General features: G+C 48.2%; 1 protein-coding gene across 1 annotated transcript; it reads right to left on the minus strand.

The window, feature by feature from the left end:
• Window positions 1-14,238: 14,238 nt before the first annotated feature.
• Window positions 14,239-142,331, minus strand: LOC138489345 (zinc finger protein 271-like). Its single transcript, XM_069617059.1, has 3 exons — window positions 142,225-142,331; window positions 74,568-74,675; window positions 14,239-29,095 (listed from the first exon to the last, which is right to left on the minus strand). Exons 1-3 carry the CDS (start codon window positions 142,274-142,276, stop codon window positions 27,030-27,032), a joined length of 2,226 nt encoding a protein of 741 aa, XP_069473160.1. The 5' UTR covers window positions 142,277-142,331; the 3' UTR covers window positions 14,239-27,029.
• Between the last annotated feature and the right edge of the window lie 146,027 nt (window positions 142,332-288,358).

The following is a 288,358-nucleotide window of genomic DNA, read 5'->3' on the forward strand; positions in this document are numbered from 1 at the left end:
ACTGGCATTAAGACAGAGATCATAAGAAGCATGCCAAGACTGAATAGCAGACAGGCAATCGGGAATGATGGAGGGGGAAGAGGAGGAGGAAAAGGGGTGCTTGAAGAAGAGTTGTGTGTCATCCGCATAACAGTCGAAATGAGGAGAGAAGGCAGAGATCAGGTGAGCGAGAGGTGCAAGGTAGACGTTGAAGAGCCAAGGCAAGAGTATAGAGCCCTGGGGAACACCACATGTAGAGAGAGTGGTGGGGGAGGAGAAAGAACCCAGGTGCACCTGGGAAGGACGATCAGTGAGGAAGGAGGTCAGCCAATCCAGTGACCCGGTTTGAGATACCAAGGGTATGTAGAAGCCGTTTTATGAGGACAGAGTGGTTGACCGTGTCAAAGGCAGAAGAGAGGTCAAAGAGAATGAGAACAGCAGGAGTTGGAATCGAGATTTGTGAGCAGTCTTTCACTGGTGTTAAAGGGATAGACCAGCTAAAAATGTTATTTAAAAAATAGATAGGCAACATTAAAAAAAAATACTAGCACTTTTTTTTTAAACTTCCTATGTAAAATTTTGAGCTATTCAAGCTCAAAATTCGCAAAAGCAAGCACATGGGCGCATCCATTGTGTGAAATGGATGCCCGCCTGTGCTGGCTTTTGCTTTTGCGGCACTAATGAAGGAAAAGCCAGCCAGCTGTAGTAAACAAAAGCTACCGCTGGGTGGCTTTTCCTTCATTGGTGCTGTACGCGGAGGACGGGGACCGGAGACCAGAGCAGGAAAGCTGCAGCTGCATCTCGGTAAGTGCTATTTATTTATTTTTTTAAAAATAAGCACTAGCTGGAGGAGCCCGGAAAACTTAGAAATAAAACCGCAGCTTTAAAAACGTTGTATTTATGTTTGCGGTCGCTTTTGAAGCTACCGTACACATAAATACAACGTTATTGTGTTTGAAAACGCTGCGGTTTTTCTTTCCAAGTTTCTCAGGCTCCTGCGGCTCGGAGGAGCCTGAGAAACTCGGAAAGAAAAACCGCAGCGTTTTCAAATACAACCACGTTGTGTTTCTGCCTGCTGTGGCTATCACTTTGGGTCTCCGGTGCTCCCAGCACCGGAGACCCAAAGTGATAGCCACAGCAGGCAGAAACACAACGCGGTTGTGTTTACATGCCGCGGTGTTTCTGCCTACAGCTGATTTCCCATTTGGGGCTCTTGGGCTCCCCACGGGGGGCCCGAGAGCCCCAAATGGGAAATGCTAAATGCTGCAGTGTTTCTGCCTAAATCTGATTTCCCATTTGGGGCTCTCAGGCTCCCCACGGGGGGCCCGAGAGCCCCAAATGGGAAATGCTAAATGCTGCAGTGTTTCTGCCTAAATCTGCATTCCCATTTGGGGCTCTCGGGCTCCCCGGAGCCCGAGAGCCCCAAATGGGAAAGCCGATTTAGGCAGAAACACAACCGCGTTGTGTTTCTGCCTGCCTTGGCTTTCACTTTGGGTCTCCGGTGCTCCCCTGGGGAGCACCGGAGACTGAAAGCGATAGCTCAGCAGGCAGAAACACAACGCGGTTGTGTTTGAAAACGCTGCGGTTTTTCTTTCCGAGTTTCTCAGGCTCCTCCGAGCCGGAGGAGCCTGAGAAACTTGGAAAGAAAAACCGCAGCGTTTTCAAACACAATAACGTTGTATTTATGTGTACGGTAGCTTCAAAAGCGACCGCAAACATAAATACGTTTTTAAAGCTGCGGTTTTATTTCTAAGTTTTCCGGGCTCCTCCAGCCTGGAAAACTTAGAAACAAAAACCCAGCTAGTGCTTATTTTTAAAAATAAATAAATAGCACTTACTGAGATTCAGCTGCAGCTTTCCTGCTCTGGTCTCCGGTCCCCGTCCTCCGCGTACAGCACCAATGAAGGAAAAGCCACCCAGCGGTAGCTTTTGTTTACTACAGCTGGCTGGCTTTTCCTTCATTAGTGCCGCAAAAGCAAAAGCCAGCACAGGCGGGCATCCATTTCACAAAATGGATGCGCCCATGTGCTTGCTTTTGCAAATTCTGAGCTTGAATAGCTCAAAATTTTACATAGGAAGTTTAAAAAAAAAAAGTGCTAGTATTTTTTTTTTTATGTTGCCTATCTATTTTTTAAATAACATTTTTAGCTGGACTACCCCTTTAAGGAGAGCAGTTTCCGTGCCTCCGTATGCTCGAAATCCAGATTTATGGTCATGAAGACAACCAGTGAGTTCATGCGATGGGTCAGTTGGGGGAAGACCAACTTCTCCAGGAGTTTCCCCAAGAAAGGGGGTCGTAGAGATTTGGCGGTAGTTGGCCGCACAGGAGGGGTCGGCTGAAGGCTTTTTTAAGAGGGGGTGCAGAAGGGAGTACTTGAGAGAAGGCAGGAAAGAACCAGAGGCTAAGCAGTGTTTACAGAATTCAGCTAGAGCCGAAGCGAGAGAGGAGTTCTGCAAGAACAAGGAGACGCCTGTTTGGATGAGACCTTCATAAAGTGGACTACTCTAGAGACCTCATCCGTTGTGATAGGTGAAAAGAAGGAGGGAGTGGGTGGGGTGAAAGAGAAGACAAGGAACGCCGTGGACAAAGAGAGCAGTGGGGGAAGAGGAGAGAGAGTTCAAAATGGCCTGAGTTTTAGGATCTGCGTGATCCGATCGCGGCTGGTTTTCCTGCGACGGAAATGTTTGCATGGGAAATGTACGCACCACAAAAGGTTTGTGGATGTCCTATGCCAAATACATGTCCCCCGCAAACTATACTTTAAAGTGTAGTGAGCGGGGTGTTGCGGGGGACACCCCCGCAGCCCGTTTTTTTTTTTTACTTAGCGTAAAATGCATACCACCAAAGGTTCGAACTTTTGGTGTTCTGACCTTGTGGTATTTATTTTCGGACATTTGATGCTTGCGGGCGTTTTTACTCGGTAAAAACGGCCCAATGCCGAGTTTTAGAGGTGAAATGGGTGGCCAGTGCAGTGCAGAGGGCCTGAGAAGGAAGAGGTGATATAGAGATTGCCGATGGGTGGCTAGTTCCTTGTAGATTTTGAAAAATTCAGCCGTGTTGTTAGTGGCTCCAGAGATACAAGCCTGGATGTGGGCCCTCTTCTTGGATAGAGAGACAGTATTGCCTTTGGAGACGGCGACAGGCCAGTTTCTCAGAGGATGATGCCGAGGTCTGCCACTTCTGTTCAGCGACTCCGCACTTGTGTTTCAGAGAGACTAAATCGGAGTCAAACTAGCTGTTACGATTGGAGGCAGGTTTCAGGCGAATCCTCATGACGGGCAACAATGTCAAGAGTGTTAGCGATAGCAAGGTGACGATTGGCACGGACAGAGTCAGTGGGAGAGTCAATAGCAGGGGTAGGAGGCTAGGTGAATTTGGAGTGAAAGGCCAAACTCACACTTATTTTATCGGCCTGGTGTCCGCAAAGGAGGCTGGGGTGGTTCAGTCGGAGAGCTGAGAGGTCCCAAGTGGGAAGAGAGGTGGGAGTAGTCAGACCAGGAGAGAGGAGTGGTAAGAGGGTTGATGATCAGATGAGATGAAGGCATCAAGAGTATGTCCAGCAGAGTGTGTAGAGCCGGAAGGAAGAATAGTGAGGTAAAGAGAGGTGCAGAGATCACAGAAGAGTGAGGAGGCAGAGACAGTGGAGTCAAGGTGGATGTTGAAGTCTCCAAGGAGGAGGAATTTAGAGGTAGAAGTCAGGAGAGCGAAGGTGAAATCAGCCAATTCTGAAAGGAAGAGTGAGACAGGACCAGGGGGGCTATAGATAGTGGCAAGGTTGAGAGAGAGTAGGAGAGACACCAAGTTTGTATACAAGGGTTTCAAAGGAGGAATAACGCTGAGTGGATGTGATGGAAGCAGGGGCCCACTCAGAGAAGATCAGGGCTACTCCAGCACCAGATCGGATGGGCCGAGGTTTGGTGAGGATCTTGTAGCTACCGGGGGGAGGGAGTCAAATGCAGCAGCAGAGCCAGCATTGAACCGCGCCTCGGCAAGAGCGAAGTTGTCGATATCAAAGTCTTCAAGAAGGAGGCAGATGTCAGAAGAGTGTTTGACAGCAGATCAAGCATTCAGAGTGGCTAAGTGAAGCTAGTTACCACCTTTGAAAGTTTTCCGAAGAGGGGTGCAGGGAGGAGGTACACCCATCATAGGTGGTGAAGGAGGTGCAGAGAGAGAGAGGAAGGAGGAGTAGCAGGAGAAGGTAGGAAATTGATGAGGTTCCGGCAAGCACAAGTCAAAGAGGGAACGATTGGGTTGAGAACCCTGGGCCATGACAGTGCCATTGTGGTAGAATGAATGATGCACCTAGAAGATGAAAAGTGAGCCAAGAGTACTTCCGATCTAGTGCTGCCATTAATGGGGGAAGAGGAAAATGGGGGAAGAGGAAAAAGGGGAGAGGGTAGAGATCAGATGGGGGTCCATAGGTCTGGAGAGGGGACCATTAAGAGGATATCAGTGATAGTCTGTCTGGAAGTAGCATTGACATAGGTGTCAGCAATAGGTAGGCTGGGATTAGAGGCCAAGAGATCTTTTTTGAAATGTTTTCTTCCAGACTTCATAAGGGAAGAGGGATAGGTGATAGTAACAGTTAGAATAGATGGGGGAGATGGAGAGTGCAAATGAGGTGGAGGAAAGAGGGACAGATTGAGAGGCTGCACAATGCATAAGCAAACTCACTAGGCGGCCTAGCAGCTGAGAGAGGCAGGTGGAGGTTCAAGCACAGTCTTAGGCCGGTGTCAGGCGGTCCCTCAAAAGCACAGCTAGGTTAAACTTTTGTTCAAATCACAAAGATTTAAAAGGATACCAAAATGTGTTTTTCAGACAATGCACTAAAATGCAGCACAACATGGTGGATGTAAAAGGACCTCAGTTGGAGATTGTACTTTCAAGACCTCGTCACTGGTTGCTTCCCTCAAGACTGTACTAACACGGTGCACCTAATACCTTCAAACTAATTGAACCCACTCCCGAACATGACGCTATACAGAATTACAGGATTGTGGTGACTGTTATGTAGTGATCCTTATCAGCCACTGAGGACGCTTCACCTAAACAGTGTTACGGTCTGGTCTAGACACTCACACTCTACTGATCAGAGAAGAGTACTTGGAAGAAGTTACATTGCAACCGTTCTGTTGGGGAGACACACCTATGTCACTCGCCTTTTAAACATCTGACACTCCGATACCCTTAATTGGGTGGATTTGAAACCACTAATCTGGTAACCCTTGTTGGGTCCATACTTTGGAAACACTATACTCATGAAGAAGTTCCTGTAGCAAAACTACTAATTGTAGGAACGAAACATGTACGGTTCATGTCAACACTAATATGAAGTGTTTGGAATGGGACTAATATCCTTACACGTTGCCAATAGGGCAGTACAAAACAGAAGTACCAACCATAGTCACTTGAATTGTTAGTACTCTATAATTTGGTTTCATTTTGCTTTTTTTCTTGTATGTGGTTTTTAAATGTGGTTACTAGGATTTTAATCCAACAAACAATATTGTTGTACTAAATTATGTGTACCTTGAGGGTTTTGTAAATACGTGCTTTTTCTTTTGCATTCTTATTTGCATTACCTCTGCACTTTGGATAGGTAGACCCCTTGGAGGCTTCTACCATAATATGGTTGTTTATGCACATGTCACTTTAGGAGATTTTAAATGGTTTTTTATGAAGTTTTACTAAATTGCTTTTTATAATTGTGTATTCAAGGAATTAATGTTTATGATCAATTTAAGTGTGCCCTGGTTGAATTCTCCATGCACACGAGTGTACACGATGTTAAGGGAACGTAAGTGACTTATCCCCTATAAATCTACCTTACCTTACCTGACCTTATGAGACAGGGAGTCTGTTTTCCATAAGTTAGATATCTTTGTATCAGGTTTACTCCCTCCTCTCTGATACCTATCGTCCCTCCTGTTTTGTATCGGATGTAAAAGCACACCAAAATTCGATTTGCAGGCAAGGCACTAAAATGCAGCACAAAATGATGGATGCAAAGATGTAAAAGCACACCAAATTTCGATGTTTATGCTGTGCACTGAAGTTCTGCACAAGATGGTGGATGCAAAGATTTAAAAGCACACCAGAATTTGATTGTCATGTAAGGCACAACGACGCAGCACAAAGCAATCGATATATGGATGAAATTACAGCAGAAAACAAACACATTTGACGTGATGCAGAATTACAGTAGGAAGGCTTAAGTAGTCCAAGACAGGCCATCAGCCACCAAAGCAGAAAAACAAGCCCTTAAAGGTACTCGTAACACATTCTGTAGTGAGCATGGCGACCTGCAGCTTTGCTGTCCTGGAGATGAATAGGTCAGATTAATCACTATTGCTTATGTTTTAATCCCTGTCCTGATTTTTAGGGGTCAGTGAAGCCTTCTGCTTCACTTCCCTTGCCTGTTTTGCTCATTCTGATGGGGAAACTGACTAGTTCCTAAGATTGTCAGTACTGAGAGATTATGGGCCTCATTACACGGGATACTGGATAACTCTTAATGAGGGCCTATATCTCTCTTTATGAATGCTTGTATTTTTACAATTGCACAGATCACCTTACAATGAAGTGCAGTTAGGATACTTTGTAGTCTTATAACTTTTTACCTAATGGCTTTTCGGTTACTTTGACAATATGCCTAAAATAAACTGGTGGCAACTTTGAGTTTTACAATTTTTGTGCTATTTTTCTCATGCATATTTGCATTCAACACAATGGCTACTAAAGGGAGCCAACACCCTAAAATTGTCATGCCAGGAGATTTTCACTTGTTCCTTGGCCATCTTGTCCTTTGGCCTTCGCCCTGTCTTCTCAGGTCAGGAAATGCCATATATGGTAACCCCTTTCCCATTGAATGCTGCTGCTTAGTAGGCAAGTAGGCTTTGTGTGTGAGCGTCAGGGGAGAGGCTCTTGATTGTCTGACCCCAGTCCACATCCTCTGGTGCCCAAAAGTGAGTTGCTGAACGGATGTGATGACCAGTGGTTGTCCAGGATTGGAAAACCCAGGGCTCTTTGAATGTTGCAGATCCTTACCACTGGTGGGCTTAGGTTTGTTCCCTACCTGAATCTTAGATAAACGGAGCGTTCCTACAGCTACGTGACAGATCATTGTTGGAACTAATACTTCTACGAAGAGCAGCCCACTGACCCGCTTCAACTGTTGGTGCTTCCACCCTTTGACCAGTGGGAACAACCAATCTCAACCCCTGGTCAAAGAACCATGCCTTGGAAGCCTTTGGAAGAGTCCCTGGACCACCCTGTGGACAGACCAGCTACCTTTTGGCTTACCTTCCGGCAGTCGTCGTTCTGAGCAGAGCCTTGGGACTTACAAGATCTTCAGTTTATGCTGCATGTCTTGCAATTTCAGCCATCTTACTACAAGGGAGCTGTGCAGGGGCACCGCTAGATGATTGCCTGTCACCACATGACAGCGGTGACCTCAACTGGACCAGTCTTTCTGCACTCCTGTGAGGTGTCCTGAAGGGTATGCACTGCCAAAGTCTATCTTTTCTTCATTTAGGGTCTTCTTTTTTAAGCTGACCGTAACCGTCTTGTGAGAAACGCGGCCAGCCCCCAACAAGAAAAGTGACCCTTGCACCCGCGACCCCGGAGCTTCCCCCACCCAAAACAAGGACAGAAGATTGTGTCCCCAGCAAATTCAAGAAGACCTGCAGAGTCACCTGGTAGCATCGGAGTCAGGGGTAAGCTAACATACCCGTTGTTGTGCCCCCTGCCTTCCATCCGGTAACTTTGATTGAAGAACCTTTGTACCGAACTCAGTCTGATCATCAGACACAGGGTAATGATCCTTCCCTAGGTCTTACCTTGCGAATAGGATACCTACCTTACTTTCAAAGCACCACCACAGCCCACTGCATCAATTCTGAAATACCTTCCCTGAAGAAACCATAGTTGGAACTTGTGGGCACCATTCATTTTATGGCTGGACTTCCTAATATAGTGGGAAATGTGTTTGTGCTTAATCACTAGTCTACCTATTTTTCCTGCATCCAATTACTCACCTGTTGAACACTGGTACATAATTCATATGCACATTCTATTTCTAAGGGTGAATGTATATATATCTTGTATATCGTTGTGATTGCACTACTAACCTGTGATTTGTACATGCTTAGTGTGTTTCTAATGGCCTAATAAATAATTGTGTGTGTATAATCAAACACTTTAAAGGGACCATGAAAGAAGACATGATAAATGTAATTGATGACATTACTGATGACATCACATATCTGGGCCACTTTTTGTTTACTGACATGTCTAGGCTAGTTTTACTGAGATTTCTAGTCTTTGTATTTACAGACAATGAGAGTTTTAAAAATAGAAAAGATGCAATATATATATATATATATTAACCTTCTTATATCTTCTTAAAGTACTTTCTATAGAGTTTGATTTGACCATATAATGCATTATGCACATACATGAGGCAATAAGCAGGACTCAAACACACAATTCCTTTGTGTACATGATCATGAACTCTAATGTTATTGTCATTTTGTGGTGCTGTTGTTCCTTTCTTCCTTACTTTTGTTTACCTGTATGTGGCTCCACTTTTTTTGCATTCTGGGTTATTATATGTATTTTTTGTGCTAAATACAAGTGTGTTGTAAGTTTGAAATGGTTAGCTATGTATTCAATGTTTACCATTACGCCAAACTTGCATAAGGTAACATTTATAATTTATTTTACTATTGGAAATGACCAGATTGAAAATATTGTTCTTCTTTGGTCTCGGGAGGCTAGCTCAGCGGCAACGTGCTCGCCTTGGAAGCAAGACAACACAGAGCAACACAGGTTTGATCCCCGGGTCCGCGCTTAGATACCTCAGGGTATTAAGCACGTTATAAACTATCATATCATATCATACATGCTGCAACCATTGCCTAGGTGTATGTATGATTACGTTGCTGTACATTGGTGGCACGATTATTGTTGCTTAGCTTACTATAACTGGCGAATGCCGGGGAGTTTTCAGTTTTACTTGTAACCATAACGTCCCTTTAACAAAGTATTTTCATTGAATTTCATGGGTTTTTATTAGTGCAACTTAACCATAACGTCCCTTTAAGAAAGTTTTTCAGTGAATTTCATTGGGTTTTACCAGTTCACCCTAATTTGCTACAACTTACTAATATCAAACTTCTCCCAATATAGCAATATTTCTCTCCAATTTAGAAAGTTTCACCCTAAAACTCTGCCATTCCCCACCTTCTAGCATAATTTATAAAACTTTTATACACTTTTTGCAACTTTTTCCACAGTTTTTTGTGTTCTCCAATGTTCGCGAACATGTGACGTCATTGCAGACTTTTCAGACAGTGTCACATGACCATGCGCATGCACGCAGCATGATGACGTGTTCGTGAACGTGTCCGCACTTCGCAAACGGGTCTGTGCTGCATGAACAGTCAGCTGATCTAGGAACTTTTAAGCTTAAAATATACCCTTGCACCGCTCCTACACCGATTCTTACTCATTATCAATTAACAATTTAGCACACAGCACATACTATGAAGAATATTAGGGACATGTATGTTTACCTTAAAAATGGCATCAGCTATTGCCATCCCTCCTCCTCAAGAGCCACCAGCAGCTAGATGACGAAAGAAGCGCAATACTTCAAGAGACAATCAAGAAGACCAGGAAGATGAGGGAGAAGAAGTGCCTACCTCTAGCACCCAGAGAAAATCATGGGTGGGGCAGTTCTTTACCACTGTTGGAAATATACCAAAGGCTCAAGCTACCAAAGTGAAATGCACTCAGTCGCAGACAACCTGGGCAGTACTCCTACGGGACCACTATGGTTTAAGAATACATGGTCATGGGCGAGTTGGTAATAAGGGGGTCATGCATAGTGCAAGGTGAGTAAGATAGCCCAGTGTGACGTGTTTGAAAACATGATAATGCATTGGACAGTGTGTCATTATTTAGCCATTTGCGGCGTGTGTTGGGAACATCCAAGTGAGGTGACATTGTGTCAATGTTTCACATTTTGAGTTGTTGCATGCTATGCCGTTCAGAAAGTTTAAGTAAATTCAACATACATTTGGATATAATTTTGACATATACATACACATGGAGCATCATGGTTAGTAAAAAAGGTTGTTTTAGAGGGGGAGAAAAGAAGGTTGATAGGAGAATGTTAGTATTGTCCTCTTGAGTATTGGGGTTGATTAGAGAGTGCTATATCAGTGGGCAGGCTCACCTGATGAGTAAAGGGCATAGTTATGCCATGGTCTATGCTGGGTGCATTGGTGTCTGGTCCTTCCAGTTGGGCCTGCGTTGCTGGTGGTTGTGGGGCTTGGTCCCCCCTTGTCTTATAAGTGTTGCTGAGGTAATAACCTTGGTAGTCAAGGATGATATGAAGGTGAGATTCCATGCTAATACCGGTTGGTGCAGTGGTTGTGGGACGTATCCCTTAATCATGCTGATAGCATAGCGCATAGTGCCTACTGGAAGTCCCTTGAGCCTATCTCCACGGTAGGGTTCGGGTGAATGAGGATAGGTGGGTACCCTAACATAGCGCTGAGGCTAGTGGCTTGAATCTAGAGCCTGTTGTGGATTTGGTTGTGGCATTGTGCTGGTTGAGGATGGTGCCAGGGGCGTGGTCCCTTGCGTTCATACAATGGTGACTACGATGGTGTGGAGGGGGCCGTTTGGCGGTTGGGCGGGGTAAGGGCTCAGGTGCCCGGGGACCCTTCTCTCAGTCGCAGCGGAGGAGGAGAGAAGGGTCAGGTGCCGTGTGCTTGGAGTCTCTGTGAAGAGGAAGTCCAAACTGGGCTTTGAGACGGTGCGGAGATGGGCAATTGCCCAGTGGTGGTGACGTGTAGTGGGGGCTGAAATGCCCAGTGGCGATGGTGTGTGGTGGGGGCTGAGGTGCCCTGTGCCCCGAGTCCCAGGGAGGTAATGGGGTGGTGGTGGTGGGTCTGGGGGCCCCGTGGGACACTACCCAGAATTGCGCCAAGGGCACCCGTGGGTCACTACCCACCCGAACACCGAATCAGCCGGGAACCCTAGACCTATCAGTGACCCGGACCCATCCTCCAAACAGGGCCAGGCACCAAGGCCAATCACCACTCAGCGCTCTGCCATTTAACCCCTATGGACCAGCTACGACATTGTAGCTGGATCCGATGGCAGAGACGTGACCACAGTAGGAGGTAAGCTGTCTCCCCAAGACTGAGGCATCCGCCACCTTTAAACTTGTTCCAAACTGGGATTTAGTGCACACCCTCACCTCGCCTAGTTGTAGGCTGCTCGGGGACATGATCCCCCAACTGTCCTCAGCCAGCACCCTGCACCCCCCGACCCTCCCCGCAACCAGCAGAATTGCGCCAAAAGCCAAGCGGTTCGACACAGCTGGTGAGTTGAGGGGAGAAACGATAAGAACTGAGCTGTTGTGAGTGAGAATCTCAGCCAGATCGTTGCCAATGCAGACAAACGGGATAACAAGTGGGGAAGGTATCCTGCACCGCGGCACTGCCGGCCTAATTGGGGAGGAGCTGTGACACCAGCAACTCGTCCTGCACTGATCTGCTGTGGCATGCTAGCCAAACGGATCCTGACAAACTGCAACAAGCACCTTAAGATCAGCTACACCGTGACCATTCAGCGGTTCCCAGAGCGGCTTCCGATCGCCCTGAGCAGAAGTAAGTGAGGAGGGGGACATACAAGCAAGACTCCTTGGGAGGTGCTCTCACTTCTGTAACTGCTTCCCTCCTTGCAGTTACAGCCACTTAAAGTGCACAGCCCCTGTTGCAGTCCCCCTCCCTGCTGTTTGATTGCTACTTACTGGGGTTACAAAAATAAGAGCCGAACTGGGCCACGCAGCAGGTTCAGTACTACGGGCTATGCCGCCGCCATCTTGACCTATGTGAAGCGGCTGGCAACTCTCCCCTGCCGGCTAGGAGAGGCATGTTTAACTGTGATAGCGCCGATCCACCAAGGGACTAAACGTGGAATTTGAAACCCTTTGCACCATTTACAGAGCTAACCCCAACTCCTGCACTCTGAAATGAATTCAACACCCTGTAGCTCAGCAGAAATAACATCAACACAGTGATATACAGATCCCGTACTCAGTTATTTCAGGGGGCAACAAAGGACCACAAACCCAGACCCACCTGAATAGACTGAGGGACAGCTCCAGGCACCACCAGATGCAAATTCAGTTTGCAACCCTAGACCCATGAGCACAAGACAGTAACATAGAGGACAGATTTTTGCTAGACTCAGCAGTTTAGCAAGCCAGGGTCTTACTATCCACAAAGCGGCTGAGAGGACTTGGGATCCGTAAGACATTATGACCAACGAAGCAGGGAAGAAGAAAGGCCCAATGGATTGATTTACCAGTGCCCAAAAAGTAGCCCCGCAGCCCGTAAGCCATATACAAGGAGAGAGCTCGAACAACACCCCTGGGGAGGAAGGAACTGTGATATATTTTGAAAAAAACGATACGTAAATGGTGAGCGCCCAGAAGAGAGGGAGCAAAGGGGTGACACCATCATCCTATCTGAACTGTGGTTACAACAAACAAGAAGGGTCAGCGCCCAGAAGAGGGGGGCCCAGGTGTGAAGCCGTCACCCTACATGAAACTGTGATAAGAAATTTAGAAGGGTCAGCGCCCAGAAGAGGTGAACCCACTACCCAGCAAACATGGGAACAACCTTTCATTTGGTTAATGGAACTTTTGTTTTAGTTATTTGAACACATCAGGAGACTCTCACAGGAAATTAGACTTGGCCACCGACGGTCCTGAGAACTGCCACTGCAATTCTCGTCTCGTGCTGGAGAAGCCCGAGACTATACTCTGCACCAAAGCTGTCATCTTACCCCATGCTCCAAACGTGGGGAAGGAAGACCCAAGTTACCACATCCTGACATATTATTTGAAAAACTTCTTTCATTTCTTGAGAACTATCCCACAGCCCTTTTTGTATTAGTTGTGAGGTTTGGCAAAAGGTGACACAACAGCACTAGGACGGCCATATTTTTCATTTGATGGTTGACGCTTACTCCCATCTTAGATTTAGGCTTGAACTGTGATCATTTGAGTCTGTCTTACTTGTTGTCACCATGAGTTTCTCAAACCATGTTCTACACATCTTTTGCATCTACATTTCTCATACTTATACCAAAAAAGTGTACATAGTGCTCCTCTAAATGCATAAATAAAAGGGGCAGTATGGATGCACAAGTGCTCATGGGAGCCCAAGAGGGAAATGCCAAGGCGGGAGGCCACTAGCTAACTGCTGGAGAAGAGGGGTCCCTTTAACAATGTTTTTTCTGTCAATTGAGTAGGTTTGATAAGTGATAATGTTTCATAATGTTACATCACTGTATATAAGTTATTAATTCCTCTTTTAACATGCATGAAAGAACAATAAACCTCACAAACATATTTTTGCAATGCATACTTATGTGAGTCGTTATCAGCTGCGCATACCCCAATAGGCGAATCAGAGTAGACGTTTGTCATTGACGAACGCCAGGCCCTCTGCCCACAGCAGTAAAAAGTTATATCACTATTTTTTGTACTTACGTTACGACACTTTCAAAAAAATAAAACACAGAACAAATTTGCACAAGCATCCTTTCAGGTCCTTGCTAATGCTCCTCATGCAAGTCTGCTGCAATCCTGTCCAGCAGTCCGTGCTGCAGCCACAAGCAGAATTTATTCCCCATTTCAACCTAGAGCTTCGGCCATGCCGCATGCCCCAATAAGTAACCCAGAGTAGGCATTCGTCCTTGCCAAGGGCCATGCCCATTGTCCATGTACCAAACTTATGTTGCTATTTATTTTAGCTTACATTTAGACAGTTGGAAAAATAAAACACAAAACAGATTTGCAAAAGCATGCATTCAGGTCCTTGCTGATGCTCCTCACGCAGGTTTATTGTAATTAAGTACAGCACTTCAGGCTGTAGCCGCAAGCGGAATATTTCTTCCCATCCAAACCTAGGGTTCGGCCATCCTGCATGCCCCAATAATCAAATTAGAGTACACGTTTATGAAGTAAATGCAGGGCGCTAGAATGGATATTTCACTGTGCTTCATCTAGTATTGCAAACAGATCACCCTGCTGCTGGTGATGGGGTTCTTCTGTGAAGGTGCCATTCCTTCTTCAAGTGTAAGGTTTCGGATAGGAGAGTGAGCCCTGTTCACTTTAGCGCTGGGTTATTCAATAAGTAACTGTTGTCGAACTGAAGCAGTCTTCAAAACCATTATTTTTTTAAAACAATATTTTATTGAATTTGTCAACAACCATAGAAGCGACACCATTCACATATATACAGAGGCAATGGTTTAAAGATCATGAACAACAAATAGACAACACGAACAATGCTCCTTATCTTTGTTTGGCTTCTTTATAGTCCATGTGGAGCTCTTGTAAGGGAATGTCTCTTGGCAACAACCATCCACCAATACTGTCCCCAAAAAGGTGTCTTTCCACATCAGCAGCTTCGGATTCCTTTTCCTCTCACCTCCTTCCCCGATCCCCCCTTTCCGCAACACATCAGGGTAACATCTGAAGTCATGCAACCCTTGCTTGGCCTAAGTATCCTTCTGCTCCCCATCTCACCCGCACCCACCGTGCTTGGTCAGACTAATATGTAACCTAGTCGACCTGTCGCTATCTCTGTATACGTTCCTGACTTATAGGGTCAGACTAATTTGCAACCCAGTCGACCTGTCGCTATGACTGTATATATCTATACTTACCTTGAAGGCCGAACAATATTTAAACTGTAACCTAGTTCAACCCTTCTGCCATTACTGTACCTATACTTCATGTAAATATGTATGTACCTTGTGTTTTTTTTTGCCTGTAACATGCTACGTTTTCCAGTGCCCAGCATTGCTGTCCATGTTGGGTACCCTGTCCTTTGTCTCTACCCCGCCTGGTTTAATGCATCCCTGTTTTCAGCATAATACTCCATAAAGGGAAGCCAAATCACATCAATGTAAGAATGGGTTTCCAACAGAGCTGCCGTAGTGCTTTCCATTTGCTATAAAGTGTGTGCCCTGGCGAACCATTCCCCGTAGAGTGCTGCTTTTCGTTTGACTTTTAGACACACTCTTGCTATAACAACAGGTTTCCAGGCATGTGAGATATGATTGTATTTGTTCCCTTAGCGTCCGTTTCTATTCCGAACAAGACCAATAAAGGGGACAGATTCCTATGGATACCATCTAGGGCTACGCTCAGAACCTCTTTCCAGAACGCCTGCATACTTGTACAACTCCACCACTGGTGCCAATAATCACGTTTCCCCACAACCCCTCCAACAGTGTGATGCTACCTCTGGAAATATTTTTGACAGTCGTTGCGGGGTCAGGTGCCATCTCATCAATAGCCTCCTGTTATGTATCTTGTACTGCATGGATAAGGATGTGTTCCATACCACCCTGTATATTACTGCCAATGTAGCTGGTTGATCTTGCAGCCCTAGCTCCCTCTCCCACTGGGTCTGAGTGCTTGTTTGCGTGAGGTGGCCTCTGGTAAGTAATGTGCTATTTAATTGAGCTATCAACCCTCTCAGGCCACGGCATTTGCTCAAAAAGCGCTCAAATGAGGTAAGCGGGCTTCGGAAAGGAGTCACCCAAGCGCGGATCTCGCAGTACACTTCTTAACTTCAGATAGTTTAGTGGTGTTATCGTGGTGCCATGCTGTGCTTCCTCTAATTCCGCCTTTGATATGTAGGTACCTTCTTTCTACATTTGCCCTGCTCTCACCAAGCCTCCCTCATATTGGGGCTGAAAGAGACTTTCATCTATTAGTTGATCTCTAATGGGGGGCCCATACACAACTGAGGGGAGAAGGCCAAGACGTCACGCCCTTCATGAATTGGATTCTACGCAAAGGACTGATGTGGGACCCACAACCATTCACCCAGGGTCACCAGCGTGAATAAGTCATTTTCCAGGCTGACCCATTGTTTCTCTGTGTTTGTCCCACATGCCCATGCCTCCCTTATCCTTTGGTGTAATCAGAGTCAAGTACCATATTCGGGGCTTCAGGCCCGCCCACAAATATGCGAGGAGAGTACGCTTGATTTCAACGTAGAACGCAACTGGGATAGCCAATGGAATCGATTGGAAGAGAAATAGAAATCTGGGAAGTATGTTCTACTTAATTGAGGTAAATCTAGCTGTCCAAGATAACGCCATTTTGGACAACTCTCCAAGTCAGATTTGATGGCGTTACACAGGGGTGTATAGTTTGCTTGAAATAAACTTGCTAAGTCTTTTGTGATCACCACGTCCAAATATTCGAATCCCTCTGCTTGTAGTTGGAAAACCCACTCCGCTACAAAGTGTCTTGGAAGAGTTGAGTTCGGCTGAAGTGTTAACGTGACAGTTTTATTTAGGTTCGCTAGAAATCCAGATAGTGCCACGTATTTCGCCAATGTGGCAAAAAGGGCAGGCACCGACTCCAGCTGTTGAGAGATGTAGGCTAAAATGGCGTCAGCGAATAGTGCTAAATTGTACTCCCTCCCTGCCCCAACGATCCCATGTATCCAAGCATTTGTTCTAATTGCCTGTGCTAATGGCTCTAACACCAGGGCAAACAGGAGGGGGGGGGACAGAAGGCTCGCGATAAGCTGTGAAAATTCTGATACAACCCTGTAAACCAGAACTTTAGCAGTGGCGTTCCGATATAATGCTAGTGCACCCGACACCCATTGTTGACCCAAACCGCCCGCTGCATAACTGTGAGTAGGAAAGGCCATTTGACTCTGTCAAATCAGTAAGTAATCTATTCAGGAATGCGTGAGGTCGGGTGGTCTCTCCTGTGGATGTACTGTGCACCAAGTGTCAATTAAGTGGTTAGTGTTTAATAGGCCTGGGAATCTGTCCCCTGTCGAACCGCATAGAGGTTGTGCTCCCTGTCTCATTGAATCCCAATCCATTCTTGGGTCTGAAATGATATTGAAATCGCCTCTCCCCCCATATTAAAGTGCCCTGTTTCCAGCTATCTAGGAAGTCAAAGAGGGACTCACTCAAGTGTAGCTGATTCTGGTTGGGTGCATAGGCAGAGCAGAGACTATTTGGGATCTTACTTTCCCTTTAAATGCGAATACCTCCCTTCTTCGTCCCTGTATATTTGCTCTATTTGAAGGCCCAAAGATTTCCTATATATAATTCCCACACAACCTCTCTTGTGGATGCCCGAAGCCCGCAGTGTACCTCCTATTTCACTGCTCACGACCTTGAATTCTTTCCCTTGTGCAAATTCTTTTTTCCTGCACAAATATCACATCCAGTTTGGAAAGTTTAAATTCCATTGCCAGCATAGAGCAGTGAGTTCAAGCCTTTGACATTAAAAGACCCAAACTTTATCCTGTCAGGTAATGCCATGATGGTATTCTAATTGTTGATTTTTGACTCCTATAGAGTGGCGTGCTTGTATAGTGTTTTCCTAGTGGAACATTTCAGTATGAGTGAAAACAAGCTTGGTTTAGCAATACAATTTATAGAATTATGGAGTGGTTTTCACCACTTCCATGCATTCTTTGCACTGAATAGGGGTTCTACCTCATGTATATCAACGTATTTGATGGGTTTGTATATATGTACCACCTTTTTATGAACATTGAAATAGAAAGTGCTCTTTAATCTTTTAGTACTTTTATATTTGTGAGATGTTTGTATGTCTGATTTTAAAGAAAATAAGTATCAATTAAATAAAAGATTTTGATAACAAACAACCTTGTTGTATGAATAGCCTATACTGAGCCTCCGCTTTCTGCCCCCAATTGTGGTTTATGGTACTTTCTATTAGAATAATTTAGATTCAACAGTGGTTCCGTGAGGTATCCCATTTGTTTTTTTTTTGTGCAATAATGATCGCCATTGCCCTTGGAAAGCAGCTGCCTTGATTCGCTTGTACGTTAGGTTGTGTCTGAGTGGCTTTAATGATGTCAGCATATGTCTCGCTACCCCTCTGATGTGTATCTCTCCCTCCCTTTTCCTCCTCCTCCCCCAAGAAGAATGCCATCCGTGGCACTTCCCTTCAACAGACCTGCCCTTAAAAAAGAAGGGCCACTCTCCAGGGACCCCTCACAAGGCTGGAAAAGCAATGGAAAATGTTGAGAACTTAATGGCGGAAATGTCCGGCAACACAACGCAACATTGTGAATCTCTAACACCTCATGGCTGTGCGAGCACTTCAGATCCGTTATTTAATATGAGCTTAAAAACTGTATTGCCCACATCAATTGGTCGAACGATTCACTCATGTGTGAAAAACATGTACATACAAGTGGAAAAAATACATTTGACTTTAAACTCTTCCTTAGGGGCCAGGCTTTCAAGATGTGCTGTACCGCTTGTACTTCATGTTACCAGGGGCACGGTCTCTCCGTGGCGAGGAGGGCGCAGCTTTATTCATGGGTCCCCTGGGTTTTCTAATTTTGTCTCTGTCACCTCCTTGAAAGCCAGCTTGAAGACTCTCCAACACCCCTTGAGCTTCCTCCTCTGAAGTGACAAGATAGCCCTCCCCCTCATGTCCAAAGCTCAACGAAAAGGGGAACCCCCATCGGTAGCGAATTTTGAGCTCCTGTAGCCAAGTTGTCAGTGGGTGGCAGCTTCTTTGTTTGCTAAGCGTAGTAGCCGAGAAGTCCTGAACTATTTTGACGATGGATCCTTCGAAGTTGATTGGCTCTCGCTAACCTTTTGTAAAATGTCCTGTCTTTGCCCAAAATAATGACATTTGGCGAGAATCGATCTTGGCCCATTCGGTGGGCCTCCTGCTCTGCATATTCTATCGAATTTGAGATTGGGGACATCTGTGGGGTCAAAAAAAGATATCACAATGGCCATCACTCAGCTTTCAAATGAATGCAGCTGTGGTTTTGCCTGTCTCTCGCTTAGGCCCATTATACAAATTTTTGATCTTCGTTCACTGTTTTCTAGATCTTCCAGCTTCAATTCAATGTCTCTCTCTCGTCGTTCCAAGTCCAGGCGCCTGGATTTGCTGTTCATTTCTGCAAGAGCGCCCAATAGTTGTGTGCGGTGGTCAAAGAGGCAACAGAACCAAGGGAGGACCCTATTCTAGTAATGAGACCCAGCCAACAAAAGGTTAACCCAGCAAATCAAAAGAAAACTAGATGTCCCAGAAACCACCATGAGAAACGAAACCAAGGAGGGGGCAGAGACAGAATTAAAAAGCGAAAACGGCATAGGTACAACCCAATCATACAGCATGGAAATAGGTGTACCAGAGAATGGCACTGGTGCAATGCAGTCAGCCCGCATAGAGATGGGTGGCTCCAGGGACATACAGGGTGGGGGTCAAACAGTGCATGAAACTGGGTGGAAGGAGGAAAGAAAACGCCCTGCAGGTGTGGGGAATGGGAGGGAAAACTGGCTGGAGACTGAAGGGAGGGGAGGAGCAGACAGGGGGTTAAATGCAGCAACAGAGAGCTCACCAGGTGTTTCTGATTACAGCTGCAAGCCGAGCCGGAGACCAGAGAGAAATGGAAAGGATCCCCAGGTGATTGGGACTGGGCGTACTAGACGGCTCACTGCGAGGCACAGGGGAGATCCCTATCGGAGACGGACTCGCTGAGGAGAAGCGCCAGCCATCAACCATTAATCAAGGACTGTGCATTCCGTGTGGATTTTTTCTTTTTTTTGTTTTCTTAACCCAGTGAACAGAGGGTGAGTCAGACTTAAAGCCAAGGTCCGTGGAGAAAAGAATTAAGTTGACTTTATTTTCCCTTTTAACGATGGGAGAAGCCAAGTGGAGCTTCCTTTGAACTCTGGACTTCATTAACCCTTTCACGGAAACCAAAACCTCACGAAAACTAATACTGTTTGATGTGCACAAGGAGGGCTGTTGCTTAGGTTAACACCGCAATAAATCTTAAAATTGTTAAACCTACATCCGACTACAGCCTACCATTTTACAAGTTGGTTATTCTCTACCCCCATCGATCCAGGCTTCCACTTTTATCATTCTAGCCTGCAGGTCGGAGACTTTTTCAGTCAGCTGGATTTAATCATCGCATTTCTCCTAGGAGTCGTCGAATGTCCCACCTGGTGGAACTGTCACGGTCGTTCCCTGGTATTTCTGGCAAGCTCAGCTTCTGATCCTGCTCCATAGATGCTGAGTCGTGATATAATGCTCGTAACATAAGGGCTGTGCTTGGATCCAGGCACTAATAGGCGAAGGGATCGTACTTTACTCTTGCAGTTGGTGATCTCTGCGAAGTCTGCCCCAGCAGTACTCTGCCAGAATTGCAGACTCTAATTTTGGGGTCCAGAAAAGGTTCCTGTGATCAATGCCTCCTTTTCTCCTCCACCTACATCCTTTTGCACTTTGAAGGAGTTTTCCTGCTCACAGTAGCTCTTGTGGGCACGCTATGCATTAATAATATTTTTTATAGTTGCAGTCTCTTGCCTTGTAAGGGTCGGTTGTGCCAGGTAGCTATGAATTCAGCCTCTCCCCTGATGGCTATGTGAGCTGCAGTGGCCTGGGTGCGTCGCAGCATGTACGCTTTCCATGTCTGCTGGCGTGCGAGAGATATGCTCTTTTCAGGGTTCTCCGCGTTGCTCCACTGCTGCAGGGAGTTGTACATGCAGTCTTTTAGAGCTCAGCCAGGGGCAGCGCGTAGTTGGGTGTTTATTTGTTTATATTGCTGGCTTGATATCTCAGCTTTCATTTTTCCAACTTCATTTTTCAGAGTGCTCTTCGCTTGCGATTTATGCACTGCCTGGGAGGGAGGGTGGACCATGTCTTTCACAGTTGGGTGTCAGGCTCGGGCTAAAGCATGCATTGCTTACCAGCCGTGTGATGTGCCCCTCATTTTCCTTCCGAATCTCCGTGCCAGCATGCTCCTGCAGTCAGCCTCTCACTATCACAATGCCGGGAAGCTGGAAGCTCTACATTTGCTGTCACAATGTTTGTTGACTCAGTGGTGGATCTTGTACCTCCGCTAGGCTCGAGCAGGTCGGGAGCTTGTGCGACCTTCAAGCTCCGTCCGCCATGTTGTTCGCTTCTCGTTTCAGGGCTCGTGCAGCATTCTAGGTTGGAACGCATTCACTACGAATGCGGGCCCGGTCACCTCCGGCATTAAACCACAGAGTACTTCTAAGGATCAGGGTTCAGCACATATACTTAGAATGTCCCTCCATTGGACCTTTGCAGAAGGACTCTGAAACTCTGACAATTCGGATGTTGTTCCTCCTGGATCTAGATTCGAGATCTTTGCACTTGCCCAGCATTTTGGATGTCTGTGGTAATTCCCTCCCATTCATGGAAGAATGATGTTATCCGTCCCCTGACCGGGAGGAATGGGAAGGGACCCGGATTGGTGAACCTCTTGGGGTGTTGCTTCTACCCCTTCCTTTGTCACGGTGTTGTCCTCTTGACTGATATTGACTAGAGGTAGCTGCCCCGTCCTGAGAACCATGATGTATTTCCTGTTTTTATATTGATTGTGGGTGGAATGTGGGAAAGATTGTCTGCGAAAGGAGTAGCGAGAGCTACTCCCTCGCTGCTGATAGGGTCTCTGTGTTATTTGGCTTAGTGACTTCAAGGCCTCATGTTCTTTTTTCACAGTCTCTAAAGCCTCATCCACCGCCTTTCCAAACAGTTTAGATTCTTCTACCAACTTATTAATGAGGGAATCCTGTGTTTCCGGTTTGAATCCCACGTTCTTCAACCATGCGTGCCTTTTCAACAAGGTACATTTGGCCAGTTTTCGTCTCACCGTCTCTGCAGCATCCAGGGTGTTTTCTAGAATGTTTTGATTCACCTGCCTTCCCTCCGACACAACTACCAGCAGGCGTGATCGTGCTGGCTCTGGGACCTCCTGCAGGCCTTACTGGAGCAGGTTCCACTGGACATCGCTGTAACTAGCTAACAATGTGGTATTGTTAGCTATCCTGGTGGAATAGGCTGCGGCTTTTGTAATGCGCTTCCCCAGAGCATACAACCTCTTGCAGTCCTTGTCTGGTGGAGCACCGGCCATAGACAAGGGTACTCTGGCTCGTTTCCTAGTTGTTGTTACCACTAGGGAATCGGGAGTGGCATGTTCCCGGATGTAAAGTGGGTCTGTAGGTGAGGGGCGAAATAGTTTCTCGTCCCGTGGGTTTACTGCCCTTGTTTACGATGGAGTCAGCAAACATGGGGGCGATACGCCATTTGATGGCGTTTAACAGAGGTATCGCCTGACTTGCTGGTGCTTTCTCTTTCAAAATATCCTCCACGAAGTTGGTGTCTTGCAGCGCCTCTTGAGTGACAATCTGAAAGTGTTCTGCCGCCATTTTCAGAATAGCATTGAATGCTATCTGGTCATCGATGGGAGATGCCTGTCTTATATGGGGTGAGGTGGGGGGATCTAAGCACAATATGTCTGGATCCGGGGTAGTGACGGTGACAGACATGGGGCATTCGGCCACTGGTTGCTCATCACCCCAATCTGGGGACTGGTCTATGGGCTCCTCAAAAGGATCTTCTCCCTGCTCATAAGGGTCCTGAGGAATCTCCTCTTGTTCTGTCAGATCAAACACCTCTTCATGAGGAGTGTGGCTGGAGGTTTTGCGAAATGTCGACATAGTAGGATATTAGTCTTCCTCTCTAGGCCTTTTCGGGGTGATGAACTTTTCTGAGAAGTCCACAAATTGAGAAAGTTTATTCATGTACCCCTCAAACATGTCCCTGATCCATAAGGATGACCCAGAGGGGTCTGGAGGGGGGAAAGGGCTCTTCCTTGGGGACCTGTGTCTTTAGGCCGTCAAGCTTTGTCTGACAAAGTCTTAGACAGGGGCTGGGAACCCTCAGAATATCTTTCCTGACCTTCTCGACGTCCAGACGTGTCTTCGACGTGTCTCTAGGCCTATTTCCTGCCGAGATGATGTTTGCAAGACTCTTACGGATCTCTGGCGTATCTGGAAGGGATTTTGACACCCTTGCAGCTTCAATGTGGTTTTTGATGTTGCGAAAGCCTCAGGCGACGGTGCACTCTTGAGAGGCGGCTCGGCGCTCTTATGAATTTTGGTGCTGACGCACTTGTGACTTGAGTGCCCGGACGCATGCCGCCTAGACGGTTGCGGGCAGGGCCGTCGACCCTGTGGATCAGCAGGTTCCGTCGAAGGTATCGGCATACCCGTTGGCGCCTTTGGCCATCACGACGAGTCCGTTGAGGAGGCCCGGGGGTTGTGTGCTTCCCTTTGTGTGGTGTGTGTGCATCCCCGTCTCATGAGTGTACACTCTCTATAGCCTGCCTGTCGGGGCGAGGGACAGACGCCTCAGAGCGTGGCTACTCCGAAAGTAGGTCAATGGCCTCCGCATCAGAGCCACGGCTGCCGCTCACTTCCTCATCACTCGAGACGCCTGCGGCGGCGGGAGAGATACCCTCGGCCTGCTGCATGGTGTAGGCTGCCCATCATTTAACTCGCTGTTCTTTTAACGTCTTAGGACGTAAATGTTTGCAAGAACGACAGGACTCCTTGTGATGAGCTCGAGGTAGACACTCATTACACCTCCGGTGTGTGTCTTTCCAAGGGTACTTGCCGTTGCAAGAAGGGCAAAATTTAAAAAGTGTCCTGTCCATAGCTCAGGTAAATGGCAACAGCAAAGAGAGGGGAGAAGGAAATGCATTCTTGTAAAGAAACAGAGCCCCGGACTCCACTCTCCCTACTGTGTAGGCCTGGCCTGAGGGCCGAGGCCACACAGTCGACAGCGTCAAGCGGGCACCAGCCGCCGAAGTCTGGAGTTGTCTTCTGCGGTCTTCGGCGTTGACTGTGAAGTAAACGTTGATGAAGGGGACGAATATCAAACGACCGACGGTCATGGACAAAGTTATTATATTGTCAATTTTTAAAGCTCTACATAAGGCGACCAGCTAGCCGGGTGGAAAAAAACAATCTGAGGGACCTTGACGCTTGAACGATCTTGGGTACACTACACGTCACGGAAAGTGTTACAAGCAAGCCCATGTCGACGTCCCCTTTCGATCCTCAAAAGACAAGATGCAATACTCTGCAATTACCACTAGATGTGGGACTATATGCACAGCATGTCACTCTAAGCAGATTCACAAGCATCAGAAATATATATACAAGTTTAATTATTGGTGGTGTTCTGTGTGGAGTCAGTATAGTCCTAGACAACTCACACTTTTCCTGAGACTAAGCTTTGACTGCTCGTTCACCTGCCTTGATTGGGTTTTAGCTAACATCTCTGTGTCTTCCCTGTTTATCATAAATGGGGCAGCCTCCTAAAATCTTTTAAAAATCCATTGTAACACCTCCCTTTTCCTGTCGGACTACTCCTGGCCCGCTCATTTTCCCGACATATTTCAGCAATGGAGCTTGGTCAGTATTATCCTTTCCCTGCCCGTTTTCTCATTCATTGAGTCGCAGCCTACACAAAAAGGTAAAACAGAATCTTAACTCGTAGCATTTCTTAGTCTCTTTGGGATGACTTCACCACAAACAAGATATTGTCTAATGTGGGTAGACTGACAGAATGCAGGGGTTTGGATGCCAAGTCAGTTCTGGGGTGATGTTACTTAAACCTCAGTGGATTGTAGCACCCCTTAACCAATAAAAGTCTCAGTTCTAGAGATGCTTCTTGGGATCTAATGATATTGCAGGCACATAAAACCTCCAGAACACTGAAGAGCTCCACTGAGAGTGTATCAAATCACTGGGAAATAGACAAGTTCAAAGCAATAGGCTATTCTCTTATTTTTAAATTGGAAACTTTTCTGCTATGACTGTGTATATGAGCATTAATGCAATCTTCACTGCTGTTCTAACTACCTACATTCAGCTTTACTTTTCTTAATTCTTTGAAAAACCATTTTTTTAATTTTTATGTGGGATTCATTCACATAAAATTTGATTGTGCCCGTTTTGGAGCAGTAAGACACTGATGGTCTATAACGTAATCTCAAAGATGGGGGTTCAAGAACCATAAGCATTTCCAAGGCCCATTTTGTGCACTGAACTCTCTATTTACTGCTGATTAACACAGGCAAGACAGTGACCCCGGGGTCTGACGAGTCTAGAGAAGAAAGGCCATCTAGGGTGACTGATCTGAACCCCTTGCCAACTTCATTCCTCTCTCGTCCTGATGCTTTTAGAAAGGTACACTAGCCAATAATGATCACAAACTGCCATCATGTTCCTCCAGTGCAATCCAGTTATGGGACTGTTGCTACACCATCGGCTGCATCTAATCTCCAACACTTTACATAGACAATTATACATTTCCAGAAATAAGGGCGATCTGCTTTTGGTTAGGTTAGCTGCAACACCATACACTCTTAAGTCTCCAGCTCTAACTTGCTTCTAACATTTAAAACTTACAGAGATGTGAAATGTGCAAACTTCTCCCCATACAGTGTTCAGCCCTGGGGCACACCAGAGGCACAGAGCATATAGCACAGGCACGTGAAGCGTGCCCTCCGAGTAAAATTCGCCAGTTCTCTCCATCTGCACGCTTAATTGCTTCACCTACACCTGTTCCCATGCCTTTGCTTGCTAAACACGGCTGTCTGCAGAGGTGCCTACATTCAGAGCACAGGTACAGATACTCTGCTGTACGCACACATACACCAACCTCTTTATCGATTCAGAGGTCTTTACAAAAATATTCTGCTTTATTGATCACTCTGATTAACTGCAAGTGCTCATTTTAGTTTGTGTCAATGATGGGCTCAGTTCTTTAAGTCTTATTTTGTTTACCTGACTATTTTGGGATCACAGAGCACATTCAAGCATGTAACCACCAACCTTAAGTTATACTCTTCGCTGGTGAGGTTTCAAGAATTAAAATGAGAACATCTTTTAACAATATAGTGTGAATTCATTATTTACGGATGTGTAGTCAGCCGTTTGAGTTGTCCCCTACTTCCCTCCGAATGTGGATAGCTAAAGAGGGTACACAACAAAAGAGGATGTACATTTTCTGGACATTACATGGTGTCCCATTCCATTTACAGTCTGCATGTCTAGATGCACTCAGAAGCTTTTCATAAGCTTCGTTGCACCTACAATAAGCACTGCAACTTTATGGATTGCATCTCCTGTTATTTCATCAGCTCTCTTCAAAGAATAAACAATGCCAGAGACAGACTGTCCTACCACATCAGGTTTCCAACCATTCGTTAACTGTACTTTCCTACAGGAATTTGGACCAAGGACCCGGTGGTTTGCGAGTACCGGACCATTACAGAGCTTCTACTGTGTCTGTGCTGTGACTTCTATGTATGATCACCTACAATGAGAACCGCAAACCTAGACACAAGGTAAGGAGTGCTCTCAAGGGCTAAATGGTAGAATCTACTTGTACTCCCTTTGCTCTGTGCAAACGTTAAGGAATTCTGTACGCAGGCCGCTATCCTGTACGGCCATGATTAATTTGATCTTTACATTTCAGTTCTCCTTTTTGTTGCAAGTTATGTTTTAATTGGTGATCAGCATGGCTTTATTTGCAAATATGTTGTATTTTCTCCTATACCTGAGCGGTCTCGCCTTTTCTGGAGTTCCTTTTTCATTTTATTATTTTTGTTTCTTTGTTGTTTCTTTTATTATTTTTACACACTGTTCATTTCTTGCTGGTTTGTTTTTATTTATTTACACCTCGCTTCCATTTACCCTTCCTGAGACCAGTGCACAGGTTTCAATCCCGCAGCTGGGCTTCATTCACGCTCTGCTATAGAGATCATCAACCAGGTAGAGAGAGGACCACAGCAGGTACTTTGCCAATTATTAAGGTCCAGCAGTGTTGCACATACATCAGTCCCATCACCTGAAGTCAGAACGCCAATTTCCTCTTACTTGTGATACCAGCTGTTAAAGTGCTTGCAACACTGTGTGCACTCCTAGTGCTTGTTCTCAAAATGGATCTTCTTATGAGTGAACAGATTCATGCTCTGTGTTAAGCTTTTGTCACACACTTGGTACACTGATCTGGTCGCTACTCAGTATGGATCTTCTGAAGCTGGTACAGATTTGAGCTCAGAGTGAAGCTTTTATCACACTCCGAGCACCGTTATGAGCACTCACCAGTGTGTGTCTTCTGATGCTTGTTAAGATTTGATCCCTGAGTAAAGCTTTTCCCACACACCATACATTTGTACGGCCGTTCCCCAGTGTGGCATCTGTGATGTGCCATCAGGAGTGCGCGTGTACTAAAGTGCCTACCACATTCTGTGCATCCAAAGGGCTTCTCTCCAGTATGAGTCCTACGATGGATTTTCAGATGGGAATAGGTTCGGAAGGACCTCTTACACTCTGTGCATTCGTAGGGCTTCTCCCCAGTATGAATTCTTTCATGATTCCTCAGGCTTGATAAGTAACGGAAGCTTCTCTTGCATTCTGTGCATTCATAGGGTTTCTCCCCAGTATGAATGCGCTGATGCCTGGTAAGCTCGAAGGACAGAATGAAGCGCTTCTGACACTCTGTGCATTGATAGGGTTTCTCTCCTGTGTGAATCTGCTGATGTCTGCTCAGATCCCTGCACTGAGCGTAGCTTTTATCACACTCCATGCACTGGTACGGTCCTTCCCCAGTATGGGTTTTTTGATGCCGGTACAAGGTTGTCCTCCGAATGAAGGCTTTATCACAGTCCATACACTGGTATGGTCGCTCCCCAGTGTGGATCTTCTGATGCTCGTAAAGATGTGTGCAACGGGTGAAGCTTTTGTCACATTCTGTACAATGGTATGGTCGCTCCCCAGTATGGATCTTCTGATGCTTGTACATATCTGAGATCTGACTGAAGGTTTTCTCACATTCTGTACACTTATATGGTCTCTCCCCAGTTAGGATCTTCTGATGGCGGTATAGATGGGAGCTCATAGTGAAGCTTTTCTCACACTCTGTACACTGGTATGGTCGCTCCCCAGTATGGATTTTCTTATGCTGAATTAGAATTGAGCTGTGAGTGAAGCTTTTCTCACACTCTGAGCACTGGTATGGCCGTACCCCAGTATGGATCTTCTGATGCCTGTATAGGTCTGATTTATCAGTGAAGCTTTTCTCACACTCTGTACAATGGTATGGTCGCACCCCTGTATGTCCCTTCTGATGCCTGTACAGGTGTGACTTAAGAGTGAAGCTTTTCTCACACTTTACACACTGGTATGGTCGCTTCCCAGTATGGATCTTCTGATGCTGGTACAGATTTGAGCTCTGAGTGAAGCTTTTCTCACACTCTGTGCACTGGTATGGTCGCTCCCCAGTATGGACCTTCTTATGCTTAATCAGACTGGAGCTCTGAGTGAAGCTTTTATCACACTCTGTGCACTGGTATGGTCGCTCCCCAGTATGGATTGTCTGATGCTGGATCAGATGTGAGCTCTGAGCAAAGCTTATCTCACACTCTGTACACTGGTAAGGTCGCACCCCAGCATGGATCTTCTTATGCAGGTGCAGATGTGAGCTCTGAGTGAAGCTTTTCTCACACTCTGTGCACTGGTAGGGTCGCTTCCCAGTATGCATCTTCTTATGCAGGTGCAGATTTGAGCTCTGAGTGAAGCTTTTCTCACAGTCTGTGCATTGGTATGGCCGCTCCCCAGTATGGATCTTCTGATGCAGGTGCAGATGTGAGCTCTGAGTGAAGCTTTTCTCGCACTCTGTACACTGGTAGGGTCGCTCCCCAGTATGGATCCTCTGATGCTGCTGCAGATTTGATCTCTGATGGAAGCTTTTCTCACACTCTGTACACTGGTAAGGCCGATCCCCTATATGTCTCTTCTGATGCCTGTACAGGTATGACTTATGAGTGAAGCTTTTCCCACAATCTGTACACTGGTATGGTCGCTCCCCAGTATGGATCCTCTGATGCTGGATCAGAATTGTGCTCTTTGCAAAGCTTGTTCCACACTCTGTACATTCATAGCATTTCTTACCCGCATGGAAGCTTTTGTGTAAGATTAGACTGGGCCAGTCAGTTACACACTCCCCACAGATGCTGCAGGTGAACTCCTCCTTCTCCTTCGCTGGGATCCTCGTGTGTATCAAGAGTTGGGAGTGATCGATAAAGCTCTGATCAACGTATGTGCATTTTCCAGGCTTCATTTGCAGGCTCTGGATTTTCCCAAGTCCTCCGTTTCCTGGTGAATGAAGCAAAGGTTACAGTATTTATTTCATGTCCTCAAAAAACCTGAACATTAGACCTGATGTACAGCTGTGAATTATTGCTCCTGCTACCCACAGACTTGCCAATCGTAAGGAAACCCATGTATCTCCTGTCCAAAAGATTGCATTTAAATCGAAAAATAGGATATCAAAACATGAGCAGAGTTAGTTATGATCTAAAATAAAACATGTAAATAAAATGGGATTTGGGCTTCTGTAAAGTTTGTTTAAGATTTTCTGGGCAGAGCAATGCTAAAAACAGCTTAAAATGCATTGTGTCACAACAAGAAACAAAAGAGTAACCATAATAAGACCGAAACAGATCAGTCAACATCCCTCCTGGGCATACACAAATCACAAGGCAAACTCTAAATGGACGCAAGTAACCATGCAGGGAGCTATCAAATACTTTGCAGTAGAAAGTAGCCCTTTTTAAAAAAAAGATTCCTACAGTTGACAACTTGACGTGATCTTTTATCACCCCTACCTCCAGAGCCTTCCCTCTACCCCAGGGGAGTGCCTAAGACCTCCCAGCAGGGACTGTGGTAGGGGTATGGGTAGGTAAAAGCATGTACCCGTCAATGTGCATCAGAAAAGAGATAAGGCAACAACCCCTTAAGTAGGCGGCTACTCTCTTTCGTCTGCCCAGGAAAGGTTTACCAATGTCACACATTTTATTGGTAGGCCACTGCTCACACCATCCAGTAATCCTTCATATGTTTATTAAAAGACATGCGCCATTTATAACACACCAATATGATAAATCATTTAAAACGCGCCTGTACACAAATGTTTCTAGGTGTGAAAAGACAAGGAAGGGAGGACAGGAGGAGGACAAAACAATGATCTTACTAGGCCTTGTGCCATTCAGATCGCACAACTGCCGGGGTGGGGAGAATAGAAGTTCCAGGGGGAGGGAAGAGTAGAAAGTAACCAGTAAGTGCAGCCGGGAGGTGGCTCGTAAGTGCACGGAGTTAGGGGACGGTAGGGTTGCAGATACAGTCCCTTAGGTGGTTGGGAGGCCCAGAGGCAGTGCAAAGGCAACCGGTCGTGCAAGAGCCATGTCCCACAAGTTCAGTGGGTGGCAAGGTAAACAGTATGCACAGCAGACAAGAACATCAGCAAGGGAGAGAGAAAGCGGAAGCGAAAAGGAAAGTCTTGTGTTGCTTCCGGAACCTTAGGTGGTCCTGCTCAAGTTTGAGAGGGGCAGGGAAGCTGTTCCAGAGGGAGGCTCCAGTTGAAGACAGAGATCCACCCCCCACTCTCTACCTGGAGAAGCGTCTGACCATCTGAGAGTTGGTGGTGGAAGAGGGCTCAAGAAGGAAGATGCTTATGTTATGTTAACTGAACTTGTTAAGCGCAAGTACGCCCAAAGGCATCATGGCGCTGGTCGCGTAAATATGAGATTTTCATGATTTATCAAAGTCTAGAATAGTAGAGTTTTCAATAGCCGTCCAAAAGTAAGATGATCAACAGTCATACGTAGGGCGAGGGGATCATTCCAAGCTTTAGCTTCAGCTACCGAGAAGGCACACCCACCCTTCCGTGAGAGTCTGATCTGAGGGACCACTACAAGAAAAGTGGACCGAGAACGCAGAGAGTGCGTAGGCACATACTGCAAACATTTCTCCTGCAGATACACTGCCACCAGGCCATAAAAGGCACGATGTACAATACACATGGGCTTGAATAGAATCCGGTTTTCAATAGGGAGCCAGTGGAGCTGCCTCAACAACAGAGACATATGGGCTCTAAATGGGGGCGAGGAAGAGAAGGTTGGATGTACTGTGGTATCCGGTGCCAGAAAGCCTTGTGGACGATGCAGAGGATCTTGAACTTGATCCTCGCAGCCACAGGGAGCCAGTGGAGAGATTACAGGGCTGGAGAGATACGATCCCTGGGCTTGAGGCCAAAGACAAGTCTTGCAGTCCTGATCTGGATAAGTTCTGCAGGGCGAAGAGTAGAGGCATGCAGATTTAGAAAGAGGCTGTTGCAGTAGTCCAGCCTAGAGAGGACCATGGCTCTGGAGACAGTGGGCTTCTGGGGGGAAAGTGAGAAAAGGACGAATACCTCTGATGAGGTGTAACTGATAGTGTGATTTCTTAGAGACATCACAGAAGTGATTAAGCTGGGAGATGGGCAGCTTTTCCCCAGAAGAGGAGTGATGGAGATCGAGCGATAGTTTTCCAGAGTGGAAGGATTCGGCAGAGGAGAGTGCTTAAGGGGGTAGGGGAAGGTTCCAGTGGCAAAAGAGTGATTGCAGAACCGGCCAAGGCTGGATCAAGGGTGTCGATGTGGTCCTTAATGGTTCTGGAGGAGCAGGGGAGCACCTGCTTTGATGAGACTTTTATAGATCAGACTTGTCTAGAAACATCGTTGGGAGTGAACATGGGGAAGGAGAAGAAAGAAATAGGAGAACCAGCTAGAGAGGGACCTGGAATGGTAGAGGAGGAAGAGGAGGTAGAGGAAGAGAGAGTGGACAGGATGTCCTGAGTTGTAGTGGTGAAATGAGATGCAAAGGCCGTGCAAAGGGCCTTGGTGGGAACAGGAGAAGTAGAGACTGCAGCAGGACTGGGCAGCTCCTTGCAGATTTTGAAAAGTTCGGCCAATTTGTTAGAGTCTGTATTGCCTTTGGAGCAGGTGGCAGATCAGTTTGTCAGAGGACGTGCTTGATGCCCTCCACTTCCTCACTGCCACACTACATTTGCGTTTAAGGGTGGTGAGGTCTGAATCATACCAAGAGTTGCACTTGGATGCAGGCTTCAACCCGATCCCCGTGACAAGGGCAAGGACATCAAGAGTGTTAGAGAGATAGAGATATACAGGTTGGAAGGGGCTGTGTCAGAGTGTGAGTCAGCCAAAGGTGTAGGAGGAGAGAAAGTTGCGACAAAAGCCTCCACTGACACACACTTCATGGGCCAGATGACTGACAAGGTGGGTGGCACTGCTAGGGACAGTTTAACCTAAGGGGCAGAGAGCGACAGGTGAGAGGAGAAAAGAACATGTTCAGTCCAAGAGAGAGGAGTGGTGAGGAGGTTGGAAAGGGTGATGTTTGAGGAGATCAGAACACCCAGGGTGTGCCCTGCAGAGTGAGTCGGCCAGAGGGTAGAATAGAGAGAGAGTCACAGAGGTCACAAAAGAGCCCCATGAGGGGCTAGTAGCATCCAATTGGATGTTACAGTCTTCGAGGAGAAGTTGAGAGGAAGAGGCAAAGAGGAAGGAGGAGAGGTCACCCCACTCAGAGAGGAAGAGGGCGATCTGGCGAGGCGGCCGGTAGATGGTGGCCACAGTGAGAAGGAGGCCAGGAGTGATAGAGAGCCTGCAGGCCAGGCATTCAAAGGAGAAGTAGGCCTGCGTAGGAATGACAGAAGCAGGCATCCACTCCGGGAAGATCAGGGCTACTCCCCCTCCAGGCCGGTTGGTTCTAGGTTCAGAGAGGATCTGTAGCCATCAGGGAGGAGAGCATCAAAACTCGTGACAGCGCTGGACGTGAACCAAGTCTCGGCGAGACTGAGTACATCCAAACAAGCTCTACCAGGAAACGCCAGATGTCTGAGGAGTGTTTGACAGCGGAGCGAGTTAAGAGTAGCGACGTGGAACAGATTGCCACCTTTGAAAGACTTCCGTGGAGGGTACAGGCATGAGCTAGGACCTGCAGAAGTGTTAGAGGTGCCCAAGAATGGGCAGAGGAGGTGGTAAAGTAGTCAGAGAGGAAGTAGGGAGTGCCGCAGAGGTGGTGGAAGGAGGAGAAGGAAGAGCAGCCAAAAGTAGCAGCGGAGAGTGCCAGAGAGATGGTGGAGGAAGGAGGCGGCAGAGGAGCCAGACAGGGGTAGATAGGAGTAGCAGGAGAAGAAAGGAAGTTGATGAGATGCGGGAAGCATCCATCGAAAAGGCCTGAGGGCCCTGAACCAAGACGGTACCAGGTAAGTAGACATTAATGAAGGAGGAGTGGAGGGGGGGCAGGAGGGCCTCTCACCGGGTACCACAATTAACAGGAGAGGAGAAAAAGGAAGAGAGAGAACAGAGGCCATATGTGGGGTCCATAGGCCTGGAGAGGGGACAACAAAGAGGATGTCTGTGAGGGTCTGTCTGGAGAAAGAACTGGTGTGGGTATCAGCGATAAGGAGGCCTAGTTTGGGGACCAGGATGGCCATTTTGAGCTTCTTTCTACCAGACTTAGCGATAGGGATAGGATAGTCGATAGAATAGCAGTTAGGTAAGATAGGGGAGACAAAGAGCACCATAAAGGGTGCAGGGCAGAGAGTAAGGGGGCAGTGGCAGCCCAAGAAGGAGCTGGGAGGTAACCTGCTAGGGGCAAACAGGGAGGCACAAAGAGGGGCAGCAAGAAATACAACACAGAACAAGAACACTAGGGCCGTTCAAGGTCCTAGCGTGAGTGGAGAGAACAGTGCACACAACATAAATACACTACAATGGAATTCAATGATTGAAAATGCAAGTACAGTACAGAATACACAGCTGGGGGTCAAACAGAGTTCATAGAAGGGAAGAAGAGACATGTAAGCAATACAGCAAATAGACAAAGCACAACATTGGTAGTCCAAGGACACCTGGAAGACGAATGCAGGCAATGTAAAGACAATACGGTAGTGAAATGCAAAAACAGTGGGCTCAACAGTACAATGGTCACAGGATGTGAGGGCGTAGGATGCGAGGCACAGGCAGGGAACATTGCACTGCACGGGGCTCAGGGGAGCCTGAAGAGGAAGGAGAGGAGGGAAAGGGTATGGACAGCATGGGGAGCAACGCTGGGAAGGATGTGCAAGGCCGGGGGAGCGGGAACAAGTTGCGTGGGGAGCAGAGCAGAGTTAATGCGTGGGGAGCAACGCAGAGAGGGATGAGCTAGGCCAGGGGACAGTTGCGTGGGAGCAGCGCTGGGACAAGTTGCGTGGGGAGCAACGCAGTGTGTTAATGCGTGGGGTGCAACGCAGAGAGGGAAGCGCTAGGCCAGGGGAGCTGAGATATACAATGCATTTAAATAGATGCTCCACACTTAGTTCTCATATTCAAATACTTCTGACAAACTTCTCAGCAATGAACACTCAATGAATGCTTTGTGTATAAAGTAAATCTTTTAATTATGAGAAATAAGTAATAAAGAAACGTTGCTACCACTATTGTCACTAAATATAACACTCTTATGCAAAAAGTCCTTAACGAGTAGGCAGATATCATTGACACTGCCTCTATATCTAAGATAATGTTCAGGACATGAAACATTGTTAACATGGACAGTCGTGAATTTGCTAATGGAACTAAAATTCATTTGACAGATGTACAGATCAAAGTTATGTATGTTTTACTGTAAATTCGATTTTTGTAATTGATGTGAAAAGTCGCTAGCACAGGTGAAACACAATAAAACACGTTTTTGAAAATGATCTGCCTGCCTCATCAGATCTCACTAGGCACCTCAACAATGATCTGTCTTCTATACTAGGTACCTCAAAGAACTATCTGCCATCTATACTACTCCTCTTTCCCAATGGGACTATGCCTTAGAAATTAGGGAGATGAAAGGGAGGCAGGAGCCTGGAATTCTGTTGATTAGGTAGTCCTTCTCAATAAAATAGGTCTGTTGAGAAAGAAAAAAGTATTTCTGGGACACAAAAAGGCCTAAAAATGTAATGACAAGGGCATGAAATTCCAGCCAGAATGCGGAGGAGAATTCCCCTGCCTTCTGCTACAGCCCTCCAGCCCCCCTCTGCCAGCCTTCGGATCTGCATACAGGCTGAGCTCATCTCCTGCTTCTCCCAAAACAAGTCACCTTTTATGGTTTCTAGTTTTAACCTGCTTTAACCAAATAGAGCCAGCTGCAAAAGGCAGCTCAACCAATCAGCATTAAGCAGCAGTAAACTGCTTGATCATTGTCACTTTTCTCGCAATCCTCATTACCAGCAAAAAGCTGATGGGGGGGTTACCGGTCACCGTCTGCCAATGAGCATTTAGGCAGCAAAAGGTTGATGTGGTAATTTGTCATTTTCCACGAATCAGCATTAGCTGTAGGATGCTTCTTCGGTCATGCTGCGCTGCACATGAAGGGCTGTAATCCATTAATTCATTGCCAATTCTTAACTAACTGCGGTCTCACTCATTTACTAAACCGGGGACGCCTGGACCTCTGCCCACGATGTACGTAATGCTCTTAGCGACATGGTTCACAATTTCTGTTCTGATGTTCCCAAACAATGGAGCCTATCCAAGACTCTATTCAATGTACAACTATGAACACTTTCGTTTAGCTTTGCCAGAATGTAATGTGCATTTCTCGCGTTTAATAAATAGGCTTTTGAATGGCTTGCGAAAATAACTCAAAAAACATCCTGCCCTTAGGTTTGGCTATCATTGAGGTTACATGTCAAACTCTCAGGTGTCTGGGGAGAGAATTCCACAAGGCCATTTCGGCAGCTTAGAAGGCTTTTCCATTGAGCCACACCCTGTTACGGCACCCCACATTAGGGCTAGGATCCAATCCTGATCCAATGGCCCTGCAGGGACTACATTTGCAAAATAAGAAAGAACCCTATAAAAAATTGTCCAGACAAAGCCAGTAACCCCAGCCTGAATCTGGAGGCTCACTGGCAGGCGACCAAGGCTATTCCAGTGGACTGACTCAGGATTTCATTGTGTCTGTGTGTTACGCAGATCTAGAAAGCATACTTGATGATTGTCGGAGGCGGTGCCATTTGACAATCAGTGCCACTCCGTGCAGTGCTGTGGATGTGCAAGTGTGCTACTTTATCTTCTCTAGCCTTCCTAAGACCAGGGCGAAACTGCCATTTTGTCTGTGCCGAGTTGTGACCCGAGACCCTAGACAGCAAAACAGTGCGGTAGCAGGAAAAGCGCTGGAAAAAAATAGCTATAATCAGGAAAGCCACTGTTGTTGCTGTCACTGACACAGCCGCCCCATACATGGCTGATTTTGGATTGATTGGCTCCTGGAGGGCTGTGACAGCGGCAGTGTAGTGGCCGGGTCTGGCCAAAGGCTTGTTAGAAAGGAGGCTGTTACAACAGAGGCTGCTACTGAGCGGTAGAGCCTGGGGCTGGGGGCTCCTTGTATTCCCTCTGCTCCTTGTGGTTGAGGCCCACATGACCACATTATTTGTTTTTATTAAGCACCTAATCTATAACCTTCTTGTAGGGTGAGGGGTGTAGAAGTCTTTTTAGAGGTCCTTTTTCCTTTTTTGGATCCATTGGTGTTTTACCGACATGCTTAGCTGCTAAATTGCAAAGTTTGCTAAGCAATTTATAGTAGTGGCACTGATTTGCACCTAGGATATTGCTGGAGGTGGGGACTGCAGGCTGGTGAGCTTTTGAACCACTTCCTGCGCTCTCTGAGCTCCACCTACGAGCACCCATAAGTACTTAAGCATCAGGTGTCAAGGTGGCCAGGAATTGTTAGTCTTTCCTGAACACATCTGAATCACTTTGCACTACCCTATACTACTCTACCCTACTACTCCCTACGATACAGTTTGTGGTAGTTTGTTATGTGCAACTAGCAGTCTTCAGCACTTTGTGCCTATTTGGACCCTTGGGTGTTTGGTTCAAACTTATTATTGCCATGGTGGCCAAACTCCAGGCACGGAAGGCAGTGAAGAATGGAGGTGCCATGGGAAACTGTATGGGCACAAAGGTTCCTGCGACTTGTAATTCATCAAGGCAGGCCATGATTAATTGGGTTGTCCAAAGTCAGAGGGCCCTAAGGGCGTCCTCTGTGATCGAGGGTCCTAATAAACTAGGGTGGTTGTAGCAACCAAGGTGGCTGAGGCAGAGGTGGTGACTAATAACACTTTTGCTGAGGTGGTCAACTGTGATCGATGTGGTTAGTTCCTTGAGCCAGAGAAGTTTGGTGATTGCCATTACCACTGCCGATAATGCCGACATGGACGACACTTCAGCTGAGACAAGCTCCAGGGTGCAAGGGGCAGGCATAGTGGTGATGGACTCAAGCCGAGGGTCAGTACCTTTGGATGCTATTGTTGTGGACACAGCTATGTGGACGTCTAGCTCAGGGAACAGTTTGCGGCACAATTAAGGGCCTGAATAACGTTTGTGAAGGGAGATGGGTTACATCACTTATGCCACCAGTACTCAATGTGTGAAATGGCAAAGCATCTAATGTTGCTCATGATCTTGCTGCTGTGGCCGAACCCTCATCCAGATCAATTTTGGAGGCATATGAGCATTCAATCGGTCGATACTATGCTGAGAATTGTCTAACAAGAAATAGGGCATTGCCAGAGAGGGTGGAGTACGTAGCCTTGGATGATGCCTTGGAAGATGCTGAACCCATTCACATGGGTGAAGAGGGTGGAAACCCGGAGGAAGATTTCATTTAGCATAAAAGGCTATCCAACACCCAGGGCGGTCTGGTGGCCCACCCTGGCCAGGATTTTAGTGGTGGGAGCAACTTTAATAGAGAGCTCCTGTGTATTCCATCCATAATAACAGAAACTAGTAGCAACCAACCAGTGCGGATCTCTGCAACTGCAGCCACCAGTCTTCTGGGCTTAAGTCTGCTGTTAGATGGCTAACCAGCTGCCGGACCCACTGCAAGTACAAATAAGAACCATGGGCCTCATTACAAGTTTGCCGGTCCGGAACCAACGGTACCGGTAAGCTTGTTGGTACTGTTGTTTCCAGACCGGCAAACTACGAGTCTGTGAGCGGGTGCCTTTCAGCCCGCCAGGTCTGACCTGGTGAGCGGAACAGCGCCCATGCGCAGACCTAGACGGATGCACAGGCACTGCATACGTCCTCCCCATTCCCACTGAGTCCAATGGGACTCAAATGGGAATGGGGAGAAATATTTTCCAGCGCCCGGGATTTGGCAATGCCCCAGTAATTGCCCATTCCCGGGCGCCGGAAAAAGAATGATTCCGGCAGCAGCATTTTAACTACCGCTAGAGTCATAAAGAGGCCCTATATCTTATATTTCGTCACACATCTTAACAGGGTTTCCACAGCATTCTTGGAACTGAAGAATGCCCTCAGATTGTTGACAGATCGGTGCAATAAGGATGCAGGAAAAATTGACGTTTGTCTGGGGGCGATCAGCCTGTTGGCAAAATCCCTGTCGAGTCTAGCCTAGCGGCAAGGGATGTTGGCAGGAATAAAGATATAAAAAAGGTAGCAGGCACCCCTCTCTCGAAAGAACACGGCATGATAACCTGTTCAGTGGTTTTTAACCACTTTGAGAGTTCGCACCCATCTGCTTTTTGCTCACTGTACCTTTCAGAGATGGGAAATTTCCATTTGCATATCAGTCTTTGTCCTGACCACATGAGCAGTCCAGTACCGAAATGCTATGGCAATTCCTTTCTGAACACGAGTACCAACAGCAACCCCATACACGTGTTTCAGCCTTGTTGGGTCTCATGAGTGAGGTGGAGCTGTGCCTCTCTGAGCACACTGAACAGGGTACCATGCAGTGTTCTTTCGAGAGAGGGGCGCCTACTACCTTTTTTGTAATTTAGGAATAAAGATATGTATGTCCAGTCTGGGCCTGTGCTCACCAGTAGGGCTAGAGGCAAGCAGCAAGGTGGGGGCCATGGGGGCTGCCGGAATCACAGGGATAAAGACTATGCACAGACAAAGGACTACATTCATGCAGCCCGAAAGTCTGGCCGAGACTAACATCAGGTCGCCTAGCTCTGAAACTACTCTCAAGGCTGATAATGGAAAGCAGGATAGCGTGCAAATTCAATCTGGACGACTGTGGAAATTACATTGAGTTTTCATGCCACTCGGGGTATTTCTTTTGGGGGCATTATGAAGGGGACTTCCAAGGTCGATTCTCTGAGCGGCTGACGAAATACAAATTTAATCTGTTGCTTTAAGGGCCTAACACATGGTAATAAAAATGCCCATAAAAGAGACTTAGCGAAAGGCCTATCGGAGGTGCTTGGGGTGAATGATATTTCATTTCAACTGTTTCCCACTGTACGCATTCTTTCGGACTGTATGTTTTGTAAGGGGTGCAAAGTTCGCTTTTCTTTTGTTAATGCAAACGTTTGCTTGTGCATCCTACACTGTGGAGATGCTCTAGCTAGGAGGGAGACCGAGGTATTTGAGGACACTAAGGCCAATATATGCCATCTTCATGACTCATGGAACTACTGACATGTGGAGGGGGAGGATGACTCTCCGGAACCCCCACATGTCCTTTTAAGGAAATTCGGCCAATATAGTAGCATTGATCCCAAGTGTCCGATTATTGATCTACAAGAACAGAACTGCAGCAGACGTTAATACAGGCCACCTTAAAGAGTTTCCAGGTCTCTCAGCAGGCAAGGGAGAAGGTGTAGGCCTCCCCTATACTGGCCCCACCTTTGAAGCAGCTTTAGGGAACGTGGGCCAAGGGTTGAGATTGAGAACTGGCCCTGTCCTCACAGGGGCAAGTAAGTGGTGGTTCGCTAAATGTTGTGTCTGATTGGTCAACTGAAACCCTGGTGATTGTTTTATGGCATGTGGCTGGCAGTAAATCCAGAAGCCCAGAAACCAAGTCACTCTTTGAGAAGGCTGACATTGTCCTATTACAGGAGACCTGGGTAGTAGAGCATATCCCTGTGGATGGGTTTGTGGCATATTGTTTAATGGCACGAAAAAATCCTACAGGACGCTGCTACGGAGGTCTGTCTATTTTGGTAAAACCCACCTATCTAGTGAAATCCGCCCCTCCATTCTTGCAGGCGGTCAATTCCGCAGGATGGGCGGGAATGATGTGCTGGTGATCGACTTTTATAACAGTCCCCATGTGCAGTTTGCTATGGGCTGTCTCTTGGTGTTATCCTCTTTTATGAAAGACATGTCTAGACTCTTAAGATCATGGGGTGGGTCTTCTGGAAGATTGGAGTACTGGGTGGAATGTAATAACATTCTTTCCCCCATTTAGTGGGGGTTTAGACCAGGTCTTAGATCGGCTGAGCAGTCCTTGAACCTTTATCCGGAATGTGCTCACTCTTTGTATATTAATGAGGAACCTGTTTTTCTTGCTTTCATGGATCTGAGCACCGCCTTTGACAAGGTCAGTCGTAATAAGCTCTGGTGTGTGCACAGATCCATGAATTGTCCAGGTGTACTGGTGGATCTCTTGGAGAGATTGCCTTCTTCGACGGTGGCCTGTGTGAAGAGTGGGGTGCAGGGACAGTGCACTGCTTTTTTTCAGCTGAAGCGAGGGGTGCACCAGGGTTGTGTACTGCTCCCCTGCCCTTCTCTCTGTATATTAATGGTCTTTATGGCCACTTAACTCCACTCCAGGGGCCGCATCACGAGTTGGGCGCCAATACCGCTCCGCCGGATCACGACTGCAAATCCCGGCAGCGCTATCACAGCTGGCACTAGCACCGCCGGCTGTAATAGCGCCTGCAACCAAACACGCTATTACAGAGCCATTATAAGTACAGCGTTGGAGCTATTAGTGCCGGAAAGCCGGTGGGAATACTCCCAAAAATAAATCCGGCCAAATGCTGGAGGTAAAATAACACATGAGACAGCAATAAGGGCCCAGGTGAAAACAATGCACACAAGATGCCTACACAAGACCCACCCATGTCCCACACACCCTCCCCAACACAATGTTGCCATTTGGAGCCGGGAGCCTTGATGTGGACATGTACTTGCTGCGCCTTGAGCTACAGAGGCCTGCCAACCAGCCCAGGGCCCTGGGAGCAGAGGGGTTGGTGGGGTTGAGGAGAAGGAGGAGGAGGAGGAGACCAGCACCAGTGAGCAGGCCAGCCATCCCCAGGGTCAGGCCAACACCCTGGGCCCTGACTGATGGGCAGTTGGTGACCGAGTACAGGATGAACCGGGCAACCATCACCCAGTTGCTGGACAAAATACAGGCTGACATGGGCAGCCGTATAGCCATCGGCACTGCTGTGCCGCCACTTGTGAAGCTTGTGTCCATTTTACAGTACCTCAGGACTGGCAGCTTCCAACACACCGTTGCTATGATGCATGGTATGGCCCAGTCCACCATCAGTGCCATGCTGGGACAGGTGCTGGATGCACTTCTGCTCCATGTCAATGAGCACATTGCATTGCCAGCCACACAGGCACAGGTCAACCAGCTCAAGACAAAGTGCCATGCCATTGCCCAAGTCTTGAACGTGATTGCAGCCGTAGACTGCACACATGTTGCACTGGTAGCACCCCACGACCATTAGGCAGCTTACAGGAACCAGAAGAGTTACCATTCCCTGAACGTGCAGATGACCTGTAACCCCAACCTAGTTTTCACCCACTGTTGCGCCCGCTACTCAGGATCCACCTACGACTCCATGGTACTGCGCAACCGTACCCTGCCAGCCTACATGGAGAGGCATTGAGGCCAACACACATGGATGTTGGGAGAGTACAAATCCTGAATGTAATGCATGCCAATGTTCACCTGAAGGGGGTGGGGGCAGACAAACAGGAATCCCTGCATGCCACCAGGAGACACAGCCAGCAGTAGCACTGCACCATTTCCATGCATGGGTGTTGCACGAGAACGCTTGCACACGTTCCACACAAGAGAACACACTGACTCTGAATGCCACACACTTGTGAAAGCACAATCACATATGGAAACATCACAACCACAATGCATCTTGTGTGTGTCGCTGTGCTGCTCCTAACCCTGACACCCAAGACATATCCCACCCTGGCCACCACACAGGAATGCCAATAGAGTCCTGATGTAGGCACATCCACAAAACCACTGTACACTAGTAGTGGAGTCACAACCATGACCAGCCCTGAGATAGTGACTCCTGAATGGCCATTCACATGTCTGGCCAAATGTACAGAATTGTGCCAAGTAGCAAATGCGACATCTGCCATTGCAACTGCCACAACACATCACCTAACAACATATTACGTGAACAGGCAGATATAAGGGTAGCCTCACCCTGGAGGAAGGGATAGACCACTGTGGCAATTAGACACAGGGGTGGTGCATGCAGCAAGTACCCCATAAAGGAAATGCTGCACTTTGCACAGCATACACCATAATGAAAGTAGCAATCCGAAAAATATCATCCCTGTTCAGCATGAGCGTGACACACATAACCAATAACATATTATTTAATAGAAAACTAATTTTGGCAAGGGGGGGATGGCGAGGTTCAGCGCAAGGACCTGTTAGGCTTAAGTGTAGTGAGAGGCGCTGCAGGTGAGTGCAGGGGGCGGGACTTGCCAAGTCTTCCACCAGGTAAGTAGGATTAAATACAGGTTTTGCAAACACACTGCGCACAGACACTAGTTAAAACCACGTTGGTATAGCAGTTTTAATTAACACTAGGGTAGCCTGACACGTGTTTCGAGCACTTGCTCTTCCACTGAGGCTGCTGTGAGGTGTGAATCAGTTGCGAACCATAAGTATGGTAAGTGATTGAAGAATAAGTCTCACGGGCTCCACTGTCACTTGCAGTTGCAACAACAATTATTGAAGCGTTTCCGCGTTGAAGCAGCGTCTCCGCTGCAAATCCGAACTGGAGCCTGAGTTCGGATTTGTGGCATGAATTGTTGTTGCAACTGCAAGTGACAGTGGAGCCCGTGAGACTTATTCTTCAATCACTTACCATACTTATGGTTCGCAACTGATTCATACCTCACTGCAGCCTCAGTGGAAGAGCAAGTGCTCGAAACACGTGTCAGGCTACCCTAGTGTTAATTAAAAGTACTATACCAACGTGGTTTTAACTAGTGTCTGTGCGCAGTGTGTTTGCAAAACCTGTATTTAATCATATTATTTAATACACTGCTGTATGTATACCTCAGCACATGCATGTCCCGAAAGGTGAAGGATGTATGACAACATTGCAATAAGATAGCATGTACCCTTTGAACACATACATTACGTTGATGCTCATGTTAAAGATGTCTGAGCCTTGTACATCCACTGAACACACCTAGGCCTAATGTATCTCCCCTGCAGGTGATTCTGGATACCCGCAGTACACATGGCCCATGACCCCTGTGCGTAATCCACCGACTCCAGCTGAGCTGGCATATAACATTGTCCATGGGTGTACACGGAGCTGTGTGGAAATGGCATTTGGATTGCTGAAGACACGTTTCCGGTGCATAGACCGTATGACGGGGCATTGATGTATGCACCAGAGAAAGTAGGCAAAATCGTATTCACCTGTGTCATGCTGCACAACATCTGCTGTCACAGGCATGTGCCACTGCCAGCTGATGGCCAACCACCTGGGGATGAGAGTGTCGATGAGCATGTGCCCGTAGTTGGGGCAAATGCACACAGGGTTGGGGTGAGGGAGGGTAGGTTGGCCAGACAGGCATTGATTGACAATTATTTGTGAACTGGTGGATGGGTACATGTAACAAATATCACTTGTAGAATCAAGAGCACTTTAACACAATCAAGAATGTCCAAGCTTTGCATGCATTATGAACGAGATTCATTATTTGTGGAACAAATCCCCCTTCCTCCTGAAACCCCCCCGGCACACAATCCCCCCTAGCCCCTGAAACACCTGGCACACAATCCTCCCTTCCCCCTTTTGCCTCACAAGAGGGACAGGGCCCAAGGAGGGCGGCCAGAGTTTAGGGTGGGGGGGCAGGAGTTCCAATGAGAAGGATCTCGGTCTTACTGGCGTTGAGACAGAGATAATTGACAGCGCACCAGGTATGGATAGCAATCAGACAATGGGGAATGAGAGTGGAAGGAGGGGAGGTAGAAGAGGGCAGCTTAAAGGAAGGCTGCAGTCATCGGTGTAACACTGGAAATGAGAGAAGGAGGAGTTCAAGGCAGTGGAGAGGGGCTGGGGAGGAAGAGGCGAACTAGAGGCTGCAGTAGGATTGGCAAGTTCCTTACAGATTTTGAAAAGTTCAGCCGTGTTGTTAATGACCCCAGAGATGCAAGGTTGGAAATGGGCCCGCTTCTTGGACCAGATGGAGGGTCTGTAATGCCTTTGGAGGAGGATGCCGGTCAGTTTGTCAGACGATGTGCAAGAAGCCAATCATTTCCGTTCCGCAATTCTACACTTCCTTTTTAGCAAGGCTAGGTTGGAGGCTAGGTTGGAAACAAACTAACTGTTGCACTTTGAGGGAGGCTTGGTGTGGATCATCATGACAGGGGAAAAGGATGTCAAGGGTGTTGAGGATGGAAAGATGGAGATTAGCAAGGGCTGAGTCAGAATGAGAGTCAAGAGCAGGAGTAGGGGAGGGATAAAAGAGGCAGCAAAGGCATCTACTGACACTCGCTTCATAGGTCAGATCACGGAGAAGGAAGCTGGTAGTGCAAGGCTTAGCCGGGGAGCCTAGGAGTTCCAGGTGAGAGGGGAGGAGAGAATGACCAGACCAAGAGATAGGTGTACTGAGAGGGTTAGAGAGTGAGAGGTCAGTTGAGATGATCACATCCAGAGTGTGCCCGGCTGAAAGGGTTGGATTGGAGGGAGGAATAGTGAGGGAGAAAGAGTTATCGAGGTTGCGGAAGGGAAGGGATGCATCAGAGGAGTCCAAGGAGAAGCTTAGAGGTAGAGGTCCGGAGAGAAGAGGTGAGGGAGACTGCCTAGGGGTCCTGTTGATGGTGGCGAAAGTGATCGAATGGGGAGATGCAAAGCTTGCAGACAAGACATTCAAAGGAGGAGTAGGATTAAATGGGTATGATAGAGGCAGGGATCCAGTCAGGGAAGACAAGGGCCATGCCACCACCAGGCCAGTTAGGCCTGGACTTGTAGAGGATCTTGTAGCCTTCAGGATGAAGAGTCTCAAAAGCAGTGGCAGAGATGGCGAGGACGTCAAGGTCAAAGTCTTCAAGGAGGTGACAGATGTCAGAAGAGTGTTTGACACCAGGGAGAGAATTGAGGGTAGCTAAGTGAATCTGGTTGCTCCCTTTGTACAGGGGTGGGGTACCACTACTGGAGGGGGTGGGGGAGGAGGAATAAGGAGGAGAGGTGGCAGGAGAAGGGAGGAAGTTGATGAGAGACGCCTGTCAAGAAGGATTAGGTTGGGCTATGAGCCCTGGGCCATGATAGTGCAATTCAGGTAGACATTGATGATGCACCTGGATGATATGAAGTGAGCCAACAGCACTTCCCATCTGGTTCCACGTTAATGGGTGAGGAAGAGAAAGGGGAGAGGACAAAAACCATATGGGGAGTCAATAGGTCAGGAGAGGGAACGACAAAGAGAATGTCTGTGATAGTCTGCCTGGAGGTAGCATTGACATAGGTGTCAGCAATGGGCAGACCTGGGTTAGAGGCCAGAATAAACCTTTTCCTTCTAGGCTTTCAAAGAGAGGGAAGTGATTGAGTAGAATTTGGATAGATAGGGAAGATGGGGAGCACTATAGGGAGGGTGTGGGGAGACAGGTGGCTGCAACAGTGCACAAAGGAACTCACCAGCCGGCAAGGGCAACAGTTTTTAAAATACCCGGATATGAGTTCCAGAGGGCAGGAAAAATGCACCAACCCAATAAGGGAAACAGAGGAGTTAAAAACACACCTAGATTTGAAAAATAAATCTATCGCGCATGGAAAATGGCAGCATTTGAACACCGCAAAGGTTTTGAATACCCAATAAGGTGTTTCCAGAAGAAACGGGGAAATGCAACATTTCAACACGGGAAACAAATTAGTTAAAAATGCACCTAGATTTGAAGATCTCTCACACGTGGAAAATTGAAGCATTTTAACAGGGCAAACGTTTTGAGCACCCAATGTAGTGTTTACAGAAAATAAGCAGGGAAAGGAGTCCTTCCTTAGGAAGCTGGAGGCTAAACTTCACCCCTTCACCGAGGGCCAAGCAATCATTGGGGGAGACTTCAATGGGATCCAGGATCCCCTGATGGACAAATCTCACCCACTTGCCCCGAGGGACTTCAAAATAGCCATGGTGATCTTTCACCTTTTCCGAGTACTGGGGGTGGTAGACTCTTGGAGCGTGCTACATCGGACCTCTTCACAAATAGACTTACTATTGACATCCCTACAACTGCTTTCCTTCGTCGATGAGGTGTCTATAAAACCAAGACCGGACCACTCCCCAGTCATGCTGACCTCTGGGGGCCTATATCGCAGATCCCCCTCCCAGACCTCGTTGGAGCTTATGTGATCCCATCCTTAACGACATGGCACTGATGGACCCATTGCAAAAGCGATCTGAACTTACTTCCCGAAACACCCGGCAGCGCACACCTCATTAGTGAACAACCGGGACACCATGAAAGCAGTTATCAAGGGGGAATTTATAGCCCACGGGGAGGCTTACCGGAAGCGTAGAATAGAGGCACGCACAAGGCTAGAAAACAAGATGACAGCCGAAGGGAAACACAAGAAGGAACAAGTTACTTACCTGTAACTGTTGTTCTCCAGCATGGGTCTGGCATGGATTCACATGCTCATGAATATTCCCTGTCGTCCGGCCTGGAATCCTCGGTATAGAAAAAAATCAGTATCAGTTTCGTTTCTGATCTGTCTTTCTTAGTAGTAACCAATCACTGGTCTCTGGGTCATACTGCCCCCAGCCAATGACTGCCCTCTCCTTAAGCCCCGCCTGCGACAGCCATCCTCAGATTTGGTAGCACGTAAAGTGGCAGTATGACCAAGTGAAGAGCCGCAGAGGGGTAGGCAGGAGGGTTCGCATGTGAATCCATGCCAGACCCATGCTGGAGAACAACAGTTACAGGTAAATAACTTGTTCCTTCTCCAGCATGGGGTCTGGCATGGATTCACATGCTCATGAATAAGAGAATACATAGCAGTACACACATGCACAATCACGGGAGGTGGCAACAGGCTCAACATTAAGCAATACAACAACTCAACATTAAGAAACTCTTACCTCCTCACCAGGCTCACCTTAGGCGAACAGGTCGCGCAGCACTGCTTGGCCGACCCTGGACTCTTTCCTGGAGTCCCGATCGACACAGTAGAATCTTGTGAAAGTGTGCGTCGACCTCCACGTCGCAGCCCTGCAGATGTCCAGCAGGGGCACACCAGACAGGAACGCCATGGTAGCAGCGATCGCTCTGGTCGAATGGGCTCTCGGACGGCCGGGCAGCTGCCGGTTTGCCAACCGGTGACAGTGCATGATGCAGCCGGAGAGCCATCTGGAAATGGAAGTCTCTGAGAGAGCCTTCCCTTGATTCACAATCCCAAAGTTCACAAACAGCTGTGACGTCTTCTGAAAACTCTTTGTGCGGTCCACGTAGAACTTCAGCGCTCTAGCTACATCCAGCGAGTGCAAAGTCCTCTCGGCCGGCGATGAAGGCGACGGGAAGAAAACTGGCAACACCAAGGGCTCGTTGAGGTGGAAGTCCGACGGCACCTTGGGCATAAAGGATGGGTGTGTCCTCAGCACCACCCTCGTGTCATGAAAAGTCAAGTATGGAGGCTTGCAAGATAGGGCCTGGATCTCTCCCACTCGTCGTGCGGAGGTGATGGCCACGAGGAAAGCTGTCTTCCATAACAGGAACTTCAAAGGCGCCGAATGCATAGGCTCGAATGGGGCCCCCATGAGCTTGGTCAGCACCACATTAAGCTCCCACGCCGGGGCAGGAGCCTTCACCGGCGGGAATGATCGGAATAGCCCCTTCATGAATTCTTTCACCAGGCGATGAGACCACAAGGCACCCGTCCGTCGTCCTGGTATATCGGGAGATTGCAGCCAGATGTATTTTGATGGAGGCGTGAGCCAGTCCAGCTTTGGCCAGTGACAGTAGGTATGGCAGTACTTGAGGGGCCGTAATACGCAAAGGGAAAATCTTCTGTGCACGGCACCAGACAGAGAACCTCTTCCATTTATGTCCGTAGCACTTGAGAGTTGAGGACGCCCTGACCTTTGCAAGAACCTCTCTGCAGTCTGCCGGGATGCCGTACCCTCCAAACTCTAGTGCTGCAGGAGCCAGGCCTGTAAGTTCAGCGACTCCGGGCTGTGGTGAAGAATGGCGCCTCCTTCTCTGGAGAGAAGGTCTGCGTCCGTCGGCAGCTTGACTGGTGGGGACGTTGACAAGTCCAGAAGGTCCGGGAACCAAATCTGTCTCGGCCACGCCAGTGCGACGAGGATCATCCTGCACCAGGACCTCTTGAGCTGGTTGATGAGCCGGAGCAGCAACGGCAGCGGAGGGAACGCATAAAGAAATAGGCCGTCCCAGGGGAACGAGAAAGCATCGCCCATGCTCCTCGGCTGGGGGAACCTGCTGGCGAACCTCCGGCACTTGGAATTTGTCGCGAAGAGATCGATTTGGGGTTCGCCCCATCGTCGGAAGAGTCGATCCACTTGATCCTGGCGTAGTTCCCACTCGTGGCACGAGCGCAGCTCCCTGCTGAGTGAGTCGGCGATCATGTTTTTTATTCCTGCCAGATGAAGAGGCACCAGAAACATCCCTTGGGCGACGGCCCAATGCCACAGATCTTGGGCTTCCTTGGCTAGGGCCGGGGACCTGGTTCCGCCCTGCTTCCGGATGTAGAACATCGTGGTGGTGTTGTCGGTGAAGATCCTCACCACCTTGCCCTTGAGGGACAGAAGAAAGGACCTCAGGGCCCAGAACACCACGCGGAGCTCCAAGATGTTGATGTGGAGAGACTTCTCCTCCAGGAGCCAAAGGCCTCTCGCGTGAAGATCTCCGGAGTGTGCTCCCCAACCTTCCAGGGAGGCGTCCGTCGTCACCTGGTGAGCTGGGGTCTGAAAGTCCGTGCCCGCCGACAGATGGGAGCGGGTACCCCACCACCGGATCGCCTGACGGAACGTCTCGTTGAGAGGGATCCTATCCTCGAAGCTGCCCGTCGACTGGATCCAGCGGGCGCCGAGGAACTCCTGTAAGGGTCTCATCCAAAGCCTGCAAAGGCGCCCCAGATAAATGCAGGAGGACATCATCCCGAGGAGGGACTTGATAGATCTTACCCTGGCCATGTCCGTGGCCAGCAGACGCTGCACCTTGCCCAGAATGGTCCTGGTCCTTTCCTCCGACGGCGAGGCCAGCCGCGCCACTGTGTCGAGCTTGGCTCCCAGAAACAGGGCGACTTGCGACGGAACCAGGTGGGATTTTGGAAAGTTGATGGAGATCCCAGGTCCGTGAGCAGCTGGACGGTCTTCGCAGTGTGCTCCACGGCGAGCTCCCTTGTCCTTGCCCGGATGAGCCAGTTGTCCAGGTAGGGGTAGACGTGGATCCCCTGTAGGCGCAGCCGCCCCGCCACCGGTGCGAGGCACTTGGTGAACACCCTGGGTGCCGACTTCAATCCGAACTGGAGGGCCTTGAACTGGTAGTGCCGCCCTTGGACAACGAACCTGAGGAACTTTCGGTGTCTTTTTTAGAATGGGGATGTGGAAGTAGGCATCCTCCAAGTCCAACGACGACAGGAAATCGCCCTCCTCCAGCTGTCCCAGCACATGCTGGAGGGTGACCATACGGAACTTCTGTGCCTTGATGTACTTGTTCAGTCGTCGTAGGTCCAGGATGGGGTGCCATCCTCCTGTCTTCTTTTTTACGAGGAAGTACCTTAAGTAAACTCCGGAGCCCCGAAGCCTCTTTGGGACGAGCTCGATGGCACCTTTCTTTAGCATCGCCCTTACTTCCAACAGTAGTTGAGGGATGTGATTTTCCTTCCTGGCCACGGGTGGAACGTGAGGGCACTTCTTCTGAAACTCGAGCGCGTGCCCTTGGGACAGGGTGTCCAGCACCCAACGGTCGGTGGAGATGGGCTCCCACACGCTGACAAATCTCGCCAGCCGGCCTCCCACCGGGGTGCTTCGGCGGGGGCCCGACCCCACGGTCGGTTCAATCTTGTTTGGAGGCCGCCTTGCCACCTTGACATCCTTGTCGACGACGACGGGCACCACCTGACTTGCCGCGTCCCCTGTAGGCTTCCTGGGATGAAGATCTTGTCGCTTGGCGGTAAGTGGAGGAGCCACTGCCGGATCCCTTGGAGGCACCTTGTCTGCCTCCGGAGCTCCGAAAGGACGGCCGTCGTTGTTGGAGCACTCCCAGTGCCCGGGCAGTCTCTGTGTCTGTCTTGATGGCCTGAAGGGACTCATCAACCACCTTCCCAAACAGGTTGTTCCCGTCGAAAGGCCTGTCCAAAACCTTGGTTTGTACGTCCTGGCGGAAATCCGTGGCCTTGAGCCATCCTCGTTGTCTCAAGCAAACGCTGTTGCCCAACTGACGGAAACCGGTGTCAGCGATGTACCTTTGCCACCGTGATGGCGTGGTCCGAAGCGATCTCCCCCTCCTGTAGGATTTCAAGGGCCTCGGCCCTTTTGGCGTCCGGAAGGAAGTCTAACAGAGGGGCGATTTTGAACCACAACTCCCTGTCGTAGCGGTCTACGATAGCCAGGGCGTTGGCCGCCTTAATAGTCGTCGCTGCGGATGAGATGATCCATCGTCCCATCGTGTCCAACTTCCTGCCAAGGGGGCAGCGTCGGGGACCCGGTACTTCTTCTCGTACTGGTCCCTCTTTGCCGGCGCCGTGGCAGGGTTCTTGAGGAGGGCGAGCCCCTCATCCCAGATGTCATCAAGAAGCGGTACGGCGAGGACCGTCTTCCTTTTAGCCTCGCGCCGTTGGTAAAGTAACCCTTCTTTCTTCTTTTCTTCTGGGCAGAGCTGAAAAAGCTCGGATGCCCCGGAAATCATGGCATGAAAGGATCCAATCTCGTCGGGCGAGGACGCCCGAGCAGGGGGCGACGGGGGACACATCCCGTCGTCGCCTCCGTCGTCATCTGTAGGCCGCAGAGGTGGGAGAGGTGGCGTAGGATGCATCCTCCTCCTCTTATGCGGTGGACTCTCCGAAGGTCCTGGCTCCGGTTCCCCCGTCGGGTCTGGCTCAGGTACCTCCGTCGGGGGAAGGGGCAACCTTGTCCTTATCTCCGAGCATAAGGACTGAATCGCTGAGAAAATGGCCGCCGAGGTGTCCTGCGGCGCCGGAAACGACGGGCGCGAGGGCTCTTGAGGAGCCTGGTCGGCAATACCGTCGCTCTTGTCGTCGCCCTCGTCGGGATCCCTCCCGATGGGCTGGGCCTCTTCCACGACTTCGATGAGCTCTTCTTCAGAGGTCGTGTCCGTATCCACGATGGCCACCAGCCCCTCCCCCACCTTTTCCAACAAGGACTTCGTGGGGGTCTTCTCAATGGGCCTGAAAGACGACTCCCTCCGCGGTGGCAGGGAGACTCTGGATCCTTAGGGCACCACCACTGGTGTAGCCTCCACAGGCTGAGCCAGGGCCGCGGCGACATCCTCAATCGAGGTCTTAGCAGGGTGAATTAAGGCAATCGTCACCTTCTGGATGCCTGGGGCCTTCACCTTTGGTGGAGGGTCTTAGCCTCGCTCCCCCTCTGCCAGAATCTTCGAGATCGACCAGGGCCTCTCCAGAAGCTTCGCCGGGTTCTCGGACTTCCTCTTACCCGAGCCAGAGCGTTGGCTCGTGGTTGATGGCGCCGGGGAGGATGTGCCCTGCCTTGCAGCCAAGGAGCCCGACCGTTCGGCACTCCCGGTGTCCGCGGACTCGCGGTGCTTAGCCTTTTGTTGGACCCCCGTTGCCGGGGCACCCTCACAGGACTTAGAAGACCGCTCTGACTTCTTTTTCTTCTTCTTGCCTGACGGGCTCTTCCCTTCCAGCCAGTTGGCGAGACGGAGGTGGCGATCCTTCATGGTCCGCTCCGACATGTTCCCACAAAATGCACAGTCCTTCTCCTTGTGCGTCTTGTCCTCATGGAGACAGTAGAGGCATAACGAATGCTTGTCCTCCTTGAAAATATTCTGAAGCTGGCATCCAGGGCAGGTCCTGAACAGCTTCACGGGCGTCGAGCTTCCTTTCTCCTGGGCCATGTCCGGGGTAGGCCTCGGAACTTCTGGAATCCTCCAAAAGCGTAACTCGACGAAATCTTCACCCTTGAGGGGCGTAGAAAACTCCGAAACGGATCCCCGTTGATCGGATGTAGAAACGGTGGAGCTTGAGGCTCTATTTAACCGAAAAATAAGAAAAATCTCCTGAAAAAGCGTGAAAACGCAGCAAAAGCTCGAGAGCTACAGCACGAGGACTCCCAACACTTGAACGTGCGGTAAAAATCTGAGGATGGCTGCCGGAGGCGGGGCTTGGCTAAAGAGCAGTCATTGGCTGGGGGCAGTATGACCCAGAGACCAGTGATTGGTTACTACTAAGAAAGACAGATCAGAAACGAAACTGATACTGATTTTTTTCTATACCGAGGATTCCCGGCCTGTCGGCGGGGAATATTCATGAGCATGTGAATCCATGCCAGACCCCATGCTGGAGAAGGGATGACCCCTGAGGGCGCATCTCAGCATGCAGATAGCCCGAAACAGGATGGAGACCCACTATGCGGAGGACACGTCCCATACTTTAGCCAGATCCAAGCAGAGCTATTATGCCAAAAGTAATAAAGCTAATAAGTTCTTGGTGGAAAAGCTAGCCACGATAAAGTGACGAAACACCATAACAAGCGTTCGAGATCCACAGGGGAAAATCCACTACACGGAAGAAGCCAAACTACAGCTGGCTGAAGCCCACCTCACTGGCACCATGACAGCAGCCTCCTGCATTACAACGGAACAAGAGCAGTATATTAAAGAGGCCACCCCCCCTTGCCTCAGTAAGACAGACATTCAAGCCCTGGATGGCCCGAATACATGCAAAGAAGTAGACACAGTCATTAAAGCTCTTAAAAATAGGGCCCTGATAGGTTCACAATGAGATTCTATAAACTTTTTCCCCCTCCAACGCATAAATTAGTCTTGCAAAATTGATTAGTCGAGACTGCTAAATAAAAATATTTTGATTAGCAATTCAACATATATGATTAGCAAATGTGTATATCCTTACTTTCAATCAGTGCCAATGCAAGACATGCTTCCCCTGTATGACAGCAGAGGCCCGAAGGACCTTGCAGGGTTGATTCACCACTGATGCTACAATTAGGATGCCTTTTGTTGGACATGTGACTGGACCGCTATCATTGCAAATTCAACAGGGCTTCCCACTACTGCCTCCCAAATAATCAACAATTCCCAGTGATGCCTGCACCAAACCCATCACTCCGCCTAAATTCAAGAGGACCAAAGCTGGAGGCTCTAGTTTCCCAGCCACAGCTGCCAAACGCTGCAACCTCCTCCCTCCCATCCTACGTGCTGAACTCTCCTACTGGACTTTCCGAACAACTCTAAAAACACTACTGTTTGCCTAATGCTGGTCTGAACTTCGAAACTACAGTCACTTTTACTGAATAACTATTACACTGTGCTTAACCCCAGGTCTGTACATTTCTGGGTAACTTGTCATGCAACAGTGCTTTGATGCTCTTGGGCTTCATGCACGATACAAATGTAAAAATAAATTAAAAAAGCACACACTTATCTAATGGCACGCTCCTTTTTAGTGGTGGTTCAATGATGAACCATTGTTTCTGACAAGTGTTCACTTTCCCATCACATGATATGCAGTAGCAAGCTTGATTCTGTCAAACAATGCCTACAAGAAGGTGAACTCATCATACAATACCTTTTATGTGTGTCTAGGTCTTAAACGTACATTTACCAAACTCATAGGATGTTTTTTAGCTTAACATCACTTTGCGTTCTTGTAATTTTCCATTCATGAATTAGTAAATAAAGCTATGACCATAGTGTTTGTTCTCATATGGATTTATATATTTTTCAGCATGGATGATGATTTTTTTGTAAGTTTTAAAACCTCTACAAAACAGAGTGTTATTTAAAACCAAAGTACTATTTCTACCAACTAAAGCTGGGAAGATAATTGGTTAAGTGCCTTATGTTGCAGACTGGTCTCAAATCCCGGCTTCACAATTAACTAAAGTGTGTGATCCTTGGCAAATCATTCGATCTCACAGAAGTGCCCACAAGCCAGTCAGTTGACATGTGTCTGCTACACAAAAAAGATCACTCAAGGAGCTGCTTCATATATAATGATAATGCCACTTAATCTGCACAGCAAAGTTATTTGTCTCTTGGCTTATTTATAAAAACGTTTTGGAATGTAACTTACCATCATCACATTTAGTATCCAAGGCTAAATATGAGCACATTTTCTGTGGCATCGCTTCCAGCGATGTCAATATATATGCACATTAGGGGAGGCTTCATGTATCGCACAGCCACTTAAATTATAAACCTGGCAACTTTCAATGGAAAGCAAAGTTCATGTTTGTCATGAGTTTAATGCATGCATATCAAGTTCCCATCACATAACGTGTGCATTAATTAAAAAAAGACTAGCCTACGCTTCGCATGCTTGGTTTGGACTATAGAACCTGGTCATAGATGGGTTAACCATAATGTTAGCTTTTAGTGTGGTCATTGAATTAAAATGGTGTCCAAATGGTAACATGTACAATACCCACAGCAACATATACCATGGCACTGCAGCTTTGCATAAGCAATGCAGACCTCAGCCTTACATGTGCACACCTAGCCTTTCATATGCAACATAGCTTTTCAGGCAAAAACAACTGTAGCCTTTCACATGCATGCACACCAAAAACGCACATGTGCACACTCAGCCTTTCACATCCTTTCAGATGCATGACTGTCATGCGCCGGCTGTCATTGAGACTGTGGGACAGATGGCGCGCAGGACAGCATTGACTGTTCCATCACGTATCTTTCATTTAGCTGTGCAGCGGTCTAGTTTATTTCCATCATGGACGCTGCCGGGCTACATTTAGCTTTGCAGTCCCCGGCGGTGGACGCGTTTCAACCCGTGAGTTTTTCTCACTTTGGGCCACAATGCTGTTGTTTTGCTCTGGCTTTGATAAGCCCTGTCTTTTTCTCCCCTTTATTCTGCGCCTCTTCTGGCGCCCTCTTTCCTGCTCTGCATTCGCACTATGGCTTACTTTGCTTGGGTTTCTGAAGCAGCCCTCTGTCAGTCTCCGGGCCACGGCTTCCCGCTACCCTCAGCTCCGTTCCTGTCTTCGGGAGCTCGCTTATGTCTCTCTCTCTCCCTTTGTCTATCTCGCTCGCATCCTCTTCTCTCCATTTCTTTCTATTTCCTTCTCTTTGTTTACCAGAGCAGCTGTTCCCGTGCTTCCCTCTGTCAGCCCTCTCGCAGTGCTTTCTTTTCTTCTGTGAAGTTTGCACTGCTCACCTTTCATCCATCGTCAGCGGGTTGTTAATTATCCTCATCTAACCTGTCAGGCTACTGTTCTTGGCTCTTCGGATATTGGAGTCTGCTGGTCACCAACTCCACTGCCACGCAACATCCTTGGATACAGTCAGGATCAAGTCCAAGAACTACAAAGGGTTTTTTAGTGCCCTAGCGGCTTTTTCCCCTACTCGGCTATCCCGGGACCTACTCCACTGGACTACTTGTTCATTAAGTGGTCACTGTGGCAGCCTCCCGTGGTAGGGCCTATCTACACAAGAAGAAAGACTTCAGAAAGAAAAAGACATCCATTAGAGCTGACGGTTCAGGTGAGGAGTGGGGGGAACTTTCATCAGAGAGTGATCGTGACAATGACACAATAGCCTTTTGCATGCGCACATGAAAGCCTATCATGTTTAAGGCCATTGCGGTCTGAGCTGAATATAGAGCTCCGCAAAGGTGGACAACTAAGAGAGGGGAATTAGACAATTGATTTAGGAAGCAAGATGTGTGAGAAGAAAATTGATGAAATAAGAGCCTCTCAGAAGTGATGAGGGGAAGAGAAAGTTATAGGGGTAGACCTTTTCAGGGTGCAAAGGTGAGCAAACAAATTATGAAATAGAAAAATGCTGGGGAAAGGGCTAACATGTTCAGTGCCATTCTGTGTGCCTCCCAATATTTACAGTGGAAGCCAGACAAGCTCCCACACAGTCACACTTATCTGCAGTTTTCATCAGCCAAAGTGCTCATTAAAACTGAACTTTGGGGTCAGCATGCAACTCTGCTTTCCTTTGTATAGGCCCTGTACTGTCCTGGAGCCTGGTACAAAGCATAATAAACATGCTCACCTTCTCTGAAATTATATCGCAGTTAGTGCGACATGATTTATAAAATGAAAAGCAATTAATCATTCTTGTCTAGTGAATTGCGATGCAATACTGGTTAATTTATGCCTTGCCTTGCCACAACTCCTGACCCCCTTGACGGCTCTGTTCAACTCCTTCAGTTCCTCCGGCTCCGTTACCCCAACAATGCAAGAGTCCACGACCGTTCTACTACTGAAGCCCGGGAAAGATCCCACAGAGTGCCTTTCATATAGGCCCATCGCTTTACCGAGTATAGACGCCACCATATTCTCTAAAGTTTTAGCGAATCATCTGGCAGTAATTCTCCCCAAAATAATGAACCTGGACCAAACCGGCTTCATACTAGGCAGATCAACAGGGATAATATTCGGCGAGCACTAAACTTGGTGGACATAGCATCCTCTGACCACCATAAAATAGCCCTATTAGCCCTGGACGCATCCAAGGCCTTCGAAAAAAGTAGACTGGTCCTTCATACAACTTACTCTTGAAGCCTTTCAATTTGACCCACTATTCCGTAAAATGGTCCTGGCCAACTATCACTCACCGAAAACATTGCTGCGGGTTAACCAAAGGCTAACGGCACCCATACCACTAACCTGTGGGACCAGACAGGGGTGCACGTCTCCCCCCCTGTAGTTCGCCTTAATAATGGAACCACTGGACGAGCGGATTCACAGGGACCCCAACATCCAAGGGTTACAAATAGACTCCACGCAACATAACATTTCACTCGATGCTGATGACGTTTTATTATGCATAACAAATATCCAGCCCTCTCTGACGCACTCCCTCCTAGAACTACACAAGTTTGAAAGGGTTGCGGGGTTCACGATCAATTACGGGAAATCCTCAGCCCTGGCGGTGGGTTTGGACAAAAAAAACCCCGAAGGGGAAGAGTTCACATGGAGGAGTACTATATTAATTTAAGTACCCAATTATAGGAATAGAGGTGGAAAAGAAAAGTGGCTCAATCATAACAGATTAATATTTTCATATTTTAATAATCATCGCAAAACATTATAAAATTGCATAATATGTAAACAGTATAACAATAAAATAGATGAATTAATATTGGTATAAAATATTTGTACCAATCTAATACATTAAACCACTCAGTCGCAATTTAATTACCACAATTCATGACCCAGTATTAATCAAGGTAAAGCATCACTATCTTCATGTTTTTGAATTTCATTCGAATGATAAGGATGCTATAGAACAGGAAATTACTGCCAATGGAATAAAGTGCTAGGTGCAAAAGAGTAATGAGTACCTAATCAAGATAAAGCATCGTTGTCTCATATTTTTGAATTTCATTTGAATGATAAAGATGCTGATTGAAAAGGAAATTGCTGCCAATGGAATAAAGTGCTAAGTACAAAAAAGTGCTAAGTGCCTGGCGGTGGGTTTGACCTCAGAGGAGATGGCAGTCCTCCAACCGCTCTGCCCCATCCAATGGAGCGGGAAATCCATAAGCTATCTGGGAGTACAGGTCACGGCCCGACCGGGAGATACATATCAGCAAATTTCCCCCCTCTCTTTAAAGTACTAGAAAACGATCTTGAATGCTGGGCCTCGCAAGAAATATCACTCTTGGGGCAAATCATAGCCTGAAAAATGTACCTGCTCCGACGATTTCTTTATTACAGCTCCACTATGCCTGTCCCAATCCTGTTACCTCCCCTTCTACATTTACAACGGAAAATGCACTGATTTATTTGGAGGGGGGAAAAAGCCAGGATCCCTAAAAAAGTGACGTTGGGCAGTGCTCGCTTCGTAGTTGTAGGGGTCCTGGACTTGCGCAAATATCAAGTGGGACCGCCCAACGGCCACGTTTCCAGGCCTGGCTCCCCGCTTCGGAGCCAAGACAGGAGGAGATGGAAGAGTCCAGACTGCCACTTCCCCTTGGTTCTCTTCCCTGCATCTCTCCCCTGATGCAGAGGATCTGGCCAGACATGCTCTCCTCTACAAAATATACGCTGCGAGTATGGGACTGGACGTTGAAATCTAATGTAAAATCTAATTTAAAAGGTATCCCAAATGGCCTATGCCCAAACACGCCGATTTGGTAGAATCTGTCCTTCACCCCAGGAGCCCGCCCCACAAACTTCAGGAACTAGGTGAGAGGGGGACTGAAATCCCTAGCACAACTACTCGAAAAAGGCCAACCACGTAGAACAACCTTCCAGCAGGCCGAACTGGACAGATTCTCCTACTCCCATCTCCGCCATTGGTGTACTCGCCCAATAGTCCGACTGGGGGACTACTGGTGCTCTAAGCCCTATTGAACTCACCATGCAGGGGGATCCATCGGGAGGTATGACATCCAACCTGTATAAACTGCTGCAGGAGGACATGCTGAGCCTTAGGAGCACATACATGGCACAATGGGAAACTGACCTGGGATACCCGATTGAGGACCACACCTGGGTGGACATCTGGACGAGAGGTTACTCCTCCTCGCTGTGTGTGTCACGAATAGAGAATGCGCCCTTGAGCTACTCCTCCACTGGTACTACCCCCCAGTGCGGCTCCATCACATCCAAAGGGCAATAGACACACAATGTTGGCATAAATGCGGGCAGTGGGGCACCTACCAGCACATGTGTTGGGACTGCCAGGGTGTCCAATCCTTCTGTGACCAGTGTCTCTCCACCTTCGAGGCCATCCCCCAGATCTTGATTCGAAAACTCCAGATGTGGTCCTTCTGGGCTTCCCCAGTTCAGGGGATGTATCCAAGGAAGGGGCAACATCCAAACTTATCATGCAGCTGCTCCTGGCAGGAAGAATCAAGATTGCCCGCACTTGGAAGTCCCCAGAGGGCCCTTCATCAACTCTTTGGTGGATCAAGACAGGGGACATCCTGGTGGCGGAGAAGGTTACCGCCGCTAGGGAGGGCCTCTTGCACAGGTTCACGAATATGTGAGCTCTGGTACTAGAATACGACCAGGATTTCACAGCACAAACACACAAGACCCACTTGTCATGGCTGATCCTGCAGAGCAATACATAACAAGAGACAGCCGGAGACCCAGCAGTAAGAAAAAAGTGGGCAAGGGGGTCGGAAAGGAAGGTGAACTTACAAAGGTGGGGGAGGGGAAAGGGACTAAACTGCTGTTCCATCCAGGCACTAAATGTTGTACTTGTTTTACTGCATTGATCTCCCATGTATGCAAAATAAAATACTAAAATAAAAATGTTAAAAAGAAGAAAAGGTTGTGGCCTGGCAAAAAAGTAAAGAAGTGCAGAGACGTGTGTAGTAGCAGCAGCGGTGGGGGTGTGGGGAGTGCGCAAGTGACTTAAGGCTTTGGTGGGGCACAGCTGGCTACGGAAGCCATAAAAAGGGTAGGAGATAGAGGAAGAGGATGTGTGCAAGGCCACAAGAGGTCGGAAAAGGATGCAAAAAGACAAGGATGTTGGGAGGCTTTGCCATGGATGCGGGTGATGGTGGTGGTAGGTGGGAGCCTCAGTTGTGAAGAGGGGGCCCTCACAGTCCTCCCAGGCCCGGACAGGGCCAGACGGTATCAGGTAATAGAATCGCAGCAAAAATGTCACTGGTAAAAAAAAAAAATTACAAAAAAGAATAATCGCAGCAAAAATGCTGCGGTTTGACCCGGTAAAGGTGTAACCTATTATACCATTTAAGGGGAGCAGGGGTTGCAGGGGTGTCTCCTGCATCCTTTACATGATTCTGGCAGCAACACCACAGCATTTATGCCGCAATATTTTGTATCCACAGGCGTTTTTGCCGCGATTTTAAGACATGGAACCGGCCAGACAGGGTAGTTCCCAGGGCCTTGATAAGGGGGCAGGCTATGCCTGCCGGCTCCCTTGTTTGGTGAAGAAGAAAGGACGCCTGGCCCATCAGGCAGTACGAGGCCAATGTTTTTAACATAAGGCAGTGCCACGTATGCAGATACAGTGTCTTCCAAAGGGAATTCCCCTTGGGAATGGAAGCCCTTGTCCCCCAAAGGGAAGTCACTCCCAGTGAGGTCTCAGTTGTCCAGACCCTATTTATTTAATTTTATTTATTTGCATTTTTAAAGCGCTCACACAGCCCACGGGCATCGAGGCACTGTTACAGGCATTGTTTTATTTTTTTATTTTTAGTTGCGTAATTGCTTTTTTTTTGTCTTAGTTGCGTATTTATAACACGCTTTAATACCCAAAGGTTTCTAAGCGCGGACCCGGGTTGCTTCGTGTCGTCTTGCTTCCAATGCGAGCACGTTGCCTCTGAGCTATCTTCCCGGGACAGGGAGGGTCTTGCGGAGCAGGCCCACCTCCTTAGCTTCACAGGGGGTGGCTCCCGTTTGGGGAGAAGGGACAAATACTCCTGATTCGTCCCACCACCCTATGCTGTCATATGCTCGGCACATCCTCGGTTAGTGCCATCTTAAGCCAGGCAACCTTATATGGCCAGTTTCTGCCATGATGTCAATTTTGGCTGAATTGTATAATAATCACTTGCCAATAAAAAACATACTTGAAATTAAAAAGGTCATTGATCTCATCTCCCTCACCCTGTGAGTCTGTGCAAGAATAGAGATTTAGTTATTTAGTTATAATGTATAAATATATATGTATATATGGTGCCGCTAGAGAGCCTGACCAAGATGGTCAGGTTTCTGTGAGCTCCATAAGAGTCATGCCTGCTAGGTTTGCCCCTGCTGTCCATTCAGCTGTTACCCAAAGTGTAACTTAGGCAACCACTTACAAACAGCAGTTTGCCCGTAGAACGGCGGCTAGACCATTCTATTTGCGTTACAAACTCACTGGGCGGTTTCCCTGGAGATGGCGGGTGTTCCGAGATGCCGTTCTCCATGTCCACATGCTATTATCCTGAGGAACGTTTCATCACGTGAATTCCAGTATCATGTGGCTTAGGGGCGTTTCGATACTTATTTAAGCACGGCTTGGCGGTAGCCCGGTGCATCTAATTATTGTTCCGACATTGAAGCTGGTGTTGCCGGTTTACGTTATTCGCGTGGCAACATTGTTTCCAGTTACCATTCTTCATTACGTTCAGCACTCTTGTTGCCGGTCCCTCGGCATTCGTTCCTGATTTACCACAATTAGCGTCCGGAGCCGTGGAGAATCAAACACGTTTGACTGCTGCCACAGAACATTGCTGCGCAGCTCTGCGGCTACAGCGTTTGGGCTACAGCGTGTGAACGGAATAGCAGTCCGTTCTATACTCCATTTTCATCCAAGTCTCGCAGTATTACCAGCTGTTACCTGCCGCACTGTTTATGGTCCCCGGCTTGAGAATCAGGTCTGCACTGCTGAAACTACAACTTCTTACCACTTTAACCCGTGCTCTAGTGGCGGCGCGTTCATTGTCAGCCTCCTCTCCATTCTGGGAATTCTGCCTTCCTCTCCCTATTTGGATCCTGCCTCCACTGTACACTACAGGAAACTGTCAGTATTACATTTGAACTTTACCATTGGCGTACCTCCAGGATCTCGTGCACTGGACTCAAATACGCTTTCTAGGGATTTCTGTGCACCAACCTGACTCTAGTGCGTCCCTCGTGCCGTACGGGTTCTAGCTCCTCACTAACCTTCCCTTCCTTCCCCGTTTTTGTTCTGGACACCGCCTGTGAACATCTGGGATTGCATTTCTCCTTCCAAGGTAGGATAGTGTGGTGTTGTGGTTCATATGGTAACATCAGGGGTGGGGGTGAATTAGGTATTACACCGCACACTGAATCTGGTACTTTATCTTCCTAGGAGAAGACAACTTGTGGAGAGGATCTCTGATCTGCATCACTGGTTATCCCTATAGCGGTGAATGCCTCGCCCTTTCCAGTGATCCATTGCTATAGCTTCAGTTTATTCTCAGCTAGTGGGGTTGATTATTAGGAAGGTCTCATTACATCTAAAGAATCTTGAATTTTGCACAAGGGGACAGCAGTGAAACCAGGACAGACGCTACAGTTCTGGTAAGTTGCATTCTTCCTTATTTACATAACTGTTTGTTTTCTTGGTGTCAAATCCTGATCTTATCCTGGCCCCGTGGGATGACGACCGCTGCAATCGAACAGGGAAGTGCAGTGCCTTTGATGAAGCTGGAATCCCTGCGATGCAGAGGATTGGAAAGGCCTGATCCGGGTTGGGCCTGCACTCCACCCTGTTGCATAGCGCAGCGGCCCCAGTGTGGGCCAAGCGATACTGCGGTGGTGGGCAGAGGACTGAGGGCTGAAGAGACTGCAGATGCCTGGAGATGCCTGTGAAACGAGGCAAACGTGCTCCGGGGGATATGTGTCGCAGAAACACCAGCAGAAGCGCCTGGGAGGACAGGAGCCTCCTCACTCACGGCACAGCAAACCGATCCACGCTGCGGCTGCAGTAAGAAGTCACACCATCCTCGATGAGCCGCATCGCACGATCTTTATGCACTCTCCCCAGCCTTAAGCAGGTCAGCTTGACTGGAATGTTACCAAAGACCTTCATTTAGCCTTTTTATTGAGCGGAATCGCCCATTTGATCACTTTCTGCTTCACGCCGCACTGCCCGTAACGCCTTGTTACCTAAAATGGTGGATTCAACATTTTATGTTTACTGCTGCTAGGCAAAAGGGTCTAACTGCTCATAGGCTGAGTAGTGTGGGTTCCCCCTGCTCTTGTCCCTGTTGTCCTATGCCCTGATACAGAAATGATAATGCACACACAGGTATTGTTTCGTGGAAAAATTGGTGGCCGTAGGCCTGTTTATTTTATACAAAAAATAACGCTACACACTGGTTATAACAACTAGACAATAACCAACGCTTTTTGGGCACCTCGTGTCCAGGGGTTGGGATGCCCCGCCTTCCTTTAGGCTACATTTCGTTACCCTGTGGCATCCTTTCCTGGACACGTGCCGCTGCCTAGGACTTTTCTTTTACCGTGTACCGAAGAAAAGTACTCGGCGTTCCTGTTCCGGATTCCTTCCTTCCTTTCTTGTTGGGCGGGTTGGGTGGCAAAACGTATCCTTGTCCCCCTTTTCCAGGCCCTGGGAGCTTACCCGAGTGAGGTGAGCTCCTAACCTGGTTGTGTCTTGGCAATGATTCGCTGGGTTACTTATACCCCTTCCCCCCTTTGTTGTGCCGTTGGGGGCCAGGCTTCCCCCTGCTAAGTTCACACCTAGCCCTTTCCTGTTTGGCGTTTCCTGGGTAACGCCGAGGGTGGGGGCGCCGCTCTGTCTGCCCCTCCCTTTGTTTTCCCGCCGGTTGTCTCCCCCACCCGCGCCTAACTCCCCAGGCCCTCCATCGTGTCGCACTTCGTGCAGCACGGGGCCTGTGGCATAGGCTGAGTAGTGTGGGTTCCCCCCTGCTCTTGTCCCTGTTGTCCTATGCCCTGATACAGAAATGATAATGCACACACAGGTATTGTTTCGTGGAAAAATTGGTGGCCGTAGGCCTGTTTATTTTATACAAAAAATAACGCTACACACTGGTTATAACAACTAGACAATAACCAACGCTTTTTGGGCACCTCGTGTCCAGGGGTTGGGATGCCCCGCCTTCCTTTAGGCTACATTTCGTTACCCTGTGGCATCCTTTCCTGGACACGTGCCGCCACACCTGAGGGGTTGTGTGTCTACACCGCTCAGGTCCCCCCAAAACAGCGACCCTACCGCACCCTATTTGCAACCCTGTACCGCTAATGCTTGAAAAATGTTGTCCGCAAATCTCCCCAAGCCCTTGTTGGACAGGTGTACCCCATCCTGGTGGAACCAGTCGGGGTCGTTCTGTGATAGCCCATGTCCTATAAAATGGAGTCCTGTGCTCCTACAGTACTTCTCTACTGCCTCTTGTGAGCCCCGTACCAGATTCTGCGGGTTATGATCTCTGACATAAAAATTTCTGTTCTACCCCAGCAATGAGCTATCGCCCTTAGTGATTCACACATGTTGCGCATTAGCTCGCCCCGATTTGTTCTGACCAAGTCGTTCTCCCCGAGGTGGATGACCAAATACTCGGGAGGGTCCCTGAACCCAATCAGATCTGACAGCCTGTCGTGGATGTCCTCCCAATGCATCCCTGGGAGGCCCCACCATGAAGTTATTGTCCGTTTGAAATGTAAACCCTCTCTGTAGTCCTCGATCCACCTGCCTGCTCTTGTCACGAATGAATGGCCGACTATCCATGCTGACTTGTAGGGTGTTTTGTCTGCATGGAAATGGGAAGTTCACACCTAGCCCTTTCCTGTTTGGCGTTTCCTGGGGAACGCCGAGGGTGGGGGCGCCGCTCTGGCTGCCCCTCCCTTTGTTTTCCCGCCGGTTGTCTCCCCCACCCCGCGCCTAACTCCCCAGGCCCTCCATCGTGTCGCACTTCGTGCAGCACGGGGCCTGTGGCATATCACCTCTAACATCCGCCGGCATGCAGAAGCCGGCCCCTCGTGAGCAAAGGCCCACAGGAGATAAGGCCCTGTTTGCCACAGGGCACACAGAAGCTATTTACAACCATCGTCTAGCTGACACAAACTCAGGAACTCTTGGCACAACGGAGGTAAAAAACGGAACACTACCCAAACATGCATGTGAGTAATGGCCCTCTCATGTTTGCAGGATACTACCCCTTTAAACGACGTGTGAAGTGACTCTCTACACCTAGCATCATTGCTTTAACCACTACACATACCTACTCAACTATAATTGTTTAAAACTCCTGCACATGCACCAGAGCCAAATGCCCTATGGAACCCTGTTCTGTCACCGGTATGCATCCCAATCGTTGCAGCACAGCCCTGCATGTTAGCATTTTAGTGCTTCATTATTTGTAACTATATTTTGTTGATACTACTCGTTCATCCTTTGACAAAATAGACTATTCAGTCCTACCTATATGAGCAGCATAATTCTGCATGTAATGCACCCCTATATGCTGATGTATCGTACCTCATATCGTAGCATTGTATTGCAGCAGCACAACGCCACATCAAACACACCTATATCTTTGAATGTACTGCATAGCCCACATATCAGTTGCCCAATACGGTACCTTCATAGCCTTTCATACTCATTGATATTACGTGAGCTCCTTATCATAGTCCATTGCTTAGTATGATATTGAATATTAGTAGCCGAGCGCTCTTCAATTGCAGCTACACTAGCTCAGAGTTCTAGTGCTTACCCACCATCTGTGTGCGCTTAGTGCCTCTCGTATGCTACTGCAACTCGAAATCTAGCCAACCGTTGCTTAAACTGTATGGTGCTTCGTTTTCTATTGTGTCTCACCCCTAAAATTCTATTGTGCCCAAACTGTATGGTGTTTTCTTGCCCACTGTGTCCACTTTTTAAAATTCAAATTTAGCCTATAGTGCATTAAACTGCATTCTGCTTTACTGCCCACTGCGCCTACTTTTTAAAAATTCAAATTTAGACTATTGTACCTAAACTACATTGTGTTTTACTGCCCACTGTGCTTACTTTTAAAAATTCGAACTTAGCCTATTGTGCCTTAAACTGCATTGTGTTTTACTGCCCACTGTGCCCCACTCTATAAAACTCAAATTTAGCCCTCTATTCCTAACTGTATAGTGTGTGGAAACATGACTATGAGGACTACCCCTCAAATCTTACTAGTAATCATTGCAATAAAAAGTATCCATCAGACTATTCCTAACTGCCTTACGGCAGGCTCATTACCTCCGACCATGACCAGCATCAGGACCTCACCATGTCCAATGGTAGCAAGAAACAATAAACTTTGAGCTAGTTTACCCTGTCTCCACGAACCATGAATGAGCCTCCTACCAAATCATGACCACCACTTCAACAATAACCGCTCCAAGGCTAAACTACCCCATTACCTTGATAAATCAGCCCCACCTACAATACAGAAGCTTGCCAAAACTAAATCTAGCCTACCTAAACCAACAGCCATCCGCAACCTCGACAACTTCTCCAAAATCAACATGGCCCTAATAAATGCTAGATTTCTAGTAGCACACGCCGTAGATATAGCAGACCTAATCACCATAAATAACCTTGACATCCTAGCAGTCATCGAGTCATGGCTACACGCCGCAGCAGGCCAAGCTCTTGCATTAGCGTTCCCAGGAAACTACCAAATCCTTAGAGCGGACAGACCTGACGCAAGAGGAGGCGGTATCGCCATCATTGCCAAAACACAACTAGCAATTAGACTATTACCATCACTATCAGTTTCATCCTGTGAAATTTGTACAGCGATATTTGTACCAATATCTAACTCTAGAACACTAACAATTTACCTAGTATACAGACAACCAGGACCCATTGGATCCTTCGAGGATGACATCTCAAGTATCCTCTCCAATAATACAAAAGCAACCTCACAGGTACTCTTACTGGGGGACTTCAACCTTAGTTTCAATGATCCAACAGACAAAGATGCCAAGGCTATCGCCAATATGCTTCTAGAACAAGGACTCACCAAAAAAGTGACTCAGCCAACGCACGTCAAAGGCAGAACCCTTGACTGGATGGCTGACCTAAATTGTGAACTATCCATCAATTCATTAACCCCACTACCATGGGCACACCACCATCTGATTACCTTTACAATGGCAATAGATAAACAGCCACAAACTAACTTGGTCATAGCCCCTCCTCAACCTACCAGGAACAAAAAAGATATCACGACTGACAGACTACTGCCACACATCGTCCCTTCCCTACATTTACTCTTGTCTTCTTCTGACCCCAACATATTAGTCGACATCTATAATAACACCATGTCCAAAGCCTTGGACTCCCATCGCTCCTCTTAAATTACGCACAAGCAAACAACAAGCACATCTGAATGCCTGGTTCACCCCACAGTTAAAAGCACTCACGCAAAAAAAAAAGAAAATTGGAAACTAAATGGCGCCACAGCCCTTCAGAAGAAAACAAAACTAATCTGACCAGATTACTATAAAAAAGAAATGATAAGCACAAATAAAGACTTATATAATGATAGGCTCGCTAAAGCCAGCTCTAATACAAAGGAGCAATTCACCATACTACGAGAAATGGAGGCCCCTATCCCTCCAGCCGACAACATTGCTAAAGACAAGAGACAAAACCTGGTGTACTAACATACAAAATGTTCTAGCTAATAACATATTACTCATCCAAGAAAAGATTGGCAATAAAAAATCCTCACTATCCAAACAGGATACTCGCACTCCTATCCCTAAGACACTGACTGACAAACCAGATCAATTTTATTTCTCTAAAGTTTCCATCCTTAAAGTGGAGAAAATCATCTCCTTGCTGAAACCATCAAGATGCCAGGGCGATAACTGTCCAGCACAATTAATCAAAGACGCAGCCAGAGACCTGGCACCATTTATCTCCAAACTCATTAACGCGTCATTCTCGCCCAATACTGTCCCAAGCAACCTGAAGGCACCCTGGGTCTTACTGCTACTAAAAAAACAAACCTTAGACCCAGCCATTCCAACCAATTACAGGCCCATTACAATGGTGCTGTTCCTTCTGAAGATACTTGATAGAGTAGCGTACCTTCAGATACAACAATACCTTGAAACAAATCACCTTCTAGACACCCGTCAATCAGGTTTCAGGCCACAACAAGGCACTGAAACTGCACTAATTGACTTAAAAACACAAACTGAGGAACTCACGGACAAAGGGAAAACTGCCATGCTACTTCTCCTTGACTTGTCAGCCGCCTTTGACTTGGTGGACCATGTTCTATGTAAACACCTTGCCTCGGCGGCTCACTTCTAAGGACGCAAAAGAATGGGTCCAATCATTCCTCAACAATAGAACCATGCGAGTCTTCTCCCTTTCAGATTCAGCAGACCCAATCCCTATAACGTGTGGCGTTCCACAAGGCTCACGTTTCTCGCCCACCATGTACAACATCTTCACAAAGCAACTGTTTGACAAATTGGATAATCTGGGTGTCACCTACACTAACTATGCAGACGACACCCAGATCCTCATACCTCTATCGGGCAATTACATCAGCAACACGGCTCTTGTAAACAGAATCTACCTCCTCATCCAGGCATAGATGGCCACCCATGGCTTCTGCCTGAATGATGACAAGACTGAACTTCTGATACTAGGAACCACGGCCAACCTCAGAAAACGTAATAATGATTACTCCTCCTTCAACATTGATGGCAATACCATCAAGGTTGTAAAAGAAGTAAAAACTCCAGGATTTTACCTTGACTCCACACTAACCATGAGCAAACAAGTCAGTTCCCTAGCGTCCACATCAGCATACACCTGTAAACTAATCAAGGCCTGCAGGCCATACCTTTCCTCATCCAGCTGCATCACCCTAGCAAACGCCCTTATACTCTCAAGACTGGACTGCTGTAATGCCCTTTACTTGGGAGCTAACAAGTACATCCTAAATAAGATCCAAACGCTACAGTATAATGCCTTAAGAACAGCATTAAACATCCCAAACAAAGATCACACATCTGAGCTTAGAAGACAAAACCACTGGCTTACAATCAAGGACAGAATCCTGCTTAAAACAACCTCCTTGTCCCATAAATGCCTGAACAACGCCGCCCCACTTTACCTCTCCAACCGGATAGTCAGGAAAACATCCACTTGCCCGACCAGGACTGCCAACTCATGTTGCCTCAGTGTATCACGATTCAACTTATCCAAATCTGGCGGTAGAAGTTTCCCAATTCTGGAAGCCCAAACGTGGAACTCACTCCCCCCCTCACTCCGTGCTGATCAAACATTCTCCAGCTTCAGACGCAACATTCAGAAATGGATCAGAACTAACAACGCTCAACCAGGACTCAACACTAATAACGTGCTAATCTAAGCACATGCTATACTATCTATCACAATGCCTACTTATACTGTTGACCCTATGTACTTATCGTACTGCTCGCTCCCCTTTCATTACCTGATACCTACTCATAGCGTAAATATTGTATCGGTAAATACTTCCAACACTGTACCATGCAAACACTATGACTGTTAACGACCGTCACTTACTGCAAAATCTGTAATTGTATACAACTTTTACACTGTACCCTGCAATATTGTGAATTGTAAATATCTCTAACACTATACCCGCAATATTATGACTGTTATCCTCTGTAACCTACACCTAAAGCTTACTTGTACTGCTTGCGCCCTATTACTTTCGGGTTTGGTGCGCCATACAAATAAATAAACAAAACAAACCCACCCGATCACAGAGGCTGTTGCCGGGTGCGGACAGCCCTGTTCAGGGGTGTGTGCACTTGGACGAGGGACTCTGCCGAATGCCTGGAGGAAGCAAGGCGGTGTGGGGGCCTGGACTGACCCCGAGGTGGTGCAAAGAGAGGTTGATGGTGCAGAGCGAAGGCCTGGATGCCTGGATCTTTAACTGCAGGCGGGCTGTGGACCAAAGACACAGAAATCCGGGGCCATGCATCTGAGTCGATGGGCCTGTTACTCTGAGGTAACTGCCGGAGCCGCCTGAACTGGAGAAGTTAAGTGGTGCTGTGCCCCCGAATGAACGGCTGAGAATATAGCACGCGACTGCTGCTGCATGGTGCCCCACAGGTGAGAAGAAGGTTCAGGGTCTGGAATAGTGGAAAGGTTGGTCATAAGACACTGGACTGTTTGGGCTAGGGCAAGCACCTTAGGTAGTGGCCCACTTGAAAATGGTGAAGGGCCAACAGAAGCTGGATCAGTGCATGGGGCGCAGGAGTAAACAAACCCAACAAAATATGTCTAATGAAGTGGACTCCACCCTGGTTCCGCCAGAGGAGACGGTTAACATGGGGCAACTGTTGACAGCCATACAGAAATCCATGAGCTCGCTCGAAGGCAAGGTGCAGACAATGACCTTGGAACTATCACTGGTTCGAGCAGACTTTAAGAAGATGGGAGAAAGTCACAGAAACGGAAAGGAGGGTGGGTGGGGTTGAAGACACAGTTACGTCACTGCAGGCTAGACTGAACGTGCTTCAACAGTGACCAGAGCTCTTGAGACTCAGGCGGAGGATGCCGAGGGCTGTGCCAGACGTAGCAAAATAGGGATCCTGGGGGTCGCGGAAGGGGAGGGGGGGCCCCAGCATGGAACTGTATTTGGAACGTCTCTTCGCGGCTGTGCTGAAGGTCAGGGGACTATCCATGTGGTTCACCATTGAGAGGGCACATAGGGTGCACGGATGGCAACCTCCGATAGGTGCACCTACAAGACCAATCAATGGCGAAACTGTTGAACTACAGAGACTGTGATGCGATCCTGCAAGATGCACGCAGATCTATTGGTTACAAGCTGGGGGGCACACGTAGTATGGTTTCTTCCAGACTTCACCCAAGAGGTACAAAAACAGCACAAATCCTACGAGGGGGTGAAGAGAAAGCTCAGAGAGTTAGGCCTCAAATATATGCTGTTCTTCCCTGTGAAATTAAAGGTCCTGGCAAATGGTCACTCACACTTTTTCCAACGTCCGGCTGAAGTATGGCACAGGCTGGAATCTGAGTACGAGTATGAGGACAAGGTGACCACCTGGCACAGGAGACGCCGCAGTGGTGACGCTAATGGGGTGAGCGCTCCCAGCCATTCAGGAAAATGAACAACAGAAGACGACCCTGGGAGAATCTGCGTGACAAGAGAGGGTACGCTTGAGCGAAGCCGGGAGCGAGGGCCAGCTGGTCTTGCATGCAGCAGGGTCTCTGTCAATGAGGGGACCTGGGGAACAGGCCAGATGGACTAGTAGGGCAATGGCTGAGGACTGTAACATGGGGCGTTGGGCAGGACCGCTCATTGCCCATGACTGGAATGACCCAGTTAACTTTGCAGAGGATGGGGTACTGTGAGATGTTGGGGACGGAAGGTTTTACGAGGGGTGGTCTACTGTGAATATTAATGGGGCACAATCTTGATAAGTGTAATGGGGTGCCCGTTCTGAGGCAAAGGGAGTAAACGCTGGTGTTCTTCCTTTGCCTTTGTAACTGGCCTCACAGGTCGGGAATGAGGGTTGAGGGGGGGACCAGAGGTTTGGAGGGTTGTTTTACTAAGAAGAGTTGGGGGGGGGGGGTGGGAGGGAGGTAGGGACGGGAATGCACCCTGGAGTTGGGGGTATGGGTTTGGGGTGGGGATACTGGGGGCAGGGGGTGTTGGGTTCCGTTTTACTTGTCCATTACACTGGAAGGCTGACTGGAAGAGGAAGGTTAGTTGGGAAGGTACAAGCGACTACATGGAATGGCCACGATGAGTTTACTTAGCTGGAATGTGAGGGGGTTGAATAATGTGGTTAAAGGGGCACGATCCGGTCCCATCTACATAGAAACAAAATTGACCTGGCCCTCCTTCAGGGGAACCATCTGGATGCACAGGGGCTGAGAGGGATTCAGAATTGTTGGAGAGGGGTGATGTTGTGCACTATATTCTCCAATTACTCCATCGCTTAGAGTTTGGCGATCTATGGTGGACAAGGAGGGTAGACGCAAGGGGATTGAGGGGGAAGTATTGGGGATACCAGTGTTCCTGCTTGGGACATATGCCCCTAATGTATCTCGGGCTGAGTTTTTTCGGGACATGCAGGATCTGCTGGTGCGGCGCAGAGTTGCTTGGCCCATATGGGTGGGGGATTCCAATGGTGTACTAAATGACACGTTAGATGTCGCTAGAACCTCAACTAGGACGACCGGGGTGGCAACAAAAGCTCTGGTCCGTGTGGTTGGTGATCTAAGCCTGAGCGATGCCTGAAAGTAGTTACTCTTATTACTTTGCTGTCCATGGGTCCTACTCGCGAATTGACTATGTATTCCTGGGGGGAGAAAAGCTGGACTGGTTGACCAGGGCAGAATACCTGGACAGGTCGTTTTCAGATCACTCGCCACTTCTGGTGGAGCTGGTGCATAGGGATGTACGCCCATTCATTCCAATGTGAAAGTTTGACAATCGGATGCTGGAGTATGACAGGTTCAGGCCACATTGGGAGCAGCATACACCAGTTTATTGAAAGTAATTGGGGTACCACTGCACGTAGGTCGACTGAATGGGATGCCCTTAAGGTCTTTATAATACAAGGGGATTGTGTATATCCACTAATGTGGGAGTGACTAGAGCCCTCACGCATAGAGGCCCGAAGGGGAAGTGGCACAGCTGGACCAGGAACTGGCGAGGGAGAGCCCAGCCTGACTAGGTTGACGCTGCCAGGAGGGAATTACATGAGTCAAGGGCACAAATAAATGCTCACTCTTACGCTGGATACATCTCTCATGAACACTTTGAAGGAGATAAGTCTGGGAAACTGCTGGACTGGTTGGCAAAAAAGAAGGGGGGGGGGCAAAGAGGTATGATGGGATCCGAGGCTCAGACGGGTAGGTTGTCACGAACAACAAGGGGATATGTGCTGTGTTCTGGAACTTCTATGCAAAACTGTACCAGGACGGGAGGGAGTAGTGATCAATAAGTAACTCAGTGTGGCTGAGTTGGTAAGTTTAGACGAGCAGCAAAGAGAGCAACTGGCTCGGGAGATGGATGCACAAGAGATAACTAGAGCAATCAATGGTTGGTTTAAAGAAGCAGGTTGCCCAAGTTCCGTCTCAGGATTATCATAGTTCCTTCGAATATCCGACCAGGAAATTAAATGCCAAATGCTCAGCGAAGCAAACAGAACACCGCCAACTCCACAACCGACACCGGTTCCCTTCCACTTTGTGGATTTGCCACCTCTGGTATTAGGACTTGGTTCCCGAATGCACATCCACTGTAGGCCCCTTTGCTAATATTGATTGGGTATTTATAATGCGCCTATACAGCAAAAGGCTAGACTTCCTCACTATAACTCGTCATCCTGTTGATCCGCCACACATACCGTAAACACCACAGCTACTTTTCAGGCATTATTTGAATCATAGAGTCAGATGGGTGAGGGGGTGTGCGATACCGCTGCAGGGCAAAGATACACTTTGCTGGACAGAGCAGTTAAGGAGGTTATTGACTGGTTGGGCTAAAATGTCTGCAACAGAGGTAGTATGGCTGCTGGACCAAAGTCGGCAGGTACTTTGCATTGGCCCAAGTCCTTTGACCGGTGCCTGGTTTCTTCATTCACAGGTGAATGTAAACTCCTGATACTGATCAGGAGGTAATGTGGTGAGATTATTTGTGAGGTGTGGCTTGGGTGGGCCCGGTCAGCTTGTGTTATGCCGGATCTAACCTTTTGAAGTTTGTCATTGTGGTCAGTGTGAGCTTGTTGAACAGCTTTGGGATTGTAGGTGGCAGTGCATTTATCCAGCTGTTTATTTTGGCGCAATGCTGTGCAGCACAACCTTCAACACCCTCCTCCCCCACCACACTGCTGTTGATAGCTTTTCAAAATGTATCTGACTTTTTGGTAGATGGTGTGGGTGAGGACTAGTTTTTGTTTGATAAGGGGGTATTGAGGTACTGACATAGGGTCAGCCTGCACTTGCTAGTTTGAATTCCAGCAGGACAGACTCAGCTTGTCATCCTTCCAAGGTTGGTAAAGTGAGGACCACTACACTAAGTAATAGTAGCTATTATTACAGCTCTTCGAAGTGGGCAAAATACATTATGACCTGCTATAACCCTTGTGGTTGAAGCCTCACTAGCGAGTAGGTGTGCTCATAAAGTGAACAGACTTACACTGTTAAGCAGCAATAAGGGTAATAATGAAACACTAGCTGTTCCTGGCATCATACGCCATTCTGACTTTTGTTGAAGGTCAATATTGGGCAGTAATTCATAGGGTCACTTCTGTCCCCCTTCTTAAATATCAGAATTACCACTGATCGCTTGCAGTCTGATTACTTTTTAATGGTCATTGAAAAGGCTAAACGTATCAGGTGGAATGAGATGTATGCGCGGTATAAGTACAGTATCTACGTTGCATCGATCACACAGGCTTCTATGTTTCCTTGTAGACATGCAATTGTCAACCTTGTTCCATTGCAGAGTTCCTGTGATGGCATAAGATTGCTGCGTAGTAGCATAATTACAGCACCTATATTTAGTTTTTGTTTGTGAGGAGGCAGTCGTCGTATAGCATTTTGCTCTTTAGAGACTGATACGTTGAGCCAATAATTAACTATTCATGGATACTTGAACCGCCATGCCACGTGTGAAGAGAAGTGGGAGTGGAAAGAGGCAACTTCTGAATGTTTGCGATAGTGCAAGGGGAAGGTGAACATGTAGAGCCATGCTCATTCTGTTGGTTGAAATGGTAGCTGTTGCTGTAGTGGGTGCCATTTAGACAGCAGAGGGCAACCTAACACTATTAAATTGCATCAGCTAATTACGGAAACATACCCAAGTGTTTTATATATATATATATATATATATATATATATATATATATATATATATATATATACATATATACACAGAGAGAGAGATATAGGATCTAAGAAGAGAACACATCCAAGGCGATGACTGGAATACTTTACTCCATTCCCAATCAGTCCTCCCTACCCACCATAGGACTCTGAGTGAACAGTCTCCAACCTTAGATTCTAGCCACCTGCAGAGCTCCCAGAGTCAACGGTCTCCAACAGCAAATTCTACCCACCTGCTGGGTTCCCTGCGCAGTCTCCAATCTCGGATTCATGTGGTTCCACGGAACAGGTGTCTCCATCTTTAACATGCAACGTGTCAATTGTAGTCATACTGGCATATCCTGTACACAGAGATATCAGTCCAATGAAGAGAGACACAAAAATTACCTTATGACAGTTATCAGCAAAAAAAGAAGTTGCAGAAATACAGTACCTAAACAAAACAGATTGTGCATTAATATGTTCTTCATTTTAATAAAACAATATACAGTTTTTGGAATGTTTAGTTCCATAAAAGCAATGATATTAAAAGGTATCTAATTATTTTATTTTGTATTTATTTATTTGTAGGGCGCCGAAGCCCGTAGGCATCAGGGCGCACAAACACAGTAAACAGCAACAAAAAAGAAAGGACAGGTGACCAACGTGGGCACGCGAGTCAGTAGCAGGGAGGGTTCTATTCAGAGAGGCATGGCTGTACAGTTTGTTAGTTGAAAATGACAAGTTTTCTATCTCCTGTGAAAGGGATTGTATTCCTTTACCAGCCTGAGCTCCAAAGACAAGGGATTCCAGATTTTCACGGCCTTGAAGGGGAACGATCTGCCTAGACAACTGGAAAGAGCGAATTTAGGAATGTTGACCAGCGCCAAGGCAGAGCAGCGCAACGTCCTTGGTGACTCATAAAAGGATACCAGTTCCTTAATATAGACTGCGGCGGAACCATATAAAGCTCTATGGACTAGAGAGGCAGAGGCCACAGGGAGCCAATGGATATCTCGATGACTATCAGAAATATGATCTCTTCTAGCTCTCTTCATGATAATGCGAAATTACATCATTTTGAAGAGTCTGGAGGGAATGGAGGTTTTTCTTGTTGGCCACAATTAATAACGCATTGCCATAGTCCAATCTGGACCTAAAAACCGCAAGGGCCCCTGAGAAGCAACTGGATGCCGACAAAAAGTGACGCAGGTTTCTCAGCAGCCTAAGGTAGTAAGAACCATTTTTTACTATCTGGTTGATATGAGCATCTGCACTAAGCAGAGGATCAATATAGAAGCCCAGAGTAGTTTTAACACTCTGTGAGACCGGAATTGTACAACCATGAATGGAGAATGATCAGTAGCTGGCACCTAATTTTGCTTGAGCATGCTTGGTGCAAAAAACCAACAGATGCAAGGGAAAGTGTCCATCACATTGACTTAGAGATTATTTAAAGTTAATGCAACTACTCATCCACGGTGTCCGTTTGAGATGCAAAACCTCACAATTCTTAAAGGAGCAATGTGATTTGAAAGAGATGAAATCAATTTTTGCTAAAATAGCTGTCCCCCAATCCCCCGCCGGCCAGAAAGGCTGTTCTGACAGAAGGTGCTGTAGCCACCTGGAACCGCCAGTTCAATCAGTGGGCCACTCGCTTCATTTAGCCATGACTCTGTGAGGCACAGTAAGTCCATGTCTCCTTCCAGAATATAGTCATGTATATTAGTGGCATGCTTAGAGAGTGAGCGGGTGTTAAGCAGAGCACATTTCAGATTCGTGTTGACCTTATTGATGTTTGCAGTCTTGGCAGGGGTAATTCCACTGGGCAGCACAACCAGAGTCGAGAGGCCCATAGGGGATCTATGATTATCTAAAGGAAGCAGCGTTTCTGTGCATAGGTCCTTATTGATTTTTTCTGAGAAAAAGTCTTGTGAGTCTTGTGAGCAATCATCCTTACATATCAAAGAGAGATATTTATCCACGGTGCAAGGCAGGTGCCTTTTGGGCAGCAAGCAGCTGATTGAAGATATCTGGGTAGCCCATAATGGTAGCAGCAGTAATTCGCCTGTTGCTCACAGAGTACAGAACACAACAGTGCTATGGGAGAACCTCTGTGAGCAAAAACAGCAGGTTCAATCGAAGTATAATGTCTTCCACACCCTTCCAAGGAGTACCAGGTCACCAACGGTATGCAGCAGCTTCCGTCTGAGGACGGAATACAGTGAAATGTACAGCTATTAACACGGAGCAGAGGCCAAGTACACAATAAGTGTGCAGTATGTTGTACCTCACAAGGTTTCAAGAATGTGTACAAAGCACAGAATAACTGAAGGACAGAGTTTACGGGAGGAAGACGCTGACACATCGATTCCAGCGATGAATGGGGAAGACTGGACTTGTCTCAGGTGCACCGGCGCAAGTGGGCCAAATCAACTAATTTGAGGACCCTTGGGCTTAAAAATAATTAAATAAATACATACATAAACATTATTGCACCAATAAGAGTGCCACTGCTTGGACAGGCGTCAGTGGACTGGTGGGAGTGCCTCTTCACTGACTGGTTAAGTTTCAGTATAGTTTTGAATAATTCCACTGAAGAGCAAGTGGTAGGAAGCAGAAGAAGGGTGTGGTGGGACCCAGCGCAGAACACACAACATTTGTGGAGAGAGTAGGGATGCAGGTATCGGGGCGAGGGAAGAGTCCAGAGAGATGAATTTAGTGAGATAGGGGTAGGGGAAGACCATGGATAGATTTGTAAATGACTACTAACTTGAAAGGAATGATTTTGCATGGATAGCTTTCCAGCATGTTCTTTGTGTAGAGGTGGGTTAGGCTCTGGGTCTGTTGTAATGAATGTGGGTAGCACAGTTGGGAAGTTTATTATGAGTGGCGAAGGATTACAAGGGGATATCAAGGAGTAAGTAATCTCAAACAATAGTCGAGTCTAACTTTCTGAACAGAAGTGTAGAGATCTGGACTTTGGCTAATGATGGGCTAGGTTGATGTTCGTTATGTGGAGTAGGTTCATTCTGGCTGCAGTGGCTATGATGAATTGTTGGAGTCTTAGGTTGCTATCAAAGAGGACCCCAGGGTTGCAAGCTTAGGTAATGGAGTGAGGAGGTCGTGGATGGGAGACAGAGTGGGGTTGGCACTGGAGGCAAATAGGACAAGAAGTACCATCTTGGAGGAATTAAGCATTAGACACTGCAGTCATCCATCATTGGATTGATATGAGGCAGCTGATGATGTGTCAGAGCTAGCAAGAGTGAAGGAGATGATGATGATTTGGGTATTGTTAACGAAGAGGTGGTAGAGAATTCCCCAGGAGGCAATGAGTTTGTCTAGGGTGACGTGTAGAGAGTAAAGATGAGTAGGCTGAGAAAAGAGACTGGAGGGATTCCCAATGGGAGAAGGAGCAGGCAGAGTGGTAACTGGTCACTCAGTAAACTGCAGGGTCTTTAAACCAAGACAGGAGAGGGTTTGAAAGAGGGATGATCCACTCTATCAAAGGCTGCAGGAAAGTTAAGTAGGAAGAGGACAGAGGAGAGGAATGAGCCATGGTTAGAGAGTTGTAAACGTGGGTGAGAGCAGTTTCGGGGGAATGGTTTGCTCTGGAAGCCTATTTGGATGTGATCACAGAGTGAGTGCATCTCAAGCTAGTTGTCAATGCAGCTGAAGACAACTCTCACAAGGATGTTGAGTGGTGGGGGAGGATAAAGACTGATCTATAGAAGGAGCGTTTGTTAGCGTCAACCATGGGTATCTTACTTATGGGGCGGTCAGTAGCCATTTTGTAACATGCAGGGAAAAGGAAGAGATTGACGACGGTAAATAAGTTGGTAGAGATGATGGGTGTAAGCTCTTTGCACAAAAAGAGTTAGTGAAATGGAAGATGCAAGGAAGTTCAGTGGGTGTGGTGGGAGAGAAGTGAGAGAGGGAGCAAAAGGTGGGGAGGAGGACGCCGCGATAAGGAGAGGCGACATGTAAGAAGGGGGTCAGGGTTTCACATATTTAAATGATTTTGCAACATTAGGAGGTAAACGCCATCAGCTCAGAGAGAAAAGGAATGTGTGCATGATTTAGGGGAGCATAATTTGGGTCAGTGAAAGTTTGCAGGAGAGTGAAGGGGCAATAAAAGGTCAATGTATTAAGCAGATTTCACAGATAGGGAGAGAATCTTTATGGGATGTAAGAAGAATGGGGTGTGATCTCTTCCCAAGTGACACAGGTGGAGAAGCATGGCTGTCTGCTACTGAAGGGAGATCCAAGGAAGAGAGGGATTGAAGGAATGAACAGGATAGTGACAGTGTAAGGATGTAGCAGGCGTTTTGCTGAACTCTGTGAAAGCAAAATCAATGCACTGGGTGAGTGGGGGGGAGGAGGGCTTAAAGGGAGGCCTTTACTTGGTCCAGGTATGTCAGCATGGATCGTGCTTGAAACCTTTTAGCGACGGATGAAGGGGGGAAGGTGTGAGAGAACTGACATGGTGGAGAATCGATGAGTGGGAGAAGTGTCAATGGAGAGAGCAGAAGAGCAGAGAGAAGAAGAGTTTGATGTAATTCCCATGGGTGTGTGGGAAGGTTGTACAAATTGAGCAAGGACTGGTCAGAGAGTGGAGTTGACCTATTGCTAAAATTCCTTAATTATGTTGAGGTTGAGATTGCCCATGATGGTCATAGGAATGTGGGCCGGGGGCGGGGGGAGAGGGGGAGGGTCTATTCAAGTAGCAGGTCAAGATAAGAGAAAAAGAGACTAAGTGCTGTGTTGCAAACGGCATACATATACCTGTTATTTCACCAGCTTGGAATCCAAGACAAGCTACATACGCCAGGGACCTATGTGCAATAATGGCTACTAACTTTGAAAGATTTCAGAAAACACATCGATTCATATTCATACATGTGCATTGAAACCTATTGGCTTTTGCATCTTACAGGTTACATGGAATTTGAGGACTTAAAGCCAGCTGTTTGGTTTAAAATACATGTTTTTCCATGCAAAAGACACAGAGCAAGAGCAACTAAAAAAGGGTCAATTTCTACCTTTTATTGCTTAAAAAATATTGTTGTGAAAACATTGCTAGTCTCAATGACAAAATGACTGCGTGCAGAATGTTAACTGATATTTTCTCTTTTTATTTTGGCATTAGTAATGGATCCATCAGATCACAGAGGACGGACAAAAGACATCCTTGCACGGGGCTTACCTGTAATGTTTTTGTCGGATTGGGTGGGAAAAGGTGGCAAAATCTTTGTGGGTTGAGTGGAGTTATGCATGGCTCCCTATTGATATAGTTGGGTAGGTGTGATGTGGGGGTAGGAGACCCAAGTTAACGTACGTCAACTTCTACCAGATCTCTGGAGCACAGCCAGAGTGGCCGTGTTGTAGCGGGAGGAGGGGTTTGAATCAGCTTGCTGTGATGGCCATCACAGCGAGTAAGGGGTGGTGGGAGTTGAAATGGCCAGTAATGAACTAGGTGTTATTAAATAAAGGGACTGGGATTTCAAAAAGCCCAAAGTAAGGTCATTGAGGCTGGTATGTGAGACGGGGATAATGGGGGTGTAGTGGAGCAATAGAAAACAGCACAGATGAGTTCAATTGGATTTTTGGTGTACAGGAGCTGCCTCAGTGTCATTTAAGGGGCAAGAGGAGAAGGAGGATGGGGAGAGAAACAGAAAGGCATAGGGTGGACAATGGGCGGTGGGATACAGCATGCTGTAGGCTGAGGTTTTGTGAGAGGGAGAAAGGACACTTGGGAGGAGCAGGATGGGCAGGAGCATGGTGGTGTTGGAGAGCTGACATTTTTCACAAAGGGGTGAAAGTAAGAGGGTGCGTGAAAGGATTGTGCCAGGGGAGATGTGGGTTAAGATATTCAAGTATATGTATAGTCACTTGTCCATGAGTAACTAAGGAATTGCCTTTTAAATGCAATAGGCTGGTAGACACCAAAACAAAGATCACAATTTACATGCAATAATCTGGGAGTGATTGCATTCTGAATATACACTCTGGCATTAAAGAAATGGATCGGTCAAAAATGTTTATTGGCCCTACGGGTCGGCCATGTGTTTTTAAGCCTAAGTCGCTCGATTTTAGAAAAATTTCCTACGGACCTTACCCGAGTTTTAGTCCATTAAACACACGCGAAAACAGGCAGTAGGGCGCCGCCATTTTGTTATAATCCTATCACTTACCGCATCGCCCTGGCTGACCTGCTTTTGCGGCACTAAATCATATCCCCCGCCCCTGAGCCTGACATTATCAAAACATTCATATTCCCCGCCTCTCTCCGTGACGTTGCTGTGCTGCATAGGCAAACGCGCCCAGTCGTCTTCTACGCGACTTCACACTGAATCCGGAAACCAACACAGATCAACTCACAACACAGCGCGCCACAATTCGGAATATGAAACTGTACTTTCAAATCAAACAGCAACACGGTACATTTGGTAAAGTACATTTATTTAACATTAAATGTTTATAGAATATTCAGCAATTGGCATATTAAATCGCAACGTGATGCACTAGGCCAGCGTAAAGGTTGATATGTTGCTTCTAGCCGCTAGTACCGCGTAAGGGCATATGGGCCCTTGGCGATCGTCCCATAAGATTGTCAAAGTGGTGCAGTTATTTACGATAAGCTGCAGCTGGCGGTTGAAAAAACCATCTGCCGGGGTTTGAAACTGGTGGCAGTAGCAGTAGGGTAGGATATACCTGTTTTGAAAACATAAAAATTATAATTAGTCTCGCCAGCCGATCTTTAGTAATATTATTTATTACGGCCGATCTGAAACTATTTGCTTTCAAGGATAGTGCAATGGAGTATGTTCGGCTCTAAAAATCAATCCGAAAACGAACAAAATAAATCGAGGTTAACACACAATGAGAAACGACTGTTTGTCTACATGCATGTGGAATGTGGACCTGCATGCCCATGTGCCCGGTACAAAGACGATCCCACAAACGTTTTACTTGCTCTTCATTCATTCATTCATTCATTCATTCATTCATTCATTCATCCATTCATTAATTCCGGTATAAAAGCGTCTAAAGAGTTACTTACATTATATTTGCAATTTCCATTGTGTCTCTGCGTAATGCAGTCCGTAAATCGCACTGTGCTCTTAACAACGATTTTTCGTATACTTAACTGACATGAAACTCGGTCTAGTTTCTGAATTTTCTGCCTTATCGTCTTTTACGTTATTGCACCGCTTCTTCAAATGAAGTCCTTTCGGCATGGTCCCTGTCTCTCAAGGTAAAAAAACAATAGAACCTTATACTGCCAGTGCGAGTTGTGGGCCTCTTCAGGCCGCCAGCTGAAAATCAAAGCCGCTGACCTTCACTCTAATTGAGCATACATTCTTACTTTGAAACATCCCATGTAAAGCCATCTTTGAGAACTTGAATTTTCAAATCCATCTATGTACTAGGCCTCAATGTGCAAATGCGAACTGGCTTCTCTCCCATCTGTAACGGCTCGCTTGGCGCGTTCGGAGGCCCCCAATTTTGTCCTTGTTGTCCGCAAGCTGCAGCCCTAGAGAACCATAACTATGGAGACATTGACTTTTTGGGGGAAGGTCAGGGAAAGTATAACGTACCCGAGGAGTTGAGTTGAAAGTGAGATTTATTGTTTGTTTGTTTTATTATTTGCAATACGCAAGCCTCCCCTCGGTTAACAGTGCGCAGCATTTACATGAGATTGCGAAAATTAGTTACAGCAACACAAATATATACATACACATATTGACAAGGTCAGTGATATGAGGTGAATAGAGAGAGAAGTCAAAGATGACACCCAGGTTGTTCGCCACCCAGGATGGTGAAGGGAAGGGTTAGGGTTAGCATACTTTGTATGTACACTATACGATAACATTTATTTACAAAAAGACAATAATATTACAATTATTTAAACCGGGATTTGTACTTCACAACCAGCTCTGCTTTGGGTGGACATGGCACAGTGGCAATGTTTGGTGGCAATGCATCAGTGCTCTGCACAGAAACGTTCAAAATTCCATATCTGTGCTTCTCGAGTACAGCAACAATAAGGCTTTTTACAAAGTCGAACTCCATTTCCTCATAGACTGGTTTGATCACCCATTGCTTACTTCTTTTAGAAAACACCTTAGTGTAGCAAGGCATCCTTACATTACCCGTAGTCCTAGGTTGTTCACGGCAGAGATTCTCGTTATGGGCCAAGACCGCAAGTAGAGTCCTATGTTTCATGCCCTGTATGCTGAAATGCTAGCGCTTTGGCCTGCACTTTAGGCACATATTGTGGAACACCTCCAAACCTCCTGTGTGACAGAATTCTGTCAGTCCCCTCAAAACTCTTGATAGAGTTTTGTCGAAAACAATCTTCTCAATGGCTTTGTGTGTGTGCGAAGATGGAACCAACCACTTCTTCTTCCTTGCCTCCTCTGGGGACAAAGGGCCATGTTCACATTGGTGGAAATGTAGGTTTTCTGACCAGCGGTGAACGTTGGTACAGTGGTGCATCAGTGACCGCCATTTTTCAAGTAGTATTTCCACTGACCCTTCACAAGTTTTGGAGCTCCACCAAAGATGGTTGCTGATAGACTGGGACCACTGTGAAATACTTTCCAAACTTTTTTTTCCCTGCAGCCGAGATTTTCTTATTGATTGATTTAGCAAGATGCCATACATCAAATTGATGTTTAATATGTGGGAACTGCTCTCTCATTGTCTTGGCAATTGAAACGTGTCTGTCCGTGGCTATGATGTCGATGTGCATTCCCCTCAATTGTAGATATTCCACTGATTTTATAAATCCTAGTTTCTCCATGGCCACTGAGGATGTACATTGTGTTACCTGCACGACCACCGAACTCGCAATTTTCCTACTATCCATGTCCTGAAAGTGGTAGGTGCAGTACTTGGCAGAAAATCCAGGGCTGTCGCACTGTCCACCGCCGGCTAGCCTGAATCGTTTCCCTTCGAATGTGCTTGCTAGAGACAATTGTTCAATTTTCCAAGCATCACTAATGGCCGGAAACAGATAATCATGTTGGTATTTGTAGTACTGCGTTTTAGAAATGAAATGAAGTCCCACAAACTGAAAGAAAGACTCTAACTTTCTAAAACTGGAGCCACTAAAAAGTGATGCAGCTGCACATAGTAGATTGCCTGCTGGCAGTTTCCCCAGCATCGGTTGTGCAGACCATGAGAACGTATGATTTAATCTACAGGCCGCATGTATTGGACGTTACTGCCTTTTTTTGACGAGTCACATGAATCAATGGCTTCCCACATACTTTCCCTCTGACGGAATGCCCACATTTCAGTATACTTATAATATCCATCAAACAACTGTCGAATACTATGTATCTTCCCTCTTTCATTAGACTGTCATCCGGCATCACACTTGTTTCGGACTGCATTGTTGAGGACATATCAGCAGCATTGAAAGAAATATCGCTGATATCAGGTTCTGATGCGTTGGTGAATGCTGCTGCTGGTTCATTCTCTGTCATTTCAACATCAGTTACTTCAACATTGATGGGAGAACACAACGATGTTGACAGCTTTTTTGGTGGGTGTAGATTGTGTGAATGGATCTGCGACTACTTCCGAGCTATCCTCAATACATTCAGTATCATCTTCTTGTGGTGCAGTCGCACTGTAGCAATGGTCCTTTACAACTTTACTGGATTCTCCAGACACATTCATTTCATGTTCTGGCCATTGGACATGAGCATCTCTAGTCTCAACATGCGGCGTCTGAATTAATAGTTCCTCCATAGTGTAAATGGTCTGGCAAGCAACATCTCTCATTCGCTTCACTGTCTGTGTATGTATAGTTCGTACACACATGGGTAACTAGAGGACAGATTGTAAAAGGGATGTTCAGTTTAAACACAAGATAAAGTATAGTACAATTGACTGGAAAAAACATAAAATAGTCCCTAGCACAAAGAAAGCCTAAAGTTATGAACTGTTTGTAACTAACCTTATTTTTGTTTCTTTTCTTTGCAACTTTCTTGACTCGACCATCAACATCTGCACGTTATAGCTCCGATTCGTTTCCGCATCTCTTCCCTTCCTATTGCGCTGCAAAGACTATATTTTCTGTATCCGCATAGACAGCACGGAATGAGGCTCCATCGACTCCCTGAAACATAGTACTTTCATTACTATGTATCACAATATTGATAACATAAAACACACGTGAGGACGAACACACAGGTACATCTCAATAGCTCAACACAAATTAAACATTGTGTAGAACAATCAAACGACAAGTATTCGAGCTCTGATGACCTAGTTCCATGGAACTGTCAGTATCCATACCTCTGGCTCTGCATGGACTGCCATGAATGATTGTATTGGAGAGGAGGCATCAGCAACTCCCTGAAACACTGTACTTGCGTTAGTATGGTTTTCAATATTGTAAACATAACACACACTTTGGGTCGACGGCACAGGTACATATAAAGAGATAACCACAATGATGCATTGTCTAAAAGAATCAAGGAATATTTAAATATGATCAGATTTAATCGACTTATTTCTACGATTTCTTTACATCTGCATCATCTAAATGGGATCTTGTGATTGTAGTGGAAGCTCCATCATCTCCCTGAAACACAGTACTTGCGTTAATAGGGAAGAAAGTATAGCAAATGGAATCACGTTATATGATCACGCTCGATGGAGCGGTCAGTATCCATACCTCGTGCTGCTGAAGAATATCTATGGATGTTGTAAATGTGGTGCGCACTTCCGAAAGCTCTTGCGACGATTCGTATCTGCATGGTCCCGCTTCCACTTCCCCTGGAATTACTTGAATGTCAGGCTCCGCATCAAGTGCTTGGGTTGACGCTTCAACAACTGCCTGAAACATAGTATTTTCATTAGTAAGGATTACAATATTGAAAACACAACACACATTTGGGGTCGACCGCACAGGTACATATCAATGGCTAACCACGAATGAAACATGGTGTAGAACAATCAAACGACAAGTGTTCCAGTCCTGATGATCACGGTCGATGGAGCTGTCAGTATCCATACCTTGTGCTGCTGAAAAACATCTAGGGCTGTTGTCAATGTGGTGGACGCTTCAGCATCTCCCTGAAAGACAGTACTTGCATTAGTATGGATAACACTAATTATAACTGAAAACAAACACCAGGGGACGACAACTAAGGTGTATATCAACTGGAAAGCACTAACCAAACAATTGGTAAAATAATCACACGATACATAAAAACTATTACTTGACATGCATAAAACAAGTCTGTAGCGGAATAGCCAAGTATGATTACCTGATAAGCGCTAGAAGTGGTTGATAACTGCGGGCACGTCACAGATGTAGAATGTTCTTGCTTCAGATTCAAGGGATAGTCAAGCAGTTGTAAAGGTAAATTATTGTATGATAATGAAATGCAAATATTAAAAAATTGCCATGTAATCCGACAGAATACTTGAGAATAATGCTATTGAAAATGCGCAATATAGCACAGTTCCCTGTGCCCATAAATAGATTTCCTTTGGTGGTTATAAAATCAAAAAATAATGTATTGATAAATGTCATTATTCAAAAAGCTATACACTCATATCAATATCGAAAGTATTACAAGGGAGTATTACAAGGGACACAACACCTAAAATATCAATTAATCCATTCGGCTACCTACACACTACCGCAACGCTTAAAGCTAAATCTGGACACTTGACTCACCAGTGGCGGAATGTGGACGAATAGAGTTGGAATAGCGTTTGCGAGCAATTTTCGTGTTGTTCGCCGTTTATTCTTCTTTGTTACCCAAGATGTGGCGTACATGTTTGAGGAAAAGTGCCGGCTGCAGATGGGGTATCGATCACCCCTCTTTTCCTCAAAGACTTGCTGGACTCTACTTTCAAGCTCTTCCGGTGGATATCCGTAATGTCTGACCCATTCTCTTATTCAATCAACAGTTTTAGGGAATACATGCATTGTAGTGCCTTCAGATTTAGCATGGGTCTTCGAAGGGCAACTGCTAATCAAACAGGCAGGCATTGTTGAAAATTCTGAAAAGTAAATATCTAGATTATTATAAAACCTTGATGAATAAAAATGTCATAAAAAAGTAAATGAACCATACCATGTTCAATGCAAGGTTTGTTTTGGTCGCCGGAACTATATCAGTTCATCATGTGCGGCTTAGTATTTGCATAAGTTACAGAAATGTTTTAAATGATGTGACTAAACTCTGAACATGTGACTCGTCCCTTGGATGTTCTGTCTTGCATGAGAAGGAAACATGCTTACATTATAGACTGGACCCCCGAAGGATGCAATTCGATAACAATTGACACAGATGAAAATAAATAGATCTATTGATAGCATAACAATTGAAACTCAAGTCAATAGCAATGAGACCAATGACCATAGCACTATTGGGTACTGTAATCGCAAATAGAAATGTAAAAATGACCGAAATATGACTAGGATACATGCCCTTACCTTGACCAACAAACAGTTGGATTCAGCAGGCCGAGCAGTATGTTGCAGGAGAACAGGTAGATGGCCACAGGTAGCACACTGACGAGTTTGCTCGAAGCGGTCACAGATAGCACGACGACGAGCAGATTAGCATAGATCTCAGTGCTTCTCAGGTAGAAGGTTCAGGAGTTGCCCTCAAAGCACAAAGATGTTCTCATGAGACATATCAAGTGGTTTATAAAGTATTAGAAACAGGGGTGTGTTTGTGAATGAATGGCGTGTGTATGTCGTGGTATTATGTGGTTTGCAGGGGGGCGGCCTGCCTCAGGGGAGGCCTGCCTGGAGACACGGGGTCTGAGGAAGCCATGTGAGCGATGGCCCCTGGGTGTGGGATACCTTTTGAAGTGTACATGCTTTTTGGCACCTTGGCCGTTTGCGCCCGTGACAGCCCCCCATGCCAGCGCACATCCCCGGGTGCAAACCGCCTTTGATAGAGGGGGTGGGATGGATGGGCCTGGGGCGTGCAGGCAAGTGTGTGGGAGCGAGGGGCCATCAGGCCCCTCTCATCCTTTACTTCTCAGTAGAAACTCGGACAAAGTGCCTCCAGTAGTGGGTTCGCCCCTAGCCCTTATGTGATGTTAACTTTGGTTGACATTTGCGTAGATGGGACCAGTGAGCAGGACACGGGGCATCCATTTTTGTACCCCCTTTCCACTCCATCTTGGTGACCAGGCCTCACTGCGCAGAGCACATGGCCCCCACCCTCGTTCCCACTCTGACTGGAAAACTCCAGAGGTATTTGCAACAGCTAATAAATGTAACACATCACTCTTCCTCGGAGATCACTGTCCTGCATGTGAACCAGCCTAAACTAAGCACATAGCTCGTTCATCTCCACAAACGTGTCCTTGCCCACGCACCCTCGCCAGTGGAAACTTACTGCCATTCCGACCCTGTGTCCCTGCAAGGTATTCTCTTCATGTGCCAGACCACTGACCACGCCATGATGCCCACCTAGCAGATCCCCAACTAACATTAGACCCCTACTGCAGTATATCGTTGCCTATCAGTAACAAATGCCACATACTGGAGATTCTTGTGAGCACAGACCCACACTTCAAACAGTGTATTATAGTGGTCAAGAACCTTAACCTAAGGCCTGTATAATCCAATGTTAATTGATAGTATAGATATATGTGTGACTTTTATAGAGACATAACCGACTGAAAGACTTTGAACAAGTGTTATTTAGTGCATGCATTACTGAGAATATATTATGTTAGCTTAGATAGTGACCACCCTGCTTCAACGTGACCTGACCTTCACCCATTCGGAGCACAGATGTCGGACGTCCATCCTTGAATGGAGACACACTTGATTCATTTAAAAAATTGAAACAACCGTTGTTAAAATATATGTGGTGTTTTATTTTGTATCTTATTTTGATGACACAAAAATACAAGACTTTACACATTGGACAGGTCAGGTTGCAGCACAGTGAGAGAAAATCCCCTGTACTGACCGCTGTCACTTGGGAAAGTTTCTCTTATGGCACGAACGGCACAGGCGGGTATTACTCTTCGAACGCGGTGTCCAAGCCTCCCGTGAAGCCACCATGTAAAGGAACGATAGGTCACCAGCCTGTACCACCTGTGAAAAGGAATGAAACAAACTGTTTTTAAATGACCAAGATAAGTTTAATAAACGTTTGTTGTCAATGACAATTCTTGTAACTAATGGCATTCTGCTTGGATAAATGCTATCTAGACACTGCACACTATTGAACGACTTTCATGCGTTACAATGATATGTATATGTAATTTTGGATATAGTAGAAGACCATGAAATAGGAGTGGCATGACAAGCAGAGTATACTTACTCGTTACTCGGATTACGAGGACGAACAGTTGCGCGAAGTTCGTGCATAAGCACCATCATTGTCCTCAACACGGACCGTGTGAGGCAGGCTGCCCTGAAGTCTGGCAGCTCGGTGATGTATTGCGGTCGTGGCTCGCCTTCCGAGATGTAGGCCACGCATCCCGAGTTTTCACAGCAGCAGCAGTTCTCATCCTCGGTTGGCATTAGCTCGCACCGATTGCATGTGCACCAGGTGGAAGCACTGTCCATGCGACTAGGTCCAGGCTCTTCAGCTGTTGAATCGTCCTCCCAACTGCCGTCTGAAGACCCATCGTTTTCATGTGTTTCCCTTTCCAGTAGTTCCTCCTCGGTATACTTGGGCCCGTACATGTAGGGCATTATTGTAGCCATTGTGTGTTAAACAAACTAAAATAATTTATAGCGGTGGTACTGGTATCTGTTCACACGGGCTACAAGCAACGAAGGTAGCTGACCAGAGCACAGAAACGAGTCACAGAATACTCAAAGTAACACAGAGAGAGGAATGGAATCGAAAATCTGCTGCTGTGTGTTGTGAAACGGTCCGTTTATACTTATTGAGGAAAGAGGCATCCTGCCATTTCCATGGCGACACGTCATTAGCTGAAGTGCAGCGAATGTTGACACGAGACGTGCTTTGGCGTTGTGAAATGGGCGGTACACGTCTGCTGATGACAGGCTCAGGGGCGGGGGATATGATTTAGTGCCGCAAAAGCAGGTCAGCCAGGGCGATGCGGCAAGTGATAGGATTATCACAAAATGGCGGCGCCCTACTGCCTGTTTTCGCATGTGTTTAATGGACGAAAACTCGGGTAAGGTCCATAGGAAATTTTTCTAAAACCGAGCGACTTAGGCTTAAAAACACATGGCCAACCCGTAGGGCCAATAAAACATTTTGACCGAACCATTCCTTTAATTGTCGCACCCTCAGGTCGATGTGCATTATTAAAACCAATAATTCACAAGTGTATGGTATGGTATGGTATGGTATGGTATGGTATGGTATGGTATGGTATGGTATGGTATGGTATGGTATGGTATGGTGATGAACAAAGCACAAGACAGGTGATATGTTCCAAAAACTTTGTATTCATGACTACGTATGATCAGCTGTTAATTAAACCTTTCATACATTCCAAATATTTATATACATTTACATTTTGCAACACTTGCATGCATCTTAATATAGAAGCACAAACCAACACTTTTTCAATTACAATCGTATTCATTAATACTAAAAAAATAATTTCTCTAAATAGTTAAGCTATTTTAGAAATGTCCCTACTTCATAGATTCCAGTTGATGATATGCATGTTCTCAATATAGAACAGCCGCCACAATCAGTGAGATTACCTCTCCATATTCTATACCAAAATTATATCATTGCCTAGTTCTGAGAAGTTATTCATTAATAAACTCCTTAAAATACTGCACCCTCACCTTCCACAGATGTCTACTTTCAATATACAAATGTTTCAAACTTAGACTGTGACACATCTCATGAAATCAATATCCTTTTAGGGCTTTTTTTCTTATCTTAAGCAAAGCCATTTTAGTTAGCATCTGAGTTGCAATATATCATCATCAAAAACATATGGCATTCAGACACAAATCATTTAACGAAAGACATTACATCAGACTCTGAATCTATTTCTAAGGCATAGAACATATTGCCAGGCAAGGCGTCTTTAATTCTGAAGATTACCATAACTTTCCTTTGCACAGCTAGAGTGTATAGAGAATCAAACAACATTTTAGCAGCACACATACTGGTGTAACAGAGTTAGGATGCCTGGAACTCGGATATGGTATACCTTGTCACTGGGGCTGCTCACTGCATTATTTAAAGGGGGCAACCCAACCACAGATACTCCCCACCCACGCCATCACACTCACCTAAAAACATGTATATCCCCTTAACTAGCACACTCTTAAAGAAAATGCAATGAAAATAGGGTGAAACGGCCACAATGTGGTGGCCAGGTGTTAGAATGGATTTCTAAATTCTTACCTGGTGGACAGATGCTTAGGAGGCCACACTTGATGTAGTGAACAGGCTAAACTCTAAGAGCTGTAGCCAAAGCAATCAAGGTAGCATGGAGAGTGGTCAAGGCTAAGTCTCGGGATAGGTTAGTGGTGTCTGGGGTCCACAATGAGCGATCAAGGATTACACTTACAGTGCGACGATTCACAGGATCTCGTCACTTCTCCCAAGAGGGGACCCTTCCCTGTGAGGCTACGGAGGTGGGACGCTACACAATATTCCCTCTATGCGGTAAGCAGGACCTCGCAGGGAGAGACTCCCCTCTTGGGGATAAGGAACTCCCGCTCTGTGAAGGAACTACCTAAACTCTCTAGCCTATGAGCCGCACAGGTCACCAGTACATCAAGAACTCCAAGCTGAGCAAACCACTGTTTGCTACTGTAACCCCTCTTCCTTTACTCAATTAAAGCCCAAAACCACTAAGAGGAAGAAAACATGAAGAGCGCCAACAGATTGAACACCAGCTATACTGGGAAGAAGAAGAATGACAGAGTAGCAACAATCACTCCTCCATCAGAAACTTACAGCACTGGGAAGAGTTAGAACAATGGAGTAATGAAGAATACTTCATGGAGGGTGAAGGACTATGATCCTCTGCTGGGAAAGACCCAGCAGAACCATATAAAAATAGAAGGACTTCAAGAACAAGGAAACCAACACCGAGCAGGTGTAGCCCGGTAAGTTGAAACCTGGGAGAAGCTAGCAGAAGCTGGGAGGTCCTCAGTTGAGAGGGCGTGGGGAAGCAGAAGGAAAAGCAGTCCAGGAGCCGACTCACGTGAATGTCTGGAAGTTCAAGGTAGTGGCGTGACCTCAAGGAGGTGGACTGTGCAGTCCACAAGCGATGCTGACCCCACAGAGCAGAGGGCTCAACGGAGCCACAGAAAGCCGAAGGGAAACGCTGGGAGCATTTACCAGCACAGAGTGAGCCAATGACCTCAGGAAGAACCAGTGATGCCAACCCGTCAAGATAAAGTGAATGGGAGCGGCGGGAGACCGGGTGCATAGAGAATGCTATAACGCAGGTCAAGAACCCTACGGAAGTCATCTCCCTCATCTCAATAATTGGGAAAACACTAAAGCAAGTCAAGAACGCTACGCGAGTCATCTCCCTCGCATCAGTAGCTGGAAAACAAACAAAGCAATTCAAGACTACTCCCAAGTCCCAGTAGTGGTGAAATAACTAAAGTCGGGCAAGAGGACTACAGGACTTGTTGCACTAGTCCCAGTAGTAGGAAAGAGTATAGAACAAATATAAAATAACTGGAAAAGGGGACCCTGGCTGCTGGTCCCATTAGAACAAAACGCTGCGACTACTAGGAGGTACAGCTGGTAGCAAACGAATGGTTAAAACTTAATCAAGACTGGGAAAAAAAGGAGAAAGAGACACTGACAGAAACCCAGTGGGGAAAAGAGCAAGCTCCTGACATAGTGAAACAACGAACATTGAGACAGAAGAATCAATGGACATTTAAGAGAGGGTGGAAGAGTCCCTTTAAGGAACTAAATGAAGATACGCTACTAAAGGTGAGTAAGCCTGTCAAGGGGAAGGGAGTTCTCCTGGACTCCTTTTTTATTTGCTGAACATTTTCTTTAGTGGTAGGGTCAGTGTAGTTAGTTTTTGGACAGAGGATGGACTACTTTGATTTGGACAAATATCTCTGACAAAGAGCACCATCGTTAGAATTCAATGAAATCTTGGTTAAAATGTAACCCTTTTGTCCGCCTCCTTCTTCTGACATACCACAACAGGTAAGCACAAAAATACTATATTATTGGCCAAAGAACACACTTTGAAAATGACTTGGAACCGGCAATATCATCACACAATACTAATTATATAAAACATATATACAATCACAGTTGGTGCAGGATAATAAATTCACCCCCCACAATATCTGGAAGGCAAGAAATTAATTATAGCAATGAAAGTCCAAAGGAATAGTAACCCTCACTTATAAAGTCCAATCCTAAGTTGAATGGGGCCTTGTGCCCAAAGGTTCACATTTTCCAGATAGTTTTAGGAGGTGGGAAAAATAGAGAGAAATATTCCAGAGGATGTGAAGATGGGTCCAGAAGATGGTTCATGTAGTTTACTGGTGAGGAGAATGCTGTACTATCTTTTGGAGGGCTTTTTACCAAACCCAATAGTTGTAAAATAAATCAAAGCTATTCACTAACTTTTAAAGGGTGGAGATAAGAGCACCCGTTACTACTCACCACCTGTAGTCCGATTTCTCCCCAGACTCGGTAGGTTAGATGGAGGTTTCTCGGGGTCGATTTTACCGCTGTCGATTCCGGTCGCAGACGCCCAGGAGCTGTGGTGCAAGCAAAGTTCTGGTCGGGTCCAGGAGCTGGGGCAACCTGTTCCTGTGGAAAAAGTTACCCAAAAAGGCAACAAGACAAAAGACTGTGGGAAACAGTTTCCCAGTACTGACAGTCTGAAGGACCAGTCAGTTTCCCAATAACAAATGAGCAAAAGGCCAGTGGAGTGAGACCAGTAGGGGGCGTGGACGGCAATGGCCACCTGATCCGAGGCTCTCGGCCCAGCGGGGAAAGCAGAGATGAGAAGGAGCGTATGGTGATCTCCATTCGGCGCTAAAAAAAGACCTGCAATTGATGTGTAAACCCCAATAGCTTATGATAGGGACCCTAGTACAGGACAGCAGGGAGAATTAGGTCAGAATTGTCCGAGGGCGGCAAGTCGAACCCCTTTCCCACCAGGCACGAAGGCGGCAGGCCTGTGGAGCAGGAGCGCCAAGCTGCTGACTGGAGGAGGAGGCACGGAGAAAGCGATGCCCCGCCGCCGGGATCAGCGACTAGCCAGCGAGTCCGAGACCTGGTCTACGCCGACTCCCCCCAGGAATTGGGGAAAGGGGACTTTGTGCGGAGCCAACGAAAGAAGCATGGGAAGGGGAGACAGTGCCGTCTCCCGCACCCACTGCGCCAGGCCTCCATGGTGCTTGTGAAGCTCCCGAAAACGGCGACGGTGAGCTGAGAGGTCGCGGGGGCCCAGCAGTGGATGTATTGCGCCCTGCATATTAGGGAGTGGCAGCAGGCTTCTTTGGAGTGCCGCAGCTACCCGCCACACCACGGGAAGCTGTAAGGAAGAAGCCTGTCACAAAGACACGGCAAATGACCTATGCTGCAACACGAAGCAGCAGCGGACCCGGATGAGGATCCTGCGAACGTGCCGCAAGTTGAGGGTAGGGAAGAACTTGATCCGCGCCGCCTGTTGCCCGGATAACGGAACGGGCCTGTGAAGGCAGCAACTGAAGCGGTCTGCTGCCAAGACACCTCAAGCGGCCCCAGAGGTGTGCAAGCCCCAGAAAAATAGCAGAAGCAAAGGACAATGAGGTAAGTGGCTGCCCCCCAATCAAACTCCACACATGCATTAGAAGCGAGCCAGCCTTTCCTTGAAAGGGAGAGGCACAGCACTCACGGGCCTTGAAACATTAAAAGAACCCCCCCAGAAACTCAAGGACGCGCGGGAAAGGCCCGCACCCAGAAGTGAAGTGGCTATTAATAACAGTGAGTTGGCCAGTACGACGACAGCGGGGGAAGAAACTTGCCAACGGCCATACGGATCATCTCCACTTTTAAGGCCGCCGGATCATACCCGGGTGATCTGCTAGTGGGTACAGAGTGAACTGGTCGATAGCTGCATTCAAAGGGGGGGTGAAACACCGGATAATCTGAACACAGTGAGGCCATGTATGACACAGAGGCGCCAGTAGTGCAAGACCCCCCCCTAACATTATCAGGAACACCGAAATCACCGCACAACTTGGGAGACCCTGCCAGCAAGAGGGGCTAATAGCACCAATAGTAAATTTTGCACGCACACCCCCCTGCAAAGAAAGGTGGAAAGGAGAAAAAGGTGCGGTGAACGCCCCCAGCAAATCCCGATATAGGCAGTTAAAAACCTGGAATCGGTAGGAGAAGTCCTGGGGTTCCTCCCCACATCCTGCCAGCACCTCCACCAAAATTAGGCAGAAGAGAGCAAAGACAACCGCAGGGAGAAGCCTGGACAGGCTACAGCAATCCAGGAGAGGGGAGACGCTGGAGCGGTCAGCCGCCAAAATGAACGAGGCAGCAACAAAGGATGATATCGCAGGAATTATGGCTGAAATCCGCGCATTGTGGTCGGACATACAAGTCTCAATCTCAGAAATCAGGGGAAAACTTAGAACATAATCAGGTCAACACAGACTTAATGGAAATGAAGCTGAATGCACGCATGACGGAAATAGAAATGAGAGAAGAAAAGTTCACCCTTAAAATGGATGACATGGAGGACAGGGACAGGCGGTCCAACTTCAGAATAATCGACCTAACAGAGACAGACGGGGAGACACCGGCTATGGTGGAGAAGAAAATCCAGGAAATTATAAACCAGCTATTTATAACAGAACGGGGCAAGACCGTGCGCATTGAAGGGGCCCACAGAGGGGGCCAGGCTTTTGCAGTGGGGCCAAGATCGATAATAGTAAAATTCTTGAGCTACAAGGAGAAAACGGAAATCCTCATAAAGGCGAAACAGTCACAAGACATCCTGTTACATGGTGCTAAAGTGAAGATATTCCAGGATTTATCCAATTTTAAGCTAAACAGAAGGAGAGCGTGCAAACCCCTGACCGCATGGCTAACAGAAAAATCAGTGAGATATCGGTGGGGGCATCCCTTCGACCTCACCTTCGAGTGGAAAGGGGAGGAATATCGAGTGGTCACCCCAGAAGAGGCAAAGCAGGTACTTCAACACTTGTCAGACCAGACTGATAGAAACCCAACGGGGCCCGGTCAAAGTCAGACCCCGACAGTTCAAGAGACTGACAGGCCACATCAGTGGCGCAAATGATCCAAAGCTGGTAGGAAGTACGCTAAACTAAGCCCAGAATCGCCTGCAAAGCCTCCATGATGGTGCTAAAAGACTATAGCACATTAAGAACCAATCACACACACTCACATTGAAGGAAAGGGAATCGCAATCTAGTTCGCCCGCTTGGGTCGGGTCCTAAACCTAGTGGCCCTCAACTTTAGGAGGACGTCCCAACCCAGGGAACCTAGGTCAGTTACAATGACCGTTGTTCAATCAATGCCACAGTTTGTTTATTACTGTTAAGTTGGTTATTTGTTCAAGGGGGAAGGGGGAGGGAGGGAGACACACAACGGGAGAGGCGAAACAGGGGGTCTCGAGACATAAAACGAAATACTGAGCACAAGGAAAGCAGAGGAGGGAAACGGCGAACCTGGTGGGACCCAACCTGAAAATGACTCTGCCTAACAATCATAGGCCAGAGGTAGGAACCCTGAAAATAGGTACCCTCAATGTCAAAGGGCTTAACTCCGCTACCAAACGTTCCCTAGTGATGCGAGAATTCGATAGGGCAGACCTAGACTTGCTCTTTGTTCAAGAAACTAGGCTAAAGGAGGGTGAAGAAAAAGCATTGAGAGGGAGAGGAGTGGGCCAGATATACTGGGCCTCGCCAGACCACAAGAGAGGGGGGGTGGGTATGAACCTCCACAAAAGGTCCAAGTTAGAAAACCCGGTCGAGCAGTCCCTGATGGAAGGGAGGCTCTTGTTGGTGAGGGGGGAGTGGGAAAGGACCCCCGTTACGTTAGCTGGAGTTTATGCGCCCAATCAAGGCCAGGGGAAATTTAATAGGGAATCCCTCTCGACAATAATGGTAACCGCTAGGGGCTGTATAATAATAAGGGGAGATTTCAATACACGGGCGGTGCCCCAAATGGACAGATAATCTATGCAAGTGATTACTAAGCTCCCCACTAAGGAGGAAGCTGGTGACTTTCATAACTGCCTAGTGGATGCGGATCTGGTGGATGTCTGGAGGGTCATAAACCCAGATGCAAAAGTTTTCACATTTCGGTCAGCGGTCCATGGGACGTTTAGCAGAAATGACTACCTGCTAGTTGCCTGAGGGTCTGCATCCTCGATCAAAAGCAGCGAGATTCTCCCCATAGGGTGGTCAGACCATGACATGGTCCTAGCAACATTAGAAATGAAGGGGCACAGCAGACGTGAAACAAAATGGTGCTGCAGTGAATTCCTTTTAAAGGACAAGCTCTACTCTCAGGACTTAGATAATGCGATTCAGGAATACTTTCAGATTAATGGGGAGGGAGAGGTAGGAATCACAGCGGTTTGGGAAAGCGGGAAAAGAGGTCTAGAGGGGGAACCTGATGAGACAAGGGGCGCTGCATAAAAGAGAAAGGAAACTGCAGGAGGAGAAGATTAGGAAAGACATCTCCTTCCTTGAGGAAAAGCTACACGCTCTAATAGAGGTGAACATCTAGAGACGCTTGCACAGAAAAGGGAGGAAGTGAAGGCATTAGGCAAAGGTGAAGTCCTGAGAAAGCTGACGCTCCGAAAGCAGAAGTTCTATGAAAAAGGGGATGAGGCGGATAAGATGCTAGCAAATAGTCTACGAGCCCAGTGAATAGAGAGGTGGGTTGATAGGATCAAAAGAAAAGAGGGTGGTCTGGTGCACTCCCCGGAAGGAATAGCCGACCAGTTCATTGATTACTATGCCAAACTGTATACCTCAGAGGGTGACAGGGCTGGAGCTGAGATGGGGGGCAATACATACAGAAAGCCGGTCTAACACAACTCAAGTGCGGAGCATGGCCTCCTACAATCCCCAATAACTCCCCAAGAAGTCGAAGCGGCAATTAAGCACCTCCCGCCCGGGGGGACCCCAGGTGAAGATGGGTATACGATGGGCTTCTACAAACACTTCGCGAGGACCCCGTCCCTGCACCTCGCCAAATTGTTCAACCATATACGTGACTCTGGGCAGGCCCCACCCTCCTCCTCACTAGCACACATAGTAGTGCTCCCAAAAGTGGAAAGAGATCCAACCCTATGCAAATTGTATTGGCCAATATCACTTTTAAATACTGACGCCAAGGTTTATGCAAGAGTCTTGGCCATGCCAATGGAGGACCTCATGCCACGCTTGATCCACCCAGATCAGGTGGGCTTCATTAAAGGGAAGCAAGGGTCAGATGCAATGAGAAAAAACCTAGACATCATGGATCACTTCAAAAGAATAACGGGGGGTCATGCGCTACTGAATGTTGATTCGCAAAAGACCTTTGACCGGGTGGAGTGGGCTTTTCTCTGGGCCTGCCTCGAAAACATGGGGTTTGGGAAGCGGTTCCTAACAGGGATACAGGCAATGTACAATACACTGAAAGGTAGAGTTGCTGTGAACAACAAACTCTCGAGAGAATTCAGCCTGACCAGAGGAACCAGACAGGTTTGCCTCCTGTCCCCGCCCTGTCAATTGACCCATTAGCCAACATGATAAGGAACGATCCATCCATCAAGGGGGTCCTGATCAGTGACACAGAACATAAATTAGCCATGTTTGCTAATGACATTATGCTTTTCTTGACAGACCCCAGCACATCAATACCCCCTCTGGTACGATTAATGAAGGAATTTGGTAAATGGGCAGGTCATAAGGTAAATGAAGAGAAATCATCTCTCTTTACATATAAAGCCCCATTGGACCCCAGAAATGTAGACACGATAGCAGAGGGAATACCCACAACACAACGGAACTTGACATTCCTGGGAATCAAAATTTCCACGGACCTCGAGGATCTGTACGAAGTAAACTTGCCACTGATGTTACGAGAACTAAAGAAGGAATTAGAAAGGTGGGGCAAGCTCACAATATACTGATTTGGCCCTCTGAATGCCATAAAGATGGTGATAACTGCCCAAAATCCTGTATTACTATCACATACTGCCTATCTCCGTTACATCACATCACACTTTGCGGAGCTGCAAGGCATGTTTACAAAATTCCTTTGGCTTGGGAAGAAGCAACGCCTATGACACTCTAATCCAACCGAAGGAGAAAGGGGGAGTAGGGCTTCCAGACCCATACACTTATTACCGGACAGCTCAACTCAGGGCTCTCACTCCACACCTGAGATGGGAAAAGCAGAAACAATGGGTGGCCATTTAAAATTATACACTCAGGCCAGTAACACTTAGTGAATGGTTATGGGCTCCTGAAAAAGCATTCCCTAACAGCGTACTGAATGATGTTGCAATGGGCCCCCTCATGAAGATCTGGTGGAACAAGAGGGAGATGAAGTTTAGTTTAGTTCAGTTTATTCATTCATATGATGCGCACCGGACCCTGGGGTATCAGGGCGCAAGCAGTACAGATAATGCGAAACTTAGTTAACAGGTTACATGGTTATACACAGAGAGGGAATTAATTACATTGTAATGCATAGAATAGGCATAACGAGGTACACAAGTGTGCTATACAAATAAACAGAAATGGCAAATATACAAAAATATACAGGGGTGTGTACTTAATCATGTAGTTATCATTCGCTTTGAGCCAGTTGATATAGCTGAATCTGAACTTGGGGTAGGATTGATCCACCCTGATATGGTGTGGTAGAGAGTTCCATAGTTAGGCAGCCTTGAACTGAAAGCTGTTACCACCAATCTTGGTTAGTCTAAATCTTGGAATGACAATGCAGTTAGTGTTGGTGAGTCTTGTAGGTCTTGTGGAGGTTCTTCTTTGGACTCTATTTACAAGGTAACTAGGGGCAGCATTGTTCAATGCCTTATGTGTCAAGGAGGCTGTTTTAAGTGGATTTTGTTGAGAGAGCCAATTATTTTGGCGCCTTATTGCTGAGATATGAGACCTTTTAGACACACCAAGTGCCGCCCTAAGGGCATTGTTTTGAAGGATCTGGATTTTTTGGGTGATGGATTTGTTGACACCAATATATAGTGCATTGCAATAGTCTAGCCTATATAAAATCAGGGCTCTGGCTAGGACAATGCAGTTATCATCTGATAAAAAGGGTTTGCCCGTTCTAATCAGCTTACATGTGTATGCTGTGGCTGAGGGTGTTAACTTGTTTAGTTAGGGATAAGGTGGAGTCAAGGTAGAACCCAAGTGTTTTCACCTCTTTGGCTTCCTTAATAAGATTACCATTGATGATGAATGATGAGTAATCCTGTCCTAATTTTTTTATGTTGGCATGTGTGCCCAGAATGATGAGTTCCGTTTTTTCATCATTCAGGTATACACCATGAATGGCCATCCATGCCTGGATGTTGAGATACACCCTATTCATCAAGGCCAAATTCTCTTCGTAATAACCGGAAAGTGGGAGGAGAATGTGAGTATCATCTGCATAGTAAGTGTAGGTGATACCAAGAAAATCCAGATCACCAAAGAGGGGCTTGGTAAATATGTTGTACAAGGTAGGGGAGACGCAGGATCCCTGGGGAACACCGCACGTGATGGGGATAGGGTCCGTTGCCGCTGAGGGTGCAAAAACCCTCATGGATCTGTCGCTCATGAAGGACTCAATCCATATTATTGCCTCTTTTGAAAAGTTAGCAGCCGTGTCTAGATGTTTGCAAAGGACCTTATGATCTACCAGGTCCAATGCAGCTGAGAGGTCCAGTAGTAAAAGGAGGGCTGTTTTCCCTCTGTCTCTCAGCTCATCTACCTGTGCTTTCAGCAAAATAAGGGCCCTCTCTGTTCAGTTTTGGGGTCGGAAACCTGACTGACGAGCTCCCAGGAGTTTATGCTCTTCCAGAATGTTTGGATCTGGAGATAAGCCACTTTGCCAAGGATTTTGAGCAGAAGGGGAACAGTGGTGATGGAGCGATAATTAGTTGGAATTAGCGGTCTAATGTTTGTTTTTTTAGTAGTGGGAGCACCCATGATTGTTTAAGATTAGCTGGGACAGTACCAGAAGATAATGAGGCATTAATCAGTTTAGTGATGAAAGGGGCAAGATCTCTTGTCGCATCTTTTATAAGATGAGCGGGACAGAGGTCTACCTGGCAGTTGAAGGGCTTAAGTGATAGTATTACTTTCTCTTCCTCATGGATAGAAATTTTGGTGAAATAGAAGCGGGGGGTTAAGTTAACTGGAGTATCTTTGGAAGGGACATTAGAAGCGGTATGGTTAGGTGAGTGGTTAATGGATTTTTTTGGTGATGTGTTATTTTGAAGGGTGGTTACTTTATTCGATAGGGCCTGTTGTATATCAGAGCACCACGTTTTTGTCCTGGGTGCAGATTTCAGGGGTAGTGATAGGGGATTCAAGTTCTTTGAGGATGGAGAATAATTGTTTGGTACTAGAGTTGGCACTTGAAATGTGTTTGTTGTAGGAATTGCGTTTGGCGAGGAAGATCTCTTTTTTGTATTGAGAGGAAATATCTGTACGTTTTGTTTGGTTGGCGGTAGTTGGGAGGAGTCTCCATGTAGTTTCACAGCTCCTTTTTAAAAGTCTGAGGTCCTTAAATTGGGGAGTGAACCATTTGTTGAGATGTGCCTTTGGCTTGCTAGGTCTGAGTTCCAGGGGTGCAATGCTGTCCAATATGGTTAGCATTATTTTGTTATATTCCTTGACAAGTAGACTTGGGTCAAGGTTGTCATCTAGCCGATTTAGGGTGGGCAGGATAGCTGGTATCACAGTATCTCTAGTTATGTTTTTTTATTTCTAGTTGGACAGGGGGGCGGTGGGTATAGTAGGCAGGAGTGGTCTAGTGGTGAGGAGTGAGAAGGACAGGAGAAAGTGGTCAGTCCAGGGATAGGGCGTAATAGCAGTAATATTGGCTGTGCAATTGTATTCTGCCACCCAGTCCAGGGTTCTTCCTTTAGCGTGAGTGGACTAAGTAACTTTTTGAGATAGTCCTAGTTCAGATAGTGAGTTAGCTATAGTTGTAGCCTGTTTATCAAGAGGGTCATTAAAACCTAGGTTGAAGTCGCATAGGACTAGACGTTGCCCTCCCCGCTGAGTTGCATTTGGGCCCTACCAATCAGAGACAAAATTCAAGACCCGATTCGGTATTAGGAATGGTATGAGTGGGGCCTAGAAAGAGCAGGGAAAATCGTAAAGAGTGAAGGATGTATAACAATCCAGGAACTGGAAGCAGTACTACAACAGGGTCCTCTGAGGGTGTTTATGTTCCTGCAACTAAAGGGGTGCTCATGGCACCGGCATGGAAAGATAATCTTCAAAGGGACCTCACTGCCTTTAAATGTATACTCAACGTGGCTCAATCAAGTAGAGGCCTCAACTCCCGCCCATATGGTTCACTGACAGCAGAGCGACGAAATAATCTCGAGAGTCTCAAAAAAAAGATGGGCTAAAGACTTGGGCCCACTAATGTCAGATCAGCTCTGGACAAAATCTGCACAACAGCGCAAAAAACATTGATCTGAGCGCAGTATAAACTGCATGGCATCAAGCTGCTGCGTAGGTTGCAATACGACCTTCTAAGGCTCTCCAATGTTCGAGCAGACCAGCACTCAATGCTGGAGGGAATGTGAGAACACTGCGGATTACTGGCATATATGGTGGTCCTGCCCAAAAACACAGACATTCTGGCGTGAAGTGCTGGTATGGATCAAGAACACAGAGAGAATTGCCAAAGACCTCGACCCACGGCTAGTGCTTTTTGGTTTGGAAGAACAAGAAGGGCTGCTGATGAAAGTCCCCCACATGACCCATTACCTACTGCCTGCAGCCACAGTATGTCTCACAATAAGTTGGAAAGCCAGAAACCTCCCCACAGAACGTACGTGGGTCCGGAAAGCCAGAGAACTTTATGAAATGGAGAATATTACAGGGGCTATTCATGGACTGTCCCCAAGTAGAGAAATGGAGTGGGCGCCGTTTCTGGAGACCTATAAAGGTCCTGAGGGCTCATCAAACGTCAGGTCGCCCCAAGATCTATAATCCCCAGAAGCTAAAAACTGTTACCGTTTCACAGTTATGTCTCCCTCGGGTGGCTGGAGGGGGGAGTTTTAACCTAATTCACTATTTCATACTTTAATAGTCGTGAGTGGTTCCAAGCTAACTGTTTTGAAAGTGTTTCATGTACATGTGACTATTCTTGTACTCAAAATGATCAATAAAATTAATAATAATAATTATAAATAATAAATAAAAATAATAAAAATATGATTATTATTATTAATAATAATAATAATAATAATAATAATAATAATAATAATAATAAATATAAAGGAAAGGTTGTTCCAAGATAAACATTTCCTAACAGTGGGTACCGCAAACTAGCCATCCACATATTCCCACCCACCCCGGCACCCTCCCATCTTCTGAAGGCACCCAATGGGTGCTACTCTCAGGTTCGTATAACTTGAAACAACTTTATTCTTGTCAGGATGGAGTAACAGCATAAATGCCTTTTGCTCTAGGGTTTTCCCTAGACAGAAACTGCATGTTCTTCACTTTAAACAATCCAAGCAGAAGGTGTAGGAAAGGGATGAAATATACTGCACCAGCCTTCTCCTGTCTAGAACAGATACTTGTCACCCACTGGTTCTCCATTCTGTCTTTTGAACAGATCTGTGCCATCGCTGGGGATGACACAGTGCCTAATGTAGAGTGGTACTATTTGCAGTGGGAGAACTTAGGTTTATGGCAGAGTACCATGAGTAACAGTTTCATAAGGACACGAGTATTCTCACAACTTCAGATTGTGCAAACAAATTCTCTAAATGGAAGTCACCATTTAGCAGATCAGGGTTTAGCAGGAAAAGCAAAAACATTACAGGGAATGTCAGTTTTTCAGTTTCACACCCATGGATGGATTACGGGGTGTGGCCTGGAGCTCACGGCGAGTGGAAGCTGAGTCGCCGTGCTCCGGCCGAGACGCCGTTTCTTGATCCTTTTGCCTGCCTAAAATTGCACCTGGGACGGAAAGAACCGGTTCCGAGGGAAGGGGAACCGACCCCAGACACGATACTGTGGTCTTCCCCTGGATTCGAACCTCCAAACCCACGGATTCTTCCCGATAAAGGTCCCCCCCTCCTGGCGGGACCCAAGATGGCGACCATCTTTCGAAGCTGATGTCGCAGGAGAACGCTAGCTGCCTTTGCAGCGAAACCGACCCATAAACTGCTGCTGCGACCGAATCGAGGGAGAGGAGCCTCCCCCTCCAACCGGGCCCGAACCTCCGCTGCGACAGCTACCGACTGGGGAGCCAACCGGGGGCTCCCGACCGGGGAGACCAGGCCCGTGCCCTGGAGTACAGCACTGAGAGAGGCTGCGCCGACCCCCCGGTGCGGGGAGCCCTACCATCGACAGCAGAAGAAGGTGGAGGTGAGGAGAGCGCTGGGCTAGGGCATAAACCAATCGAATATGTGCCGGTGTATATCCCTCCTAGAACCTGAACGCTGACTCTGCGTAAACCGGACCACCCTGCTTCCGGAACCATAAATTCCTCAGCCTCGCCCACCGTCATCCACCTCCGCACGACCGAGTGGCGTCCCTCACCATGGCGGCCAGGAACAAGACGAAGGCAAGCACCATGGACACATATGTGTCCGCTAAAGTAAAAACTCCTCCGCAGCCATGCACTTCCACTCCCGAACCTCCCCGAGCAAAACCGGCAGACTCTCCCGAAAATCAAGCTCAAGTGCTGGAGGCAATTGCATCACTGCGCGCATTTATAGATTCCAGAATCGGGGAGTTCAAATCCGAGCTACAACTCATGCGCCAGGATGCCCGCAACCTGACAGAAAGAGTAACCACCGCCGAATCAACTATAAAGGAGACGTCGGGAGATACAGCGGAGCTGAAAACTAAGGTGCTGGACCTAGAACGGAAGGTGCTCACACTCGAGGCCGAGGGCCGGGCCAGACGCGCCAACATCAGAATACTGGGGGTACCGGAGGGGAGTGAGGGTCCGAAGCCGACGGCCTATACAGAATCCCTGATACAACAGGAGGTGGGCGCTGGAAAGCTGACGCAAGGATTTTCGATTGAAAGGGCGCACAGATAACTACAGAAGAGACCCCCGCCGGGCTCACACCCTCGCCCTATAATTGCTAAAGTTCTCAACTTCCAGGATAGAGAGACCATCCTCCGGCACTCCAGAGAGGAGGGCCCCATTGAACGCGGGAGCTCGAAGATCGTGATCTACCCCGATTACACCCCGAAAGTCCAACAGGAGAGGAACTAATTTGTGCCGATTAAAGCCCGACTCAGGAAACTGAACCTGAAGTATATGTTGCTATACCCCTCCAGACTGAAAGTGATCCACAAGGGGAGGGCGATCTTCTTGGAATCCCCGGCAGCTGCAAACATGTGGCAAGAAGACAACAATCTAGCTGCAGACAAGGATCCTCAACCCACCGAAAATTGAAGAACCCCCCGTGCCTGAGACATGGTTGAAGCCATGACTGATAAACCCAACTCGGACATAAGGCAAATAACCTAAGAGAAGGTAAAATCACCCAACAGTTAGCAATGATGATGCGGCCCTCGCTCGGCCCACGCCAAGCACAGAGCCCCACCCCCCACGAACAGTACAGGACAGGCCAGTTGCCTGACCGACCTCCCTCGTGCCCGACACCCGGATGGCTCCTGACGGTACGAGAGCGCCTGAGCACCAGCAAGACCTTGTCGTTGCTGGGCGCACCAGTTACAGTTTTGTTAATTGTTTTTGTTCACACCACAGTCCTCAGATTAACAGTGGAGCGGAAACATGGGACCGGAGGCCCTTGGGGGCGGAGGAAGAGAAAACACCAGAACCCAGAGGGACAGCCGCACCACCTGGAGAAGGGCCGCCCTGTGAAAACAGGGGCGACAGGAAAGATGAAACCAAGATACAAGCCCAATGGTACCCCAACTTAAGGTGATGACGTGGAATGTGAGGGACATGGGCACGTACCTGAGAAGGAACCGGATCCATTCCTACCTGCGCAGGAAAAAGGTGTCAGTAGCGATGCTTCAAGAAACCCACCTCACGGAAGAAACCACAGCCAAATTATCCGAAAGATGGGGAGGGATAGGGAAAGGGGCACCATACTCCAAATTCGCCAGAGGAGTGTTTACGTGGGTGAGCCTGACTGTGCTCTTCCACCTACCGGGCTATGAAGCTGACAAAGAGGGCAGATACCTAATATTATGGGGTACCATTGAATCCACGCCAATCTGCCTGGTGAACTCATACTTTCCGCAACACGGAATACCCTCACACCTCGCAATGCTTAGTGCCAAAATGATTCCTCAGAGAGAGAGTGCCTTCATATGGGGTGGCGACTTCAACACCATCCGGAACGGAGCTGTGGACAGATCAGACCCCCCCCCCGTCTCTCAAATAGCCCTGCATCTAACACGCTAAACACTGCAATAGAACAGCTCGACCTAGTGGACATCTGGAGGGAACAACACCGCACCGAGAGGTGCTATTCCTATTATTCTGCCCCGCACAAGGTCCACACGAGAATGGACTATCTGTTCATAGATCGTGAGCTGGCTCAACAAGTGGACAACACATTGTACCTAAGCAGAACCATATCCGATCACTCACCGCTGATCATGCAATGGGCTCCTAGAGGACCTAGGCCGCCAATCCCGCTATGGAGCATGCCACCCGCACCACTCACAGACCACGCATTTAAGGAGGAACTTGGTACCAAACTTGAGGAATACCTAGACATTAACACAGGCTCAGTGTCAAGCTGGAGCACACTATGGGAGGCCATGAAGGTTGTAACAAGGGGTGAAGTTATATCAGGTGCTGGTGGCATCCGTAAGCACCTGAGACTGGAACTGGAGGAACTGGAGAACAAGATCACGCACCTGGAATCCGAAATCAACATCATGCCGGACGCTGAAACAGAACTGAAGGGCACCCGGGAGGAGTGCCTTTTGGCCTGGTATAGACTGTCCAAATTCGACTATACGACCTACATAGCCAGAGCGCCAAAGAAGCAGATAAACCTGGTAGAATGTTGGCCTGGCTATGCAAGCGCGAGTTCCCAAGACACCCCCCCCAACTGAAATAACCGATGAAAGGGGGATAACTCACAGGACGCAGCAAGACATTAACTCAGCTTTTGCAGCCTTCTACTCCAGATTGTACGCCCACGACACCAAAATCCCAGTGGACGACATAAAGGCCACACTGACCGAGATTGAGCTCCCAAGACTGCCGAGGCCCAAAGAGAGTTACTGGACGCGGAAATCACTACAGAGGACGTGACGGACGCGATTAAATCGCTGACCACCTGCAAAACCCCCGGGAGCGATGGGCTCCCGCCAGAATTCTACAAAGCGTATGAAGCGACCCGTGCCCCGACACTCCACAAGGTGTATATGGAGGCATACGAAAACGGAAATTTACCCAACTCCATGAAAGAGACAATTATCATCCCTATACTCAAACCCAACAAACCCGCCGACAACTGTGAATCATACCGCCCAATCGCCATGCTAAACTATGACTGCAAGATCCTGACCACAATCCTGGCTAAGAGGCTGGCGAGGGTGATTGGAACCCTGATTCATGAGGACCAGAATGGTTTTGTGCCAGGACGCAACACCACCGCGAACCTGAGGAGGCTCCAACACATCATGGCAGAGACCTATGATTGAGACGAGGACCTAGCAGTACTCTCCTTGGATGCTATAAAGGCCTTCGATTCCATCTACTGGGAGTGGCTGATCGAAGCGCTAAAAGAATTCGGCTTTGGCGAGAGCTTTGTAAAGTGGGTCGAGGTATTGTATAATACACCGATAGCGAGAGTGAAGACTGGTAAAACGGTGTCTGAAGCCTGGCCGATACAGCGGGGCACGCGGCAAGGATGCCCGCTATCCCCAATGTTATACATACTGGGCCTGGAGCCAGTGGCTGCCTATTTCAGGAAACAACACTTCGACGCGGGCATTGGGCTGGGCAGTGATCACGCCATAATATCCATGTATGCGGATGACGTCCTCCTGTATCTGAATAACCCCCAGCTCAATGCACAAGTCGCGTTGGACATCCACGACAACTATGCCCGATACTCTGGGATAACATTTAGCAAACTAAAGTCATGTGCGTTCCCACTGGCCAGACTCAGGGGTCTGGATAAGCCCGACCTCCCAAATGTCGGGATACAATGGCAACCAGAGCAGTTTAAATACCTGGGAATCGAAGTGTGTCATACCCCAGCGCTTACGCACGAACACAACACGGAAAAAGCAGTAAGAGCCCTCCGCAAATCTATGAACTTCTGGTCGAAGTTACCACTGGCAGTAAAGGCAGAGCGGAAATAGTCAAGATGATAGTTCTCCCCCGTTTCTTATACCACTTCACGAATGTATGCTTCTACATCAGACCTCCCTTCTTCAAAAAACTAGACTCTCTAATCAAGGACTTCATATGGGGGTCGTCCAGACATAAGATCTCTTTGCCCACACTCACGCTCCCGTACAAAGAAGGTGGGATACAACTACCCGACCTGCAAAGGTACTACCTAGCCGCGCAGCTCAGCCACACAACGAAATGGCTCTCTGACGACCTGTCAGCTGAAGTGGGGCTCCTGCAACATCCGACCCCTAAGCTGTTCCCTAAAGAAATGCTTTGGAACCCGACGAAACAAACTTCTGGAGTCCCCATGATTGTTACCCTGGGCAGGCAGATATGGGCCAGAATTGGCCTCCTTCAACAACTGAAACACCCCTACAATCCCAATACTCCCATCCTGGCGGATGTATGCAAAACTCAGGCAGACTTAGCAACAGCTAGGAAATGGGAGAGAGCCGGAATCTATACATGGGGAGATCTGTTTGAAGGCGGCACGTTCAGAGAACTCGAATCGCTACAAGCCAATGAAGGCATCCCGAACACCCAGTTCCTGTGGTACCACCGCCTCAAGCGGACAGCCAGGGCACAGTGACCTGTCTGGCCAGAAGAGCCCCCACCGGACCCCCTCCTTCAGGAGATGTATGATTTAGCAGACGGTTGGAAACCGGTCTCCCGCTTGTACACCAAACTAAATGATAGACCCAATCCAAAAAGAGTGTCCCTGAGACAAAAATGGGAATCCGAATTAGGGACCACACTAACTGACAGTGAATGGGAGCGAATACTACTATACCCCAAAGAGGTGTCGAGGAACATTAGATTCAAACAAGTTCAATTGAACGTGCTATACAGAACATACATGTCCCCAATAAGAGTTGCTACCTTTAACAAACATGCACCGCCGAACTGCCCCTGGTGCGGAAATGACAAAGCGGACATGATCCACATGTTTTGGACCTGCACCAAAACAGCGAAATTCTGGTCCATGGTGGAACGTACCTGCACCGAAGCGGGACTCACGAGATATGAGTGGAACCCAAAGGAATGCCTATTGGGAGCCCATCCCAGACTCAGCAAATACAAACACCTGGTCAAACTAATGGACCTAGCCTGCATCCTCGCAAAAAGGTCCATAGCAATGGCATGGAAATCTCCAAGGGGCCCAAGGCACGGATGTTGTCTTAAGGACCTGGAAAAGTGGACGGAGGCAGAGACCAGGGCCTGGCAGGATGGAATCCACTCAAACGATGACGACTCCAACAACACCCTAGACTCATGGAAGGCCCTGGTGCGCGACATCCAATATGCCTCGGACCACAAACCCCCCTGAGCTCTCACCCTTACCAGAGACTTGCCTATGACTTACCCCCAAGAATGGTCAACCTGAAAACCCAGCCCTCGTGACCTTGGGTGCGCCGCATACCAACCCCTCCCCCCCGCTACAATTACGAACAACACATTGAGCTATGAAGACTGTGGTAGTTAATTAGTTAATTAGATTTAGTTTGTTTGTTACGTTACCGTTTGATGGTTGTGTTGTATTTATATAAATGCCAATAAAATACTTTTTTAAAAAAATGGATGGATTACACTATCCCAGAGCCTCAAGTGTGACCCACACATCTCCAAAGTGAACAGAACAATTCAAACAACTGTGCTGGCTTTATAGACATCAGTCGTTGCCACCCCTACACTGTGTTGTACTCTGTGCTGATCATGCTCACTTACCTATGGACATTACTTCGGGTCGTACACCTGTAGGCCTTAATTCAGGTTTGGGCATCTTCATAAAAAGGTGCCTCACACACATTCTTATGTCCTAGTGGAAACAAGCGAACCTGCAGACAGTGCTCTGCTAACTCAAGCTATAGCATTAACTGGTGAAAGTCGAAGTCTTTCCAGATAAGGAAGACAGGTTATAGAGGGCATTTTGTGGGCTGGGCCCTCAAACGATGTGGTGAGGGCAAATGGATACAATGTATTTGATGTACACTAACCAGTTAAGGTTTGACATCTTGAGATGTGAACTACTTAACCTGACCCCATGTCCAGAGATGAACATTCAAGATGCACCTATTTCCAGAATTCACCATAACCTGCCTGCATTACCTTGTCCGCTTCTGAAAAGGTATGTGAAGGGAGGCGAACACGTTTTTATAGGTTTCTCTAGGGGGCGGGGGAGTGGTTCACTGCTTCCAGAATAGGCATTGAGGAAGACGGTTCAGGATATGATGTATGACATGGCATTTATAACGTGCCTATATGCAGTCAGAGGCACAGCGGCATTGCCTTCACGCGCGCAGGCCTTTAGTTGATTTATTTCGCCTGTCTCTTATCCAGCAACTGCACCAGCTCCAGCCAAGCTGCGCCCAGTATGAATCCTGACACTCGTTGAGGCGATATTTAGCTTTTGTTCTCAGCATGATCAACAAACAGGGATACTTGGTAAACAGGAAATATCAACAATGGTCAGTCAACATCTAGACTTATTCAGAAGTTATGTTTAGAACCACACCGTGGAATCAGTAAAACACAAGAGAAACAGGACCCTTTCACTTCATTTTCGCTACCTGTCCTGATGAAGGCCAATCACTCCTCAGCAACACAGATCAGCCAATGAATGGCCGAAACACTGTTGTGTCGACTCCTCCTTACCCCCTTTGTTAATATTCACACTGCAAATGTTGTAATCTGATGCACTTTGTCTACATGTAATTTGTTTCACTATGACCCCTGAATGCTGCAAGGGATTGTACATCTTAATTTGTACTGAGATCCAGGCATACTGGCTTGGAAAAACATCAATGTATTGCTCAGAGATATTGTTTCTGCATTAATAAATGCCCTATTAAAAACGTTTAAAAAAACATTATGCATTAAAGCATTCAGTAAAAATTTAAATCTTTTTTTCTCCAATCTGAAATAATGTCATTTATCGTATAAATCAAAATTGTGTGAAGTGTGTACACTACGTTTAGTCACCCTGATAATCTCTCTTTTTTGTGTACTTGACTTTCTCCTTTTTGTTCTTTTTCTCCTATTCTTAAAAGTCCCCAGCCATGGCTTACTATGATCTCATCTCTGCCTGCTGCCATCTGCGTAAAGTTGAGCGGCAGTGGGAAAAATCTCGATGCCCCCCTGATCTTGCTGTACTTTCGTGTTTACATTATTCTTTTGACTCTGCCTTACTTGCGGACAAAGAAAATCATATTTTTCATAACTTACGGTCTCTCTTTCTCACCACCCTCATCGTCTTTTGCAACTTCTCCACAATATCCTGTCTCCTAAACCCCTTGACCCCTCCCTCCTCTCATCCCTTTCTTCCTCTGACTTTGCTAACTATTTCACATCTCAAGTTGCTAATCTTCGTTCTGCTTTCACTTCTTCTCCTACTTCTCTCCCTTCCTCTTCCATAGTCCGCCTTCATACTCTTTTGTCTTTGCTCTCTCCTCTTACTGAGTCTGATACTTCTGCTCTTCTTACCCGTGCTCACCTTACAGCATCTCCTACTATCCTCTTCCCTCTTCTCTTATCCCTCAGGTCTATACCTTTCTTCTTATTTTACTTCACTTATTCATTCTTCTTTTTTAAATTCACGTTTCTTTGCTATCTTTAAGCACGCTCGTTTTCTTGCGATTTAAAAAATATAAATAAACACTTTTTAAAAATCAATTTTCGATCCTGCTCATTTTCGGCCAATTTTGATTCTTTCTTTTTTCTCTAAAATTCTTCACCGGTCTGCAAACGCTCACATAGCTAGTTTCCTAAATCTTGTGTCTCTTCTACCACCTCTTCAATCTTGATTCTGTCTCTCTAATTCTACTGAGACTGCTCTTTTGCATGTCTCCAACTCTTTTCTTCTGCTCACCACTGTAAGATCTTATCTGTACTTATTCTTCTCAACCAATCTTTTTTGACACCGTTGATCACACTCTTCTCTTTCTTCTCTGGGTATTACAGGGTCTGTCCTTGAATGGTTTCGCACTTATCTTGCGCAGCAGTCCTATACTGTAACTTTGGCCAGACACACTTCTATCTCACTTGCTCTTCTTTATGGTGTTCCTCAAGGTTCGGTACTTGGTCCTCGTCTCTCTTTACACTGCTCTTCTATCTGCTCTTATTTCTTCAGTCAATCTTTCTTTTCATCTGTATGCAGATGACTCTCAGATCTTTTTCTTCCTTTGACTCTACTGTATCAACTTAAACTGAATGTCCTCATTTTCTCCACCTCAATCCCTATAAAAGTTGTTTTTTCCAGCTTTCACTATTCCTCCTACTCTTCCTCCTGCATCTCTCTTTTCCTCCTTCTCTGCCCTTTCCACTTCTGTGCACAATGTGTTTGTGATCTTCGATCTCCGGCTTTCTTTTAAACTGCACATCTCTTCTGTTGCTCGCTCGTGTCGCTATGCTCTTTTCAACATTGCTCTTTTCAACATTTGTCGTGTTCGCCTTTACCTCTCATAAACGTCTTCTGTTCATTTTTTTTCTCGTATTTATTACTGTCCTCTTCTTGGTCACCCTGCCACCATCTTCTCCCCCTCTGTTCAGTTTATAACTTCTTGGTCGGTCTTCTCCTTACCTTTTCGCCCTTTATTACATCATCTCTATTTTGTTGCTTCCATTCGAATTGTGCCTTCTCGACCATTTTCTTTCAATTGTTTTTAAATGTACTCAAGATCTGCCTCCTAATTATCTTTCTTCGCTAGTTATCATTTTATTCTCCTTCTCGGACTCGGATCAGTGAATCTGCTCCTTCTCACCGTTGCCAAACCCCCCTGTGCTTCTTCCCGTTTCCGATGTTTTGCCTTTTTAGTACCTAAACACTGGAATACTCTGCCTTTTTATGTCTGCTCTTCTTCATCTCTTTGTATTTTTCATTCTAATCTGAAAGCTCATCTTCTGTCCCTACTTTCCACTTAATGATTATCTGTTCTCTTCCCGCTCCATCTTTCTGCATTACCATGTAATATTACTGCCCTTTAATGTCTTGCAATAGCGCTTTTGGCGAAAAGCGCATTATAAATCCAATGAAATGAAATGAACGGGAAAGGTTCTTTTCATGAGGAGGCCTTTATCTGGGGGAACCTGGCATTGACAGACAGAAGCCTGAAACTTTACTGACACGGCTAGATAAATGCTGGGATCCTGCAGATTTGTAATGAGAATGGTGGATTTCAACCATCTTCATTTTAAATATTATTTATTTGGCAGTGAGAGTGGTAAAAATACAAAGCTTCAATGTCTTCTGCAGGGTAGGATGCAGTTGGCAAATAAGAGTTTGGTGAAATGCCAGATCTCACCAGGCTTCTGCGGGCATCTCCTGTTTCTCTCTCATCTCTAGTTCCGCTGAGGCCGCAAAATGATGGGCAGCAAGAGAAAGTAGGGGAGGTTGGCATGCAGAACTGGATTTGAATTTAACCGACTCCCAGTGGACGTTACTGTGTACTCCTGGACATAAGAAGCACCTGGTTCTCTACGTTAAATACACTGAGCCGCAGAACGCTTTTAACACGTACTGGGAAACTGTCAGGATGGACAGTTAAGCTTGTCTGAGAAGGACAGTTTTTGGAACTGTTGACAGGCTCCTGGATCTTTCCGGCATATGCTCTGGGACAGCACCAGACCTGTGCAGTTCTGGGCACATGTGGTGGAAAGAAGGATTTCTGAGCTAAGAGTGATTTTCCTATGGAACCCGAGATTATTTTATTGCACTTTTATGCGCAAAACCTACATTTAATAGGTTTTGCAGGCTTTGGTTTGTCAGGCCAGTGGTGGTCACCAAAATACAGTTTTTGCTTCTGTAAACACGAGACCTTTGTTGAGTAGTGGGTTAAGTTAATGTTGCTCCAGACTAAGATGGAGAAGGCACTATATAAGGGGAATGATGACCTGGGCTGGTACGACAGGATTAGAGGTCCGCTGACATGTGTGTAGCTAACCGGCTTCCCCATTTTCACTGCCTGCTTCAATTGTGCAGCTGTCCCTACCATTTATATACCCTTTGCCCGTACGACCTGCACTTAAACTGGTTCTTGAATGGCTGCATTGACTTTGGAACAGCAACTTTCATATGCTACATATGAACATGTTGTTATTGACCTCTTCCTTATTTGAATAAAACATTTTTTACAGGGGTCAACATTTCAAGCTGCAAGCTACTAGCCAGGCATAAAAGGTCACTTGCCACAACAATTCTACATACAGAACACCATTTCTTACTTGCCAAAAGTTGATTATCAGTAGCCAGTGGCAAGTGCAAATTGTGAGCCCTGTGTGTGTATATATGTATATATATTTTTAAAAAGCAAAATGTAAACATGTGTTCAATTCTGCACCTGTACATAAACTAACTGACCCCATTGAGATTACAAGTAAATGTAATACATTGAATTCTTCTGCACATGTACAAACACCATTTAAACCTGCTGAGTTTACAACATTTCTAAGTCGTGCTTGCGTTTGAATTCTCCATTATGGAATCCAAATCACAGAGTAATATGCACATAATTAAATATTGGGCCTCATTACAACCTGCCAGTCTGGGACCGTGCAAAATCTGTGACGGCGGTAAAAACGTTTCCGTGTCCACAAGGTTGCGGAAAAACCGTCCGATTACACGCTGTCGGTCGCGCGCACCACACGGGCTCGGAAACGTTGTTACCGCCGTCACGGAAAACCCCACGGAAATGGAAATAACGCAGCCACAAGTGGCGCAAAAACCTGTGTCCGCCTCCGCCGTCACGGACACGGAACCGGAAATACCATGATCGCCAAAACAGGAAACAGAAAGGCGGCCATCATATAAAAGCACAATCCATTGCCATCCAGAGTCAGCACAAGCACAATCCTAACTCTGAGAAGCCAAAAGGGACCACCAGCATGTCTGCCAGGATTCCTGCTCAGAGGCAGCGCAAACAGCGCTTCAGCGAGGCGGAGCTAACCGTCTTGGTGGAGCACATTGTGGACAATGCAGAGATGCTGTTCAGCGCCGACCAACGGCGTGCCACACAGCAGCGGAGGAAGGAGGTGTGGGCCGAAGCTGCACGCAAGTGCACCGTTGTGGGCGTGACAGTGAGGAGCGTGAAGGACTGCCACAAGCGGTGGGACGACCTGAGGCTGAGGGTACGCAACCTCATTTCCACGCACCGCAGACGCAGCAGTGGGACAGGCGGAGGACCCCCTTCCCCACTGAGGCTGCAAGCATGGGAGGAGCGTTGCAGCAGCGTCCTCCACCTTGAGGCAATCCATGGGATTGGGGAGGCTGAGGCAGGAGTGAGCCCACCTGCAGATGCCGGTAAGTGCCCAAACATGAATGCCACATGAAAATATGCAGTTGTGAGTACTGGGCCAAAGGACCCATTAACAACCCCCGCCCCCCAGGCAGTGCATGTGTGGGCCAAAGGACCCATTAACAACCCCCCCCCAGGCAGTGCATGTGTGGGCCAAAGGACCCATTAACAACCCCCCCCCCAAGGCAGTGCATGTGTGGGCCAAAGGACCCATTAACAAACGCCCCCCCAGGCAGTGCATGTGTGGGCCAAAGGACCCATCATGATCCGTATGGCAACCAATATCACAGAATGCATTCACCAACAATCAGATGCATGTGACTAACACTATTCAATGTACAATCTTAATGACGCATGTGATGCACCCATCTGCCACCACAACAACACTAATTGCATGCCCTTTGTGTCCCCACAGCCGTTTCAAGTGACAGTGATACTGCACAACAGGCCAGCCAATCTGCACCGGCAAGTACACAAGCCACCACCACCACACAGGAGGATGCTGCCAGCAGTTCTGCACCTCTGGCCACATTACCAGCCACTACAGATGTGCCGCCCACCACCACCACCGACATCCCCACCGTCTCCACACTGCCTGAGTCTAGACAGGTGCCACGGGAACCTATCATGGCCACCCAACACAACACCGAAGGCAGCAGCACTGCAGAGGGGGCGGCCTGCAGTGATTACAGTGCCCCGCAAGAGCACTCGGAAACGGGGCCAGAGGGGGAGATGCCCACATTGGAAGACCTGGGCTCCTTCCATGAGCTGGAGTTCAGCCCCACATCACTGAGGAGTCCCATGAGGTCGCCCACCCCATCCATGGCCAAACTGAATGCCTGCATGCAGCGGATGGAGTAGCAGCAGGCTACCCTCACCCAGCTGGTAGAGAGGCAACTAGAGGAATCCAGGCTGCAGAGGGAGAGCTACAGCGCCTCAGTGCGTCGCCTGTCGAGGTCCATTGGACACTTTGCAAGCACTATAGTAACCCTTGCACGCCATGTGCGGGAGGGCAACGACCACACCTCCAGGCTTGTAGAGGTCATGTTGGTTGGCCAACAGGCAAATCTGGCACAGATACCCTCAATCACAGATTCTGCGCAATCAAACGCAACCACCCCATCCAGCTCCACTACTGCCAGTCCAAGGAGGCGCTCGAGTAGGCTAACGGGTCCCTCAGGCAAGGTTGCACAGGCACAGAAGCGCACACGGAAGTGATGGCATGTGTGTGGGGCAGTGCAGGACAATGTGGACTACAAGGGTGTGAGAGGGGTGGGCACGTTTGGGTGGTGGGGTAGGTAGTTTTGGGGGTTTGAACAATGGGGCCTGGGTGGGGGTGGGCACGTTTGGGTGGTGGGGTAGGTAGTTTTGAGGGTTTGAACAATGGGGCCTGGGTGGGGGTGGGCACGTTTGGGTGGTGGGGTAGGTAGTTTTGGGGCTTTGAACAATGGGGCCTGGGTGGGGGTGGGCAAGTTTGGCTGGTGGGGTAGGTAGTTTTGGGGGTTTGAACAATGGGGCCTGGGTGGGGGTGGGCACGTTTGGGTGGTGGGGTAGGTAGTTTTGGGGGTTTGAACAATGGGGCCTGGGTGGGAGTGGGCACGTTTGGGTGGTGGGTGGCCCCGGGTGTACAGCTTCCCTAACCAATACACCTCCTTCCCTGTTGTTATTACATCAATACATCACCATTTCGAATCAAGACATACATGTGTGGACATTGATCATTTATTTTGCAGTGCAACTATTAATTCATTGTCGTCACCATGTTTGTGCATTTCTGTGAATGTGCTGTGACTCAAAAGTAAATGTGAATCAGGGCATCCCGTGCTCTTTGGCCATCATGTGGACCCCCAGGGGGAGGCGGTGCCATCCCATCCCCATCTCCATCCCCATCCCCATCCCCATCTCCATCCCCATCCCCATCTTCCTCATCTGCGTCTGGTGGCATTGGGATGTTCCTGCGCAGGCATATATTGTGCAGCATGGCACATACGAGTGTGATTTTACCCGTCTTCACTGGGCTGTACAGCAGTGATCCGCCAGATCTGCTCAGACAGCGGAAACGGGCCTTCAGCAGTCCAAATGTCCTCTCAATCATTCCACGTGTGCGGATATGTGCCCTATTGTATGCCTCTTCATGCCTGTTCCTTGGTCTCCGTACAGGTGTCATCATCCATGGCATGAGTGCATATCCCGCATCACCTACATGGGATGTAGATGGGGGAACACGTCAGTGTTTGTGGCATCATGTCCTCATCTGCTGCTGTGCAATCTTGTATCATCATTCATTCATGCATGTGTACCATGCAGTGTATGGAGGTTTGTTTTGGGCATCACGATGTATGTTGCTAACTGGATATGGGCCTACACATTAACTTGCATGTTTACTGTGCCCTGCGGGTGACATTTGATTGTGTGCATGTCACGGTGCAGTGCTGTCCACACATGGCAGAGTGACTCCACTGTACGGAAGTAGTAAATACACGTCGTCTCATTTACACGCCTCTAGTGCCTTTTGAGGCAGTGTTTCAATTGAGGGAGGGTGTCTGCAGTGGCACAAGGTTCATGGGACAGTGACGGGATTGGCTGTGCCAGCGTGTGCACGGGCACATTGTGGTGCCCTGTCATGTCTTCCTTCATGATGTTTGGCATCCGCTGTGTATTTGGTAGATGGAAGGGGGGTGATGCATGTGCGGTCACAGCGGCACACTCACAATGCTCATTGGCCTGGACACACAAACACCACTTCGACAGGGTTGTAGCATTGTCAGCTGTACTCACCCAATAGCCATGTGCTTTGTCCGGCATAGCGTTCCATGTACCGTGGCAATGTGGAATTCCGCAGTACCATTGAGTCATGTGATGAGCCTGGGAAACGTGCGCAGCAGTGTGTAATCAGGTGCATGGCATCACAAACCATCTGGACATTCAAAGAGTGATACTGTTTTCTACTGCGGAACACCGTCTCAATTGCACGTGGTACTGTCAGCTCAACGTGGGTGCAGTCAACTGCGCCTATGCAATTTGGCATGCCTGCTATGGCATGGAAGGCCAACTTGGTGGCAATGACCTCGGGGAGGGTGTGGGGTAGGGCTATGTGTTCCGACACAAGGCGCAACAGGGCATCCAGTACCTGTACCAGGATTTTTGAGAAACAGGGTTGTGATATGCCGTGCAGCTCACCAACCGTGTGTTGATAGGTGCCAGTGCCAAGGAAATGCAGTACTGAGACAACCTTCAAGAGGGGGGGGTGGCGGTGGGGGTGTCAATTTGGCTGCCGATGTTGTCCTCAATCATGGCGGTGATGTGCAGGATTGTTGCACGGTCCAGCCGGTATAGTGTGTGGATCTGTCCTGGGGTGAGGTTCCAGGGTGAGGCCCTGATGCGTGGTATTGCTGGCTGGCGGCGGGGTCGGGCTGGCTGGGCAATGGGGTTTGCCATAGCTGCAGGGTTGGCTGGTTGCCGCCTGCGCCTCCTCCGCCTACGCCTCCTCCTCTGCGCCATTTCTGCCACCATGTGCAGTGCTGCCTGTTGGTTGAGTAGGCCCAGTCCCAGTGCTACTAGACCTGCTGCCTGGATGGTTCTGTGTTGTGTTGGGCTGGGTGTGGCCCTTTTGTAGGCTGCCAGTGGCCTGCTAGGTCCAGCTGGGCTGATTTGGTGCACCTGTGCCCTGATTCAGTTCAGCAGGCAGTGTATAACGCCATGTTCGCGGTGGCGGCGGTTCCGCAACTGTGATTACGGTATTTACGCCATTTTTTTGCCGGTATTTCCGTGTCCGCGTTAGTTGTGATGCTCACGGTGTTTCGTGTTGGCGGTAACGGAGGGGTTTCCGTGCAGACGGACTTAACGGGACCCCTATTTCCGCGGTGGCGGTTGAGGGTGGTGCTATTACCGGGGCTGCGGGTCATGATTGGGCGGACATGGAAACGGTGCCGGTATGGTTTTACCGGCAGTGTTAATTCCGGAGTACTTGTAATGAGGCCCAAAGTTATTATTGAAAAATGTCTGACGCGTGTTTCGTGTAACATGAGATTTCCCAAGGCTAGCGTAACTGTTAAGAATGTAGAATTTGATCTAAACGGAAGGAAAAAATAAAAATCTACCCAAAATTGGGGATAAAGGATAATACTAGATTTAAACCTGTGTGCTTATGCCACAAGACGCACAGCGCCACATTCAGATGACAATGGCCGACTGCCAAAATGGAAGAGGGGCAGATGGCAGGAACAGGTTTCGGTTGGATTGATGATGCCTCATGCTCTTTGACAGGCATACAGAGATGCTGCTGAAGACTGAGTCTGGGAGCAGGGAGACAGAGGCACAAACCCAACTAGGAGAACACCAAGGCACCAAGCTTAGCGGAACATGGGCAAGAACTAGACCCCACCAAAGACTTCCAAACTCTGAACCAAGGTGAAGATGAGAGCCGACCTCACCACCCAGAGACGTCCTGCGAGGATGAGGTGTGCGGGGCACCTCGGCGACGGATTGTTCAGAACCGCAAAGAGTTTCAGAAGAACTGTGGCCCAACAAGGGCGTCGAGTCGTCGAAGTCTTTGTGGCCTTCAGGTGGCGGGAAACCCACCGGCGGATTCTCCACGGCGCGTTGGTCGTCTTCAACTTTCTCCGGTGGGACAAAGCGGTCAACGTTGCGGACAAGGGAGTCCTTGGATTCAAATGTTCTTAGGGAAAGGGAGCGGGCGGCTCCGGTCGTCAGCGGCACAGCGTCAAGTGATCCCCACGGCTGGGCAACACAACTTTGACGGGCCTCCAGCGGTTACACAAACTTGCGAACCCTGGTTGACGGCAATGGACTTCGACAGCGGCGAAGTCCGGGTGCTTTGCTTCGTTCTCCTCAGCGGTCCCGTCTCGGGTGGCAGCCTTTCGAGGGTCTGACTTCCAGAGAGCTTCGGCGAAGGTTAGCGGTGCTCGATGGTCCCTCGGAGCACGAGAAGAGGGCGTCTTACCAGGTCCTCTCTCGGATCAGTCCTTGACGAGTTCGGCAACTTTCAGATTGGGTCGAAGCAAATGCAACAGCAAGTCTTCGTCTTCCAGCTGGGCATCGAGGATCAGCAGTTCCAGTTACTCTTAACGTGTAGACACAGCTTCTGAACGCTTCTGAACAATTTCCAGTGGTGAGAGGTCCCCAGATATACTATCTTGTCTCTCATCCACACTGCTGGGTCACTCTCAACAGCCAATCATACAGAAGGGCATTCATGCAGTCAGTCAGCCAGCCAATCAGGCACACAGTGCATTCAGGCCATCCTCCTCCCTCTTAGACACTCACAACAAGCAATGTGGATTGGGCCAAGTACTCAGCCATTCAACACTACACGCTGCATTCAGGCCAGTTCCGGGCAGGGCGGTCTCAGTCTTTGTCTCTCATACCAGAAACCAGATAGCCACAACAAGAAGTGCATATTGGTCACCCACTCCATTCTCCCAGGTCCCACCCACAGGAGGTACCCACAACATACAGTCACTGGGAAGGCTCCAGTCAGTCTGGACTGGACTTCACAACACCATATATGGAACTTCCACCCAACAGCCAGTCAGGGGGAAGGGACAGAGTCAGGGCTTCCCAGGACTTTGGGAAAACAAGGTAATAGGTAATAGAAAGCAAGAGGCCACAGGGGCCATCTTGTTTTCCATCTGGAATCAACTGATTCCAATGGCAGGGCTGGGGTATCCCCAAAATGGAGGATACTCAGCGCACCTGTCAAAGTCAGCATGGAGCTGCCACCAGCCCATACCCTGCTCTGTGGCCACCCACAGGTGCCCAAAAACATACACTAGGGGCACAGGGTTGTACCCCCACCCGTGGGTGCCGTAAGGGTATCCCACGGGTCTGTTCACCAATCCAAAAGAGAGAGAGCTGCACCGCCAGGCGTCCCACGTGAACTCCTGACCGGAAAATATGACAGAACACACGATAAAAAGGCAGTAAAGGACAAGGATACGGAGGCCCTGTCTCTCCAAAGCATTTCCAGCATCACATACGCCTGGCCATGGCACATTCAATTATTGCTATTGTGCTAGTCAACGAGGGGGATAAAAGTGGAAAGGATTTGTTACTAATCAATCATTATTGTAATCCAATGACTGAATCGGCTGGGCAAATGAGGGTGAAGTTGGTTGATTTACTGCTCCGGTGGGTGGAGCAAAGGGGAAGAAGAATCCTTTGTGCTGGGAATTTAAACTGTACATGCACAGACATGTTCACAGATTAATGAATTGACTCTACCCGTGTTATGACAATTCCTAAACCCCAGGTGCTAGGAAAAAACAAGCTCTATGCAAGGGGTAAACGGTGGGCCGAATTCTTTAGTTGTTGGAATATATACAAAAATAAATCAAGAACTAGAAGGAGCTGCCCTGAGCCAGGCCACGTGGTTTCAGTGCTCCTCTGCATCCACATTAGACTTGTTGTTTGCTTCTCCTATGTATGACCGATGTATATGATTTTACATAGAGGAAACCACACTTAGTGATCATGCCAAACAAGCGCTGTCCTTTCAGGAAGACACATCATTCCATCATTGTTGGAGACCGGAGCAGGAGATCCCTTCCCCTGGAGCTGCTGGAGCAGCCCATCGCCTCCATCTGCATCACGAACGCAGTGAAGGTAAGCTTTTGTGGCTTATTGTGTGCTAAGCGCACCGGAGCGGTCCATCACCCGTTATCCCTCTGACACTTCATAACAATATATTTGGATTCAGTATATTTGAAAGCCCTATGCCCAAGACCTTGGCTCATGTACAACTGATGCTCCTTACCTGCTGCACGCCATACGAGAACCCCGAGGTCTGGCCTACCAAGATGGCCGCTGCCATCTGTTTCTGCAGCTACTAACCTCGTATCGTGTTACTACATCCTGATTGGTTAGGCCCCCTGCCTTAACCAATTGCGGGCCACCGGCAGGCTTCAGCCGGCCCCCTACCAAGGCACCGTAATAAGGCACCTGTCCTGTGCCTGTCCCGTTACGTACCGGCGCCAGGACCCCTGCATGTTTCAACACAACCCTGTCGTCCAGGTACTGCCTGCACGCGACACAGTACCCTACAGACTCTCCGCAGCTGCACAATAGCACCAGTAAGAACACTGCACCTGTTGAGCTACTCCCCTGACACTTGCAATGAGGTGTAACCTTCCCCATCTGTGATGATTATAGTACTCCTCTTTTGCTGTAAGTACACTATGAACAACCTTTCATATGATACAGTCTCATAATCCTACCTGCACTAACAATGGCATAAACCTACAGCTTCGGCACATTGCCTTATCGCACTGATCTCTGCCCGATCCGCGATACTAACCGTTAGGTATTTCCTGACATCCACAATCTTGTTGCCTATAACAGTCCATGTGCATTAAACTGCATGCATATTTGGATTCCCCGACCCAGATCCACTGGAAACCACGTAACAAACAACTTCTAAAATGGCTGCCACCCAGATTTCCTTATTTGCCTGACCCTGTATTGCCGTGTGCCTGTCCTCACTCGCACCGGATCACGCGAATCCCATATAGACTACCAACTATTATCTTGTTGCCACATCTTCAATCGCAGCGTTATGGACATCGATAACAAATTGCCTCTCTATGCCTAATTTACTACATTCATTGGTGACTGTGACCACCACGCTTAGATTTTGCACATTAGCGTGTGTCATGCCTGCAACATGGGCGCATACATTTGATCGCAAATGTATGCGCCCATGTTGCAGGCATGACACACGCTAATGTGCAAAATGTGTATATCGACTTTATTTTCCATTTGCGAGACTTTCGTGCTTTTCTATTTTTCCCAACAAACTACACTTACCACAATGCACTTGGCTATAACCATCTATTCCTGGCCATTCCTATTCGTCATCTTCGGAACTACAATCCCCAGAAGCCCTAGGGATCTCCTCTGCTTCCACCAGCTCAGGAACAGAGAGGGAGGTGGCCGATTGTCTGTAGGTGTGCTGATCCAGGTGCGACCAATTAGCCTTCCTCTGTGCTGGGCTGGGCGGTATAAAAGCTGCTGCCTGCAGGAGCTCAGTCTCTTGCATTAAGTGTCCTTCCGGCCCCTTTTTGCTTCGAGCTACGGATCTTTGTATGCAGTTCCTCCTTACTCCTGCTTTGGATCCAGTGCCCTGCCGGGCTCTCTGCTTTGCAGCCGATCACGCTCTGCTGCCTTCCAGCCTCCGCCTTTGCCCTTCCGGGTTTTGCTTTGCAGCCAATCATGCTCTGCTGCTTTCCAGTCTCCACCTTTGCCCTTCCGGGTTTCTGCCTTGCAGCCGATCACGCTCAGCTGCTACCTTCCGCCCTGGTCTTCCAGGCTCCTGCCCTGCAGCCTGCCTCACTCCTGCTGCCTACAGCCCTTGTCCTCTGGGCTCCCTGCTCTGCAGCCTGCCTCACTCCGGCTGCCTACAGCCCTTGTCCTCTGGGCTCCCTACCTTGCAGCTTAAAGTCCTCTGCAGCCTTCTACAGTCAGCGGCCCTGCTCCTCTGGGCTTACTCCTTGCTGCCGGTCCTTCTAGCTCCTTGCCGCGCAGCCTGCTTCTCTCTGCTGCCAACAGCCCTTGTCCTTGGGGCTTCCTGCTTTGCAGCCGATCCCGCTCTGCTGCTTGCTACCTACAGCCTTTGTCTGCTGGGTTCTCAGCCTAGCAGCCCTCTACAGTCCTCTACAGTCAGCGGCCCTGCTCCCCTGGGCTCACTCCTTGCTGCCTGGTCCTTCTGGGCTCCTTGCCGTGCAGCCTGCTTTACTCCGCTGCCCTAAGCTTTTTCCCTCTGGGCTCCCTACCTTACAGCCCTGCTCCTGTGGGCTTGATCATTGCTTTCCTGCTCCTCTGAGCTCTCACCTTGTTCCATACCGTCCTCTGCTATCCAATCCCGTTATACGACTTTCCCTTCATTTCCTTCTGCTAGTTTGCTATCGATTTCCTTTTCCTGGATTTGTCTGTTAGTATCTTCTCTTCTACTGTTTGTAGACCCTTTTGTAAAGAGCTTGTCTGTTGGTTTCCGTCAGGCAACCTCTGCCCCTTCCCTTGTCTCGTTTCTACGTTACAGACACCCATAGCTGTTGTTCCAAGCCATGAGCAAACAGCGTGGGCCTCTGTTATAGCAACTGTGCAGAAGGTTAGAGTTTTCCTAAGGTCCGTGGAATACTCTTTTCCTATATCTGCATACACCCCTAGAGGGAATCCATTCTGTTGTACCTTATTCCTTGCTACACGTGTCTACTCTTTGTTCTCATTGCTTTCAGCTGTGTGTGTACTTAACTGTCCACCTTACTTCGGCACAACCACCCAAAACCCTTCCTGGGTGTCCTGTGCCACTCTTAACAGGGTGTCATCCGTGACAGTGTGAAAATATGTGTTCGCCACAATGCCTATACAGTTATCACATGTACGACATCTATAACCTGTTGTCTATCCATTGTTATTGAATGCCTGCATATACAAATCGCCTTTGCTGATTATTAATACTATTGCCTATAGTCATATTGAGTCCTTAATACTGCCAGCCTTTACCTACATTAGCTAGCGTTACTATAATGTTCATTTTATGATAACTACACCCTGCCACCCTAGAGATTCTTTTTTTTAAAGGACTACAGTTTCAACTTAACATAAAAACTTTTATTTCAACTTCTTCTAATACATTAGCTACTGCTTCATCAATCCAAAAAACACATTACCTAAAACAAAATTTCAAATAACTCAATTAAGTCAGTTTAGGTAGCTCCATCACACATTACTTCATTTTAATGTCATCATGCCGTGCTCTACTCAAGGGGCAGTTTTTAAGAGCATGTCTATATAGTTTACAATTGCACAGACCTGTTTCACATTATTACCAGAGGAAATTCTCAGCCACCACTCTGCCATGTCGTCGTCAATAGGAGCAAACTGCCCAAGATGTATAGAGCGTAGATTACGGATTTCTTCACACTCGATTACTAGGTGTTTTAGCGATTCGACTGACACATGGCAGAAACGGCACGTGTTGTCCCTTGTCGTTTTAACTTTTCTTTGCCACAGGATTTCCTTGCCCAAGACTCAAATTTCTTTTTTGCATGCTGTGGGCGGGTTAAAAGATCGTATTTACTAATAGCCGCTGCATCCAAAAAAGCTAGTAGCCTGTGCCACCATTGATTTAATAGATTTGAACATTTATCATCGCAATTGTTTATGAAGATTTGATAAGCAGGCATCGGGCTCTATACAGACATCTTTCGCATTAACGAAATTGATTTCCATACGACATGGCTATACAGTGAATACATGTCTTAATATCGTCATCAATACAGAGTGCGGAAGTTTAAGCACATGGCGCCAGAAGCGCCCTTCCAATGTATTCCATGTTTCCTCGTTAATATTCCAGCCTGTTTCTGCCCCAAAAGTTATTACAGGTATGACCTTTTGCAGATAGAACATCAGTACCGGTGATAAAGAAAATTTGCCGTAATTTTTGTTTATCTTTCCACCTTGTAGTGCAAGCCTTGCTATCTTCGATTTCAATTCTTTCACCCACTGATGTTCACAAATAGAATTATTGAACCGAACCCCCAGGTATCTTATAGATGTTACAGAGGACATGCACGGACCACCAAATGCCCACTTTGCCTGCTTTGTCTCTCTTACTGCTAACATCACCAATGGACACAATTTTTGTTTTTTCTGTATTAATCGCAAGTTCATTTTTAGCCAAGTAATCGTATAAGCAAGTGAGTAGGCGTTGGAGGCCAATTTGTGTTCTGTCTATCAGGACCAGGTCATCTGCATAGACAATACATCTTACTGGAACTTGATTTATTTTGGGTGAGAAACAGTGCACCTGATCAGGATGTTCGGGTAGGTCCTCGAAAATATTTTAAACAGATCAGCGGCCAGAGGACACCCCTTTTTAACACCCTTTGCCATCGATAAAGTGTCCGGCAATTCCCTACTTTTGTTAAGTCGCACACGAATCGAGGTATTCGAATGAAGGGCCATAATTGGGTCAAGAATGTTTGCTGGGCAATTCCACCTTCTTAATTTGGCCCAAAGCAGGCCTCGATTTAAAGAATCAAAGGCCTGCTTCATGTCAATAATCGCTAAGTGGATTTTACTTCTTGCTTTCAGAGCTTCCAATTTTAAGATTGTAAGTATCAAAAGATTTACATCGACGCCAACGCCCTTTGTAAAACCTGTTTGACGTACATCTAAGATGCCAGCCGCCTGCGCCCATTTTACCAGATTCAATTGTAGATGTGAGCCAAAAATGTTACCAATTGAACCTAGCAGGCCAATAGGTCGATAGTTATCAGGATTGTCCCAACTGCCCATCTTATGGATGGGAACCACAATTGCTGGTAACCATGACTCGGGCAGTTGTTTTGACAGCGCAATGCTCAGGAACAGCCTTTCAATAAAATGGGCCCATTCCGTCGGATTCTTCTTGAGCATTACGTTACTGACTAAGTCTAGTCCGGCTGCGTGTGAGTTCTTTAGCATCTTAATCGCTTGTACTATGTCGCCATGCGACATTTCAACTGCCCAGAACACATCACCCAAATTAGATTGTGTCTCTGGCTCCATGGACGGTCTCACAAACACACTAGCAAAATGGCTTACCCATGCATCGCCTGAGATGGTATTCTGGGGTGAGTCTGAGCTATTAGCAGTGCCTGTATTCAGTATTCGTCAAATTTCTCTAGTATTCTTTGTGACCAAGAGTTTCAACATCAGTTGTGCATGGTCATGTTCAATAATAGTTCTATGTGATATAGCCCATTTTCTATAGATGGACCTTCTTAATCTCACAGCATCCAGCACCTTATTCCTAGGGATTTTTTTTTTTTATGGGTCTGAGGTCTCTTCTCAGGGATTTCTTTTTCTCATGCATGATAATGCTATACAGATGTTTGTGACAGCATCCATTTTGCTTCTGATCACCGTTTGCACTTATATAATCAGTTAGCAATGGTATATAGTCAACTCCATGCATAGACCCCATGAATCTGTTGGCAAGGGATCAAATTTGGCTGACATTTATTCTAAGTCTGTTTCCTCCACTATTTGTTTCCACAGGCAGTTTATACAAGGTCTCTGAGGTACAGATTCTATTAAACAGCTGAGAATCATTAGGTTATGATCGCTATTTTTCATAATTTGGATATGCAAATCTATTATCTTAGATTCAAAGTTTCTCGAAACCCATATATAATCAATAATGCTGTGGGAGGACTGGCAGTGCCACGTGGGCTGTGCGGGAATGTCGCCACTAACCACACCATTTAGCATAATACAATCACACGTTTTCATTGCACCAGACCAAATTTGCCCCCTAGCAGCCACATCTCTTGTTGACAGCCGCTTATAACATTGCACATTCTGATTGTACTGAAACCATGAGCAATTAAAATCACCACAGCATATGACTATTAGATTATTATGAGCGAGCATTGCATCATCAATTAATTTGCATATGACAGTTACAAAGGCCTCGGAGCTCATTTTTACAGGGTTCCAATACCCGTTGATAATCAACAGGTATTTTTTAGGCATTTAATTACTATCCATTGTATGCATGATCGAACCTTAAACATATAAATTTGGGTTTAAAGACACTAGCGTTGACCATCTTTGGGTTATTCTTATTATTGTTAACAAACCTGTACTCGGCCGTCCCTGAGCATTCTTTACAGCGGGGTTAAACAACGTAGTGAATCCATCTCTCATTTGAGCCTCAAGTAACCACGTTTCCTGAAGACAGATTGCTAAAACGTTTTCTAAGGAAACTTCAAAGTCATTAAACAAATGCTTAAATCCACGGGTGTTCCATGATAGGATAAAGTATTGTGTCTCCTGGGCTTCCAATCATGGCTATTCCTGTACCAGTTGCCTCTTGAGGTTTGCGGGTTTGTCATTCAGTTTCGCCAATTGACTTTGGTTCGGTGCAGTACATATAAGTTTCTGCAATTGAGCCAAGTCAGTATGCGTGGTTTCCATCCGTTTGTTGTCAACAGACTCAATAGCGGATTGAACTTTTGCTTGCACAGGTTCTACTGAAATTTCAAACCCAAAAAAGAGGAGATCATCAGTGGCCCTAAGTATCGTATTTCGAACCCCGCTGAGTCAATATATGTAGCAGTACTAGATCAGAGCACTGCTCAGTGACACATTCAACATTTTTTATGTCATCAGAATCGATCATACAGAGCGATGGAACGCATTTGAACAACCTCAGAACATTTGCTCGATTTAGATTTAACTCATTATCATCACCTTGTATATTCTGTAATCTTAATTTACAGCTGTAGGAGACAACTTGATTTAGCTTGGTTTCATGAACCCGAGATTTGTAGTGTGTGTGCTGTTTACATTGATTTGAGGTGAATTTTGGATTTAGACATGTGCCAGCTAATAAGGTTTGTGCACCATTTCCTGTTTCATCAGTTTTTGTAGTTGGCCGCTCGACATGCCGACTAGGGAGCACAGTGCTGCCATCATTTTTGACTTGACAGTTTGCCCACCGCGGGACATTGACCAGCACTGAACCTGTGCTCTGTATGCTTTCGTGATCATCATTACATGAATACCTAGATAAGTCACATAGATTGATCGAAGCAGACAGCACAGATGCAGCTAATGAGAAGTCATCATAACTTATACGTCTTCGTTTATGCGACGGTTTGGCCGGGAGCAGCAAACCATTGCTCGCCTTTGTAGCATTTCTTCTACTATCTCTGGTAACACGCTCAAATAAACTTAGTCTTGGGGGTGACGTTAAGTTTCTTATAAATTTCTTTGTGTTTGTGTGGCCAGAGGGTGCAGCTTTCTTTGTAGGTTTTCTCGTGGCTGCAATGCCCTTTTTTTTCATAGGAAGCGCCACCAATTTTTCAGATGTTTCAACAGCACTCGTTTTTGGCACCACTCCAACAGCGCCCGACTTTGCGGCGCCAGAAAAAATGCCAAACGACGAAAATTGCTTTTCACTCGTAGCCGTTTGTGCTTGAATTAAGACTAATGCAGCAATGCTAGTGGACTCTTGCACTATGTCTAAGGCAGACAGGTCCTTTTCAACCGGGGGCACACATCCTTCCCCACATTTTGTTGGCTGTAAAGCCGTTTCTCCAGGCACCAATTCTTTGGTTGTCACTAGAGATGGTGCTACAGTTAAGTCACAAGACTGGGGGAGAGGGGTGAGCACCACGAATTCTTATCTTGTTTGTGTCTTTATTAAAGTCAATGTTTGTACGTGTTCTGTATTGCTTTAGCCTGGAGCAACCAACCCAACAAATGGTCTTATAGCACAAAGACCATATCAATATGAACCAACAAAAAATAAGATGACAACACCTTACTAAGGTTGGCACTCAGAGTTATCTCCCTTGAGGAGCTGTTACGTGATTCATTCAAAAGTATAATCTCTGTAAACAAAAAAGCTTATGTTCATAGAATCTGTAGTCAGGAATGTTTTATTCACATCTTTGATCATTGATAGTGTCAGACACTGGTTCAAAGTTTGCAAGGGTCAATAGAGCAGCCGGGAGCTGTGATAGCCCGTTGTTAGAATTTTCGCATGCATCGATCAAACAGTCATCTGCGTGCGAATGTAAGAGCACACCAGCAACGGGGCTCGCAGGAGTAGATCGCTCAAGGGAATCAACATCAGACGTAGTAGCGGGAGCCTACAGAGGAGCGGCAGTAATGTTTTGTTTTAAGTTAACCACTTGTTTGCTTACCTTACCGCCTGGCGTTCCTTTTTGCTTTACAGCCGTCCATGGGTTGAGCATACGGCGCTGCTGGAGCGTCTTATGGCGTGTCTGTGGGCCAATATCAGTGCCAGGCTTGAATGAGTCAACCATGCCTGCCTCACCACGACCCGAGGCAGACCCGGGCAGACTGGGCAGACTGAGACTCAGTGCCGGGCTCCGCGCGGGAAAAGAGTATTTATGCAAAATGCCAATGGAAAGAAAACAGGACAGGAGTTCTCCCCACACTGTAGCAGTAGCTGCAGCTCCTCAATAAGCACAATCAGCTTTCTGGGCAGACTGGGACTCAGTGCCGGACTCTTTACAGTTTCTTTCTGACAGATTCTTTAACTCAATTGCAGCTGGCCTATGCACTGTTCAATTTTCTGCTTAGCTTTATCCGCCCATTGACTTAACCTAATTTGTACCATTGTGCACGCCTGAATTACTCATTTGGTCCATGTTTACAATGTTTATATCTTCCTTCACCTGACTGCCCTTAGGTTTTTAATGTCTCCCATGAACACCCCCCCCTAGATATGTCCACTTAAATCCCCAAATGTACTCTTAGACTGGACGTGACCTCCACAAGCATGGAACAGACCTTAGTAAATGAACCTTCTCCTAAACTCATTATAACTAACATTCCATGTGACCGTAAACAAAGGAATTCCAAGCTCGAGATTACCAAAGATATACGAACTACCTTCTAGATACCTTACTACCTGTGCTCATAATAGGAATCATCACAAGATTACTGTAAAACTAAACTACTCCTCTGTAAATACCACTACCAACCACAAAGATAAAACAGACAAACAAACGAGATACCAGTCCAACAAACACAATGGGTCTGCCGTACCAAGCCCTACCCTTAAAGGAGCACTTATTAATGACAGGTCATTAATAGCCCATGCCACAGAAATTGCAGACATCATAGAAATAGACAACTACGACTTCTTAGCCATTACCGAAACTTGGTTACACCAAGCAGCCGGCCAAGCCCTGATGCTCGCTGTGCCCACTAATTAAACCATTTTCATGGAAGACAGAACTAACTCCCGTGGAGGAGGCCTAGCACTCATTGCCAAAACTGATTTGTCAATCAGAATAGAAACAGCCCTGAACACCAAATCTTGTGAGACCTTAACTGTCAGGCTTCTAACTTGCAAATCACAAACCATTAACATACACCTTATCTATAGACCACCAGGACCCATTGGTTCTTTCGAAGAGGACATCTCTACGATACTCTCTGAACATTTAAAAAACACATCTCAAGCCATACTATTAGAAGACCTGAACCTGAGCTTCAATGATCCCAAAGACACACAAGCCACAAACATTGCCAATGTCCTATCGGAGCTCGGCTATACCCAAAGAGTGACACAGCCTACCCATGAGACAGGCCGAACACTTGACTGGGTGGCCGACCATACATGCAACACAACTATTACCTCCATCAGTCCACAGGTTTGGACAGACCATGCTCTTATAGCCTTCTCTATAGACGTTAAAACCCCCCAACCCCAACAGAATAGTATAGCACCTCCAAAGCTAACAAGGAACAACAAAAAACATAACCACAGACAGGTTATTACCGCTAATTCTACCTACCCTAAACTCACAGCCCGACAATCTTGATCCCTCATCGCTAGTCAACGAATTCAACACAATTATGGCCAATGCCCTTGACTATATTGCCCTGCTAAAAATGAGAAACAGCAAACCTAGAGCACACCTTAATGCCTGGTTTACTCCCCATTTGAAATCACTAAGACTAGAAAAACGCGTGCGAAAGAGACTAGCACCTTCAAAAGCGAACAAAGCTACCCTTACCGACATATCTATAAAATACAAATCTGAAATCAAACGAGCTAAAAGAGAAAGCTTTGACACTAGAATAATGCAAGCAAAATCAGGAACTAAGGAGCGCTTTACAATCCTAAAAGAACTGGAGAACCCTACCCCGGTACCTGATAACTATGTCAAAAACAAGGTATGGTGTTCTGACATACAGAAAGCCTTGGGAGACAAAATCACCACCCTCCAAACAAAAATTGAGAAGAAAAAACTAAACCTGCTTCCCACTAGATTCAACTTCACCAAAAAGTGACCATACTGGAGGTTGAAAATATTATCCTATCACTTAAACCATCAAGCTGTCGAGGCAATAACTGCCCGGCGCAAATAATAAAAGATGCTGCTAGAGACCTATCACCATTTATCTCAAAACTCATCAACTCTTCATTCTCATCAGGTATTATACAAAGCAATCTTAAGGAATCTTGGGTCCCCCTCCCCTCAAGAAGAAATATCTAGACCTGGCCAGACCTACAAACTATAGGCCCAGATTTTGGATAGAGTGTCCTACTTAGAGATCCAGAAATTCTTGGAACTGCACCAACTCCTAGGCTCGCGGCAATCAGGTTTCCGACCACAGCACGGAACCCAAACAGAACATATTGATCTTAAGACACTGGTCGACGAGCTGAGAGACCCAGGTAAAACTGCCCTGCTTCTCCTTCTGGATCTCTCTGCAGCTTTCGACCTGGTCATAAAGTACTCTGCAACCACCTAGAGTCTGCATCACATTTCTCACCCCAGGCCATACCATGGATCAAATCTTTCTTAAGTGAAAGAACCATGAGGTTCTTCTGGACCTCAGCTGCTGAAGACCCTGCTCCTATTACGTGTGGTGTACCCCAGGGATCATGTGTCTCCCCTACCATGTATGACATTTTTACCAAGCTCCTGTTTGATGATGTGGACCTTCTATGTGTCATCTACACTAACTATGCAGATGACACCCAGATTCTCATCCCACTTTCTGGGGATTAAAAACAGGATTTGGCCTTGGTGAATAGGATATACCTCATCATCCAGGCATGGATGGCACGCCATGGTCTAGGCCTGAATGATGACAAAACTGAACTCATCTTTCTGGGGACTACACTGAACATCAACAAACTTAGCCAAGACTACACAACTTTTGTCATAGACGGCCATACAAGGAGATAAAAACACTAGGTTTTTACCTCGACTCCTGTCTTACCTTGGCAAAGGAAGTAAACGCTATGGCATCCTCCGCAGCCTATATTTGTAAATTGATCAGATCAGCTAGACCTTACCTCTCTACAAATAGTTGCACCGCGTTGGCAATAGCACTTGTGTTGTCCAAACTAGATTATTGCAACGCCCTGTATTTGGGGGCTAATAAATACATCACGCAAAAAATTCAAATACTGCAAAATAATGCCCTCAGAGGGGCACTAGGAATTTCCAAGAGAGCTCAGATATCATCGACTAGAAGACAATCTAACTGGCTCTCCACAGTCGACAAAATTAAACTCAAAACTGCTTCTCTAACATTCAAGTGTCTCAACAACCTAGCACCAAGCTACCCAACAGAGAGATTTAATAGAATAGTTACATCTAGACCCACGAGAGCTGCCTATACAAACTGCCTATCAGTTCCCCTATTCAAAATGACTACAACTGGAGGAAATAGTTTCCCCGTCAAAGCTGCCCAATTGTGGAACTCCCTCCCACCATCATAAAGGACGGACCAATCATACCCACATTTTAGAACAAATGTGATTGAGTGGCTTAAAGAAAATGACCTATAGCCCAGACACACGACCCAGTTAACCTAGCAAACAAATTGGACTTTTTGACTTTTGTGCGCGACCCGCACCTGCACTGCATTTGAACTACCTATTGTATTGAATATTCATTTGTAATGCATATGTATTACCTGCTGTATTCGTACTAATCTGCATTTTGTGTATGTAACCTATGTAACTATAAGTAACTTGTAAGCCTAAAGTATTCTTGTTCCTGCGCCCCGATACCTTCGGGTCGGTGCGCGTTACAAATAAATAAACAAACAAACACATTTACTTAGCTCTAATCCGGAAAGTCCCAATCATGTTTGTAGGCTAGTGGTTGATACCAAAAGCTGGCGTTTGAAATGGAATTTGAAGAATGTAGATAGCATGAATGGAGTGGTCCAGACTTGCCATTGTTCTCAGATTATTTCAGCAAGATCCCAGAGGTGGAGTTTGCCCCCCCCCATCAGCATCTAGGTGAATAGTGTTCTTGTAGGTGGTGTTCTAGAGGGAGGGTTGACCCTAGCAACAGACAATGGATCACAATTTTCTTTAGGAATGTTGAGAGAATTCTTGGAGCAGAGTGGGGTCCAACACATTAAGACCTTGGTTTGTCATCAATTTAGCAAAGGGTTAGTGAAAAGATTTCACAGGATCCTCAAGGAGACTCTTCAGTCCGCCCTGGCGTGAGGTGAGGAGGGAGTGGAATTCGGGGAACCTTGTACAAGGAATTACTGAACTGTCTGCATTTTAATGACAGATGTGGATGGTCATGAGAGGATGTGGGGAGTGGGTCCCAAAAAGTCTTTCCAGTGTGGCTTTTCGATAGAAATGCAAAAGGGGTTGAACTAGAGGTTGTCAGAGAAAGGGTGAGAATCAGATAGGATAAGAGCAACTGTCTCTATCATAAACGTAGACGGAATAGCCAGTGTGGTAAAACACAATCGCTTTATTTTCAAAAGATTTATATTCTCTTCCATTAAAAAAAAAATACAATCATATTTCTGAAAGTCTGTGATACTAAATTCTACTCCACAAAAAGTAAGGTTAAAAAAGGGCTGTTAATCAGTGTGTCAAGATGGTCAAACATAAATGAAGCTCTCTGTCCAGAAACCCTATTCTTGCCTACTTTGTCTCCCTAAAGCTCCATTGAAAATACATAAAAACAACCACAACATACTTGGGCCTTGCCCCCCCCGTGTTACTTCACTTGAGGCCCTTACCTATGTTCACAGTCCAATACATATAGTGTATGGCTGGAGTGCCATTGCAGGGTTCCAGATGGGTGCCGATGGTTCGCATTGACACTTGTGTGTCTCTCACAGTGTCTCCCCCTTCAGGGAGACTTATTTCCCCTTCCCCTAGTCTGGGGTTCTTGCAGTCTCTTCCTACCCCACTCTGGGGTTTTCTCTCTCATTTCCCACTCTGGTCTCCAGAGCTCTTTCAAACACACCAGCCTTCTCGCTCCCGTTTCCCCACTTTGGGGTTTCTTATTTTTTTCTCAACCCACTCTGGGGTTTCTCTATTCTTTCCTCACCACTGGGTTTCTTTCGGTTTCTCTCACCAGTTTGGGAAAGCTCCGCTTCTTCCCCAAACCATGGCTTCTTCCTCTGGCCTTGCCGCCCATTCCTCGGAAACCATCGCGTACCTGTATATGACGAGCGATGCTCCCGGGGAGGCCTATGTAGGCCGACTACCTCTCATCTCGTCTCGCTGCAAAGCTGCTTACGCCACCCCTCAAATGGACACCACAGCAGTGAACGTCTCCTCCTGGTGGTTCTGGCTGGCTTGATGCAGGAGCTCTGCCTCGGCCCGCTGAGGTACTCGGTTCTCACTCCAGCTGCCGCAGCCCAAGGCTACGGTTTCTCGCCTACTGGCATTGCACTCTGCGGGTGCAAAACCACATCTGGTGTTCTGTCTCGCCAAGCGTCTCCGTCCTCAATGTGCCAGCCGGATCGCTCTCAGCTCCAGCAAGTCAATCTATTCCTGAGACTCTGCACGAGACCACAGTCCGCTCACAGTCAGATCCGACAGGTGAGCGCACTAACCCATCAGAGAAGAGAAGCATCCATGTCCACTGTCACCTTCAGCCAATATTGTTGTAACAACGTGCCTTTCAGCAAGTTGTCTCACGCGGCCGACCTTCCTAGATCCCGAGCCACCTGATCCGAGACTTGTAAAAAATCCGACATGTGGCCCTGAAATTGACAGCATTGCCTCCGGCACCACAAGGGTACAGAAAGCCATGAGGCCCAGAAGACACAAGAAGGCTGAGGCGGAACTCATTCTTGGAACTGAAAAACATGGACCATCCGAAAGATGTTCGCCACTCTGTCCTCCGACGGGGATGCCTTGCCCAGACTAGTGTCCAAGGCTTGTCTGATGAATCGACAAGAGACCGGAGACATTTTGTAGTTCAGGGAAAAGCACAGTCTGTGTAAATGGGTACATGTACAGAGGAGATGCTATGATACCAGACTTGAAGAGGGAGCTTGGTCGAGCCAGTTATCCAGGTAGGGAAAGAAATAGAAGCCCTCCCTCCTGAGGCAAGCCACCACCACCGGTAGCAGCTTGGTGAAGACCTGGGGAACCGAGCAGAGACTGAACAACAGGACTTTGAACTGGTAATGCTGTTAGTCCACTAAGAACCTCAGGTAGTTTGTGTGTCTCTGATGAATTGGAACGTGGAAGTAGGGATCCTGAAAGTTTAGTGACAGCAACTAGTCCTGCAGGTTGAGAGCTCGCAGTATCTGGCCTAGGGTGTCCATCTTGACCTTGTCCTTGCGAAGGAACAAATTCAGCAGCCGCAGATCCAGAATAGGATGCAAGATCTTGTCCTCCTTCGGCACCAGAAAATAAGTAGAGTACCACACCATGGCTCATTCTGAGCACAGTACCAGTTCTATCGCACTATTTACACCAGTGTAGAGCAACTGAGCCTATCACTGAGGTTTTGCTCCCTGGGGTGCGAGGGGATGGTGGCTGTAGCTACACGCTCTCTCTGGGCAACCCTACCTCCGTCTCTCAGGAAGCATAGGCCTTGTAGCCTTCACTGAGGGTGGGGGCCTGGCCAGAGCCTTTATCAGCATAGGTTGGGAAGGGACGAACACCCCTTCATCTGGCAGGCAGTGTTGAGAGCTGTTACACGGCTATCTCAAAGGACTCAGCCGTGGCCTTTGGTGACTGCAACTTCTGTAGAACAGAGTCTGCCTTTGTGCCGAACAGGTTCTGGCTATCGAAAGGCATATCTAACAGCCTTGTGTGCACATTGGCAGCAAACTCTGAAGTCCTCAACCAAGAGTGACGCCTGAGTACCGTCCCTGTGGCCATGGACCCGCCCACACAATCCAGTGTCCAAGCCCGACTGCAAAATTTGGCGGGAAGCCTCCCTGCCATCGCCCACCAGACCCTGGAAACCATCATGCATCTCTCCATCAGGGATGTGCACGGCCGCGCCTGCTACTTCAGACTACAGGCTGAAAGAGATTTTGGCGGGAACGTATGAAGAGTTCACTGCCTGTATGGCAAGGGGTCACAATGCAAATAATCTTCTTGCCTCAAGTGTCACATCTCTTGCTCTGCCTGGCTGGAGGGAGCATAGGGAAAGCAGAGGTTTTTAAGCTCGCAGTCACTGCCTGAACCACCAAACTTTGAGGGTAGGCATGAGAGGATAGACCCCCCGGATCAGACGGCACCGAGCAGAGTTCCCTAACCAGATCCCTGTCAACTGCTGCAGCAGAGGCAGGTTTTTCTCACGCTTCCACACTGAAGGGCAGCAGAATCTCCTTCGTATAGGGCATCATCCAGGATATCACCAAGCTTGTGCTGGACCGTGGATCTGTATGGAGCAGAAAGCCCCACATTCTCAGCTACCATGGCCATAGTTGACTGGAAAGCGGGAGCTGGCAAGATATCCATCTGTGGGGAAGTGTCCAGGCCACTGGCGGCCCACAGATCCTCAGCTATTCCAATCACATCTTTATCTTCCTGGTAAAATTATTGGGGGAAATCTCATTCCTCTCTGGAAACCATGGGTTCCAACCTGAATGGTACCTATTACCTTCCTTGTCGTAAATGGAGTAAATCTTGGACATGAAGGCGTATCTTCTGGGGAGTTGAGACAACACTGATGTCAATCGGCGCTGAGGACGTTTATGTCAAGGCCAGGCCCGGCACCAGGACTGCAGCACCAATAGGCAGGCTCGTCCAGCGCCTGGACTCTTTGGTTGTCAATGGATGTAGGCCCGATCCCAAAGTCGTGCAGGAGAGGACTCCAGTGGGTGCCCTGTCGGTCGCACCTGATGCAGTGGACCGATCTGTGCCCCGGCCAAAGCCAAAGGTGCCTGCGCTGAGGAAGAACCCATTGCGCCACAGCAAATATGTCCATCATCTTTAGACAAAATGCCTCTCATTCTTCTTGAGGGGAGGGCTGGGTGGTAAAAGGGACTTGTAACTGCCATTCCGAGGACTCCCTTGAGAGTTGGCTCCTCTTCTTAGAGGATGAAGAGTGATAGTGAGATGAACCACTGGGGGAGCAGGTCCTCTTCCGGTGCTGCTTCTTGTCCTTCTTTTCCTCCTCGTTGCACCGAGTTATTTTTTCTGGATGGCGCTATGCGTCATGCAACCTCAGCTCCACACTCTTTGCCTTATGGATGATGGAGAAGAGCTTTGCCCTGCTTTCCCGGGGGCCATTTGGGTGCATGGACTGGCATGACCCGCAATCCTGCGTATCGTGAAGCTAGCCCAGACAACAAAGACAAATCTGTTGCGGATCCGATAAAGACCACTGCTGGCTGCAATAAGCACTTAGCTTGAATCCCAATGCCTTCGACAGAGTCAGCATGGCATAGAGAAATTATTTTCAGTAAGCGAGGGCGTTCCGATCAGCCAACCGAGTGCGTGGAAAAAAGGAACTGAGGTCACGAGGCGTGGCGCCTCAATATATACGGACCACAACATGTCCGCTGCAGGGTGCGTAGAGGCTTTGGACAGATCCGACGTAGAGCCGTTCTGCCCCTTGGTGGCAGACATTTTCAGAGAACAGCTGCTCTGGGGATAGGATTAACATAGATGAGGAAACCGCAGGAGGAAAGAATTCATTAGAATTATACTTATATGATCTTTGAGAAGTGCTGGAACATGTAAGCTCCTTTCCTACTAGGCTAGGCAATTCAATGAGTAAATGGGTGGCTGATGCGGATATTATAGTGTTTGACTCAACAACGCCCACAAAGCTTCTACGCAACCTTGAGAAGATTTAGACCTACGTAAAAGAAAACAAAACTGCTAATTAATATGACTAAGACCTAATAAGACATTTTAAATCCAAAAAATTTCAAGTGGTGGTTACGTTTTAGCACACTCAAAGAACTCAGGTAACTTATTTATTTGGACTTCCCTGTTAACATTGTGAATGTTAGCAAGTACCACACTTTGATGGAACTGTGGATGTTAGCTAGTGCCAAACTTAGAATTGTGAACATTAGCCTGCGTCACATCTGGACAGGATTGTGAATGTCGGCCAGTGCCACATTTAGAGAGAATAGAGAATATTAGCCATTGCCACATCTAGACTGCATTGGGAATATTACCAATGCCACATCTAGATCGAATTGTGAATGTTAGCGTGCTTCGCATCTAGATAGGATTTTGAAGGTGGGTCAGTGCCACATTTGGATTTAATTGTGAATATTGGCGTGCGTCATATATAGACAGGATTGTGAATATTAGCCAGTGTTGGATCTAGATAGAAATGCAGAGATATTCACGCGCCACATCTAGAAAGAACATGGAAATTTAGCACATATCACTTCTAGATAGCGAGGCCAACAACCAACCCACTAACAATTTCACCTCTCTGCAAACACCGCTCATACGCTATCCAAACACAACCATAAATCACAACAAATCACACAAACTTCAATACATTGCAACAACAAAACAAACCACAAATAGCTTTGCACAACAGCACACAACGGCTACCGACCAGAGAGCACCCCAAGCTCAGCGAACGGTGTTAACCGAACTGAAGCTGCCAACAAATCACTGCTCTCTTGCACTTATCCCGCTAGTTCCCACTAACTCACCCACCCCCCTCTTTCCTTTTCAGAGCCTCCAGAGGACCACTCCAGTGGTGATAGTGAGCGGTACAAATATCCTTTAACATTAACATTTACAACTGACATAGGGCCTCATTACACGGACGGCGGTAAGGGTTAACGGTCACCGTTAATGGCAACGGTGACCGTTAACCCTTACCGCCGTACTACGAGGTCCCTTTGTGGGTTGGTGCTTTAACGCCTGCTTTTTGCAGGCGTTAAAAACCAACCCGCTAAGGGACCTCGGAGCTAATTACGGCACCGCAAAACTGCGGTGCCGTAATTAGCGCCTTCCCCATTCCCATAGAGCACTATGGGGCAGAAATGGGAATGGGGAAGGGCAATGGCAGAAGGGGGATTTACCGCCCCTCCAACCTTGGAATGGGGCGGTAAATCCCCTTTCCGCCAAGGCGGTGCCGGTATTTTACCGGCATGAGCCATGGCGCTAATAGCGCCATGGCTCACAGCCTTCCGTGTAATGAGGCCCATAGTGTGGAAGCTTTAGTTTCAGACCTAAATAAAAAATGTCACCATATAGTGCACAACTTTAAAAAATCTATTGCTGATATAGACGTTTCTCTAGTCCTCCCTTTATCTATAATTAGGAAAACGTAATCAATTACTCATAGGGCCTCATTACACGGTAGGCGGTGGACCAAGGTGCTATTAGCACCTTGGTCCATGCCGGTAAAATACTGGCACCGCCTTGGAGGAAAGGGGAATTACCGCCCTATTCCAAGGTTGGCGGGCTGTAATTCCCTCTTCCCCCATTGCCCTTCCCCATTCCCATTTTTGCCCCATAGGGCATAATGGGAATAGGGAAGGTGCTAATTACGGTACCGCAAATTGCGGTACCGTAATTAGCACCCTGGTCTCTTTGCGGGTTGGTTTTTAACGCCTGCTAAAAAGCAGGCGTTAAAGTATCAACCCGCAAAGGGACCTCGTAGTAAGGCGGTAAGGGTTAACGGTCAACGGTACCATTACCGGTGACCGTTAATCCTTACTGCTTTCCGTGTAATGAGGCCCATAGACTTTTATATGGCTAGCAAGTCATTATACTAAGGAATGGAAACCGTTAGATCGTTTGGAAGTTTTCATTTGGAGGAACGGCTTGTCTCTTCCTCCCTGTGTTCCTGCTGTTGTTCGACATGAGCTAGATTTGATTTCTTTAAAAGCTATCTTGCAAATCTGCACATTTGGAATTAACTGGGGAATGTTAACGAATAAATGTGCTCTTGGGGTCTTCTAGTGAGAGATTTCGTTTTGATAAAAAACTTAGAGCACATCAGGAAACACTCTGCTTACAGAGAGTGTACATACATAGGAAACATGGTGCTTTAACTATACCCATGGAAGTTTCCCTGTGGTAAATACCAATGTTTAAGAGATGTTTTTCCTCAATGTGTTACCAGCATTCTAGGTCAGGGGACCCAGGAGCTCGGCTGTTTCTTTGTAAGTTCCCCCATGTCAATTAAGAGTCTCCAAAACCCATCACTCCGTATTGTGAGGGTGTGCATGTCTCGTTATTGAACAGCCATAGGGCCTCATTGCGAGTACGGCGCTAACCAATGGCGCTATTAACGCCTTGGTTGACGCCGTACCCGGACCGGCAGCGCCTTGGTGGATGGCGGAATTACCGCCCCATTCCAAGGTTGGCGGGGCGGTAATTCCCCATTCACCAAGGCTCTTCCCTATTCCCAAATGAGCCCCCATAGGGCTCAATGGGAATGGGGAAGATGCAAATAACGGTGACGGTTCATTACGGTCACCGTTATTGGCTTGGAGGCCCCTTTGCGCCCTCGACTTTAAAACCTGCTCAAAGCAGGCGTTAAGGGCGAGGGCGCAAAGGGAACTCGGAGTAGGACGGTAAGGGATCACCGCCACCGGTCTCGTTACCGGTGGCCCCTATCCCTTACCGCCATACTCGGAATGAGGCCCATAGTCACTTTGTTCATAACCCGTTATTTTTATAACATAGGATTCATTTTGACACCGTTTGACGTCTGGTGTTCAGGTTTCTGTAGATATCGCTATTATGCATACATGCCAACCCTCCCGATTTAGGCGATTTAGACTTTTCAGTGAGAAATATAGCTTTTTCTCACGTTCTCCCGCCTAAGATAATTCCAACGACATCTCCCGATTTTCTCTTTCAAAACTCCCTCTTAGGTGCGTCTGAATGTTGGCATTTATGATTGTTTTTACTCAATTTAGAAGGGGTGGAGTGATATAGAGATTATGTTTAAAAAAATATCCTTTTAAATGGAATCGCCTTGATGAATTCCTAATGTATTTGGTTTATAAATATATAAGTAACGCCAAAGATGTGTATTTAACCATAACACCATTATTGTATTCTTTTAACTCTTACACCTTCCCGGGCTAGTAATAAAGCGTCCAGTATATTCAGTGTTCGTGAATACTGATGTGGTTGTGGAGAATGGCCGCTGGCACGGTTGAGGGGGTCGGGGGCTGTCCCGTGCGGGCCGGGCAGCAGCCTCAATGGCCGCTGGCACGGGGTATCCCACGCCCACCGTAGCCCCCACCTGCTGCCTTTGGTCATCACCAGGCCTCCTGAGCCCTGCACTGGGGCCCGCGGCAGGGAGCTCGGGGTGAGGGTGTCTGCAGCCACCACCGAGCCGCGGGCCACCCGGGAGAAGGCTCACCGTCCACAGGCAGCGACAGCTGCGACACCGGGCGAAGCGCTGCTCCTTCCATCTCTCACGGGATCAGCATATGACCATGTTAACGATGCTGCCGCCGGCGGCCATCTTCCGCCCAGGAACAACGACTAGCAGGGGCATGGGCACTGGCTCACTGTGCAAGCTGGCGGCCATATTGGGAGTATTGGGATCATTCTCAATGCATTATGCCCCATTGCTGATATAGTTCAAATCATAAGTTGTCAACTGCCATATCACCATCAAAAACCGTACTAGCGAAGTAGGGCAAATTCTCCACTTGTCCAGCAGAGACCTAATGCAAAGAATGGAAGGAAAAAAATGGAAACAGATCGTAAATCTACCCCAGTGGCATGGCTTAGGTATGAACTAAGGCCTAACTTCTCTAAACAACATATACCATTGGCATTTGTGTGGGCTTTTTAGAAAATGCACCCTGGCATCACATTCGGATACCTTGCTCAAGACGCTATCAAATTACATATTCACATCGGAACATACCTTTGAAAAAATGGAAGACTGCCATTATCCAAATTTGGCAGAAGCGGATATAACATTGCATTTGCTCATGACTTATCAGAATAGAGTTAAAAAGAAACTATTCTTAACTGATTGGATCAAAACGAGCGCAATGCCTATTGTATAAAGATTTCAGAAATAATCCCTATGGTGAAAAAAAGTACCACTCTATGGAAGCGTATTTAATAAGACACCCATCGCCCACATATAGGTCAGCAGTACTGTGATTAAGATTAAATCTGTGGCCAACTAAAGAAATATTGGGAAAACGCAAACTCATTAGCAAAGAAAAGAACATCTGCCTCTTCTGTAATAACATCGAAAAACCTGAGACATTGCGAGATTTAATTACAGAATGCCCCAATCTTCTTTTGAAAAGGCAAATATACTTTGGAAAACACTTTGAACAACTCAGAATCATTGGGCCTCATTACAAATATGGAGGTAGCCACGCGGCTTTTAGCTGCATGGTTACCCCCATACCAGATACCGGGTCCGGGTTCCAGGAATAGGGAATTACCGGGCCATACCGACTTTGGCAGGCCCAGTAATTCCCATTCGCAGGACCCGGGCCCGGTACATCCCCATTCCCATTTGAGCCCCCATAGGGCTCAATGGGAATGGGGAGGATGCTAACAACGGGCCTGTTAATGACAGGCCCATTGTAAGCATCCTGGTCTGCTACCGGGTCCTGCTAAGGACGCCTGGTCTGGCCAGGCGTCCTGAGCGGGACCCGCTGCAGACCTCATAATCAGGCAGCCCGTAATGAACGGTGCTGGTCCCTTACCGGCATCATTCATTACGGGTCTGCACTCGTTGTAATGAGGCCCATTGACTCAGATCTATTGTGGCAAATCATTTTTTCCACCACAGCCACCACCACAGAGGATACACAGGAGGAGAAGGAGGGTGCGACAGGCCCGGCATGCCCTACCGGTGCAGCCACCATTACCACGCCGGCAGCCCCCAATCACTCGCATCAGAGCCTCCCCCTTCAACCTTACACCAGAGCTGATCCACACCCTGTACTGGCTTGACCGGGACACCATCACCACCATAGTGGACCTGACACATGACGACATAGTGAGCCACATAGAAATCCACCCCGCAATCCCCCCTCGACTCAAGGTAGTGTCTGTACTCAACTTCCTTGCCACAGGCACGTAGCAGCATACAGTGGGACACATGCATGGCATACCACAGGCCATATCTTCACAGATACTCAAACAAGTGCTGGATGCCCTCCTGAAACACACAAGGGACTACATATCCCTACGCCAGACACCCCAGGAGATATTGGATACATGAGTTGCCTACCATGCACTGGCAGGCATGCCAAATTGCATGGGTGCCCTCCACTGCACCCATGTGGAATTGAACTGTCCACATGCAATGGAGGTGGCGTATTGCAACTGCAAGCAATACCGCTCCATTGACGCCCAGATGGTATGAAATGCCAGTAAAGACATCACACATTGCGGTGCCCAATACCCCCAAACAAGACATGACCCCCTGGTCTTGCGAAACCCCACGCTACCACGCTAGATGGAGCTACATGCTGGACAACGTGCCTGACTGCTTGGTGAGTCACCTGATTGGGGCATGGCAGCGCATTGGTGCCATGATTGGGGTGGATGAATACCCCAACTTGGTGGGAAAGGGTGGGGGTGCATACCACACCTGTGTGGGAATGTTGACCCCAGTGCACGATGTGCACCCCACAGAACACAGTGCCCCAAGGCAATCGACATGGCACATGACTGCCTAACCTCACAGCGATGCCAGAATGTACAAAACACAACACTGTCGTCCGACAGGTAACCTGGCCCAATAACACAACACAAGCACCACTCATCGGCGGACCACACACACCGTAAGGGCATCCTGCACCATGCACTGCATATGCACTACCTCGCAGCCTCCTGCATCCCACCATACAAGACAGACGTCCCTGGGAGTGCATAGAAGTGAGCACAACCGCAGCGTGTCCCTGGTTCCGCACACCCATAGTAGTGGTGCAAGTCACCATGGTACTGATCAGTGCAGCAAGACGAGTATGCTACTGACTACAGTCAACACCCCCTGCCACCAAATCACACAGAACCCAACACATTAATGAATTCAGGCCAACACTGCTGCACGCATATACGGTGCACGTGCAACAAGATGTGAGTGCCCACCATAAGCCACCTTTAAGAAGCTACCCCCTCCATCATTCCATGGCACAGGACACATAGCCGGGCCAGTAATGGGGTTGATGCAACCAGGGACATTTGTGTATGGCCAGGAATCACCAGCTGCCATGCAAGACTGCTACAGTTCCCCACCATCAATGTACAAACACTAACCTTCATTCCCCTTCCATGCAGGTGATGGTGGCTACCCTTGGAAGCCGTGGTTCATGACCCCTATCCGCAACCCACAGAACAGGCATGAGGAGGACTACAATCGAGCCCATATCTGTACACGGGTGGCCATAGAGCAGACATTTGGCCTGTTGAAGGCACTATTTTGTTGCCACAGCCGTTCGGGTGGAGCACTCATCAACAGCCACGAGAAGGTGGCCAGGATCACCATGGCATGTGTAAAGCTGCACAATGCGTGCATCCGTCGGAACGTGCCACTGCACCCTGACCTGGAACTGCTACCACCAGATGATGATGAGGGGGTGGAGGAAGAAATGGCAGGACAGCATCACGGTGCAGGTGCACAGGAGGGATGTACCGTGTGGCAATCATTGATTGGACAATATTTCTGACACTCAAGTCAGCTGAGGGTGTCAGGATGACAGGGCATCGGGCAGTGGTTGTGGGGATACATGTACACCATGCACTGTGAGTCATTAGAAGACGCATGCACATTGAACAATGTCCACTCTGATATTTTTATGCACAACCGGTGTATTGTATTTGTAGGTTCCAACGTGAACAACAAAACCTCCACCCTCAGCCCCCCCCTCCCCCCAACTCCCATACACACCCTCACCCCCCTCCCCCCAACTCCGCAACACTAGTTCTGTGTAGCACATTGAGTCCACATGTGCCAGCATTGCCTATTCATCCATGCTCCCAGGGCCCGGGGGGGGCATGTTCCTGCGCCGCTGAGAACGCAGCGAGCGGCGCACCGGGCTTGCCGGGGTGGGGAGACTGGTAGAGGGGGTGTCCTCCTGCTGAGTCACATGGGTGCGATGTGCTGCCACAAGGGCGTCTGCAATGCGTGCAAGTGCCTCACACACACGGTTGGTGCCTTCCGTGAACACCTGACGCATTTGCCTGAGCTCCTCCAGTAACTCCAACCTGCCCTGGCGGTTCTCCTCATTGAAGTCAGTAATGAGGGCAGTGAGCTGTCCTGCACGTAGTGCATCCTGGGATGGCGTATCATCCCTGCAGGGGATTGGGACAACATGCCCTGACAGGGCCTCAAATGGGGTACTGGGCACGGGCTCTGCGTCTCCCGGTGCATCGCCACGTGCACTTCGGACTGATGTGTCACCCTCCCCTGAGTCACTGCATGACACCTGGGGGACATTGGAGGGCTCGGGTGTGTGTGTACAGTGAGGTAGTACTCCTCCTCAGATGCACCACAAATTGACAAGGGGCTGTCCACAATTTGCAGAGGGGCCGTGGCTGCCACCTCCCCAGAGACGCTGGAATCCTCTGACCTTGGTGTGGCGATGTTAGCAGGCGCAGATGCAGTGAGGGATGGGGGTTGTGCAACCTCAATGGGCCTTGGAGGAGCTGTGGTGGTTCGGTCCTTCCTGGCCGGTACGCGGTGGTCCCTGCCTTTGGCACTCGATGTGGTGGGACGGCTTTTCTCAGGCTCATCGCCCTCATGCTCACTGCCTGTGGGTGTAGAACAAAGGTACAACATGAGTGGTTGTGTGAGACGGTAATGTAATTAATGGCAGCATTCACATTTCGTGCCCAAAACCAAAACTTAGGCAGAAGGGGCCCTAGGAGAGGAGGTGGTACAAGACGGAACAGTAATAGAGGACACCCGATTGGACAACATTTTTTAGAACTGGACCAACAGGAATGGGACCCAGACCAACGAGTAATGACCCGCAGCATGAAGACACTGTGGTAAATTTATCAAATTACGAACTGACCCCAGAAGAGACCAAGGCCCTTAATAAAGGCCTAGGGTTTGTTACTACTAACATACACAATCGTTTCCAATTCCGAGAAGAATTCTCTGAGTTTATGAGAAAAGTCCATCTGAAACAATTTTTCTCAGACAAAAGTGATAACAGCGAATCAGATAGTGGCCTACATAGGAAATCTGAATACTGTCCTCCATCGCAAACACATACGGCGGAAGCACGAGTTTTTGAAAGTAGGGTGATCCAAGAAGATACCGCTTTGGAAGATCAAACTAAGACAGAGAAAACATTTCAAAACCTCACCCAGGCAGAAAAAACCACCCTGAACACATTACTTTTCAACGACCAGATAGTAATCAGAAAAGCAGATAAGGGTGGAGCCACGGTTATCCTGAACAGAAAGGACTATATAGACGAGTGTATGAATCAACTGGGCGACAGCAACAACTATCAGAAATTGGCTGAAAACCCTACGCTCAAATTGGAAAAACTAATCCATAAAAAGGTAACAAAAGCGGAAGAAAGAAGATGGATAACGAAAGAAGAAGCTGTGTTTCTAGTTGTCGATAAACCAAAGACTCCACAATTCTACATACTACCCAAGATACATAAATCTCTGACTAGACCACCAGGGAGACCAATTGTGTTGGGATGTGATTCAATTTTGGAGCCACTCTCTAAATTTGCAGATCACTTTATGCAACCAATGGTGAGGAAGATGGCCTCGTTTGTAAAAGATATAACACAGATAATAAACGAGATGGAAGGTAGACCTTTTGACAGCAAATCTGAGATGTTGATCAGCCTAGACGTAATAGCTCTGTATACAAATATACCACAGAGAGCATCGCTTGAGGTATTGGAAGAAAGATTATTAACAGAAACGATGAACACCAACACTCCAGTGTCTTTCATTATGTGGTGTGCCGAGATGGCACTTATGGAAAGCTATTTTCATTTTAATGGTTCATTCTTCAAACAAATACAGGGCACGGCCATGGGAGCCACCCTAGCCCCAAGTATTGCGAACTTGTATATGGAAGCCTTTGAGAAATACTGCATCTATAACGAGACTAATCCATACAAGAAGAACATATTGGTATGGAGGAGGTATATAGATGACGTGTTGATCATCTGGAGGGGTGATGAAGACGAGGCAACCAGTTTCTTCGATTGGATTAACCATCAAAACCAACATTTAAGATTCACGTAAGCACAAGCAAGGTAGAGATTAACTATCTGGATATTACCATCAAGGTGGATCCAGCAAGGGGAGAACTCTTTGTGAAACCATATAAAAAATCCACGGATCGCAATACTTTGTTGCACTATACAAGTTTCCATCCGAGGCACACGCGTGACAACCTGCCCTTTGGTCAATTCATTCGACTAAAAAAGAACAGCACTAATAGTGCAGATTATAGAGAAGGAGCACAAAAATTGAGGTCGAACCTACACGAAAGAGGCTACCCGGCTAAATTGACAAAAAAAGCAATGAAGAGGGCAGATAATAACAACAGAGAAGCCATTCTCGAGCAAAACCCAAGAGAGAAAAATAAAGATAACTTAGTGTTTGTTAACACGTTTAGTAATCTATCTAATAGAATTCAAAAAATAATCCACCGTAATTGGGGGATTCTTGAGAAAGGCAAAGTACCTCTGCAGAGACCGTTGATGGCATTCCGACGAAGTGGATCTATAAAAGATCAGGTTATGCGGAATGATATTACTAAACAGATCAAACCACAAATGACACTAACAGAGACCTGGGGGATGCGAGCCCCAGAAGGGCATTACCCATGTGGATCGTGTACCTGCTGCCAACAGACAAAAAAAAACATGGAAATCGATCTAGGTCTAAAGTACCCTTGGAAGCAGAAAGTTCTGACTAATTGCAACTCGGTGTTTGTTGTATATGTCATCTGGTGCCCCTGTAATAAGATATATATAGGGAAGACGGAAAGAAAAATTAAAATCCGTATCACAGAGCATAAAAGCTGCATAAGAAATAGAGTCCATTCGGCTCCCCTTGTGGGACATTTCATTGAAATGATACACAAAGTAGAGGAACTAAGATGGTCTGTGGACTATGTGGTTAGACCGACGAACGATTTGAACCTTGACAGGAGAAAGTTAGCACAGAAAGAAAAATAATTAATTCTTCTCACAAAAAGTACAGAATTGGGACTGAACGAGAAGAGTGAATAAATAAAATCAACTCTGGCCTGTGCTGTTTTATGTACAACCTCTCTAGGATGACTGTGAAGAAAAAACGACCAAGAGTAAGGTCCAACAGGAAGTAGGAAACAGTCAATGTGGTATAGCCAGTTTTGTAAGGGAACCCTAAAATCCACCCCCATGGGTCCCCCATCCATATTCAAATGACTCAATCAGGAATATCAGTAGTGGTTGTTTGTCGTGCACATACCCCAGTGAATATCATACGATCACAACTACAATGTGGGGAAATGCTGTGGCGCGGTGTTGGTGACCCGCCAGTCAAATAACAAATGACATTAACCATCGAGTTGAAACGATGTTAAGCGAACGTTAAGAAAAAATGAGCGGCGCAGGATGTTTGGACATTAAAAACTAAACCAACGATACTCACGTAGCGGGAAATATGTGTCAGCCAGTGCCGATGGAGTTTTGGCTGCCGACTTCAATAGAAACCATGAGGTTTTCCCGTGCGGTGGGATGATGTAGCGACCACATTTGGCTGGGCTAAGTGGGGGCCGAAGGCAAGATAGGTTATGACATAGTCTTTAAAGAGAAAGAGACCATTAAGGTGCTGTCTCCCGATCACGTGACTAATTGGTCATGTGGGGGGCGAAATCCAATAACAAGCGAGAGAACGTAATGAGAACAGGTAGAAACGGACACCAGGCGGAGATAGGAGTGTGACTTGAGAGAGAGGACAGCCACATGTGAGCAGCGACTGTAACCCCGTACAAGGCAGCAAAGGCAAGCTCGTTAAAGGTAAGAGCATAAAGCCTTTTGGCGATATCTCCACTCTAATTTTAAATGAACAGCGGTACGAAGAAGAATCGCGACCGAGTACCTGATGTGCCTCTCTCCATTCTAGAAAACTATATATAGAGAGTCGTCCCATCCCACGTGAGAAAATTTAGAAGATTTATCTAAATGAGGAGCGGCACGGGATAAAGTCAACTATTAAATAGAACAGGAATCCACAAAGTAATCACGCTAGGTCAGTATACAGATATGCAGGGTCGTTTTGAGCACGATGAACTGACAAATAGAATAAACATCAAGCCAAGCTACACAAATTGGTTTACCTGTGTTTTTTGTCTTAAATAGGAATGCCTCCCAGTGATCGCAGATAGTGGTATCCAGTTGAGAGCCAAGCACACCCCAACATCAGACAGACTTTAACTAGGAAGAGGATTGTAAATCGAGGGGGACCCCCCAAGAAGACACATAAGAAGAAGTCAGCCTGTAGACGGTAAAGCAAATTCATAGACAGACTTGGACAACTTAACTGTACCGCATGATTGGGTTAATTGATTATAAAGTTGTGAAATACTCAGTGTCGTAGTTAAAGATTAGACCTGAAGTGATAACAGCATGGGTGTGGTCTTGAAGGACCTAGTTGCAGATAGGGGTGGAGGTGTGAAGATATAACAGATGTAAAGAAGGTGATGGTCTAAGTAATGACACCCTTCCGCTGATGATTGACACATAGCAGGTTGTGCATAATATAAATGTCGACCGGGATATTATCTCGAATACTAAATTTCGATTATCCCACACTTGCTTCCCACAGTGTATTCGTTTTTGAAGGTTGGACCCTAAAGAAAAGTGCGATGGGATCTCATTGAAAGCTGACCCCGCAAGAAATTAAGTCTACAAGAAGACTGATACGATTGTGCATTTAATTGAATGTTGTGTAAATTTTACCCCTGAAGAATTTCCTTGTCAATAGTGTGTAAGTGTGTAAGGAATGAAACATGTCGGGTATGGTATGGATGTGGTATGAAAGTAAGCATGATTTTTAGGAAGAATAAGTGAAAGGTTTTTACGGACTGGGTTGCTTGTCTCGACGATAGGGGTGAGCAACTTGTAGATCCAGGTTAAGAGATGAATTTTTGCTAATTATTAAATGGTCAACTGTTACATGAGATTAAATGTACACAACGATATTGCATTATAATGGTGCAGATATGTGATTTGCATACTATCAGAAATACTCCTTTTTAAAAAAGATTAAAAAATTGGAACTGTGAAGAAGAAAAGATAAAAGAAAAAAAGTTTTTTACTGTTGAAATATGAAAAATAAAATACTATTTTTTGATAGAATGTGGTGTAGTATGAGAATTTAATGGCTATTAACCTCATACAGTAAGGTTCAACCAAATATGGACTTGGGGAAGCAAGGGACCGAGTGAACATTGTGTATTGTTTAAGAGTTCTGTTTATAGAGGGCTGTTCACTATCAGTCATAGGAAATATTACCTCTAGTCTCTCTTAAGTTTATTGTGAGTATTCACATTTCAGTCATTTTGGGTTGGTGGCATTTTGGCCGTTACTACATCACTGGATTCTACGCATGTGTTGGATATGTACGCAGGTGTTGGAGTCACTAATCCTGGCCAGGTCATGTGCAGTCTGACTCGCACGCTGCCAAGCCTGCTGCACAGTGTGCTTATTGGGATGTGCTACTTACTGCACTGTGGTTGGTGGGCATTCTGTGGTGGCACTTGTCCCGTGGTGGCACTTGTCCCTTGGTGGCAGTTTTCTTGCCATTATCAGGATGGGTGGAGGGCAGTATGACAAGGTGCATTGGACGTGGCATGGAGGTGTATTCTGCATGTATTTGCCATTGGCGGTGTTGACTTTGGACACTCACCTCCATCAGCAGACAACGGAGCCCCACACTCCATTTCGCCGACGCCCTCGATTGCTTCTGTGCCAATCAATGCAGCGCATGTTTCCTCCCGTGGCTCTAGTTTCGCTGGTGAACTTGGTCCACCTCCAGTTTGCAGTGCCTGGCTGCGATTGGCTGAGAGGATGCTCCGCACCCTCAACCGCAAGTCGTCCCACCTCTTGCGGCAGTCCCTGGGGGTGCGAGGGGTGGTGCCTACCGCGCTGACCCTTTGGACAAGTTCTGCCCATATGTTTTTTTTGCGGGCCACTGCCTCTCTGCGCATGTCGTTGCTGAACACGACATCTGCCTGCTCCTCCAGGTGGCCCACCAGGGCCTGCAGCTCCTCGGGGCTGAAGCGCTGCTTGCGGAGGCGGTCCGCCGACTTCTTGGGTGCTTTGGGCATAGCTGGCGGTTGTGTGGGCCTTTTCCGAGGTTCAGGTTCGTCCCAAGGGTGCTACCTGGAGAGGATGGCAATGGATTGTGTTTTTAAAGATGGCCGCCGCGCTCCTTCCCGTTCCTGTGCGATGACGTAATTTCCATATCCGTTATTTAGCGGTGACCGTAATTTACGGGTACCGTAAATTACGGTCACCGCTAATTACGGTCGGCAAAGCTTCGACGGCGGTGTTGTTAAGTAGTCTCGCTTCATGCCGGTAAGGGGTTTAATGAGCCCTTTAGCGGTATGCCGCGAGGGGATTTACCGGCATGGCGGAAAGCTCGTGCCCGCGAGGACGGAATAGCCTGTAAATAGCGGCATGGTACCAGATCGGACTCGTTGTTTCCGCCATGCCGGTAAGGACTAATACTTACCTCCAACCTCGGAATGACCCCCATTGTTTCATTTGTAAATGAAATTAGAATATAGTGTATGATACAAACCAATTTTCTAAAAACATTTAAAACTTTTCTTTTATTTTCAAATTGTGTACTTGTTTAACTGAAGTTTTTAAGTCATTGTAATTTTCACTTTTCTATTCGATTTCGAAAAATCTGTATTTGAATTACTGAAGAATCATTGTTATTCTGTTTTATTGTATTTTAATATTGAAAAGTTGATTGTATTCAGCTGTATCAATTAAAATAAAATAATTTAAAAAATAGTTCAAATCTTTCATTTCCCACACTTATTCAACTAACCATTGATCTAAGTGCTTACCCAATCCATGAAGTGTGTCACTCTGTGGCACGCAACAGAGTGATGTAACTCTGTTGCGTGAGGTTAATAAAGGGGTGTTCCCGCACCCGCTACAGCACCCAGAGCCCAGCAGCATAAGACTGTGTGTGTGTGATCTGTTCACGGGGGTGCTGGGGGCACGATGGTAGCTGGAGGAACCTGACAACATTGGCGACATGGGTCTTTCCACTCCGAGGCAGGGACCCAGGCAGGGGAAGCAGTCTGTTCCATTTGTGGTGGATGACGGTGAATGCTCTCCTTCAAGCCTGTTATTGTTTATTTATATATCGCCTACACACACACACAAGTGTTTCAAAGTGCTCAAGGAGGGTGGGAACATGGGGCAAAAACAGTTGCTCACAGTCCTTGAATTTCTGAGACGATAATAGTCTGCACAGGCAGAGTAAGTGCTTAAACAATACATTTAACAGTTTGGGAGACAGCAAATAGGCCTGACGGCGATTCTGCAGTTTTAATAGTGCAATTTAGGTATGAAGACAAGGGAGAACAGACAGATGATCTTCAGGCGTGGTGCGTATGGATCGTGCAAGTGCACAGAGGGTCACAGGGAGGGGTAGGATCAAGTGCACCCAGTCAGTTGAGACTGGGGTAAGTGCAGAGAAAGACACTCTCTTGGATTAATTTCTCAAGTGCATTGAATGTGGGTGGGGTGTAGGACCCTGGGCAAGTGCCAGAAAAACACTGGCAGGGCGTGTTGGGGAACAGTGAGACTCTGAGGTACACCTAGCATCCAGTCAGCATGCTGTAAGGAAGACTATAGAGAGTGAAAAAACAGAGAACTTGGTTAGCAGGGTAGCGGGCGAGAGAAGGAAGAGGAGAAGAGGAAAGTCTTGAGTAGTTTCCAGAATTTAAGGAGATCTGGCTCAAGACGGAGGGCGGCAGGGAGGCTATTCCACAGGGAGGCACCTGCTGAGGATAAGGATCTCCCTCCAAATCTCTGCTTGAAGTACCGGCTCACTTGCAGAAGGTTGGAGGTAGATGAGAGGAGGGATATTGAGGCACAGTATTTAGGTAGGCAGTGTTGCAGTTAAGTAGGTCCCAGGCCCCAGAAAGCCTTGTGACATTGCAAAGGGTCTTGAATTTCATCCTTGCAGCCACTGGGAGCCAGTGAAGGGATTGTGGTGCTGGAAAGATGCAGTCCCAGGGCTTGAAGCCAAGTATACGTTTTGCAGTTCTGTTCTGGATGAGTTGCAGAGGGCACAGGGCAGAAGAAGGGAGGTTGAGGAAGACGCTGTCGGTCCCGGGAGGATAGCTCAGCGGCAACGTGCCCATCTTGGAAACAAGACGACACGGAGCAACACAGGTTCGATCCCCGGGTCCGCGTTTAGAAACCTCTGGGTATTAAGCGCGTTATAAATAACCTATCATATCATATCAATAGTCCAGCCTGGTGAGAACTAGGGCTCTGGAGACAGTGAGCCTCTGGGGGAAAGTGAGAAAAGGTAGAGTACCTCTGAGGAGATGTCTGAAATGCGAGAGAAGGAGAGAGTGGAGTCAAAAATGACCCCAAGGATTCTTTGTTCCGCAGGTGGTTGCGGGCATAGAGCCAAAGGAGGCTGGTCAGAGCGAAAGTGGGAAAGCAGGAGCAGGGGTCCCAATGCAAATTATCTTAGTCTAAGTGGCTTTGAGGCAGAGGTCGTTTGCAGCACACCAAGACTGAATAGCAGACAGACAGTCAGATATGAGCATGGATGAGGAGGCGGCTCAGGGTAGCCTGAAAGATAGTTGTGTGTCATCAGCGTAGCACTGGAAGGTAGAGGTGAAAGTGGCAATCATGCGTGCCAGCGCAGCCATATAAACGTTAAAGAACCAGGGGGATAGGTTAGATCCATGGGAAACGCCACAGGTTGAGAAAGTGATAGTCGAGTGAAAGGCTCTGAGTTCCACCTGGGAAGGGCGGTCAGAGAGGAAGGAGGTTAACCACACCAGGGCCTGACCTGTGATTCCCAGGGTGTCACAGAGACATCCGATCAGGATGTTGTGATTAGCTGTGTCGAAGGTAGAGGAAAGGTCAAGGAGAATGAGCATAGAGGGGGTGTTAGTGTCAAGGTTTGAGAGCAGGTCTTTATGGGTGTTTGTAGTGTTTAACATCATGCGGCTCGTGCATACAGCTCGTGCACTCTGCGCGAGATGAAAGCACAAGCTGCGGAAAGTAATGACGAAACATAGAGATAGAATTTAGAACACGGGGAGAAGTGAAATGACAGTTGAAGAGACGGAGAAAAGAAGACACGAAGTCTCCCCGTTCATGTCCCCTTTACAATAGTATATAGAGCTGAATATTAAATACTATTAATGAAACAAGTTCATAAGTTAAATATATGTATATTAATAAATATACAATTACATCCTACCACATTGTATCCATTCTTCAGTGGCGACGAGGCAAACCTTTTGCGGCCGTTGAGAAGGATCTCCGGCTGCGCATCAGGTAGGAGCAGCTCTCACCCTTATCTGAGAGCTGCCGCCGTCACGAACTATACCGCTTTATTAGTATTCCCGACGGCGCAACCCTGTGAGGAAACCAAAACCCCTACGCCACTCCCCGTCGAGCAGCTTTCTCTTTCCACTCTCCCCAACGCCTACACACATCCGGCTGTACATGCCCTCCTCATCTTAATACCGTCTAAGTAATAAGGAGGCTGATCGTTAAATAAGGAGTGTCTGGAAAGGCGGGGCCGGGCAACACTAAAGAAGTACTGACACGCTGACTAGACCACATCAGCTGCGAACTTTATACAGAGCCGATGAGTGGAGGCGAGGGGTTTATGAGCTCACGAAAAGAGAAACTGTCTACCTGAATTAAACACAAGTGAAACTGACACGCGTACAAACGCATTAAACTGGGCTGTGTCATTTAAGTCTCTGCAGTTTCAAAACAGTGCCACATAGTCTGTAATTCAAGTATATGGAGGAAAAAATAAAATATATGAACAATTCATAAGAATCAGTACTATTGTTCAAATCTCAAGTGAACAAGGCAATCCTCATTAATCTACTCTTCCTCTTCACAGTATTTTTTACAACTGGCAATCTTCATAATTTTCATTGCTCTTCCTCCTCACAGTGGTTTCAATAATCAATAACTACAAAATGTATCAACCATTCAGATCAACATGGCGATGCAGGGAGTCCAACCACCACACATGTTTTTGCCAGAAGTGGCAGAACCTGAACTTCCGTGGAAACGTTGGCTTAAAACTTTTGAGCATTAAGCACAAGTTGTATGTGGAGCAAATTACAGCACAGAGAGAAAGAAATCTCTATTGTTACATTGTTTAGGTCCAGCTGGACAAGACAAATTTGAAGACTTACCTGATTTAACAGATGATGATACAGGGGACATGAACGGATACGAAATAGCTATTGCTAAACTTAACAAACATTATGATAAGAAGATGAGTACCATCCTAGAAAGATATAAGTTTGGAAAGAGAATCCAAGAGAAAGGTGAATCTGTGGAACAATATGTCACAGGTTTGAGGAAAATGGCCCGCATTTGCAAGTTTAATCAACAACTTGATGAAAGAATCAGAGACCAATTTATGCTCGAGTGCAGAAGTGGCAAGGTTAGGGAGAGACGAAGGTCTGAAGATGATCCTACTCTTGACACAGTGTTGAGATTAGCCAAAGAGGTGGAGCACACTGAGACATGTGTGTCCACTTTAGAAAACAGAATAAAAGATATATCTGTCAAACCATCGATCAGTTCAGTACAACCAGACCAAGATGATGAAATAGGAGTGATAAGAGGCAACAAGAAGAAGAATATGACGCCATATCACAGTGAAATGCAATCAAATTACTACAATTTGCAACGCAGGAATTCCGGTGGTGAGGAAGTGTACAAGAATCGCATGATGGTGAAGAGACCTGACAGAAGTGAAGTCAGAAAGAATAATAGATTCGAATCAACCAGAGCGCCTACATGAGGACGAGACCGCCAAAACAAAGAACAGCTTACACAGAGTGGAAGGGGGAGAACCAGACAAAGAGGGTGTTACAGATGTGGTAGTCCAAGTCACTGGGCAAACAACAAAGAGTGTCCTGCTCTCAAAATGATTTGTAGGAGATGCGGAGGTAAAGGACACATAGCCAAATATTGCAGGAGCAACCCAATTGAAGAACAAAATTCGAATTGGATTGGAAATGATGATGAAGAAGAGGAGTGTGTATTCATGGTCACAGATGAAGATGAACATGTTGAAAGTCCAAAGACACAAATTGCTGTGAATGGTTTACCGGTTGTTATGATGGCAGACTCAGGAGCCAAGTACACACTCATACCAGAAGAAATGTGGAAGAAATGTGGTCCAGAATACCTACATGAAGCAGATGTAAGACTTAAAGCATATGGTGGAGCCAGAATAGATTTAATTGGATGGTTTATTGCTAAGCTAGAATTTAAAGGCAGACAAGCGAGTGGTCGCATTTATGTCTCAAAAAGAGGAGAAACTGCATTACTTAGCTGGACCCATCAACAGTCCAGCTAAGGACAAAGTGCTAGTCAAAAAACTAGTCAAAGTGCGACTAGATCCAAATGCTGATGAAGCAGTTTATCAAGTTGACGGTACATATGTTGAAGATAATAAGAAAGTCAACGATGAAATATTCAGAGATGATGTGATTGGGTGTTTAAAAGGTTTTTCACACCGCATATTACTCAAGAATGGGTCAAGACCCATTGCCCAGAAACTCAGAAATGTACCTTTAGCTCTCAAGACAGAAGTCAAAGAAGAACTGAACAAATTGGAAATACAAGGCATAATTGAGAAAGTTGATGCAGCGGAATGGGTTTCACCATTGGTTATAGTAAGAAAAACCACTGGAAAAGTAAGGTTGTGCGTTGAAATGAGGGAATTAAACAAATGTGTGATCCCTGATAGACATCCGTTGCCCAATATACAGGAACTGATATCCACTTTAGGACCAGTGAAGGTGTTTTCCACTTTAGACCTCACAGCAGCATATCACCAAATCAAGTTACACAAAGACTCCAAGTGTTTAACAGCTTTCATCACACCAGAAGGACTCTACCAGTTTCGGAGAATGCCGTTTGGGTTAATTTCAGCGGCTTCTGTTTTTCAAAGAGGTTATGCAAAGGATTCTTGGTGACATGGAAGGAGTAGTGTTTTTTCAAGACGACGTTTTGATATATGCCAAAGATCAAGAAGAACACACTAAGAGACTAAATAGAGTCCTGCAAGAGTTGTACAAAGCTGGTATGGTGTTGAGTAAAACCAAATCTAAGATAAACAGGAAGGAAATAGAATATGTAGGACATGTAATATCAGGAGAAGGTATCAGACCAAAGAAAGATCTGACATATTCCATCAAATCTATGAAGATACCGGAAAGCAAGGAACAGCTAAGGACATTCCTTGGGATGGCAGAATATTATGCTAAATTCATAGAAAACTTTTCAAACCATACAGTTGAATTGAGAAACCTATTAAAAGATGAACAAGAAATTTGAGTGGAACAAGAAATGTGAGAAGGAATTTCTTTTCATTAAAGAGGCCTTAAACTGAGCTCCAGCACTTCAAAGTTATGTTAGAGGTAGAAAGACTATAATAACGACCGATGCAAGTGAAGTAGGTCTAGGTGCATCCTTATCACAAAATCACAATGGACAAGAAGTAGTAGTCGCATTCGCATCCAGATTATTAAAAGGAGCAGAGAAGAACTATGCCACCATAGAGAAGGAGGCTTTGGCAATTAAATGGGCCACTGAGAAGTTTTAGACTTTTGTTTGGGGAGTACAATTTACTATTTACACAGACCACAAGCCTTTAGTAGAGAGTTTCAGTACCAAGGGTCTAGATAAAGTATCTAGCAGAATCAGGAGATGGGTTTCAAGATTACAAGAATTCAACTTCAAAATTGAACATATTTCTGGTACAAAAAATGTTACAGCAGATTGTCTATCACGACTGACTAACTTAAATGATGTTGAGGATGCTGAAGACATAGCTGAAGAACAAGATTTAGTTTGTGTAGTGGAAAGCCGTGACTGAAAAAGAATGGAATGATGAAATGGAGAAAGATGAAACTTTACTAGAAGTAGTGGAAAAGGTCAAAGAAGGAAGGTGGAGAAAAAATGAGATAATATGCACTAGCGTCAAAGCATTTTGGGACGTAAGAGAAGAATTATACCTGCAAAGTGGGTATTTAATGAAAAGTGACAAAATAATTCCTCCTACCAACCTGAGAAAGAAGATTATGGAGATGGGCCATGAAGGACACCAAGGGATCGTAAAAACAAAGAGGAGGATTAGGAATACCTATTGGTGGCCTGGATGTGATCGTGAAATTGAAGATCAAGTCAAGCAATGTATCCTTTGTTCAAAAAGTGATAAAGTATGCATGGGTGCTAGTTATCCGATGGTTTTGAGAGAGATCCCTGGGAGTCCTTGGAGCAAAATTGCTATGGATGTGATTGGCCCAATTTGGAGTGATGGGTGTTCAACTTATTGTTTAGTAGTCATTGGTATGCTAACCAGATGGGTTGAGATTGCTTTCTTACCACAAGTTACTACACGTAATGTTATTGAATTCATAGAAGAACTGTGTGAAAGAGAAGGTTATCCAAAAGAAGTTCTCACAGATAATGGATCCCAGTTTAAATCCAGGGAAATGGAAAAATATTTGAGTGACAGAGCCATTGATCATAAGTTTTGTGCTATCTACCATCCACAGACCAACGGAATTGTAGAGCGCTTTAACAGAGTGATAAAGGATGCTATCAAGTTAGCATGGGCAAATGGGAGAGAGTGGAAGGAAGTTGTTAAGGAGACTTTAATAGCCCACAGATTTACCCCTCACAGCTCCACTGGAGTTACTCCTTTTGAATTAAGTAGGGGCAGAAAAGGCCACACAAAAATGTACCCAGGATGGATGGGTGAGCTTGTGAAGAAAGTAATTAATGTAGAAGAAGTAAAAGATAGTATTATGCAGAGACAGATGAATAATAAAAGATTGCATGACAGGAAATGTTTCAGAAAAAGGCCTGAGTTTCGAGTGGGAAGTTGGGTCAGAATAAATCTTCCAGCAAATCTGAGACAAAATGGATGTCAATGGTCCAGACCAGTTAGAGTAGTGGATGTGTATTCACATGCAGTCAAAACGCAGGATGGCAGAGTCTGGAATAACGAAAGAGTAATGATATTAAGAGATGAGAGTGTGAAGAATAAAAAAAAGATATGGTAGAAATGAGCAGAGAGAGAAAGAGAGAAAGAAAGAGAGAAAGTGAAGTCATAAACAGAGATGATGAGTGCTAATGGGAAGAGAATAGTGGTAGAAACAGAATTTCTTTGAGTGTGTCTTCCTTGCCAACTTGCACAGATAATCAGCCAGAAGAAAGAGATGGAGGAGAAAAGATGCGATCTAGAACAGGAAGAAATTACAGACCACCGAAATATCTCTCTGACTTTGTGGACTAGATAATCTAAATAGACTCAAGACTTTGTTCTGTAAAGAAGGGGGATGTGTAGTGTTTAACATCATGCGGTTCGTGCATACAGCTCGTGCACTCTGCGCGAGATGAAAGCACGAACTGCGGAAAGTAATGACGAAACATAGAGATAGAATTTAGAACACGGGGAGAAGTGAAATGACAGTTGAAGAGACGGAGAAAAGAAGACACGAAGTCTTCCTGTTCATGTCCCCTTTACAATAGTATATAGAGCTGAATATTAAATACTATTAATGAAACAAGTTCATAAGTTAAATATATGTATATTAATAAATATACAATTACATCCTACCACATTGTATCCATTCCTCAGTGGCGACGAGGCAAACATTTTGGGTGTTCAGAAGAGCAGTTTTCGTGCCTCTGGATGCTCTAAAGCCAGATTGATGGTCGTGGAAGGAACCAATAGCTTGAGTGTGGAGGGTCAGCTGACAGTTAGCCAGTTTCTCCAGGAGTTTGCACAAGCAAGGAGTGATGGATATGGAGCAGTAGTTTTCCGGAATGGAGGGGTCAGCAGAAGGTTTTTTGAGCAGAGGGTGCTTCAGGGCAGTTGGGAAAGCTCCAGTGGAAAAGGAGAGATTGCAGAGATCAGCAGGGCTGCGGCGAGGGAGTCGAGCACAAACCTCGCACTGAGGCCTATCTCATTGATGTAACATAGCAGGGTGGAAGCTCTGATACCGAGGCCAATTTTTGGAACCGATAAAGGGGCAAAATATACAATTAAGGAGGGTGTGGAGTGTTTCACAGTTCTGAACAAGTCAGAGGGAAATGTGCAGTTCAAAAGGAAAATAATAAAGCAAGAAAGGCATGTGCACCAATGCAGCGGGCTACCAAGGAAAGATACCCGGAGTGACCAGGGTGGCGCTGCACCTGCTAGTGTTCCGCCCGGAGTTGCAGCCTCTGACCAGGCAGGGGTGCCATTGGGCTCAGGCGTGCACCCAAATTCACAGTCAACCCGGAGTAGCAGCCTCTGTTCAGACAGAGGTGCCTGTGCGCTCAGGGGTGTGTATCACTGCCAGGTGAAAGGAGTAGCAGAATGGGAGACAATGAGGATGGTGCACTTGCGACAGCAGGCCAAGCACATGCAGGCCCTGGCCCCATCGGAGTAGCTCCAAGACAACAAGACTCTCTGGCTGCCATGCCCAAATCTGACCCATCGGGGGCTCTGTCTGGTCTACGACCCAGATGGAACATGTGGATCAAAAGGTGGGAAATGTATTTCAGAGCCATGGGGAAACCAACCATGATGCAAAGTTATTAATGCTGATCTACGCAGCAGGACCGGAGGTACACTGCATTTTTACGACACATTTGACAACACGTATCAGGTGTCTAAGGACTGTCTGAGGGAGCATTTCATGCCACTTGCGAACTTGGACTATGAACGCTTCGTAATGTGTGCTGCGAAAACAAAAAGAAGATGAATTGCTGGACACGCTCTTCAGACGTCTCCATCATTTGGCCACAACGTGTGCCTGGGACAATGAGGACAGTATGGTTCGCCAGCAGCTGATGCAGGGATGCACGTCAGGCAAGCTAAGGAGACAAGTGCTGAGGCAGCCCGGTTTCACGTTTGGCCGCATTCTCGAGATGGAATGATCATAAAAGCTGGCGGAGGTAAGGGTGTCCAGAATCGACGCAGCAATTCGGACACTTAAGATCGACGAAGTGTATGCAGTAGGTTGCCAATAAAGGGCAACTCAGCCGAAGAAAGGATGGTTCCCTAAAAATGAGAGAGGACAAGTCACACTAGTCATACCCAAAGTGTGGATTTGATCTCCCACATCAAGGGGACTGTCCTGCGAAGGGGAGAACTTGCAGATGATGTGCAGTGCTGGGCCATTTGGCCAGAATGTGCCAAGCCCCTACGCTAGCCATAATCCCCAGAGGTCCCAGCAAACCGAGTGCGGGGATGCAGAGGAGGTCGCACGGTGTGGCACAGGAGGAACAGGAGATGGTTTTCAGGGATCCAGATGTAAGCGAAGACGACGAAGAGGACGAAGAGATATTTTTCATCTCCAGCATAAGTGCCAACCAAGGAAAAAAGAGACAACAACCCAAATGCACCATCAATGTGAATGGAGCAGACGTCCCAGCGCTGGTGGACATAGGCACTTCAGTGAATTTTATGGCAGTGGGGCACCATGAGGCGGTACCAGGACCAACTGAGTTAACTGCAGCCAAAACAAAAGTATTCACATTTGGCGGGACAACTCCCATGCCGCTAAAAGGACTCTTCGTATCCAAAGGTCAGCATGACAGACACTCGATAAAGGTGAGGTTCTTCATCACAGACATCAGCAAAGACACACTGCTCAGCTGTGCAGAAGCGGACGCCCTGGGCACCGTACACTTTGCGTATGGAGTGTATACAGAGGACATCAACACACTGCTTGGGAGGTTGAAGGACATTTTTGAAAGGGTGGAGAAACTGAAAGGGGAACCAGTAAAATTACACATCGCTGGGTCTGTCCGCCCAGTAGCATTGAAGCACAGCAGAATACCTTTCCATTTGAGGGAGCAGGTGGACAAAGAGCTGGACCATCTAGTAGAACTGGACATAATTAGAAAAGTGGAAGGGCCCACTGCCTGGGTGTCCACAATAGTGGTGGCACGGAAACTGAAGCAGCCGGGAGCAGTACGCATATGCATGGACAAGAGGTTCCCAAACCAGGCCATCAAACAGAAGAGACCCTTGAGCCCCATGGTGGACGACATTGTGCTTGAACTGCAGGATGCCTGAGTGTTCTCCAAACTAGACCTGAGGGTCGGGCACCACCAAGTGGCCCTCTACCCTGAATTCCGATGTATAACAACTTCTAGGACACACCAGGGGCTGTACCAGTACAAACGACTCAGCTTCAAGGTGTCATCTGCATCAGAAGTGTTCCAGAATGTCATCAGAGGAGCACTAGCTGGCCTGGAAGGAATAATTAACATCTGAGATGACATTCTGGTGTTCGCACAATCAGAGGTGGAACACCTGCTGAGAGTGGAGAAAGCCCTGGAGAGGATACAACAGCTCGGGCTTACACTTCACAGGGAAAAATTAGGTTTCCTGAGAGACCGGATAGAATTATTTTGATTCGTGTTCCACGAAGGGGGTATGTCACCTGGCCCCAGGAAGATTAAAGACATACAAAACGCCAGGCCCTCAGGAAACACTTCAGAAATACGCAGCTTCCTCGGGATGGTCACCGACTGTGGGTCGGTTCAGTCAAAATCTGACAACTATGTCTGAACCCCTGAGAAACCTGACAAAAAATAGAAATTGTGCAGAGATAGACGCCGCTGGAGCAAGAGGCGCTTGAGAAGATCAAAGGGGTGCTCACTGAAGAGGGGACAATGGCGATTTTAGACCCTGGTTGAGAATCAGAAATTATTGTGGATGCCAGCCCTTTTGGCAGGGACCTCTTCAAAGCCTCCACTGCGCACTGAACGATGGACGCTAGTGCTTTTGGAGTATGGAGTGAAGCTGACATACCGCCCAGGGTCATACAATGCAGCAGATTACCTGCCTCAGCACCCGGTCGCACATGATGGAAATGAACACAAGGAAGGTGCAGAAGCTGATGAACATGCGTGCCTAGTAGTTGAGTCGCTACGCCTGTCTCCTTTTCGGTACAGGAGATAGCGGAAGCCTCCAATTGGGACAAATGTTTTGACCTCATCCATGCAGCAACGCAGTCCAGGGAGTGAAAAAACGCCCTAATGGGACACAGCAAAAAAGTGCAGGAGGCCCGGCGGGAGCTAGAGCAACTGTGGAAAGTGCGCCACAAGCTGTCGTTCACGGATGATGGTCTCCTGCTAAGAGGGGACTAGGTGGTGATCCCGCTCGCACTGATTCTGCGACTGATCGGACTTGCCCACCATGGCACCAGGTCTCGGCCTAAACAAAGGCCAGGCTGAGACTAAAAGTGTGGTTCCCAAACCTGGAAGCATTTTTGGAGGAATTTGTGCGGAAATGCATGTGGGGTCAGGTGGCGGCGCTGGTGCAATGGGAATCCTACATCGATTCAATGCCGAGGAGTTATTGCCAATGGGACACGCTGCATATCGATTTTTGGGTCCACAGGACGTGGGTCCCATTTCTTAGTACTCATAGATCAGTGGTCCAGGTATCTGGAGGTGCAACTGGTGGACTCCACATCGTTTGACCACATACTGCCAGTTATGGAGAAAGTGTTTGCGTCCCATGGGTTCCTAAATGAGGTGTGCTCAGACAATGGGCCCCCCTTCTTATGGGAGCGCTTTGCAGAGTTTCTACACTTGACACTGGCTCGCTTATGTGTTTCCCACAGCTTTCCTACATGTACGTATTATCTTTGCTCTCATTCATCACATCCATGCGACTTTGGCCTACATCCTACGCTCCCACTTTTCAGCGCAACTTGTCAATTCTCTCCTTCTTCCATCAAGCTATCAGAACCCGTCTTACTCCTGGGCAGCTGAACTTGTAGAGTAGCCGACGAGTTCTTCTTACCAATGTACCCGTCTATGTGAGTTATAACACAAAGAGGGATCTATTTATGAGAAGAGAGGACACCACACGAACACCGTAGGCTGTAATGGAAAAGAACACAGATTAGCAGATAACACAATGCAAATGTAGTTAATCACGTAGTCACAGAGAGCTAAACTGTATGGTATGTTCTCGGGTGATCTGGGAAGTGGAGGTATGCTTTCAGGTCTTTCCCAGGCATATGGTAATTCTGCAATACACGTACAAGTAATGCTTAGACTAGACTACACAGACAGGAAAACATGTAGTACTAAACACGAGGCAACCAGGCTTACTGTGTCGGAGTCCAAACACTCTCCGGAGGTCGTTGAAGAAATTATGATGGATGGAACAAGAACAAGCTGCCCCGTAGGCACAAGGACACCTAGGTCTAAGGTGGCGCTTAGTGTCTAATCCCAGATGAACCACCGGAACCCGATGGCAGGCGGACGCCTAATGACCGCAGAGATGCACACTGCAATACAGTCTCTAGTCCGTGCATGGAACAACGAGGACAAGGAAGGCAAGGATTCACAATGTGAAAGACACTTCAGAAGAAAAACAGCTGCGGCAACAATCAGGCGGCGTTCTGTGCAAGACGTGAGGCGAAGGCAGTCCAAAATAGCAGTCTGGGTCGTGAATGATTCAAGCACGATAGCCGTAGAGCAAAAGCAATCCGTGGTTCAATGCCGAAGTCGTCAACGTAGTAAGCAATGAGCAAATGAGCAAGGCAAGGACAGTCCAGGGACAGAAGAAAGGTTTCGCACAATGATCGATAAGCAAGAAAAACAAAGCTACTGCACTCAATCAGAAGTCCCAAATTAGCAAATGAATGAGGCTAAGTACTCTTAGTCACATGAACGCACCGTACTCTCCGCCCTGGATGCACCATGTGACGCCAAGCGTGCAGGGGACGCCATCACTTCCAAGGCAACCTCCACCGTTCCAGTAGTCAAGCTTTGCCTGTACCAATATTCCGGTACGGACCACGTGGAAACCATGGTGTTGAGCGCATTAGGGCATCATGGCAGACGTTCTTAGAATGAGGGTAGGTGCCTATGCTCTTTGCAGACATTCCTGGTGCGCAGATACCTTGATTCCTGACAGCATCCTCTCCCAAAGAACCCCTTACCCTACAAGATGACCAAAAATGTGACAGATGACCCGGAACGTGGAGATGCTCTGTAGGCTCCCACGTTCGGTCCTCAGGACCATAACCTTTCCAGTCTGAGATATAGATGTACACCCCTGCGTACCTTGGTGTTGAGAATTCGATTCACCTCATATTCATCTGAACCCCACACAGAGATTGGACGTGGACGTGACAATAGCCGTGTTAAAGGATGGAAAGGCTTCACTAAGGACACGTGGAAAACTGGATGGCTCTTCCAAAGGACATGGATGTCCAACCGTATGACCACTGGATTGATCAGCTTAGTGATCGGATATGGACCAATGAATCGAGGCAGTATGATTTTATGGCCAGGTATCGGAAGGTTCTTACCTTCATCCCAACTTGATAACACAGAGCCAGGCAATGGCGAGCATCCGCTGCCAACTTGGAACTGGTTTGTGCAGCAATCAAATGCTGTCTAATCCCGTTATACAGCTTTTTTAAAGTCCTGGACGCAAGCAGAGGCAGCAGGACTGCTCTGAGAAACCACAGGTTGCAAAGGAAGAGTGCAAGGATGACGACCATAGAGGGCAAAGAGCGGGGAGGAACCCATGGAAGTATGAAGGGAGTATGAAGGGAGTTTTTGTTGGCGAACTCTGCCATAACCAAAACAGATAGCCAGGTGTCTAGGTAGTGAAGTATGAGAGAACATAAGTATTGCTCCAGTGTTGCATTCAGACGTTCTGTTTGACTGTCTGTCTGGGGATGATGAGCACTAGAGTATCTCTCATCGATACCAGGAGAACGGGTAAGGGTCATCCAACAATGAGAAGTAAATTGGGTACCCCTATCTGAGATGATGATGTTGGGCAGGCCAACAATCCTAAAAACGTGTTGCAGAAACAAATCCGCCAAAACAGAAGCTTTCGGAAGACCCCGACATGGTATAAACAATCCCATCTTTGTGAAATAATCGATCACAACACAAATGGTATCATAACCACGAACAACTGGTTGATCAACAATGAAATCCATTGACGACATGATCCATGTATGATCGGGAACAGGTATATACGGGTTTGGCGCGAGTACTCTTACTCTGTGCACAAACAGCACATGAGGCTATGTATTCCATGACGTCCTTGTTTAATGAAGGCCACCAATGTCATAGGTGGTCTAACGTTTTCCTTTGACCTGGATGTGCTGCAAAGCTGGAATCGTGGCACCACTGCAAAGTGGTCTGGCGCACAGTAGTATCAGGCAAGTAAATCCGGCCTTGTACATAGGGTAAAGCCTGGACTATGTCCATATTGTATTCTATGAGTTTTGGAGGTTTCAACCTAACCCACTCCTCGATTGCTGACTTCAATGAAGGTTGCAAACACACCCACAGACCACCTGGTGGGGGAGAAGGAGAGGCCCATCAACTGCACGCTGCGTGGGGGAACCATGGACATGAGATAAAGCATCCGCTTTTGAATGCAAGGATCCAAGACCGTAAGTGATAACAAAGTTGAACATAGAAAAGAACTCATGCCAACTGGCATGACGAGCCGTAATGCACTTGATGGACTGCAGAGCTAACAAATTGCGATGGTTCGTATACACTTGTACAGGCATTACTGTACCCAGCAAGTGGTGTCTCCATACTAGAAATATATCACGTACTGCTAGCAATTCTCTTTCTGTAATGGTATAGTTTCTTTCATACAGTGTTAACTCCCGAGAGTGGCCAAACTGCCGCTCACTCACAATAATACTATCAACATTCACATCATTTATCGGCCCCCAGGACTCCCAGCCGATTTTCAAGGGCAAATCTCTCACCTTCTCAGCAACAATTTAAAAAAATCTACAAAAACCATACTCATTGGTGATTTCAATCTTGGCTATAACGATCCAAATGACAAAACAGCAACTTCACCTCTCTAACTTAGACTTCGCACAAGAAATCAGGTCTCCCACCCATTCTGAAGGAAGAACTCTGGACTGGCTGGTCGACCATAACTGCAACTCCTCCATCACTTCCAACACCTTCCTCCCATGGACAGATCATAGTTGCATACAATTCACGATCCCCGCAGCTCCTACCACAAAAACCACACAAACCGGCAACCTTAACAAGAAGCTCTAAAAAATGAACAGCGCAAAACTTACGGCCCCTTCTCAACATACCATGCCTAGCCGTGCCATTCTCGCAAGACCCCAATATCTTAGCAGACATTCTTAAGGTCACACTCACCGCTATTAACACAATTGCTACCTTAGAAGAAAAAAAAGAAAAAAAAGTCCTTCCACTCGAACTCATGGTTCACTGATGATCTCCTAGCAATACTCAACAAAAAAACTGGCAAGCTAACCCCTGCAACACTACCAAAGATCTATTCAAAGATATAGCCAAAAAATACAAAGTTGTCATCTTCAATGCCAAATCAAAAGCATACAACCGTCGAATATCAGACTGCAAGTCTCATTCGAAAGAACTCTTTACCATCTTCAAGGAGCTTACACAGAGACGTCTTTATGGGGGGTAAAAGGGGCACTTGCCCAGGGCCCTGCACCTTGGAGGGCACCCCAACAAGGCTGCCTGATCTAAAGTAAGATTATATTGTTCACCAGACTTAAATAGCACATGCCAGGAGATTTTATTGCATGACGCTGAGGCGCTAAACCTATTGCCTGTCTGTTTTGACAAGTATATTCTGCCTCGATCAATTAATCATGTAATGCTTTCTGTGTTTACTGTGGAATACATAGTTTGTGTGTTCCGTACGGTACAACTTCTGTAGCATACTTTCCTTACTGTGGGAATTGTGTTGATCATGTGCAATAGCCAAAGTTGAAATCCATATTGACAAATTGAGTGCCACAATGGTTCAGAAGTTAGCTCTGTGTGTTTAGCACTCATTGCAGAGATATGTGTTCATCGGAAAGATTAAAAGAGCACATTCCAGCAAGGATGGCTGCACCTTTCCTGTGTCTGAAGTTTATAAACATACCTGCATATGTACTTGGTTTTTCAGGATAAGAGGTCTATTATCAGCAATGTTCCTGCACCAGATAGGGGTTGCTATAAAAACTAACATGTCATTCGTATGGTGAAGGTCTAGAAATTGGTTTGTTCAGATGGGGCATTCTAAAACCTAGGCAATCCCCTCCAAAGATGAGCATAAACTATTAGTCCAAGTGGTGAATAAGTATCCAAATTGAAGACTGTGGAACCAAAGTGCTCATGCTTGTATCCTGGCTTTGCCGGCAGACGATACAGTAATCCTGGTCAAATCATATATCTCTTGCATTACTGTGCTGTCTTCTGTGAAGTGTGCCTTCTTGCATGCTGGTGGCATCGTTTAGCCCATTACTTGATATTTCTTATGTAGGCCATTTGAGTGGAAGGGGTGGTAGACAGGAGCGAGCGGACTAGATGTTGTAGGTCTTGAGCAAGCATATTTTAAGGTCTGCTTGTTTGACACAAAAAACGTTTTGCTTTTTCTATAAAAGTCAAAGGTTTTTCTGCATGTTTATGAATGACAATTAACAATTTCACAAGCCATGGTTTTAGAAGTATTTCAAGCTTAAAAGTACAAAAGACATACCTAGATTAAATCTGTTAAATCACATCGTTTGGTATGGTCGTACTAAGATACTTCCCTTGATTATGGAGAGAATGAAGATGGAATTGTTCCCATTTTACATAACACCCTTCTGTAATATTCTGGTTTTAAAAATGGTCAGGTTTGGAATTGTGATTTGTGTTCTTTGCAAGTCAGTTTTATAAAATGAGATCGTTTTAGTACATGGTAAGAGCTGGAAAAGAAAGTGTTCAAATGCAGAAATTGCATAGTTGGAACAAATCCCAGCTGCTACACCCCTTAAGAAATGTGTGATCCTGGACATCTCATTTAAACTTTTATTTCCTAACTTGTGAGAATTGCCAGTCCCTAAACCTTTCAAAATGGTCAGCCCTTCATAGTGATTTCCTGCTCAGGGTATCATCTTCATAAAAGCCTCAGTCGCGGTTTCACTGGCTCCAGTGCTGCTTCCACTGTAATAGTGAACATTGATATACTGCACACCTTGATCTCTAATGGCAACACTATTTGAAAACCATGTCCCACTTCTAATCTTAGTCTGTCTGGATAGAGACACCTTCCGAGTAGCTTCTAATCTGCATTCACTATCCATACTATGGCCCTCATTACGACCCTGGCGGAAATCGGAAAACGATGGCGGAAATGCAATACCGCCATCGAATAGCGCTCGGTGCGACTATGACCCGTCACCGCAAAGTACGAAGCCATTAGCGACACCGTAGTGAACGCCAACGCTAACTGCACCAAGTACGCGCGCGCGCGCCATGCCAAACCGTAAATACCACCATGGCGCAAGGGTACGCGAATTCCGACCCTAGCGGACATGTACCTAACGCCATCAAGCATGGCGGAAAGCACCATTCCGCCATGGTGAGAAGTACGGCATCGCGAATCAACCGTAAACGGCCCCACTGAGTGCCTGTACACCGCTCCCTGCCCACAAAGTACAACTCCCCGTAGGTGCAATGAAGTCACAATGCAACCAGTGAAATGTACAAGTCACCCATGCATGCCAACGAACAAAAGAATCACAAGAGGGGCCAATGGGAGCTGCAGGGCACAGATGGCACGAATACAGAAGCCATTCCAATGGACATGACCACAGTCCCCCCCCCAGAAACGCACGCAAACACAGGCACCTGTGACCAGCAATATTCCGAAAATCACAACATTCCACCAGTCCACCTGGCTGACCGGCATCTGTTACACAAAACCCAATCCCCCGCCCCTGAGCATGACAACATTCAAACAGTCATATTGGCAGCCCCCATCCCTGACCTCACTGTGCTCCGTAGGCAAACGCGCCCAGCACAGTACCACGCGACTAAACTCCGAAGCTGGAACCCAATGCAGATCTCCTCACAATACATCGCTCCCCAAATAGGAATATGCCACATCACTCGCAAAGAAGAACGCTACACGGCCCATATCAGAATAGAAATTTAATGCACAACTAAATCACCAAGCCCATACAGCCATTAGTCCATGAACTCCAAAACACATATCACCATTGTGGGCTGCATCCGCAAGGAATGACCAGCTACTACTTGTGTGACGCCCTGTTCCATCATGGTACACAGAGCCACATTCACGTACGAAAAGGCAACATGGAAGCGCACAGAACCGCAGGCCCGTCCCAATGGGGAGGCACTAGTCCAGCTGAAAGGCCGAAATGTTGCTCCGAGCCACTAGTACTGCGTAAGGGCATGTGGCCCATTGGCGATCGTCCCATAAGATCGTAATGCTGCTCCACTGATTAACACGAAGCAGCAGGTGTCGGGAGTAAACGCCATCTGCAGGAGTGGCATACAGATGGCAGTGGCAAAAGGGGAGGAGATACCTGTCAACCAAAAGAAAAGAAAAAGAACAGAATGGCCATCAGAACTACATTCGAACAACTCACTTCAATGATCACACTAAATCCACAGTCATATGCATGCTAGCCCACTCGAAAGGATCATCACCACCCCAAAACCACTTGCGACTCATAACTATCTATATCGAGGTGTAAACACCATCACAAACGAGTGTACCTGTGCATGCGTCTGTCAAAACAGATTCCATCAGATGGGAATGTTAACGTGCATGGACACAAGTGTCTGAAGGCGCGTCGAGACAGGGAGGGCTCAACAAGGCCAGATAGACGATGGTCCCACTATGGCAGCCCTGCATCACATAGCGCAGGGGAGTCGGATAGATTCCAAGAAGCCCTGTACATGGCAAACCCTGTATCAAATCACCTGCCCATGCATCCATTCATCATTCCCTCATCCTGTTATAAAAACGCCTGAATATTTACTCACAAAACATTCGAAATTTCCATTGAGTCTGTGCGTTATGCAGCCTGCAAAATCCACAGTGCCCCAGCCCGTAATTCCAGTGTTGTGAAGTTACATGTATTTGGGAACGTCCGGCCTCATCGCCCACGTCACTATTGCGCATCCAAAACTATTCATATCAATCATTGCTTCCTCGCCATGGCCCCTGTCTCAAGGACATCGAACAATAGAACGTTATATTTGCAGTCAGACCTGTGGGCATCTCCTCTCCGCTAGCTGAAAACCGAAAGCGCCGCCCTTCGAATTCCTCATTTGCAACATCACGTCGAAAAGGCATCTGTGGCCGTTTGAAATCACAAATTAATCCATCTAGTGCGGCTGTGTGTGAAAATGGCAACTGCCATCGCCCACTAATGGGACGCCCCGCCCGTCGTTGCAACTCGGTACAGTGATGCATGAGGGCCCACCGTTACTCGAGTACTACGTTCCACTGACCCATCACAAGTCTGTTCGCGACTGCAAAGATTGTATGTGAAACAATGGGACCATAGCCGAATGTACATATCAACAAATGTTACACGGCCATCGGGTACAAATACATGATTGCAATAGCAAGATGCCATTCCTCGAATTGCAGCGTTGTGTGCGGGACATGCTCGGCCAAAGGGGAGAGCAGCTTGCACAGGTGGAATGAATCACCACAGGTGGAGGCCATACAGCCTGAAAACACATAAATTGCACACCCAGTCTCCTCCCACAACCACACCCACTCCGAAATGCTACCGGCAGGACTTGCGATGTTGGCCCTGGGGGACCTGATAGCACTGCAAGTACTCCAACTCCAAGAAGAAGACGAACACCAACTACAACCGGCCGCACGGAGGAGACGCAGGAGGAGGAGGAGGGCAAGGCAGGGCCAGCAAGGGCTGCCAGCACAGCCACTACCACCACGCAGGCAGCCCGCAATCCCACGCCTCCGAGCACATCCGTTCAACCTCACTGATGAGCAGATCCACACCCTCTACCGTTTGGACCGGGACACCATAGCCGCAATAGTGGACATGACACACGTTGACCTTGTCAGCATGATAGATAGCCCAACCGCCATCCCACCCCTACTGAAGGTGGTGTCTGTACTCCACTTCCTGGCCACAGGCACCTACCAGCACACAGCCTGCAGTTGCATGGCATTTCTCAGCCACTGTTCTCACGGACACTATTGCAAGTGCTCGATGCCCTCCTGCATCACGCAGACGACTACATCTCTCTACCACGCTCGGAGCAGGAAATTACCAACACAAAAGTGGGATTCCATGCACTTGCCGGCATACCGGGTTGCATTGGTGCCATCAACTGCACCCATGTGGAATTGGTCGTCCCACATGCCATGGAGGCCCAGTACCGCAACCGAAAACAATTTCATTCCCTGAATGTACAAATGGTGTGTGACTCCAACAGGATCATTACACATTGTTGTGCCAGATTCCCTGGATCAACCCATGATTCTATGGTCTTGAGGAACTCTACTATACCACGCTACATGGAGCGACACGCAGGGAACAGATCCTGGCTACTCGGTGAGTCTCATTTCATGCATGATGATGTGGGGTATGTGATGCGGCAATGAACTGGCAGGAAGGGGGGGGGTGTGCGTACGTAGCAATGGCATTCCACATCATACGTTTATCGTCCACATACAGGTGATGCTGGGTATCCACTGAAGAGATGGCTCCTCACACCAGTCCGGAACCCACGGGACCAGCATGAGGAGGACTACAACCATGCCCACTCACGTACCCGTGTAGTCATTGAACAGGCATTCGGCCTACTGAAGACTCGTTTCCGCTGCCTCAGCAGGTCTGGCGGGGCACTCCTGTACCGCCATGAGAAGGTTGCAAAGATGGTCATGGCATGTGTCATGCTCCACAACATGTGCGTACGTAGAAATGTGCCCATGCCCCCTGAGGCAGAACTGCAAGCACCTGATGATGGTCATGATGAGGGTGGGGATGTGGCAGCACCTCAAGGAGTCTGCGAGGCACCGGAGGGCCGTGACATTCGTCAGCATCTCATTGATGCATGCTTCTAGCACTCACGCCTGGTGGCTGATACATGGACACGGGACTCGTGGCACTCTGTGTGTCTGGTACATGCACAATATGGACTGTACGCCTATGGTGGCCTAGTACACAAAGATCATTGTCCACACATCTCATTGGTTGATCGTGCACTGTTTATGGCATATGTGATATCATGTTGAACACCCTATCGACCCGCCACCCAAGTGAGCCCAACACACCCCCTCCACCCTCCTACCCCCCCCCGAACACCAGTGTCCAAAGATGCTCATTGTCAGTGGGCTGTCGCTATTGCAAGCCCCCTCTGCGGGTGTCAGGGGCACCCCTGCCTGTGGAGCGCAGGTTCCTCCCAGATCTACGTTGGGGGCTGCCCTGGACGGAACTTGCTACGGACGATGTGTCTGCCTGCTCACGTCCATGCATGTCCCTAAGGGTTTGTGAGAGCTCAGTGAGCACACGGCGCACTGCGGCAAGTTCGGCACATACGTCTTTGGACGTCACATGCAGTTCCCCCCTCAGGCTCTCGGTGCTTCTCTCCATTTGGACTCTCAGGCTCTCGGTGCTACTCTCCATTTGGACTCTCAGGCTCTCGGTGCTACTCTCCATTTGTGCCCTTAGTGTCTCTGTACTTCTCTCCATTTCTGCCCTGAGTGTCTCAGTTGATGTTTCTATGTCTGCCTTAGTGCGCCCACATTCATCGGCATGGTCCTTGAGGAGCGTGGCCAGTTGCTGCTGTTGCACGATTAACTGGTCGAGGGACTGTTGCCTCTGCTGGGCCATGGCCATTTGCGGGGGTGTCACAGAGGGGCTGTTGACCTCATGTTGCCTTGCCACAGGGCTTGTGGGGGATGGCCAGTCGTCGTCTTGTGGGTGCCCCTGCGTGGTATCCTCATGTTGTATGGGATGGGACAGACAGGGGGAATGGGACAGGTCATGGATGGATCTGACTTCGACATCCCCGTCTTCTGTGTCGGAGCATGCTGCCATCAATGGGGTGTCACCTATGGTGCTGCTGCCACCAGAGGCAGTGCCTTCTGTGGCATCCGTTGGGGGGACCTGTGGTGGTGGTGTTGTGGGCATGCTGGCTGCTGGGGTGCCTGTTGATGTTCCCTCCTCTGTGCTTCCACCTGATGTGTGCTGCTGCCGTGTCTTGATGCGTGCAGCTGAGGTGGAGGGTCTTTGACCGTTGGTCTTGGCCCTCTTTGCAGGTGCGCTGGTAGGGGTGTCCTGATGCTCGTCGTTTGGATCAGACCCTGTGGTGGAGTAAAGGAGGGCGAGGGTTGTTAATGGGTCTGTGGGTATTGGAATGGCATTGTATCACATGCATTGGGGTGGTACCTGAGGGTGATTTGGGTCGGGGCCTTGGAGGTGCTTTCATTTGTGTGTGGAGTGAGGGTGCAGTTGTTTGGCAGCCTGCAGTTAGGGTGTGCCTGCTGCACGTGTAGTGCGTTTTTTAGGGGTTTTTAATTATTTATGTATTTATTGTGAGTTTTAAAGTGCGCTATCAGGGCGATGTGTGTGGACGTTCTCCTGGACATGTGTTTCTGTTGCACTATGTGGACACATGGTACTTCACATGATTGGACATTGTGGATTTAGCATTGTTTTATCTGGCCCACCTACCTGAATCTTCGGATGTCTGCACTCCTTTCTCCATCCCTCCGACTCCCTCTATGCTCTCCATTCCGATGGTGGAGGCACAGATTTCTTCCCAGGGGGTCAACTTGATGGGTGATTCAGGACCTCCCCCGGTGGCTGTGGCAATGTTGCGGTTGGCAGAGAGTATGCTGCGGACGCGTATCCGCAGGTCGTCCCATCGCTTTCTGCATTGCTGTGGGTTGCGGGGTGCGGTCCCCACCGCACTTACCCGCTGTGCCACCAGAGCCCATATGGCCTTCTTGTTCGCAAGTGCCGTCCTGGTCATTTGCGTGGAGAAGACGACGGCAGCATTCTCCTGGAGGGTCTCTGTTAGCACGGTGAGTTCCTCACGGGAGAAGTGGACCTGCCGCTTGCGGTCGCACGCTTTCTTCGCTACTTTTCCCATTTTTCTTGGTTTCGCTAGGGTGGATGACGGGTTGGGGTGTGTCTCGGGGTAGTGTTTTTAGTGGTTGTGTGGTTTTTGTGGTTTTATAGGTGTACGGCGGGATGTTTCCCGTTCCGGGCCCATGTTTTTACTTCCATTTCCGTATATTTCCGGTCACCGTACTTTCCGGTAGGCGCACTCTGCGGTGTCCGCTGTGATGGGTGGCGGTATTGCACCTAGGGCGCCGTACGGCGGCGGTGTGGGCCGTTTTGGGGTCATTTCCGCCATCGTGGACTTTGCACTTCCGCCATGCCGTGGTGCTCGTGCCCGATGGGTCGGAATGGGCCGCACTTTGCTCCTTCGTGCAATGGCGGAAACGCTATTTACGCTGTTGCGGTCCGGTCAGTCACTTTCCGCCAGGGTCGTAATGAGGGCCTATGTGTAGCTTTTTCCTTCCTTACAATTGGTCTACTGTATCCATGCTTGAGCACTTTTACATTCTCTGAGGCAGCTAATGTGAGTTATCTGCCTATTCTAGGTTACATGTACCTTTAACATACAGTCCTGCATTAATACTACAGGCTGCATTGATTTTTAAAAAATCCTGTTTCTATACTAGAAGAGAAGTAACTTCTTCATAGATTGCTAATGTTGGCCTTCAAATGCTACTTGTTTATCATTCTTTTTTTTCCTCTCGGAAAAAAAAAAAAAAAAAAAAAAAATATATATATATATATATATATATATATATATATATATATATATATATATATATATATATATATATATATATATTAATTGTATTTATTCATTTAAAAATGTACATAAACAATAAAACATAAAACACTAATATGAATGTAAATGTAATGCATTTACAATTGCAACATAATAGCCTAATTTTAAAAAGAGCAACAGAGAAAGATAGAAATCCAGGTGAACAAGAGAGCAAAAGAAAAGAGAGAAGAGGAGAGAGAGAAAAAAAAGAAGGGAAATATAAAATCAAGAATCATAGAATGGGAATAAATAGCCAAGCATAAAGATCATTAAACGCACCCCAAACCGTTTCATATTTATCGAGTTGATCCTTGCCATTAAAGGATATTTTCTCTCTCCTAGACAAAAGAGACAGACTCTGCAACCAATCATCAAAATTAGGGGAAGTGTCACTTTTCCAGAATTTCAGAATTTGCTTCTTAGCTTGTAGGAGAGCTCTATATGCCCAGAACATTTTACTACTAGACAATACAATATTTAAAGCTTTTAAACCTAACACACCAAGAAGCGGATCTCTAGGTAGCGATAAATCCATAACAATTTCCATTCTCTGTTAGCACCATCCCAGAATAGTTATATCTTTCCACATAATCACAACGTATGGAGAGTGGTGCCCGCCCCTCTTTTACAATTCCAACAAACCTCGACATTACACAACTTGCACAATCTCGTCCTCCATGGAGACCAGTATAGATAGTGATTAATTCTTTGTTGTGTGTACCTCAGGCCTAAGTCTACGTTGTATTTAACTGGACCTGTACATATGCAGTTCCATTCAATATCTGACAATGAGTAACCCAGATCTAAATCCTAATTCCCTCTACCACATTGCGATGTTAATTGAGATGTAGAAGATTCAATCAATGTATACAAAAGTAAATGCAGACAAGGGCATTGTCTTGGAGAGAAGTAATATTGCAGGTGTTGTGTGCATTGCAGCATTCAATGATGAAAAAAGTACATAAAAAATTTCCTGAATGCATTATAACGAGGAAACTCAGTTGCTTTCAGCTTATATTTAAAGCACAGAAATTCAAAATCAACCATATTCTGACCATCATGCACCTGTCCAATTATCCAGATACCTGCCCTTTGCCATGAAGTCCACAATAAAACTGTTATTCTGCTTCACAGCCTAGTTTTTCCATAGACTAGAATCTGCACACAGTAAATATTTCTCATCCCGAACCTCATTACATTTATGCCATTCTTTCACAACATGTTTTATAAAAGGTGGAGTTGCACCAACCAACAAAATCTTGTCCATGTACAAAAGAACATCTAGGGGGGTGGGCGAAATAGTTTTTCTCAATTTTAATCAAACCTGCACAATTAACTTGATCAGCTGCCAACCAATGGTGTAATGTGCGTAACGTAAATGCAGTATGATAACATTTTATGTCGGGATAACCAAAACCACCCAAATGCACAGATTTATGAAGTACATCCTTTGGGATTCCTGCATGGCCTCCTTCCCCCAGAAACATTTATTCATGGACCTATACATACTCAACAATAGATTTTTTCAAAGTGGCAAAGGGAGCATACTAAAAACATATTAAATTTTGGAAGAAGGGACATCTTCACCTCATTTACTTTACCCCATAAGGACTATTTTAACTTCTCCAATTTACAGCAGAGTCTATCTATTTCCGTAATTTTCAGGCGGATGTTATATGTATTAAAGATTCAATATCTCTGTTTACATGAATACCCAAATAATTAAGAACCGAATCAGACCACATTTCCCATGTCTGAGTCTTTGTAACATTAATTTTATAATTAGAGAATATACCATGTTTATCATTCCGATTAGAGCAAGAATGAAGAGGGTAAGGGGACCTAAAGGGAGTAAACATGCATATTTTACATGCTGCGAGGCAGGATATCAACCTATAGGTCCTGGTCACGGTGGGGCGGGGGTGCCACCAGATATTCTTGATCATTTAATTAATTTGTTTTGGTGGAGGGGGGCCCCAAAGATGTCCATGTCCAGGGCCCCAAAAATGCTTAAGATGGCCTTGAGCTTACAGCTCCGCCAATCTCCACTGACGAGATTGTCAAAGATTAGGCGTGGTGCAACAGTATCCAGGCCACTCTCCTCAAAATAATAGAGCTCTTACAAAACAAATTCCTTGATCATTACAATACTTTACCAAACTCTAATCAGATCACACAAGTCCCTACAACCAACAAAGCTACCAACATCCCCAAATGAGCTTTTAATGATGTCTCAGACTCTGAAGTCATAGACATTTTGAAACACCTAAAACCATCAATCTGCAAAGGTGATGCCTGCCCACCAAAGTTAATAAAGGACTGCGCTGAACCACTTGCCCCACTCATCGCCGCTTTCATTAATGCCTCCTTTAAAACATGCACTGTTCCCAACAGCCTCAAAGAAGCATGGGTTTGCCCTCTCCTAAAAAAAACAACTTTAGACCCTACAGAGCCTAACAACTACATACCCATAACGACAGTCCCCTTCCTTCTCAAAAAATTAGACTAAGTGGCACACAGCCAAATCCAACTCTATCTCGAAACTAATTCTATTTTAGGAAACAGACAGTCTGGCTTCCGTAAAGGTCACGTTACAGAGACGGCTCTACTGGACCTAAAAACCAAATAACTAAGATCATGGATACAGGCAAACCCGCCCTACTCCTCCTCCTAGACCTCTCAGCAGCGTTCGACCTTGTGGACCATAAAACCCTCACCACGCACCTCACTCACTCAGCACATTTCTCCGACCACGCCACTTCATGGATTACATCATTTCTGGAAGGTAGAGCCATGAAAGTGTTCTCAAATACTTCCAATGCAGCTCCTACAATAATACACTGAGGTGTCCCACAAGGCTCATGTACAGCCCCTACGCTGTATAACCTCTTCACAAAGCCCCTATTCGATAAACTTAATGCACTTGGGATTGCATACACCAACTATGCAGACAATACCCAAGTGCACCTACCCCTAACAGGCTCATATCACACAGACGCTCTAGCACTAAAACAAATATACGCCACCATTCAAACATGGATGGCCACTAACGGCCTATGTCTTAATAGGGATAAGACAGAGATCCTTATTCTTGGCCAAAAGTCTACACTTACCAAATTAGACAGTCTCTACGTCAACTTTAACTTAGACAATTGCACAATCCCAGTTTTATCCTCGGTTAAAACATTAGGGGTACACATTGATGCAACCCTGTCCATGAATAAACAAGTCAGCGCAATTGTCTCCACCTCTGCATTAAGCACTAAATTAATTAACACCATCAAACCTTTCCTAACCAAAGAAAACTGTCTTGCAGTAGCGAGAACTACAATAGGCGCTAAACTAGACTATTGTAACGCCCTTTCAGCCGGCACGTCTGTAAAAAATTTAAACAGACTCCAGGTCACCCAAAATAATGCACTGAGAGCAGCCGTAAGCATCTCGAAAAAAGAGCACATCTCACAAGTAAGGCAATCCGTTCACTGGCTCCCTGTCAAAGAACGTATCACCTTCAAGATTCTCACCACAACCCACAAATGCCTCCACAGCACAGCGCCACCTTATCTCTCTAACACTCTCCACAGACCCATCACAACTAAACCCACAAGATTATGCTACTCTAACCAACTTACTGTACCACGAATCAACAAGGCCACGGCAGGAGGATTAGGATTTCCCTACATAGCTCCTATACTTTGGAATAAACTCTCCCCTGCTCTAAGAGCAGAAAGATCACTCACTACCTTTAGAATAAACCTCAAACCATCTCTCTTCAACTAAAAACACTACCTCTCTTCTGCCAGACCAATACATAATGTTAATGTTTTTTCTTAATCATGTATGTGCGTGTCTCTGTGTAACTAAGGTCTTGCTATTGCTATAACTAATGCCACGATGCCTCAGGGCTGCTTTGTGCGCTTAACCAATACGAATAAATACATACATAAATAAGGCTACGGGATGTAAATCACTGGAATCACTACATGACTGCGACAAGACCGCGCCTATAGCAACATCAGAGGCATCTGCTTCCACAACTAACAGTGAGGTAGGATCCGGATGTTGAAGTATGGTGTGGTGGTTAATGCCTCTTTGAGGATGTCGAAGGCCTGTTGGGCCATCTCATTCCATGAGAAAACTGCCTTGTTGCTAGTTAGAGCAGTGAGGGGTGCTACAATCTCCGAGAAGGACCTAATAAACCGCCCGTAAAAGTTGGCAATTCCCAGCAACGATTGTAGCGCCTTCAGAGTCCTTGGAACTGGCCACTGCCCTCACCTTGGAGGAACTCATACAAACCCCTCTGTTAGTGATGTCATACCTTAAGAACTCCACACTTGTGGCACGAAAGATGCATTTCTCAAGTTTATCATAAAGATGGCTCTCATGAAGCTGTTGTAACACCGATGACACATGTCTTACATAAGATTCATGAGAAGGGGAATAAATCAAAATGTCGTCAAGATAAACAAGGAATTGGTCGAGCATGTCTCTGAAAATATCATTAACGAAATTCTGGAAAGTAGCGGGAGTGTTACAAAGCCCGAATGGCATAACACAATACTTGTACAAGCCGTATCAAGTCTTAAAAGCAGTCTTCCACTAGTCACTCTGACGTATTCTGACAAGATTGTATGCTCCCCGAAGATCCAAATTGGTGAATTCCACACAAGAACCTAGCTGGTACAGAAGTACTGAAATCAAAGGAATAGGGTACTGATTACGTATTGTAACCGCATTTAGGGTGCAGTAATCGATGCAAGGCCTGAGGTCTCCCTCTTTCTTAGACACAAAGAATAATGGGTTTTTGCATTTGAAAAATGCATTTTAAAAAAAAAATGTTTAAAGGGGGTGTCCCTCTCTAACCCCTGTTTTTTAGCACTTAAAAACCACTATAGAAAAAAAAAACTTTACCTAAAAAAATGCATTTTTCAATGCATTTAAAAAAAAAACTTTGGTATTCGAAACAATGCATTCGAAACAATGACTGGATACCATTTGTATGGGTTCACCGTTCCCAGAAGCAGAACCAGGCGAGGTCAGGGATACAGGGACCTGGGCCCTTCGTTCTCCCTTCCTCTCAGCCTTCCTAGTGTCTATCTGTAAGACGAGGTCCAGGAGTTCAGAAAAGGCTGTGGGGACCACAGGGAACATGGCTAATCGTGTCTTTTAAGGACTCTGAAAGTCCCTTATGAAAAAGGGAGGCTTTCTTATCGTCCAGCCACCCAGTCTCAGCCATCAACTGGTTGAATTTTGCCAAGTATGATAGAAGCATACAGTCACCCTGTTGCAAATCTAAGAGCTCCAAATCCGTTGCTTGGGTCTTGTAGCATGTATCACAGACTCAACTCATGGCATTGATCAATGCGTCGTAGTCATAGGGCATGTGACTGCCTCCTTCAAGCAGTGGGTTTGCCCAAGCCGCGGCTGTGCCTCCTAAATGGGAAAGCTCGAAGGCCTCTATGATGGATCGGGAAAGGATTTAGAGTGACACAAAAAATACAGTCTGCATTGGTTGAAAAAGGTCCGGAACACCTTGGGATCCCCAGTGAACCTCTCTGGTGGGGCTAGTTGGAACTGGGCAGTCATGTAAACTGGACCTGGTTCCTGCCTAGGTAGCTGAACACCAGAACCAGAGGCCAGAGCAGGTGGTAGTACTACCGCTCCACCAGGGGGAATACCTGCCTGTAGCTCAATGATACGGCACTGTGTAGCATCATGCGCAGCCGCCATATCGGTACGCAAGTCTGCAACCAACTGCATTATGGTAGCCAAGGTCTCATTGGTGTCAATAATTGGCTTCTGATTATCTCAGAACCGTCTTACTAATGGGCAGTTGAACTCGTAGAGTAGCCGACAAGTGGTTCTTACCAATGTACCCCTCTATGTGACTTATAACACACAGAGGAACCTATTAATGAGAAGAGAGGAGACCACACGAACACCGTAGGCTGTAATGGAAAAGAACACAGTCAGATTGGCAGATAACACAAGTAATGCTTAGACTAGGCTACACAGACAGGAAAACATGTGGTACTAAAGACTAGGCAACCAGGCTTGCTGTGTGTCTGTCACTGAAGAAACTTGGCAGGTCGCAGTCCAAACACTCTACAGAGGTCATTGAAGAAATGATGATGGATGGAACAAGAACAAGCTGCCCCGACGGCACAAGGTAAATGTAGCCAATCACGTAGTCACAGAGAGCTAACCTATATGGTGTGTTCTCAGGTGATCTGGGAAGTGGAGGTATGCTTTCAGGATTTAGGTCTTTCCCAAGCGTATGGTAATTCCGCAATACACTCTAATGCTAGAACTATACTACACAGACAGGAAAACATGTGGTACCAAACAGTAGGCAACCAGGCTTACTGTGTGTCTGTTACTGGAGAAACTTGGCAGGTCGCAATCCAAACACTCTCCGGAGGTTGTTGAAGAAATGATGATGGATGGAACAAGAACAAGAACAAGCTTCCCCGGTCTAAGGTGGCGCTTATTCTAGTCCCAGATGAGCCACCGGAACCTGACGGCACGCGGATGCCTAATGACCGCAGGGATGCGCACTGCAATACAGTCTCTTGTCTGTGCACGGAACAGCGAGGACAAAGAAGGCAAGGACTTGCAATATGAAAGACACTCCAGAAGAAAAACAGGTTTGGCAACAATCCAGCAGTGTTCTGTGCAAGACGTGAGGCGAAGGCAGTCCAAAATAGTAGCCCGGTCGTGAATGATTCAAGCAGTGATAGCTGTCGAGCAAAAGCAATCCGTGGTTCGAAACCGAAGTCGTCAACACAGTATCAAGCAATGAGCAAGGCAAGGACAGTACTGGGACAGAACAAAGTTTTGACAACGAAAGGCACAATGATCCGATAAGCAAGAAAAACGAAGCTACTGCACTCAATCAGGAGCACCAAAGTAGCAAATGAATGAGGGCTAAGTACTCTGAGTCACGCTGTACTCTCCGACCTGGACGCACCATGTGACGCCAAGAGTGCAGGGGATGCCATCATTTCCAAGGCAACCTCCACCATTCCAGTAGCCAAGATCTGCCTGTACCAATATTCTGGTACTGACCACGTGGAAACCGTGGTGTTGAGCGCATCAGGGCGCAACTGCAGATGTTCTTAGAATGAGGGTAGGTGCCTATCTTCTTTGCAGACATTCCTGGTGTGCAGATACCTTGATTCCTGACATAAGCATTCTTCCCAAGCTTTGCTGCACTGCGACTAGTTTTATTGACCATATCAGGATCAAAATTCTGTGATTCCTTTTTCGCAACAATTGATGGTTTGTTCACACGCACTACATCTCCACCTTCAATTTCACATTTTGTCACACACTGTCAGCTGTCAAAATACAACTTGTTCTTCCACTGCAACTCCAGCACTCATTCGTGAATTCGCCCCACATCTACTGGATGTATTCCTTCCCCAGCCAAATGACATATCCATGCAGGCACCAAATTTGACACCACTTTCTTTCCCCTTATTAATTCAAAATGTGAAGTTGCTGTCGCCACGTAGGACGTGGTATGATATGACCACAGCATATCACCCAAAGCTCTCTGAACAGACCTATGGTTCCTTATGTCCCATTGAATACATTCCTTGATTGCACTATTGGCTCTTTCCGCCAAACCGTTGACTTAGGGATGACATAGGGCTATTCTTCAACTCACTCAAACAATTGCATCTCTCTAGATATAAACTGCACACCATTATCTATTAATAACATTTCAGTAGTACCCTCTTTCCCAAACAAATCACATAAATATTCAATCATGCTAGTAGTGGTTGGTACCGCCATGAACTCCAGTTCGAACCACAGTGAATGATACACTATAACAACAAGGGCATATCGCTCATCCTGATTCAAGCTATGCATGGGACCTATACAATCCATAGCTATTTTGGTCCATGTGGTTTCAGCCAATCAACAATCTGTAATGGTACCGTTCTGCGTTGCATACCATTGTCTGCCACTTGACCACACCTGTCCACCAACCAATCCAATTCTCTGTCCTTTTTTGGCCACCAATAAATCTCACCAAAATGCCTCTTCATCTCAATAGACCCACCACGACCTCCATGTGCAATTCTCAACAACCTTGAACAGGTGCAAGAATGTGGTATCACTCTGTGATCCCGTATAAATCCACCACCTTCCACTTACAACTCCTCTTGAATTTTTGCATAAACCTGTAACTCACAATCCAGATTACGTTCCTTAGGCCAACCATTAATGACATGATGAATCACCTCCCCGATCACCCCATATTCTTCCATTTCCTGCTTCCATTCCTCACAGGAGATCAAATTTCTCCCATCGCCTAGAAATGCCACCATCTCTTTATCTCCCTCACTTTCATCCTTTCTCCTATCATCTGGTAATGGCAGTCGAGACAGGAAATCAGCCCTCACATTCCTGGTTCCAGGTACATATTCCATTTTGAACACATGCTCATGAAGGTTTGAAGCCAACCTGGCCACCTTAGTTGTGGCTTTAGCAGTACTACCCGCTTACAATATCTTCAACAAAAACCTGTGGTCTGTTCTTATAGTAAAGACTGTGCCCCATAAATAAGACTTAAAATATTGCACGGCCCACACGCATGCAAGAGTTTCTTGCTCTATCACTGAGTACCGACGTTCAGCATGCCTCAATGTGTGTGATGCAAACGCAACTATATAATCCACTCCTGAAACCATTTGCCCCAACAAAACACCCAAACCACACGCACTTGTATCTACTGTTACAAGTTGTAACCTCTAGGAACATCCTCAGTAATGGCACTTGTACACTGCACTCCTTAATTCTGATAAAACATTTCTCTCGCACCTGATTTCACTCATATTTGACCCGTTTGCCTAGCAACTCTCACAAATGCTCTACCCATGTAATAACCAGGAAGAAAATGTGCATAATACGCGCTCAACCCCACAAATGACACCAACTCTTCTTTATCTTGAGGCCTTGGCGCTTACTAAATGGCCGTAACTAATCCCTCTCTCGGTTTTACCCCTTCAGCTGAAATCATATGACCCAGATACTCCACTGACATTTTCAAAAATACACACTTTGCCTTCTGTAACGCCATCCCCCTTTCCTTCAACCTGGATAAAACCTCACACAAAATCCTGTTATGCTCTTCTTCATTTTGCCCATGTACTAGTAAATTGTGTTGGCGAGCTGCCACCCCATTAATGACCTTGAACATCTCATGCATCACTCGCTGAAATACTGATGAGGAAGACGGCAGTCCAAATGGAATCTACTTGACTTGAAATGCCCTTACAAAAGCTGTCAGCGGCCTCGAGTCAGGGTGTAATAGTATCTGGCCAAGTGTTGAAAAACAGCTAGCATTTGCCACCTTAGTTAGCAAATCTTATAGGCTTAGGCAATGGGTGACAGTCCATCCAGAATGCCTCATTTAGCCACCTCAGGTCTACACATAACTGAATGTCTCCACCTTTCTTTCTGGCCACCACTACTGGTGACAACCATATTGATAACTCTATAGGTTCAATTATCTGCTCCTTCACCGTGCGGTCCAAATGCTCTGCAAGTTCTTTCCGCAAACTAAAAGACACAGCACGGACTCTGTGCCTGGTGGGCACTGCATCTTGCTTCAACCTAAGAGAGTGTATAAAACCCTTTAGGCTGCTGAGCTCATCTTCAAAAACGGATTTCATGATCTTGCAAAACCTTGTCCTTGAGTAATCGATAATACTTGCTCATCACTGCAAGGATCCAGGACCATCTTCAATGGGGCCTGTGTTCCCAAACCCAGCACATTTATCCCTTTCTTGGCCATGTAGGTTTTAACTTCTGCAAATCGTCCTTTAAATTTCAATTCTTTGTGAAAATATCCTTGCAAAGTTATCCTTTCGCCTTCAAACTGTCCAGAGCTAATACATGCTCTGGTCAATCCCATGTGGCCAAACAATTGACTGTAAGTCTCTTGAGAAATTATACTCACTGTGTCACCAGAGTCTGCCACCAGATTTACATATTTCCCACAAATCTTGACATTGCACTGGGATAATCTTCTCTTTATCTTTACTGCTTTCACTGAACCAAACATTAGCACTATGTTCTCTGCATTCTGATTGTTTTCCATTTCATCCTCCACCACAAAATTCACACAGCCTCTCCTGGCCAAGCAGCATGTCTTTGCAAAGTGACCAATGCATTTACATATGCTACATTTCTTGCCCACTTCTGGACACATCCTGTTTGAAGGTATGTGTCTAATACCCCCACATCGGTAGCATGGCCTGGTGTCACGCATGACACCTCTTCCACCTCCTCTCTCTCACATTCCCCCTCTGCTGGCATCCTTACTGGTTTCTCATTCACATATGAACATTATGGGGTGTCTCCTCTTTATTTGTCCAAAACCTTTACTCCGCTAGCAGCCACTTCCATGTTCTTTGCCATGTATATTGCCTGGTCCAATGTCAGGTCCCTGCAGCTCAATAGACTCTCCTGAATAAATTTGCTGCTGCGTTGCACAACAATCTGGTCTGTTATGTGCTGATCAACTAATTGGCCACATTTGAAGTCTGCAGCCAATATCCTCATTGCAGCCACATATTCCTCAATCAATTCCTTGGCACCTTGTTGGTGAATATAAAACTGGTGTCTTTCTAATATGACATTTGTCTGCATTTCATAATGTCTCTGCCGTCTGAGGACAGCCTCCTCATATTCATCAGTGTCCTCACCATCTAATCGCACCCCGGGCAAGTGATGAATAACTGTTTGCCCTTCCAAACCCAGTGCATTTATTAACAAAGCAGCTTTCTTCTCAGGTTTGTAAATTCCTCCATCTCAGGCTCCCAAATATGTCTCAAATGCTCAGATCCACACACCCCACTTCACAAGAGGTTTGCCATGTGTTGCCAAATACGGTGGCAGTGGCTGGGCTTGCTTACGGCTGATGGGTCATTGTGACACGCTCACACAGTCAATCTTGCAGTAATCTACTTCAATGGTCTACAGGTGCCCTTGTGTTGCCAATGTAGTTATTACAAACCCCTCAAACCTTCCTTCTCTTGAAGTAACTTTCCTAACGGTAATCCCAGCCAGCACCGCCCGCTCCAGATTACTTCAATTACTGTCAATGGGATCCTCTGGGCTTCTAAAGACTGGCCAAATCACTCGACTGTCAGCACACGCAGCTCAACCTTCCTCCGACTGCAAGGGCCCATACATGGCATCAAACGACATCGTCCTTCGTCGCAAAAACGTTGTTGTATGAAAAATCATACATTTTGTATGTTTAATGGATCCTTTATTAAGGCCCGTACATCAACTCTAAAGGCAGCCACCACCGTCTATCTCGCATTGGCCAACTGTCATTCTCCCTGCGCCCAACGTTTTATCCTTGTCTTCAAAGACGCACAGCACAGTCTTGTGCACCGCACCATGGAACTGTGCATCTCAACACTATGCAATTGCCACACACAAGCCACTTTTAAGAATAACCTTCCCTTTATTACACCTCCTTTCACATCTCCTTTCTCCTCTCTTTCCATCCCTGCAGCCATCCCCTCGCTTCCAAGTCCTTTCCTCTTAAGGCAGCAGCAGGCTCTTTCTATGGTCACTAATAAAAACCAAGGGGGAGACTCCAGGGTATTGCGAGAAACACATGGTGACCAAAAGTAAGACAGACACAAGTGATCACAGTTCAAGGGTGTTTATTGAACAATTAAAATGGTATACAGGTTGGGAAAATGCCTAATCTAAACCGAAATCTAAGATGGGGACAGGCATCGACCATCAAATGAAAATAAGTCAGTCCTAGTGATGTCAAGTCAAATAAAAAGGCCTATAATAAGAAAACCTATTGCCAATTCCTTACACTAAATACAAAGGCTGTTGGGTTTAGTTTTAAGAAAGCAAGAGGAATCTGTTCTTAAATAATAAGTCAGGATGTGGTGGCTTGTGTCTCCCTTCCGTACGTTTTAAGCACGGGGTAAGGTTGGAGCTTGGAGCACAGTATGATCTTGGGCATCACTAGCACGAAATTACAGTTCCAGTGCTAGATGGTCTCGGGCTGCATCAGCACGAGATGACAGTTCCAATGGTAGTTCTCGAGACGTTGATGGCTAAGTCTCATTTCCTTATAAAGTCTCTTGCTTTCGGGTCTGGTGTGTTCAAACAGTAACATAAAAAGTTCCTTTGTCAAATTAAAATTTGTTTCCCAAAACTCAATATGGGGTGTGGGGGGTTGGTTTCACCCCAGGGCCCCCCTCTTCCGGGCTGACCCCTTTTATGTCATGCTTTCACAATTTAAGATAGGGTAATGGTTTCACCCCTGGGTCCCCCTCTTCTGGGGCTGACCCTGACTCAATCAAATCTTTGGATGATAGCTTAACTCCTTGGATCTCCTCATTAAGACTCAGACCTCTCTCAACTGTCAGCCCTTCGGTGACGACTTCACCTCCGGGTCTCCCTCGTGTCGTGCTCGGACCTCTCTCGACTGTCAGTGCTTGAGGTTTAGCTTCACCCTCTTTCGGCATTCCTCCTCCGGGTACACTATTGCCTTCTTTTTAATGCCTTCAACTTGGTCCAAATGTTCACGGGATTCACATCCCTTTATTTCATTCACTAGGCATTCACTTAGCTTATTTCTAGCCAACTTGCGAATTAAAGTCTTTCGATTGTACGGGGCTTTTTCTCAACCCTCACATATGACCACTTTGCGTCCTTTGGCAGCCTTCCTTTGGCCTTCTGGTTTCTATCATTTCTCTTTATGGGGCTCGACCAGAGTCTTTCGAATGAGCTCCTGTTAGGGAGAATTCTCATAAATGGCTAATTTCCCTTACCTAATGAGTCCCTCAGCAGCTTTGCTGGATTTCTAGGATTTATTTTTTCCACCTGGTAAGAGTGTGAGCCCTTTTCCCAGTCTTACATATGTTTTGCTGGGTGTGTTTTTACCATTTGTGTGATCTTGGGCTCTGGAGCCTCACCTACTCCACAAGCATAATTTTTTGTGTGTTACACAGCACCTTCAGTGCAGTGACACAGGGTTGTCATTTAGACTTCCCCCTGACTCCATTTTTCTGGGACTGGCTACTGTCTCCCAGAAACATGTAAAGTTGCCATTAACTTTATGTGGTCTTTAAATCACAGACCCGGTACAAACCATCTTACATGGAGTATTGGAAAGGGTTAATTCCTATCCCTTTTTGTCTGTGTCTCTTGGAGCACTATTTCACTCCTTTTAAATGAAGACTTGGCTGGTGGCAGTGGTAACTACCCCAACTTTTCTACCGAGGTTATTTTATATAACCATGGTATTGTTTTAGGCTATCATATTAGCCTCGAACATAAACCCGCTTGACCAAATACATTATTTTGGCTCCGGCTGGGCTTATTCGCCATTTCTTTTTGTTAAAGACTTTCTCGTGTTCTTCTTTGCGTGCCAAACCGGGGTTGATTCCTTTGTTTGCCGTCTTTTCGCGGGCTTCCGCGCAGAAGCCCTCCTTAAGGTGCCTGAAAGTCTGGGTAGGCAGGATGTGAGGGAGGGGTTTTAGGACTCCTGCCATGGGTTCCCTTGGTAACCCAAGTCACCCTCCTGTTTGATTGGCTAAGGGGACTGTCCATGCCAGGACAGCCACCCTGCTGTGTGATTGACAGCCAGGCTGGATGAATGGGGGAAAACTGCATAAAAAGCAGGTCTCTGGGACTGGAAAGGCAGGGTCGCCACTGAAACAAAAGAACCAACGATGTGCTGATTGAAGAGGACCCCTACCACTGAACCGCCCGGTGAAGCCCTGCTGCAGTTCCGAATCTTCAGAATCACGCGACAGAGAAGATCCTCCAGGAAACTTCTTCCCTTGAGCTGGTGGGACCAACCAGTTCGCTCAAACTGCAAGCCAGGACCCCTCCTCTGGTCGAATTCGCTGTACAGAACTACAGTGGGCCGGATTGTTAGTCACCGGCCGACGAGTAATCAAGGCAAGCGACCAGGATTGTCAGAATCCAAGTCCTCGGATTCGTGACTCACCCGTTTGCTTCTTGACGATTTCTTCTTGAGTTTGTGGATTTCTTTTGCCTGGACAAGCGTGCCTTATAAAGGTAGGCTCTTGAGTCTTCTGAATCCAGTCTGCTGGGCTTCGGTGAGCGCGCAGGTCATTGACTCCCGGTCGCGGCAGCGCTGGGGCTCGGAATACGTTCAATGTTCCAGGAAGGGTCCAGGACGGAACCAGGATAAGGAAGACAGGACAACTAGGTTCCGAATAGAGCACACGAAAGGAGTAGGAAGGGGGGACCAGGAAGGAAGGAAGGATGGATGGTTACCAGGATTCGCGAAGAAAAGGGGGACTAGGTACTAGAACACAACTTGCCAGGCGAGACGCAGGCAAGCAAAGCATTGAGACGCGCAGAGGCGTGTCTGTTTTCAATGGAACATGTGATCCAAACAGAAGACTAGACCGCACCAAAGACATGGCGTCGGCCATGTTGAAGGTGAACGGAGTAGTGGTTATTGACTGAGGGACCAGGCAGACCAGCAGGGTCGATATCGCCGATTCATGACAGCATGCCTCCTCCTAAACTCCAGTCCCCCGGGCTTGCCTGGATGAGTCTGATGAAAACGTTGTAATAGGTGTGGTGCATTCATATTGGAGACTGATTCCCAAGTTTGTTCGCTAGGTGAATAGCCCTTCCATTCCACCAAATATTGGAGACAACCTCTTCTGTATCTGGAATCGCAGATCCGGGACACTTCGAACTCGATTTGACTGTCAACAAGGAGTTGAGGAGGTCGAGGACTTGGCTTGGTTGACTGGTGGAAGGGTTTCAACAGTGATGTATGAAAAACAGGGTGGATCTTTTTCCAAGTGGAGGGTAATTGGAGTCAAAAGGTGACTGGGTTGATCATCTCTATTACTGTGAAGGGTCCGTAGAAACGAGGAGCCAACTTGTTGGGTCTCAGATGTCTGGGTAGATAACGCGATGAGAGCCAAACTTTATCTCCGACAGTGTAAGAAGGCCCGGGACGCCTTTTGGTATCCGCAAACCTCTTTATGTCCATCCTGGCCTTTTATAGATGTACCTTAACTTGCTTGTGAATGGAGATTAGTTGAGCAATCCAAGCGTCTACTGAAGGAGTCAATGTGGGTGGTGGCAAGAGTGTGGGTAATACTGAAGGGTGGAACCCTTGGTTACACAAAAACGGACTGATCCTTGTCGTGGAATGATCTGAATTATTGTAGGCAAATTCAGCTACAGGAAACAGGAGTGACCAGTCATCTTGCACCCTAGATGCGAAACAACATAGTTACTGTTCCAGGGTTTGGCTTACTCTCTCAGTAATTCCATTTGTTTGTGGATGGTAACCTGATGACAGTGCACATTGAATACCCAATTGTCGACAAAGATGCTTCCAGAACCTGGAAACATACTGTGGTCCGCGATCAGAGATGATTTTGGAGGGTAGTCCATGCAACCGAAATATGTGAGTGACAAAGATCCCTGCCATCTCAGGCGCTGCAGGTAGTTTGGTTAAAGGGGTAAAATGAGCCATGTGGGAAAAGAGGTCTATTGTGACCATCATGGTGGTAAATCCTCTGGAAGGAGGAAGGTCCACAATAAAGTCCGGGGCAATGATTTCCCAGGGTCGAGATGGTAATTCTGGTTGATGAAGCAACCCTACTGGCTTCCTGTTGTCGATCTTGTTCTGGTTGCAGACTGAACAGGCTTGTATATAGGCGCGTACATCAGAGCGCATCTGAGGCCACCAGAAGTTACTTCTGATTGTCTGATAAGTGGCTGTGATGCCACGGTGCCCAGAATGAAACGTGTCATGACAGAGACTCATAATCTTGGATTGAACTTTCTGGGTAGGAACAACCAAATACTTGTCCTTAAAGAGATATCCATCCTTGTTTGAGAGAGTCCTGTAATATACTCCTTCCAAATGTCCGATTTTGCAGTCTCTTGACGTATCGTTTCTAAGAGTGAGTCAGCCTGTGCTATGAGTTAGCCTGTGCTATGAACACCATGTCGGGAAACAACTTGGGAAGGAGTGGTACATCCTCTTGTATGTAATCCGATCTTCGGGAGAGAGCATCTGCTATTACATTGGATGGATCAGGAACGGGTTGAATGCTTAATTGATATTGGGCAAAAAAGTAGGCCCATCTTGCCTGGTGACTGTTTCGGCATTCCATGGCCTGTAAAACCTGGAGATTCCGGTGGTCGGTCCTTACCACGACCAGATATCTTGCGCCCAAAAGGAGATGACGCCAATCTGTGAAGGCTTGTCTGATGGCGAGTAGTTCTTTCTCCAGGACTGAGTAATGAGTTTCGCTAAGCTGTAGTGTTTGCGACAAATAAGCAATTGGATGTTCCAACCCGTCTTCGGTTTCTTGCTTAAGGACTGCCCCAATAGCATGTTCTGAAGCATCAGTTTCTACCAGAAAGGGTTTGGGCGTGTCTGGTTGGGCGAGGATGGATTCGCTAATAAACAGATGTTTGAGTTCCTGAGAAGCAGTTACTTGGCTGGCAGTCCAATGGAAGAGAGTATCTTTCTTTGGCAGACGGACAATGGGTTGAACAATAGCTGAGAACAAAGGGATGAATTTCCTGTAGAAATTAGCAAGCCCTAGGAATGACTGCACCTGTTTCACTGTGGTTGGGGCCGGCCAAGAAAGGATTGCTTCCACTATAGATGGATCCATGGTGAACCCTTGAGGACTTAATACAAACCCTAAGTATTTGACTGTGGATACGTGGAAAATACACTTCTTGGGTTTGGCCAACATATGGTGTTCGCGTAATCATTGTAGAACCATAGAGACGTGTTTCTAATGCAAGGTCGGGTCTTGTGAATAAATCAAGATATCATCTAAGTAGATGATGAAGAAAAGAAACAACATGTCAGAAAAAACCTGATCCATGAAACGTTGGAATAGGGCAGGAGCATTTGCTGAACCGAATGGCATCACCAGATATTCATAGTGACCAAAGGGTGTCCGAAAGGCCGTCTTCATTCGTCGCCCTCCTTTATGCGAATCAGATGATAAGACCCTCTTAAATCCAGCTTAGTGAAGATTGTGGCTCCACGTACGGCCTCCATGATGTCCGACATGAGTGGCATTTTCAAACCCCGGTAGTCCAGGCATGGACGGAGGTCCTTAGTATCCTTTTTAGGTACAAAAAATAGAGATGCTCTGGCTGGGGACTTGGATGGACGATTGGTTCCGTTGGAGAGGTTGGTGTCTAGATACTCTTGCAAGGCAACTTTCTCGGGTTCTGACAGAATAAACATCCTTCCAAACAGAATAACTGCATTCTCTTCTGTGTCAATTGCACAATATTCAGGATGATGAGGAGGGAGTGATTGAACAATGGCAGAAGAAAATACATCTTAAAATTGACGGTACACCTCGGATACCTGGGTGATGGCAGAGACCGTGAGGTGTTGTGGTTGAGGAAGCTTCACTCCGGCAGACTGTTTGGATTCCCCAGATAGACGAGTGAGACAGAACTCGGAACCCAAGAACAAGGATCCAGCTGCCCAGTTGATATACGGATTATGTTTCCGCAACCATGGCATGCCAAGCACTATGGGATAGTGAGCTGCTCTGATTATGTCACAATGCAATATGTCTTGGTGATTGTGAATAGAGAGCATAAGCTCAGAAGTTTTTCGAGTTATGGGACCGGAGGATAAGGGTTTCCGGTCGATCCGTTCCACTGCCTGGAAGACTTCCTTGGCTTCTCGGGGAAAATTATGTCTCTGTGCCCATTCGTCATCCAAAAAAAAAAGACCCATGGCACCGCGATTCACCAGGGCTAGTATAGAATATATTTCTTTTTTGTTTGTTGAAAGGTTTACTTGGAGTAGCACCAAAGTACTGCTTTAAAGACAGTCTTATGAAGATGAAATGTCGGAGCAAGATTCCTTTTCCCGAAACTGGGCTCCGTTCAGGATCGGGAGCTGGCGTTTCCTGAGCGTTGTGGAGGGGCAATCGGCAATTACGCACTAAATGTTTATCCGATGCACAGTACATGCAAAGACCGCTTTTGATCCTTTGTGTTCTTTCCTGGGTAGAGATGGGGCCTCTCAAGGACCCAAGCTGCATGGGTTCAGGTTCAGATTGACCTTGGATTGAGGTTTCCTGTTCCCCGTTATATTTAGGCCTGTTATATTCAGGCAGAGGTTTGGGTGGCAGGTACTGTGTCTTCTTCTTCTCTGCCTTTCTCTCTTGTATCGTGAAATCTATCTGCAGGGCCAGATCTAAGAGGGCCTGATAGGAGGCTGGGCGGGCTACTCTGGCTAATTCATCCTTGACTTCTTCGCTTAATCTGCGTCTGAACAGGGTAAAACAGGCTTCTGGAGTCCAGTTAGCATCCTTAGCCAATTGTTTGAAACGAGTAACATATGTCAACATATCCTGATCTCCCTGCCGGAATTCTAACAATTTTTCCTGGACGGAATACACCTGTTCGGGCGGTCGAACATGGCCTTGAGGGCAGAAACGAATTCATCATAATTGTCAAGTACCGAACCCCCAGCGGAGACTAAAGGAGTAGCCCAGGCCAGTGCGTTGCCGGATAGATGAGAGATCATGAACCGCACCATAGCTAGTATGGTTTAAAGGTGAAATGAACCAAGCAAGAGTCCAGGAAGGAAAGCAAGGTTTTTGGATTCCCATCATACTTGTCCACAATGCCATAGCTCTCAAGCATTTATGTTGCAAAGGCGGGTGAAAACACCCGATTTTATTTTTGGCGGGTGAGAGGCCCATTCAAACGAATGGGGGTGAAGGTGGCTTGGCGGGTGAGTCAGCTGTTTGCAAGGCGGGAGTCACCCGCCAAAAGCGTGTGAGTTGAGAGCTATGCAATGCCTCCTGCCGATGCCCTTTCCTGATATGCTGAGTCCCTGGATAAAACAAGCTGTATTAAGGTAGCATTTTCAGCCTTAAGATTCTGCACTTCAGTAGTGAGTTCCTGCATACCTCTCATTAGGTCTTGAAAATCTGCCTCCATGGTGGAAATAGTGGTAGTCTGTTGTCGTCTCAAACTGTCAGAATCCGAGTCCTCGGATTCGTGACTCACCTGTTTGCTTCTTGACGATTTCTTCTTTGAGTTTGTGGGTTTCTTTTTCCGGACGAGCGTGTCTTATAAAGGTAGGCTCTAGAGTCTTCTGAATCCAGTCTGCTGGGCTTCGGTGAGCTCGCAGGTCAGTGACTCCCGGTCGTGGCAGCGCCGGCGCTCGGAATACGTTCATTGTTCCAGGAAGGGTCCAGGACGGAACCAGGATAAGGAAGACAGGGCAACTAGGTTCCAAATAGAGCACGCAAAAGGAGTGGGAAGGGGGGACCAGGAAGGAAGGATGGATGGTTACCAGGATTCGCAAAGAAAAGGGGGACTAGGTACTAGAACACAACTTGCCGGACGAGGCGCTGGCAAGAAAAGCGTTGAGACGCGCGGAGGCGCGGGGGCGTGTCTGTTTTCAAGGGAGCATGTGATCCAAACAGAAGACTAGACCGCACCAAAGACATGGCGTCGGCCATGTTGAAGGTGAACGGAGTAGTGGTTATTGACTGAGGCACCAGGCAGACCAGAAGGGTCGATATCGCCGATTCATGACAAGGATGCCTATACTGGGTGGTTGCTTGAAGAGCTCGAGGTGGGTCCTCCACATGAACCTCCTCTCTGTGAGGGTAATAAACTCTTTTTGATGATATGACTCTCTGCTGTACTCAGTATCAGACAAAGAGACCGATCACCCAAAAGAGCGGGGAGGACGCACCACCACGGACCCAGCTGAAAGAAAAGACAAATGGTAAGTACTTGCTGACAGTAAGGACCACCACAAAACTCCCACAAAAACAGGAAGTACATGGGCCACCCTCTCCCCTTGTAATTGAAAGGAACACGTACGGGAATCTCCCTGTAGGTGCAGAAAGGAAGTTAGACACTATTCCGAAGGGTGAAGATAAGGTGTATTAATAAAGGGATAAGTATGTCTTACCAGATTAGGAAGGGAGAGAGCTGTAATAATCCAAACTGTTACACAAAAATGGTACAAAACAATAAACAGGGAAGTTAGTAAGGATGCTATACCCGAGCGGCACGAGGAGCGCACTAGATACGAGTAGGTGCACTTTCAGCAAGGCGTCCCTGCGTGTACTTTCAGCAAAGCGTCCCAGCGTACACGTGGGGAATTTATAGTTCCGAAACAAATTAAGAGATTCAAGATCCAAAACAAAGGTACTTTGAAATGTGGAAGGGTACAGTTATCAATGATACATATGAAGGAGGTATAGCAGCAGGCTACACAAATGATGTGGGGTAATGTCTTGGTAGCCCCAAATGTCCAGAAAATAACAACAGGAAGGACGCACCCACTATTTGTTAAGGAGTAGAAGCTGAGAGGCTGGAGTCAGCAGGGAGGATGAGGCAGATCAGTGTGTAGGCGAATGTTCGGTAGTTCGGCACAGAAACGTGTGGAAAACCCCGTTCTGAACAAGCAAACAAAGGCAATCCAGGGACAGGCAGCAAGGTCTGGTACACAGGTGGGCGGTAGGCAGTACAGAATCAGGATACACAAGCAGACCGTAGACATGGGGTCCGGTACACGGGCGGGCGTACACAGTGCAATAATCAAAATCCAAAGGCAAACCGTAAAGAATGCAAAAGTCTGGTGCAAGTGCGGGCAGACGAATCGAGGAATCCTAAAGCAGTCCATTAAGAGGAAACAAGGTCTGGTACACGATATAGCAAAAGCAAAGATGGGCACGGAAGACGAAACTTTGTATGCCGGCTGCAACATTAAACGGAAGCAGCGTTCCTCCAACTGCAGTAGGTTAATTCACCAAGGAGGCGGAGCACCGTATGCAAGGCAGAGCTCACGTATCCGCATTGGAAACTACACGCAATAGGCTTCCTGGGAGTTGTATGCAGAGGATGGCTTCTTGGTTTTTTTGTTTTTGCCGTCCCCAATCTCCATGGCAATCGCCAATGAGAGAAAAGGGGAGCTACAAAGCGTCGCACACTGTGGCGGAGCGCCACGACTCTGGCAGGCACTTTGAAAGAACTCTGTCTGTTCTGGCATGAAGAGGAGGCAAGAGGGGCATTCAGACCCCGATGTGTGACAGCATCCAACCCCAAAGGTGGCGCCAACCCCTTGCGGGCATGGAAGCAGTGTAGGAGCACAGGAGAACAGATGTTACCCAGCAGTTCCCAGGACCTATCCTCTGGGCCGTAACCCTTCAAATCAACGAGATAGAATGGATGACCCCTGCACAGCTGAAAATCCAGAATATCCGCCACCTCGTATCCGACATCGCCCTCCAACCTAATCGGGGGAGGACGGACAGGCAAATGAGTAGAAGGAGGGCACGGCTTCACCAGAAAAACATAAAGAACAGGATGCCCTTTCCAAGAAGAAGGCAGAGAAAGCCGCACAGCTACGGGACTAATCACGTCCGTGATGCTATAAGGACCCACAAACTTGGGCAGGAGCAAGCGCTTCCCAGGGACCTTCAGGTTGCAAGTAGACAACCAAACTTTCATGCCCACTTTATACTTGGGAGCAGGAATCCTACGTCGATCAGTATATTTTTTTGCCCTAACCTGGGCACAGAGGAGATGTTCCCGAACGGCTTTGTGGACAGATTTGAGATCCCGAACACATGCCCGAGCAGCCGAGTTGTCCATGGGAAGAGCAGGATCCAGAGGCAAGGACCGTGGATAATGACCATATAGAGCGAAGAAAGGTGAAACACCAGAAGCCGAATGCCGCGAGTTGTCGTAGGCAAATTCAGAGGGTGGAAGCATCGCCAACCAGGATGACTGAAAGCCAGAGGGTGGAAGCATCGCCAACCAGGATGACTGAAAGCAAAGGGAGAGGCAACATAGGTATTGCTCAAGAGTTGCATTGACCCTCTCAGGTTGCCCATTCGTCTATGGATGGCAAGCAGAACTAAACCTGTCATCAAAACCAAGAGATGCTGTCAAGGCCCTCCAGAAGTGGGATGTGAACTGAGGGCCATGGTCCGAAACCACATTAGAAAGGAGCCCAAAGAATCTGAAAATGTACTGAACAAACAGAGAAGCCAAGACAGGTGCCGAAGGCAGTCCCGAACACGGTATGAAAAGTGCCATCTTGGTGAAATAATCGATGACAACCCAGATGGTTTCAAAGCCATCCACAGAAGGCAGATCGACTATAAAATCCATACAGACCATGTTCCATGGCTTGTGCGGTACCGGAAGCGGGTGCAATAAACCTTCAGGTTTAGATCTGGAGATTTTGCACTGAGAGCACACAGAACAGGAGGCCAGGTAGTCGATTACTTCGCTAGACATGGATAGACAACGGCGCAAAGAGTCCAGGGTTTTTTGCTGGCTCAGATGAGCTGCTATCAGTGAATCATGGGACCAGGCAAGCGTGCGTAGACGCGCCTCCCCATGTGGTAGAAATAATCTGCCTTGAATGTAGGGCAAACCCTGCACCACATCGAGGTTGAGAGCCTCACAATCCCCTGCGTCTGAGGAAACCCAGTCAGATAATAGGGAACAAATTGAAGGCTGAGGGGTGCACCCACAGACCACTCTACAGGGTAGCAAGGGAGAGCGGTCAATCGTGTTACCATCAGGGTTGGAAGCCAAGCGTGACAAGGCGTCAGCACAAGTATTGTAACTGGCCAGCCGATAAGTGATGGTGAAGTTTAATTGTGAAAAGAAGAGATGCCAGCGGGCCTGTCGAGCTGTGAGGCATTTCATTGACTTGAATGCAAGGAGACTCCGATGGTCTGAAAAGACCGTGACAGGATGACACGCACCCAACAAGTGGTGCCTCCATTCAGAAAAGGCATCCTTGATGGCCAATAGTTCCCTTTCCGTGATAGGATAATTACGTTCATACTGGGTCAATTTTCTTGAATGGAAAGCAACTGGATGGATCTCACCTGAGTCAGGACAACGTTGAGATAACACTGCCCCTATGGCTGAACCCGAGGCATCGGCCTCAACCAGGTACGGCAAGAGCGGATTAGGATGCTGTAGTACTGTTGCAGTTGAGAAGGCAGCCTTCAAAGCCTCAAAGGACAGTTGTGCCTCCGGGCTCTATTGAAATGACCGTTTAGAACTGGTCAATGCTGTCAGTGGAGCTGCGATGGATGAGAATGAGTGGATGAAGCGTCTATAAAAGTTTGAGAAGCCCAAAAAGGATTGCAGGGCCTTGGTCGTAGTAGGCACAGGCCAGTCTAGAACTGCTTTAACTTTAGAATGACTCATTCTAATTCCGTGATTGGTAAGGTCGTACCCAAGGAACTCCACTTCAGTGGAATTGAACACACACTTTTCTGCCTTGACAAACAAATGGTTTTCTCGTAGCCTCTGAAGCACAAAGCAAACGTGTTCAATGTGTTCCTCTCTGGAAGAGGAATATATCAAAATGTCGTCTAAGTAGACTACAACGAATTGATCAATACAGTAATGAAAGATATCATTCATGAATGCCTGGAATGTGGATGGAACAATGCACAGCCTAAAGGGCATTACTAGGTATTCAAACAGCCCTTACTGGGTCTTGAAGGCTGTTTTCCACTCATCCCCCTTTCGTATTCGAACAAGATTGTATGCGCCTCGAAGGTCTAGTTTAGTGAAGATTACTGAAGAACCAAGCTGATCCAACAGAACAGATATCAGCGGGAGGGGGTATTGGTTTTTTACAGTTATAGCGTTCAAGGCCCTGTAATCGATGCAAGGGCGAAGGTCGCCTTTTTTCTTAGGGACGAAAAAGAGAGGAGATGCTGCAGCAGATCTTGACAGTCTGATGAACCCTGTGACCAAGGCCTTGTCGATGTATTCCTTCAGTATCTTGTCCTCGGGCAGAGTAAGCGAGTACACCCTACCCGTTGGTATCTTAACCCCTGGCACTAGATCGATAGGGCAGTCGTAGGGTCTATGCGGAGGTAGATGATCTGCACCCCCTTTGTCGAAGACATCCCGGAAGGCAGTATACTCGGAGGGAATGTGGATTTCCTCGACAGTAGTAATGGCTCCAATGAGTGCCAGGGAGGCCGCCAACGCTTGGCAAGAAGATTGCGGACACACATTTGGGCCCTGAAAACACTTCTCATTGCAAACCGGGGAAGGAAATTGGACAGTTTTAGCAGCCCAATCAATAGCTGGGTTATGATATTGTAACCACGGGACACCTAGTATGATATGAAACTGGGGTGCTTTAATCAAATCGAAGGAGGTTGTTTCCACATGTCCTTCCGTTTGCATGCGGACGAGGGATGTGTTTTGGGTAACCAAGCCAGAGACCAGAGAAGTACCGTCCACAGCGTGGACGGTCTCTCGTTGGCCCTTATTCAATACAGGAACATTGTTACTGATGGCAAAATCATAGTCCATATAATTCCCAGTTGCCCCGGAATCGATGATAGCCAGAGAAGGAAAAGAAGCATCAGTAGTTGCAGTAAATACTACTGGCAAAGTCACAGGGGCGGAGGCTGTACCGTGTGAGTCCAATGAAAATATCCCCGGCGTAGGGACTCTGTCTATCGCCGGGTTCTGGCGTTTCCCGCCTTCTTGTTAGGTTTCTTAGGACATTCTTTCAGTTGGTGTTCGGCTGAGCCACAGTACATACATAGAGTGCTGTATTATTCATTCTACTAGATTGTCCATTTGCGGAATCCAAACTTGGTTGTGCAATATATTTTTGCAGGCCGATTCATGGAATAATTAGCGCGGCGCAAGTGGCCAAAAACGTGCGAATCGCAGTGGAATAGCGAAAATCGCAGTGCAAGTGCGAAAATCGCACGAAAAGCAGGGCACATCGATTCATGGAAGGCCGTGCGCGAGAAAACCTTCGGATGTGCGCTAAAAAAGTGCACGGCGCACGTTGGCGCACAGGCCATCTAACGGCGTGCGCCAGGTCACAGCGAAAATCGCACAGGCCACAGCGAAAATCGCACATAGCGCGGCTGTAACGCTCACCTGATTCTCGCAGAGGCGCCGGTCTTGACTGGGCGACTACCGTATCTTCAAAGGTGATGTGTAGCACCCGGTTGGCTCTTTGGGCTGGACCTCTGTGCACTGTATGCCTGACTTCAAGAGTAAGTTGTCTGCAGACAGAAAATATGGGATTAATGAACTGGGGTTATTGGGGGTGTCCCTATCTCTTCCCTTTTTGCTCTCCTGTAGACCCCCAAAGGTTAACGCTCTCACCTTAGGTAAGTGAATGCCGAGCTCTCCATCTGCCTCGGGGCAGGGTGCTGTAATCAGTTTCTTCACTGGATCGGTAGCGCAGGCCTCTTGACTTCAGAGGACTGCTGTCCGTCGTTTACTGCACGAACGGTAAGTTTCGAGTAATTCTATTGTCTTTAAAGTCTTTAGCAATGATGTCTCTTATTTTGCAGGTTCCGGCGATGGCGGATGACGGGCTGAAGTGAGTTGAAGATGGAGTCTGTATGATGAATAGAAGCGCCTGGAAGCACGTAAGTAAGCGCTTGTTGCCTGCTTCACGATGCGCTCTAACTGTCTTTTATTTTGCAGGTACGAGTTCGGAGCGGCTGCAGGGTGCCGGAATACCCACTGGGGTTGATGTGGAAAGGAGTAATGGCACGTGAGTATTAAAGTTCCCCAATGTCTTTAAACGCACCTTGTTTTGTCTTTCAGATGCAGGATGCAGCGCCGAAGGCCTCCGGAGAGTGCGAAGAGTCGGTAAGCTTTTGTCTTTCAGATGCCGGAATGCAGTGTGAAGACCTCCGGAGCGCACGAAGAGTAGGTAAGCCTTTGTCTTTCAGATGCCGGAATGCTAACCTGTTCTTTCTTGTCTTTATAGGTGTTGCTGAAGACTGGATTCAGGATGGTAAGCCTTTTTCCTTAGGCCCAGGATCCGATGCAGAAGACACGATGAGCGTTCTGCTGCAGAGGATGCAGAATAACGCAAAGCAAGATTCATCCACCGGTTGTGGTTTAAATAGCCTCCTGTAGTGCTTAGGTGTCTCCTTCCACAGCCACGCCTAGGTAAGAAAAGAGTTCCTGCTTTCCAGAAGAGTTCCAGTGTTCTGAATCTAGGGAGTGGCTCCTGCCCCACCCAACAGGAAAAGTAGTTCCAAACAGAAGGGGATCAGAGGCTCAGCTGGCAGGCAAGTAAGCAGCATGGTCTGCTGCAGGTAAGTCCACCCAAGCATTATGAGCCCGGCGCTTCCAGCGCTGGGACTGGACACATTTATGAGCCTGGTGCCACTGGCGCCAGGACTGGGTCCAAAAGGTCCCAATTGGGACTGGTTGGCCCTCGGAACCTGGGTTATGGATCTGCTTCCAAGGGAGTTGGGAAAACCCTGACCTTTTGGAAGCAGAGATCATGACAGTACCCCCCCTCAAGGCCCCTCCCAAACCGGGCTCCTCCGGGGGTTTTGGCTTGTCAGGAAATGTTTGGTGAAATCTTTTGATTAGGCGAGGAGCGTGGACATATTCAGCAGGTTCCCAGGATCTCTCTTGGGGGCCGTAGCCTTTCCAGTCAATTAGGTAAAATAGTTTAGATTTGGAGATCTTGGAGTCCAGAATGCTTTTGACTTCAAACTCGAGTTCTCCATCAACTAGGATGGGTTTTGGAGATTTAGTTAGTCGGGTTTGAGGTTGCACGGGTTTTAATAGAGAGACGTGGAAGACCGGATGTATCTTCATGTGAGGGGGCAAGTCCAACTTGACCGCTACTGGGTTTACTATGGTAGTGATGGAATAGGGACCAAGGTATCTTGGGTTGAATGTGCGTGGCCCTTTTAGAGGTAGATATTTGGTGGATAACCAGACTTGGTCCCCTACTTGATATTGAGGGGCTTCCTTCCGATGTTGATCTGCTCCTTTCTTGTATTGTTCTTTAGCCCTTTGAAGGTGAGAAACAGCTTCCTTAAAGGCTTGGGTGATTGTAGAATGCAGGTAGTCTACTGCTGGTGTTTCAAGATCTTGGAGGGGATCCAACTCAGAGGTTCGAGGGTGACTGCCGTACAAAAGAAAAAACGGTGTTTTCCCAGTTCCCGAATGGACAGAGTTATTGTAGGCATATTCGGCTATCCAAAGGATGTCTTTCCAAGTTTTTTCAGTTTGTTGCAGCATGCAGCGTAAATACTGTTCCAGAGTTTGATTGGTCCTCTCGGTTTGTCCGTCGGTCTGAGGGTGGTGACTGGTCGATAGTCTCACATCAATTTGAGCCGACCGACAGCAACTTCGCCAAAAATGAGAAATAAATTGACTACCTCGATCCGAAATTAGAACCGAAGGAAAACCGTGTAGTCGGACGATGTTTTCGAAGAATTCTCGGGCCAGAGTTGCTGCTGTTGGCAAGCCTTTGAGCGGAATGAAATGCGCCATCTTGGAGAATAAGTCCACGATTACTAGAATCGTATTGTATCCGGAGCATGGAGGTAGATCGGTGATGAAGTCCATAGAAAGCGTATGCCAAGGGCGAGGTGGGATGTCAATAGGGCGTAAGAGGCCTGCTGGTCTTTCCTTTTGACTCTTGTTTTGGGCGCATACTCCACAAGACATTATAAAGTCTCTGATATCTTTTTTCCAAGACGGCCACCAGAAGTAGCGCTTGATCTTTTCTGAGGTCTTGGCCATACCGGGATGACCTTCCATTAAAGAATCGTGATAACAGGAGATTACTTTTTTCTGTAAATCTGTGCTGGGTAGGTATAATCGTTCTTGGAAATACAATAAGTTGTCCTTTACTGCAAAGTCCTTTCCCTGCAGATGCCATGTCTGTATGTCAGCTGGAGTTACAAGTTGCCTGGCTTTATCCTTAACTTCCTCTATGGATTCTGTGGCGATTACACCCAGAATTCTTTGTTCGGGAATGATTGGTACAGTTTTAGGGTTGATCAAGTGTTCTTCCACTCCCATCCGAGAAAGGGCATCAGCTTTACCGTTCTTTGTACCAGGTCGATAGGTAATTATGAAGTCAAACTCGGCAAAGAATAATGCCCAACGGAGTTGTCTAGAGGATTGGGCTTTTGCGGTTTTCAAATATTGCAGGTTTCGGTGATCCGTAATCACAGTAACGGTGTGTCGGGCCCCCAGCAGATAATACGCCAAGCCTTAAAGGCAGACTTGATAGCCAGAAGTTCCTTGTCAGTAATCGTGTAATTGATTTCCGGAGGCGAGAATTTGCGGGACCAAAATGCCACGGGATGCAACTGATTGGTTACCGGGTCCTTTTGTGATAGAACTGCCCCCATGGCAAGGCTTGAAGCATCAGTTTCCACGATGTAGGGGAGTTCGGGGCGAGGGTGTTTTAAGATTGGTGCAGAGATAAATGTAGTCTTCAAATCCTGGAAAGCTTGTTCCGCCTCGGTAGACCATTCAAAACGTTTGTTTTTCTTTAACAAGGCAGTGATGGGCTGGACTATTCGAGAGAATTCGGGGATAAACCTGCGGTAAAAGTTAGCGAAGCCTAACATGCTTTGCACACCTTTTACGGAGGATGGTGATGGCCATTTGAGAACTGCATCGACCTTCTTTGAATCCATACGTACTCCGCCAGGTGATAATATGAACCCCAAGAATTCAACTTCAGTCACGTTGAAAACACATTTTTCCAACTTAGCGAAAAGCTTGTGTTGACGCAATCTTTCGAGGACCATTTTCACGTGTTTCCGATGTTCAGATTCCGATGAAGAATAAACGAGGATGTCGTCAATGTAAACAACAACACACACATCTATGAGCTCTCTGAGGACATCGTTCATAAAATATTGAAAGGCGGCCGGGGCATTGCAAAGTCCGAAGGGCATGACCTGATATTCAAATAGCCCATACTTGGTGCGGAAGGCAGTCTTCCATTCATCGCCCTCTTTTACTCGTACCAAGTGGTAAGCTCCTCTAAGATCCAGCTTTGTATATATGCATGCTTTTCTGACTTGGTCCAGGAGTTCAGGGATCAAAGGTAACGGATATCTATTCTTAACGGTGATCTGGTTTAGGGAGCGATAATCGATACAAGTTCTAAGGTCTCCTTCCTTTTTTGGAACGAAGAACAAAGCTGAAGAAGCAGGGGACTTGGAAGGACGAATAAACCCATTCGCCAGGTATTGATCCAGGTATTGTCGAAGGTGAAGGTTCTCAGGCTCGGTGAGAGCATAAATTCTACTACAAGGAGGAGTAGATCCAGGTATCCGGTCTATCTGGCAGTCATAAGACCTATGAGGAGGTAGAGTGTTAGCCTGATCCTTCCGGAAAACATCTTGGTATTCAAGGTATTCGGGAGGTAACTGGGGAGTCTCTGAAGAAATTGCTGCCAGTGCATCACCAGGTGGAAGGTGACAAGTAGAGACACATTCTGGAAACTGGACCGTTCTTGCTCGCCAATCGATCAGAGGATTGTGTTTCTCTAACCAAGGTATTCCTAGAATAATCTGAAACTGAGGGGCCTTGATCACATCGAACACGATCTTCTCATGGTGTCCATCTTGACTTACTAGCGTCACCTCTTGAGTGGTATGCGTTACTGGCCCGGAGGCTATCTCCGTACCATCCACTGTAGTAATGACGTCCTTTACAGCCTTGGGACAAAGAGTTAGATTCATCCTCAAAACCATTTCATGATCCACATAATTGCCGATGGCACCGCTGTCGACGTAAGCTTCAATTGCATGTAATCGATCCGGATTATCAGGGCTAATGAGGACCATAGGTATCACGAAATGCGAGGTCACGGAACTGGTTTTCACGCTCGGCAAGAGGACCTCTATTCTTGTCGGGCGAGGTCGTTTCCCTGCTCAGAGTTTGTAACTTTGGTAACTGCAGCTCCTACTGCCTTCTTGGCAGGTTTCACCGGACAGTCTCGAAGAAAGTGCCCTGAGTTTCCGCAATATAGGCATAATTGCAACTGTTTTCTCCTTTCCCGCTCCTTTTGTCTTAGAGGACCTTTCAGACCCCCAATTTGCATGGGTTCCCCGGAGTCTACTCCTTTGGAAGGAGTTGGCGGTTTGGAAAATACTCGAGCATCAAACTTGGAACGGTCGGCCTTCCTGTTCTGCAGTCTATGATCTATTTGAACGACCAAGTCTATATAATCCGAACAGTCTTGTGGGGGATTCACTACTTGGGCTAAAACGTCTTTGAGCTCTCCACGTAGACCTCTGTAAAACAGCGTAATCCTTTTGTCCTCAGGCCATTGAGTTTCCACTATTAGTCTATTGAAAGATGCAATATAAGCCAAAAGGTCTTGATTACCCTGTCGCAACGAAAGAAGCTCATTGTCCAAGGCCTGCCCCTGTGAATGTCTTGCGAACAGTTTTTCCATACTAAGCTGAAAGGCTTGAAAATCATGGAGAACCGGATCATCTTGATTAACTAGAGGGATCGACCAGTCTGCCGCATTGCCACTAAGGTACGAAAGTACAAAAGCTACTTTAGCTTGATCAGTTGGAAAGGCTGCTGGCCGGCATAAGAAGTGCAACCGGCACTGATTGATAAATACTGCAAACCTCTTTGGGTCACCAGAAAATCGTTCGGGCGGAGCCAGAGGTACATTCCCAGGTAGGTTGATCTGCACTGGATTCATAGAGGATGTTGAAGGAAGATTTGCCCCTGATGCGGGTAACGGGGTTTGTCCGGCTTGTGACTGTAGCAATTGTCTAGCAAGACCGTCTGTTCTCTCCTTGGAAATAATTAGTTCCCTTCTTAGAGCATTCGTTTCCTGACGAGCTGCATGCACTTCTGCCCTTAGTTCCCCAAGTAACCGGGCTAGGTGGTCAGTATCCGAGGTTTCCATAGCGCCTGGGCGAGAGTTTGGCGGTAGGCTTTGCGTTCTGTAACGCTCACCTGATTCTCGCAGAGGCGCCGGTCTTGACTGGGCGACTACCGTATCTTCAAAGGTGATGTGTAGCACCCGGTTGGCTCTTTGGGCTGGACCTCTGTGCACTGTATGCCTGACTTCAAGAGTAAGTTGTCTGCAGACAGAAAATATGGGATTAATGAACTGGGGTTATTGGGGGTGTCCCTATCTCTTCCCTTTTTGCTCTCCTGTAGACCCCCAAAGGTTAACGCTCTCACCTTAGGTAAGTGAATGCCGAGCTCTCCATCTGCCTCGGGGCAGGGTGCTGTAATCAGTTTCTTCACTGGATCGGTAGCGCAGGCCTCTTGACTTCAGAGGACTGCTGTCCGTCGTTTACTGCACGAACGGTAAGTTTCGAGTAATTCTATTGTCTTTAAAGTCTTTAGCAATGATGTCTCTTATTTTGCAGGTTCCGGCGATGGCGGATGACGGGCTGAAGTGAGTTGAAGATGGAGTCCGTATGATGAATAGAAGCGCCTGGAAGCACGTAAGTAAGCGCTTGTTGCCTGCTTCACGATGCGCTCTAACTGTCTTTTATTTTGCAGGTACGAGTTCGGAGCGGCTGCAGGGTGCCGGAATACCCACTGGGGTTGATGTGGAAAGGAGTAATGGCACGTGAGTATTAAAGTTCCCCAATGTCTTTAAACGCACCTTGTTTTGTCTTTCAGATGCAGGATGCAGCGCCGAAGGCCTCCGGAGAGTGCGAAGAGTCGGTAAGCTTTTGTCTTTCAGATGCCGGAATGCAGTGTGAAGACCTCCGGAGCGCACGAAGAGTAGGTAAGCCTTTGTCTTTCAGATGCGGGAATGCTAACCTGTTCTTTCTTGTCTTTATAGGTGTTGCTGAAGACTGGATTCAGGATGGTAAGCCTTTTTCCTTAGGCCCAGGATCCGATGCAGAAGACACGATGAGCGTTCTGCTGCAGAGGATGCAGAATAACGCAAAGCAAGATTCATCCACCGGGTGTGGTTTAAATAGCCTCCTGTAGTGCTTAGGTGTCTCCTTCCACAGCCACGCCTAGGTAAGAAAAGAGTTCCTGCTTTCCAGAAGAGTTCCAGTGTTCTGAATCTAGGGAGTGGCTCCTGCCCCACCCAACAGGAAAAGTAGTTCCAAACAGAAGGGGATCAGAGGCTCAGCTGGCAGGCAAGTAAGCAGCATGGTCTGCTGCAGGTAAGTCCACCCAAGCATTATGAGCCCGGCGCTTCCAGCGCTGGGACTGGACACATTTATGAGCCTGGTGCCACTGGCGCCAGGACTGGGTCCAAAAGGTCCCAATTGGGACTGGTTGGCCCTCGGAACCTGGGTTATGGATCTGCTTCCAAGGGAGTTGGGAAAACCCTGACCTTTTGGAAGCAGAGATCATGACAGCGGCACACACAACAAAAGTAGGCGGAACACGGGGCGTAACACTCGGAATGGGGAACAACTTGCCAAAATGTGGGCGTCATGGGGGAAGTACAGGGTGCAAGTGCGCGGAACGCCCACACGCTCGCCTACAACACGTATTCATGGAATCGAATAGGGCAAAAAAGCGCACGGTCAAACCAGCGCACAGGCACAAACACGACCGCCACAAGAAAGCAGGCGGTAGCGTCTCTGCACCTGTAATAAATGTGCGCCAAAAGGTGCGCCAACAAATAGCACCTATATACAGCTATGATGAATGTCCTATACTGTGGCCCTCCAGGACAAATGACGTGCAAAGGGGTACCCACAAACACGGACACCCGCTGACTGAAAAATAACGTATGCGTGTATTCCGGGGTGCGCGGGAACTTTCACACGCGATTTGGCAGGGTACGTGGATTTCAGGGGTGCGCGGGAAGTTCCACACGCGATTTGGCCGGGTACGTGCGTGGGAATTTCCACACGCGATTTGGCTGGGTACGTGGATCTCAGGGGTGCGCGGGAAGTCTCACACGCGATTTGGCAGGGTACGTGGATTTCAGGGGTGCGCGGGAAGTTCCACACGCGATTTGGCCGGGTACGTGTGCGGGAATTTCCACACGCGACTTGGCTGGGTACGTGGATCTCAGGGGTGCGCGGGAAGTCTCACACGCGACTTGGCAGGGTACGTGGATTTCAGGGGTGCGCGGGAAGTTCCACACGCGATTTGGCCGGGTACGAGCGCAGGAATTTCCACATGCGACTTGGCTGGGTACGTGGATCTCAGGGGTGCGCGGGAAGTCCCACACGCGATTTGGCAGGATACGTGGATTTCAGGGGTGCGCGGGAAGTTCCACACGCGATTTGGCCGGGTACGTGCGCGGGAATTTCCACACGCGATTTGGCTGGGTACGTGGATCTCAGGGGTGCGCGGGAAGTCTCACACGCGATTTGGCAGGGTACGTGGATTTCAGGGGTGCGCGGGAAGTTCCACACGCGATTTGGCCGGGTACGTGCGCGGGAATTTCCACACGCGACTTGGCTGGGTACGTGGATCTCAGGGGTGCGCGGGAAGTCTCACACGCGACTTGGCAGGGTACGTGGATTTCAGGGGTGCGCGGGAAGTTCCACACGCGATTTGGCCGGGTACGTGCGCAGGAATTTCCACATGCGACTTGGCTGGGTACGTGGATCTCAGGGGTGCGCGGGAAGTCCCACACGCGACTTGGCAGGGTACGTGGATTTCAGGGGTGCGCGGGAAGTTCCACAGGCGTTTTGGCCGGGTACGTGCGCAGGAATTTCCACATGCGACTTGGCTGGGTACGTGGATCTCAGGGGTGCGCGGGAAGTCCCACACGCGATTTGGCAGGGTACGTGGATTTCAGGGGTGCGCGGGAAGTTCCACACGCGATTTGGCCGGGTACGTGCGCGGGAATTTCCACACGCGATTTGGCTGGGTACGTGGATCTCAGGGGTGCGCGGGAAGTCTCACGCGATTTGGCTGTGTGCTCCCAGGTATTCCCTGTACACTCTCCACGGCCCCTGCAGGCAGCCGACACCACAGGGGACTACCCTGCACACCTGCTCATGTCACCCAGAACCTGTAACGCTGACCTGATTCCCGTAGAGGCGCCGGTCTTGACTGGGCGTATACCGTATCTTCAAAGGTGATGTGTAACGCACGGCTGGCTCTTTGGGCTGGGCCTCTGTGCACTGTATGTCTGACTTGAAGGGTAAGATGTCTGCAGATAGAAAATATGGGATTACGGAACTGGGTTATTGAATGTCTCTCTCTTCTTCCCTTTCTCTTCTCCTGTAGAACCCCAAAGGTTAACGCTCTCACCTTAGGTAAGTGAACGCCGTGCTCTCCATCTGCCTCGGGGCAGGGTGCTGTAACCAGTTTCTTCACTGGATAAGGGGAGCAGGCCTCTTGACTTCAGAGGACTGCTGTCCGTCGTTTACTGCACGAACGGTAAGTTTCGAGTAATTCTAATGTCTTTAAAGTCTTTAGTAATGATGTTTCTTGTTTTGCAGGGTTCCGGCGATGGCGGATGACGGGCTGAAGTGAGTTGAAGATGGAGCCCGTGTGATGAATAGAAGCGCCTGGAAGCACGTAAGTAAGCGCTTGTTGTCTGCTTCACGATGCGCTCTAACTGTCTTTTTATTTTGCAGGTACAAGTTCGGAGCGGCTGCAGGGTGCCGGAATACCCACTGGGTTAGATGTGGAAAGGAGTAATGGCACGTGAGTATTAAAGTTCCCCAATGTCTTTAAACGCACCTTGTTTTGTCTTTCAGATGCGGGATGCAGCGCCGAAGGCCTCCGGAGCGTGCAAAGAGTTGGTAAGCTTTTGTCTTTCAGATGCCGGAATGCAGTGTGAAGACCTCCGGAGCGCACGAAGAGTAGGTAAGCCTTTGTCTTTCAGATGCCGGAATGCAGCGCGAGGCTTTGGTGACAGCCGATGGACCAGGTAAGTGAAGAGCTGTCACTGAAGACCGTAATGCTAACCTGTTCTTTCTTGTCTTTATAGGTGTTGCTGAAGACTGGATTCAGGATGGTAAGCCTTTTTCCTTAGGCCCAGGATCAGATGCAGAAGACACGATGAGCGTTCTGCTGCAGAGGATGCAGAATAACGCAAAGCAAGATTCATCCATCGGGTGTGGTTTAAATAGACTCCTGTAGTGCTTAGGTGTCTCCTTCCACAGCCACGCCTAGGTAAGAAAAGAGTTCCTGCTTTCCAGAAGAGTTCCAGTGTTCTGAATCTAGGGAGTGGCTCCTGCCCCACCCAACAGGAAAAGTAGTTCCAAACAGAAGAGGATCAGAGGCTCAACTGGCAGGCAAGTAAGCAGCATGGTCTGCTGCAGGTAAGTCCACCCAAGCATTATGAGGCCGGCGCTTCCAGCGCTGGGACTGGGCATATTTATGAGCCTAGTGCCACTGGCGCCAGGACTGGGTCCAAAAGGTCCCAATTGGGACTGGTTGGCACTCGGAACCACCTGGGTTATGGATCTGCTTCCAAGGGAGTTGGGAAAACCCTGACCTTTTGGAAGCAGAGATCATGACAGTACCCCCCCTCAAGGCCCCTCCCAAACCGGGCTCCTCCGGGGGTTTTGGCTTGTCAGGAAATGTTCGGTGAAATCTTTTGATTAGGCGAGGAGTGTGGACATATTCAGCAGGTTCCCAGGATCTCTCTTGGGGGCCGTAGCCTTTCCAGTCAATTAGGTAAAATAGTTTAGATTTGGAGATCTTGGAGTCCAGAATGCTTTTGACTTCAAACTCGAGTTCTCCATCAACTAGGATAGGTTTTGGAGATTTAGTTAGTCGGGTTTGAGGTTGCACAGGTTTTAATAGAGAGACGTGGAAGACCGGATGTATCTTCATGTGCGGGGGCAAGTCCAACTTGACCACTACTGGGTTTACTATGGTAGTGATGGAATAGGGACCAAGGTATCTTGGGTTGAATGTGCGTGGCCCTTTTAGAGGTAGATATTTGGTGGATAACCAGACTTGATCCCCTACTTGATATTGAGGGGCTTCCTTCCGATGTTGATCTGCTCCTTTCTTGTATTGTTCTTTAGCCCTTTGAAGGTGAGAAACAGCTTCCTTAAAGGCTTGGGTGATTGTAGAATGCAGGTAGTCTACTGCTGGTGTTTCAAGATCTTGGAGGGGATCCAACTCCGAGGTTCGAGGGTGACTGCCGTACAAAAGAAAAAACGGGGTTTTCCCAGTTCCCGAATGGACAGAGTTATTGTAGGCATATTCGGCTATCCAAAGGATGTCTCTCCAAGTTTTTTCAGTTTGTTGCAGCATGCAGCGTAAATACTGTTCCAGAGTTTGATTGGTCCTCTCGGTTTGTCCGTCGGTCTGAGGGTGGTGACTGGTCGATAGTCTCACATCAATTTGAGCCGACCGACAGCAACTTCGCCAAAAATGAGAAATAAATTGAATACCTCGATCCGAAATTAGAACCGAAGGAAAACCGTGCAGTCGGACGATGTTTTCGAGAAATTCTCGGGCCAGAGTTGCTGCTGTTGGCAAGCCTTTGAGCGGAATGAAATGCGCCATCTTGGAGAATAAGTCCACGATTACTAGAATCGTATTGTATCCGGAGCAGGGAGGTAGATTGGTGATGAAGTCCATAGAAAGCGTATGCCAAGGGCGAGGTGGGATGTCAATAGGGCGTAAGAGGCCTGCTGGTCTTTCCTTTTGACTCTTGTTTTGGGCGCATACTCCACAGGACATTATAAAGTCTCTGATATCTTTTTTCCAAGACGGCCACCAGAAGTAGCGCTTGATCTTTTCTGAGGTCTTGGCCATACAGGGATGTCCTTCCATTAAAGAATCGTGATAACAAGAGATTACTTTTTTCTGTAAATCTGTGCTGGGTAGGTATAATCGTTCTTGGAAATACAATAAATTGTCCTTTACTGCAAAGTCCTTTCCCTGCAGATGCCAATTCTGTATGTCTGCTGGAGTTGCAAGTTGCCTGGCTTTATCCTTAACTTCCTCTATGGATTCTGTGGCGATTACAACCAGAATTCTTTGTTCGGGAATGATTGGTACAGGTTTAGGGTTGATCAAGTGTTCTTCCACTCCCATCCGAAAAAGGGCATCGGCTTTACCGTTCTTTGTACCAGGTCGATAGGTAATTATGAAGTCAAACTCGGCAAAGAATAATGCCCAACGGAGTTGTCTAGAGGATTGGGCTTTTGCGGTTTTCAAATATTGCAGGTTTCGGTGATCCGTAATCACAGTAACGGTGTGTCGGGCCCCCAGCAGATAATGCCGCCAAGCCTTAGAGGCAGACTTGATAGCCAGAAGTTCCTTGTCAGTAATCGTTTAATTGATTTCAGGAGGCGAGAATTTGCGGGACCAAAATGCCACGGGATGCAACTGATTGGTTACCGGGTCCTTTTGTGATAGAACTGCCCCCATGGCAAGGCTTGAAGCATCAGTTTCCACGATGTAGGGGAGTTCGGGGCGAGGGTGTTTTAAGATTGGTGCAGAGATAAATTTAGTCTTCAAATCCTGGAAAGCTTGTTCCGCCTCGGTAGACCATTCAAAACGTTTGTTTTTCTTTAACAAGGCAGTGATGGGCTGGACTACTCGAGAGAATTCGGGGATAAACCTGCGCTAAAAGTTAGCGAAGCCTAACATGCTTTGCACACCTTTTACGGAGGATGGTGATGGCCATTTGAGAACTGCATCGACCTTCTTTGAATCCATATGCACTCCGCCAGGTGATAATATGAATCCCAAGAATTCAACTTCAGCCACGTTGAAAACACATTTTTCCAACTTAGCGAAAAGTTTGTGTTGGCGCAATCTTTCGAGGACCATTTTCACGTGTTTCCGATGTTCAGATTCCGATGAAGAATAAACAAGGATGTTGTCAATGTAAACAACAACACACACATCTATGAGCTCTCTGAGGACATCGTTCATAAAATATTGAAAGGCGGCCGGGGCATTGCAAAGTCCGAAGGGCATGACCTGATATTCAAATAGCCCATACTTGGTGCGGAAGGCCGTCTTCCATTCATCGCCCTCTTTTACTCGTACCAAGTGGTAAGCTCCTCTAAGATCCAGCTTTGTATATATGCATGCTTTTCTGACTTGGTCCAGGAGTTCAGGGATCAAAGGTAACGGATATCTATTCTTAACGGTGATCTGGTTCAGGGAGCGATAATCTATACAAGTTCTAAGGTCTCCTTCCTTTTTTGGAACGAAGAACAAAGCTGAAGAAGCAGGGGACTTGGAAGGACGAATAAACCCATTTGCCAGGTATTGATCCAGGTATTGTCGAAGGTGAAGGTTCTCAGGCTCGGTGAGGGCATAAATTCTACTACAAGGAGGAGTAGATCCAGGTATCAGGTCTATCTGGCAGTCATAAGACCTATGAGGAGGTAGAGAGTTAGCCTGATCCTTCCGGAAAACATCTTGGTATTCTAGGTATTCGGGAGGTAACTGGGGAGTCTCTGAAGAAATTGCTGCCAGTGCAACACCAGGTGGAGGGTGACAAGTAGAGACACATTCTGGAAACTGGACCGTTCTTGCTCGCCAATCGATCAGAGGATTGTGTTTCTCTAACCAAGGTATTCCTAGAATAATCTGAAACTGAGGGGCCTTGATCACATCGAACACGAACTTCTCATGGTGTCCATCTTGACTTACTAGCGTCACTGGCCCGGAGGCTATCTCCGTACCATCCACCGTAGTAATGACGTCCTTTACAGCCTTGGGACATAGAGTTAGATTCATCCTCAAAACCATTTCATGATCCACATAATTGCCGATGGCACCGCTGTCGACGTAAGCTTCAATTGCATGTAATCGATCCGGATTATCAGGGCTAATGAGGACCATAGGTATCACGAAATGTGAGGTCACAGATCTGGTTTTCACGCTCGGCAAGAGGACCTCTATTCTTGTCGGGCGAGGTCGTTTCCCTGCTCAGAGTTTGTAACTTTGGTAACTGCAGCTCCTACTGCCTTCTTGGCAGGTTTCACCGGACAGTCTCGAAGAAAGTGCCCTGAGTTTCCGCAATATAGGCATAATTGCAACTGTTTTCTCCTTTCCCGCTCCTTTTGTCTTAGAGGACCTTTCAGACCCCCAATTTGCATGGGTTCCCCGGAGTCTACTCCTTTGGAAGGAGTTGGCGGTTTGGAAAATACTCGAGCATCAAACTTGGAACGGTCGGCCTTCCTGTTCTGCAGTCTATGATCTATTTGAACGACCAAGTCTATATAATCCGAACAGTCTTGTGGGGGATTCACTACTTGGGCTAAAACGTCTTTGAGCTCTCCACGTAGACCTCTGTAAAACAGCGTAATCCTTTTGTCCTCAGGCCATTGAGTTTCCACTATTAGTCTATTGAAAGATGCAATATAAGCCAAAAGGTCTTGATTACCCTGTCGCAACGAAAGAAGCTCATTGTCCAAGGCCTGCCCCTGTGAATGTCTTGCGAACAGTTTTTCCATACTAAGCTGAAAGGCTTGAAAATCATGGAGAACCGGATCATCTTGATTAACTAGAGGGATCGACCAGTCTGCCGCATTGCCACTAAGGTACGAAAGTACAAAAGCTACTTTAGCTTGATCAGTTGGAAAGGCTGCTGGCCGGCATAAGAAGTGCAACCGGCACTGATTGATAAATACTGCAAACCTCTTTGGGTCACCAGAAAATCGTTCGGGCGGAGCCAGAGGTACATTCCCAGGTAGGTTGATCTGCACTGGATTCATAGAGGATGTTGAAGGAAGATTTGCCCCTGATGCGGGTAACGGGGTTTGTCCGGCTTGTGACTGTAGCAATTGTCTAGCAAGACCGTCTGTTCTCTCCTTGGAAATAATTAGTTCCCTTCTTAGAGCATTCGTTTCCTGACGAGCTGCATGCACTTCTGCCCTTAGTTCCCCAAGTAACCGGGCTAGGTGGTCAGTATCCGAGGTTTCCATAGCGCCTGGGCGAGAGTTTTGCGGTAGGCTTTGCGTTCTGTAACGCTCACCTGATTCTCGCAGAGGCGCCGGTCTTGACTGGGCGACTACCGTATCTTCAAAGGTGATGTGTAGCACCCGGTTGGCTCTTTGGGCTGGACCTCTGTGCACTGTATGCCTGACTTCAAGAGTAAGTTGTCTGCAGACAGAAAATATGGGATTAATGAACTGGGGTTATTGGGGGTGTCCCTATCTCTTCCCTTTTTGCTCTCCTGTAGACCCCCAAAGGTTAACGCTCTCACCTTAGGTAAGTGAATGCCGAGCTCTCCATCTGCCTCGGGGCAGGGTGCTGTAATCAGTTTCTTCACTGGATCGGTAGCGCAGGCCTCTTGACTTCAGAGGACTGCTGTCCGTCGTTTACTGCACGAACGGTAAGTTTCGAGTAATTCTATTGTCTTTAAAGTCTTTAGCAATGATGTCTCTTATTTTGCAGGTTCCGGCGATGGCGGATGACGGGCTGAAGTGAGTTGAAGATGGAGTCCGTATGATGAATAGAAGCGCCTGGAAGCACGTAAGTAAGCGCTTGTTGCCTGCTTCACGATGCGCTCTAACTGTCTTTTATTTTGCAGGTACGAGTTCGGAGCGGCTGCAGGGTGCCGGAATACCCACTGGGGTTGATGTGGAAAGGAGTAATGGCACGTGAGTATTAAAGTTCCCCAATGTCTTTAAACGCACCTTGTTTTGTCTTTCAGATGCAGGATGCAGCGCCGAAGGCCTCCGGAGAGTGCGAAGAGTCGGTAAGCTTTTGTCTTTCAGATGCCGGAATGCAGTGTGAAGACCTCCGGAGCGCACGAAGAGTAGGTAAGCCTTTGTCTTTCAGATGCCGGAATGCTAACCTGTTCTTTCTTGTCTTTATAGGTGTTGCTGAAGACTGGATTCAGGATGGTAAGCCTTTTTCCTTAGGCCCAGGATCCGATGCAGAAGACACGATGAGCGTTCTGCTGCAGAGGATGCAGAATAACGCAAAGCAAGATTCATCCACCGGGTGTGGTTTAAATAGCCTCCTGTAGTGCTTAGGTGTCTCCTTCCACAGCCACGCCTAGGTAAGAAAAGAGTTCCTGCTTTCCAGAAGAGTTCCAGTGTTCTGAATCTAGGGAGTGGCTCCTGCCCCACCCAACAGGAAAAGTAGTTCCAAACAGAAGGGGATCAGAGGCTCAGCTGGCAGGCAAGTAAGCAGCATGGTCTGCTGCAGGTAAGTCCACCCAAGCATTATGAGCCCGGCGCTTCCAGCGCTGGGACTGGACACATTTATGAGCCTGGTGCCACTGGCGCCAGGACTGGGTCCAAAAGGTCCCAATTGGGACTGGTTGGCCCTCGGAACCTGGGTTATGGATCTGCTTCCAAGGGAGTTGGGAAAACCCTGACCTTTTGGAAGCAGAGATCATGACAGCGGCACACTGTCAATAGTGGGGCTCACCTGTGATTCGGTGTCTGATTCGCAGGAAGATATTTCAGCCTCAGCAGATAGCGTCGTCCGGTCCGGAGTCTTTTTTTTTAGAGAAGAGATACGGTCTGTTCCGGGAACTCGCCACAGTGGTTGTGTAGGGAGACAAACAGCAACCAATGCGGAGGACTCCCTGCACAGCCTGTTGAGGGGAAAAAGCCAGTGGCAGAAAAAACCCCTGAATTGTTTGAATGCGTACAGGGCTGGATGGAAGATCTTTCAGTTCCGGGAAGGAAACAGTCACTGAAGTGCGTTAGAGCAAGCGCCCCGAAAGAACAAGGGCAAGAAGGTCCGCAGCAGAGGATCCGGAAAGTCCCAGGTATCAGATCCAGCTTCGATCTCCGACAAGTTCCTTCATCCACCCAATAAGGATCGACAGCAGGTAGGGCGTAGTGGAACACAGGAGGAAGGCCAAAACAAACTACAAGACAGAGCCGTGAAACCAGACGTGATACAGCAAGACGCTAATGAATAGCACCGGAGAAAAAGACCATAAGTATCGAAAATAAGGAAAGGCAGAATACGGATGAATTCACCAAATGTTTGCGGAGAGAGAAAGTAAATGGAAAAGCCAGAGGCTCGAAGGAGCAGTAAACGTGGCAAGTTGAAAATAACAGAGCCGGAGGAAAGGCAGTCCGAAAATGCCGAGAAAAAGAGGCGGAGTCACCTGAAAGTGCAAAGTCGAGCGGAGGTAGAGAAACGGAGGAAGGAAACAGAAAGAAAGAAAAGATTCCGAGAGTAGTACCGCTAAAGGCTGAAAAAGAACAAGGACGCTAAGGAAGAGAGAAATCAAAACGGGAGGTTATACACAGAGGGCACGGGAACCGAAGGCACCAGTGTAGCGAAGAACAGGAAACAGTTGCAACGCAAGGAGGGGGCGTGGCTAACCTCAATATGAAGAGCCCAGGACGTAACAGCTAGACCGCTGCACAGGGCGCCGTGAAGGGTGCCTTAATGGCGCTTCCATCGCGTCCAACACTTCCATCGCCCTGTCCCCATGACAGTATGCCCCCTTCTAGGGGTACCTACCCCGGGTTTACCGGGATGAAGGGCATGAAACTGCCTTACACATCTGGGAGCTGAAATACCTGTCACAGGTTCCCAGGAATCTTCAGCCTGAGAATATCCTTTCCACCGGATCAAGTACTGAAGTCTGCCTCTGTAATATCTGGAGTCCAGGATCTTGTCTACTTCATAGACTTCTGGGTCAGGTTCCCGGCTCTTTATCTGGAATCTTCTTTTCCGGTGGTGAAGATCAGGGATAAATGACTTCAACAAAGAAGAGTGAAACACTGGGTGGATTCGGCTGAGTTGATGAGGAAGTTTTAGTCGAAAAGCCACTGGATTAATCCGAGCAGTGATTGAATATGGACCTAGATATTTGGGGGCCAATTTTGATGGATGAGTCCATCTGGGTAGGTACTTGGTAGAGAGCCAGACCTTATCTCCGACTTGCCAGTTAGGATCTTGGGTGCGGTGTAGGTCTGCCTGATGTTTATATCGGGCTCGACTTTCTTGCAGATTACTAACAGCCATCTGTTGGGTCTTGTGTATGTTTTCTAATAGGGAATCCACTGTTGGCAGGTTTGAAGGTTGGATCTTATCCAGCGGAAAGGATCGGGGGTGTTGCCCATATGTGCAGAAGAAGGGTGACATCTTGATGGCTGAGTGTACTGTATTATTATAAGAGAATTCGGCTAAGGGTAGGAGTGACACCCAGTCGTCTTGTTGATTATTGACAAAGCAACGGAGATACTGCTCCATGGTGGCATTAAGCCGCTCTGTCTGTCCATTTGACTGGGGATGGTATCCAGAGGTGAGAGCTCTTTCAATCCCTAGCAGGCCACATAACGTCTTCCAGAATGTTGAAGTGAATTGTGAGCCTCGGTCAGATAGGATGGTAGTTGGAATACCATGGAGTCTAATCACGTCTCTGAGAAACACCTGTGCCATCTCCGGAGCCGAAGGTATTCCTTTCAGAGGGGTGAAATGACCCATCTTGCTGAAACTGTCGACCGTAACCATGATTGCAGTGCATCCTTGTGATAACGGAAGATCAGTCACAAAATCCGTGGAGACATGTGCCCACGGAGTAGTTGGAAGTCTGGGTTGTAACAGTAGCCCTGCCGGTTTAGAAGGGATTGTCTTACTTCTGGCACAGATAGGACAAGAACTAACAAATTGTTTGATGTCGGAAAGCATGGACGGCCACCAAAACATCCGTCGGATAAGGTCAGATGTGGCAGCGAAGCCCTTGTGCCCTGCGATCCGAGAATGGTGACCCCAATGAAGGACTCGTTCTTGTAGTCCGGCAACAGGTACAAAGAGTCTTCCTTGATGGAACCACATTTCTTCTTTCTTGGTTAGTTTGTTCTTTACACATTTGGGAAGAGGCTTGAGAGCCTCTATCGAGGCTTCTTTTACTTTCTGAAGAAACTTGGAAAGTGAATGAACAAATCGGACTTCTGGGAACATATCTTCTCCCTTAAAAGGTGGACTGGCAAAAGAAGAAGGACTCCTGGATAAGCAGTCTGCCAATATGTTCTTGCTACCTGGAAGGTAGGTAATGTAAAAATCATATTGAGCAAAGAAATAAGCCCATCGGGCTTGTCTGGAGTTCCTGCACTCCATTTGTTGTAACACCTTAAGATTGCTATGGTCTGTACGAATTTCAAATGGGTGTCTTGACCCTTGAAGTAGATGTCTCCATTCCGAGCATGCCTTTTTAATGGCCAACAGCTCCTTTTCAATTACTGAGTAATTGTACTCACTGGGGTTTAGTGTGCGCGAGAGGTAGGCAATAGGGTGTTCAACCCTGTTGAACTCTTGTTTGAGTACTGCCCCCAGGGCTCCCGCTGAAGCGTCCGTTTCAACAATGAAGGGTATTCTTTGATCAGGTTGTTTTAGTATGGGGGCGGAACAAAAGGCTTTCTTCAATCCTTGAAACGCTTGTTCCGCAGTGTGATTCCAACTGAAGGGAACGTTCTTTTTTAGAAGAGTAGTGATGGGGAGTACTTGTTCAGAGAAGTTGAGAATGAACCTTCTATAGAAGTTGGAGAGACCCAAGAAGGCTTGTACCTCTTTTACAGTGGAAGGAGAGGGCCATTCGAGAATAGCCGTGACCTTCTTCTGATCCATTTCGATGCCTTGTTCAGATAGGACAAATCCTAAGTAGGGTACGGAAGGCACAGCAATAAGACATTTTTCGGGTTTAGCAAAGAGTTGATGGCGCCTCAGTCTCCTCAGAACCTCGGCAAGATGTTCCTGATGTTGATGAGGATGGCGAGAGAAAACTAAAATGTCGTCCAAGTAGACAATAACTGAAACAAATAATAAGTCACCAAATAGATGGTCCATAAACCTCTGGAAGGCTGCCGGGGCATTGACTAGACCAAACGGCATAACTCTGTATTCAAACAGTCCAAAAGGTGTACGGAAAGCCGTCTTCCATTCGTCCCCTTTCTTTACCCTTAAGAGGTGATAGGCACCTCTTAGGTCAAGTTTACTAAACAGGCGTGCCCCTTCGACTGCTTCCAGTATGTCCTTGATCAAAGGCATTGGGTAGCGATCTCTCACAGTGATCTTGTTTAGTCCTCTATAATCGATGCAGGGGCGCAGCTCACTAGTATCCTTCTTGGCAATGAAAAACAAAGAAGCTCCAGCTGGAGATTTAGAAGGCCGGATCAATCCGTTTTGTAGGTTTTGATCTAAATAGATCCTTAAAGCTTGCTTTTCGGGTAAGGTCAAGGAGAACATGCGCCCAAAAGGGACCGAAGTCTCCGGAATCAGGTCAATAACACAGTCTTCCGGACGATGTGGGGGTAGATCCTTAGGTAGTCGATCTTCAAATACATCAGCATACTCCTGAAATACTGAATGGATATGATGGACCTGAAGAGTGTCAGAAATCACCGAGGGACACGAGACAGCAACTCTTTCTGTTTGATTATGGAGACAACAATGATGGACACAAAACTCCGAATCAAATCTTATGGTGTTGAGGGACCAGTTTATCGTTGGATTGTGTCGACGTAGCCAAGGGATCCCAAGAATTACAGGAAAATGTGCTGCTCTTATGACATCGAATTCGAGGATTTCCTTGTGATGAGAAATACATACTTGGATGTTGGTCGCTGCTTGCACAATAGGTCCCGAACTCAAGGGGCGTCCGTCTACTCCTTCCACCTTTTGTTTCTCCTCTTTATTCACTAGGCAGATGCCTTCTTGTGTGGCCCAGTTTACGTCGAGGAAATTGCCAGCTGCTCCGCTGTCAATGAGGGCTAGGGCTGTTTTCTCAGGCTGATCTTTCCACTGCAGAGTGAGTTGTAAAACCATAAGATGTGGATCTTCTCCTGAAGTTTGAGCACAAGGTGAGCCTTCCACTACACCCCGGTAAGCGGCTCCTTCTAAACCCGGGGTCTGTCGTTTCCCCGACGCCGTGGGGGTACTTCTGGGCAGTCCCTAAGGAAGTGAGCGTCAGATGCACAATACATGCAAAGGCCTCTTTCTTTTCTTCTGTTTCTTTCCATGGAGGAAAGGGGACCCCTGGCTGTGCTGATTTGCATTGGTTCTTCCCCTCCCCGGTGGGATGGTTGAGGTGTCGAGGATGGGTTTCCAGGAACTGGGGTTATCTGAGGTCGACCCTTTCTTCTTTCTGTCTTCCGTTCCATGATACGATAGTCGATTTGAAGAACCAGAGAGAATAATTCAGTTAGCGTAGCCGGTCTAGGAACCCTTGCCAACTCGTCTTTTAGATCTTCATGTAGACCTCTTCTGAATGCAGTATATTGCACGGTCTCGGGCCAACCCACTTCAGCAGCCAGTCTCTTAAATGCTGAGATATAGGACATTAGGTCCGTAGATCCTTGCTTGATATCAAACATTGCTTCACCCGCCAAGAAGCCGATCTCCTGGCGTTCAAAAGACTGTCGTAACAAGTTAGTGAAGGCGTTATAATCTTGTAGGACCGGATTGTTGGACGTGACCAACGGAGTAGCCCAAGCTAGGGCATTCCCAATCATGTTTGATATGAGAAATCCCACTCGAGTGCGGTCTGAGGCATATGTAGTGGGCCGGAAAGTAAAGTAAACCAGGCAGGCATCCAAAAACTCTTTAACCTTCTTGGGTGCTCCATCAAATTTCCCAACTGCAAGAGAAAAAGGCGGTAGGTCGGACAGATGGGCGTCTCTAGTGGTCACCATTTGTCGGAGTATTGCATTTTCCGTCTTCACTCCCTGCATCTCCAGGGAGAGGCTCTGTACTGCATTTATCAGCTCCTGGACCTGCTCTGCTGAGGCCATTACTGGGCGTTGCAATCTGTCAATAGTGGGGCTCACCTGTGATTCGGTGTCTGATTCGCAGGAAGATATTTCAGCCTCAGCAGATAGCGTCGTCCGGTCCGGAGTCTTTTTTTTTAGAGAAGAGATACGGTCTGTTCCGGGAACTCGCCACAGTGGTTGTGTAGGGAGACAAACAGCAACCAATGCGGAGGACTCCCTGCACAGCCTGTTGAGGGGAAAAAGCCAGTGGCAGAAAAAACCCCTGAATTGTTTGAATGCGTACAGGGCTGGATGGAAGATCTTTCAGTTCCGGGAAGGAAACAGTCACTGAAGTGCGTTAGAGCAAGCGCCCCGAAAGAACAAGGGCAAGAAGGTCCGCAGCAGAGGATCCGGAAAGTCCCAGGTATCAGATCCAGCTTCGATCTCCGACAAGTTCCTTCATCCACCCAATAAGGATCGACAGCAGGTAGGGCGTAGTGGAACACAGGAGGAAGGCCAAAACAAACTACAAGACAGAGCCGTGAAACCAGACGTGATACAGCAAGACGCTAATGAATAGCACCGGAGAAAAAGACCATAAGTATCGAAAATAAGGAAAGGCAGAATACGGATGAATTCACCAAATGTTTGCGGAGAGAGAAAGTAAATGGAAAAGCCAGAGGCTCGAAGGAGCAGTAAACGTGGCAAGTTGAAAATAACAGAGCCGGAGGAAAGGCAGTCCGAAAATGCCGAGAAAAAGAGGCGGAGTCACCTGAAAGTGCAAAGTCGAGCGGAGGTAGAGAAACGGAGGAAGGAAACAGAAAGAAAGAAAAGATTCCGAGAGTAGTACCGCTAAAGGCTGAAAAAGAACAAGGACGCTAAGGAAGAGAGAAATCAAAACGGGAGGTTATACACAGAGGGCACGGGAACCGAAGGCACCAGTGTAGCGAAGAACAGGAAACAGTTGCAACGCAAGGAGGGGGCGTGGCTAACCTCAATATGAAGAGCCCAGGACGTAACAGCTAGACCGCTGCACAGGGCGCCGTGAAGGGTGCCTTAATGGCGCTTCCATCGCGTCCAACACTTCCATCGCCCTGTCCCCATGACACACACACAACAAAAGTAGGCGGAACACGGGGCGTAACACTCGGAATGGGGAACAACTTGCCAAAATGTGGGCGTCATGGGGGAAGTACAGGGTGCAAGTGCGCGGAACGCCCACACGCTCGCCTACAACACGTATTCATGGAATCGAATAGGGCAAAAAAGCGCACGGTCAAACCAGCGCACAGGCACAAACACGACCGCCACAAGAAAGCAGGCGGTAGCGTCTCTGCGCCTGTAATAAATGTGCGCCAAAAGGTGCGCCAACAAATAGCACCTATATACAGCTATGATGAATGTCCTATACTGTGGCCCTCCAGGACAAATGACGTGCAAAGGGGTACCCACAAACACGGACACCCGCTGACTGAAAAATAACGTATGCGTGTATTCCGGGGTGCGCGGGAACTTTCACACGCGATTTGGCAGGGTACGTGGATTTCAGGGGTGCGCGGGAAGTTCCACACGCGATTTGGCCGGGTACGTGCGTGGGAATTTCCACACGCGATTTGGCTGGGTACGTGGATCTCAGGGGTGCGCGGGAAGTCTCACACGCGATTTGGCAGGGTACGTGGATTTCAGGGGTGCGCGGGAAGTTCCACACGCGATTTGGCCGGGTACGTGTGCGGGAATTTCCACACGCGACTTGGCTGGGTATGTGGATCTCAGGGGTGCGCGGGAAGTCTCACACGCGACTTGGCAGGGTACGTGGATTTCAGGGGTGCGCGGGAAGTTCCACACGCGATTTGGCCGGGTACGTGCGCAGGAATTTCCACATGCGACTTGGCTGGGTACGTGGATCTCAGGGGTGCGCGGGAAGTCCCACACGCGATTTGGCAGGGTACGTGGATTTCAGGGGTGCGCGGGAAGTTCCACACGCGATTTGGCCAGGTACGTGCGCGGGAATTTCCACACGCGATTTGGCTGGGTAAGTGGATCTCAGGGGTGCGCGGGAAGTCTCACACGCGATTTGGCAGGGTACGTGGATTTCAGGGGTGCGCGGGAAGTTCCACACGCGATTTGGCCGGGTACGTGCGTGGGAATTTCCACACGCGACTTGGCTGGGTACGTGGATCTCACGGGTGCGCGGGAAGTCTCACACGCGACTTGGCAGGGTACGTGGATTTCAGGGGTGCGCGGGAAGTTCCACACGCGATTTGGCCGGGTACGTGCGCAGGAATTTCCACATGCGACTTGGCTGGGTACGTGGATCTCAGGGGTGCGCGGGAAGTCCCACACGCGACTTGGCAGGGTACGTGGATTTCAGGGGTGCGTGGGAAGTTCCACAGGCGATTTGGCCGGGTACATGCGCAGGAATTTCCACATGCGACTTGGCTGGGTACGTGGATCTCAGGGGTGCGCGGGAAGTCCCACACGCGATTTGGCAGGGTACGTGGATTTCAGGGGTGCGCGGGAAGTTCCACACGCGATTTGGCCGGGTACGTGCGCGGGAATTTCCACACGCGATTTGGCTGGGTACGTGGATTTCAGGGGTGCGCGGGAAGTCTCACGCGATTTGGCTGTGTGCTCCCAGGTATTCCCTGTACACTCTCCACGGCCCCTGCAGGCAGCCGACACCACAGGGGACTACCCTGCACACCTGCTCATGTCACCCAGAACCTGTAACGCTCACCTGATTCCCGTAGAGGCGCCGGTCTTGACTGGGCGTATACCGTATCTTCAAAGGTGATGTGTAACGCACGGCTGGCTCTTTGGGCTGGGCCTCTGTGCACTGTATGTCTGACTTGAAGGGTAAGATGTCTGCAGATAGAAAATATGGGATTACGGAACTGGGTTATTGAATGTCTCTCTCTTCTTCCCTTTCTCTTCTCCTGTAGAACCCCAAAGGTTAACGCTCTCACCTTAGGTAAGTGAACGCCGTGCTCTCCATCTGCCTCGGGGCAGGGTGCTGTAACCAGTTTCTTCACTGGATAAGGGGAGCAGGCCTCTTGACTTCAGAGGACTGCTGTCCGTCGTTTACTGCACGAACGGTAAGTTTCGAGTAATTCTAATGTCTTTAAAGTCTTTAGTAATGATGTTTCTTGTTTTGCAGGGTTCCGGCGATGGCGGATGACGGGCTGAAGTGAGTTGAAGATGGAGCCCGTGTGATGAATAGAAGCGCCTGGAAGCACGTAAGTAAGCGCTTGTTGTCTGCTTCACGATGCGCTCTAACTGTCTTTTTATTTTGCAGGTACAAGTTCGGAGCGGCTGCAGGGTGCCGGAATACCCACTGGGTTAGATGTGGAAAGGAGTAATGGCACGTGAGTATTAAAGTTCCCCAATGTCTTTAAACGCACCTTGTTTTGTCTTTCAGATGCGGGATGCAGCGCCGAAGGCCTCCGGAGCGTGCAAAGAGTTGGTAAGCTTTTGTCTTTCAGATGCCGGAATGCAGTGTGAAGACCTCCGGAGCGCACGAAGAGTAGGTAAGCCTTTGTCTTTCAGATGCCGGAATGCAGCGCGAGGCTTTGGTGACAGCCGATGGACCAGGTAAGTGAAGAGCTGTCACTGAAGACCGTAATGCTAACCTGTTCTTTCTTGTCTTTATAGGTGTTGCTGAAGACTGGATTCAGGATGGTAAGCCTTTTTCCTTAGGCCCAGGATCAGATGCAGAAGACACGATGAGCGTTCTGCTGCAGAGGATGCAGAATAACGCAAAGCAAGATTCATCCATCGGGTGTGGTTTAAATAGACTCCTGTAGTGCTTAGGTGTCTCCTTCCACAGCCACGCCTAGGTAAGAAAAGAGTTCCTGCTTTCCAGAAGAGTTCCAGTGTTCTGAATCTAGGGAGTGGCTCCTGCCCCACCCAACAGGAAAAGTAGTTCCAAACAGAAGAGGATCAGAGGCTCAACTGGCAGGCAAGTAAGCAGCATGGTCTGCTGCAGGTAAGTCCACCCAAGCATTATGAGGCCGGCGCTTCCAGCGCTGGGACTGGGCATATTTATGAGCCTAGTGCCACTGGCGCCAGGACTGGGTCCAAAAGGTCCCAATTGGGACTGGTTGGCACTCGGAACCACCTGGGTTATGGATCTGCTTCCAAGGGAGTTGGGAAAACCCTGACCTTTTGGAAGCAGAGATCATGACAGTACCCCCCCTCAAGGCCCCTCCCAAACCGGGCTCCTCCGGGGGTTTTGGCTTGTCAGGAAATGTTCGGTGAAATCTTTTGATTAGGCGAGGAGTGTGGACATATTCAGCAGGTTCCCAGGATCTCTCTTGGGGGCCGTAGCCTTTCCAGTCAATTAGGTAAAATAGTTTAGATTTGGAGATCTTGGAGTCCAGAATGCTTTTGACTTCAAACTCGAGTTCTCCATCAACTAGGATAGGTTTTGGAGATTTAGTTAGTCGGGTTTGAGGTTGCACAGGTTTTAATAGAGAGACGTGGAAGACCGGATGTATCTTCATGTGCGGGGGCAAGTCCAACTTGACCACTACTGGGTTTACTATGGTAGTGATGGAATAGGGACCAAGGTATCTTGGGTTGAATGTGCGTGGCCCTTTTAGAGGTAGATATTTGGTGGATAACCAGACTTGATCCCCTACTTGATATTGAGGGGCTTCCTTCCGATGTTGATCTGCTCCTTTCTTGTATTGTTCTTTAGCCCTTTGAAGGTGAGAAACAGCTTCCTTAAAGGCTTGGGTGATTGTAGAATGCAGGTAGTCTACTGCTGGTGTTTCAAGATCTTGGAGGGGATCCAACTCCGAGGTTCGAGGGTGACTGCCGTACAAAAGAAAAAACGGGGTTTTCCCAGTTCCCGAATGGACAGAGTTATTGTAGGCATATTCGGCTATCCAAAGGATGTCTCTCCAAGTTTTTTCAGTTTGTTGCAGCATGCAGCGTAAATACTGTTCCAGAGTTTGATTGGTCCTCTCGGTTTGTCCGTCGGTCTGAGGGTGGTGACTGGTCGATAGTCTCACATCAATTTGAGCCGACCGACAGCAACTTCGCCAAAAATGAGAAATAAATTGAATACCTCGATCCGAAATTAGAACCGAAGGAAAACCGTGCAGTCGGACGATGTTTTCGAGAAATTCTCGGGCCAGAGTTGCTGCTGTTGGCAAGCCTTTGAGCGGAATGAAATGCGCCATCTTGGAGAATAAGTCCACGATTACTAGAATCGTATTGTATCCGGAGCAGGGAGGTAGATTGGTGATGAAGTCCATAGAAAGCGTATGCCAAGGGCGAGGTGGGATGTCAATAGGGCGTAAGAGGCCTGCTGGTCTTTCCTTTTGACTCTTGTTTTGGGCGCATACTCCACAGGACATTATAAAGTCTCTGATATCTTTTTTCCAAGACGGCCACCAGAAGTAGCGCTTGATCTTTTCTGAGGTCTTGGCCATACAGGGATGTCCTTCCATTAAAGAATCGTGATAACAAGAGATTACTTTTTTCTGTAAATCTGTGCTGGGTAGGTATAATCGTTCTTGGAAATACAATAAATTGTCCTTTACTGCAAAGTCCTTTCCCTGCAGATGCCAATTCTGTATGTCTGCTGGAGTTGCAAGTTGCCTGGCTTTATCCTTAACTTCCTCTATGGATTCTGTGGCGATTACAACCAGAATTCTTTGTTCGGGAATGATTGGTACAGGTTTAGGGTTGATCAAGTGTTCTTCCACTCCCATCCGAAAAAGGGCATCGGCTTTACCGTTCTTTGTACCAGGTCGATAGGTAATTATGAAGTCAAACTCGGCAAAGAATAATGCCCAACGGAGTTGTCTAGAGGATTGGGCTTTTGCGGTTTTCAAATATTGCAGGTTTCGGTGATCCGTAATCACAGTAACGGTGTGTCGGGCCCCCAGCAGATAATGCCGCCAAGCCTTAGAGGCAGACTTGATAGCCAGAAGTTCCTTGTCAGTAATCGTTTAATTGATTTCAGGAGGCGAGAATTTGCGGGACCAAAATGCCACGGGATGCAACTGATTGGTTACCGGGTCCTTTTGTGATAGAACTGCCCCCATGGCAAGGCTTGAAGCATCAGTTTCCACGATGTAGGGGAGTTCGGGGCGAGGGTGTTTTAAGATTGGTGCAGAGATAAATTTAGTCTTCAAATCCTGGAAAGCTTGTTCCGCCTCGGTAGACCATTCAAAACGTTTGTTTTTCTTTAACAAGGCAGTGATGGGCTGGACTATTCGAGAGAATTCGGGGATAAACCTGCGCTAAAAGTTAGCGAAGCCTAACATGCTTTGCACACCTTTTACGGAGGATGGTGATGGCCATTTGAGAACTGCATCGACCTTCTTTGAATCCATATGCACTCCGCCAGGTGATAATATGAATCCCAAGAATTCAACTTCAGCCACGTTGAAAACACATTTTTCCAACTTAGCGAAAAGTTTGTGTTGGCGCAATCTTTCGAGGACCATTTTCACGTGTTTCCGATGTTCAGATTCCGATGAAGAATAAACAAGGATGTTGTCAATGTAAACAACAACACACACATCTATGAGCTCTCTGAGGACATCGTTCATAAAATATTGAAAGGCGGCCGGGGCATTGCAAAGTCCGAAGGGCATGACCTGATATTCAAATAGCCCATACTTGGTGCGGAAGGCCGTCTTCCATTCATCGCCCTCTTTTACTCGTACCAAGTGGTAAGCTCCTCTAAGATCCAGCTTTGTATATATGCATGCTTTTCTGACTTGGTCCAGGAGTTCAGGGATCAAAGGTAACGGATATCTATTCTTAACGGTGATCTGGTTCAGGGAGCGATAATCTATACAAGTTCTAAGGTCTCCTTCCTTTTTTGGAACGAAGAACAAAGCTGAAGAAGCAGGGGACTTGGAAGGACGAATAAACCCATTTGCCAGGTATTGATCCAGGTATTGTCGAAGGTGAAGGTTCTCAGGCTCGGTGAGGGCATAAATTCTACTACAAGGAGGAGTAGATCCAGGTATCAGGTCTATCTGGCAGTCATAAGACCTATGAGGAGGTAGAGAGTTAGCCTGATCCTTCCGGAAAACATCTTGGTATTCTAGGTATTCGGGAGGTAACTGGGGAGTCTCTGAAGAAATTGCTGCCAGTGCAACACCAGGTGGAGGGTGACAAGTAGAGACACATTCTGGAAACTGGACCGTTCTTGCTCGCCAATCGATCAGAGGATTGTGTTTCTCTAACCAAGGTATTCCTAGAATAATCTGAAACTGAGGGGCCTTGATCACATCGAACACGAACTTCTCATGGTGTCCATCTTGACTTACTAGCGTCACTGGCCCGGAGGCTATCTCCGTACCATCCACCGTAGTAATGACGTCCTTTACAGCCTTGGGACATAGAGTTAGATTCATCCTCAAAACCATTTCATGATCCACATAATTGCCGATGGCACCGCTGTCGACGTAAGCTTCAATTGCATGTAATCGATCCGGATTATCAGGGCTAATGAGGACCATAGGTATCACGAAATGTGAGGTCACAGATCTGGTTTTCACGCTCGGCAAGAGGACCTCTATTCTTGTCGGGCGAGGTCGTTTCCCTGCTCAGAGTTTGTAACTTTGGTAACTGCAGCTCCTACTGCCTTCTTGGCAGGTTTCACCGGACAGTCTCGAAGAAAGTGCCCTGAGTTTCCGCAATATAGGCATAATTGCAACTGTTTTCTCCTTTCCCGCTCCTTTTGTCTTAGAGGACCTTTCAGACCCCCAATTTGCATGGGTTCCCCGGAGTCTACTCCTTTGGAAGGAGTTGGCGGTTTGGAAAATACTCGAGCATCAAACTTGGAACGGTCGGCCTTCCTGTTCTGCAGTCTATGATCTATTTGAACGACCAAGTCTATATAATCCGAACAGTCTTGTGGGGGATTCACTACTTGGGCTAAAACGTCTTTGAGCTCTCCACGTAGACCTCTGTAAAACAGCGTAATCCTTTTGTCCTCAGGCCATTGAGTTTCCACTATTAGTCTATTGAAAGATGCAATATAAGCCAAAAGGTCTTGATTACCCTGTCGCAACGAAAGAAGCTCATTGTCCAAGGCCTGCCCCTGTGAATGTCTTGCGAACAGTTTTTCCATACTAAGCTGAAAGGCTTGAAAATCATGGAGAACCGGATCATCTTGATTAACTAGAGGGATCGACCAGTCTGCCGCATTGCCACTAAGGTACGAAAGTACAAAAGCTACTTTAGCTTGATCAGTTGGAAAGGCTGCTGGCCGGCATAAGAAGTGCAACCGGCACTGATTGATAAATACTGCAAACCTCTTTGGGTCACCAGAAAATCGTTCGGGCGGAGCCAGAGGTACATTCCCAGGTAGGTTGATCTGCACTGGATTCATAGAGGATGTTGAAGGAAGATTTGCCCCTGATGCGGGTAACGGGGTTTGTCCGGCTTGTGACTGTAGCAATTGTCTAGCAAGACCGTCTGTTCTCTCCTTGGAAATAATTAGTTCCCTTCTTAGAGCATTCGTTTCCTGACGAGCTGCATGCACTTCTGCCCTTAGTTCCCCAAGTAACCGGGCTAGGTGGTCAGTATCCGAGGTTTCCATAGCGCCTGGGCGAGAGTTTTGCGGTAGGCTTTGCGTTCTGTAACGCTCACCTGATTCTCGCAGAGGCGCCGGTCTTGACTGGGCGACTACCGTATCTTCAAAGGTGATGTGTAGCACCCGGTTGGCTCTTTGGGCTGGACCTCTGTGCACTGTATGCCTGACTTCAAGAGTAAGTTGTCTGCAGACAGAAAATATGGGATTAATGAACTGGGGTTATTGGGGGTGTCCCTATCTCTTCCCTTTTTGCTCTCCTGTAGACCCCCAAAGGTTAACGCTCTCACCTTAGGTAAGTGAATGCCGAGCTCTCCATCTGCCTCGGGGCAGGGTGCTGTAATCAGTTTCTTCACTGGATCGGTAGCGCAGGCCTCTTGACTTCAGAGGACTGCTGTCCGTCGTTTACTGCACGAACGGTAAGTTTCGAGTAATTCTATTGTCTTTAAAGTCTTTAGCAATGATGTCTCTTATTTTGCAGGTTCCGGCGATGGCGGATGACGGGCTGAAGTGAGTTGAAGATGGAGTCCGTATGATGAATAGAAGCGCCTGGAAGCACGTAAGTAAGCGCTTGTTGCCTGCTTCACGATGCGCTCTAACTGTCTTTTATTTTGCAGGTACGAGTTCGGAGCGGCTGCAGGGTGCCGGAATACCCACTGGGGTTGATGTGGAAAGGAGTAATGGCACGTGAGTATTAAAGTTCCCCAATGTCTTTAAACGCACCTTGTTTTGTCTTTCAGATGCAGGATGCAGCGCCGAAGGCCTCCGGAGAGTGCGAAGAGTCGGTAAGCTTTTGTCTTTCAGATGCCGGAATGCAGTGTGAAGACCTCCGGAGCGCACGAAGAGTAGGTAAGCCTTTGTCTTTCAGATGCCGGAATGCTAACCTGTTCTTTCTTGTCTTTATAGGTGTTGCTGAAGACTGGATTCAGGATGGTAAGCCTTTTTCCTTAGGCCCAGGATCCGATGCAGAAGACACGATGAGCGTTCTGCTGCAGAGGATGCAGAATAACGCAAAGCAAGATTCATCCACCGGGTGTGGTTTAAATAGCCTCCTGTAGTGCTTAGGTGTCTCCTTCCACAGCCACGCCTAGGTAAGAAAAGAGTTCCTGCTTTCCAGAAGAGTTCCAGTGTTCTGAATCTAGGGAGTGGCTCCTGCCCCACCCAACAGGAAAAGTAGTTCCAAACAGAAGGGGATCAGAGGCTCAGCTGGCAGGCAAGTAAGCAGCATGGTCTGCTGCAGGTAAGTCCACCCAAGCATTATGAGCCCGGCGCTTCCAGCGCTGGGACTGGACACATTTATGAGCCTGGTGCCACTGGCGCCAGGACTGGGTCCAAAAGGTCCCAATTGGGACTGGTTGGCCCTCGGAACCTGGGTTATGGATCTGCTTCCAAGGGAGTTGGGAAAACCCTGACCTTTTGGAAGCAGAGATCATGACAGCGGCACACACAACAAAAGTAGGCGGAACACGGGGCGTAACACTCGGAATGGGGAACAACTTGCCAAAATGTGGGCGTCATGGGGGAAGTACAGGGTGCAAGTGCGCGGAACGCCCACACGCTCGCCTACAACACGTATTCATGGAATCGAATAGGGCAAAAAAGCGCACGGTCAAACCAGCGCACAGGCACAAACACGACCGCCACAAGAAAGCAGGCGGTAGCGTCTCTGCGCCTGTAATAAATGTGCGCCAAAAGGTGCGCCAACAAATAGCACCTATATACAGCTATGATGAATGTCCTATACTGTGGCCCTCCAGGACAAATGACGTGCAAAGGGGTACCCACAAACACGGACACCCGCTGACTGAAAAATAACGTATGCGTGTATTCCGGGGTGCGCGGGAACTTTCACACGCGATTTGGCAGGGTACGTGGATTTCAGGGGTGCGCGGGAAGTTCCACACGCGATTTGGCCGGGTACGTGCGTGGGAATTTCCACACGCGATTTGGCTGGGTACGTGGATCTCAGGGGTGCGCGGGAAGTCTCACACGCGATTTGGCAGGGTACGTGGATTTCAGGGGTGCGCGGGAAGTTCCACACGCGATTTGGCCGGGTACGTGTGCGGGAATTTCCACACGCGACTTGGCTGGGTATGTGGATCTCAGGGGTGCGCGGGAAGTCTTACACGCGACTTGGCAGGGTACGTGGATTTCAGGGGTGCGCGGGAAGTTCCACACGCGATTTGGCCGGGTACGTGCGCAGGAATTTCCACATGCGACTTGGCTGGGTACGTGGATCTCAGGGGTGCGCGGGAAGTCCCACACGCGATTTGGCAGGGTACGTGGATTTCAGGGGTGCGCGGGAAGTTCCACACGCGATTTGGCCAGGTACGTGCGCGGGAATTTCCACACGCGATTTGGCTGGGTAAGTGGATTTCAGGGGTGCGCGGGAAGTCTCACGCGATTTGGCTGTGTGCTCCCAGGTATTCCCTGTACACTCTCCACGGCCCCTGCAGGCAGCCGACACCACAGGGGACTACCCTGCACACCTGCTCATGTCACCCAGAACCTGTAACGCTCACCTGATTCCCGTAGAGGCGCCGGTCTTGACTGGGCGTATACCGTATCTTCAAAGGTGATGTGTAACGCACGGCTGGCTCTTTGGGCTGGACCTCTGTGCACTGTATGTCTGACTTGAAGGGTAAGATGTCTGCAGATAGAAAATATGGGATTAAGGAACTGGGTTATTGAATGTCTCTCTCTTCTTCCCTTTCTCTTCTCCTGTAGAACCCCAAAGGTTAACGCTCTCACCTTAGGTAAGTGAACGCCGTGCTCTCCATCTGCCTCGGGGCAGGGTGCTGTAACCAGTTTCTTCACTGGATAAGGGGAGCAGGCCTCTTGACTTCAGAGGACTGCTGTCCGTCGTTTACTGCACGAACGGTAAGTTTCGAGTAATTCTAATGTCTTTAAAGTCTTTAGTAATGATGTTTCTTGTTTTGCAGGGTTCCGGCGATGGCGGATGACGGGCTGAAGTGAGTTGAAGATGGAGCCCGTGTGATGAATAGAAGCGCCTGGAAGCACGTAAGTAAGCGCTTGTTGTCTGCTTCACGATGCGCTCTAACTGTCTTTTTATTTTGCAGGTACAAGTTCGGAGCGGCTGCAGGGTGCCGGAATACCCACTGGGTTAGATGTGGAAAGGAGTAATGGCACGTGAGTATTAAAGTTCCCCAATGTCTTTAAACGCACCTTGTTTTGTCTTTCAGATGCGGGATGCAGCGCCGAAGGCCTCCGGAGCGTGCAAAGAGTTGGTAAGCTTTTGTCTTTCAGATGCCGGAATGCAGTGTGAAGACCTCCGGAGCGCACGAAGAGTAGGTAAGCCTTTGTCTTTCAGATGCCGGAATGCTAACCTGTTCTTTCTTGTCTTTATAGGTGTTGCTGAAGACTGGATTCAGGATGGTAAGCCTTTTTCCTTAGGCCCAGGATCCGATGCAGAAGACACGATGAGCGTTCTGCTGCAGAGGATGCAGAATAACGCAAAGCAAGATTCATCCACCGGGTGTGGTTTAAATAGCCTCCTGTAGTGCTTAGGTGTCTCCTTCCACAGCCACGCCTAGGTAAGAAAAGAGTTCCTGCTTTCCAGAAGAGTTCCAGTGTTCTGAATCTAGGGAGTGGCTCCTGCCCCACCCAACAGGAAAAGTAGTTCCAAACAGAAGGGGATCAGAGGCTCAGCTGGCAGGCAAGTAAGCAGCATGGTCTGCTGCAGGTAAGTCCACCCAAGCATTATGAGCCCGGCGCTTCCAGCGCTGGGACTGGACACATTTATGAGCCTGGTGCCACTGGCGCCAGGACTGGGTCCAAAAGGTCCCAATTGGGACTGGTTGGCCCTCGGAACCTGGGTTATGGATCTGCTTCCAAGGGAGTTGGGAAAACCCTGACCTTTTGGAAGCAGAGATCATGACAGCGGCACACACAACAAAAGTAGGCGGAACACGGGGCGTAACACTCGGAATGGGGAACAACTTGCCAAAATGTGGGCGTCATGGGGGAAGTACAGGGTGCAAGTGCGCGGAACGCCCACACGCTCGCCTACAACACGTATTCATGGAATCGAATAGGGCAAAAAAGCGCACGGTCAAACCAGCGCACAGGCACAAACACGACCGCCACAAGAAAGCAGGCGGTAGCGTCTCTGCGCCTGTAATAAATGTGCGCCAAAAGGTGCGCCAACAAATAGCACCTATATACAGCTATGATGAATGTCCTATACTGTGGCCCTCCAGGACAAATGACGTGCAAAGGGGTACCCACAAACACGGACACCCGCTGACTGAAAAATAACGTATGCGTGTATTCCGGGGTGCGCGGGAACTTTCACACGCGATTTGGCAGGGTACGTGGATTTCAGGGGTGCGCGGGAAGTTCCACACGCGATTTGGCCGGGTACGTGCGTGGGAATTCCCACACGCGATTTGGCTGGGTACGTGGATCTCAGGGGTGCGCGGGAAGTCTCACACGCGATTTGGCAGGGTACGTGGATTTCAGGGGTGCGCGGGAAGTTCCACACGCGATTTGGCCGGGTACGTGTGCGGGAATTTCCACACGCGACTTGGCTGGGTATGTGGATCTCAGGGGTGCGCGGGAAGTCTCACACGCGACTTGGCAGGGTACGTGGATTTCAGGGGTGCGCGGGAAGTTCCACACGCGATTTGGCCGGGTACGTGCGCAGGAATTTCCACATGCGACTTGGCTGGGTACGTGGATCTCAGGGGTGCGCGGGAAGTCCCACACGCGACTTGGCAGGGTACGTGGATTTCAGGGGTGCGTGGGAAGTTCCACAGGCGATTTGGCCGGGTACATGCGCAGGAATTTCCACATGCGACTTGGCTGGGTACGTGGATCTCAGGGGTGCGCGGGAAGTCCCACACGCGATTTGGCAGGGTACGTGGATTTCAGGGGTGCGCGGGAAGTTCCACACGCGATTTGGCCGGGTACGTGCGCGGGAATTTCCACACGCGATTTGGCTGGGTACGTGGATCTCAGGGGTGCGCGGGAAGTCTCACACGCGACTTGGCAGGGTACGTGGATTTCAGGGGTGCGCGGGAAGTTCCACACGCGATTTGGCCGGGTACGTGCGCAGGAATTTCCACATGCGACTTGGCTGGGTACGTGGATCTCAGGGGTGCGCGGGAAGTCCCACACGCGACTTGGCAGGGTACGTGGATTTCAGGGGTGCGTGGGAAGTTCCACAGGCGATTTGGCCGGGTACATGCGCAGGAATTTCCACATGCGACTTGGCTGGGTACGTGGATCTCAGGGGTGCGCGGGAAGTCCCACACGCGATTTGGCAGGGTACGTGGATTTCAGGGGTGCGCGGGAAGTTCCACACGCGATTTGGCCGGGTACGTGCGCGGGAATTTCCACACGCGATTTGGCTGGGTACGTGGATTTCAGGGGTGCGCGGGAAGTCTCACGCGATTTGGCTGTGTGCTCCCAGGTATTCCCTGTACACTCTCCACGGCCCCTGCAGGCAGCCGACACCACAGGGGACTACCCTGCACACCTGCTCATGTCACCCAGAACCTGTAACGCTCACCTGATTCCCGTAGAGGCGCCGGTCTTGACTGGGCGTATACCGTATCTTCAAAGGTGATGTGTAACGCACGGCTGGCTCTTTGGGCTGGACCTCTGTGCACTGTATGTCTGACTTGAAGGGTAAGATGTCTGCAGATAGAAAATATGGGATTAAGGAACTGGGTTATTGAATGTCTCTCTCTTCTTCCCTTTCTCTTCTCCTGTAGAACCCCAAAGGTTAACGCTCTCACCTTAGGTAAGTGAACGCCGTGCTCTCCATCTGCCTCGGGGCAGGGTGCTGTAACCAGTTTCTTCACTGGATAAGGGGAGCAGGCCTCTTGACTTCAGAGGACTGCTGTCCGTCGTTTACTGCACGAACGGTAAGTTTCGAGTAATTCTAATGTCTTTAAAGTCTTTAGTAATGATGTTTCTTGTTTTGCAGGGTTCCGGCGATGGCGGATGACGGGCTGAAGTGAGTTGAAGATGGAGCCTGTGTGATGAATAGAAGCGCCTGGAAGCACGTAAGTAAGCGCTTGTTGTCTGCTTCACGATGCGCTCTAACTGTCTTTTTATTTTGCAGGTACAAGTTCGGAGCGGCTGCAGGGTGCCGGAATACCCACTGGGTTAGATGTGGAAAGGAGTAATGGCACGTGAGTATTAAAGTTCCCCAATGTCTTTAAACGCACCTTGTTTTGTCTTTCAGATGCGGGATGCAGCGCCGAAGGCCTCCGGAGCGTGCAAAGAGTTGGTAAGCTTTTGTCTTTCAGATGCCGGAATGCAGTGTGAAGACCTCCGGAGCGCACGAAGAGTAGGTAAGCCTTTGTCTTTCAGATGCCGGAATGCAGCGCGAGGCTTTGGTGACAGCCGATGGACCAGGTAAGTGAAGAGCTGTCACTGAAGACCGTAATGCTAACCTGTTCTTTCTTGTCTTTATAGGTGTTGCTGAAGACTGGATTCAGGATGGTAAGCCTTTTTCCTTAGGCCCAGGATCAGATGCAGAAGACACGATGAGCGTTCTGCTGCAGAGGATGCAGAATAACGCAAAGCAAGATTCATCCATCGGGTGTGGTTTAAATAGCCTCCTGTAGTGCTTAGGTGTCTCCTTCCACAGCCACGCCTAGGTAAGAAAAGAGTTCCTGCTTTCCAGAAGTGTTCCAGTGTTCTGAATCTAGGGAGTGGCTCCTGCCCCACCCAACAGGAAAAGTAGTTCCAAACAGAAGAGGATCAGAGGCTCAACTGGCAGGCAAGTAAGCAGCATGGTCTGCTGCAGGTAAGTCCACCCAAGCATTATGAGCCCGGCGCTTCCAGCGCTGGGACTGGGCATATTTATGAGCCTGGTGCCACTGGCGCCAGGACTGGGTCCAAAAGGTCCCAATTGGGACTGGTTGGCACTCGGAACCACCTGGGTTATGGATCTGCTTCCAAGGGAGTTGGGAAAACCCTGACCTTTTGGAAGCAGAGATCATGACAGCACCCCCAGCAGTGTTGGGCACCCTCCACCAGGCCCCCACTCATGTCCCCTATCACCCCCACCCCCTAGCATCCAGGGGCACCCTCCACCAGGCCCCACTCATGGCCCCCTGCACACCCACCCCCCAGCAGTGCAGGGCAGCCTCCAACAGGCCCCCACCCATGTCTACCACCACCCCCACCCCCCAGCCACCAGGGGCAGCCTCCACCAGGCCCCCACTCATGTCTCCCATCACCCCCACCCCCCAGCAGCGCAGGGGCAGCCTCCACCAGGCCCCCACCCATGTCTCCCATCACCCCCACCCCCCATCAGTGCAGGGGCAGCCTCCACCAGGCCCCCACTCATGTCTCCCATCACCCCCACCTCCCCAGGCCCCACCCATGTCTACCACCACCCCCACCCCCCAGCAGTGCAGGGGCAACACCACCAGGCCCCCACTCATGGCCCCTTTCACCCCCACCCCCAGCATCCAGGGGCACCCTCCACCAGGCCCCCACTCATGTCCCTCTGCACCCCCACCCCCCAGCATCCAGGGGCACCCTCCACCAGGCCCCCACTCATGGCCCCTATCACCCCCACCCCCCAGCAGTGCAGGGGCACCCTCCACCAGGCCCCCACTCATGTCCAACTCATGTCTCCCACCACCCCCACCGCCCAGCAGTGCAGGGGCACCCTCCACCAGGCCCCCACTCATGTCCCCCTGCACCCCCACCCCCCAGCATCCAAGGGCACCCTCCACCAGGCCACCACTCATGGCCCCTATCAACCCCACCCCCAGCAGTGCAGGGGCAGCACCACCAGGCCCCCACTCATGGCCCCTATCACCCCCACCCCCCAGCATCCAGGGGCACCCTCCACCAGGCCCCCACTCATGGCCCCTATCACCCCCAACCCCCAGCAGTGCAGGGGCACCCTCCACCAGGCCCCAACTCATGTCCCCCTGCACCCCCACCCCCCAGCATCCAGGGGCACCCTCCACCAGGCCCCCACTCATGGCCCCTATCACCCCCACCCCCCAGCAGTGCAGGGACAGCACCACCAGGCCCCCACTCATGTCTCCCACCACCCCCACCCCCCAGCAGTGCAGGGGCACCCGACACCAGGCCCCCACTCATGTCCAACTCATGTCTCCCACCACCCCCACCCCCCAGCAGTGCAGGGGCACCCTCCACCAGGCCCCCACACATGTCCCCCTGCACCCCCACCCCCCAGCATCCAGGGGCACCCTCCACCAGGCCCCCACTCATGTCTCCCATCACCCCCACCCCCCAGCAGTGCAGGGCACCCTCCACCAGGCCCCCACTCATGTCCAACTCATGTCCCCCTGCACCCCCACCCCCAGCATCCATGGGCACCCTCCACCAGGCCCCCACTCATGGCCCCTATCACCCCCACCCCCCAGCAGTGCAGGGGCAGCACCACAAGGCCCCCACTCATGTCCAACTCATGTCTCCCACCACCCCCACCCCCCAGCAGTGCAGGGGCACCCTCCAACAGGCCCCCACTCATGTCCCCCTGCACCCCCACCCCCCAGCATCCAGGGGCACCCTCCACCAGGCCCCCACTCATGTCTCCCACCACCCCCACCCCCCAGCCACCAGGGGCAGCCTCCACCAGGCCCCCACTCATGTCTCCCATCACCCCCACCCCCCAGCAGCGCAGGGGCAGCCTCCACCAGGCCCCCACCCATGTCTCCCATCACCCCCACCCCCCATCAGTGCAGGGGCAGCCTCCACCAGGCCCCCACTCATGTCTCCCATCACCCCCACCTCCCCAGGCCCCCACCCATGTCTACCACCACCCCCCAGCAGTGCAGGGACAGCACCACCAGGCCGCCACTCATGGCCCCTATCACCCCCACCCCCCAGCATCCAGGGGCACCCTCCACCAGGCCCCTACTCATGTCCCCCTGCACCCCCACACCCCAGCATCCAGGGGCACCCTCCACCAGGCCTCCACTCATGTCCCCCTGCACCCCCACCCCCCAGCAGTGCAGGGGCACCCTCCACCAGGCCCCCACTCATGGCCCCTATCACCCCCACCCCCCAGCAGTGCAGGGGCACCCTCCACCAGGCCCCCACTCATGTCCAACTCATGTCTCCCACCACCCCCACCCCCCAGCAGTGTAGGGGCACCCTCCACCAGGCCCCCACTCATGTCCCCCTGCACCCCCATCCCCCAGCATCCAGGGGCACCCTCCACCAGGCCCCCACTCATGGCCCCTATCACCCCCAGCCCCCAGCAGTGCAGGGGCAGCACCACCAGGCCCCCACTCATGGCCCCTATCACCCCCACCCCACAGCATCCAGGGGCACCCTCCACCAGGCCCCCACTCATGGCCCCTATCACCCCCACCCCCCAGCAGTGCAGGGGCACCCTCCACCAGGCCCCCACTCTAGTCCCCCTGCACCCCCACCCCCCAGCAGTGCAGGGGCACCCTCCACCAGGCCCCCACTCATGTCCCCCTGCACCCCCACCCCCCAGCATCCAGGGGCACCCTCCACCAGGCCCCCACCCATGGCCCCTATCACCCCCACCCCCCAGCAGTGCAGGGACAGCACCACCAGGCCCCCACTCATGTCTCCCACCACCCCCACCCCCCAGCAGTGCAGGGGCACCCGACACCAGGCCCCCACTCATGTCCAACTCATGTCTCCCACCACCCCAACCCCCCAGCAGTGCAGGGGCACCCTCCACCAGGCCCCCACACATGTCCCCCTGCACCCCCACCCCCCAGCATCCAGGGGCACCCTCCACCAGGCCCCCACTCATGTCTCCCATCACCCCCACCCCCCAGCAGTGCAGGGCACCCTCCACCAGGCCCCCACTCATGTCCAACTCATGTCCCCCTGCACCCCCACCCCCAGCATCCATGGGCACCCTCCACCAGGCCCCCACTCATGGCCCCTATCACCCCCACCCCCCAGCAGTGCAGGGGCAGCACCACAAGGCCCCCACTCATGTCCAACTCATGTCTCCCACCACCCCCACCCCCCAGCAGTGCAGGGGCACCCTCCAACAGGCCCCCACTCATGTCCCCCTGCACCCCCACCCCCCAGCATCCAGGGGCACCCTCCACCAGGCCCCCACTCATGTCTCCCACCACCCCCACCCCCCAGCCACCAGGGGCAGCCTCCACCAGGCCCCCACTCATGTCTCCCATCACCCCCACCCCCCAGCAGCGCAGGGGCAGCCTCCACCAGGCCCCCACCCATGTCTCCCATCACCCCCACCCCCCATCAGTGCAGGGGCAGCCTCCACCAGGCCCCCACTCATGTCTCCCATCACCCCCACCTCCCCAGGCCCCCACCCATGTCTACCACCACCCCCACCCCCCAGCAGTGCAGGGACAGCACCACCAGGCCGCCACTCATGGCCCCTATCACCCCCACCCCCCAGCATCCAGGGGCACCCTCCACCAGGCCCCTACTCATGTCCCCCTGCACCCCCACACCCCAGCATCCAGGGGCACCCTCCACCAGGCCTCCACTCATGTCCCCCTGCACCCCCACCCCCCAGCAGTGCAGGGGCACCCTCCACCAGGCCCCCACTCATGGCCCCTATCACCCCCACCCCCCAGCAGTGCAGGGGCACCCTCCACCAGGCCCCCACTCATGTCCAACTCATGTCTCCCACCACCCCCACCCCCCAGCAGTGTAGGGGCACCCTCCACCAGGCCCCCACTCATGTCCCCCTGCACCCCCATCCCCCAGCATCCAGGGGCACCCTCCACCAGGCCCCCACTCATGGCCCCTATCACCCCCAGCCCCCAGCAGTGCAGGGGCAGCACCACCAGGCCCCCACTCATGGCCCCTATCACCCCCACCCCCCAGCATCCAGGGGCACCCTCCACCAGGCCCCCACTCATGGCCCCTATCACCCCCACCCCCCAGCAGTGCAGGGGCACCCTCCACCAGGCCCCCACTCTAGTCCCCCTGCACCCCCACCCCCCAGCATCCAGGGGCACCCTCCACCAGGCCCCCAATCATGGCCCCTATCACCCCCACCCCCCAGCAGTGCAGGGACAGCACCACCAGGCACCAACTCATGTCTCCCACCACCCCCACCCCCCAGCAGTACAGGGGCACCCTCCACCAGGCCCCCACTCATGTCCAACTCATGTCTCCCACCACCCCCACCCCCCAGCAGTGCAGGGGCACCCTCCACCAGGCCCCCACTCTGGTCCCCATGCACCCCCATCCCCCAGCATCCAGGGGCACCCTCCACCAGGCCCCCATTCATGTCTCCCATCACCACCACCCCCAGCAGTGCAGGGCACCCTCCACCAGGCCCCCACTCATGTCCAACTCATGTCCCCCTGCACCCCCACCCCCCAGCATCCACGGGCACCCTCCACCAGGCCCCCACTCATGGCCCCTATCACCCCGACCCCCCAGCAGTGCAGGGGCAGCACCACAAGGCCCCCACTCATGTCCAACTCATGTCTCCCACCACCCCCACCCCCCAGCAGTGCAGGGGCACCCTCCACCAGGCCCCCACTCTGGTCCCCATGCACCCCCATCCCCCAGCATCCAGGGGCACCCTCCACCAGGCCCCCATTCATGTCTCCCACCACCCCCACCCCCCAGCCACCAGGGGCAGCCTCCACCAGGCTCCCACACATGTCCCCCTGCACCCCCACCCCCCAGCATCCAGGGGCACCCTCCACCAGGCCCCCACTCATGTCCCCCTGCACCCCCACCCCCCAGCATCCAGGGGCACCCTCCACCAGGCCCCCACTCATGGCCCCTATCACCCCCACCCCCCAGCAGTGCAGGGACAGCACCACCAGGCACCCACTCATGTCTCCCACCACCCCCACCCCCCAGCAGTACAGGGGCACCCTCCACCAGGCCCCCACTCATGTCCAGCTCATGTCTCCCACCACCCCCACCCCCCAGCAGTGCAGGGGCACCCTCCACCAGGCCCCCACTCATGTCCCCCTGCACCCCCACCCCCCAGCATCCAGGGGCACCCTCCACCAGGCCCCCACTCATGTCTCCCATCACCCCCACCCCCAGCAGTGCAGGGCACCCTCCACCAGGCCCCCACTCATGTCCAACTCACGTCCCCCTGCACCCCCACCCCCCAGCATCCAGGGGCACCCTCCACCAGGCCCCCACTCATGGCCCCTATCACCCCCACCCCCCAGCAGTGCAGGGGCAGCACCACAGGGCCCCCACTCATGTCCAACTCATGTCTCCCACCACCCCCACCCCCCAGCAGTGCAGGGGCACCCTCCACCAGGCCCCCACTCTGGTCCCCATGCACCCCCATCCCCCAGCATCCAGGGGCACCCTCCACCAGGCCCCCATTCATGTCTCCCACCACCCCCACCCCCCAGCCACCAGGGGCAGCCTCCACCAGGCTCCCACACATGTCCCCCTGCACCCCCACCCCCCAGCATCCAGGGGCACCCTCCACCAGGCCCCCACGCATGCCCCCCTGCACCCCCACTCCCCAGCAGTGCAGGGTACCCTCCACCAGGCCCCCACTCATGTCCAACTCATGTCTCCCACCACCCCCACCCCCCAGCAGTGCAGGGGCACCCTCCACCAGGCCCCCACTCATGTCCCCCTGCACCCCCACCCCCCAGCATCCAGGGGCACCCGCCACCAGGCCCCCACTCATAGCCCCTATCACCCCCACCCCCCAGCAGTGCAGGGGCAGTACCACCAGGCCCCCACTCATGTCTCCCAGCACCCCCACCCCCAGCAGTGCAGGGGCAGCCTCCACCAGGCCCCCACCCATGTCTCCCATCACCCCCACCCCCCAGCAGTGCAGGGGCAGCCTCCACCAGGCCCCCACTCATGTCTACCACCCCCCCACCCCCCCAGCCACCATGGGCAGCCCCCACCAGGCCCCCACTCATGTCCCCTATCACCCCCACCCCCCAGCAGTGTGGGGCACCCTCCACCAGGCCCCCACCCATGTCTCCCACCACCCCCACCCTCTAGCCACCATGGGCAGCCCCCACCAGGCCCCCACTCATGTCTCCCACCCACCCCCACCCCCCAGCCACCATGGGCAGCCCCCACCAGGCCCCCACTCATGTCTCCCATCCACCCCCACCCCCCAGCCACCATGGGCAGCCCCCACCAGGCCCCCACCCATGTCTACCACCCCCCAGCTACCATGGGCAGCCCCCACCAGGCCCCCACTCATGTCTCCCACCACCCCCACACCCCCAGCAGTGTGGGGCACCCTCCACCAGGCCCCCACCCATGTCTCCCACCACCCCCACCCCCCAGCCACCATGGGCATCCCCCACCAGGCCCCCACTCATGTCTCCCACCACCCCCACCACCCCCACCCCCCCAGCAGTGTGGGGCACCCTCCACCAGGCCACCACCCATGTCTCCCACCACCCCCACCCCCCAGCCACCATGGGCATCCCCCACCAGGTCCCCACTCATGTCCCCTATCACCCCTACCCCCCAGCAGTGCAGGGGCAGCCTCCACCAGGCCCCCACTCATGTCTACCCCCCCACCCCCCAGCCACCATGGGCTGCCCCCACCAGGCTCCCACCCATGTCTCCTATCACCCCCACCCCCCCAGCCACCATGGGTAGCCCCCACCAGGCCCCCACTCATGTCCCCTATCACCCCCACCCCCCAGCAGTGTGGGGCACCCTCCACCAGGCCCCCACCCATGTCTACCCCCCCACCTCCCAGCCACCATGGGCAGCCCCCACCAGGCTCCCACCCATGTCTCCTATCACCCCCACCCCCCAGCCACCATGGACAGCCCCCACCAGGACCCCACTCATGTCTAACAACCCACCCCCACCCCCCAGCCACCATGGGCAGCCTCCACCAGGCCCCCACTCATGTCTCCCACCACCCCCACCACCCCAGCAGTGTGGGGCACCCTCCACCAGGCCCCCACCCATGTCGCCCACCACCCCCACCCCCCAGCCACCATGGGCAGCCCCCACCAGGCCCCCACTCATGTCTCTCACCCACCCCGACCCCCCAGCCACCATGGGCAGCCCCCACCAGGCCCCCACCCACGTCCCCTATCACCCCCACCCCCCAGCAGTGCAGGGGCAGCCTCCACCAGGCCCCCACTCATGTCTACCACCCCCCCACCCCCCCAGCCACCATGGGCAGCCCCCACCAGGCCCCCACTCATGTCCCCTATCACCCCCACCCCCCAGCAGTGTGGGGCACCCTCCACCAGGCCCCCACCCATGTCTCCCACCACCCCCACCCCCTAGCCACCAGGGGAAGCCTCCACCAGGCTCCCACACATGTCCCCCTGCACCCCCACCCCCCAGCCACCAGGGGCAGCCTCCACCAGGCTCCCACACATGTCCCCCTGCACCCCCACCCCCAGCCACCAGGGGCATCATCCACCAGGCCCCCACCCATGTCTACCACCACCACCACCCCCCCAGCCAGGTGGCAGTGCCAGTGAAGTCAGCACAGCCGGAGAGTTGGGGAGACTGATACCAGACCGGTCTGTGTTGAAGCCAAGTTTTGTAAGCGGCAACAGTCTGTAGTGAAAACTAAAGAAAACATTGTATGAAGCATACTTGGCAAATGACACGAACAGAATTAAACAGAAGATGAGTGAACTTTGAAGCCAAGAAACTATACAGTAGACAGAGTGGTCCGGCACTACGTGGGTGCTCATTCAAAAGTATCTGTTAGGTATCCAGCTGAAAGGTGGTAAATGTGAAGAGTGATAAAGAATTGTGAAATTGAAGTGGTCCTGCAACGGGTCAAGCAAAACCTTGTGCACATTTGCAAGTCTTCGATAGTTGATGAAAACGTATATGAAGTTGGTACAAGCCTGGAGGAGGAAGATCAGCTAAAAGATTTTGTTTAAAACAGGTTTGTGTAAAGTTATATTGGAAATTGGAATTGGTCTGAGCCCGGCAGAGGGAGACGGGATTGAACATTGTGTAAACAGGGATCTGAGCCCGGTTGAGGGGATCCGGGGTGAACCATGAGTCACCCGAGAAAGAATATCCTATGAGAAATTGGAGGCATACAAATTTACAAACATTGTGTTGAGAGGATCTGAGCCCAGCTGAGGGGGATCCTGGATGAATAGTGAATCGCCTGAGAAATTGAGTACTTGTGAAAATCTGAAAGAGGAAAATAACGTATTTGTTTGTTGCATCATGCCATCTGAATGAAGAGACTTTGGGCCTCATCACGACCTCGGCGGTAACCCTTAAATCAGGCAGTAGCGCTATTACCGCCGGATTTAAGGGTCTGCCGGATCAGGGCTTCGGCGGATTTCAAACCAGCTCTGAGCTGGTGTGAAATCCGCCGAGAATTCGCGCATATACCGCCGGCGGAAATCTGCCGGCGGTATGAGCGTGAAATTTCCCCATTGAGCCCAATGGGGAATGGGGCATTCCCGAATGGGCTCAATGGGAAATGGGGACTTCCAAGTCCGCCCAACTCCTGATCCCGCGCCAGGGGCTATGGCGGTCGCGCTAATAGCCCCTGCGCTAATAGCGCTACCGCTACCGCCGAGGTCGTGATGAGGCCCTTTGAAGGGCAAAGAAACTTGGGCACAAAAGGCCCTGATGCTAATTAGAGAACTGTATCCTCATGCTAGAGAAGCCAGAGACTGTGCTATTCTTGAGTGTACCGCCTTGTCCCATGCTGAAAACATGGGGAAGGGAGGCCAATGGCCTGAACATCCTGACATATTTTGTGAACACGTCTTTCTTTTGTGTAACATTGTTTCTCATACTATTTTTTATTAAGAGCTAATGATTGGCAATAGGTTTATTAGTATAGGCCCTTTTATTTTGACAAGACACTACTCCGACTGAGTTATTATTATTTGAAGGTCGTAGCTTGCTCCCATTTGTAGATTTGGGATTAGACAGGCATTTGTCAAACCCTTTTTTAAGTTCAATAAACACCCTTGAACTGTGGTCACTTGTATTTGTCTTACTGTAGATAGAATGTATTCCGTACAAATACCTCCATGGCCTTCATGGGCAGTGTGCACCAGCGCCTTTCTTAGTGTTCCGGGTGCCACTCGTCTGCACCCTGTTTAGCAGAATATTTTGTTCTGAGACTGCAAATGTTCTTCATATTTTAGCAAAATGTGCTGTATGTCTTATGCATCAGCCTCCGGATGTTGCTGTAGCATCATTTTTCAATTTTACAATTTGGTTTCTTTCATCAGGCTCAGAGCCAGGTGGAGAATCGGATCTTCTTCTGACTCCTTCGTGAAGGTCTTTATGGTTATTGAAGGTGCATTCACGGTTATGTATCTCATGTATTCTTCTGCTTTATCTCCTAGCGTGGGGTCCGTCATCCTCTTTGGATGTCTCGACATGCAGTCCTCTGGATTCTGGCCCTGCACCACTCCCGGCTTGTAAATGATTTCATAATCATACTCCTGTAGTTGTATCACCCAATGTTCAATCTGTATGGGTATTTTCGTCTTCGGGTAGCCAAACAGGAAGAGCAGGGCTTGGTGATCCGTGATCAGTTGAAACGCTTCCCGGTCACGAAGCCAGATGGAAGCCAGGCTTTCTTTCTCTGTCTGGAAGTATGTGGTTTCAATTGCTTACTGGTCTCTGCTTGCATACGTTAAGATATGCTTGGAGGCTGCATCATAAGGAGGAACAGTGGAGAAGAACGCTACAACCAGTGAGTTTCAAAGGAATGTGAGAAACCTGGTGCGCATATGAGAAAGACTGAATTACATTGCTTATGAGTAGTCTTGTGCAATTGTCACGTTCTCAGAAGCCTTCGATTGAAGTAGAGGACCGAACTGAAGGGAGTGAAAGGGTTTTTGTAGAAACACTATCAGAGTGATTACGTTTTAGCTGTGCATGTTCAAAAGTCTATGATTAACCAAGAACATTGGGAAAGTAACACGAAGTGGAATACAGTGACTAAGTGTATGAAAGCTGTCGATGAGCTGCTGAGGGGAGCCAGTGAAGTGCGAGCAAAATGCAGAACGGGCAAAAGTAAGCTGAACAAAAGTGATGGCTGTAAATGAAAGCCAACAAAGTACATTTTTGGAAAAGAGAGCTACAGAAGTAGCAAGAAGGCAAACCATCAATCTATGAACTTGTGAGTCTTTGTAAACAACTAAGATGGCAGAAAGCTGGACAAGGGCAACTGGTTGCGTGACCTGTAATGGGTGGGCTGTGCGGCATGTGAACTGCCCCTAGACCAGGAAGCCCCAACAAATCCAAGAGAAGTGTAAAAGCCACCCTGAAACAAGATAAAGCTGATGAGTGTGGGCTTTTTTGTGAACCAGTGCTTGAAGTTTGGGGAAGGGAACCCGGAGCCCCGTTGGAACATAGTTTTGTGAATTAGTGCTTGAAGCTTGGGGAAGGACTCCTGAGCTCTTTTGGAACAGTGTTTTGTGAACCAGTGCTTTAAGCTTGGGGACGGGAACCCTAAATCCTGAAAGAACATTTGAAATCTAAAATTGTTGGGCCTGTATCCTGAACTTGCAAAAGGTGCTAAGACTTTCTTTTGAACACTATTTGAGTTAGAATAATCCTATACTACATTTCTCTTGTTTTGGACTTAAAGAGATAGGCATTCCTTAGTTTCTTTATGTAGTGTAAGTCCCACCATAGCTATAGAGCAAGCTAGGCATTACGGCCATCCTGATACTTAATAAAGATTCCATAGTTGCATTTACACTCCGTTGTCTGTGTCATCTCTTGATACCATGCCTGTCTCATAGTTTGTGGAATCTGGTTTAAGAAGACTGGCAAACAGCTTTCTTCTGTTGCCCGAGCGCGGAGAAGGAATTGAATTAGGTTTGCAATGAACTATTTGTAGTTGTGGGGTTTGTGCTTTTCCATTGCCCTTGTCGACTACAGGGATCAATTCAAGAGGCTAGTCATGGGTCAGTATAGTTGGTTGTTTGAGTGAGGTTATTTTGTGGAGAGGTATTTTCAGCATTATCTATGGTTATGTCTCCCAAGTGATCAGGGGAGTTGATAAGGATCTTAGGCATGGGCATGACATCTCTATCATCCATTTTTGTATTTAAGGAAGAGGTTGGAGCGATTGGTATTTCACGAGAATCTCAGCTTGTTTTATTGAGTAAAGGGTTCTCAGTATCGTAGACATGCTTGTAAATATATACAGTAGCTAGATATGATGCAACAGCTGTAAGGTTCCTTCCTTGCAAGACACCCAATGTAACGGGAAGTGAGAGTCCATGAAAGCGATTGCATCTGCAGGAGAGAGAGAGTCTCAGTCTCACTTGCGCAAACCGGCGTTAACCGGCTTTCCAAATGCAGTAGCGCGTTGCGTGAATATAAGGCCTGGTTACTGTTGGGTAATGTAGTTCTGTAGAACTACAGATGTAAGATGAGATCCCAGCGTAAAAGTGAATGGGAGTCTCAATGGTCTCTACAAATCTTGTGAGCTAGGTACAACGATGTTAGCTACACCAACATGTGCCTACCTAATTCTGGCTGATCGGATAGAAGTTAATAACGAAATGCAGTTTTAAATCACGCGAGCGTGTGCTGCTTACACAACATTCATTTACATATTGCTGCCTGAAGATAGGAAATGTTTAAGTTCAAAAGGTCTGAATATAGTCACAAATAATGCAATTTAAGAAACTTAAATCAAAAGAAACTGCAATTTAAGAAACCGAATGCAATTGAATGAAATATGACAATGTTATAACATAACTTTGTCAGCCTGAGGTTGAATTAGTCCATTCTCTACAAAGAACTCCAAGTATTTTACAGCAGATTTAGCTAGGTGACATTTCTTTGTGTTTGCAGTGAGTCCTGCTTTTCGTAATGCCCAGGTGACTTGATACAAATGCGGCATATGTTCAGGCAAAGTTTTGCTATGGATAATAATGTCATCAATATAAGCCCCACAAAATGATGACAGAGGTCTCAAAACGTGATCCATTAGTATCTGAAAAGTAGCAGGGGCCCCATGTAACCCAAAAGGTAGCACTTTACATTGAAATAACCTAAGATGGGTGGAAAAGCGTTATTTGGTGTATCCCCTGGATTAACTGGAACCTGCCAATAACCTTTAGTTAGCTAAATGATTAAAAGGTATACATCATCGCCTAACCTGTCAATCAAGTCATCTATCCTGGGCATTGGATAGCTGTTAAACTGTAACACTTCATTACCTTCCCTGAAATCAATACAAAACCTCCAATAATTGCCTGGTTTGGCAACTAGTACAATAGCGGAAGACTGTGGAGTTTATGATGATGGTTCAATAATGTCTGCTTTTGACATAGCCTCTATTTCCTCATGGATGATTTATTTGCTTTCTGCTCTCAGGGATTCTATAGGGTTGTTGGTAGACTACTTGTCCAGGGGGAGTACGTATGTAATGATACACTCCTTTTAGTCTTCCTGATTCAGTTCTAAACACATCAGGGAATTACTGTAGAAGGTCTAATAGATCTTCTTTATGATTCTGAGATTACGTAGGAGAGCTTAACTGAGCCGCTTCACTCTCTTCATATAATAAGCTTGTTAACAATTCCAAAGTATTTCTCTCTGGATCTTCCTTCCATTCTTTAAGCAGGTTGACATGATAAATATGGGTTTACATTTTCTCAAGCTGAGAGATTTTACAAATATAAGGTAGCATTTGTTCGAGGATTTCACATGGCCCATGCCATGTAGAAAGCATCTTATTGTCAGATTATGGAAGGAGAACCAACACTTTTTGGCCTATTGAAAAATATTTCATTACTGCCTTCTTACTATAACATTATTTGTGATGTTCTTGAGCCCGGTTCATATACACTTGTACTATATTGCTAAATGTGGTCATATATTCGTTTAGTCTTTGGGCAGTTTGTGACAATGGAATAGTAGCCCTTTCTTCCCAGGTTTCATGTATCATGTCCGACACATCCCTTAGTTCCCTTCCATATAGTAGCTTGAAGGGGGAAACTCAGGAAGATGACTGAGGAGTTTTCCAAATAGTAAATAGGGCCCATGGTATCATGATATCCCAGTTTTCCCGTCTGCCTAAAATACTTCCTTTAACCTGTTAAATGCCACCGACGAGCCGGCTCGTCAGTAAAAACCGCTCCAGGTTGCCACCGACGAGCCGGCTCGTCGGTGGCACTTAAGGGGTTAATGACAGGGGAAATGTTGGGCGGGTTTTGCGGTGGTTACCACGATTTAAAAAAAAAACCTGTGGCACTGGGGGGGGGACAACAATGGCACTTAAAGGGTTAAGAAGTATTTCAGAGTTTGGTTACATTTTTCAACCTGTCCACCTGTCTGGGGATGATAAATGGAAGTTCATAAAGTTTTGATCTGAAGAATATCTTTTACCTCAGCCATGGGTTTACTCATAAAGTTAGACCCTTGATCAGTCAGGATTTCTTTGGGGAATCCAGTTTGGGAATAAAATGGAAGTACATGTTTCAAGATCTTCTGTGAAGTATTGTTCCATAGGGGGAAGGCTTTGGGGTAACGGGTTGCATAGTCTAAAATGTCTAATATATTTTTATTAACCAACCTTGATTTGATTTGTTTTATGGACCTACTATTTACATCCTGATTCTGGAAATGGGAAAATCAATAATAGGTAAAGGAGCAAGAGGCAGCATTTTAGTGCTAGTTTTATGGCACAAAGCACACAGGTTTATAAAATTATTTATATTGGCATACATTCCTGGCCAATAGGATCTGTTTATATTTTGAGCTTGTGTTTTAGCTGTTTCTAAATGTCCCTCTGTTAAATGAGCATGAGCCAACTCCAGTAAAATATTTTTCTGACCTTTTAGGAATCACAATGTGGGTCCTGGTATTACCACAGGCATCTACATCTGGCTTTTAAAGAAAATATAATTGAGCATTCTTTCTCCTCCCTTCTTCCTCACCAGTTACCTGATTAAATGTTTGCCTAATAATAGATCATTAAGTTGTGCTAAATCCGGAATAATCTCCTTTTTTTCTATATTAACAGGAACCACCAGGTCAAGGTCTGCTTCCCCAAAACCTTGAGTTCCTCTTCCAGTTTGATCATAATTCTTAACCTCTTTTGGTTTTGGAAACATTGGCGGTCATTACAACCTTGGTGCTAAGTGCACCAACTTTACCACCATGGTGTAAACTATGTTTACACCATGGTGGATGGCGGATTTACCGCCCCATTCCAAGGTGAGTGGGGCGGTAAATCCCCATTTCCCATTTTCCCTTCCCCATTCCCATTTTTGCCTCATAGGGCATAATGGGAGAGGGGAAGGCGCTAATTACGCCGCCGTAAATTACGGCGGCGTAATTAGCACCATGGCGGGTTAGCGCCATGGACTTTAACGCCTGCCAAAAGCAGGCGTTAAAGTGGGAATCCGGCGTTAAGGGTTAACGCCGTCGTTAACCCTTAACGCCGGGGTTGTAATGACCTCCATAGTCCTCTCCAATATTCCTTGGGTGATCCGTTCTCCAGCTTTAATTTGGTATCTTTTCTTTCAATTATTTGGCATAAATACTTTAACATCTCCTCTATAGTTTGTATCAATTACTCCTAAAAAAATGGTCTAGGACATAACACCAGGATAGACCTGACTTAGAGGCAAGGCGGACATAAGTACCCTTGGGAGGAATAAGACTTAAATCTGTGGGGATCAAACCCCTCTCTCGCGGATGAATTAACTCCCCTCTTCTACTATATATATCGAAAGCTATTGATTTCTCACTAGCTATAGTGGGAGTGGAGGCTCTTTTACTAAGTTGCTCATATGTAAGGGATCCCCAATTTGTATCTATTGATTCCGATCCCACTCTGACACCATATGTGAGGGGTCCGAAATGTGACGTGGACAACTTTGTGAATGTTTTTCAAGAAATGCCAATTTATAAAATGAAAAGGCTGGATAAACCCCTCACTATCCCTACCCTGAAAGGGATTTCCCTGCCTAAAATAAACTAAAGGAAATGATCAAACAAAGAATATCTGTCCCTCACACTTATAAATACAATAAACAAATGAGGTAATACATGGCATGGCAGTTCAAAGACAACAACAATAGTATAATGATTGAGTTCATAATGTAACACACAGCCTCTCCTTATAACTGGGTGAATTTATAGTTCCGAAACAAATGAAGAGAGTCACGATCCAAAACAATGGTACTTTGAAATGTGGAAGGGTACAGTTATCAATGATACATATGAAGGAGGTATAGCAGCAGGCTACACAAATGATGTGGGGTAATGTCTTGGTAGCCCCAAATGTCCAGAAAATAACAACAGGAAGGACGCACCCACTATTTGTTAAGGAGTAGAAGCTGAGAGGTTGGAGTCAGCAGGGAGGATGAGGCAGATCAGTGTGTAGGCGAATGTTCGGTAGTTCGGCACAGTAACGGGTGGAAAACCCTGTTCTGAACAAGCAAACAAAGCCAATCCAGGGACAGGCAGCAAGGTCTGGTACACAGGTGGGCGGTAGGTGGTACAGAATCAGGATACACAAGCAGACCGTAGACAGGCGATGGGGTCCGGTACGCGGGCGTACACAGTGCAATAATCAAAATCCAAAGGCAAACCGTAAAGAATGCAAAAGGTCTGGTGCACGTGCGGGCAGACGAATCGAGGAATCCTAAAGCAGTCCATTAGGAGGAAACAAGGTCTGGCACATGATATAGCAAAAGCAAAGATGGGCACGGAAGACGACACTTTGTATGCCGGCGGCAACATTAAACGGAAGCAGCGTTCCTCCAACTGCAGTAGGTTAATTCACCAAGGAGGCGGAGCACCGTATGCAAGGCAGAGCTCACGTATCCGCATTGGAAACTACACGCAATAGTCAGGCTTCCTGGGAATTGTATGCAGAGGATGGCTTCTTGGTTTTTTCGTTTTTGCCATCCCCAATCTCCATGGCAATCGCCATTGAGAGAAAAGGGGAGCTACACAGTGTTGCACACTGTGGCGGAGCGCCACGACTCTGGCAGGCACTTTGAAAGAACTCTGTCTGTTCTGACATGAAGAGGAGGCAAGAGGGGCATTCAGACCCCGATGTGTGACAGCATCCAACCCCAAAGGTGACGCCAACCCCTTGCGGGCATGGAAGCAGTGTAGGAGCCCAGGAGAACAGATGTTACCCAGCAGTTTCCAGGACCTATCCTCTGGGCCGTAACCCTTCCAATCAACGAGATAGAATGGATGACCCTTGCACAGCTGAAAATCCAGTATATCCGCCACCTCGTATTCGACATCGCCCTCCAACCTAATCGGGGGAGGACAGACAGGCAAATGAGTAGAAGGAGGGCACGGCTTCACCAGAAAAACATAAAGAACAGGATGCACTTTCCAAGAAGAAGGCAGAGAAAGCCGCACAGCTACGGGACTAATCACGTCCATGATGCTATAAGGACCCACAAACCTGGGCAGGAGCAAGAGCTTCCCAGGAACCTTCAGGTTGCGAGTAGACAACCAAGCTTTCATGCCCACTTTATACTTGGGAGCAGGAATCCTATGTCGATCAGTATATTTTTTTGCCCTAACCTGGGCACAGAGGAGATGTATCCGAACGGCTTTGTGGACAGATTTGAGATCCCAAACACATGCCCAAGCAGCCGAGTTATCCATGGGAAGAGCAGGATCCAGAGGCAAGGACCGTGGATAATGACCATACAGAGCGAAGAAAGGTAAAACACCAGAAGCCAAATGCCGCAAGTTGTCATAGGCAAATTCAGAGGGTGGAAGCATTGCCAACCAGGATGACTGAAAGCCAGAGGGTGGAAGCATCGCCAACCAGGATGCCTGAAAGCAAAGGCAGAGGCAACATAGGTATTGCTCAAGAGTTGCATTGACCCTCTTAGGTTGCCCATTCGTCTGTGGATGGTAAGCAGAACTAAACCTGTCATCAACACCAAGAGATGCTGTCAAGGCCCTCCAGAAGTGGGATGTGAACTGAGGGCCATGGTCCGAAACCACATTAGAAAGGAGCCCAAAGAATCTGAAAATGTACTTAACAAACAGAGGCCAGGACAGGTGCCGAAGGCAGTCCCGAACACGGTATGAAAAGTGCCATCTTGGTGAAATAATCGATGACAACCCAGATGGTATCAAAGCCATCCACAGAAGGCAGATCGGCTATAAAATCCATACAGACCATGTTCCATGGCTTGTGCGGTACCGGAAGCGGCTGCAATAAACCTTCAGGTTTAGATCTGGAGATTTTGCACTGAGAGCACAGAGAACAGGAGGCCAGGTAGTCGATTACTTCGCTAGACATGGATAGACAACGGCGCAAAGAGTCCAGGGTTTTTTGCTGGCCCAGATGAGCCGCTATCAGTGAATCATGGGACCAGGCAAGCATGCGTAGACGCGCCTACCCATGTGGTAGAAATATTCTGCCTTCAATGTAGGGCAAACCCTGCACCACATCGAGGTTGAGAGCCTCACAATCCCCTGCGTCTGAGGAAACCCAGTCAGATAATAGGGAACAAATTGAAGGCTGAGGGGTGCACCCACAGACCACTCTACAGGGTAGCAAGGGAGAGCGGTCATTCGTGTTACCATCAGGGTTGGAAGCCAAGCGTGACAAGGCATCAGCGCAAGTATTGTAACTGGCCAGCCGATAAGTGATGGTGAAGTTGAATTGTGAAAAGAAGAGATGCCAGCGGGCCTGTCGAGCTGTGAGGCATTTCATTGACTTGAATGCAAGGAGACTCCGATGGTCTGAGAAGACCGTGACAGGATGACACGCACCCAACAAGTGGTGCCTCCATTCAGAAAAGGCATCCTTGATGGCCAATAGTTCCCTTTCCGTGATGGGATAATTACGTTCATACTGGGTCAATTTTCTTGAATGGAAAGCAACTGGATAGATCTCACCTGAGTCAGGACAACGTTGAGATAACACTGCCCCTATGGCTGAACCCGAGGCATCCGCCTCAACCAGGTACGGCAAGAGCGGATTAGGATGCTGTAGTACTGTTGCAGTTGAGAAGGCAGCCTTCAAAGCATCAAAGGACAGTTGTGCCTCCGGGCTCCATTGAAATGACCGTTTGGAATTGGTCAATGCTGTCAGTGGAGCTGCGATGGATGAGAATGAGTGGATGAAGCGTCTATAAAAGTTTGAGAAGCCCAAAAAGGACTGCAGGGCCTTGGTCGTAGTAGGCACAGGCCAGTCTAGAACTGCTTTAACTTTAGAATGACTCATTCTAATTCCGTGATTGGTAAGGTCGTACCCAAGGAACTCCACTTCAGTGGAATTGAACACACACTTTTCTGCCTTGACAAACAAATGGCTTTCTCGTAGCCTCTGAAGCACAAAGCAAACATGTTCAATGTGTTCCTCTCTGGAAGAGGAATATATCAAAATGTCGTCTAAGTAGGCTACAACGAATTGATCAATACAGTCATGAAAGATATCATTCATGAATGCCTGGAATGTGGGTGGCACATTGCACAGCCCAAAGGGCATTACTAGGTACTCAAACAGCCCTTACTGGGTCTTGAAGGCTGTTTTCCACTCATCCCCCTTTCGTATTCGAACAAGATTGTATGCGCCTTGAAGGTCTAGTTTAGTGAAGATTAGTGAAGAACCAAGCTGACACAACCGAACATATATCAGCGGGAGAGGGTATTGGTTTTTTACAGTTATAGCGTTCAAGGCCCTGTAATCGATGCAAGGGCGAAGGTCGCCTTCTTTCTTAGGGACGAAAAAGAGAGGAGATGCTGCAGGAGATCTTGACGGTCTGATGAACCCTGTGACCAAGGCCTTGTCGATGTATTCCTTCAGTACCTTGTCCTCGGGCAGAGTAAGCGAGTACACCCTACCCGTTGGTATCTTAGCCCCTGGCAATAGATCGATAGGGCAGTCGTAGGGTCTATGCGGAGGTAGATGATCTGCAGCCCCTTTGTCGAAGACATCACGGAAGGCAGTATACTCGGAGGGAATGTGGATTTCCTCGACAGTAGTAATGGCTCCAATGAGTGCCAGGGAGGCCGCCAACGCTTGGCAAGAAGATTCCGGACACACATTTGGGCCCTGAAATCACTTCTCATTGCAAACCGGGGAATGAAATTGGACAGTTTTAGCAGCCCAATCAGTAGCTGGGTTATGATATTGTAACCACGGGACACCTAGTATGACCTGAAACTGGGGTACTTTAATCAAATCGAAGGAGGTTGTTTCCACATGTCCTTCCGTTTGCATGCGGACGAGGGATGTGTTTTGGGTAACCAAGCCAGAGCCAGAGAAGTACCGTCCACAGCGTGGACGGTCTCTCGTTGGTCCTTATTCAATACAGGAACATTGTTACTGATGGCATAATCACAGTCCATATAATTCCCAGTTGCACCGGAATCGATGATAGCTAGAGAAGGAAATGAAGCGTCAGTAGTTGCAGTAAATACTACTGGCAAAGTCACAGGGGAGGAGGCTGTACCGTGTGAGTCCAATGAAAGTATCCCCGGCGTAGGGACTCTGTCTATCGCCTGATTCTGGCGTTTCCCGCCTTCTTGTTAGGTTTCTTAGGGCATTCTTTCAGTTGGTGTTCGGCTGAGCCACAGTACATACATAGAGTGCTGTATTATTCATTCTACTAGATTGTCCATTTGTGGAATCCAAACTTGGTTGTGCAATATATTTTTAGTGTTTACAATGTGTGAACCTGAAGGTGTCTCGCCCACTAGTCCCCAGGGATCTGTCATCCAGATGGCCAGTACACAGCCATCAGTTTTGGATCCAATTCCTGGTGGTGGACCAGTGCGGGAGGATCACCTGGGTGAAGGGTGTTCGGGGAGTGGAAGTGGTACACTGGATGGCGAGACACTGTATCCCCTTCCCTGTAACACCATTAGCCCATCCTAGGGCATAGTAGGATACTTAGGAACTCAACCCCCCCGCACCACCCTGTTTCCCAACACGAACATTTCCTTACGGACAGCTCACTACAAGAGAAAACGGACTAACACCCGAGCCGTATACCTGACATGTCCGAATACAATGGTCAGACAGTTTCAGGCAATTACTGCTGACCATTGCTCACACCTGACTTCCATTACACTTCCCCACAGGGATAAAAGGCGCAGCTTGAAAGCACACTCTGAGCAAGGCAAAGCACACAAAGGAAGCAGCAGTTCCAAGATGGCAGTTTAATACAAGGCGAAAGACGGCAAGACCGAAGAGGATTGCAACAAGGGAAGAGCCCTTGACCTTTTCAATGAAAGACCATTACTTTCAAGAGCCTTACAGAACAGGAAACTTAAGACCAGGAATCAAGGCTGAAGGAATCCAGACTTGTGTGTTGGTGGTACCGGTGGCTCTGCCGCGTCGATAGTCAAGGCAGGGAGAATCGTTTGTGGCCATGGCACTGTCCTTGGCTCCTATAACAAAGCAGTGCCAGTGAAGACAGCACAGCCGGAGAGTTGGGGAGACTGATACCAGACCGGTCTGTGTTGAAGCCAAGTTTGCAAGCGGCAACAGTCTGTAGTGAAAACTAAAGAAAACATTGTATGAAGCATACGTGGCAAATGACACGAACAGAATTAAACAGAAGATGAGTGAACTTTGAAGCCAAGACACTATACAGTAGACAGAGTGGTCCGGCACCACATGGGTGCTCATTCAAAAGTATCTGTTAGGTATCCAGCTGAAAGGTGGTAAATGTGAAGAGTGATAAAGAATTGTGAAATTGAAGTGGTCCTGCAACGGGTCAAGCAAAACCTTGTGCACATTTGCAAGTCTTCGATAGTTGATGAAAACGTATATGAAGTTGGTACAAGCCTGGAGGAGGAAGATCAGCTAAAAGATTTTGTTTAAAACAGGTTTGTGTAAAGTTATATTGGAAATTGGAATTGGTCTGAGCCCGGCAGAGGGAGACGGGATTGAACATTGTGTAAACAGGGATCTGAGCCCGGTTGAGGGGATCCGGGGTGAACCATGAGTCACCCGAGAAAGAATATCCTATGAGAAATTGGAGGAGTATTTTACAGCAGATTTAGCTAGGTGACATTTCTTTGTGTTTGCAGTGAGTCCTGCTTTTCGTAATGCCCAGGTGACTTGATACAAATGCGGCATATGTTCAGACAAGGTTTTGCTATGGATAATAATGTCATCAATATAAGCCCCATATAAGATGGGTGGAAAAGCGTTATTTGGTGTATCCCCTGGATTAACTGGAACCTGCCAATAACCTTTAGTTAGCTAAATGATTAAAAGGTATACATCATCGCCTAACCTGTCAATCAAGTCATCTATTCTGGGCATTGGATAGCTGTTAAACTGTAACACTTCATTACCTTCCCTGAAATCAATACAAAACCTCCAAGAATTGCCTGGTTTGGCAACTAGTACAATAGCGGAAGACCGTGGAGTTTATGATGATGGCTCAATAATGTCTGCTTTTGACATAGCCTCTATTTCCTCATGGATGATTTATTTGCTTTCTGCTCTCAGGGATTCTATAGGGTTGTTGGTGGACTACTTGTCCAGGGGGAGTACGTATGTAATGATACACTCCTTTTAGTCTTCCTGATTCAGTTCTAAACACATCAGGGAATTACTGTAGAAGGTCTAATAGATCTTGTTTATGATTCCGAGATAACGTAGGAGAGCTTAACTGAGCCGCTTCACTCTCTTCATATAATAAGCTTGTTAACAATACCAAAGTATTTATCTCTGGATCTTCCTTCCATTCTTTAAGCAGGTTGACATGATAAATATGGGTTTTCATTTTCTCAAGCTGAGAGATTTTACAATTATAAGGTAGCATTTGTTCGAGGATTTCACATGGCCCATGCCATGTAGAAAGCATCTTATTGTCAGATTATGGAAGGAGAACCAACACTTTTTGGCCTATTGAAAAATATTTCATTACTGCCTTCTTACTATAACATTATTTCTGATGTTCTTGAGCCCGGGTCATATACACTTGTACTATATTGCTAAATGTGGTCATATATTCTTTTAGTCTTTGGGCAGTTTGTGACAATGGAATAGTAGCCCTTTCTTCCCAGGTTTCATGTATCATGTCCGACACATCCCTGGGTTCCCTTCCATATAGTAGCTCGAAGGGGGAAACTCAGGAAGATGACTGAGGAGTTTTCCAAATAGTAAATAGGGCCCATGGTATCATGATATCCCAGTTTTCCCGTCTGCCTAAAATACTTCCTTTAAGAAGTATTTCAGAGTTTGGTTACATTTTTCAACTTGTCCACCTGTCTGGGGATGATAAATGGAAGTTCATAAAGTTTTGATCTGAAGAATATCTTTTACCTCAGCCATGGGTTTACTCATAAAGTTAGACCCTTGATCAGTCAGGATTTCTTTGGGGAATCCAGTTTGGGAATAAAAATGGAAGTACATGTTTCAAGATCTTCTGTGAAGTATTGTTCCATAGGGGGAAGGCTTTGGGGTAACGGGTTGCATAGTCTAAAATGTCTAATATATTTTTATTAACCAACCTTGATTTGATTTGTTTTATGGACCTACTATATACATCCTGATTCTGGAAATGGGAAAATCAATAATAGGTAAAGGAGCAAGAGGCAGCATTTTAGTGCTAGTTTTATGGCACAAAGCACACAGGTTTATAAAGTTATTTATATTGGCATACATTCCTGGCCAATAGGATCTGTTTATATTTTGAGCTTGTGTTTTAGCTGTTCCTAAATGTCCCTCTGTTAAATGAGCATGAGCCAACTCCAGTAAAATATTTTTCTGACCTTTTAGGAATCACAATGTGGGTCCTGGTATTACCACAGGCATCTACATCTGGCTTTTAAAGAAAATAAAATTGAGCATTCTTTCTCCTCCCTTCTTCCTCACCAGTTACCTGATTAAATGTTTGCCTAATAATAGATCATTAAGTTGTGCTAAATCCGGAATAATCTCCTTTTTTTTCTATATTAACAGGAACCATCAGGTCAAGGTCTGCTTCCCCAAAACCTTGAGTTCCTCTTCCAGTTTGATCATAATTCTTAACCTCTTTTGGTTTTGGAAACATAGTCCTCTCCAATATTCCTTGGGTGATCCATTCTCCAGCTTTAATTTGGTATCTTTTCTTTCAATTATTTGGCATACATACTTTAACATCTCCTCTATAGTTTGTATCAATTACTCCTAAAGAAATGGTCTAGGACATAACACCAGGATAGACCTGACTTAGAGGCAAGGCGGACATAAGTACCCTTGGGAGGAATAAGACTTAAATCTGTGGGGATCAATCCCCTCTCTCGCGGATGAATTAACTCCCCTCTTCTACTATATATATCGAAAGCTATTGATTTCTCACTAGCTATAGTGGGAGTGGAGGCTCTTTTACTAAGTTGCTCATATGTAAGGGATCCCCAATTTGTATCTATTGATTCCGATCCCACTCTGACACCATATGTGAGGGGTCCGAAATGTGAGGTGGACAACTTTGTGAATGTTTTTCAAGAAATGCCAATTTATAAAATGAAAAGGCTGGATAAACCCCTCACTATCCCTACCCTGAAAGGGATTTCCCTGCCTAAAATAAACTAAAGGAAATGATCAAACAAAGAATATCTGTCCCTCACACTTATAAATACAATAAACAAATGAGGTAATACATGGCATGGCAGTTCAAAGACAACAACAATAGTATAATGATTGAGTTCATAATGTAACACACAGCCTCTCCTTATAACTGGGTGAATTCCCTTTCCCCAGATTTAAGCAGGATTCTGTTCCCCAGTTCCAAAAAGAAATAAGGAATCCTGGTTTGCACCAAAGTTCCAAAACAGTTCTTTGCAACTTCAACTTGTCAACAGAAAGATCCAACCTTCCAGTGATTCACTAAAGAAAATAGAAGATTCTTTCTCTTCCTTGAACAAGCGTAAGATTTATCTTCTTCAAATAAACAGCATTTTCTCAGTTCATCAATAGCAACAATAATTGTCTTGGTCATGATGAATTGCCACCATTGAAGAGTTAGAAAGAAATATAACTCCTTTACAGCAAATTTACAAAGTTCTTTCTTCAGCAACATAAATTGTCTTTGTCAGGCTCATTTTATAGCACTTCATCAACTTCTACCTAGGTTACTTCCATGCCAGGCCTACTACCTCAGTTCATACCTGGTTTGCTCCCATGCCAGGCCTTCTCCTTCAAATGGTTGCCACCAGAGTATACTCCCCTGCCCGAACAGCATTTCACAAGCGCTTTTGAAGTTAAGATCATTTGACAAGAGGTTCATGGCAGCTTGACAATATTCATCATTTTGCAGCTTCAAACCTTTACCAACTCTTCAGGTAAAACACAATTCACATTGGTGTTCTTTAATACTCCTTGGCAAATAATGCTCCTCTCCTTCTGCATAACCTTTTCCAGAAGGGCAGCCTTTTTGCCACTCTTGTTTCCCCACAGTAACCAAATACTCACAAGGATAGGGTTGTATTTTGTTCCCCTCGCTGCTCGCAGGACTTCTTCTTCTGTGGCTCCTCGCACCCGGAAAACTACTTCCGGGTCTTCCATCATCCACGCCATCTAAACAGGAGCTGCTTTTGCTCCCAAGGCCCACTGGTGCATGTCAGCCACCGTTGACAACCTCCTGGGAAGTGGAGCTTCCCTCGTTTTTGCTTTCCGCTGCGCAGCCTCTGCAGCACAGTTCAGAAGAGGGCAAGCTTCCCTCTTGTGCGCTTTCCGCTGCGCAACCTCTGCACTTCAGGGTTTATGGCGTAAGGACTCTCTCAGGACCAGCCGCTGATATCTGCCGAACAGTGGTCCTGGCATCTTCTCCCTCCTCCAGCTTCCGTGTTGGCTGCCTGCACAAATCAGACTGCTTCTGTTACGCTCACCTGGTATCTACAGGGACGCCACCCAGCCGGGTTACTCGCTGGTATGCTTCTCAGCTTTGCCCAGATGTGGTCTGCGGGGAAGGTTCTGCCTTGTGGTAGGGTTAGGCGTGCTCTCCGTCCTGCCTTCTTTGCAGGGGCGCGTTGTCTTTCATGGGCGTGTGTGGTCCAGTTACTTCACTGATGCTGGCCCGTTTGATATTGTTCAGGTAGGTCTTATTGCTGTTCTTTAGTTTTGTTGCTATCCTGCATGCCTTTCTTTGTTTAAAATGTCTCTTTTTTCTCAGTAGCTGCGAGTGGCTAAAGATGAAGACTGCAGGTAAGATGCTGCTACTAATGATGTTCCTTTTGTCTCCTTGCAGGTTCTGCTTCTCCGAGGTTCGAGGGAATAGCTGGACACGGTGAGCGTCACGTTGCAAGCTGCAAAGTATCGCAAAGCGTGTTGTCTTGCTCGGGTGTGGTTTAAATAGCCCCAACAAAATAGTCCAAGTAAAGTAGTCCCTAGGCTACCACACCCAAAACACTAGACCGCATAGCTTGGTTCCTAGGAACCAAGCTATGTGGATGCCTCATGTTGGCTGACAACACAAGAAGTAGTTCCCAAGCACATGTTTTTCATGGTGTTTGGGCCTGGAGCCATAGGCACCAGGTGTCATGAATCGCAGGGTGCGCCCCTTTTGGGCCTCATGGTCCTTGTCACAACGGACATATACACATTAATAGCTCCAATATGGCCGTCCAACGCATTCCCTTCTCTCTCAATGCGTTGGACGTAACCTATCTCTATTTCTAGACCGTGCCTTCCGCGGCTCCGCGCGTCTCAATGCTATAGCGATTAGCGACCAGACGTGTGCTCCGTAGCTCGCGGTTCTTCTCCTTTCCACTCCGCTATCCCTTCCTCGAACCCCCCCACCTTTCTTCTTCCTCCTGGATTCTAGTTCTAGCGAACTTACCTTGCCTCCTGGATTCCTGGATTCGACCTCCTGGAAAACTAAACGCAGTATATTCAAGAAATTATCAACACTCGAGTTATAGAATTAAGCAGTGATTTACCCAGTTACACTTTTCTCTCTTGCAGGCAACATTGACGACTACTGTATGGCTTGTAACCTCATTGACTCAAACTGCTTGGATGAAGCAATGGTCAGTTGAAATATTCTTCCTTAAAGTTACATTAAAAAAAATACAACTGTAACGTGTACACCCCACCCACTCCCACCTTGACGGTAGTCCGTAGTGCTCAAGTGTCATCTCCATGCTTTGTTGTCCTTGGTGTCATGAGTCAGTTCTGCACCGCGTGCTTCTGTTGAGTCCTCGGGGCACCTCCCCTGTACTTGCTACATAGTAGGCTTTATGATCTGGTTCCCCCAACCTGCCTATCATTTTCATCCTGAGCCTTTCTAGGAGGGGCAGATAATTTGCTTCATACAGTTGTTAGACCAATTTGCCCATTTTGCTACCCAGAGGCGTGGCAGGTCGTCTGTTTCTTTTCAGGTTTAGGGTTATGGGTGTGTGATCTGAGTGTATGATAGTCTCGAGCGAGATCCCCGTCGTGTGGACTGGCAGACTTCTGGAGAGCCACACGTAATCTTTCCTGCAGTGCGTGTGCTGTGCATTTGAGTAGAAGGTGTACCCCTCCTTGACTTTCTTCAATCGCCCTCCATGCGACAACCAAGGTCAAGGTTTCCTTTGTGTCCCCTGTGCTATTTTGGTTTTATCCTTAGAGGGGTGGCACGCTATGTCAAAATTTCCGGTTCGGATAATTGGCGTTTTTGCAAATGTTTTCTGTTTGGTCAGTGCCTTTGAACAAATTTGTAATGGCCTGAAATCATGGTATTTAACGGTGGTGAAAGTATCACTTGTGCAAGTACAGAAAGGCCAGATGCTAGGACATAATTATAACTTATTACACATCTATTGGTGATTATTGGTACAGTTGATGTCTGTAACTTGAATGCATGTTGTGCTCATTAATCTATCGCTAAAGTAGTTGTCGGTGTACTGAAATGCAAAGAAACTTACATTGGTGTTTTCCTAATTAGTAAGCGACTTTACTTTGAATGTTAAAGAATGTTGTTTTAAATGATACGTACGACTACTCTTGTTTTTCATGTTTGCTTTACCAGGTACAATGTGAACTATGTAAGAGATGGGCGCATTTCAGTTGTCTGCCAACAACCATTAACATGCAAGACCTACAGTTGCAAGATTTCCACTTCCAGTGTTGGAAGTGTACAAAAGTGCATTAACATTGTAAGTCATATGCAATTAGTACTTCCACTGATTGAATGTCACTGTTCAGGCTGTTGCTTGGCTTATGTTTCTCCCGGCTGAGGTCTGGTACTCACCTACTGCCCCTCAGATACTCTTGGTTTCTTCTTCTGTGGCCAGACAAACGAGCAACCCATTCTGCTCACTAAAGTGATTGTGGCGTCTTTGGGCTAGCTTGTCATTACTCTGTCTCCCTGGTGTGAAGACTAAACTGTGTTCTAGTGTTGCAACAGCGAGTAATGCACAGACTGTAAAGCAAAAGAAGAAATCTAACGTGCCTAATGTAAGACAAAAGCAGAAATCTGCTTATGTGTGTTACGCGACAAATGTTTCCTAGGAGATGCTTACACATAGCGGAAGAATGCTGTACTAAATGAACAGCACTTAAACTCTGACATACTTATTTCCTCTGTTTCTTTAGTGCGTGCCTTAACCATCTTCTTCCCTCTTGATCTGTGTTAACTGCTGGTGGTTTCAAGAGTCTATCTTGTAAAGGACTCTCTGTTAAGACAAGGCTAACCGTATCCAGATCATCTTTCGAAATTGTACTTTCATTTTCATATTTTCTTTTTATAAGGCATTTTTCCATTAGGTATTAACACGGATCCCCTCGCATCTTCAGTAGATATCAGATTCTCGTTCTTATTGGTTGCATTAAGTCTCTTGGCATAATGCTTTATTTCTTTTGTATTTGTAGGAGAAGAAACAGCCGTGTACTTAACATTGTATTGAGTTCTGCGCTGGCTGAAATGTGGTGTCACTGGTCGACAATGGGTGTAAGTCATCTAACAACTGGCATTCTGAAGAGGCACCCACGGATCCCCTCGCATCTTCAGTAGATATCAGATTCTCGTTCTTATTGGTTGCATTAAGTCTCTTGGCATAATGCTTTATTTCTTTTGTATTTGTAGGAGAAGAAACGGTCACGTTTGATAGGAGCAAGCGGATTATCTTCTATGTCTGATATATCAATGTCCACCTCCCCTTTCTCCTCACCTGTCTCTTCCGGGACGAGTTCTCGTCTGGAGGTCTTGTTCTTGGGTCTTTTCTTCTTTATGTAGAGATACGGCCGTCCGCGGGAAAAAGCCACCCTGATTCCCTGATAAACAGGGAAGCAGCCGGCCCCCGTCCCGCAGGAACCAATATGAGAGGAAAAAAGCAGCCGCTTAAAAAAACCTCTCTACGGATGTAGCTGGTACTGATGATGTTCAGGAAGCGATGATCAATTTCGTCCGGAATTGCAGGTAAGAGCAGGAGCAGCAGATATGAAGGTAAGTTTCTCGATGCCGCAGAGAACCGGAGAGTCCGGATTGCGGAGATGCTGGTACTGAGCAAGGAGCAGTGCAAAGGACTGGAAAGGAAGCACCGGCAGGAACCAGGGACGCGGTCCGAGAGAAAAGGAGAGGAGAGACCCAATACGGTATGGGAACCGTAAGGACGGGATAACAGGGAAGGGGAAGGGAGGAGGAGAAAGCTAGGAGGGAAGAATCCGCGTGAGAAACAGCGGAAAAACAACAGGTACGAAGCAAGGTAAGAAGTAGCACGGCAACAAGGCAAAAGGAAACAAAGTTGCAACGCACAGAGGCCAGAGAAGGGCGTGGCTAAATACGGAAACAAGAGAAAAGACTAGACCGTCAAACCAGGAAGTGAAAGGAAAAAACACGGGACAGTCTAATGGCGCCGCCAACGCCAAGCCTTCCATAGCCGCCAGCGACCACCAAAAGACGGCGGCATGACAGTATGCCCCCCCCCCAAAGGCCACCCCCCCGGCTTACCCGGGAACAGACGGTGAAATCATTGAACCAACGCCGGAGCGTGCACATGAGACACCGGTTCCCAGGAGTCCTCCGAGTGAGGGTACCCCCTCCAGTGGATCAAATACTCCAAGCGACCCCGCCGATAGCGGGAGTCACGAACGGAGGCCACCTCATACTCATCGGAAGGAATCACCGTGGGGACCGGATCCCGTGGCAAAGGGCGATGATAGGGATCTCCCTTGCATTCCCTCAGGAGAGAGGAATGGAAACAGGATGGAGACGGTGCACGTGCTTGGGCAACAGGAGGCGGAAGGCCAGCCGGTTGATCTGGCGAAGTATAGGAAAAGGACCCAGGTACCGGGGAGACAGTTTAGAGGGGTGAAGCCAGCGAGGCAGAAACCTAGTAGACAACCAGACCTTAGTGCCCCTCCGCCATGCTGGAATGGGCAATTGCTTAAGATTACAGTACGATCGATACTGAAGACTGCTTGCCCGCAAACAACCGGCGGCTGACTTGTGGGCTTCCGAGATACTAGTAAGTAGGGCATCCACAGATGGAGTGGTGGAAGGGGGAAAGGAGAGAGAAGGAGTAAAGCTGGGATGGAAACCATAGGAACAAAAAAAAGGACTGAGACCATTGGCACTGTGCTCGGCATTGTTATAAGCAAATTCCGCGGTGACTAACAGACTAACCCAATTATCCTGTTGGGCATTCGTGAAGCACCTAAGATACTGCTCCAGTGTGGCATTGGTTCTTTCAGTCTGCCCGTTAGTCTGCGGGTGGAAGCCAGACGATAAGGTACATTCAATTCCCAGTCTATCACAAAGCTCCTTCCAGAACCTCGAAGTATACTGAGAACCTCTGTCAGAAATAATCTTGTCCGGAGTACCATGCAAACGAAATATTTCTCTGGCAAATACAGCCGCCATCTCGGCCGCAGTGGGAAGACCAGCCAAGGGAGTGAAATGTGCCATCTTGGTGAAGCAGTCGACAGTTACCATGATGCATGAACAACCTTCCGAGGGTGGCAAATCCACAATAAAATCTGTGGAAATAAGGCTCCAAGGTCTCTTAGGAAGATCCTGCTGTTGGAGAAACCCAATCGACTTCTGAGTGCAATGTTTGGATCGACAGCATACAGGACATGACTTGACGTAGGTTGAAACTTCTTTGGCCATGCCGGGCCACCAAAACCTGCGATGAAGCAATTCCAGAGTGTTCTTAACACCTCTGTGACCTGCCGTTGGGTCATCATGACACCACTTTAAAGCCGAATGACGGGTGAATCTGTCTGGCAGGAATAATCTCTGTTGCTTAAAACATAAGCCATCTTGAATGGATATGTCCTTTGAGAGAGGAGAGACAGAAAACATGCTGGTAGACTGTGTGGCCTTGCGAACCCTTTCCAAGAAAGACTCCACCGTACAGATTACCTTGACTTCAGGAAGCATGAGACTAGGGTATTCCTTCTGAGACATGTCTGGATAAGGCCTTCTAGAAAGGGCATCAGCTAGGATGTTCTTGGATCCTGGCAAGTAGGTCAATGTGAAATCATATTGGGAGAAAAAATGCGCCCAATGGGCCTGACGGGAGTTGACACATTCCATCTTTTGCAGAATTTTAAGATTCTTGTGGTCAGTTCTGATTTCAAAGGGGTGGTTAGCCCCTTGTAGGAGATGTCTCCATTCTTCGCATGCGGATTTCATGGCCAGGAGTTCTTTTTCTATTACCGAATAGTGTGTCTGGCTGTCATTCAATGTCTTGGACACGTAGGCAACAGGATATTCCAAACCTTCATGTTCCTGTAGAAGAGCTGCACCAACTGCAGCGGAGGAGGCGTCAGTTTCTACAATGAATCTTAGACTTTGATCTGGTTGATGAAGTACCGGGGCAGAGCAGAATTCCTCCTTCAGTCGTTGGAAAGCCAAGCTTGCCTCAGAAGACCAGACAAAGGGCGTTGAAGACTTCTTTAACAGCTTTGTAATGGGAAGGACTCGATCCGAGAAACCTTGGATGAATTTGCGGTAAAAATTAGCTAGCCCTAGAAACCTTTGAACGTCTTTGATGGAATGGGGTGTAGGCCATTGCAGTATGGCGTCGATCTTAGCGGGATCCATGTGGATTCCCTCCGAAGACAGGATGCAGCCAAGATAGCTTACCTCAGATGCTTGAAAGACGCACTTATCAGCATTGACCTTAAGTAGGTTGTCTTGCAGTCTTTGAAGAACTTGGTGAAGGTGATTAGAATGGAGTTGGGCGTCTTTAGAATAAACCAGGATATCGTCAAGGTAGACGACGGCACAATGAAAAAGCAGATCAGAAAAGATGCGTTCCATGAATCTTTGAAAAATCGATGGAGCGTTGACTAGACCAAAGGGCATGACACAATACTCGTAGTGTCCGAAAGGAGTGCGAAAAGCAGTTTTCCATTCGTCGCCTGATCGTATCCGCAAAAGGTGGTAGGCTCTTCTTAAATCGATCTTAGAAAAGATTTTAGCCCCTTGAACTGCTTCCAGAATGTCTCCGATCAGCGGCATGGGATACCTATCCCTAAGCGTGACTTGGTTGAGGCCCCTATAATCGATACAAGGACGAAGTTCATTAGAACCTTTCTTTGGAACAAAAAAAAGTGAAGCCCCAGCGGGAGAGAATGAAGGTCGGATCAGGCCATGATGTGAATTAGAATCGAGATATTCCTTGAGAGCCTTCTTTTCCTTGAGGGAAAGAGAAAACATTTGCCCAAAAGGAACAACCGCATTGGGCTGGAGAATGATTTGACAATCTTCTAGTCTATGAGGAGGTAACTCCTGAGGGCCATCGTCCGTGAACGCCTCCTGATAGCGGAGATATTCTTTGGGGATGCTATTTACCTTCAACACATCTGATCTGGAGGTTAAATCTGGAATAATGTGGACAGAAGTATGCAGGGTCTGCGAAGAACATGACTGACGACAAAATGGTGAAGTAAATGACAGCTGATTCTTTGTCCAATCAATGATCGGGTTATGCTTCCGAAGCCAAGAGACCCCCAAGATCACTGGAAAATGTGCTGCTCGGATCAGGTCGAATTGAATGGTTTCGTTGTGATGGAGGATCTTCATCTGCATAGGAGGCATGGTATGGGTAATGAGACCCGAGCTCAGGGGTTTACCATCAACTCCTTCCACCTTTTGGTTCTCGTCTTTCTGCAAACGGCGAATGCCAGCCTTGTCAGCCCAAACCAAGTCCATAAAGCAACCTGCAGCGCCGCAGTCCAGTAGCGCCAGGACCTCATAGGACTGCTGAGAGATGAACAACTCAACTCCAACTACCATGAGACGGTTGTCTTCTGTGGTATTCATGGGTGTTACTGATAAAGAAACAAAGGGACCAGGAAATCCCCCTCGGTAACTTGTCCCTACTAGCTCCGAGGAATGGGGTTTCCCGATCGTCGTGGTGGTACATCAGGACAGTCTCTAAGAATGTGCTGGTTGGATCCACAATACATACACAGGTTGTTCTCCCTGCGTCTTCTTCTTTCTTCCGAGGTAAGTGGCCCTCGAGTAGTCCCAATCTGCATTGGCTCCTCTTTCGACAGACAGGTAGGAGAGGGAGGGGTAATCCCAGGATCAGCCGTAGCAGGAAATCCACGCTGCTTTCGACGTTCAGACCGCCGCTCTGAAAGGCGGAAATCCAGCTGTACCACTGTAGACCACAAGTCGGTTAACGTAGCGGGTCTGGTTACCCTTGCCAATTCGTCCTTAAGGTCTTCCCTCAATCCTCGACAAAAAATGGTGTACTGGGCGTTCGCTTGCCAGCCTGCGTCTGCAGCCACCCGTTTAAAGCGGGAGATGTAGGACAGAAGATCTGAATTTCCCTGTCGAATATCAAGTAACTGTTCACTGGCAACTACTGCAGTCTCTTGCCTTTCAAAGGCCAATTTGAACTGGGCGGTGAACCCGGCGTAATCGTGTAGTAACGGGCTGGCACCGGGCACAAGTGGAGTAGCCCAGGAAAGAGCGTTGCCCGTAAGATTAGAAATCAGAAAACCTATGCGGGCTGTATCTGAGGCATAGGTCTGAGGTCTGAAGGTGAAATAGATTATGCAAGCCTCCATGAATTCTTTAAATCTAGTAGGTGAACCATCATATTTACCGCAGGCTAAAGGCATGGGAGGTAGATCACTCCGGGACTGTTCGAAGCGGTCGACTCGCTGTCTCAGAGCAGTGTTTTCGGCCTTCACAGCCTGTAATTCTAATGTCACATTCTGCATATTGCTGTAAGCAGCTCTTGGACCTGTTCCGGGGTAGTCATTGATATCTCATTTGGGCGTTGCAAACTGTCACGTTTGATAGGAGCAAGCGGATTATCTTCTATGTCTGATATATCAATGTCCACCTCCCCTTTCTCCTCAACTGTCTCTTCCGGGACGAGTTCTCGTGTGGAGGTCTTGTTCTTGGGTCTTTTCTTCTTTGTGAAGAGATACGGCTGTCCGCGGGAAAAAGCCACCCTGATTCCCTGATAAACAGGGAAGCAGCCGGCCCCCGTCCCGCAGGAACCAATATGAGAGGAAAAAAGCAGCCGCTTAAAAAAACCTCTCTACGGATGTAGCTGGTACTGATGCTGTTCAGGAAGCGATGACCAATTTCGTCCGGAATTGCAGGTAAGAGCAGGAGCAGCAGATATGAAGGTAAGTTTCTCGATGCCGCAGAGAACCGGAGAGTCCGGATTGCGGAGATGCTGGTACTGAGCAAGGAGCAGTGCAAAGGACTGGAAAGGAAGCACCTGTAGGAACCAGGGACGCGGTCCGAGAGAAAAGAAGGAGAGGAGAGACCCAATACTGTACGGGAACCGTAAGGACGGGATAACAGGGAAGGGGAAGGGAGGAGGAGAAAGCTAGGAGGGAAGAATCCGCGTGAGAAACAGCGGAAAAACAACAGGTACGAAGCAAGGTAAGAAGTAGCACAGAAACAAGGCAAAAGGAAACAAAGTTGCAACGCACAGAGCCCAGATAAGGGCGTGGCTAAATACGGAAACAAGAGAAAAGACTAGACCGTCAAACCAGGAAGTGAAAGGAAAAAACACGGGACAGTCTAATGGTGCGGCCAACGCCAAGCCTACCATAGCTGCCAGCGACCACCAAAAGACGGCGGCATGACAGAAACAGCCGTGTACTTAACATTGTATTGAGTTCTGCGCTGGCTGAAATGTGGTGTCACTGGTCGACAATGGGTGTAAGTCATCTAACAACTGGCATTGTGAAGAGGCACCCACGGATCCCCTCGCATCTTCAGTAGATATCAGATTCTTGTTCTTATTGGTTGCATTAAGTCTCTTGGCATAATGCTTTATTTCTTTTGTATTTGTAGGAGCCCCTCACACACTCCTGGGCTCTTCCTCTATGCCCAGGGGAACGAGCAACTCATTAGGCTCACTAAAGGTATTGCAGCGTCTTTGGGCTAGCTTGTCATTACTCTGTCTCCCTGGTGTAAAGTAAAGACTAAACTGTGTACTAGTGTTGCAGCAACCAGTAATGTAGAGACTATAAAGCAAAAGAAGAAATGTAATGTGCTTAATGTAAAATAAAAGCATAAATCTGCTTGTGAGTTATGCGACAAATGTTTCCTAAGCAACGCTTGCACATATCAAAAGAATGCCATCTTAAATGAACAGAGCACTAACAATCTGCCATACTGATTTCAGCCTTTATTTCTTTAGTGCGTACCTTCACATCTACTTAGATGGCACTTGGAACGTCATGCAAGCACAGAACTGACCATCCCGACTTCATCTACAAGCCAGAGCTCAGTAGCCTTGTTTATTCAATTCAGGACTGTCCAACTTAGGTGGTTTTCCACCGGGTGTTTTTAATGATTTAATGTGACTGTTGAGTACCTAAAATTGCATTGTGTAACCTAGTGCTTTCTCCCTCTATTCAGGACTTTCAAACTTAGGTGGTTTCTTTTCCATCCAATTTTAAAATGTTCATTCTGTGTTCTCTTTAATCCTGATTGTTGTTGTCTTGTCCCATTGCTTAACTTGCTTGCCTCACGCTGCCTTGTGTGCCTGCTCTATTGTCTCGCCCTCCCACCTCACCCACCTACTCTATGATGCTCTGTTTCTCCTATCTTTTCCAAGTGCTTCTCTATTGACTATCCTGCTCTCCTCACTAAATCTGGTAGGAAGAAGTTTACAAAGGACATCCTGGTCTCCAATCCAAGCCTCCCTATCGCTGACACCTACACCGTTCCTTCACCAGACCTATGGATCCTTGATATGGTCTCTGTGTTCTCTCCTTTCTCTTCCTCTCCCATTAATGGTGGCACCTGGTGGGACGCCCTCCTGGCCTCCTTACATTCCTCTAAGGCCATCATTAATGTTTACTCTAATGGGACTGTCTTGGTCCAAGGCCCTCAGGCCAACCTTCACCTCTTTGATAGACGCTATCCGCGCCTCATTAACTTCCTTTGTTCTTCTGCTGTCCCCTCTCCGTGACTACCTCGCCTCCCCCTTCTTCCTCCCCCTCGGCTACTTTGCCTTCTCCTTCCCTCTCAGCCCCCTCTCGGCTTCCTTCTACACCTCCAAAGGGCGTACCTCTGATCTGTACGCCTCCCCAGAAGTCCTTCAAGGGTGGAAACCGTCTCCATATTGCCACTCTTAACTCTTGCTCTGCTGTCAAACACTCCTCTGATTATCTGCCGCCTTCTTGAAGAACTTGAGAAAATGGTTCACGCCCAGCTCTATCACTAGCTTTGACACGCTCCTACCTGACGGTTACAAGATCCTCTCCACACCCACGTCCAACCGCTCTGGTGGTGGTGTAGCTCTGATCTTCCCCGAGTGGATTCCTGCCTCTGTCACTCCTACGCAAGCCTATTCCTCTTTTGAATGCCTCGTCTGCTGGCTCTCTTTCTCCCCTAGCCATTCCCTCACTGTGGCTACTGTCCATCGGGCACCTGGTCAGATCCCCTCACTCCTCTCTGAGTGGGCGGACCTCTCCTCCTCACTCCTGGCCTCGACCACTCACCTCCCCCTTCTCGGAGACTTCAACATCCACCTGGATGCCGCCTGTCCTTCCTCTATACTCTTTTGTGACCTCTGCGACTCTCTCACTCACTATTCTCCCCTCTGGCCCGACTCACTCTGCAGGGCACACTCTGGATGTTCTGATCTCCTCAGACCTTCCCCTCTCTGTTCCTCTCTCCACTCCTCTCTCCTGGAGTGATCACTGTCTCCTCTCCTCCCACCTCACCCTCCCTACCCCTCAGGCTAAGCAATATGTGGCATCTAACATCTTGGCTGAACTCTTTAAAATCTGCAAGAAACTGGCCAATCCTGCTGCAGTCTCTACCTCTCTGGTCCCTTGCCAGGCACTCTGCACGGCACTGGCCTCTCTTTTCGTCTCTAAAACTCAGGACATCCTGTCCTCACTCTCCTCTTATCCACCCTCTCATCTCTGACTGTCTTTCTGTTATCCAGGAGTGTTGTGCCACCAATGACCTCTGCTTTAATGCCAGTAAGACTGAGATTCTCCTCATCGGCACACCCGCTCCCTCCTTTCCTGTTGCTCTCTGGCCGGCCTCTCTTGGTCCTCTTCCTGCTCCCACCTGCATGGCCAAAAACCTCGGGGTCATCTCCGACTCCACACTCTCCTTCTCTCCTCACCAATGACTTCCTATACCGAGGATTCCCAGCCCAACGACGGGAAATATTCATGAGCATGAGTACCAACTTCGGTTGGGTTGATAAATGTATGTAAATATGTTCTCTGTAAACCCCTTTCTTTCAACACCCTCTACCTAACTCTCCTTCCGGTTAACCTGCCTCCCTGTGCCTATCCAATCCAATGGACCCTAACCCTCTATCCCTGAGGGGTTACAGTAGCCTGTGTACTACTATAGTGCAGGTGCCATAACCCTACGGGGATGCATGAGTTTGTGCTGCTCCTGCATTACAGACAAGAGGACCCGTGACACCTGGAGACACAGCTTCCTCGCTACACCCCCTATGAATACCCCAGTGTCAGGGACTCACAGGTGGCAAGCATGAGTGGGAAGCGCCAAGCAGACAATGTCAGGGTTATGCAGCAGTGTGGCCATAAAAAAAGTTCTAAAAGACCCAAACACCTTTATTTCAAGACACTGCTTTGTTTTATGTACAGGAAAAGGGCTTTTTGTGTGGACTAAAAACACTCTGGGGCATGAAAAGGACTAGTACATTTCCCAGAAGGCTTGCATGACCACTAGCCTCTGGGATCCTCTAGGACAACGCCCAACCAATCGAAGATACCAGATTGTGCTGGAGAACACGAGAGAGAGAGGACATGTGTTCGGAGGGCTCCTGCAGGCTGCGAACCGCAGGGCCATTCCCTGCCTGCAAATACTACAGGCCCTGCATTCAGCAACAGATAAGTGCTTTTATCTAACAAGTCTGGCTATTGGTTAATTCCGGAGTGTTTATTTGGATAGAACGCAAGCAGCGTTCGAGCAAGGCAGCGCTCTCGGGAGGAGCATTGTGTTCGGGGAGTAACTGAACAGAACGCAAGCAGTGTTTGGGCAATGTAACTCTTAAAGGCATTGGGAAGTGTATGGAGTACAAAGGTGCTCACAGCTGATAGCAACTTCTGATGCACAGTAGAATAAGTGGCGGAGAACCGGCACCACAAATTGACTGCATTTGCATGCTGTAGACCGCCAGTGGGCAGTTTTGGTAGCTTGTCAAGTGTTTTGTTATACTGTTCCGCAACACAAGCTCACACGTGCTTTTGATTTCTTTGTAGCGGCGCTCCGCTGGATCAAAACGGCTTGAACATTGGGACCGCAGCTCATGGCAGACGTATCCCGCTGCACGACACAAAGCTAATTGCCATCTTGTTTCTTTAGTTAATGTGTGTTGTTTGTGAGTTCCAACAACCAACGCATTGCATGTAACCAGTGGGTATATGATTGCAATGTACTAGTGAACCTGTTTAAGGTGTGCCGGTTGTGAGTTCAAACAATCAGCACAATGTGTGTGCATGCCAGTAATGTACCAGAGAATCCTAAAATACAATGTGTCGGGTATCAAAGCAGAATTACTAAGGCCGGAGAAGGCCAGACTAGGCAGGGCTTTGGGGGGGATAGTGTGCCAGTGTGCAGGAGTGGGTGGGCGGAGCATCAGCGATCTCAGGAACCCCAGTAGGGGGGAAACAAGCCATACCTATTCCCTGAATCCCCTTCCCCATCCATTACCTCTTCCTGATCCTCTATCCGGTTTCCATAATCACCCCTACCTATCCAATCCAGCAGATCCTAACCCTCTTTCCGCGGCGGGTCATGGAGGCCTGAGATTGTGTACAATCCAGGCACCAAGATCCAACAGAGAGGCAGGTGTACGTGCTACCTTTGTGCAATACCAAGAAACCTGACACCCAGTCACTAAGTAGAGTAACTTGAATTACTCATATGTCCTGTCCCCTTTCCTCCATCCTTGTGGGTGATTCTACCGATCAAGACAACCGGGTGGTGCTGCGACAACCTGCCTCAAGATTAGAAGTGGCTCAAGTAGCCGCCTTGCTAATCACTTCCGAGGAAGCGTGTTTCTGAAAGGCGCCCACCATAGCCTTGCCCCCCCTGACCGCGTGGGCATTAACCCCCGCAGAAACAGTCTTACCCATGGCCACATATGCCTCAGAAATGGTCTGGACCATCCAACCGGCGATGGAATCTTTGGACGCTTGGGTGCCGGTAGCCGAGCATCCAAAGGTGACGAATAATGCTTCGGACTTCTGGAAAGACCTCTCTGGGAGAGATACAACTTCAGCGCTCTCCAAGTCTAAGGAATGCAATACCCTTTCAGCACCGATGGCGGGTTTGGAAAGAACACTGGCCAGCAGATTTTCTGGTTCAAATGGAATGGAGAGGCCACCTTGGCCAAGAAGTTTGGATGAGTGCCCAAGATTACCTTGTCATTGTGGAATGTGGTGAAGGGCTCGCACGACAGAGCCTGCAGCTCGCCGACTCTGCATGCAGAAGTGAGCGCTACCAACAGTATTGCCTTGAGCGTCACCAGCCTGATGTTGACCAAGGCCATTGACTTGAAAGGTTTACGATGTAAAGCCGCCAGAACCACGCTGAGGTCAAAGACCGGGTGTGCCCCATGAACCAGAGGAAACCGTCTGGACAACCCCTTGAGGTCAGCCTTAAGCACAGGGGTGGCCGCCAAAGAAATGCGCTCTGGGGAGTTCTTGTAGGCCCCAACGGCTACCAAATAGGTGTGGCAGGTATCAAGCTGGTCTCCATAGCGAGCCAGATGTGTAGAAAAGGCCAGTACGTCGTCCAGGGTGCAGGTGAGCGGGGTCCAGCCCCTTGTCGTGAGCCCAGTGGCAGAACCTGGTCCACCTACTCTTGTACTGAGAACACGTGGAAGGTCTCCTGGATGATTTCTCAGTTGCCGTACGAAAACTGGGAGTGGCGCAGTCTCCGCTGATCAGGAACCAGGCCAAGCGGGCCAGCTCAACTGCAGCAGGTTGGAGAACCAAGCCCTCGACAGCCAGTGGGGGGTAGGGCGATTAGGAGGAGGCTGCAGTCTACTGAGGCTCAAAATGTGCAGAGGGTCTGCTGGAGCAATGGGGGAGGAGGAAATGGATAGCAACTGCCAGCAGAGTTGGAACATGTCGCCCAGAGACCCCTTACCCCACCCCATCCATGAAGCGAAGAGGGGGCACTTGGAATTCAGAGGAGATGCAAATAAGTCCAGATCTGGGAACCTCCATTTCTGGAATAGGGGCAACAAACAGTTGATGTGTAATTCCCATTCGTAGGTGTTTAGCCCCAGGCGGCGGAGATGTTCGGCTTCCGCATTGTTGTCCCCCGGGAGATGGACCGCAGATATCCATGTCCCCTCCAACTGGGTCCCTTCCAGATTGACACTGCCTCCATGCACAGGAGGGGAGAGGGGGTGACGCCCTGCTTGTTCAAGTAGAACATCGTCGTGGAATTGTCGGTCCTGACCAGAACCGCGTCGCCCCTGATGACCAGTAGAAAAGCCAGGCCTACCACTTTGAGATCCAGCAGATTGATATGCAGGAGGGCCTCCGTTCTGGACCATGCGCCATGAATCAAATGGCCATCTAGGGTAGCCCACAGCCCGAGAGGGAGGAATCCGTCACTACCAGAGTGGGCTTTGGCTGGGTGAACGGGGCTCCCACTGCCACATTGTACTACTTTCTTTTCTTGAGAACTATCCCACACCCTTTTTGTATTAGTTGTAAGGTTTGGCAATATGTTTCTTAGTATAGGCCCTTTTTATTTTATTAAACTTTATTTATTTAGCTTGACAAATCAGAAGAGGCCGAAGCCCAACAGGGGCAGACATGACAATTGCAGTGCATACAGTCCGATTTCAACATTGTACATTGCTTTGCGGGTATGAGCAGAGGGGCACAACAACACAGGAGCAATTTGGGTAATCAAAAGTTCAGGCCATGGTGGACGTGGGAGAAGATGAAGTAAGAGATGCACCATCAGAGTCTGTAGCTATGGAGGCCATATAAGAGCAGAATCTCAGCCATATGTTCCTGGGCCTAGAATGCGTCGGCTGTTCATTAGCCCAGACCTCTTCCGTGTCAGATGCCCAGGTGACTGCCCTAAGCCATTGCGAGTGTGAGGGTGGACCAGGGCGGAGCCAGCATAGTAAGATGCAGTGGAGAGTGAGTAACATACAGAGGCCCGCCAGCTTTTTGGACTCGCGACTCAAGTCCGGGAAGTCGTGAAAGAGACACAATGTAGGGGATGGAGCGACTGTGCAGTCCAAAATGACAGTCATAGTAGTACATATCTCCTCCCAGTACTGTGCTACTTTAGGACAGGACCAGATCATGTGTATGTATGTGGTACTGTCGGTTCCGTACCTGGGGCATCTGGGGGAATGGTCCTTGGAGATGCGGTGCAACCGAATCGGAGTGAGGTGATAACTGTGCAGGACTTTGAACTGGATTAACTTGAATCGGGAGTTAAAGGACACTTTGTGGGTGCGCGCACACATGAGATTCCAGCGTTGGTCGGACATCATCACCCACAAGTCCACTGCCCATTTATGTTTCAGTTTGTCACAGGGGGGGTCGATCTGGCCTGTAATAGGGTGTATAGTCTGGATACCTTCCCGCTAAAGGAGTTGAAGCTGCATAGCTCCGCAACTACTGGATCGTTGGGAGGTAGCGCAGGGAAGTCAGGGTATCTGATTTTAAGAACTCTTCGGAGGGAGGAGTATTGGAGCCACGCGGATGGTTTCCGTCTGAGGATGGGTGGAAGATCCGACCACTCAACGAAGCCACCACTCTCAAAGATGTCCCGGATTGCCTCATAGCCTGTTTCAGCCCACCGGCGTATGATGGATGATGGTAAGTATGGGACCCCTGGGAGGAAATTCCACAGTGGCAGATCGCCGTGGAATGGAGAGGATGTGCCTGATAGTTTCCAGATTTTAGAGTGGGCTAGGGATGTGCTAACAGGGTCTAATGCCTCTAACATGATCGGCAAGGGGGAGAGAATCAAGGAGCGGACGTCTCGACCACTGACTGCCATTCTCTCAAGTCTAACAGATCCAACAATATGGGCCCACTAGGGCAAAGGGCTTTCAACAGTCTGAAGAAGCTGGCAAATCAAGGGTTAGTAGGCTACCATGCTTTCCTGAACAGTATAGTGAACCGCAGAGATTGACGTTCTGTAAGCATTACTGATGCAGTATGCAAAAGCACACCAAAAAAAGCAAGCCTAATGATTTTACCACAGCAACCACACCGACGGCCATACAAGAAAGATCTCTACATGGACAGCAATACACCCAGAAGACCAGACTAAAGCATACCAATTTTTAGTCCCAGTCCTTGGATCAAATGTTCTTAGGCAAAGGGAGCTCTGTGTCTCAGGTCGGCGACGGCGGACGGCTGTCCGGTGTTTCTCTTTGACCTCCTCGGCGGTACCCTTCTCCGGTCGGCAGCCTTTCGTAGGCCTGTCTACCAGGGAGCTTTGGCAAAGATCAGCTGGTGCACGATGGCCCCCTGTAGCTCGGGAAGAGGTCTCCTAGCCATGTCCTCTCTTGGATCAGTTCCTTGAAGGCACAGCAGCTTTCAGATTAGCGAAGGACAGCAGCAGCAGTTCTTCTTCTTCCAGTGGTCTTCAAAGGTAAGCATCGGTTTCAGCTTCTGAACGATTTATAGCAGTGAGAGGCCCCCAGATATACTGTTGATCTCCCATTCATTCTGCTGGGTCACACTCGGGCAACCAATCACTCAGAAGGGCAGTCAGGCAGTCAGGCAGCCAATCAGGCGCACAGTGCATTCAGGCCATTCTGCTCCATCCAGACACTCACAACACAGAATGTGGATTCAGACAAGCACCATGCCATTCAGCACTACACACTGCATGCATACCAGTTTTGGGCAGGGCTGTCTCAGTCATTGTGTCAAACGCCAGATACTAGACACCCATAACACAGAGTGCGTATTCGTCACACACTCCATTCACCTAGGTCCCACCCCAAGGCTTACCCACAACATACAGTGATTGGGAAGGCTCCAGCCAGTCTGGCCTGGACTTCCCCCACAACACCATATATGGAACTTCCACCCAACAGCCAGTCAGGGAGAAGGGACAGAGTCAGGGCTTGCTGTGACTTTGGGAAAAGTAAGGTAACAGGCGATAGAAAGCAAGAGGCCACCGGGGCCATCTTGTTTCCTACCAGGAAACCACTGATTCCAATGACGGGGCCTGGGCATCCCAAAATGGACAATTCAACTGTAAATGTGTACACCCCCTCAACCCCTTTGGTTTGACGGTAGTCCATAGTGCTAAAGTGCCCTCTCTGGGCTTCGTTATCCTTGGTGTCATGAGTCAGTGCTGCACTGCGTGCTTCTGTTCAGTCCTTGGGGCACCTCCCCTGCACTTGCTCGATCAGAGACTATCCTGCTATACCCAAGAGGCGCATGTTCCTTGGACATCAGGCACACCTCGATCCTTCCTGTAGGAACTCCAATAACCTTGACCAGTCTGTGGAGAACCCTCTTGTATGCTCTCACAATATCTCTCTATTTTGGGGCAGTCCCACCATATGTGGCTCCACGTTCCCTCCCCTCCACATTCCCTCCAACAGAATTTCGATTCCCCCAGGTCAATTTTGTGGAGTCTTTAGGGTGTTGGATGCCAATGGAAAAGCAGTTTTCTCCAGCATGGGGTCTGGCATGGATTCACATGCTCATGAATATTCCCTGTCGTCAGGCTGGGAATCCTCGGTAAAGAAAAAATCAGTATCAGTTTCGTTTCTGATCTGTCTTTCTTAGTAGTAACCAATCACTGATCTCTGGGTCATACTGCCCCCAGCCAATGACTGCCCTCTCCCTAAGCCCCGCCCCTGGCAGCCATCCTCATATTTTTACTGCACGCTCAAGTGTTGGGTGTCCTCATGCTTTAGCTCTCGAGTTTTTTGCTTATGCTTTTTCAGGAGATTTTCTCATTTTTACGGTTTAATCGAGCCTCAAGCTCCACCCTTTCTACTTCCGACAACGGGGCCCCATTTCGGAATTCTTCTACGCCCCTCAAGGGTGAAGTTTTCATCGAGTTTACACTTCTTGGAGGATTCCGGAAGATCTGCGGCCTACCTCAACGGACATGGCCCAGGACAAGGGAAGCTCGACGCCCGGACCCAAGCTGTTCAGGTGCTGCCCTGGATGCGGATTGCAAAACTTTTTCAAGGAGGACGAGCATTCGCGATGTCTCTACTGCCTTCATGAGGACAAGACGCACGTGGAGAAGGCTTGTGCGTTCTGCAAGAACCTTTCGGAACGGACCAAACAAGATCGTCGTTCCCGCCTTGCCGCCTGGCTGGAGAAGGGCACAGCAGGTGAGAAGGCGAAGAAAAAGTCTGAGCGGGCTTCTAAGTCCTGTGAGGGCGCCCCAGCGACGGGGGCCCAACAGAAGGCCAAGCACGGCAAGTTCGCGGGCACCTGGAGCGCCGAAAGGTCGGGCTCTTCGGCTGCCAGGCAGGGCGCTACTTCCCCGGCACTTTCGACCACGAGCCAGTGCTCTGGTTCGGGGAAGAGGAAGTCCGAGAACCCGAGTAAGCCGCTGGAGCGGACCTGGTCGATCTCGAAGGGGGAGCGAGGCGCTGACCCTTCCCCCCCTCTTTCCAGCCCATTGTTAAGACCCCCGTGAAGTCCCCGGCGGAATAAGAGGGGGGGGCTGGTGGCCATTACAGACTCGGAATCAGCCTATGAGGAGGAGCTGGGGGAAACCGAGAAGGGCCTCAACGAAAGGTTCATAGGCCTCAACGAGAGGTTCATAGGCCTCAACGAGAGGTTCGAGAAGGTTCGATCCCAGGGGGCGGTCCCTGCTGACGTGATCGAAGATAGCGACGATGACGACGAAGGGCGGCCATCCCGTCCGTCGCAGCCATTACCCGAGCCCCAGGATAGCTCGGCGGCCATTTTGTTGCCAATCCAATCCTTATGTACCGAGATAAGGACGATATTACCACGGATCCCGAGGGAGGATCCAGAACCAGGCCCGTCGGGAATCCCTCCGAACAAGCGGAGGAGTGTCCACCCCGCTCTGCCCTTCATGCCTGCGAGACCTGTGGACCCCTCATCCCCCTCGCCGGACCCTAGAGAGGATACGGCGACGGATACAGCAACGGAGACGGACGATGACACAGCGGACATCCCGTCATCAGCCCCCCCCGCGGGCTTCTCCAGCCAACGAAATTGGCTCTTTCCACGCCATGATAACCAGGGCATCCAAGCTCTTCCAGCTCTGCCCTGAAGAACAGAAAAAGGAGTGGTTTCTGTACCAACGACGAGAGGCCAAGCGACACCCGCCAAGAGGGACAGGTACGAGAAGAAATACCGAGTCCCCGATGCCGCCCCCTTGTGCCTCAGGGCCCAGCCCACACCAGACTCTGTCGTCTCGGCAGCGGCTAAGAAGAAGGCAGCGGGTGCGGCGGCTTCAACTTCCACTTCCCCGCCGGACAGCGAGGGCAATAAGTTGGACTCTATGTGCCCCTTTGCAGACTTCGGATGCGTCCGCTACAGGAGTTCCTCGACGCCTGCTGGTTTCAGGCGACTGGCTGCTTCGAGGACAGGATCCCTCTCGACAAGGAGTTCCGTCGGGCGATCCTATGGTAGGGCACCCGTGCTCACCTCACTACAGGCACGGACTTTCAAACCCTGGCGTTTCAGGAGATGGTGACGACGGACGCCTCTCTGGAGGGTTGGGGGGCCCACAACGGAGATCTCCATGCAAGAGGCCTTTGGCTCCCAGAGGAGAGGTCTCTCCACATCAACATTCTAGAGCTCCGAGCGGTGTTCTGGGCTCTCAAGTCGTTCCTTCCGTCCCTCAAGCCAAAAGTGGTGAGGATCTTCACCGACAACACCACCACGATGTTCTACATACGGAAGCAAGGGGGCATCAGATCCCCAGCCCTATCCAAGGAGGCCCAGGATCTGTGCCACTGGGCCGTCGCCCAGGGGATGTTTCTGGTTCCCTTCCACTTGGCAGGAATAAAAAAACACCATTGCCGACTCACTCAGCAGGGAGCTGCGCTTGTTCCACAAATGGGAACTGCGACAGGATCAAGTGGATCGGCTCTTCCAACAATGGGGCAAACCCCAGATCGACCTGTTCACGACGGCGACGAACTCCAAGTGCCAGAGGTTCGCCAGCAGGTTCCCACAGCTGAGGAGCATGGGCGATGCTTTCTCGTACCCCTGGGACGGCCTGTTTCTATACGCGTTCCCTCCGTTGCCATTGCTGCTCCGCCTCATCAACCAGCTCAAGAAGTCCAGGTGCAGGATGATTCTCGTCGCACCGGCGTGGCCGAGGCAGATCTGGTTCCCGGACCCTCTGGACTTGTCAACGTCCCCACCAGTCAAGCTGCCGGCAGACGCGGATCTTCTCTCCAGAGAAGGAGGCGCCATTCTCCATCACGACCCACAGTCGCTGAACTTGTAGGCCTGGCTCCTGCAGCACTAGAGTTTGGAGGGTACGATATACCGGCTGATTACAGAGAGGTTCTTGCAAAAGCCAGGGCGTCCTCAACTCTCAAGTGTTACGGTCATAAATGGAAGAGGTTCTCTGTCTGGTGCCGTGCACATAAGATTAACCCTCTGCGGATTACGGCCCCTCAAGTACTGCCGTACCTACTGTTGCTGGCCAAAGCTGGACTGGCTCACGCCTCCATCAAAATACATCTGGCTGCCATCTCCCGATATACCAGGACTACAGGACGGGCGTCTTTGTGGTCTCATCGCCTGGTGAAGGAATTCATGAAGGGACTATTCCGATCATTCCCGCCGGTGAAGGCTCCTGCCCCGGCGTGGGAGCTTAATGTGGTGCTGAACAGGCTCATGGGGCCCCATTCAAGCCTATGCATTCAGCGCCTTTGGGACTAGGTGAAGCACGCAACACTCCACGTGAAGGGGCAACGATCCACAAGAAATACCCTACCCGCAGACCTGCATGGAGCGCCCAGCCAGTCCAGTGCGGGCGAAGGAACACAGAAGATCGATCGCCTGGTGGGGGTGACGCTGCTCCTGCAACAGCACCCTGGAATCCAAACCGTGGACCACCAGTGCTGCCGCCCAGAGTGCCCGTCTGGGGACTGCGGATACAAAGGTGGGGGTCTGCCTGGTGGGCGTCAGATGGTGTGAGACGTGCGTGGGACTGGCCACCCCAACCAAGCTGCGTTCACAAGAGTGCTCACACCTACCAGCGAAAGAAGCAGCCCTAGCCGGCGGGAATCCAAGAGAGGCCTGAACAAGCATTGTGGCTCGCGGCGTGCTGAAGCACAAATGGCTCCACAAGCGGACCCGACCTGTAATCTTCTCCTGGAGTTTGCTGCATCCACCCTACATCTGCCTCCTGTCATTGACACCAAAATCGGGGAGGTAAAAGCAGACGTAATGCTAATGCGACAGGACCTACGGAATCTTACAGATCGCATGTCCACCACGGAGGCAACGAAGAAAGAATCCATCGAGACCCTCAAGGACATGCAAAGTAGAGTCCAAGAACTCGAGAAGCGCAACAAATTCCTGGAAAAGAGAGCGGAGGATGCCAAAGGACGCTCCAGACGCAACAACGTCCGCCTACTCGATATTCCCGAGGGAATGGAGGGCTCTAACCCTACCAACTTTATATAAATAGGTGCTGTCCACCTTTCGCAAGGCTTTGCGGTCGAACGCACACATCGATCCCTCCAGAAGAAACTGCCACCGGGTTCCTACCCACGCCCAATAATAGCCAGAATTCTAAATTTCCAGGACACAGAGATTGTCCTGCGCTTCTTCCGGGAGGGAGGGGAAATCAGAAGAGGCAACGGCAAAATCGCCATTTATCCGGATTATACACCTTCAGTACAAAGGGCAAGGAATTCGTTCATCCCAATCAAAGCCAGAGTGCGTCAACTTAACATCAAATACATGCTAATGTATCCCTCGAGGCTCCAGTTAATCCACAAGGATAGAGCAATTTTCCTGGAGTCGCCGGTGGCGGCCACCATGTGGCTAGAACACAACAACATGGCGGATGGCGAGGAGAGGACGCCGCAATCTGCATGAGGGTCCCACAGGACGAGTCCATCCATTAACAAACAGCGCAAATTGAACCAAAGATTGTGTACTGTATGGCAGGAGGGAGCTAACCTATCAGACTGACCCACTACACCTCCCCAGGGAAAGGACACACGACAGCACACTGCTGATGCATCAAACCTGCCCAAGATGACCCGGACGGGCCCTGGCAGGGCGGGGACACCCGAGCAACGCAGTCACAATTGGAAAAGTTTGGTATTTTTATTTGTTGTTTTAGGTCGGGGAGTCCTGTAGTTCTCAACATGCTCAACTTTCAGAGCCAAAAGACACATCACAATGGGCCGTGGAGCCAACCCTACAAGCATTGCAGCTGACATTAAGATACTGCCCTGGAACGTCAGAGGGATGGGGACCTACATGCGCAGGAACAGAATAAAATCCTTCCTAAAGCGGAAGCACGTCTCCATCGCAATGCTTCAAGAACCGTATCTTACCGCTGAAACTGACTCTCGCATCCCCGACTGGTGGGGCGGCCAGGGCTTTGGCGCAACGTACTCTAAATACACCAGAGGAGTCCACACATGGATTAGCGGTCATGTCCCTTTTAGAATCTGGTCCAAAGAGGCAGATCCGGAGGGCAGGTACCTCATACTCCATGGAAGCATTATACAGACATAGGTGTGCTTGGTTAATACATACCGCCCCAACAGTGGAACCGCAGCATACCTCGCCAAGCTCCAATCGAAATTAGCCCCCTACAGAGATTGCTTCTTTGTATCGGGAGGCGACTTCAACTATGTCTGCAACCCTGCTCTTGACAGATCTGCTCCTCTGACGAAACCTACCAGCCAATGCCCCTCTGCCCTACAGAAAACCATACAAACACTGGACCTATCGGAGGTATGGCGGGACCTGCATCCTGAAGGTAGGGAATTCTCATACTACTCGTCCCCACATGGGGTATACACCCGTATAGACTACCTACTAATAGACAAAACACACTTCCCGCAGGTAAATCTGCCTCGTACTTAGGTAGAACTATATCCGACCACTCCCTGCTCCTCTTAGTATGGAAGCCAAAGGGGCCCTAGGCTGCCTATACCGATGTGGCGGATGCCAGCAGACACCCTGACGGAGGGCCTTCGTGACAAAATAGTCGAATATACGGACAATAACGTGGGAAATGTGAGCAGATGGAGCACCATCTGGGAGACCCTGAAGGTAGTGGTAAGAGGGGAGATCATAGCCAGTGCCGGTGGGATCCGGAAGACACTTAGAGATGAACTGGAGGGTGGTGAGGAGAAGATCAAACGTCTGGAGGCCACGCCCAGAAAGTCACTGGAACTTGAGGAAGAATTGTCCGCAACGAGAAGGAACTGCCAGGAAGCCTGGTCCAGACTAGCCAAATTTGACTATGTGGCAAAAACCACTAGGGCCCACTCGGAGGGAGACAAGCCAGGCAGATTACTTTTGAGGCTGTGCAAAAAGAAAATCCGAAAAACCCAATCCTTGAGATCCAAGATCAATCTGGATCCACACACACAACGCAAACAGCGATTAATGGGGCATTCAAAAGCTTCTACTCACAACTATATAGCCACGACTCTGTTGTTCCCCAATGTGAGATCCAAGACACGCTAGACGAAATAGGCCTCCCCACGCTAGAGGAGGCCCAAAGAGAAGCATTGAATAGAGAGTTCACCATTGATGATATACAGGAGGCTATTAGAGCACTATCCACTTGTAAGACCCCTGGGAGCGAAGGGCTACCCCCGGAGTTCTATAAAACATTTGCAGCGGAACTGACTCCAATCCTACACGAGGTCTACACAGAAGCCTTCGAAATCGGGAGGCTACCTGATAGCATGAACGAAACGCTAGCGATCCCTATAACCAAACCCGGGAAGCCAACCACCGAGTGTGGATCTTATAGACCAAAAGCCATCCTTAATTACAATATAAAGATCATCACCACTATACTTGCCAATAGATTATCTAAAGTTATTGGGACCCTAATCCATGAAGACCAGAACGGGTTTGTCCCCGGCCGTAGTACAAGAGCAAACCTATGCAGACTGCAACATATCATAGCGCAAACAGCAGACTTGCAGGAACTCTATGCAGTGGTCTCCCTAGATGCCATCAAAGCATTCGCCTCCATATATTGTGAGTGGCTCCTAGCTACCCTGCAAAAATTCGGCCTGGGCAGCCACTTCCTCCGTTAGGTCGAGATCCTGTACAAAGCACCGAGAGCAAGGGTACAAATCGGCAGAACGGTGTCTGCACCTTGGAACATACAGAGGGGCATCAGGCAGGGATGCCCCCTTTCTCCTATGTTGTAC

Source organism: Ambystoma mexicanum, chromosome 9 (genome assembly GCF_040938575.1).
Source record: "Ambystoma mexicanum isolate Mex_15411 chromosome 9, UKY_AmexF1_1, whole genome shotgun sequence".
NCBI lineage: Eukaryota > Metazoa > Chordata > Amphibia > Caudata > Ambystomatidae > Ambystoma > Ambystoma mexicanum.

What these genes read in the sequence shown, in the direction of transcription:
- LOC138489345 (XM_069617059.1), bottom strand. Translation starts at nt 142,276, where the DNA reads ATGGAAGGAGCAGCGCTTCGCCCGGTGTCGCAGCTGTCGCTGCCTGTG. An exon ending in GCTGTCGCTGCCTGTGGACG is followed by an intron (nt 74,676 to 142,224) that starts GTGAGCCTTCTC and finishes CTCTGTGTACAG; the next exon opens with GATATGCCAGTATGACTACA. An exon ending in CTGCGCAGGGAACCCAGCAG is followed by an intron (nt 29,096 to 74,567) that starts GTGGGTAGAATT and finishes TTCATTCACCAG; the next exon opens with GAAACGGAGGACTTGGGAAA.